The sequence below is a fragment of the Salminus brasiliensis genome, chromosome 16 (genome assembly GCF_030463535.1).
Source record: "Salminus brasiliensis chromosome 16, fSalBra1.hap2, whole genome shotgun sequence".
Classification (NCBI taxonomy): domain Eukaryota; kingdom Metazoa; phylum Chordata; class Actinopteri; order Characiformes; family Bryconidae; genus Salminus; species Salminus brasiliensis.
Genome location: NC_132893.1, coordinates 19,059,659 through 19,313,245, shown reverse-complemented (window position 1 = coordinate 19,313,245; position 253,587 = coordinate 19,059,659). Strand labels below are relative to the sequence as shown.

Genomic DNA, 253,587 nt, shown 5'->3' with positions numbered 1-253,587 from the left:
TGAATGTACTTGATACGACAGCAGTTATATGCATTCTGTGTTTATGTTTTTCTTTGTTGGGTGTTTGTACACTTTAAATCCATGTTTTAGCCAAATTCCAATTTCATTCATTCAATTAATTTAAATTGAAACTAGGAAACAGAAAGAACTGAGGTCAAGAAAGAAAACGTTCCACATTGTGCTCAATACCATTGCAGTCTACCTCTCTAAGCCCCATTCTTATTTTGGATCTTTGATCAGTAGATGGCAGTGCACTGTAAAGCAAAGCTGGTGTACTCTTCTTTTTAGGGTACGGTTTATACTCATCATGATGGTTTACTTTTGGAGTGCTTGGTTTAATATATTTAAGATACCTGCCCTCATGCCCTGCACTTTTCAAAATGTTGCATCTGTCTACAGTGTCTCCCAAGACAGGAAACATCTGCCTCACCCAAACAGTGAATGTTAGTGTGTTTATGATACTGGTCAATGCTGACGCAGGTTGATGATGAGAAATTGCCTAAATTCATTTACTGATTCTGGCATTTTACTGTTATTTAGTAAACAAAATTGTTCACCCATATATAGCCTGAAGCTAATGAGAGAGCAGCAGGGATCTATTTCAGTCACAGCTTGTTGTTTCGGGGTGAGAAAATGATTCAGTTAATGAAAAATCCAAAAAAATGACCAAACTGAGACAAGCTTACTGCAAGCTTACTGAACCTGCAGAATTTAAGGCCATGTAAGTGAAAACTCCTCCAAACAAGAACTCAAAGGACTCTTATCTGGCTACAAAAAGCATTTACATGCTGATGGCTCAAGCTAGCCAGAGAAGAAGAGATTTAGAAGAAAAGAAAAAAGAGAAGAAGAGATTTAATGAACCCCTTAAACGGCCTATGGGCCGCCGGCGGGCCAAAGGCGTTATGACAAGCTTTGATTACCAATTAAATACTAGCAAATTCTGGAAGCCGACACACCGCCTGTAAAAAAAGCTGGATAAAGCAGGATAATGGTCCGAACCTCAACAGGCCCAAGCTGAAGGCTTTCGCCATGGCCCTCAATCCCCCAACCTAAATATCACTGACCATCTGTGTATAGACCTCAAAAAGAGCAGTGCATGCAAGACGGCCCAAGGATTTCTTTTCACCCAAATAGTGAGCATAATCTAGTAGTGAAAACTGGTCAGTGGGCCAATCTGAAATGAAAACTGAGCACAAAAAGTGCAGGTTTCAGGCAGTTGTCAGACAACTGCTCATTTTAATTCTACGGTCTACCTTAAATGATGCAATGGCTACACTCTGGCGCTTGTAGCTAGCTAGCTACATGTCCGGTACTGCATCACCATTTACGGTGGAATGGAAATTCGTATAAGAAGCCAACATCTGCCATAAATGTAGGGTAGCCTCCAATATGTGCTTTGCTACTCACCTCCATCCACTCTGCAGTCTGTACAGACCATGCCAACTCTGGGAGGTTCTTTTACAAGTTCGGACTGGTGTACTTGGTAGTTATCGACTCGTGAGTACAAACTCTCATTTTGGGGCAGCGAATCTTCATCTTTTAGGTGACACAAGGCATGTGTGTTTAGGGGTTTTGGGTTTTGTTTAGGTTTGGTTTTGTCTAGCAACAAGCTGACGTCATGTAATGGATGATGCCTAGTTGCTTAGTGTGCAAAACTCAATAGAGAAATGTGAGACAGCCAGTCGACTGGCTAAGACTGCTGCCCTGTAGTGTACGAATCCCACTGAATTCTGCAGAGTATTACAGTGATACAGAAACCCAAGATGAGTTTCATTGCTCTGAGATGTGCGTTGTGCGTGCTATACATACACACACACACACACACCACTATGTGTAAATCGTGATTGCCTAACACAGAATTGAGGACAGCATGTGTTTGGAGAGGAATCTGGCAATGTCACACTGTCTTGACAGAGCACTTCCTATGAGCAATACACACAATCAGAGAAGTGCTGTGAAAGCAGAAAACCCTCTAATCCTGGGTGAGCTTCTTCTTTCGCTTATTCAGGCTTAAGGAAAGTGACACACAAAAACAACCTGGCACCTCTGACCCCTGTCCTTACTCACAGGCCGCAAATGACTCCCTTTAATGTCTGAAGAAGGAGCTGCCGTGGGCTACGCTGACTCTCGCTGACTGACTCATACATTTCCAGAAATCTGCTCATAACTAGAATCCTGCTCCATACACGCACCCAAACAGAACAACGTATTCTTTCATAGCTGCCATCAAACACATCCTGCAGCGTGAAGGCATTCCATTTCACTTCAAAGTGGACATTAATGGTGTGAAACTAAGAAACGCTGGGAAAAACATGCTCATAAAGGCATGAGCAGAGGAGGTAAGTCAGGTATGTGCAGGGCTCAGAGGTGGGTAATAACTATGGTTGCATTTTACATGGTTAGTCAATTATACATCCTCAAATAACAGACATATGGAGCAATTAAACAAAACTGGACCGTTTCAGGCCTGTGGCTCAGCAGTATGTATGTCTGAAGGAGGAAGAACGAGGCATACGCTGAAAGAAAAACCTTGCCTACAGTACAGTAAAAAATGGTGGTTGCTCAGTGATGCTCTGGGGCTGAGGCTTCCTTTGGCACTGGGAACCTGCAGTGTATGCAGGCAAGATGGATTCAGTCAAGTATCAGCAAATCCTTGACGAAAATGTCATGCCCTCTTTGAGGAAGCTGAAGCTTGATTGCATTGGGCCTTGCAGAAGGACAGTGATCCCTAAACATACCTCAAAGTCCACTAAGGGTTGGCTTCAGAAGAAGTCCTGGAAGATTCTGGAATGACCGTCACAGTCACCTGACTTGATTTGGAGAAAGTGGGTGCAGCACACAAACCCAAGAATATTAGTGAACTGGTGGCCATAGCCAATGAGCAATAGGCTACGAGTCTTCAGAAACGCTGCCAGAAGCTGGTGTCTGGCAGTGCATCACATTTGCTGCAGGTCATAACAGCAGAAGGGTGCCCTACAAAGTACTAAACACGCTTGTCATTAAGAGGTTGAGGGATTTTGAGACTGCAATCGTCATTAAAAGTAGGGGTTTAAATAATTTTAAATAATTTTGAGAACAACAATAGCCAGAACAAGCCAAAAAATCACAGTTTCTGTGCATTTAAAATATGTTTTTTAAACAGTTCTCTGACCTGCAGTTTAGAGTATTTAGCCTCTCCCCATTCATAGATATCGGACCCCGATCACACCCCTTGCTTGATTTGTGCTGAGCATGTGCACACATGTTCATTGCAAACTGACCAGGAATACAAATTGGGTCGCCAGTAGCAATCTGTGTTGCCCACAGATGATCACAGATGGCATTTGGATGTGACAGTCGTGTCCTCTTAGGCAGGAGGGTGGTTCAATGTAGATTGGCTTACATTAGCTAGCCAGCAAGACACCTGCTCCACATTGTAGGGAGGGGACCTTGCACAATAATGTGAGGGATATTTTAGCAGCCCAACTTTGTCTTGTTTGTCTGTCAATGTTTTGTCTGCACAGTTTGCTGTGCAGGTTAAGTCAAAAAGCTGAGGATGTCCTAATGCGAGCTGATGCAGCTGGCTCTCATTTTAAGGCAGATGAAGAAGCAGTCGAGGCTGGCCACCCTGGCTGAACACTGGCTAAACATGCTCTCTCAGTGCTAGTGTAAGCATGCTAGCCAGTGAGGAGTAGAGAGGTCAAATTAGCGGGCGAGGGCAGCACTACCACTGTTGATTCAGCGCTGTCGCAACCCAATCCTTGCCTGGTCAGTTCGCACTGCGTTTAAAAGCCACACACTGAAGTTTAGCACCTTTTTACATGGAGACAAGTCCCTGAATGGTAAATTGCTGCATTAGCACTTTCTGTTTCTAAACTGCCATTTTTTACCCCTCTGAAATATAAATTTTAAACAAGTAATTTGAAACAAAGCTGAAACTTTTTTAAATGTGCAGAAACTCAAACAATAAACGCTGTTCTTTCAGTCTTATTAGATCTTATTTGAGATAAGATAGAAAAAGTAAAACCTATAAAAAGTGGAACACTATAAATATCAAGATTTATAGCCATATGTCCAGTATTTAAGTCAGAGTTAGGTACTCGGCGGTACTCTGTACTCAGTATCGGCAGATACTAGAAAATCTGGTATCGGATTTGGTATCTGTGCATCCCTAAAAAATACCACACCACCGTTAGAAGTGCTTTCGATAGTGTGTAAAGTTGTGAAGTTCCAAAGTGTGTAGTTTGGGACACAGCCTCACTGTCTAATGCTAATGCTAGTATTGTCTCAGTCTTGTAAAGCTTGAACTTTCGCAGTGTTTACCTTAACGAAAATCTCCACAGGACACTATTTATTTATTTACTGTTTAATGCCTTATCTACAGTGGGATCCGCTTACAGCTAGTCAAGTCAAGTCAAGTCAAGTCAAGTCAAGTGGGTTTATTGTCATTTAAGCTATATTCAGAGTACACAATGAAACGAAACAACGTTCCTCCAGGACCATGGTGCAACATAGACACAGTGCATACAGAATACAAGTGCAACACAGTACAAGTGCAGACAGACAATACAACACTATACAGACAAAGAATAATAAATAAATTAGGTGTAGTGTGTAAATTATGCAGTGTGCAATAAATATTGGTGAATGAAAGAGAGAGAGAGAGAGAGAGAGAGAGAGTATGTGCATGGAACAGAAAAACCATCAGTTCAGTCTCTGGAGTTGAGAAGTCTGATGGCTTGGGGGAAGAAGCTATTGCAGAGTCTGGTCGTCTGTGTACAGGGTGGGAGGAGTCATCCACAATGCTGGTTGCTTTGCGGATGCAGCGGGCAGCTAGCTAATATTTTAGGAGATGGGGTGGGCTTTGATTCATAGTAGCAAATGTGCCCCCCCCCCAATCTCAAACTCACTCCTACACCCTTATTGCCATATACTAAAAAAGCTACGCTGTTGAATTCAAAGCAGTGTAAAATGTGTTCCCACTAACAATGAACTGAATCAGGGTTCACCTGGATGCAAAAGGGTTCTTCAAGAGGTCTTTACTGAAGTCACATAGTTATATAGCTCTGCGACAACTTAAAGGATCAATTGGTTGGTTCCTTGCCTGGTTAAAAGGTTCTTTGGATTGATGGAAACTCGTTTGTAGATGGTTCTGTATAGCACCAAAAAGGGTTCCACTTTCAAAGAAGCCTTTTTCAGTACTATAAAGAAATGGGTTTGCCATAGAGTGTTCACACCTGTGAAAACAATCTGAATTAGGTAGTTTTAGGAGCCCCCTCAGTCTTGTTGAGTTCCCATCAGGGTCATTTTCTGAACTTTTGAGAGCCCTGAGCCACCTCCCAACCCCCTTATTTTTATATCTTGTATGCAAAAATGAATTTATTATTTATTTTAGTCAAGAAAACAGGGTAAAGGTAGATAAGACGATAATACAATACATAGTTATATTACTAAAATAAGAATGAAAGTCTACTGAATTGTATATATTAAATAAATTAATGAATGAATGAATAAATAAATTAGTGTATGCTATGTGTTCCTTGTGCCCCCAGATGGCTCTGGTGCTTTAAGCCACTGCTTTTACTGCTTGAACCCAATTCCAGCCCTGCGTCTCCTAGACATGTTAGGTTAGTGTCTATCTGACGTCAGCGTGAGCCCCATGATTGGAACACCAGTGCCTGTTTGACATATTGTGTATATATGATGTATCCTAATCACAAGACGTAGCACAATCATTCTGGCAAGTAATACTGGCAAGCAAGTCTGGCCAGACCGTGCAGCACTATGTGCTAATGTTTGAGTGTGTGTGAATGTGTGTTTAGGTGGGAGCATATGGGCTTCATATGAGTAGCTCTCCAATAATGTTCCATTTCAAACAAACCGCAGCCTCCCCTGCTTAACGGATAAGCCCGCACACAGTTATTATTCAGGTGCCCTGCTGCCATTATGTCTCGACTAATAGATGTGTTTGAATATCAAAGGGTATGAAAATCAGTGCATAAACACAAAAACACCCTGCATATTACAATTACTACAGTGAGGTGATCGGTTCCTGCATCAGTTTTCCTCTAACAAGTATTTAGATTCGGATAATAGATCATTCAGAAACAGACCTGATTAATGCCAGTTGTTTATACTTATCATAAAATTGAGATGATAATAAAATTGTGCAGGGCCAAGGCGCTGCATTCACAAAGTATCAGTATAAATAAGTGTATAAGCAGAGGCAGAGACACAGTGTCATCAACCCACCGCCACAACTTTATGGTTTAACAAGTCACCTGGGATACCACAGCATCCACCTAACAATTACTTATCAACACCATAGCAGTTACTTTGGCTGGGATACCATAGAAACCACCTAGCAACAGAATAGTATTCACCTGGGGATACCACAGCAACCACTTAGCAACATCATAATAAACACCTAGCAACCACTTAGTAAAATTATAGCATTTACCTGTAATATCATAGGAACCACTTGGCAACGCCATGATAACCACCTGGAAGCTGTAGCAACCAACTAGCAACTACTTAGCAACACCATAGCGACCACCTGTGAAACCTTTGCATCAAAAATAACACTATTAATAACAATGACAACAAAGAAATTTGTCAGCTGGGCTGTGGTCAATTATGTTACAAAATCCAGAACCCATACTAGCCTGATTACCTTCTCAAACTGATTTAAGGTATTATGATGTATTTTGTTGGTTATTATTGCTATTCCAGTTCTTATTGTATCTGTATTAATATATTGTGATTAAGATGGTTATTACTATTATTATTATTATTATTATTATTATTATGACACACTCTTTATATAAGCCTTTCTGTGTAAGTATTAAAAGTAGCACTGCAGATATTGAACAATAAAAGATCAGAAAAAAATAATTTCGGGCTCTTTTATCTCTGTGCACCACATGGGAATTTCCCCACTGCGGGACTAATAAAGGACTATCTTATCTTATCTTATCTGCCAATTTTTAATAGAGACTACAGGGGTGTGAGCAAGTTCACTTAATTAATGTGTGAACATATTTTTAACTTGACACACAGAGTGGACCAAGAGAGTGCTGCCTATTCTTATCCTCAATCTTAATCTCAGTCATATGCTCTCTCTCTCTCTCTCTCTCTCTCTCTCTCTCTCTCTCCATTTCACAGCTCATAAACTCATACTGTGCTCTATATCACACCTAAACAAAGGGATGCACTGAATGTCCTTGATCGAAGTGCACATCTAAAGTGAACTTGTTTACTTGTGTGTTGATGAATTGCATTCACATGGAAATAATGCACACCTTTGAATCAAGTAATGACTTTTTTTCATGCAGACACCAAACATTTATATTTCCTCTGTCTGCCTCACACTTAAACTAAATGTTTCAGATCATTCAGCTAATGTGGATTGTTCAGGTAACAGCAACTTTTAAATGATCATACCATTTATTAAAGATAAAGATTTTATATCATCAAGTAACCCCCCCCCCAAAAAAAAAGATATATATATACATATATATATACACTACCACCATCATGTTTGACTGCTGGTATGATGTTGTTATACTGGAATTTGGAGTTAGCTTGGGCCAAGAGAGTGCTGCCTATTCTTATCCTCCAGATAATTTCAGTCATATGCTCTCTCTCTCTCTCTCTCTCTTCATTTCACAGTTCATAAACTCATGCTGTGCTCCATATCACACCTAGACAAATGATGACAATGGCACTGAATGTCCTTGATCGAAGTGCACATCTAAAGTATCTTATTTACTTGTGTGTTGATGAATTTAAGTCACATGGAAGTAATGCACACCTTTGAATCAAGTAAATGACTTTTTTTTTCATGCAGACATGAAACATTTTCATTTCCTCCATCTGTCTCACACTTTCTCGTGAGTACAGGATGGCGTGAGATCTGAAACGGTAAAAATGTAGAACCTTGGGCTGAGCAGCAGTGTGAGAAAACCTTCTGTTTAATCCTCTCAGTGGGTAACTCTGCTACTCCACATTAACACCACTGAGTGGATCAAAGGCACAAGCATCCAAAATCTAAGCTGCGGTTTACACTCATAAACGCACCATGAGCGCGTTGCACGTACCACAGGCCTGTAAAAGCCTTGCTTAAAGGTAAACTCCAGCATGTTATCACCTGATCTTTATCTGCTACGTATTTAGCATAAGATCGGTGACCATAGTCAATGATCTTGATGTAAGTAAAAAGCACAGATAAGGACTCACAATAAATTTCTAATTGAAGTCAATGGGCAGGTGCTTTTAGATTTCTCTAAAAGCTGGAAATTGATTGTGGCAATAGATCATATGCTAGGTTTATAAATATTCTAAATATTCTTCAAATTTGATCTACAATGCTTTGAAAAAGTTTCCAGTTTCTGTTTTTCGCTTATTTGTCACATTTAAATGTTTCAGATTATTTAGCTAATGTAAATCATGTAACTAAAAGCAACTTTTAAATGAACATTCAATTATCACCCATGTGGTTGTGGCAGTAACAGACATTTGTGATAACTTGCAATGGGTCTTTTACATCGCTGCAGAGGAATCCCACACAGTATCCCAAAGGTATTAAAGCCAGGTCTTTGACTTGGCCACTCCAAAACCTTTATTTTGTTTCTTTTGAGACATTCAGATAAGGACTTGCCTGTGTGCTTTAGATCATTGTCCTGCTACCTAACCCAACTGCGCTTGAGCTGATGGGCGGACACTCTTCTTCATGGTTTCATAAATATATCAAGTTGTCCAGGTCCTGCCGAAGAAACCAGCTCCAGAAAGTCACACTACCACCACCATGTTTGACTGTTGGTATGATTTTATCATGCTGGAACGTGTTACACGTGGAACGAGTTACACAGGCTGCAATGGGGGTCCAGTCTTCCAGAAAGTTACACCAAATGCGAGGTGAGCCTTTGTGTTCTTTTTGGTCAGCAGTGGTTTGCACCTTGCAATTCTCCCATAGAAATCATTTTTGCCCAGTGTTGTTCTTATTGTGGCATCTTGTACATTGACCCTAACCGAGATAAGTGAGGCCTGCGGTTCTTTAGATGCTTGTCTGGGTTCTTCTGTGACCTTCTGGATGATTTGTTGATGCACTTTTGGTAAAATTTAGGTAGGCCAGCCACACCTGAAAAGGTTCATCACTGTTCCAGAGTTTTGCGCTTGTTATGCAATGGCTTTGTAACCTCATCAAGACTGGCAGATTTCAATGACATTGTTTCACATCCATTTTTGAATCTCCTAAGGAATGTGGCGTCGTGTGCTGCTTCTTGAGACCTTCTAGCCTGCTTATCATTACCAGACAGGTTTAGTTTAAGTGATGTTCAGATTCAACAGGCTTGACAGTAATCATGCCTGAGTGTGGCTAGTGAAATTGAACCCAGTTGTCAACAGAAGTTGGTTAACTGGTTGATTGAGAAGCTCATTACTTTTTCACATTGGTGTTATAGGTGTTTTTATCTTCAACAAATGGAATGATCATTAAAAAGCTGCAAAAGGTTTATCTCACATTAAAATTAGATAAATAATCTTAAACATTTCAATGTGAGAAAAATGCAAAACCTGAAGAAATCGGGAAAGGACAAATACTTTTTCACAGCACTGTACTTTTAGAAAGGGAGGTGTGTTAACATGAGAATCTGCCACAGCCACCTTTACGAGAGGTGTTTTAAATGGCTCTCTATTTGCCAAGTTCTACTCTTTTACAGTTTCGCTCGCTCCTGTTTTCCATGCCGTTTTTTCATGGTGAGTAATGTAGAGCTTGCACGTAGGTTTTCTAACCAAACAAACCAGACGCACGTACAGTGCGGTAGTAAAACACTTGCACGCACAAGCTGGCCTGCCCAAAACACACACACACTTACACAGACCTTTGAAGACAACCATGAACCACCGATTTCAAACCATATGTCCATTTGGCCAAGCAAAACCATAAACTATGAATACACAGTTTGTGTGTAAATCATGTGTGCAGATGTTAATCAGCTAAACATCTCTAAAGCCTCCAAAGCTTTTTGCCCCTAGTCCAAATAATTTTTTAATCCAGTACAGGTAGGTAATTAGACGATGAACTGATCGCCAAAAAGCAGAATATTAAAGATAAAACCCAACTTTGTAAGCTCATCCAGCCATGGGCTCTTCTAAGCAGTTGCCTAGCACTCTAAAAATAGTTCTCTAAAAAAAAGTAGATTTTTTATAAAATAAGATGTTTTCAGGTAGCTCTTTTATCAGTTTGTAATGTAATTGGGAAATGGTAGTTAACAGGAACTATGGAGGTCAAGTTAAGGTCTGGAAGAACAAGAAAATGTTCTAAGAGAACAGCTTCTAGGATTGATAGAAAGGTAACTCATGAAGTTTGTTTGAATACAGAGACCTTCAGGAAGATTTAGCAGACTGGAGTAGTGGTGCACTTTTCTACTGTGCAGCAACACTTGCACAATTATGACTTTCATGGAAAGGTTCATTATTTACTGTTCCAGAGTTTCTCCATTTGTAGATAATAACTCTTACTGTGGTTTGTTGAAGTTTTTGAGCTTTTTATGCTATGGCAGATTTCAATGACATCCGAATTTGATATATCTTAAGAAATGTGGCATTGTGTGCTGCTTCTTGAGACCTTCCGGCCTGCTTATCATTACCAGACAGGTTCGATTTAAGTGATGTTCAGATTCAACAGGCCTGGCAGTAATCGTGCCTGGGTGTGGCTAGGTATATTGAACCCAGTTGTCAATCGAATTTGGTTAACTTGTTGGTTAACAGCAACACTTGCACAAACATGACATTCATGGAATAGTCTTAATAATAATAATAATAATAATAATACGAAAACAGTGTTGCAGTGGTATGGGGAACATTTCCCTGGTAGAGGGAAGAATGGATTTAATTAAACACCAGTTAAATTTGTCAAAGTACACATTAACAAACATAAACAAACCTCAGAATCCACAGTGGACTACCTCAAGTGGTCCAAGCTGAAGGCTTTTGCCATGACCCTCAGCTGCCTGACCTAAACATCAGTGGATAAACTTTAAAACAGCAGTAAAAGTCTGGTTTGGTTAATCAGTACTTGCCACACTGATGAGCAAGATGAATGGTTTTAAATAATGTACCTAGGGTCACGGTTGGTCCAGAGCCTACCTGGAATGATTGGGTGCAAGTCAGGAATACCCCCTAGACAGGACGCCAGTCCATTGTTGATGGAAACTGACCTGTGAATATATATTTAAATATATAGATATCAATTTTGGAGAGAAAATGGATTTCAACCATATAACCTTATCAATACCCTTGTAGACCACTTGGTGGAGCTGTAACCTCTTAGATTGATCTGATTGTGTCAGTGTCGTTGACCCAATCTGCATGAAGTCAGGCTTATGCAGACCAAATCTGACTAAGACAAATCAGGGCAAATGACATGAGAGGCTAGGACACCACACACTGTAACTGTTCAGGAGAATTTTCACTAAATGACTGTGATTGGGGAGCTCTTTACTCCAACCTCAAATTGTGTTTGCATCAGCAGAACATCAAGCACTGTCTCCACCCAGTTTTGTTATACTGTGGGAACCAATGTACCTTAGACAATAATACACGTTAGACAATAGAAGAACTGCAGCCTCAGATACCTACCTGCCTGATTACACTCAACAAGTCCAACACAGATCAAATGAAGAGAAGCCATGCATTGGACTCTAAATGACCCATTTCTGTAGACTGACGCCTCTATGAAGACAGCAGAGGATTTTCTGAGTTGGTCCCAGCACAGTCATACAGCAGAAATCCTCTAGGCTAGCTGGCACCCAAACAGGACAGCACTGGCAAGCAAACTCCAAATGATTTACACACCTCCCACTGCCAACGATTTTACGTCTCTGGTCATTATGGGAGATTAAACCACAGGAAAAACTCAGTTTTGAAGGAAAGAGCCAGACACTCGGCTTCAGAGCTAGATCACTAACAACTGAGCAGATGCTGAGACGTCTGGTACACCATCATGGAAATGATCTCTGGGCTGTCGTTTGGGCGTACAACTGAGTGCAACCATATTTGAATGAATGGGATGACAGTGACTGATATCTGTGAAAGACCCAGGGAACCCAAGCCTTTTTTTGTGGACACAAAATATACATATACAAAACATACCCAATGATAGCTGCCCCTTAAATGTAAATAACTGATGAATTTTGTCAAAAATGTCTACCTTTTTGGTGTAAACTGGGAGGTCCTCATTTTGCGTAAGTAATACCCTCACCGATCACAAGACTGATGAGGATTGCCCTGTTTACAAAGCTTTAACAAAATGAAGCCTTTCCCATGGTTTGACTTCTGAACTGTAGTGTAATTCATTAGGACTGTGCTGGTGTTGTATCTCTGTGAGACAAGAGGTTTCCAAAACAATGGGCCTCATTCACCAATTTCTTTCCAAGAATTTTCCCCTAAAAAGTTATTCTTGAAAAAAAGTCAACATCAGATTCATGATCAAACTGCAGAGGTTCCCATATACATTTTACATTTACATTTAAGGCATTTAGCAGACGCTCTTATCCAGAGCGACTTACAAAAGTGCTTTGCTATTTACCCAAGAAAAACCTCAGCTAGTTTGAATAGACTAATAATTAAAAGATTAGATATTACTAAGCACAAGTTAATAGGGTGACCACTCTGCTATTTGCCCAAGTATTCTCGGAAGAGGTGGGTCTTCAGTCTGCGTTTGAAGACAGCGAGCGACTCTGCTGTTCGGACACCCAGGGGAAGCTCGTTCCACCACTTTGGTGCCAGGACAGAAAAAAGCCTGGACGCTTATCTTCAAAATTGTGGATTTTGAGGGATGGCGGGTCTTGCCGAGCCGTACTTGAAGCTTGAAGGGCTCTTGGTGCGGATCGGCTTTTGACCATTGCCATCAAGTACAGAGGGGCTGGTCCGTTCTTGGCTCTGTTGGCCAGCATCAGGGTTTTGAATCTGATGAGGGCAGCAGCTGCAGGAAGCCAGTGAAGAGAACGCAGCAGTGGAGTGACATGGCTGAATTTAGGGACATTGAAGACGACCCGTGCCGCTGCGTGCCATAGCTATGCTCTTATAATGCTCTTATAATGACTGATCCCATTGTTTTCCGACATCAAACCAATCCCAAATAAGAAAACACGGGTGCATGTCAGAATCTTTGTGAAAACTGCATAAGTGGGTTTTACGAAGAACTTGGGTATGTGGGTATGTAGGTCTGGTCAATTGAAACAACTGAAACCCACTACTCTGAACACAGTTATAGACTACACTCTTAAAATCAGTGGTTCTATATAGAACCATGACAACTCAAAGAACCAAAAATCGTTTTTTATTTGCATGAAAAACCTCTTCTAGATGGTTCCTTTTCCCTAGGGTGTCTATTTCAAGAGTGTGAACAAGAGCTTGCAAATGGGTTATTAATGCAATGAAATACAACAGATTGCTGTAAAACTAGACATTCAACGTTTAACATTTAATTACTTTAATTTGATATAAAATGAAAATGAAGAAATGTTTTTACAAGGACAGACATTTTTTATGTGTATTATCGAAGGCTGTAGAAAACATGGTCACTGTAATTCCTTTCCCTTCCATTCTATAGAAATCAAGCCAAAACTGTCCGCCATGTTGTCAAATTTGAGCTTACAATGAAGAAGCTAAGCAGATTTTACCCCTGGATACCCATTAGTCTGGTAAGTGTAAAAGCAAGAAATACACTCACTGGAAGTATGCAAATGCCAAAGTGCGGCCAACACTCTGCAAACACAAATCAAAACTGCTCCGTCATGACAGTTGACTGGACAAAAAGAAGCCGGTGGGACAAGACAACTTGGCTGTCACTGGACTGCCCCTCTTGCGGCAGCATTATGATATGCATCGTGACACATTTTTGAATGCAACTACGTGCACAGCCAGTCTGTGTAGCTCGAAGCATCTGCGTTTGTGTCCTTGCGTGAAGCATGTTTCGGGCCTCATGCTTCAGCAGTAAAAGTGCAGTTCAGGAACAGAAAGGGCATGATGCAGGTCCTGCAGATGGTCTCAACGCTGTCAATCGCTCTGTTAAGCATGATCTTATGATAAAGCTGAATAAAAACTGATTTCTATGGTTAAATGGGAAATGGGCCAATATTAGCACAGGGAAAACGAACTGTTGGAATTAGACGCTGGAGATGGAAAGACAAGAAGAATGAGATGGAAATCTTATGGCTGTTTTGTCATATAGGGATGGGTGTAGCAAAACATTACACTGCACCCAGCCAGCAGAGGCGCTAGATCTGTGGTTGCTTTCACTGTTGAAATATTACGCCGTCCATGCTTTCTACAGTCATTGGATGCACATTTTAAGTTTCTGCTTTTGGTTAGGTTGGTTTTAAGCTATTCTAAGCCTGGTAATACAGCCTGTTTGCCCAAAGCCTGGCATATTTCCTGGTCTTCTAGGGCAGGCAAGAACCAGTACAGTTTAGGGTTTAGGTACATTTTGTAGTTGTTTGCTTGATTTTATCATAATAATGTCATCATCATTTGAATTTCCCTGCTGCAATATCTACTCCTCTACAAGAGACAACAACAGTACGTTTTACAGAGTCACCCTGTAGTGATGTCTGGTTTGGACATAGCAACGTCTCTGGCCGTAAGACCCTACAGTGGATATTGAGGACCGCTGAGACAATCATCGGGGTCTTATTTCCCTCCATCATGGACATTTAGCCACTAGCACTGTGGAAGCACTGTAGACCCATCCCTCTAACAAATTCTTCTCAGAAGGTACAAGAGCATCCAGGGGCTTTACTACCAGACTCCACAACAGCTTCTTCCCCCAGGCCATTAGACTTCTCATCAACGCACAAGGACTGTAGCTCAGTTTAATGTACCCTTACTCTACTTTCTTATTCTTTTTAACCCTTTAACACAGAAAGGCTTTTTACACATTAAGGTGTATTAGTAAGTAACTACAGGGATGTATGTACAAACTGGTGGGGCTATTCTTTGCTAATAAAAGTTTTAACACTTTTGATCTGTCCATGGCTTTTTAAGGGGATTAATATCTGCTTCTAAATACTGTATTTAACAGAAATACTGGTTTGAAAAAAGTAAACTGGAATGTACCAGGTATCGCTGATCCCAAAAGCATTTTAATCTCAAAGTCCCTTTCGTAGTCAGGATGGTGAATGATGAAGAAGACAAACTAAACAAAAATTTGTGCAGTGCCTTTTACATATGCAGTGAACTACAAAGGAGTTTGACCACAAAAAAATAAATATGTTGTTAATCATTTAATACAACATTATGTAGCATATATAAGCAAATGCAACATACTTTCAAAAATATAATTTAAATTTTATTATTTTTTTTAAATGCCTCTTAGCCTCAAGTAACATGTCTTCACCTCTTGCAGTCCACCTGTGTGTATGGGGTACTGATGCATTGGTCATTGCACACACTGCACACTTTCTCTACACTATAGATATTACTTCTTGCTCACAGACGCGAGCCCCGCCTCCAGCAAAGAGCAGACAAGAGGGGGAAACAGCACAAATGTCTAAAATATTGGTGACATTGATTTTTTATGTAATCATAATGAGCAACATTGAGGTCAGCAAAAATGATTGAGGTTGTGTCCATATATTGTGCAATATAACTGTATAACTTTTTACTGACTTCTAGAGACCTCTCATAAGAACTGCATAATGCTGCATCATATTTCATACACAAATTTTATTTAAAATTATTGTACCTTGCCAATCTACATAGTTCTTTCATGGTTCTGCATCTCTCAGCTTGTCAACAAAAGCATGTGTTCAGCTGTTTATTATGCCAATGGTGTGAACACTCCACAATTGGAGCAAAAAAATACTACTAATTATTTCATAATGCTGTTTTGACTGGACAGTTCTTAGACACATTTGTTTTTGAGTAGAGTTCTATCATATTGCTTTCCAGGCTTATTACACACACTAACACACCAGGTGTATTACTCAACTACAACTACAAACTTGTGGGGCTGTTCTTTGGTAATAGATGTTTGTAATAACACTTTCCAAAGTCTGTTTAAGGGGTTAAGTAACTCCTCCCATTTCAGTCTACATAGATACAGTTCAGAATGATTTGTACTATTCAGAGTATCTTCAAATGGAAATTATTATGAACTAAAACAACTTTGGTCAATAGGCTCTGTAAGAGCTGGTTTCACAGACACAGATTAAGCCTAACCCCGGTGATTCACCATCTCCACTGAATTCCTAGTAAACTCCTAGACCAAGTTGAATCTATGTCCAGAACAATAGGCCTAGTCATTTCCATTCCGGTTCCATTTGCCGGATGTATGAAGGACTTCCACTGCAGTTTTATTGGGAACTTGCCTGAGATTGAGATTTTTGGTCTTGACGCTTTTACTCAAGTTGTTTTCTGGTAACTGCTCTTCTTCTGCTTGACTCATTATTTCACTGAAATAACAAAACTTTTACTGGGGGATTGTTTTAGTCTGCTTATCCCAACTCTCGTTATTTCTGACAGCTAAACATGGCTGACTCAGTCTGGAGTCAGCAAGGAAAGTTACCTTAATAGCTCTCGGCTCAGTGACTTATCCCTTAAAAATAACACTATGCAGAGTCATTTACTCATACACTGAAGACATACCATCACTGCATACTGGTGTCTGTGCTTGAACCGGGGTATACTGAAGTACGCAGCTCATGTTAAAATGATTACTGCCTGTAGGTTAACATTAACAAGGCCAGACCATCAAGAACCTCCTGCTGTTTGTGTTTCCGCCCAAATGTGCTAATTTGCATATGTTAATGACTTTAATTAAAAAGTACCATGGTGTGTGGATGATGTAACTTGGCACAAAGTACAAACAACCGACTCCTGAATAAGGAGCGCAATGGCAGCCTGTGGAATAATTTTTTGGAAGCATCCCCCATCATGTTTACGAGATTTAACACTAAGCTGCAGCCTTGACTCAGGAGAAAAGATGACCCGGTATCCTACATCGTTTTTCACAAATCAAAAGGTGTGTGCGCATGTGTGTCTGTGCATGTGCACAACCAGACAACCAGAAGCAGCTGCTGGAGCCCCCCCTCCCCACACACTCCTCACCCTTCAGCCCAAATCTCTCTCTAGAGAGGCCTGTGATGGAGCATCGGGGGCTGCTGACTGATCCAAGCCAGCTCCCCTGAGACCCCCACCGCCAGTTTATCTTCATGTGTCAGAGCAGGCCAGGGACTGCACTCTTGCGGTTTAGTCAGTCTGACCTGGAATAAGAGTAAAACTTTGTTGTTTTTTTTAAAACAAAAGCAGAAACATCTTTACAGCAAGTTTGTAGACGTTCATTTAATATCAGTAATGAAATCAACAGCATATGAGCACCATTCAAATGATCAGTAACTGCAGTATAAGAATGCTTTCACCAAAAAATGGCCATTGCACATCATTTTACACACATCACATACAATGTATCAGACAAGAAATGCCTGGACACCAAAATCTGCACTGGAGCTACGAGGCTAATGTAGCTAACAAGTAATGTCGCAGACTTCTGAATTATTTTTTATTCAGTAGTCCACATCATACCCATAGTATAAACAAGGCTTATCTGGATTTCAATGACGGAAATTACCAGCATTTTTTTTTATTTATTTTAATTTACACTATTTCACTATGTGGTAAAACTCCTGTGCACACTTTTCACCAGATTGTCGCAGAACGCATTGACAAGTTGAAATATGAATAATGCTACAAGCAGGCTGACACTCCAACAGTGTGCATTGAAATAATGTCATGTATGTAGACTACTAAACTATAACAATATATAACTATTTATTTATTTAAATATAACAAAATCTTCTCAAACTTCTCAAACTATTGCTGCCAAAGCAACCTAACTAGCCACACTGGACAAAGATAGCTGGTATGGTATTTTGTTGCTTCATTTGATTTTTTAAATATATATAATATATATATTGTAATTATAAGGTAGTTATGCTACGACAACAACGACAAAAAAAAAAAAAAAAAAAAAATATATATATAATATATATATATAAATGTAGTATATAGAAACGTAGTATTTTTAGGCTTTATCCAGTGTTTGGAAATTAATCCAGATCCAGATCTAAAAGAGAATCTGGCACCATTTGCTGGTTACTTAAACAACCACAACATGGCACTGAATTAAATAGAAAGGCTACTGCAAGAGCTACTGCGTGTCATGATCCACACGGTCTGACAAGAATGGGTGAACACTCACAGGGGATGGACCAAAGCGAGAAGTTTATTGTGGGAACAATAAACCATAAACAAAACAGAAATGCAGCACCAATTACGCGGGATAAGGAATAACTAAACAAAACCATGACAAACAATACTGGGCAAACCAAAAGAACACACCTGGGGCTGGTGAGGCACTAGGGCTGTGCTAGCTGCCGGGGCTGAGCCAATACCACTACTCAGAAACATAAACTTCCAAGCCGAGCTTGGGAAAACTAAGAACTAGGACGTAAAGAGTAGCGCTAGTCAGGCGCATTGGACTTACTAGACTTGAGAGCGTGAGGAGTCAGCCGCCAAACCTAGACAACTGTTCCGAAATGGCGATGAGGGGTGTCAAACCGAAAGTCCATTTCAACATAAAAGTCCAGAGCATAACAAAACATGACATGACATGGGGGAGTTCTTGATCGCCTGTGAGCCGCGGCCTGAGACTGCCCCTGGGGCGGTCGCAGCGGCACGGGCGTGACACTGCGAACATGGGGGAAATCAGAACGACAAACTCAGTCTTCATCGGCTCATTCACCCATTGTTAAACCAAAGAAACGTTTAATTATTAAAACTGAAGAGAGCTGACAACCCTAAAGCGAGCAAGACAGGGTCCTCACTGGCTTGGCCTTTGAAAGGTGGTAAGACTTCTGTGCCATGAAAGCATTCAGAAGTGATGCTGAGTTGGCTTTTTTCTTGCTGACTAGCTACAAAAGCAGACAGCCAGGTTATCATTCTATGGATTTTGTGTGTACCTGTGTTATGGTGTAGTACAGTACCATTATTTTTCCTGTACAGCAATTAGCCAGCTTGCCTTCTAACATAGTTTTTTTTGTCTCTGTTGTTTGAAAAAAAAAAAGCTAGTCATTATTTTAGACAATTTCAAGGGTTTTCTTTGCTATGTGACCAGTTAAATATTCACCTCACTGAGTGAAGTATATCAGTATAGTATACTGTACAGTACAGTATATCCACTGTACATGTTCTCTTACAGCCAGTGTTTATCTATTTTTCTGACAAACTAGTGTAGTGTCCAATGTAGACGTCCTCAAAGAGTGTTCGCTTATTAGCTCCTTTGAAGAGATAGCTACCCATAACTATTACTCCTAAGACATTAAATGGACATTAAATTAGCTTTGACTACATTTGAGTAATTAAATATGTTTTCAAGCATATTGCACTGTTGTGCTTTTGTTTTTTGTTTTTTATTACTGGTACAATGACCTAAAAAGTAAGTCTACATCCCCACAGTGTGAAGTTTTGTCCATGTGTATAGTACAGCAGAATGCTGTACAATTTCAGAAATCACACAAGCAAATTTGAGACTGTTTAACAACTTCTCACAGTCTGAGGTAAGTGGGTCATGACTTGGGAAAGCAGTTTGTGCAGTAAAAGGTTTAAGCAAAGAAATAAGCAAACATATAATCATATATTAGCAGATCAAGTCCATTTAAGATCGCAAAATCTGTTTACTATATGTAGTTAGAGAGGGTAAAGTAAACTAATATCCAGCCTTTGGTGTGTATGTACACATAATTAAGAAAAAATATATTTCTCTGAGAAACTAGCATGTTAGCTCGTGGTCCAATGGTGAGGAAATATCTTATTAAGAAGTCTTCAAAGAGTCCACATTACACCAGATATACAGAGTGTTAGTTCATTAGCACATTTGAAGAGGCAGCTACTCATACCTATTAGTTATAAGACATGAAAGATGGCTATTTTTGAGTAACTAAACACGTTTTCACGTGTATTACACTGTTTTTTTTAGCTAAGATGTAATGCTTTTTTTGGTCTTTTAATATTGGCACAGTGACCTAAAAAGTCTACATCCCCACATTGTGAAGTTTTGTCCTTGTGTGTTGTACAGCACTATACCATACAATGCCAGAAACCACATGAGCAAATTTGAGACCTCTTAACATCTTCTCACAGTCTGAGGTAAGTGTGTCATAACTTGGGAATGCAGTTTGTGCAGTAAATGGTTTAAGCATAGAAGCAAGCAAACATATAATCATATTAGCAAAATGCATACACTGGATTTGTGCTGAATTATGAAAATATGGAATTAATGGAACCCAATAAGTAGCCCTTTGCTGTTCCCATTGCTGTATACATGGAGTGAAACTCTGAGACACTATTCTTTTGCTTGTGAAGTGCTCTGATGATTATCATTCATTACAATTATGATTTTTTATAGCATTCAACTTAGCATAGGCTCTTACTTTTGCTTATACTTTTAATTATTCATATTAGCATTAAAGCTGGCAGTTTATTTAAGTATCTTAATATAAATTTGTGTATGTATGTATTTGAATGTAAATGAATATCATGCAATTGATATTTGATATGATTTTGAGTCAAAAGGGTTTTATCACTCATGTTTTCACTTGCAAAAACATTCCTATGGCACTGTACTTTACAGTTTGGACCAAATGTGTGTGTGTGTGTGTGTTTGTATTTTCACAGGATCTCAGGCCTGAGGGTGACAAAGTGCTCACACGCAACATGGCGGCCAGCTGCAAAGAGGCTGTTTGTTTTCTCCACACATGCTTCTCCGGACCAAGAAATCGAAATGTTCCCCCTGATTCCCCTTTTCCCCAGCGCACACTAACCCAAACCCACTCCACATGGCTGCAGCTGAATTTAGTGCAGTGGACTGAGCCTTAAAGGGGATTAATATGGTGGATCATAGCCTTTTGATACAGCAGGTCAGAGAAAAGAGAGAAAAAGCAGTGTGTTTGTTGCTTTGTTTTTGTACACTTTCTGGACTTAAACGTTCTGACTTTATAAGAAGACCAGGGAAACACAGGGCAGAAACTGATCTGATTTTGTAAAAGCACTACATAGCAACGTATTTTTGGCCTGAAACTAACAGCACATGCACATTATCGTCTTTAAAGAGCCTGAGTCATGTCCAAACATTGTCCTTGTCCTTGCTTTGTTTTTAATACAATAACCATGTGCTTGCTTCATTACTTGGTGATTAACCTTAGCTTTCAAGGTAGGCTGTTTGTGAATATACTAGGTAATTTTTCTAGGTGTGGTTTTAGGTTAGCTGAAGTATGAATTGCAGCCTACAGCAGTTTAGCCCTTTTCACTTATCTTACAGTTCCCATGAGTGCTTGATTTTCTTATATATATAGAATTTATTTCTAATTTACTCCATTTTCTACCCAATTTGTAAGGTCAATTACACATCTCCAAAAGACTACTAAGCACATGTATCCTCCAACACATGTAGCCAGCCACTACCTCTTTGCAAACTGCTGCTGATTCAAACTCTGATACAACAGATAACAGATGCCTGTGCTGACCAACACTAGGAGTGATTTGGGTTATCAACCCACCCCTGAGAGAGCATGGCCAATTGTGCTCTCTTGGACCCTAGGTTCTGATGGCAAGCAGCACAACCCAGGAATCGAACCAGAGATCCTCAGATCATAGTGGCAGCACCCCATTGGTGCACCATGGTGGCACTGAACCATTCAGAGTCCTTTAGAAGTGTTTCAAGGTTTAAAAAAACTTCACTTGATGTAAAACCAGTGTAAAGTTTCTTCAGAGGATCTTATTTTGTGAGTGTGACCAAGTTTAAAAGATTTTGTAAAGGTTTCAAATGAGTTTAAGGCTTTTCATAGACCTGTCCAGTCTAAAAACCATTTACAAATGTGTACATATGCGACATATGTGGACAAAAGTTTGTGGACAAGCCTTCTACTATTATTATATTATTATTTTTTCCAAACAAGTCATTATATGGTATCTTTTTCTAGTGGTGTAGAACCAGAGCCTACATCCACCACCTAACCAACAGCAAAAAAAAAAAACCCCAGATAAAACAAAATACTCACAAAAAGAAATGTTAAACGCAGTTAGAGATGAACAAGAGATATATCATTTGTGGAAGATGGAATGTGAGGGGACGCCTTCAACAGTTAAGTTTTTGTAAGTTAGCTGTATTTTTTCACATTGGAATATTCTACTAAAAGACAATTCCTGAATATGATCTTTTTGCACTAGCAAAAGAAATCAGGACAGTATTGTGAAGGGCAATGATGGGGCACATTGGGATGCCGAGGCCCAGGATCCTACAGAATCTGTCTATGGCCTCCAACCAAAAAGTCAAGTCAAATGAGGGGACACCACCAAAATCCATGCTAATAGTTATCAATTAAAGCTGGGCAGTGTGAATAAGCACTACCGTGGCTATGTTATGTGGATAATTTTATATTGTATTAACTGGAGTTTTGTATTACGGGTCATAGAGAGGATATTATGACATATATTTTGGCAAATAGTAACATCTGATTTTAGATCAGCTGTCCATTCCCCAAATGGGAGAGAATTAGTGCTTGTGGAAGTTATGACTGTATATATTTGAGACAATATTTAGGTTTAATCTGAGGTTTAATGTTGTGTTTTTAAACAAGAGAGGTAATTATTCACAATTCTTTTTCAAAATCCTAATATTTACTGTTTTCTTAATGATTTCTTTGAGCTGTGTGTAGTGAAACTGACAATTATCTGGTCTCTCGTACTGTTCCTTGACAGTATCGAAGGTCATGAACTGGCTACTCGAAAATAACTGTGCAAGTCTGGTTCCTCCTCTCTGGGCCCACCCTAGACACCCATTCCACACACATCCACTGCTAACAGGTGTGTAAAATCAAGCGTATACCCATGCAGTCTCCAATCACAAACACTGGCAGTAGCGTGAGTCGTATTGAAGAGCTCAATGACTTTTAACGTGGCCGTATTTAAGAGATCTCGGCCTGTGAGTGCTATTATAATGAAATGGAAATGTCTAGGAGCAACAACTCAGCCACAAAGTGGTAGACCACGTAAACTCACAGAGCAGGGCATCCAAGTGCTAAAGTGTATAGCATGTAAAAATCACCCTTTCCATGTTGCATCACTAAATAAGAGTTCCAAACTGCTTTTGGGAGCAACATCAGCACAGCAAGTGTGCGCCAGAAGCTTCATGAAATTGGTTTCCACTGCTGAGCAGCTGCACACAAGTCTAAGATCACTATGCATAACGCCAAGCATCGACTGGAGAGATGAAAACCGCACAGCCACCGGACTCTGGAGCAGTGGAAACACGTTGTCTAGAGTGATTGATGAATACGCTTCACTATCTGTATGTCTTATGGACGAATCTGGGTTTGGTGCATGCCAGAGGAACACCACTGACTGCACTGCATAGTGCCAACAGGAAATTTTGGTGGAAGAGGAAGACTGGTCTGGGGCTGTTTGTCAAGGTTCAGGGCCCACCTCTTAGTTCCAGTGGAGGCTTGTGTTAATGTTCCAGCGTTCAGAGACATTTAAGACAATCCTATCCTGCCAACTGGGAACAGTTTGACGATGGTTCTTTCCTGTTTCAGCATGACTGTGCCCCTGTGCAGAAAGTGAGGTCCATAAAGACGTGGTTTGACAACTTTTTGTGAGGTGGAACTCCAGTGGCCTGCACAGAGCCCTAACCTCAGTCCCACTGAACACAATGCATTTGGAATGATCACTTGTGAGCCAGGCCTTCTGGTCCCTCATCAGTGCCTCGCAAAAGCTCTTTTGACAGAATGAGCACCAACACACACACACACACTCCAAAATCTTGTGGGAAACTCTTCAAGAAGCAAGCTGTCACTCATTGAAATGTACTTTTAAGGCATTTAGCTGACACTCTTATCCAGAGAGACTTACAAAAAGCGCTTCACTATCGTCTAGAATTCAAAAGACTAAAAAAGACTAAATACATAAATAGAAGTCAGTATGGAGACCACAGTACTTGTGGAAGAGGTGGATCTTCAATCGGTGTTTAAAGACAACAATCGACTCTGCGTTCGGACACCCAGGGGAAGTTCGTTCCACCACTTTGGTGCCAGGACAGAATAAAAAGTCTGGATGCTTGTGTTCCATGGATCTCGAAGGAAGGATGGTGGGTGAAGCTTTTGACCATCGCCGTCAAGTACTGAGGGGTCTGGTCCATTCTTGCCTTTGTCCATTCTTTGGCCAGCATCAGGGTTTCGAATCTGATGTGGGCAGCTACGGGAAGCCGGCAAGCTCCTATAGATGTAATGTGTGTTCAGGAGTCCACATACTTTTGACCATATGGTGTATGTGCTGACAAAGTACAGAAACAAAGCAGTGTGTGTGGAAGAGAAGGGAAGAAGGCTAGAACGGGAAAGAGAGAGAGAGAGAGAGAGAGAAGATTTATAGCTGTAAATACAGGTGCCTCCCGAGAGGCCCATGAATAATATCTTCTATGAAAGTCTCGCATGAAAATGAAAAGGAAAACAAAAGAACTTTGTGTGTTTGTTTCAGAATACACAACCCCACCACTTAACCCTTAGCTGTAGAGCTGTAACGTGCCTAAGAAACCATGTTTGAAAGATTTAAAGCTTATGTAGAGCACTGTAGAGGATTTGATTCACATACTTAACTTTTGAAACCATAAGGACCGGATTTGCATGTGCTCGTACTTTCATAATCCCGTGACAGGCTGAAAAAGTTCCAAGCTTAGCTCCTTGACTCTCCGTCCACTCGTTAAAGCTTACAGTGCAACGGCTGCTTTATCTTTGACCCCGTGTCTAAGGACGCTGTTTTACATTCTGTGATTAAAGACTGTGAAGACAATAGACAAAGCAATGAATGATTAGTATTTCACATCAGTGCACTTAAAAAAAAGTAGTGACAGATTTGATATTCTGATGACTAATAGCATTGTTCCAAGGGACATTACACAGATATTTTCAAAATTGTGGCATAATTTTGGGATCCGTTATTTTAAAAGCAGTCATTCAGAGTAAATTTGGTGTGAAATTGTTCATTGTAGAAAATAATTACCAGTTGGGAATAAAGCCATTTTATTTACTGTCAAAAGTGGTAAAACAATGGCCAATAAATATGGACAAAAGTATTGAGACACCTGCTCATTCATTGTTTCTAACATTAGATACAGCACCACCATCAATCCAGAGAACAGAGTTCCACTGCTCCACTGCTCTATACTGGGGAGCTTTATAGCCCTCTAGCCCACGCCTGGCATTAGGCATAGTGCCAATAGGCTCATGTTTATCTGCCCAAGAGAGTCCTATTCTATTGGCGATACTTCCCTACAAAGACCTGACAAGCTGTATGTGTGTGTGCATTTGCACATCTGTCTCAGCAAAGGATGCGACTTGCAGAATGAGCGAATGCATTCATTAGAAGGTGGTGTCCACAAACATTTGCACATTTAGTGAGTTTTCCCTTAGGACAGCCTTTTTGTGACTTAACGCCCAGTACGAATATTATTATTAAGATACATTTTAGGCCAACTTTATCATGAAACTTTCGTAAAGCCATGACAGACAGCACATTTGTGAGCATTTTGTATAATATCTGTTTGGGATGTAACTTTTAGAGCTATCAAACTTTGTCTGGTTCCATTCACTGGTCTGTACCTCTTTCTATAGAATGGAGCATCTCACTCCAGAACACTCTTACCACCTTTACTCACATATGAACTACGTAATGAGTCAATTCATATGCCTTGGTGGACTTCCCCTTTAAGAATATGAATATCTAGCCCAATTCCTGAGCAGGCCATAGACGTCATGCACTGGATTCACAAACAACAATACCTGGCATGTTTGTTAGTTTAATCCCAAACAGCCTTGGGTGACATATATTCGAGCTTGTGGGTTCACGTTTCTAACCAGAAACATCGCAAACACTGACATTTGACATTTGAAAATGTATCAACAGATTATGGCATTGTTTAGAGAGCTGAATGCCTGAACCATGTGGTGATGCTGTTCGGAGTCAGTCACTGCCCCTCTGCCTCGAATAAAACAGAAAACGTCACAAAGCCGGGTCAGGTTTACATCTTCTGATGGTTTACAACAGTCCGCACTAATTCAATACACTCACCCTGACGTGATGCACCACAATAAAAGAGCTTCTACGCTCCAAACATCCCACCACTTGCCTTGCCTTGTGCATGAGAGCATACTTCTTTGTTTACCTTCCCGTTGCCTCTGGCTACAGCGCTTACTGAATGCACCCCATGTAGCTGCCATGGCGGTCAGCTCCCGGGGTACCTTCATGAAGAGCGCCGAGAGAAAGATGGATGGTCTTCCTTACTGAGGTCATTAAGAGAGAGTACAAACTTCAAACCCCCAGCCCTAATTAAAGTGACACGACTCCGCCTTTCACTACAATCAAGGAAAAAAACAAATAACTTTTCCAGAACTCCACTTCCATGAGACGGAGAACCGGACGTGCCTTGCCAAAGGTGCGCGGATAAATAAATGCTGAGTTGACCTTTGACCCCTGTGGGAATAGCATAGGGAATTGGACAGGGGTCTGATTTGGAGGTAGGGGGTCAAAGAAAGATTTTGGGGGTAGCAAAGAAAATGCCCAGTGGCCTTGAATAAAGCCAGAATATCCATTTTGTATTTGGATATTTTCTTTCTCTTTTTCTTTTCTCTTTAAATGTCCTCTGTTCTCATTGGCTGCCTGGTATTGGGTCTCATTCTAACAGCAGCACTGCTTATATCTTCAAGTAATAACAAGAGAGTTTACAAGAGAGTTCTGGCTGTCCGTGACCTTCTGCACAGCGGGAGTTCTTTTGGCAACAGCAATGGCAACCGTCATAATATTCTGTAGAGGATATTGAGGATATTGGGGAATCAACAGACAGTACGTGTGCAGATTAGACCAGATCATGGATACTGTGGTATTTCTTTTTATTATTATAATAAAAATTTTTTGCCCATTTTTTTAAGTAGTGATGCTTCATGACTTCAATTCATGTACTCACTGTGAAAATGCCATAAATTGATTGATTTAAATATATAAATGTATATAAATATAAATTGTAGCATGAAGCTGATGTTCCATCCTAAAACAGCCCTACAGTTACATTCTAGCACCCGTAGCTCCATTTAAGGTGGAATGGAAAACTCACCGCAAATCGCCATAACTGAGGTTATGTGATGAGGTGGTTACATCATCAGAGGCTGCGCTGTTTTGGCATATAAGGGGGGGCTATCAGTTGAGTGTATTTTGAGGTTAACTGAGCATGCAGTTTAACTAGCATGTTAGATTTGCGTAAAATAGATTCAGAGCTTAAAGCTAGAAAGTGTGTGAGTGGTATGACCGGTGGTTCCTGTGGTTCCAGACTGATATATGTCAATAACTTTTCTGGCCTTTTCTCTTGGAATGTCTCTTGATCGTGGCATAGTGTGTTTGCATGTTGTGACTTTTTAATCAACTTACCATTGCTGGAATATTCTACACAGTCATGATTAGATTCAACAGGGCTGCCAGTTCCAGATGTGTCTAGTTTAGTTGATGCTAATTATCAAAAGGAATGATTAAGTTTGCTTAAATGCTTAATTGATTAACTTAGGGGGGAAATTATGTTATCATGGCCAACTGGAATTGCATTACTTTTTACCTTCAATATTTCAGTTTCCCAAAAGCCTATTTTAATCTTTTAATCTAACTGGTTGAAAGTAAAAGCTGTAAAAACTGCATTCTGCATTTACTTAGGTTGTCTTCATCTATTTATCTTTTTTTTTTTTATCTGAAGCGGTTTAATATGACAAATATAAAAAAAAAAATTTAGGTGAGACAAATAATATTAATGGAAGCGTAAGTGAATTTAGTTAGCATTCATTTTTCAAAAGGCCTTACTAAAGTCAAATAGGTCATTTAATTAAACTGTCTCCAGCAATTTCAGTGGAAGCATATGAATAAACTCTTGGGATGAACTCCATTGAACCCTATTACTTAAAATCAGAATCGCAGTTGACCCCAACATTTCTTGAACTGACCAAGCCTTAGTCCACTGTGTGGAAGAAACCTGTTATTATTTGGAAAGAAGTTATTATTTTCATGATTTAATTATTTATCAATATGTTTTTGTTTTACTCTTTTCTTACTATGATAGCACCTGCTCCCTGTAAATTTCCACATATGGGTTGCAAAAACCTATTCCATTCCCCAGTGGCAGTTGACACTACTAGCGTCATACATTCCTGATACCTGTTATTCTTCGCTGCAACATATTACAGTTACTATGTAATGACTGACCAATGCATCATCAGAGAGCCAAACAAGAAACCACAAATCAAACAGTACAAAATATTAAAACAATATGAGCGTGTGCGACTATTTATATGCATGAAACCTCAATTACTACCACATGTACAGAATAGTTATCATTCTTAGTCTGCAGTTGCTTATTGTGACCCTAGTGTCCTCCTCTGCATCCGCGGGAGAGGAAGGGCTTATTTATCTTCTTTTTAAATACTGTTTGAATACTGCAGTAAAAAAGCACTCATATACTTGCCCTCACCATTTCCCCTTGAATGAGAGCCCCAAAGCCACTGTCGCTCCATTAGTTGAAGTGAATTTTGTGTTGGAGGGGGTCAGGGATCAAATCAACTTCCATACAGATTATAAAACAATACATTGTGTAGTGTGAAGAGTACAGCAATCTGGCCTAACAAATGCTAATGCTGGCTAGTTTTACGTTTACTCCTTTATGTGTACGTGAGTCTCCATGTCTTTTCTTTCAGTGACTGTGGCTGTGGGCAAAGCCACTGACACAGCCAGGATAGTTTTAAACTGCTTCCGTGCGCCATGCACTATACCGTACCAGCCCTTGGCTAGGCTACCTTCAGTGATCCAGTTTGTAAGATAGAGTGTACATAGAGATGTTTGACCCAGAAGCCCTATTTAAAAGTGGTAAATCGTATAGTATGTTTGCTAGTGCAGACCACACCCTGAGATAAAACGAGATGGAGGACTCAGAAGTGTTTTGGCTAGGAGTCCGGGTCGGCTTTTTTTGTGGTCTGCTTGTGAAGCCTGGCCCCCTTGTTAGAGTGGAGGTCTGAAGGAAAGGGACGAGGAGGAGGTTGGTGCAAAGTTTGTTCCAGCTGGGATAGACTGTGTGGTGAGATCACAAGATTAGGGGCCCTATTTTAGCCATCTTTAGGCGAGCCGGCAATGGCCCAGCTTGATTTAGAGCGTGAGTCAGTGTGTCTTTGCTATCGCAAGGACACACCTCATTCCGAGACCACCATGCCCATCGCCGTAGCTTTATTCACAGGCACTGTTTCACGCAGGTGGAAGGCATGAAGATAGACGATGTTGGTGGGGTGTAAGATAGCAATGAGGATCACGGCGCCCCTTGTAAGATGTGAGGGTGTAAGATAGGGCCCTAAACATTAATACAGGCTTCCATATTCTTAATATGGACAGCATTAATGTAGCATTTTGCTACTTGCCAAATTCATAGTTGGTAAGTGCAATTCACTATTACACCACTGTCATAAATACAAATCTACAAACACTTTGAGTACCCCTTCAGCTGTACATGTGCATTTGTTGACAAGCTGAAGTAAATAAAGCATGCGGACTGATGAAGAAGACAAATATTACAGGATTTTAAACAAAAACGTCTCAGCTTGCATTAGTGTTACACAGTTCGTGCGAGAGATCTCATGCAGCTCCACCAAAGTGCAGTAGCAGCATTCTGCACTGGAGTGGCAGTGACAAAGAAGCAGTTCTCCCTTTAAAATTCATTTAAAGCTGGTATATTAAGCTTACCAGTCTACCAAGATCTTTCCTTTTAAACTAGAAAGAAGTAATTAGGAAATTATTTATTAAGCCAGAGCAATAAAATACTTTAAAATATGTAATATTATAAAATCATAGGTGGAAGTTAAGAATTTAACTTAATTCTGGGAGAAGGACCACACCCTTAACCCCTCCTTCTCCACATCTCCTTCCTCTTCTTCAGACCACCACTCTAACAAGGGGGTCAGGCTTCACAAGCAGACCACAGAAAAGCTGACCCGGACTTCTAACCCAAAACACTTCTGAGTCCATTCCTCCCGCACTGTGGTTTCGCCCACAGCCATCTCTGGTTGGGAGTTCTAGAAAACATAATAGGATGGCCCTCCCTCTCCCTCATCACTGTTAGTTAATCTCGCTCTCCTGCGGTCGTTTTAGTTTGAAGGCCCTCCTCAAACATGACGTCAGATGTCTCGTAATCGGGGTCTTTTAGTGGTTGTGATTCACACACTACATCACTGATCAGTGTCACAGGGTCACGAATTGTAAGTTCTTTCACCAAGAGGAACCCATGACGAGTCTGTCGGTTTTGTTACAAAAACACACGTGAGAACTGAGACAATGTTTTGGCAAGACACATTTTTTTTCTCCCAAAGCAGATGTTCGTAAGAGACGAGTGATACAAGTTGTCTGTGCACTGATTTGCAGAGAAAACACATTGAAAAAAGAAAACAATATGAATGAGAAAATAGATGCTTGTTGATGTTGTGTAACTTCACCCTCTGCTTTCTTCTCACCCTGTGTCTTGCGCTCTCATTGGCTGTAGCTAGTCGCTGCTCTAACTTCCAGTCACAACACTTTTCACACTACCAGATTCTACTGTTGCAGTCGCAGACGGGTCCAGATATTAAACCTGTTAGATATTTGTCTGTGATTCCTGGCTTAATTGTTATTTAGAACATGCTGGTATTTAACTAAGTATGTTGTAAATATACTAGCAAATGAAATTTGCATATTTGATATATGTAAAAAAATATATAATATTGTGCTTTCATCAAGTAAACTTTGATCACCCATTTTTATGAATAAAATACTATGAAGTAAACTTTTAGTTAAACAAATATTTTTTTATTTGCAAAGTGAATTAAAAACAACTACTACAGTAATTCACTTAAAGCACATTTGAAATGCCACATAAATTGATATCAGTATGTTGTAAAAAAAGACTCTATAACTGTTTAACGTTGGGTGAACGTTTGTGATCCTTTTACAGAGCTTATACACCGCCCCCCAGCACTATCCCCTATGTATGATAGAGGATACCTAGCTAGTGAGTAGGACATCGGCAATGGCTATTGTCTCAGATGCCTGAGATTTGCAGAATTAAAGATGCCATTCCGTGGCCTACAAGTTGCCCCTTAAGTCATGTAGACGCTACGCACTTCTGAATCATCAACCAGCTCTGAAATGAAGGACTAGTCACACCTTCTTCTGTACTTTCTAAATCGACCAAATGCCTCCCACCTCCTCCACCTCCTCCATCTCCATAGGTTGTAGGTTCCATACAAGAACCATTCCCAGTTCCACAAAGATATTTTCAGTTGCAAGAGTAATTTGATGAATGAAAAGAATTGTGTAGTCACTGCCAGTTTTACTCATTAGTTCAGTCCATCAAGCTGGAAGGGTGAAGGTTAGCACATGCTAACTGCCAGTTTTGTGACACTAGCTAAGAGACAACCATGCTGTAGTGGAGTGCTGAGGGAAAAGGGAGGGACACCTACCTACCCACAACATACCCAAAGCAAGCCAGATTAGTAGGTTCTCTTGGACTCCTGATCATACATAGCTGTGGTATTGCATTTTTTAAGAATGGCTTCCCTGCATATGCCTGACATTTTTCCCCAATTTGGTTTGTTAATTACCCACCCATACATATTCTTCACCTTCTCTGACACATGTGCTGCCAGCCAGTGGCTCTTTTTCCTTGACTGCTGCCAAGGCAACATCAACAGGCAAGTTGCACAGTTGGAGGAAAGCATCAGCCAGCAAACGCCAGTGCAGACTAGCACTATATTGCATTGGAGTGACGTGGGGAGAAAGACCCATCTACCCACCCTGGAGAGAGCAAGACCGATGGCTAGCAGCATGACCGAGATTCGAACTAGCGATCAGCCAGCAAACGCAAGTGCCGACTAGCATTGTATTACATTGGAGTGACATGGGGAGAAAGGCCCATCTACCCACCCTGGAGAGAGCAAGGCCGATGGCTAGCAGCAAGACCGAGAATACTGACAGCGGCTTATTCCGCTGGACCACTCGGAGCCCCGATTCTTTCACAATCTATCTATCTTTTGATTTGTAGTTTGCTGAGTCTTCCGCCGCTAGACACCTGCACCAAACACCTGCTTCTGCTTTAACAGAGTGCACTACAAAAATGCAGTGTTCAGTGCAAAGCCACTGTTGCCTGGAGGTGATTCTGAGTGGAACGGTCACTTGCAACAGGACCTGCCGAGCTTGGGGACAGACGTGCTTCCTCTTACATTCGCATACTTTGTGATGTCTTCCTACAACACTCCCCGATTTACCCCCGCAGGCCTCTAACAGGTAAGCAGAGAGCAGTTTGGCCTCCTGAGCGCTCCCTGCGCACTGTGGCTTGGCGCGAGAATCACAATAGGATGAGAAGTTCCTGCCTGAGCAGATCTTGTTTTTCCATCTTAGTCACCCAGACGGAGATTAATGTCTCGGCCTGCAGTTGTGTTTGGCAGGAGAACATTGAGGAGGATGACCAGGATCTCCGTTTGCTCGAGTGAAGAGGAATTAGCACTATGCTAACATTATTCCAAGGAGCACCCTTGTACTGAACCTGTGTTTATAATCGCTGTTCCAGGCTCCGTTGAGAACCAAGCGAGATGTCACCAAGTCTCAGGCGTAAACTTTGTGCCACTCCGTTTTCGTAAACCATCAAGAAACACTCCTTCATTACGTGCTGCTCCACATGAGGAATTCATCCTACAGGAACTCGGCCCGTATCTCTAGCAAATGTGTCAGCGCGGCCATAATCGTGATTTGGATGCCCTTATAAGGTTGCGGAGTGTGTTCGGTTTATGCTTGTCTTCCAAAGCTCTGCATCCATGTTCTTATTGCATTCCTTCACTCTCTTTCTCGTCTCCTGCCAGCTCCTAATGCCTCCTCAAAGGGAGGATATACACGGGATCATAACAGAAAGCACAAGAAAGATGGAGAGAGCGAGAGAGTACCCACATGTTCAAGTGGGCATCACTGCATATTTCAATATCCTGTGGACTGATCAATATTTAAAAGAGCCCGGCGGATTAGCGGCAAAGCTAAAGAAGACTTAAAAGCCAAAACTTTCCCTTTAAATGAATTCCTTTGGATAAGGCTTGGGAAGTAGGAAGACTATGTGTAGCCATCCTGTCAAACCCCTAACAACTCAGCACACCAAAGCCATCTCTCAGCGCTAAATTGTGCTTAAAATCAAAGCGGACATAATGCTCTGCTCCCTCTTGCAAGAGGATACTTCCACAGCGTGATATTAATGCTCCTGGAGACGCTCGTGCATATTTGAGCTGTTTAACCGCACTGAAACCCCTCAACTCACATTTGCGGGCTCACTACCTCCGGGCTAACTCAGAGAGAGAGAGCGAGAGAGACAGAAACAATATAGTCGTTCTGTTTTTTTCTTTACGGCCGTTTTTATTATTTTTTTTAAAGTTGTGCTACGCTGCTGACGCCAACCGGCAGGTGTTTATGTAATTACAGCGAGAGATTGTGCAGTAAGTGCACATCACCTCAACCTGGGACCGTTCATTCTGATTTACCATCTTCTGTTTCTTAACCTTCGACTTTTTTTTTTTTTAAGGCGTATTTTTTAATAATAATCCGGATATGGACGGAATTGCATTAGAACGAGATCCTGAAGTAATTTCCTAGTTTACAGATGCTGCTCTGTGTTTTTATTCCCCTACGGATTGACCACGTCTGTTTTTCTCCTTTCTTCCCTTAGACAATTATACCCCAAATTACGCCTGTTTTTCAGGAAACCCTATGACGAACAGTATTAATTGAGTACTTTGGCAGAATCGGCCCAGTGTAATTTCTTGTCATGGGGCCCAAAAGCCCTGGCAGCACCCCTGCATACACTATGTGGAGAAAAGTAATGGGACATTTGCTCATTCGTTGTTTGTTCTGAAATCAAATACACAAAAATATGTATCCTGCTTTTGTTGGAGTAACTGTCTCTACCGTCTAGGGAACCCTAGTGAAAAACAGTAGACTAAGGTATGCTAAACTTTATTTATAAATGTATATATTTACTTTATAAAGTGTATTTTTAGCCACACCAATGATCAGTGGAGCAAAATCAATTAATCTCAACAGCGCTAGAATGGAACTTGGTATACTGAGATATTTAGGTAAACTTTATACATACTACTGCATGTATTAAATGTATTAAAATCCTAAATTGAAATGATTAAAACCGTATTACAACTGTGTTACTGTTATACACTGAGTGTATTATAAATGTACTAAAATATATATGAACTAGATTTACATTATGATTCATTCAATAGATGGTGGCAGGAGCCAGTGGGAAAGATGTGAGTTTTACCTAAATAGGTTGTGTTCCTTGCACATACCCACTGTATATTACTGACCCAGCACAGCAGATTCAGTGATTGGACTTATTGAGAAACATCAATATGAGAGAAATTAATCAATCCAACATCAGTGCAGATTATTTGTGTGTGTGTGTGTGTGTATGTGTGCTGTTTTTTGTGCTGTCTTCATTTGCCAATGGCAACCAGATATGGTTGTGGGATAATGGGATTTTACTTTCGGCACACTTCATTTAAAGTCCCCTGTATTTAGTCTCATAGCAAGCGTCTTCTAAAGGTATGCTTCCTAATTATTGCAACAGTGGGTGCTTTGGAAAATCATCCCAACCATTTACATGGTCTGGGTGGTAGAGCTTTATTTATTTACTCAATTATCTCCCCAATTTAGCTGAGCCAATTAACCCACTTACCCATCTGACTTACACTTGACACTAGAAGGGTGAGGACAAGCACCTACCTCCTCTGATACATGTAAAGTCAGCCACTGCCTCTTTCCGAAACTGCCCTCAGTGCAGCATCACTAGTCAGCAAACATGCTCGGACGAAAGCACAGGATGCACCAACCAATGATACACCAACCAACAGACACCTAAACTGACCAGCATCCCAATGGTAGCGATTAGGGGAGAGAGCGCGCCATCTACCCACCTAGAAAGAGCATAGGCAGTTGTGCTCTCTCTGGCTCCGACTACTGATGTCGAAGCAGTGGGTGGTAGAACTTTAGCAGTGAGACCTAGAGTGTAGAGCTTGATTTCATCAAGACTAGCGTGTTTGGCTGGAGCTAAAATGCTATAGCATTAAATCAACACACTACAACACAGTTTGTGTAGCAGCATCAGAAATACTTTATTGATCCCAGGAGGGAAATTGCCACAATCTAAAATATTGTTAAAATTTCTAATCAAATAAAAATGGCACCATTAACATAAGCATATGGTCACTTTTTTTGCTTAACTCCTTCAAGAGGCTAAGGAGCTCAAGTGGGCCGAAAGTGTTATTACGAACTGCTATTACCATAAAATAGCCCCACCAGTTTGTACAGAAGTCCCTGTAGTTGCTGAGTAATACACCTTAGTGTGTATTAAGCCTTTCTGTGTTAAAGGGTTAATCATAAAATCACCATTGAATAACCTTTAATCTCCCAAATTGAAATGATGTGGGCTATATTTGTGGTCAGGTGAGCATAATGTCAAAAACATATTAATATATTAATGCATATTAAGCTTACTCCCTTGATTGTATTTTCCTCTAGTATTCACACATTATGTCCTCCCATGAACTCTTACGCAGCAATTCTTACAGTTGCTTTGTATTTTCATGCGCTGATGACTCAATTGCCTTATCAGCTATAAAGATTTACCAACAAATTTATCCGCCATTCTCTGAACCTGGTTAAGCTGATTTGGCTTATGTGTGGCTGTTTTCGGTCCTCTCTGCCAGACTAAGATCTCATGGCTTTTGGAAAGTCCTTCACCCTTTCCCGCAATCCAGCCCCAAAACAAGGAGCCTTGACACACCATGGCATGAGAAAGTTAAATCAACTCATGCAGCATTTCAGTGATTCACATTACCTTCTTGATGTCTAATCATGATATACACATGGACTTTATTTCCCTGTAGCTGACTCAGCCCTTTCTTATTGATGACTACTAGATGCCAAAGTTGGCTAGATCTGTGACTTTCCCTTGTTGCCTTGTAGTCTCCATTTGTTTAAGCTGCTCTACAGCACTGCAGAGTTGTTCACCGCCATGGGACCAGCTTTATAGGGTATCCTATTCAGATACTGTGTGTGGGATAGCTCATTAGCTGGCCATTTGAAAAAGGTAAAGGTGCACATATTTGTCACTGAAAATGTGCGAAATGTGTCCTCTGCATACTAAATTTGATGACGGGTCACTCCTGCACAAAGCTTGGACTCTGGATTGATGGATTGACCCTGAACTCTCCTTTAAGCTCCACATTGATTTTATTATAAAAAGAACTTCTGGTTGTCTTAATTCACTTTATAGTACAATTAGTTGTTTTATATTTCAAGTCAGGAAAAGATTAATCTCTCAGTGGACATGACCTGTTATTGATTATGCTCTCATTGTCTGTCAGTGACACTTAACTGAGACCTCTTAATGAGGTATATACACCAATCAGCCATAACATTAATACTACTAAGTGGTATGATATATATATCTACAATATATATATCTACAAGGGGTACAGTGGGGAAAAATATTTAGTCAGTCACCAATTGTGCAAGTTCTCCCATTTAAAAAGATGAGAGAGGCCTGTAATTGACATCATAGGCAGACCTCAACTATGAGAGACAAAATGAGAAAAATAAATTCTGAAAATCACATTGTCTGATTTTTAAAGAATGTATTTGCAAATAATGGTGGAAAATAAGTATTTGGTCAATAAAAAAGTTCATCTCAATACTGTTATATATCCTTTGTTGGCAATGACAGAGGTCAAACGTTTTCTATAGGTCTTTCTATAGGTTGGCCCATTCCTCCATGCAGATCTCCTCTAGAGCAGTGATGTTTTGGGGCTGTCGGCGGGCAACACAGACTTTCAACTCCTTCCAAAGGTTTTCTATGGGGTTGAGATCTGGAGACTGGCTAGGCCACTCCTTTGTTGCCCTGGCAGTGTGCTTGGGATCATTGTCATGCTGAAAGACCCAGCCACATTTCATCTTCAATGCCCTTGCTGAAGGTTTTCACTCAAAATCTCACAATACATGGCCCCATTCATTCTTTCATGTACACGGATCAGTCTTTTTGTAGAGAAACAGCCCCAAAGCATGATGTTGCCACCCCCATGCTTCACAGTTGGTATGGTGTTCTTTGGATGCAACTCAGCATTCACTCTCCTCCAAACACAACGAGTTGTGTTTGTACCAAACAGTTCTACTTTGGTTTCATCTGACCATAAGACATTCTCCCAATACTCTTCCGGAACATCCAAATGCTCTCTAGCAAACTTCAGACGCGCCCGGATATGTACTGGCTTAAGCAGGGGAACACGTCTGGCACTGCAAGATCTCCCTGGCGGCATAGTGTGTTACTGACGGTAGCCTTTGTAACGCCGGTCCCAGCTTTCTGCAGGTCATTCACTAGGTCCCCCCGTGTGGTTCTGGGATTTTTGCTCACCGTTCTTGTGATCATTTTGACCCCACGGGCTGAGATCTTGCGTCGAGCCCCTGATCGAGGGAGATGAGCAGTGGTCTTGTAGGTCTCCCATTTTCTAATAATTGCTCCCACAGTAGATTTCTTCACACCAAGCTGCTTGCCTATTGCAGATTCAGTCTTCCTAGCCTGGTGCAGATCTACAATTTTGTTTCTGGTGTCCTTCGACATCTGGCAGGTCTTGTGGACTTTTCCTGATATGCAGTGGTCAGTGCCTTCCAAAAGTGGTCCAAGAACCAGTAACCGAGCAACAGGCTAAGGCTCATTGATGTGACAACCTAAGGCTCATTGATGTGATCCATGAAGGCCTCACCTCCCAACTTGTAGGATCTGTGGTCGTGCTACGGGACGACTTCAGAGGTCTTGTGGAGTCCATACCTCGAATGATCAGATCTGCTGTGGTGGCATAAGGTTGACCTACTTGACATTAGGCAGGTGGTGCCAAAGTTATGGCAGATTTGTGTAATTCTTTATGTAGATTTGTTTTGAGATGTCCATATAAAGAACTCACCCCTGTTGCATGCTAGCAGCCCAAATCTAGAAGGTAATTCAGTGTTCATCTTTAGAAACACATAAGGTCGAGTAAACATCATTCCAATACACAGCTCTGTTTCTTTATTTTTAGCGTGATGCTTCAGCTGACAATTATTTGCCTGAATTTATATTATTGTTGAAGTTTCATGAATCCTTCTGTAGGCCCTTCTGACCACAAACCAGCTGAGGACACATCTGGAATGCTGTTGTCTGTGTTTGCAAACATAGGATAAAAGCTTAGGTTCAAGCAAGCCATTGGATTTGCTATCTAGCTGAACAGCGGACAACATGGCGTCATCGCCTGCTCCCATAACACCTTATCTGAGCCGTGTGGAAAGCTGGGTTGGCACAGGAACGCTTTAAAGGAATTATTCCTGTGAATGAAACCCCCAGTGACTCATAAGCACAGTGCCTCGTCTGATCTCCTCAGCAACCTGATCTGCTCCTGATAGCGTGGAGGAGGCTTTGCTGGAGCCACTCGATACCTCTTGGCCCCATTCTCCTGGGGGAAATCAGTTTTACAAAAAGGGGCCAAACAGACAAATAAATAAGTCAGTAGCTGAATAAATCAGCCACCCCTTCAGAGGAGGTGCCCGGTGGATCCATGGGGGAGGTGGTAGGAGATGGAGAGAGCGTCACCTTGGAAGAAAAAAAAAAAAAAAAGGGGGGTGAGTGGAGGAGGAGGAGGTCTTGGACTCATCCCTTATTCATATAAAGGCTTCTCCATCTGAAGGCTGCTTCCCAGGAGGCTAATGAATACGGCCAGCTGTAGGGTCGTTAAAAGGCAAGAGCGGGTATATTTTTGGTGATTTCACATCAGCAACCTGCTCTGTCACCCTCATCGCAAGATCTTATCAGCTAATGTCTTGGCCCGCTGTCAGTCAGTATGTGTTTGCTGTTGTGACACAGTTTATTTGCCAAATTCTTCAGGCCTCGTGTTTTTGCAAAAAGACGAGTAGGTATTTGTTTAAACTTTGCTTTACGGTTGCTAGCAGACATTGAACGGTTAAAGAAAGCTGACGTTGAATCATTTGCCGCAACTATTAAAGGCTTCACTTGTTCGCAGAAGGGAGAAATAAACCAATAGAAATAGTGTTTCGGCGGTTTTGGCAGCTGCTATCGACCGTATGTTACATCCTTTTCTCTTTTCTCTCATATCTCAGCCAAAGGCAGCAAATCCTGCTCCACCAGCAGGCACTTTTTAACAGTGGGAAGAGGAGAGCAGAAGTCAGGCACAACATATGGGGGGCACTGATTGCCAAAACACACTGTCCAACAGCCTGAGAAGAACAAATGAAAACCTCTGACCATCTCTGGGACAGGATGATGGTGGGTGTGAGTGAACGCACGGTACACTCTTAAACATAAAGATTGCTAAATGTTGCTTGGCTTGAAGGTACGGTTCTAGGAGAAACTTTTTATTGGCTTAGACCCTTAATGTGAAGGTTCTTTAAAATCTAAAAAGGATTGTACCCATTTTAACACATCTCATTTCTCAAAACAGCTCAAACCAGCACTTTTTTGGCTTAAAGGGTGTTTTCACAACTGCACTTTTTAGTCTGGTTAAATCGAAACTCTGGTGCGTTTTCACCCTTGGTGTGACTGAATATAGTAACTGAGATATGGACCACAATAACCACACCGAGATCCTTGAGAGGAGGTGGTCTAGGTTCAGTACCAAACAAACTCTGGAGCAGTTCAGTTGTGGTGAGTGTATCTGCAAGTCTGAGCTAAAAGGCTCCCACAGCCAGGTGTTAATCTGGTATGTTGCCCAGATCATTACTACAGCTATGAACAGATGCCATCTCTGCCATTGCTCCATGTAAAATTGTGCAGAAATCTGCACTGGTCCAGAACAGACAGGTCAGACCAATAAGCAGAGAGAACATTCTCACATGGTTTATAGTGACGCATTTGCCATAAGTTCACCATCAGTGCACAGTAAGTGCCACTGCACCACCCCCCATACCCCATATCACCATGTCTTACAGAATACTATCCTTGACCTATGCTTAGGGATGGGCCACTAGTCTATGACATTACAGAAAGCTGGTTTTCACATGACTGCTGTGGATTGTGACAAGTTGGCACCATATTCATTTTTTAATATAAATGTATTAATTTGCTACTGCCAATTAACCCACCCGTACATATCACCCCTAGCACTGGCAGTGCTTCTATGTTTTAAGGACTTAACACTTCTCCTCCAAAATATACAAAGCCAGTCACCCTCAAAGCGGAACTGCCGGGCAGCCGACATGCTTGGAGGAAAACTCTTGGGTCCCCAGCTCTACCACACCAGCTGTGCCAGCCAACATCGCTTTAAGAGAGACGAGGGGAGAGAGCACGGCTAATTGTGCTCTCTCAGCCTCCGGACGCTGATGACAAAAAGCGGCATGGCTCGGGATCCGATCGTATAAAATTTTAATAACATTTAATAATGTCTGCCTAATTTACAGATACATTTCTGAGCTCTGAGGTATTCTTGCTGCTCCTACCAATGGGTTGAGACACAGTCTGTGTGTAGACACATAGGGAGAGTCAGTCCTACGGGAGGTCCCAGGGTAAGGGGACCAAATTTCAGGAATATAACACGTTATTAGGTTTAAGACAGTTTTCACTTTTTATAATTCATAATCAGTTTCAGTTAAAAGATGTTATTTATGTATATCGTTACAACAAACTTGGTTCCAGAGCACCAAAGAGTCCAAAGATCTCAGCCAAGCCAGTCAAAACAGTGAAAGACAGTACTCCCTATCAGACATGCTGCTGTACGGGGGAAATAAATGAGCACAGACAGAAAGAGTAAGAAGGAAAAACAGCAAAGCAGGTATCACACCAATACCAACCCCCCCACAAGCCTAAATTTAAAGATCCACTGGCTTCATGCAGGACAGTTTTATTCGTAGCAGCAGGAGATAGAGGAGCCTTACACATCAGAGCATGCCTGCTGAAATGCAGCCTGAGAGGGAGGAAAAGAAGGAAAGTCGTGAGGTAGAGGGGGATGGAGAGCAATAAAAGTGTTCAGGAGGGATCTTTATTTAGGTGTGGAATCAGACTCTAAAGTGAAAGCAGATGGGACCGTAGTCTGGAATACTTTCCACTTGAAGTATTCGCCTCTTGTTTGCACTACTCTGGGTCATTTGGGCTCGCTCCAGAGCTCCGTGGCCCAGATTCTGGAGCTCAGATGGGTTTTGATGCCTGCGTCTCGGACCATGCCTCTATTGCACCCAAGGTCAGCCAGCACGTGAGAAGAGGATAGCTTTCATGTGCAAGAGTTTTCACACAAGCTAAACATGACACACAACAATGTAACAGAGCCAAGGTCTGATTTATACATGAAATGTGGTTTGCATGAGCTGAAAGGTGGGTTAGCTACATAACATCACAGCAAAAACAAGAAAATAAGACATGGTTGTGTAAAACGGTTCAAAAAATTAGATTTTCTCAAACACAGGAGCAAAAACAGCACTGGCATTTCTCATATGAGCCATTGAATGGTGACAGGCATTGGTAGTCTAAGCTTGCTAAGATCTAAAGGTAATTGGCTTACATTTGGGAGTGTTTGGCTCTAAATCACAAAAGTGAAATTTGTCATTCATGTCACATTGTAAACAATGGGTTTAAGTGTTGTAAATAGTATTTTGTTAAAACTGTAAAATAATATATAATAAAATAATAAAGTTATATATTATAAAATCTAATCATTTGTATTAGGTGCCTAAGAAAACCTGTTTGACAAACAGCATCCTCATCCTCTCCTATCTGTCTGTATGAGGCACTTTTCAACATCCCATTACTCCACCCCAATCTCCATTTGTTTTGCTAATGCACATGGAGAAAGCCAGCCAGGGCCCTGTATCACTATGGATAAAAAAAAAAGATTGCTGTGTTGCCAAAAACGCTTTGACAAGACATGCTAAACAGAGGTTAACACTGGAAGAGCTGGAGATAATTACATGCAAAAGGGGAAGAATTAGCCATGTTACTGTATAAATCTGTATAATGTCCTGAACAGTTTGGAATGAGGCAGATAAATCTTCACCAGTTAGAAAACCTCATTCAGAAAAATACATGTAACACTGGTCAGCTGTTGCTAAAAATGCTAATTAGCTAACACAGGTAGTGACTAATAAACTCATGGCAGCTCATTACACGTCCAGTGTTTTTGTGTTTACCGCTTAGTTTTCTTGAATCTTGACTAATGCCCCTTTAAAGCAAAGTCTATGCCATGCTATTTTTTGGTGGGCAGTCGCCTCAGTCTGTAATGCTAAAAAGACAAAACTGTACAAGTGCTACAACTCTATTTCTGTAATCTACACCTACTATATAGTCTTCATCTCTGTTCGTTTCTATAGCCTATATCTGCAAACTTTTTGGTGTTCACTGTTGCCAATGTGGGCATTCTTGCACCACAGAGGCAGATTTAAACAAGTTATTGACTTAAGTGTAAAAATTTTAATCTCTTTTCCTCACAAACAAACAAAAGAAGCAGATTTTTCGGCAAATTTGAACAAATACTCACCACAGAAGTCCACCAAAATTGTACTTGAGTAAGTGTACCTGCCCAGCTACACTATAACTAACTAGTTACTATCCACCTCTGCTCATTCAATCGTGTTTTGCTGCCTCTGTAAACCACTTTCTTGACAAATAAAGAAAGCTAAAGAGAACAATGGGAACAATGAAAAGTTGGTAGTATAAAAATCATACCTACTGACAGTATCAAGCTCAATCCCAAGGCTCTGCTGTGAAGCAAATAATGGTTCTTCTGTTAAAAGGGAAACAGTTGGATCAATGAATGACTTTCTAACACGTCTTCAATGTTTTTCATCAAAAACTTTCCAAACAGCTCAATGAACACAGTGACGTTTGGTCAGTTTCAGCTTCACCGAGCCCGGTAAAAAGTTTTATATGGAATAGACTGGTTGTATATTTTAAGATGACACTTTAAAGTGAACTGTGAGTTCAGTGTTGGCTCTCACTGTGAAACCTGAGACATACCTATCTACGATACGAGGAAAAAACGGGATCTGAAATGTAATATAGGTTTCCAAACAGTTTGATTGCTGATGTCAAAGAAGTGAGAAGAGTTGGAGGAGAGTTCACATTTGAGAGTACAGAATTGATGGAACAGGAAACCCTGTTGGGGGGGGGGGGGCATCCTTGGGTTTGTGAAAGGGACTATATGAATATTATTTTTATACACTAAATTTGCCTGACCAATTACATGTACGTACATCTTGATGATTCAAAGCCTGGGACTTTTACAAGAATTCCAGTTTATGATATGAACTCATGCAGCCAACAGAAAATAAAGTTCATTCTGTACGTTCTAATGCTCAAATACAATGCTCAAAATGAGATCATGTTGTCAGCCAAAACATTAAGACCAGATGAAGTGATGATGAACTATGATGGCTTGGCCAGGTCAAAGCATCTCCAAAAAGCAGGTCTTGTGGGGTTTTCTGGTATGCAGTGGTCAGTACCTACAAAGCTTACTGATGTGATCCATGGAGGCCCCATTTTGCAACCTACGATACCTAAGGGATCCGTCGCTAACGTCTTGGTGCCAGATACCACAGGACACCCTCAGAGGTCTTGTGGAGTTCATGCCTTGACAAGTCAGAGCTGCTTTGATGGCATGAGGAAATCCACGTGCCTGAGTAAATGTACCTACTTACTTACGGGACTCAAGGGATCTGTCGCTAACGTCTTGGTGCCAGATACACAGGACACCTTCAGAGGTCTTGTGGAGTCATGGGGGCATGAGGGAGTCCACGTGACTGAGTAAATGTACCTACTTACTTACGGGACTCAAGGGATCTGTCGCTAACGTCTTGGTGCCAGATACCACAGGACACCCTCAGAGGTCTTGTGGAGTCATGAGGGCATGAGGGAGTCTACGTGACTGAGTAAATGTACCTACTTACTTACGGGACTCAAGGGATCTGTCGCTAATGTCTTGGTGCCAGATACCACAGGACACCCTCAGAGGTCTTGTGGAGTCCATGCCTCGATAAGTCAGAGCTGTTTCGTTACACAATATTAGGCAGGTGGTGTAAATGTTAATGTTGATTGCTGTATGATTGACCTTTTATTGACTTACAATTTTCTTTCTTCAGCCCGTTTTTGCCCCCTTAACATATCTTTTTATGTCCTCCTGTCCCCCCCATCTTGTCCCCCCTGCCACAGTTGATTCAGTTTAATTTAGTTCAGATTTATTTGTACAGTGCTTTTCACAACAGATGCTGTCACAAAGCAGCTTTCCAGAAATGCTGCTCCAGACCACAAATGAGTATGTCGAGGATGACGGTGGCAGGAAAAACTCTCTAAGAACAAAGACTCGAGAGAGGAACCCATTCACCTCTGGACCACAGTGGATAGTGGAATTTCCGATACGAGTGGAGGAAGTTTGCAAGAAACCATGGAACTCAAATCATACGTGCGAAAGATAACCCAGAAAATGAGATAAACCAGTGACAGGTGAACGAAAATATTCCAGACCTAATACGCTTTGTCCTGCGTACAGTTCCCTCCCGAAACATCACAAGATCCTCTGAATTACGAGGTGATTGTTAATGAGTCAGCGTATAAATGTTGCTGCATCTATGCTAGAGGCAGGCTAACACTCCTGCACATTAAAATGTCACATGAAAATAAAGCTATTACTAAACTTAATAAAAAGCATATCAACAACACCAGCTACACACACTGTATTCTACTACTGATACATGCCCCTTTAACCTCCAGAGTGGACAACCCTTCCTAGGTTGTGTGGGGCTTTTCGAGGTGTCTCATGATGTCAGTTTAATGCAAATGAGTGTTAGCATACCTTTCACTGTTGAAGGAACTCAGTGGTAGGTAGAGAGGCAAGGTACTATATGTTATGTGCTTGCTTAATAGTGCCCAACAGTGGCAGCTTGCCGAGCCCAGGAATCGAACCCACAACCTTGTTATCGATAGCCCGGCCTATATTATTAAACAGTTGCATAATTATTTACACTTCCATTCATTTCACATTCTGCATCAACAGGTTTGTGAATGCACATCTGTTTATTTCAGGTATTTAGTGCAATGAGCATTTAGCTTTCTGCACTGCATATCACTGCTGTCCAATAAAAAACATGTATCTCCATTTTTGTTCCTTTTTTTGTTTTCCACTGTTTGCACCCTGCCAATGTTTGTACCCTGTCTGAATAATTATGGACAAATAGGCCAATAGTAATGCTCAAAATGACTTATTTTACATTTACTTCCATTCAAAGTTAAGGACATTTTTTGCCGTCTCCTGTAAAGTCACCGTTTTGGAGATCATTAGACAGTGACGATATGCTCATACTTTCTCTAAAACAAAAGATATTGAGTTAAGATTTATTTTTTCTAAGTTTTAATAAGTTCTAATATGACATCAGTATAGACCAGTTTGCTTTTACCCAACATCACAGCAAACCTATATTTTCTAGCTATATGCCTTTATGTTTTCCTGTTATGCATCTGTCAACAGTAAGCCCCACTAATAACACCTGTTATTAGTTGCTTGGATTTGCCTCATTGAGCATGTTCTGTCTATTGTATACAATATTTTTTTTGTACTTCATTTACATATATACTATAGCAGGGCTGCTCAATCCTGGTCCTGGAGATCTACCACCCTGAAGAGTTCAGATCCAGGGTGGTAGATCTCCAGGACCAGGATGGAATAGCCCTGTACTACAGTATATATGTATAGTATGTATATATAAAGTTCAGTATATATTTATAGAGAATTATGGTGCATAATGTATAATAATAACAGACAAACGCAAACTGTTATAAGAAGTAATTAGCATTTCTAAAAAGTAGGTATTAGAAATAGTAAATAGGTATTCTTAAGTTATATGTTATAAGAGTGTGAACCATCATTGGTTCTGTGCAGCTAGTAACTGACTGGCTCCTACTGCTAGTAACCTCTTTGTCTCTTTCATCAAGTCTCTCAATTACCTCACGCTCACACTGCTGGACTCTTTATCTGGCAAAGCTGTTTTATTTATGAGAACATCGTTCTATTAGATTAGCTAATGTCCAGGAAAAATGACTGCTCCTTTACAACAACAGAGCTTTCCTGCAGTCAGCTAGACAGAGCTACTAGCTTCCAAGCTATCGCAAACATGGTCGTTTTTGGCAGTATCTATAATTATGTTACGTTTAACCTAATAAACACTTTTTTTTAGGTTGCAAGGCATGGCTTCTTTTAGGGTGTTCTTGAAAACGTTTCTAATCTTCAATAGTGTGCCTAGCCTCCACTATGTAAAGGGGTTCAATGAAAACATCATCAACAAATCTAAGTCTAAATAAAAGGATTTTAGAATCCATCACTGCCTGTTTCAGTGATGTACAAATAGGACACTTTTAGAGGATGTTCAGAGGACGCTAAAGCTGCAGGTTTTTATGGCAGATAAGGAAGATTAAGGTAATGGAGGTCAGTCTCTCAGATGAGCTAATAGCTAAAGTTGATACTGAAGCTACGTAGTGCAATTTTATGTTACTTTACTTTGTGAAGCAGTGCAACAAAGCTGCTTTAGGCCCATCAGATACAGCAACCCTTCTAAGAAATCCACTCAAGACCAGCTTTTGCTGGTAGCTGGTTTAAAATTGGGCTAAACTGGTCCTTGATGATCATAGTGGCCATCCAAGCTGGGTGACCAGCGTAGCTCTTAACCAGCATAGGAAATGTTAGTAGTCTTTTTGCTCAATCAGCATGAGCACCTTGACCAAGCTGGATGACCAGATTGGTCACGCTGGCAATATTGGTGGACCAGTATGTTCAGGCTGATTGTGCTGGACAACCAGCCTGGTCATGCCAGTCATACTGGTCAGCGACTTTGGTCGTGATGGTCATGCTGGGTATCCAAGCTGTTCAACCAGTTTATCCATCCTTACCAGCTTGAGCCGTGTTTTTTTTTTTTTTTCAGAAGGACACAGACAGAGTCAATATTATGAATGAGATATGATAACATACATGGGCATGCCACCCTTTTAACCTAGGGCTAATAAATGTTTTTGCTTTGTCATGTAGCATTAAGATGATCTCATGCTGCTGTTTTCCTGTAGAAAATATAGAAAGCCCTGGTTTGACCCAAGGGCTTTGACCATTTGGGGCATACGTCTAACGCTCATAGGATTAGAGTCAGTCAGCAGCTGTCTTGCTGTCCAGCATCGGCTCACCGAAACACTCCAACCCCACTACCATCCCACTTTAGCGCAGATTTCAAATAGAGCAAGAAAAGCAGAGATAAGAAGTGGGAGAACCCCTGATCCAGCGCAGATTTTTGACCCTTATGTAAGCAAAGTTTGACTTAGGGAGGAGGGGGTGGGGGGGAAGAATCATGGAGCAGGCTATGGGAGCAGCTCGTTGTCGGGGTTATGGATGGTGCCCGTTTCCTGCTGTTGACATGGACCCGGGCCACACAAAAGAGGAGTGAAGTGAAATTCACTGATACAGTACAGAGTACACTAGAGTCACTTCTCTGCCTCCATTAATCTTCCTCCTTCACTCCCCATTATGACTGATGTCTGAACTGGCCAGCCTTTGTGTGCTAGCAGTAATACTCCGGCATAGGCAGGACCAGTGTTTACTGTATTACAGGACAGCCGTGCAATAACAGGCTGTTATTATATGCAGCTGGATGAGCTCCAAGGGCAAATAGCATAAGATAAGGCCCTTTAGAGTGGACACTGGAGGTTCTGCACTAAACAGAAATGACAAATTAGCACATGGTACCTCACATCATTGAATCATGCTTGGGTTAGCAGTTACATTAGCAAGCTAAACTTGGCTGTAACATACACTACTTGTCCAAATGTTTGTGGACACCCATTCTAATGAATGCTTTCAGCTACTTTAAGTTGCACCCTTTGCTGACACAGCTGACTACAGAGAAGTATCCACATAATAGGACTCCCTAGAACAGATAAACACAGACCTATTGGCTCCATGCCTAATTCCAGGCATGGGCTAGAGAGGTATAAAGCCCCCCCGGCATTGAGCTGTGCAGCAGTGGAACTGTGTTCTCTGAAATGATAGCTCCATCCAAGACTTTTGGGATGAGCTGGGAAGTTGGAGGTGAGGTGGGTTGGTGATCATCCAACAGCCTGACCTCACAAATGCTCTTATTGATGAATGCAAGCAAATCCTCACAGCAGTGCTCCAAAATCTAGTAGAAGGCCTTCCCTGGACAGTAGAAATAGTTACTCCAAATAAAGCATGATGAATGGGAAAAAAATACAGAATGAGCAAGTTTCTCAATACTTGGTGTACTTGGTTGTGCTATCACAGGGTTGTGGGTTCAATACTAAAGGACAGTGTAGAACCTATATCTTACCTCAGACTTACACAGGATGACCTTAGCTAACTGAGTTTTTAAGTATTTAAAGCAGCATTATGCAAGAATTGCCATTTCTTGTTCTTGGCCTCCCCCTATAGCCAGGAAGTTTACAAGCTGAGATATCAGAACCAGCACTTTAAAAGTAAGAGAAGCTTGGACTGACGTGGACTGACGTGGTAGAGTCATATTACAGAAATTTGCACAATAGCGCACATGTTGCATATTCAACCGTGCTGAGTCCGAACTACCAACTACACTTTTAAAAATATAAGATCCTTGAGGAACTTTTGGAGGTTCTTTAAAGGTGCTTTAAGGAACCTTCTAGGAACCATTATCTTCTAAAACTTGAAGGTCCCTTAAAGCACCTATAGTGGTTCCTCCACTATAGTTTCGACCTGAAGAACCTGTAAAAGTTCCTCAAGAATCTTATACTTTTAACATTGTATAGTGGCCCTACTCTCCCTATTACAGGTCATTGGAGCATCAACATGATTATGAAGCTGTCATTTTCAGATTAAAATTCTACATACTGCTGCTTTAACTGATGCTGATAATAAGCCCATTGGCTGTGTTGTTTCTGTAACCACTGGGCTACACAAATAAAACGTCTCAAATACAACCCAGCACTCTGGACATCATCCAGCAGAATGACCCAACAGGCCCAACCCAGCAATTGGGTCGAACAACAAGCCAGCTGTTTTTAGAGTGTATGTACTGCAGAATGTCACATCTGGAAAAGTGTTGTTCACCACAAGATGTGATAGCAGTGATGCCATTTACTTCTGTGATGAAGGAAACCAGTTCCAAGCATGTTGCATGATGCTGACTACAGAATGGCACACAGATCTAGAGGACTATTGAAAGATAAAGACAAATAGTGTAAAATGTGCCTTTTGGCAAATTTTGATATTTGAGCAACCATAAGAGCTAACAAGCCTATAACTCAGCAAGATTATTACACACTAAGGTGTGTTATTCAGCAACTACAGGGACTTCTGTACACACTGGTTGGGCTATTCTTTGGTAACAGAAATTTGTAAAAATACTTTCAGCCCACCGGTGGTCCAAAGGCTGTTTAAGGGGTTAAGTAATAGTAGCACACTGATGTACAAATGCTCAGGTTTTGAAAATAGCACAGTACATTTGGAGAAGCACTGGAGTATACTACACTGTACCCATGCACATCCCTAGTAGGTACAGTTCATTTTCCACAGTAGCCCCTGGGGTTTTTCTTTTTAAATGAGGGCATCCTTGTTTGAATGCCAGATATCCTCACATCTCCATGCAACGCAATGACATTTTAACAAGGACAGACCTTTTCTGTAGGTGATAGCATATAAAGATCATAAACTGACATCAGTGTAGCACTTGGATAAACCCTGGCCACTGTCATCCCCTTGCCTAGGTCTGCAGCAGAGAGGCATTCATAATGGCTCACCTTTGCATACTACATACACACTCTACCATCCCCATTTTTAAAGCATCGCCTTGGTATCCATTACAGCAAGCACTGGTGATGTGTAGGTTACTGTAGGTTCATCTTAAATTCGTTTTAGACCTATTAATTGAGACCCTTCATCAGCTCGAAAGAGGTTCCATCACTAACTCGCTTAGCTTATGGAAGTGGGATTTCTGTATTTCTGGAGGTGTGCGGTTGCATCAGCACAGCATCTGGCTTCTGCACAAACGTCAGGCTTCAAATCAACTCACTGAAAATGCATGAACAGATGCTTGCTTTCTCCCCCCCCCCCCCCCTCTTGAAGTTGTCTGGAAGAGTGATGACATTCTTCATCTCTTCATCTTCACACTAACTGCCTATGGAAGTAACACTGTATTATAATAATAACGTTTAGCGGTTACCCCTGAGAAAGCCAAAGAAATCGAACCTAATTCGATTAATGCACCAATACAGCAATTTTCCTTCCCCTGCCGAGCCAAGCCGCAGCATCCTACTTCTCTCCGTCTTCCCTTCGTGCACGTCACCAGACACCCAAGGAGATATAAAGCTCCCGAGGCTGGAGGTGTAATTACGAGCAGAAGCCGCAAGACTCTGACTCAGCTGTAGTACGCATGAGGAATGACTCAGCTATTGAACCCAATAACACAGAGACTGCATAAAACTCTCTGACTCCAACCAAAACTGTGAATCATCCGACAACTTGTGGCTTATAGCACAGTGATCTTGATAAGCTCTGTTTCATTTCCTTTACATCAAAGTCAGCCTAAATGGGATGGGATCAAAAAAAAAGTGGTGTCTTACAGGTGTCTTTTTTGTAACGTTACTCTTGTTGTTTTCACCAGGTGCCTCCTGTTCCTGTCTTGTCCTGGTATATAATTGTATATAGCAACAGATACAGCCTATGCCAAGATGTCTATGCCTATGTATTGGACAAGCATATTCCTAACCCCTTAAAAAGCTTATGGACCCCCAGCAAATAGCCCCACCAGTTTGTACAGAAGCCCCTGTAGTTATAATAATACTAATAATTATATAATAATAAGCTGAATAATGCACCTTAGTGTGTAATAAGCCTTTCTACATTAAGGGGTTAAAGCAGCATTATGGACCCATGCACATCCCTAGTAGGTACACTCCATTTTTCACAGTAGTCCCTGAGGTATTTTCAAATGAGGGCATCCTTGTTTGGATGCCTGCTGTCCTTACATCCCCATGCAAAGCATTAAAATTTAACAAGGACAGACCTTGTCTGTAATTTGTAGCATATACAAATCCTAATCTGGCATCAGTGTAGCACCTGGATAAACCCTGGCTTTCTGTAGTCCCCCTGCTTAAAGAAAAGGTTTTAGAAATCAATGGTCTGCAGCAGAGAGGCATTCATAATGACTCACATACCCAAAGATTGGACAAGCATACTAGCAAACCCCACCAGTTTGTACAGAAGTACCTGTAGTTACTGAGTAATACTGATTAGTGTGTAATAAGCCCTGCTGTGTTAAAGGGGTTAAATGTATGGCATTATGTAGCTTTTTTTAACTTAACATAACAGCTTCAAAATCATGTTGATGCTGCACTGGCCTGTAATAGGGAGAATAGTGCCTCTATAATTGCTAATCTGGGCTCAGCACATTGCTAACTGCACTATGTAACTTTGGTGAAGTGGGTAGGACAACGCTAGCGAAAATTGTATAGTGCTGTGTAACTTGTATAAAATCATGTATTTCTCTACTGTTTCAGTCCACATGCTTCATCACTTCATGGGCATGTCCAGAAATGCAGAAAAGCATGTCCATTAGTGGTGGCTCAAAGCATGCATTCCATTTCCAAACTGTAGGGGAAGCCCAAGAGCAAAAAATGGAAATTCTCGCATAAAGATGCTTAAAAAAAAGGTAGCAAAAGTTTTCTTTACAATGATACCACTGCAAAACCATATTTGCATGCCTACAAACCTTTCTTTGCATGATTCTTTAAAGAACTGATTTCGTAAATGATATACACAAATGTAAAGAACCTTTTTTGAAGTATAAAGAACCTTTACAGGAGTGGAACCTTTACATAAGCAAACCCAATCTCGAATCCAGAACTGGCCCTGAATATAGAAACGCTATTGTACGCCACACTCACACTCTGGTTAACCTCTGAGACATAACAGCAATGTTCAGGAAGTGGGCTTTAGCTGATACAGCTCACCTAGAACCAACTACATAACCGAGGCCTTCACACACTCTGCGCTTTATAACACTGTTTTCACTACCTCCTCTCTCACACTCTCCCGCACTCTCACACACTTTCAGTCTCTGTGAGTCCCAGGCCAGCGCTGTCATAAATCGGGAGGTGTTGATGGGATGTGTCAGGCGTATCTGCTATAGCACTGCCCACCTCCACAGACCCTGGGAGAGGGCATCGCCTGCCAGCCTCCCTCAGCCCGCACCATTTCTCACTGCTGCTGACACAAAGCAAATATCCCCATCCGAGAAAAAGCCATTCACCCTTTCTCTAGGCATATCTTTCATTTTCAATGTTTATGCGCTGGAGAATATTCCACATTGGGATACGCCACTGGGAAAGAGTTTCAGGAAACCAGCATCAGTTATTACGTGCCACGATGATACCTAAGCAATGCCAATTTCACGGCTTCCAAGATGAAGGATTGGTGCTGGGTTAGCCTGCTCTCCTTTTGACACCCCTCTTTTCATGCTTTTAATATTTCAGCTTTAGGAACTTTACAGAGAATTCACAGTTTGGAAGCTGTAATACACTTAGCAGTGAATACTTACCGTGGTGATAACAAAGCTGTGATGGTTTCCAACACTGAACTCCGCAAACTGTGAACTCTGGTTCAGTGTAGCTTAAACCTGCACTTAAATAAAAATATTGTCGACTAACTCTTTGCAATGTCACAAAGCCATTTACATTTGCACAATATGGGCAAAAGTATTGGGACTCACACAAAAACCTATTGGTGAGAGCACCAACTATCATTACAGAGAACACAGTTCCACTGCTCCACAGCTCAATGCTGGGGGCTGTATACCCACCTTAGGCACCAAACAATAGGTTCATGTTTATCTGCTCTGAAGATCTGCTTTTATTTTATTGGCCGCACTTCTCTACAGGGACTAGACAAGCTGAATGGGTGCATTTTTGTACATCTCTGCCAGAAATGGCTGCACGTTAAAGTAGCTGAATGCATTGATTAGAAGGGGTGTCTACAAACATTTGGACATAAAGAGTATCTGCCTTTTTAGTGTACTGTTGTTCAGCTCAGTTTAATCATCTATCAGTCAGATAAGGCACAATAACGCAAAAACAGCCTGTGTAAGAGATAAAAAAGGGAGGTCATGTGACATTTGACTGCTGTTGTCTACACTATCACAGGTATACCAAAGAAATCAGCAAGTTCTAATGCTCTTTTCTTAGCTCTTAACATGCCATTTTTATGAATTTCACAGTTTGGAAATAGTTTTAGAGTTGGAAGTTACTATAAACAATAGTAAAAGCAAACATGTTTCATGACTTTCATTGCTCAAATATTAACATGCAGCTAGCAGGAGTCACAACGTCTACAGCCAGCACCAATACAGCTTTTACAATTCAGAACCACCAGTAAACACTGTTTCCTATATGTGATGTTGATGATGGTAAAGTAGTGATAAATTCAACAAATCTGTAGTAACTTTCTCTTTAAATTGATTAACTGTTACAAGTTCTTTCACTTAGCGCTGTGAATTATACAAATTTGATCTGGTTCTCTAAAACTAATACAATAATACACTAATAAACTCGGAAGTACTTATATTTACATGAAAATGATGGGCCTTTACAAGAATTAAAAACAAACAAAAATGATGGAAGTCCTCTTTTCCACTTTAATATAAAACAAAAAAAAAAATTTCAGGCTCCTGCAAATGGCTTTGCATAAAGATAATGGGGCGATAAATACCTGTGGGGTGTGTAACAGGATTCATAGATTGAGAAAAGGTGGTACAGTGCAGTGAATGTCTCAGTTGAAGCATATGGTCATACAGGTCTACCAGCAGTGGCAAAAAAATCAGTCAAAACCAGTCTACAGAAAATACTCCTCAGAACTGTGTCCGACAGAGTAAAGTGAGAGCCAGGGACTACTGGAAGGTTTCATGGCTTGAGAATAAAAACAACCTGCACTGACTTCAGGAAGCAATTCTTGCCAGTGAGCGAATAAATTTTCATTCACAAGCTGGGAAACATGACGACGGGCCTTTGGCATACCCAACTGCAATCACTTCTTTTTGCCAGTCATGAAGATGGTGACAAATCTTTGTCTGATTATGGGCATAAATAGACAGTGGGTTAAGCTTACACGACACCCAAATACTCAGATACCCAGATGCATTTAATTTCTATGAATTTTGAGATGGTTCCCAGTCTGTGTAAGACATAATCCTTAAACATTGATGCTTGATTTCACATTGACCTGGCTTTGGATTCCCACAACCATTAGAGTGTAGCAGTCATCTTTGTGAACTTCACTCTACAGTCCAAACATTCACTATTCTACTATGATTTTGAGAAATGTTTGGCAAATACAACAGCAGGAGACTGCACCAACCACAGCTGATTGAAACTGATAATGCAGGATGCAGATAAGCACTTTAAGACAGCGAATTAGCCCTGCGTTCGCTAAAACCTGGGACGAAGCCGCATGCAACACGAGACAGAATGTAGATGAAGTGGAAAGAGAAGGGTGGCCGGATTACATGAGAAATGTAATGGCATGAACCTTGGGCTGAAAATGAGCGCAAATCATAATTATGAACATTATCAGTGACTGGGTTCTTGGAAACTGGATACGGAGCAGTGTTTCTGTAGTCCCTGGTGAGGGAGCTGATTTTTTGGAACACTGGGGTTAATAAAAGTAAAAAGAGCAGAGATTCTGTGTTTTCAGAAATGTGCAGAAAGCTGTTTGCTCACGGGCCCTGCGCTCGATCTGGCTTTCATTACCAGCTCCTCTTTACGGGCTGTTATCAGGAGGAATTTATAGCATCTCTGGATGATAATAATTAATGGCCGAAAATGACGGCTTGGGTTAAAAATGAGTCTTCCTCCTCTTTCAAAGACGCTGTATAACTCCAATTTCAAACAACACCATTACTTTCACATTTCGTTTTCACACTCTAAAACTATGAAACTAAGGATTAGCAATAAAGGAGGAATCTGTGCTTGCATGTTTCTTAGGCCCTTGCTGGAGCACAGTATTACTGCTTACAGTCGTTACAGTTATCCAAAATGATGGCAAAACCAGACTGCCCTAGTGAACAAACAAAATGCACCTGTCTTTATATACTTGTAAAACATACTGAGAGATTTATTTGTTGTATGTTGTAAATGTTCAAATTCTAGTACTTATTTAAAATATGTTAATATTTTTCTTACTATTATGCTTTCATCTGCTTGCAAGTGAACATTGATCACACTTTTAAAAATATGAAATATATATATTTTTTATTATGAAGAATATATCATGAAGTATACTTTTAAAATGTTGTTAAAATTAACATTTAATTTAATAAACTCAAACAAACTTAAATACTTTTGATGAGTATAACTCACAACATTGATTCCCGGCACCACCTATTTGCAGACTGGGCATGTCTGGTGTGGTCTTTCCCCCCAGGCTACCTTCCAAAGTCAAAGTCTAAGTCAGCATTATTGTCAAAACTGTAATATGTACAGGACATTGAAATTGTGTTATTCTCAGACCCACGGTGCAACAAAATAAACATCAAGCATTTAAATAAACATTAAATAACACGAAACAAGAAATGATAATTTACTAATTTGTAGAAATGTAAGAGTGTTAAAGTGAGTTTAAGTAAACACAAAAGTGTTTGTATAAATAAATCGATTAAGGTCCCTGACATTGACATCAGAAGTAAAGTGTCATATGCAGCAATGTACTTATAAAGTGAATGGGTTCACTTGTGGTCTATACAGTGTTGTAGCTGCCTGGCCTTAATGTGGAAGGCTGTAAAAGCAAGTTACCACTTTCTCTGCTGCTAAGTCTGGCTTCATGTTAGCTGAAAACTGCCATGACCAGTCATTACTAATGCAGAATTACAACAGGACTGGAAACCGCACTCATTAAATGTGTTTTAATGTCACTGTAAATGAACAGAATGTGAAATATGGATTTAAATACATGTATGCAGTGGTATGTTTGTTGTCTTTCTAAGTATACTTTCAAACCTTTGTATACTTTGTATACTATCTTTTTACTCTTAACACTTAAAGTTAGGCTTTTGTTTTATGTTTATATGGTTAAATTATAAAATTAAATAAAATGTTACATTTTTTACATTTTAGCACTCATCCAGTGCACTGATCATTAGTGTACTACAAGCACACTTCAGTGCTCTATACACTTTAATAAATAAAGGTGCTACAAGTGGTAGTGATGCCATAGATGGACCACTTTCGGTTCCATAAAGAACCATGTTTGTTATGTGTGAGATGTGTGAAGAACTTTTTAAAGACCCAAAAAGGTCTAGGTGCACTAGATGCAAAGGTTCTTCATCCATATAAAGTTTACAATGGTTCTTTATGGAACCAAAAGTGATTTTTCTATGGTATCTCTCTTAAAACTTTTTGTAGCAACTTTTTTCAAAAGAGTGTAGCGTCATAAAGTTTAGTATACCTGGGTCTGCATTTCTTCACTAATGTGATTTCTTTTACAAAATGGCCCAAAAATGTAGGTGTTATATTATTTATTTATTTAATTTCCCATCAACAGACAGCCCTAAGCATTTGCCTGAATCGTGGGGGTATCGCTAAAGGCATCGTAAAAAGATAATGCAGCATATTTTCTTTCTATCTTTATTTTACTGATTTATATATTTATTTACCGTACGTTTGCTGTTCAATATCAAAATATGGAGTCTACTTTTACGATCGCTGGCACATCATGCATCTTCCTGAGGATAACTAAGAAGATTGGAATGCAGGTTGAATCTTCACATTATTGAAAACTCAAAGGAAGCTCTTATCTACAGCATCTTTGGACGATAAGGCATGATCTATGGCCTACACCTGGGTCACTGGCTATTTTTATGGATCATTTGTGCACTAGAGTCGAATACCTGAAAGAGGAACGTGGGTAGATTGTAGCATCTGCATCTGTGTATCATGTGAGGTTGCAAATCCAAGCGTCTGCAGTCATTTCATCCGCTGGCAAGAGAGGCATTTTTACTCGTTGCGTTTATTCTAGCATTTACAGAAAGTTCTAGCATATGCAGAAAACACTGTTTATGTTACTTAGTGCTAACGCAAGCTGTGTGTGTGTGTGTGTGTGTGTGTGTGTGTGTGCATGTTTATTCTGTTTGCTTTGCAGAGACTCAGTGTCATCTGTGTGATTCATTTATGGGAAAGTGAGTGAAATCTGTACTCTTTCTCTTTGTGCTTGTTCGAGAAAACACTCAGAAACAGCTGCTGATGCTCCGAGACACTGTCAGCTCCAGCAAGACGTCATCTCTGTCTGTGATCGCGGTAACTGAGCCAGTTCCAGAGTCAGAGATAGTGAATAATACACGCACACTCAGTTGTAAAATGATCCTTGGGGTATTTCCACTGACTCATGTTATACCGGACAATGAAAAAGTGATGCAGTGAGTGTACTTGATTGAAAACGGTCCATCATTTCCACATTAATGTGTGTACACATTAAAATCAGTGCATTGCTCTTTTTTAGCATAGCTATATGATGCTAGCCTAGCGCTACAGTCATCTTAAAGGGGCCCTAGAATGTTTGTATCAGCTAGCATCCCACAGATACCTCTAAGCTTAGATGATACTAAATACAAAAGTCAGTGCAGTCAGGGGCAGTGGTGGCTCAGCGGTTAGATCTCCGGGCTGTCGATAACAGGGTTCGATTCCCGGGTTCGGCAAGCTGCCACTGTTGGGCCCTTGAGCAAGGCCCTTTACCCTCTCTGCTCCCCGGGCGCTGGAGTTGGCTGCCCACCGCTCTGGGTGTGTGTGTGTACTCACTGCCCCTAACACATGTGTGTGTGTGAGTGTGTGTTCACTACCAGATGGGTTAAATGCGGAGGACACATTTCGCTGTACACTGTACAGTGACAAATACGTGCACCTTTAAGTATGGAGACCACTGTACTCTGCGCTACTCTTCGCCCAAGTAATCTTGGAAGAGGTGGGTCTTCAGTGAATTACCCCAGGCTGCCATTCGGACACCTTGGGGAAGGGCGTTCCACCACTTTGATGACAGGACAGAAAAAAAAGCCTGAATGCTAGTCTTCCGTGGATCTTAAAAGATGGCGGCTCAAGCTGAACTGTACTTGAAGATCGAAAGGGTCTTGGTACTGATCGGCTTTTGACAATCTCCATCAAGTACAGAGAGGTTGTCCCATTCTTGGCTTTGTAGGCCAGCTTCAGGGTTTGGAATCTTAGGAATAAGCATCTATCTTAGTGTAGTTTAATGATAATGATATATGAAAAAACAAGGACTTACTGTGACGCTCAAACTCCTGTGTGTTGTCCTTGGAAAGAACATCCAAGAAAGCCAAAACAGGGCTGGAAAATAGGCCAATTCCAAAACCCCAATACTTTTTTGTAACTGGCTTGAATCGCATATTGATGCCTCTAAAATGTACATACACCCAGCCCACTAGCGAAAGCCATGTCAAAGCTGGAGACACAGTAAAATGCGATTTCGACAGAATATGGTGTTGTTGAGACTGGGGGGCTGCACATCACTTCTATACTCTGCTGCTTATGGGAATATGGGTTGGTATGTAATCTAGGTCTCATGGCCATGGCTTGAGGCTCCAATGAAGGGGAGGCCAAACAGGGATCCTTGAAGGGCTAAAAGCTAATGCTATATGTGTGGCTTTTTTCAATCTCTTCTCTCCATCATTTGCTCCCTCGAAAACAAACTGGACTACCTTAACTGACTGCCAAACTGGAGCTAAAAACAAATCAGAAGGGAATGTCTGGCTTCTTTTTTTTCCAGTAAGACTCAATAAAGCCACCCCGCCAAAAACTAATCGGCAACAATCTTTTCAGCTTGCTAACAGCACCTCATGCTGAGAGGACACAACCAGAGGACAGCAACCCTATTCAGTAAGACTCAGGAATAATTACAGTGTTTTTGTTTTCAGTGTTAAAAAGCTAAGCTTACCATTTCGATCCCATCGCAACAGGATAATTTGACATAAACATGTTTCAGTCTAAGGCAAAATAACAGGGTTGTAAATAGGCTTGTTAAACATTTGACCATTTTCTGCCCCAACCATACTCTACTAAAGTCCCATACTTTCTATGTATGCGTCAAAGAACAACCTAAAATACTCAATAAATGCATTCTTTGATATCTTAAACAGCAGCATCCAATACAAAATTGTCTCGACCTGTTGCACCGCACCATGTTTGAAAGATTTTATTTAAACCGCTTGGTTTTGGTTGTTGAATGTGTTCACAGAGGCGGATGCATTTACAGTTGTATAACATCTGGCTAAGATGCGTCTCAGGCCATCTCCAGAAGATGTCCGAGTGATCGGATGTAAATGTTTTATATGCACCTTGGGTGCATGTTTATGTGGATAAGCTCTATCCAGACACAACACTACTATACAATACTCAAGACACATGAAATGACCAGCTGTAAATGGATTCTAATTTTTCCCAATAAGGCTGATGGTTTCCATCACCCTGGGGGCATTAAGGTCAATTTTAGGGGGCTGTGCATACGCACTTGCATACAAAGTTTCTTTATCAGAGACGATGCAATACTTGTGGTCCTCACAGGCAAAACACTGGCAGGCCGGAACAGTGCAGGCAAACCCTTAATTGAAAATTCCAAGAACAGAGCAAGATTCAAAAACCAACAATGGAAAATACACAAGACTCATACTGCTTTCAAGTGCAAGTTGGGCGGTAGTTGTTCATCCGTTTATGTGGTTTATGTGGGGGGTAAACACAATGTAGTGAATGCAAACGATTGTAGTTTAGTAGCTCGCTGGCATTGATCACTTTTGGCCTATTGTGAGTGTTTTAAACAGAGACATAGCAAAGATTTCCAGTGGGTTACGTATATAGGAGTTTTGCCATTCTACTATGCAAAAGGTAGAAATCTCAAACTGCAAGGAGTCATTATAAGGAGGCTGTGCCACAACCCTCACAACCCCATCTGCCAAACCCCCAGCTAGCTCCATTTGAGGTGGTCCAATGTAGATATTGAGGTACATTTACGATCATTATCCACCATTCCTGTTAACTGCTATTTTCTTATTACTCTATAACCGGAAATGGCTATCTGAAAACACTTTCCGACCTTCTGATACTTCAGAACCTCTTATAGCTAGATATTTTAATCCAGATTTAGTTTCTTATAAAATAACAAAACTGTTTGAGCAACAATGGCTGCATCCCAATTGTGTATATACACTAATACTATAAGGTATAGACTCTATGCTAATCTTAATAGTATGAGTTTGGGAGGTTACTACACCAAATATGAACATACTAACCCATTTATACTAACAGGAAGCAATGAAGCATTGCTATGCCAACATACACCACTGATCTCCAGCCACCGTTGCCGCAATTTGCCGTTTTTTCGTATTGAACTGTGGGATAACAGTATCCATTTTACCTCCATGACTATGAGGCATGGGTATTTGAGGTTTCTCAACTTTTCACAAACTAGTTAGTAATAATAATTAGTATGCAATTGGGGCACACCCAGCCAATACGGGCACCCTTTGCAAAACTGTCTGATAGAAAATCAGAAAGTAGCACATTTTACATGAACCGGAGCATATTGTGGCTGTCCAGTGAAAAACATGTATCTCCAAAATGGTGATGTCCAGGATTATTTACTCAGAGCTACGGGTTCAAACGCTAAAAACTGACAAAAACGGAGAGACATGGTTTTCACAGGGCAGCAGCAATATGTAAATATGTAATGCAATATGGATAAAAATGTATCTAACTATAAGAACAGTCATGAAGGGAGGTTTCTGAGATTTGATCGAAGGTGAAGAATTGTGTTTTATAGACGCTGCATTCAGATGACTGGTGCTCAACACTTCCAGGCATAAGTATGTCAAACAGGCATGGCTCCTACATTACAGTGGTCAAATGACCGGCGGTTGGTGCTTCTATTGTTAAAATGTTTAAAGGAATCTTTAACATTTTACCTTTGGGAACTATTCTCAGTAACAGGGATAAGGTCCCAGAAACACAACATGGTCCTTTACACACATGTATTCACTCACAGGTTTGTTTTGAAATAATGTCAGGATAATATACTGCAAATGTCCCATATGTATTGTATTACATAACCCCCAAAAGGTATTTATGTATTTTCTCTGATCTTCACCTCAGCAACTAAAACATTGCTTGACCTTTCGGTCCAGAACAGATTTGTCCTGAAAATGTCTGAAAACACACACACACACACACACACACAGTCCAGCTAGGTGTCCTCCAGGAAACTTCAATGGCAACTGCCAGCAAAAGGCAAAATGTGCCAAAATCATCAGTCACCCCACAAGCAACCTCGTAACTAACATCTGACTGATAGCAGAAGGCTGTGCAGAGCAATCGGTGGTGAGAATTCTGTTATTGGCATGTAGCATGAACACAGTTTTCACTTGAGAATGTGATCTTTATCCGTTATCAGATTCATTTAATCACAGGTTTGCTTATATGAGTGCATGTGCTGGCCTTCACTCTGTTTCTTTTTCCTGTATTTATTTCATGTTTGAGCAAACAAAGAACCCCGACCTTCCAACTAATTCACTCAAGTTATCAGAGTTTATTAAAGCCAGTCCAAATCCTCAAACTGGTCCAAACATAGTTTTTTTTCTCTACACAATTTATTCATGTGTGAATCTATTTTTACACCATAACATTAAAACCGTTGACAACTGAAATGACATGAATAACATTGATTATTAGGCCATAAGTAAACTGTCAGTTCTTGAAGATGTGTTGAACACTGGAAAAAGAACAGTCAAGAATAAGGATCTGAGCCACTTTGACAAGAACCAAATTGTGATGGCTAGACAATTGGGTCAGAGCATCTCCAAAACCCCAGGCAGGTCTTGTGGGTTGTTCTTAAAGTAGGCCAAGGAAGGACAACATCATGGCAACCAATTCTCACTGATGCTCATGGAGGCCACACCTCTCAACTTACAGGGCTCAAAGGATGTTCTGCTAACGTCTTGGAGCCAGATACCACAGAGCGCCTTCAGAGGTCTTGTGGAGTCCTTGCCTCAACAGATCAGAGCTGTTTTGGAGGCACAAGGGGAACCTACATAATAATAGATTGTAATGTTATGGCTGAATGGTGGATCTCTCAAAACATTTGACTGTGCCAAAGAATGCATTTATTGAGTGTTTTAAGTTGTTCTTTGAAGTATGTTTACATACCTATTTACAACCCTATTATTTTACCTTATAATGAAACATTTCATAAGTTACAGGGTTGTATATAGGTGTGTAAATATTACATTGGTTTGAGAGATATAAATACATTTCCCCACATGATTGTACTGAGATACAAACTGTTAAACAAATAAAAAAAAATATTTTGACCACAAAGTTGAAGAATAAGAAAAAATATAAATTACAAAATGAACATATATCTTATTTTACTGTACTTTTTGATGAATCTGTAAACTAAAACTTTGGGAGACACTCAAAAATGGTGGTGGTGCGGTGAGAGAACATTGTCATGGGAATGTCAGACTGGTAGAACCGATTATTAATTCTCTGAATAATGAACCTCAACTTAGTGATCACAAAATGTGTGGAATAAAAAATCAGGGTGAATGGCAAGACATTTCTGTCTTGCTGCTGTCAGTATTTGCAAATGAGGTTACAATTAAAGCAACATTATACGAGAATTGGTATTTCTTGTTCCTGTGGTCCCCCTACAGATAGGAAGTGGAGTTAAAGAACATGCTTTACACATGCATTTCTGGGCAAGCTAAGAGATACAGATACAGATCCCTGAAAGGGAAAAAAAGCATGTGGACTGACACAGCAGAGCAACATTACAGAATTTCACACAAGTATGGCTTACATAGTTTTCAGAGCGTTGGCCTGCTGAGCCCAAGTGGCAATGATAGAGAAGCTATTATTCTTATTACAGGTCAGTGGAGAATCACAGTGATTTTGAAGCAGTTATTTCAAGATAAAAATGCTACATAATGTTGCTTTAAGGTAACCCAAATCACCAGTGTTGGAAGGCCTCAGTCCAGCACAGTTTGGTGCCTGTGGGAGAGACTGAAACATTCCTTTAGCATTTGAATAGCTTTGACTTCTTGTAGTAAGGGCAATTGTTCTCAGTGAGAGGCTTGTAAAGTGTTGATATAGGCTGGAGCCATTCCCCATGATGCATAGTACATCCCTCTGTAGTCACTTTGCTCTAACTTAACTATGTGTGGGTCCTATGTGCTGAAACAATTACAAGACCCTTGGTCCTAATATAGCACTCTGTTCTGTGACCGGGCAGAAAGAAAATACACCCACGCTGCCTTTGCTTCTACAGAAAGCTTTGGTTACAGATGTGAAGCTTAACCTACTCTGGGTAAAAGTATGGTACAGCTTACATATCTGCAAGTTTTCAGTCCATGCTATTTCTTATTAAGAGACAGGAGGACTAAATAAATGCAGATTCTTTTAGACAGCTGTAGTAGAAGATAAGGAAAGATTAGGAAAAGTCATCCTTTACCACAATCTCCACAAGTGGGCGAGTGCATGTGGACACTATGGCCCCCGTTCACACCTATCGTTATTATGAGTCTCGGGTGGATGCGTCTCCTGTGGCCGGATTTCTCACACCATTTCCTCTGAAGAAGGGACATGCTGCACATTAAGAATTAGTTAAACAAGATGAGGCACCTAGTTTTGCTTGTGAACCAGCCATGAGTATCGCCTTTGTGGGGACAGTGTGGATTCACAGTTTTTATGTATTTTCTGAATGGGGTAGTGATGCAGTCGATGTGGGTGGTGCTTTGCTGTCAGGGACGCATCAAGATGCTTTGGCGTTCACACTACAAGAATAATGTGGTCCTATGCATCTCCAACCACCTCCGAATGTCGTTTGGGTGATCAGATTACAATGTGAGTCATGGTGTACAGCGTTTACAGAGCCAGCCCAAGGCATAGCCGTGTTGCGCAGCTGCTTAGGGCCCCAACGCCACCAGGGGGGCCCCCAAAAGAGATTTTTATATGAATTTATTTTCATAGTTGGCACACCGATACTAGGTTAATCAATTCCTGCTGTTGGCATCTGCAAATGCAGATATGCGCTGCTTGGGTGGTCGATAAAGTCCCGGGCACTTCAGCGTAGTGCACAATATCCCTTTTTTTGCAAATCGCTCTAAAATCGCTATTAAAAAATGTCAGCTCCCACATTAGGCCTTCCGGCCTTCCACGGGAGAAAGGGAATTGTGCAATATGCAGAGGTGGTCGGAGTTAGGGGACCTGTCGATAATAGGTGCCTTCCTCACACTCCACACACAAATTAACTGTTAACTGTAAATGCAGTGTCTTGTCTGCTAATTTGCTACACCTGTAAGGTTAAAAAACAATAGCCCAAATGAAAATCTGCTTAGAGCCCCATAAAGGCTTGGGTTGGCCCTGCCCATTCACATGTACTTTTTGCAGGTCACTGTGTGGCACAGAATCACCCAGGACGGACGGTAATGCCAGATGTGCATGGAGACCCAAGAGATCGGTATAGGCCTAAATGCTTGAAGCCTGCTGTGATTGCGAAATGACTGACCTCTTTCCAGCATTTCCCAAGTTTGTGAGTATAACCTATTCTATTAAAATATGAAAATAATCTAAACCACCTGCTGCAGCCTTCACAATCACTAGATCTGAACCCAGGAAGATTTTGGACTGATGCATTTACCGGCCCTCACCAAAACATTGACGTAGCATTATAATGGGAATCCCTTACTCATTAATGAATGGGGGTGCAGAAGCAAATGAGCTGTGGCTAGCAACTGTAAAGCTACATGGTCGGTGTACCTGATGAAAAGGCCAGTGAATTTAGGAACCAGGTAGGTGTGCCTTATAAACTGGTGTGATGGAAAATGATGGGATATATAGTAAATTCTGAATTGTCCTTCATGCCACATTTTTATCACGTTTGATGAAAGGCCCTCTTGAGGGGAACAGGTGTCAGAGTAGTGTGGGAAAGTGTGAAATGTAGTTCATGCATACATGCAGGCCAGGAGCTACTCTGCCTCCCAAACAGCAAGGCTAATAAAAAATCCTGTATTCTCTTTATCATACTCATATATAACACACCAGGGGCCGAAGTCTAATCTCTGGTATTCGGCCCTTGTGTTGCTGTATAAGGAGAGAGATATATGAGGGATTAGACAGCTCCTGTACTGACCTTCATACTGCATTCAGCACAGATTGTACCTATTCTACTGGTGATATCACGAAGCATAGTCAGGTGCTAGCTAGTGTAGAACTTTCCTCTTCTCTTTTTTGTTCATTGCCAGAAATCATATGACAGATGACATCTTAATGGCTCTGAAGAAAAGTACAGCTACCAGTATCAGAGCGGGGCCCTTATTTTGATAAATGATAGTTAAATGGAAAATCCAGTCCGCTATTCCAGGGCAAAAGTTTAGAGTGTAATAAATTCTGTTTTTACACATGGATCATTGAATATTCATAGCCATGATAGTTAATCACTGCTTTTTTCATCCTAATTATGACCTTGATTAAAACAAATGAATCATTCATAACACAGGACCTAAGGTGACCCGGCTAGAAAAGAGGTCAGGCAGCAAAACGGGGCTAAACACATCCATATGTAAATTCAGTTCTTATTGATTCTTCAGGATAACATTAAGTAATGCGCATATTAAACGGTGCTTAATCACAAAGTGAAATGCAAAAGCTGGTTATATATTGCAGACCTACACTATTTCCACAAACTGTTCTGTATATTACCATAAATGATAATTTGGGACATTTAGCAGTAGAAAAACAGTTGTTGATGCTATACATAAAGTCTTGAGCACCTAAACAAGTTTCTTAGACCATTTATTTGGGCCATAAATTGTAAATCGTGCTTGTGGAAATACTATTTAACATTATAATGAATGCAACTGTCTGTTGGGCCTAGCAATGAAAGTTCTAGAGAGCATCGATCTGCTGGATTGGGTACAATGGTTCTCCCTGTCCCCCATCACTAAACGTCTATAGCTAGCCAGTGTGGGCATCTGTTAGCTAATAGTTTTAGAATTAGTACTCTTCGATCTCTTGCAAATGTATTCAACTAAATTGAACAAGCCCATTCTAACAATTTTGTATCAGCAACACTTCGAGAAGGTGTGGTGGTACTTCATGTGTCTCGGGGGAGACATTAAAATGTGCTAGCCTTTATGCTAACTGCTAGTGGTTAAGATCTTGTTATTGTAACATCTTGTTATGGTTATGGTAACGTCAGAGTTAGCACAACTGATTTGCCAATCCTTTTTTTTTTTGTGGTGTTTTATGGTGAATCTAACCTAACCAGTTTTTATGTCCCATGTTAGCATTGTTAGCATTGTCAATCACACCAGTTGATTATATATATATATATATATATATATATATATATATATATATTAATATACATCCCAGTTGAAGCGGAATGCAGCATTAGTCACGTCCCAAATTGTATTCTGCAACACTAAACAATATGTAAAAAATAGTACTTCTGTGTTTTCAGTAGTGTTTTCCATAGTGTAGTATGTAAAGCTCGAACTTTCTCTACACTTAATTTCAGCGTAATGCCACCAACCAACACAAAAACCTCATCACAGAACACAACAATAGAGTAGCAATCATAAGCAGTCATTAACCTAGCCTAGTAATATATTCTTTAATTTACATTATACATTATTACATTACAATAAGGGGGTGAGGTGAGGTTTTAAATGGATTGGTGATGAATATGTTAATGTTTGTGCCTTTTATCCACCATTGTACAAATATTAATGCATTTAGTTTATTTTATTGCTGTTTATAGTAATTCCACATTGTCACTATACATACAGTATACCCCCCCCCCCCCATGTCAAACTCACTCTGCCTTGGCTAGTGGCATCAGTTGATTTGCTTGATTGCCTAAATCATTTCTTCTGAAATAAAATATATTACATTACAGCAGTTTTGTCCTTTACTTTAGTTACATTTTTGAAATAATAGTATTTTTAAATTGGGAATATATATTTTTTTAGTTTACTAAATTACTGGATCATGAACACCTACACGCTCTTGGTTTTTGAACAGATGTTGATGAAAGCCTGACTGTAAGTGAAGCCTAACTTGGTGCTATCAGGGCTGAGTGTAAATCTGTGAGACGTGAGCTGTAGTAGTGAGGTACAGGAGAGCTGAGCTTCAGCCAACAGCAACCACAGCATGGGGCCAGACAGATCAGGTTCAGGACAAACAGCTGTACGGAGGGAGGGCTGGAGGGAGAGAGAGGGGAGGAAAACAGAACTACACACAACATTCAGACATGCTTGTTGTATTGGCTATCATACTCAAACTCCTCAGAGAGTGAACCATGTAGTCCTCAGTTTTGTCAGTCAGTTACTGACTGCACGGTGAAACAAATGAGGGCGATCCTGATTACTCCATTCAGTTTGACTACAGTTTACCTTCACAATGAATCAAGTTATGATTAAGTGGCAGTTTGCTTGGTGATTAAGCACAATTAAAAATTTTCTGCCTGTCTTTCCCAAGGGCACTGGCAGTTTAGCAGACATGTGTGTTGAACCCACAACTCTGCGTTAAGTGTCCTGCTCAAGGGCCCAACAGTGGCAGTTTAGCAGAAATGAGTATTGAACCTATAACCCTGGGATAAGTGCCCCACTCAAGGGCCCAACAGTGGCAGTCTAGCAGACATGTGTATTGAACCCACAACCCTGGGTTAAGTGCCCTGTTCTTGGGCTCAACAGTAGTAGTGTAGCAGACGTGTATTGAACCCACAACTTTAGGTTAAGTGTCCTGCTTAAAGGCCCAACATTGGCAGTTTAGCAGACGTGTATTGAACCCACAACTCTAGGTTAAGTGTCCTGCTTAAAGGCCCAACAGTGGCAGTTTAGCAGACATAAGAATTGAACCTATAACCATGGGTTAAGTGCCCTGTCCACTGGTTCATCAGTGGCAGTTTAGCAGACATGAGCAGTAAACCTATAACCCTGGTTTAAGTGCCCTTTTCATGGGCCCATCAGTGGCAGTTTAGCAGACATGAGTATTGATGTCTGTGTGAGTATTGATGAATGTACTATAACATTTTTCTGCATAATATATTTATATTAAGTTGCCAAAAGACACATACACTTTTTAATAGAGTCTTTTTAAAGGCTTCTAAGTTGATCTTTTACCAAGCTTTCTTAAATCTTTGAAAAGCTCTGCAGGGTTTATTATGGTTTAGTTTAGTCCACTTTATGCTGGCTGTTTAAAAAAAAAGTGTTTAATTACTCAAAAAGTGTTTAATTACTGTCATGATAATAATGTTCTCAATTATTGATGTAATCAGTGATAATCACTGGTTTTTCCAATGCATATCACACATCCCACACAGTCTTAGAAAGACTGTAGTCCAGAGGGTTATAGGGTTCAGGGTGAGACCATTTATACACAAGAATCCATTTTCCTACAGAGCGGCTCTTTAAGGTTCATACTGGAGGTTGAGGCCGGCATAGCAACAATAAAAACAACATTTAAAGAGTTCAGGAAGTTGAAGTCTGAGTTACAGTATAATGGCACAGTGATATCTTGCCTCATAGCTATCGAGTCACATGGTAGACTTAAAAAATAACATTAAATGTCAGAGGCCTGCACAATCCAGTATACTCTTCTACTGTATTTTGCCATTGCACCTCAGAACAAGCCAGATGTTAAAGCTGTAATGAAAAGCTTCCTTTATGCGCCTCCACAGGACTGCTTAATAAGATTGTAACTGACACCAAAGAAAGAAACAAACCATAGAACTTTAAAAATGGCTCTACTGGAGCTTTTCCTCTTACAAAACTGTGAAATTGAACAGTTTCGTTTAGCAGACCTCCAGAAAAGCAGCAATAAATGCTAGTGCATGTTTCTAAATTTCCATAAATAGCTTGGCCATCCTGCATCCTCTCATATTCCAAATATTCCACTTAAACAATTATGTTCCTTGTTGCTTTCTGGCACATTAATGAAGCAGAAATCCTTGCACAGCTATGCAAACAAACCTGGCCACCATATGAGAACAACATATTGTAATTACATAAATCAACATTATATGCATTTTTAAGCACTGATAATCTGGTGAGGCCCACATGCAGTGTAGATTTCTGTTCCCTGAGTTCATGCGAGAGTTTCCCACTGCCAAATACAGGTTACATGGTGCATTGTGTGTATTGTATGCACATGCAGAACCATGGCCGACATATTTTTCATACACGTTTGTCATTTTTGGTGTTAATTGACCTGCCAGATGCATCTGCAGTTCCTTCCCTAGTGCAGAGATTCACTGTGAATGTAATTCATTTTCTTCTAAACTATCCCATGGTGTGTTTCACGGCCATGTTCAAGCACTGGACACACCCCGCGCTCTTGGCTGTGCGCAGTCTCAGGCCAGAGTCGGCTACGGGAACATGCTATTTCCAGGCAAATAGCTTTTTAATGAAGGACGAATTTGACTCTGACCTCTGCAAGTCTTTCCTAAAAGCCAGATGATTAGAGCTTGTTTAGGCTTCGGTTGCTTTTATTATCCCCTGCCAGAGCTCCGTTCAACTCCAGCGGGACAACAGAAGAAAAAGAGCGAAGAGTTAGACAAAAGAAATCAGTAGGAATTTAATGGTTCCTTTAAATATATGTACATATGATTTCTACCACTCTGCTGCCAGTTTGGAGCTTGGCAGCTGTCTTGGTCAAACATGTTTCAAGAATGAATCCTGTCCACACTCTCAGACAATACAAGGTCAACTTTTAATCTTAACTGCATGAGACAGTCTAATAATCTCAGGCCCGTCTTCCCCGTGTGTCTGTACTGAAGACTAAGAAAGGGCCGTTCCAGCTTGAGGCAGTGTTGGTATTGGGCATGCACCAGAGGTAGCCAAACAGTCCTCAGAAGACAGGAGGACATCCAGGAAAACGGGAGGACGTCCATTTGCTGCAATTATTGCTGTAATCTTCTTTGCACTGCAGAGTGTACAGGGGTAGAGAGAAAAAAGGACATACTGGTTTCTCCCCCACTAAATGTCCAGGATTTATCCCAAAAGATGGATGGAAGATGAATCACTAGCTTAGTGAGTCCAGTACTGTTGGCCACTAACAGTGTGGGCTGCTTCCCTGGTGTCATTGTTTAGTTTCCTCATTAACCTTTTGGTTGGATACGGAAGCACTCGACTTGCAGGTACCACTTTACCTGCAAGAAGGACTGACTGGTCAAACCCCCCCCCTCTTTTAAAGTCAGAATAAACACAAAGAAGCAAACATACAATAAGCAGTGAACAACGGCTGTACTTCTTCATTTGGCACTGTGCAGGACACCCTTCTCCCACACTGGTTGACCAGTGACTAAACAGGTTTTAAGATAGGCCTCAAACAGAATGGTCATGTCAAGCTCCACTGTGATGCTGGAAAATCTAGTGTTTGCCAAAGAGAACAAAAGTAGAAGGAAAGTATCATATAACAACATTAGGCAACATGGGTACTCTCGACATCTCAATGATTTGAATTTTATATAAATAATGATCCAAACACAACACTCCCCCAGTCATTCACATCACAAAGCAAGAATCACACGTACATTGACAACCATACAGTATGATATTAAACACTATACAACAATAAGGCATACACACTATGACTGGCATACATACAAATATACAGAATGTAAATGCAGTGAGCTCCTCTTAAAGGCGAGGTAATGGCATTTTCTTCTTCAGAAATATAAGCAATGTGTGATATGCAATGGAACAATTGAAAAAATACATTGGAACATAGGTGTGTGTATATGAGAGTGAGCTACCATGTGCGTTTGCAGTGAAATCTCTTTCAGAGTTCCTATGGAGTCCAAAAAAAAAACAAAAACCCAAAAATGTGTGGTGATAGCAGCCATCTTGGACAGACTCTGCAAAACACTGTAGTTTCAATGCGGTCAGTCATCAGTATCAAAAACAAAAGGGGCACTAAAGCCTTATCTCACTGGCCAGCCAGTGAGGTGACACAAAACAGCATACAAATCTTTAAAACCCTACTCTACATCGGCTCTGTTGAAGGGTATCGTCATTTCACAGCAGCAGTTTTTTTTTTAACCCTTGTTCGTGTAAGTTACCAGAGACCTGTGTCACAAAGACGGCTACAAGATGAGTCTCTTCTCGCTTCTTTTACAAAACTCACAAAATCCACAGTGGCTTGCGTGCCACGACTGAACAAAAGGTCAGTGCTCCCTACGATTTGGAATCCGAGGGAGAATTAGATCCTCATCTCTGCCTCATCGCTGTGCTCCAAAGTGTGCTCTGTGGTGCTAATCATGGAGGCCGAAGGGCCTTGTGTGACACCAAAAGGGGAAACAGCGGGTGATCGGGCTGCCAGCGGGGACAGTGAAGGGGAGAAGCTGGGGGACATGGCTGCTGAGGAGATGGAACCCTCATGGCTGATGGGGGACCGCCTGAGGGACGCCAGGTGAGGAAACGTCCGTGCGATGGCAGGCTTCGGTGGAACAGACTTGGCGCCTGGGTGAGCTACTGAGGTAATGAGAGGGGGTGGATCAATTCTTGGTTTTGGATCTGTCTTGGCTTTGGGTTGGAAGGGTCGCCGTGGGTTGTTGGGGGGTATACTCTCATCTTTCAGCCTGGCAATTTCTGTAAAGACGTTAGCAAGAGGTTGGAACTGTGGGCACCAGTTGAGAAGGTAGTCCCAGTTGTAACTGCCTCGCAACTCCTCGTCGCTAGCGACAATTGCTGTGAGGGAGCCATCTACCGAAGGTTTGCCGTCCTCAGGGAAGGCGTAATCCTTAGGATGGGAAATGTTCAGGCCTCTGCCAACCCCAAGATAGCCACCACCTTCGTCTCTGTAGATCGGAAGTTGACCAGAGAGCAACGTGCCGCTTAGACTTCCCAGTTTCTTTCCTTTGAACCACTGGCTGGCGTCCAGAGCTCCTGGTTCACAGGAAATGTCAGAGAGTTGGTCTGCATCTTGCTGGATGCCTGAGTCAGGTCCCCGGGCAGAGATGTGCTCTTGCATGGAAGACGTGATGCTGGCCACTCGCGGATACTCGTTTATCATCCGGATCTCATCGTCCTCTGCAGCTTCGGCTGATCCTCTGCCACTGGAGTGTGATGGATCCAATGAGCCGCCTCTGGTGTAGGAACCTCCACCTCCTCCCTGGTCGCCAGCATAACCTGGGAGAGTCTGGTGGTAGATCCTTTCCCCACCGGTAGATTTGGATTCATCCAATTGCTGCAGTGCGGTGCCTGAATCCACAGTCCCAGTGTTCTGCCCTTTTTTCTTGCGTCTAGACTTTACAAGATACAAGGCCACTGCAATTATGGCCAAGATAACTATTACGCCAAGAGAAGCTGCGATGATGATGACCAGGAGAATGTTAAAGTCAGTCGCAAGTCCAAAAGCGGTGTTGGTGACATCAATGGTTAGCTGGGCAGTTGTGACCCTTGAGGTTTCTAAAGGACTGTGGGCTGTAACATCCATGGTCATAAGGCGGGTTTCCCTTTTGGAGCGACTTCCTCCACCAGAGCTTCCGGAGTTGTCCATTTTGAGGTAGACAACACCAGTGGTCTTGTTCACATCAAAGTATGGTGAGCTGTTTGGGAAAGAGTACAGTACAATCCCATCTACGCCGCCATCCTCATCGTTGGCTTGCACCTGACCAATACTCTGGCCCTTCTTCGCGCCCTCTGGCACCTCAAAGGAAAAGGCTGAGGAAGTGAAGACAGGGTCATACTCATCCTCCCCGGTTACGTAGACTTGTACAGTGACTGTGGCAGAATTGTTGCCAGCATCCACAGCTAAAGCCATGAAATGAAAGGAGTTGACCTTCTCAAAGTCAAAGGCCTGACGAGATCGCACCTCTCCTGTGTTCTGATCCACTGCAAAGAAGTCTCTTCCCTGACTAGACCGGTCCACCATGAAGTATTTCAAAATTCCAAAGACACCAGTGTCCTGGTCTATGGCATGCAATACTGTGACAGCTGAATTCGGAGGTTGGTTTTCTCGTATGCTTGCAGTCATGGTCTGGATTGGGAAGTAGGGCCTGTTATCATTGACATCCTTCACCTCTACATTGATAGGAACAAGGGCAAAGTGACCATAACCATCTGAAGCTTGAATTATGACTACATGGGAGGGTTGGGTTTCCCGATCCAGAGGCCTCTGCAGTCGCAACGCTCCAGTCCACTGGTCTACCGAGAACAGTTCCATCTCATCCCCAGAGCTGATGCTGTACTGGATCTCTGCATGAGGGGCTGAATCTTGATCAGTTGCAGACAGCCGTAGGATCTCAGTACCGGCTGCAGCCCCTTCACTCAGAGCCACGATGTACTCAGCATGGCTGAATACAGGGGGGTTGTCATTGACGTCAATCACAGTGATGACGGCAGGAACACTGGAGCTGCGCTGGGGAACACCACGATCAGATACCACGATGGTGAGGTTGTAGCGGGACATTGCCTCGAAGTCCAGCTGTTCTGCCAGGATCAGTGTGCCTACTGTCTGGAAGCCATGACCTTCTATAAAACGAACACTACTCTCGATCTGGAAGGCATTCCCGACATTTCCGCTTGCGATGGCAAAATCGAAGCCTGAGTTTTCTTGCGAGAGGTCCACGTCTACTGCTTCCAGTGTCAAGATAGTGGCTCCTGGAAGCTGGTCCTCAGACACTGTGGCTCTGTATTCTGACTGATGGAACATGGGGGCATTGTCATTCACATCCATGAGCTGGACCTGGACTGTGGCGATGGAGGACAGAGGTGGCTTTCCTCCATCACTGGCCTCGATAACCACACTTACAGAAGGACGCTCTGGGTCAAACTCTGCCTTTTGACTGATGAACAGTGTGCCTGTGATAAAAAACACATTGAAGTGAGGGGATGACATTATTTTGCATATATTTAATTATATAATCAGATATTTAACAGATATTCTAACAGTTTAATTGGCTGAGCCACATGAGCCAAACCATTGCAAAATAGACACATTTAATAGGTTTTAGTGCAGGTGCTGTGGTATCATTGTGCTGTCCATGTTCATGGAGTGTTACATTGCTTAGTAAATTTGTTTGCGGTTATTTCTTATAATATATTCAATCCTTTATAATGTCATTGTATTTTATTATATTCGATTTAGGCATAATGTGAGGCAGTAATACAGAGGCTCTTGTGGCTCTTTTTCCTTTTCTTCATTACCAAAACACTGAAGGCTAAAAACAGAATCAGCTCCTTACCATTATTGGGGTCAATGTAGAAGCCCTCCCTGGATGACGACATCACTCGATAGGTGACCCTTCCGTTCTCTCCCGAGTCCCTATCAGTGGCTGTTACCGTGACTACAGGACTGCCTGGAGGAGAATGTTCTGGCAGTGTCACCTGGGAAACCACGACCCAAGTTAGTAGCCATAGTGTATTCCAGTTCAACTTTCACAAGCAAAGAACATTTTCTTACTCTTTTCCTCCCGTTTCCCCCTTTTCGTTTAATAAATAGCTCCTTCTGCAAACGCTGATGTCATTTCCTTAACCACGATAGAGTAATAAGCTTAATGTAACCTCCACATCCACATTCATCCATCTAATAAATGTTTTATGGCTGAAAATGCAGTTCTGCCTGTGTATTCTGGAATACGTGTTTGAGGCTAATTTATTTGCTCTGTCTATCAAATTTAATAAGGTGTGAAAAGCTGGGAAGGTCATCTGTCTGCACCTGATGAATTAGTGCAAATTAGCACTCGGCCCGTTTTATGAGGAAAATACAGCTTCAAATAAATCTTCAGAAGAAGTACAAATAAAGTGTCGGGAAAACCTCTCTCTTTTTCCTCTGTACTCTTGCTCTCTTTTTCCCCTTACTAAATTGGGAATCTAATCCCAGAGTCTGCGAACACAAGCCTTGGATGAAACCGGACACTTAATGAGTTGTATTTGAAGGCCATAAACCAGACTGCGGAATTCCTGTAACTGAGCCATGATGATGCACAGATTGTCAGAGTGCGATCTATGAGATTATCCCTGCAGTTTACCTGATACAGGTCTTGCGTGAAGGTAGGCACATTGTCATTCACATCCCCCACCAGCACTGTGAGATTGGCCTCGCTTTGATGCTTGGAGTCCGAGGCTTGAACTGTTAGAGTGTACCAGGTCCTCTCCTCAAAGTCCAGCGGAGCAGTCAGAAACACCCTGCCATTATAGCGATGAATTCCAAACTTGCCCTGTGAGGGAGTGTCCAGACGGAGGGAATAAGACAGCACTGGGCCCGAGTCCACGTCGTTCCCCGTTACCATGGTGATCTCAGTGCCGATAAGCGAGTCTGGGGGAGAGATATAACATGCGCTCAGTGGGTGTACGGTGAGAAGAAGCAGGTATGGATATATATATATATATATATATATATATATATATATATATATATATATATATATATGAGTGCTCCACAGTTTCGCATGCCTATGTGAAGCCCAGTGAGTAAGAAGACTCAAGGCAAAGGTAATGTGGGTATGGTGAGTATAATAAGAAATAGAGGGCAGTTATTACTCAGGGAAAATATTTAAAGGGTGACGAACTCACCAAAAAATTAGCAAAAGGTCATAGGACACACATTAGCTCACTCACTTTCTGGCACTCGCACTTCCCTCGGCAAGGGGATTGTGGGGCTGTTGTCGTTGAGGTCCACAATGATGACAGTTAGAGTAGCTGAACCAGCAAGCTTGGGGCTGCCGCGATCTGTCGCTGTAATCACTAGCCTGATGCAAAAAAGATAAAGATTAAAGGTCAAGAATGACATCACTTCCTCCCCCTGCAGGTCCCCCCAGCCCCCGACATACAATATTCTGCTATGAGTGACAGTCAAAAGGCAATATAGCAAAGCTGTCCAATTGATTTCATCGTTTTTGTGATGCCAAATTCAGCAGATATACAGCAGTGTATCCCAACCAGTAATGTTGTGGACATTATATTTCAGGCAAGACTGCTAGAGCGAGGCACAATAACAACCAGACAGTTTTTACTGTAAAATCTCCAGCTCACATTAGAACAGATGCCAGTGAACATAAATACAGTAAAAGGCAACAAGAATTTCTCATTTTGAAGAAAGTAGTTGAGATCTTGGATGCTCTCAAGTAGTTGCCCCCATCAGCCTGTGTATGGATGTGTTCAATTCCAAAACCATAAATAATACTAGACTTCATTTAGGAGAGCTTTAGAGATGTTATAATTAACATCAAACAGTGATGTAAAACTTACTGCTACTTGTATTTATTCTAATGTCAGTGATTTACTTAGCAAATAAACACTTATTGCACAGATATGTAGCTTTTAAATGTTCACACAGGCACCTAAAGCCTTTGCACTGTACTGTATATCAGTTTTACACTGGTACACTCGCCTGTTCAATTCTAAAGGGGTCTGGAAAATGGCCTAGTCCTGATAACGTATTTCATCATGGCAGTTCTTGGTAAAGTAAAGCACACAAATGTCATATATAGACCATAGGGGAACTACATATATTTGCTGTCATGCATAAACCTTGTGTATTAACCTTTTGCCATTTTTTTGTACATTTTTTAGCTTTTTGACAGTTTAAATCTGGTAGTTGTTCTTTACATTGCGTCAAGAATTGCCTGATGAACGGACCAATAGAAATGCTTTAAAATGTCTTGGAATTAAATATTTTTACATTGACTTGCACTGAAAATTCGGAAGACTTCCTCCTTCTTCGGTAAAATTGGCATTTTGGACATACAAGCATGACAGCAACGATATATACGTTTATAGACAATGTCACTGTCAATAAGCCAACATTCCTCTCCTCCTGCCTTCTCTAAGGAGAAATATGTTGTATTTGAAATAAGGACCATAGGATCATATTAACAATGCGCATCAAATCAGCAGCATAACCAAAAATGTGGGAAATGAAAACCTCACAGCATGACAAAGATCGAGGGGGAGCTCTTCTGAAACGAAACACATGGCAAAGACTGCGAGGTCCTGAACACATCACAAGCAGGCTGATAACGGCGTGCAAAGGGAGGACGAGTGCATTCCACAGAACACAGGGAAATAAAAAACCTGCGGAGCTTCGGCTTTGCTGGCCTGCCAAACACAGCACACACACACATACACACACCAAAGCAAAGCACTTACTTGGTCTGCATCCAGATCTCCCGGTCCATGATGGCCGCTGTGGTGATGCTGCCGGTCAGAGGGTCAATCTTAAATAGGCCGCTGCGACTGGAGGACTGGATGGAGTAGGTGACCTGGCCATTAGGGCCTTGATCCACATCCTCAGCTACAACCTGATGACAGACAGCATAGTGGGGTGATTTAGTGCAAGAGAGCAGCAGCAGCAGCAGCAATTGTAATGTGTTAGCATATGCCCAAAAGCTGTTGTGATTAATAAGTGCAGATTAATAAGACACCTGGATAATAGGAGAGTCATAGCCCTGTGCCTCACGCATGTACGCCACGTAGTTCTGCAGCTGAAAGCGGGGCAGGTTGTCATTGACGTCCTGAAGAATGAGGTTGACAGCCATGAAGGAGCTGGAAGTTGCAGTTTCAGCCTTTACCACTAGGCGGAGTCTTGGCGTGTCTTCAAAATCCAGGCCACTAGAGCTCTGAACCCAAATCTCACCTGTGGAAAGAAACAAGGATGGTACAGCTAATGACTTACCTACTATTATTTCAACCTCATGTGTATCTGTGTCTGGATATGCTGCCAATGCAACCTGGTCATTTGGTCGAGTGTTTGCGTAACTGACCCGTTTTGGAGCTGATGCTGAAGGACTGCTGTCTGTTCCCACTGAAGATGCTGTATGTGATGCCGCCGCGGTTGCCGTCTGGGTACTGCGCCTGGGCCTGGGCCACTGCGGTGCCTGAGGGAACCAAGGATACTGCAGCTCAATACAGCAGTCACACTCATTAAAGCCGACAGCCTGAATTTCAATGTGCTGTATGTGGGCATAGGCAGTTCACTGGAGAGCAACAATAGAGGCAGTGCCATTCTTTAAAGTCTATTGCAAAGGCAAATGTTGGTTTAATGGTTAAGGAAACCTCCAAATGTAAATTTGATTGTGAAGACAAAACATGAGTTTGATTGCTACACGCTTTGGTTTACTTTACGTAATAAGCAGGCATGTGCTGTATATTCACTAGCAAAACACCAGGCTTTCTGTACGGGAGGGGCACCCAGCTATGGTGCTGGAGCACGTTACCTGCTCAAACATGCTCAAACTGACGCAGGAAAATCATTACAATGCAATGAGATTTCCATATTTGGCCATTATAACAATTGTAAATGAAATTATGTTGCAAGAAATGATGCAGAAAAAAAAACAACCTTTAAGGGTTTCACAAAAGTCACACAGGTATTAAGGCCTATTCACACTAAAAACAGTCCAGGTTTTTACAGACAGAAAAAACGCACAGCAAGCTTTGAAAACGAACACCTGTGTATTCATGTTTTACACACCGAGTCCAAAGCTAGCGGATTGCGCCTGCTCTATTTTCTGCATTGCGTGGATGCCTTAAAATCAGGCTGACAATTTAGAGCTTCGCTTTCATGCTTGCAGACCAATCAAATGATCATTAAGACGTCAGCAGAACAGCTTCATCTTGTTCGTAGTATAACACAGAAGCTTATAGGACAAGCAGCAACACACTGACTATAAAAATGTAGAGGTTATAGTATATATATATATATATATATATATATATATATATATATATATATATATAAACAAATAAATAAACAATTTAATTAGTTGACAGCTGACAGTCCTCTCATTCAGTAAAGCGGCTGTACTACTGTGGTAGAGCTGAAGCCCTTTTGTTTTTTAGAAAAGCGAGTAAAATAAGTTCTTTATATAAAATTATTAGATAAAATAATATGAGAATTTGCAGGGTTGTAAGGATTTAGGCTGCAGCAACAGTTACAAATTAGAATGAAAAAGCAGTGTTTAAAAAGTGTTTCCTCAGTAAAACACAGATATTAGAATTATATACTTATAATATATTTGATGTTCACATTCATTCATCTGTCACTGTGTTTAAAACTGTTCTCTAAAAAATACATTTCATTTGATAAGTGGTGTGGCTAATCAACATTTCCTTATATTAAATTAGATGAGCTGGTGATGGAACTGCGATATATATATATATATATATATATATATATATATATATATATATCCGGGATCGTGATCAGCAGTCACGCCATATTGATATTTCTTTCTGTCTTTTCAGCTTTCATATTCGACGCAGAAATGCGTGGATTTCAACAGTGATTCACTGAGCGAGTCTTCACTCTGTGCAGGCGAGACTACACCTGTAGGTACACATATATACGTAGCACGAACCTTTGGCTGCGTTCTCCTGGATGCTGACATCTCTTGTGGTACGTGAGAAGCGGATGCCCTGGTAGTCCTGCTCCTTCACATAAATAATGACCACCCCCAGGGAAGACTGGGCAGGGCTTCCTTGGTCCATGGCTTCCACAATGAGGGTGCGCTGGCTCTGGGTCAAGCTGCTCAGCAGCTCTGTGGTCTGGATCTCTCCGGTCAGGGAGTTTATGGAGAAGCCTCGCACAGGCATGGCGAAACGATAGAACACAGAGCCATTGGCCCCGAAATCCTTATCTTCTGCTTTCATGGTCGCCACCACATGGTTGGTGGACACAGTCCTGCTGGACACGTTGATGATGAGAGGATCCTGGATAAAGAAGGGTGCATTGTCGTTCACGTCCAGGATGGTGACCGTTACCTGGGCCGTAGTGTTACGGGGTGTGGCCGGAGACAAGTCGACCGCACACACCTGGAAGCTGTAAGAGGCTCTTTTCTCTCTGTCCAGAGGAGCAGCAGTGACGATTCGACCTTTGTCAGGGTCCACAGTGAACGCGCCTCGAGCTTCATTGCTCAGAAAATACAAGATTTGACCATTCTGTCCCTCGTCGGCATCTTTAGCCGTCACGTCCAGCACCGGAAACCCGACAGCAGCATCTTCTGAGACATCTACGGTATAACTGCTGCTACTGAACGTGGGGCTATTGTCATTGACGTCCAGGACAGCGATTTCCACAGTGGCTGTGCTACTGAGTGAGGGGCTGCCACGGTCCTGGGCAACCACTTCTAGAGAATAGCTGTCCCTTCTCTCTCGGTCCAGAGATCGAGAAGTGGACAAAGCTCCTGAACTGCTGTCCAGCTGGAAGTCTCCATTTGGGTCTCCAGCTAAGGAAGAAAAAAGAGGAAGATTTAGGCTGTAAGTACTTGCCAAAGGTGCCAAAAGGGATGGTTTGGACCAATGGCATAGAATAACCACTTTGCATTTTTTAAGGAGAACCTTCAAATGTGAAAATGTGGAGCTTCTACACAAATTATGATTTTTTTCAAGAACATCAAAGCCAAGAAGCATTTATGAACCTCTGGTTTAATGACAGCACATGACTTTGAGTACCAAATTTGGAATACATCATCCTCATCAACAGTGAGGTGTATTCAGCTAGCACTATCTCCTACAAATGTTAGCCCTGTTTTCCAAATCCAAAGTCTAAAGACGGGTCATTTATATGGAACAAATTCCTATAAATTTGTAGATTAATAGAAGCTCTACATAAGGCAATTTTGTATTAACCCAATCTGTTTCTCATTTTTTTGTTTGTATTTTTATCATCAGAAAAAAATAATGCATTACTTTTAACTGCTGACTCACTTAGCTTTAATGATTTCCTTGTAAACTGTATGGAATTTAACCAAACCAACAAAATGTTATGTGGCACAAGTAGAAAGAAAAATCTCAATGTGATAAAATGGCAAAATTCTGGATTTTATGATTTGTTTCCCAAAAAGAGAACATCCTGTTTTAATGATTTCACTATTTTGTTTCATGAACATAATCTAGGTGCAGTAAACTTGATCTTTTACAGGCTGTCATTGATCAGAGACTCTCTTGTGGCTCTTGTGGCTCCACAGTACCTACCAGTGATCCTGTACTCCAGGTGTCCGCTGTCCCCGCTGTCTTGGTCAGTAGCTTTGATGGTAAAAAGCTCTACAGGTTCGAGGTTCTCTGGCAGCTCAAGACTGTACTGGAGCCTTCCAAAAACCGGAGCATTGTCATTCTCATCCAGGACTGTGATATGCACCGTGGCCTTGGCAAAGTTAGGGGGCATCCCTCCATCCTTGGCATACACTACGGCACACATTACAAAGATATCACGTCGACTACATCCTGATAGCAGAGCATAGGTTAGTCCTAACTTAAAAAAACAGATAAAGAGTGGATTACCAGTTACAGTGTAGTGGTCTTGCTGCTCCCTGTCCAGCACTTTGGTGAGTGAAATAACGCCAGTCTCAGGAGCAATGACGAAGCCTTCTACTGTCACACCTCCGTAAGTTACATGCCCATTAGTGCCTGAAACGCAATGAAAGCAAAGAAGGTCAACGAACAAGATTATAAATTCCTTAACGAATTGTATTTCTGCAAATAAACTAGAATTGCAACTCAAAACTGGAGCTGGCACAATGCCAATGCTTTTTTTTTTTTTAATGATACCAATATTGATCCAATACTTTTTAAAACAAAATATTACGCCTTGAAATTGTATGTTTTTATGTTTTTTTTATTTCCCAAGTCTATAGAAAATGTTTTGTAATATTAGTCATACAATGATCATATTTCATGTTTTTGTGACTGTTTTCCAACTTTTCATATCCTGTAGAATTAATCAGCTGTTTCTGTGCATGTACCACTGATATATAGATGTAAATCACCTCTGTTTTGATTGGCTACACTACATCATTCAGAAAGCAGTCCAGCCTGAAACATAACTTCAGCATTATTGAATGTGGCTAAACTGTTGTAGGCTGAATAGGCAGGTAAATGGAGATGTGCTGGTTTTTGCAACATCATGAAATAATAGCATGAAAAGTTTGATATAGCTGTTTTTGCAGCACCTTTTACAAATCACATCAAACTATGCTGTTTTTTTTCCAAGGCATTGAACTTTTACAATGAGCTATTTCTAACTTCACTGCACCGGCTCCTCCTCGTTATAATGTTTACGACAGGCTACATGTGTCCCTTTTCATCATACGAATGACCTTTTTACATTATTTTATTCTAGAAGCAACATAGGAGAGTAACAAAAAGGAATCAAATTAGACCTTTTAAAAAATATACTTCAGACTGGAGCAAATTAAGTACTAATTTTATTAATTAGATGACACAAAACAGAGTGTAATAAACATTAAGACAATTGAGTACTGTCAGAAAAAACACTTCTTGTAACATAATAGCTCATTGCTAATATTTTGAAAATGCTAAAATAATACCATTAATATGCTAAGGCATATTTCCGGGTCCTCTTGTTTTTTGGCTGTATTGAAAAAATGTACTGTACAGTATTGAGTTGAATTTTGTGAATCAGTTACACCCTTGCAAACAACTCTACTATTTCAGGCTAGATAGGTTCTAGAGTCTGACTGAATTTTTCATTTTAATTTTTCATCTGTATTAGTTTGTTGTTATATAGAGAACCAGCTACCATTTCTTCTTAAATTATGAGCAGAATTGCTATTTGAAACTGCAGTTTTCTTATGAAACAAGGTGTAAAAAACATCCCTGAAAACATACAAGCACAAACTTAGCAAATCTAATTAACACACTTTCTTATCATCTTGTTCACGTCCAAGAATGCTGTTTCAGTCTCAGCACTGTTTCTCCACTGTGGCCTGTAGCTGGCACGCTGATGCCAGATTGCGTGCGGAGTGAACTGGACTTGGCGCCAGCACCTGTTTACTCCGGTAATAGCTCCTGGAGACAGTCTTTACAGCCACTCTGTTTCATGCCCTTACACCCAGTCCGGGAGAGTGAGAAGGATCCCCACAACCTTCTCCATATGAGTAATTAAAAAACCTCAATGCTGGTTAGCAACAAGCCACAGCACTGAAATCTCTTGCCCTTAAAACGATGGCACGCAACTGTGAACGGCGGAAACACGAGGCGCAAAATGTGCATGCCTGACTCTTAGTCACAGTGCATTCACAAAATAAGGTGCCAAATCTGGAAAACTGGAGCTTTGGCTGAGGAAATGTCTGAAACATTTAGAGTAAAGGAAATGAGCATGAGAGGAAAAGCTGATAAGCCTTGACGATAAATACACTGCCTGTCAAAAGTGTCGGTACGCCTAGATTTTTCAAATGTTTTTAAATTCTAATGAGCGTGAGCTTTGTTTTTGTTGGTTTTCAAAATAAACCACCTTAACATACGACAGAAAGTGGTTTAGATCTTGTCATTTTTCTGGAATTAAACCAGAAAACTAAAGGAACAGTTGACAGATTGTACTGCCTTTAGAATAACGACAATCTCTCAGTAAATCTCTGACCTTTCCTTTGTTTTACAGTCACAGCCTATTGTTAAGAAGCCTCACTGCAAAATACCTGTTTATTGTTATAACTAACAATAAAATATATATTATTTATTGAAAATGTATGTATTTGTTTTCACCAGCTAGGACTCTACGATCACTTAGCACTCAAAAAGGCCCTAAGTGTAACACTTAGACAGTAGCGCCACCTTGGAGGGCTAAACCTCTTACCTAAAAATGTAAAAATCTAATGCTTAACCTTTAATGGTTTAATTCTTTCTTTTAAAACCTTGACCCTGACCATAACACAATAAATGCTCTTATCATTTCTAGACTACCATATGAATTCATTTTTATACATTTTACATATTTCTTGGCAGAGATTCACCTTCTTCAACACTTAATTCACCCATTCAGTAGCGTTCTTTAATCTGAATTGTAAGCTAGTAGTTGACAAAAATACTGCGTTGGGAATAATGACAAAGCCACCACATTATGTATCCCCTTGTTGTGACGTATGAACCCATCAGTGCTCAAACCTTTCAGCTTGTTAAACCAATGTTGAATGAGATCAGATTTTTTTTCAACATGTGCGTTTAACAACAGTTTGGAGAAGGAAACCATCAAATTGTCATTTAGGCAAAACCTGCTTTGCATACCATCAAAAAGAATTTGTTGAACAAAATCTCACCTTGGTCTCTGTCAGAAGCAGATACTGTGAGTACAGTGGTTCCAGCCGGCTGGTTCTCTCTGACCTGCACCTCATACTCGCTCTTCTCAAACCACGGGGCCTCATCATTCACATCAATGACCTGTACTGACAGCACCTGAGTGGTGGAGTGCTGTGGTGTCCCGTGATCCTCAGCAACGATAGTGAGATTATAACTGTCCTGCTCCTCACGGTCCACAGCTTTGAGGATGGAGAGAGAACCTGAGGAGGAAAGAGAACGAAACTCAAATTCATGGAAGTCTTCTAGAAATGCTAGAAATAAGACCTGTGAAGGTGTCCTGTGGTATATAGCACCAACACATTACAAGCAGATCCTTTATGTCCTGTAAATTATGAGGTGTGGCTTCCATGGATCCCGTTTTAGTAGGTACTCACTACTGCATACTACAGGAAAACCTCACAGGACCTGTCTGATGTTTTGGAGATGCTCTGACCCAGTCGTCTAGATATCACAATTTGGTTCAGTGGCTCAGATCCTCACGCTTGCCCATTTTCCTGTTCGCTTGCTGCCCAAAATAGGTCATCCTGTGACAGATGCCACTGTAGATGAATATAATCAATGTTTTTCAATTCACCTGGTACTAGTGTTATGAGCGGTATATATGCCTGCACATATTAAATTAATTCTGTATTTATTATTTATATCTCCATATCCATTTATATCTCTATATCACTGGATAGCTAAATGGGTTGCCACTAGTCTGTTATATTAGCTAATACTGTTAGCTGGCTAGCACTGCGCTAAATGACGGGGGAGAGGAAGGCCCTAGGTGTAACGCTTAGACAGCAGTGCCACTCTTGCATGCTGAACCTCTTATTTTCTGGATGCAGTATGATTTCATTTTTACAGTTTTCATTTTACAGCACTCAATTCCCACCTTAATTACGGAAAGATTGAGTTTTTCTGGAATAAAAACATATTATTTATGTGTTATTTTCCCAGTAAATCTCTGATCTCTCCGATCTTTTGTAGATACATCCTATTGTTAAGAAACATCACTGCTGAAAAGGAACTGTTTATTGTTATAATAAGTTATTAAAAAATGTTATTTATTGAAAATCGACATATTTTATTTTAGCAAGTGTAGGCCCTAAATGTAACGCTTAGACAGTAGTGCCACCCTGGAAAGCTGAACCTCTTACCCTAGTAGTAAAAACTAATGCTTAACATTTAATGGTTTAATCATTTCTTTTAACATCTTGTCCCTGAGCATAATATAATAAATTTATCATATCTGGAACAATAACTTTTTTTTGCATAAAGCACATTCTTTAATTACTTGATTTTCTGGCCATAGAAGCACTCTGAATTTTAAGGCAGGAGAAATGATTTTATTGTTATTATAGAACTGAATGTGCTGCTAAATGGCACTAAAACAAGTTCCCTGTATTGGAGGCTGTTGTGTGCTTTCCTACGTTTTTTTCTTTCCTGAATATTACATTATTTACACGCCTCAACAGTAAAAAAACCCAAAACAATTACCTTCCCTCCACCGCAAAGAAGAAGTGGTAAAGCAGTGGCGTTTCCCTCACTCACACAGCCAGAATACAAGTCTTTCCCACTCTTCTCACTCACGAACCACATGCACTGCACACGCTACAGTAGGAGCCAAAAGACTCAAAGGCTTGACTTGCTTAGATTTCCAGGATTCTATTACTTCTGAAAAAAGTCAACCGCAGGATCCTCAAGTAGAAACCAGAGTTTTATTGCCCAATTGACTCTCCTTTCTGCTTTCCTCCTTGATAATGTCTCCACGTTCCACGAAAGAAACCCAAAAAAACAGAAAAAGAAAGAAAGTGCTTTTTGCCAGCGCATTAGAGCGGGGTGAAGGGAGCAGAGCATCCAATGCCTCACTGTCAGCAGCAAGAAGGTCTTGGGGTCTCCCAGGGTAAACACACTCGGGGACCGATTTGACTGCCTGACCGCCAGCCTGAGCATTTGCGTGAGGCCTCGTTTGCATTCATAATTCACACAGCACATTTTAGTAGCCGTTAAAGTACGATTGCGCTCTAATGTAAAAAAAAACCCTCTGCTTTTGTGCTTAACGCCAGCGCAAGTCCACCTCCTTATCCAGTCAAAACCCCCGTTAAAGCTTAATCCCCACAAGTCTGGTCAATATCACTTCATTACAGCTCGCCGAGACGTAAACTCGTGCCTAATCCCACCCTGGTTTGCGCCACTGCTGCGATACATATAACATGGCTGACTCAAACCAGAAATGAAATATCATTCCATATTAATTCGTAAAGTGTTCTGACATTAATGGAAGAAAAACACCTTCCAGCTGGCAGCTCTATTAGGTGTCTCTGCCTTTCTAATCCTATTCAGAGTAAGCACTGAGTGGGGACTATATTATGAGCCTTTGATGATGGAGAAATTTCAAACTAATGTATACACGCACATCTAATCAAAAGGCTGTGGTAGAGCTAACCAAAACAGAATGGCTCTCTCATTTCTAAACCCCTTCAGAGAAGGACCTTGCCTCCTGCTCAATGACTTTTGGGATTTTGGCTCGGAACTAAAGGAACATAAAGCCGCGTGCTGGGAGAAAGTTGGGGAAATTGCCTGTTCCATGTTAAGGATTTTCTTAGGCTACCAAAGGGCCTGATAGCTACATAGTTATCAAATGAAAGCCTTTACTTCACTGTCTATGTTATTGAGAATGCTTTCCTCATACGTTCTGAGCATGGATGACTGTAGTTTGGGTAAACCAAGTGCTTTGTCCAACAACAACCAAAAAAACACTTGATGCCAATTAAAAAATAAAAATTTTACAAATTTGCTGTTGCTATCCTCGCTAGTGCGCCCCTAAGTGGTTAGAAATCAGTTCGGCTGCATCTGATATGCCACCTTACTTGATGATACAATGGAGAGGATTTTTGCCACTATTACCTAGTGGTGGGCAGCGACCTTCCAAACGCTAACGCTCCTACTAGTTGATGTGGTGTGGGGTCTGAAGCAGAAAAGCCTCTGATTGGCTGCTTTCTACCCTGTCCACATCTCACTAATGCTCTTTATCATCCTTGTTTTTTTAAAACTGGAGGGGGACCTGCTGATAAGTAGGGATTGTAGCATTGCTGTGCCATTGCATTGTGTCTACTGTGATGGTTTGTGGCTAGTGTTAGCTTGAAGCTAACATGTTAGCATGTGTAGCTAGAGTTCCAGTTAGAGCACAACTTTACTTTCAAATATTGTAGATTTTTTATAGTAGATATTTATCTAACAACCTGAAAAATTACGCATAAGGTACATTTTATGCCAGTATATGGATTGTAGGGGAAGAGCCTTTTCTTATAAAGCCCCCCAACTCTGGAATAACCTTCCAGATAATGTTCGGGACTCAGACACAATCTCAATCTTTAAATCTAAGCTGAAAACTTATCTGTTTAGTTTAGCTTTTGGTAATTAATGTTTCCCCTCAGATAAAGGTTGCAGTTCCACACTGCACACTCAGCACACTGAGATGCTGGAGTTGTCGTCTCACTGCTTGCACACGATCACTCAGGTTTGTGGAAGGTGAAGCAGATTGACGCTAGCGTTTCAGGGTGCTCCTGTGTCTGTGTTACCTTCTGGCTCTCTCCTTTTAATTAGGCTGTTATAGTCAGACCTCTCAAACTCTCTCTTTTTACTTTCTCAGAGTAAATGGTCACCCACCCTGACCTGCTGGAAGATTGCCCGCTGAGGTCCCCTCTACCTGCGTCAGACCAGCTGCCACCTACTAGTCTGACCATCAGGCCCCCCACTCACCACCACCCATAGCAGACCAGCGACACACCCTCCTACCACTGCTACCTGTTTAATGACCATGTTAAAATCTGCCACTATTAATATCACCACTATTACCTATCTACACCATGATTAGTATAGTATGATTATGATCAGAGCAGTTCAACAGTATAGATGGTTATATAACTTTTATCAATAATTTGTAAATAGTTCTGACCAGAGGAGGACGGGTCGTGTCCCCCATGTGAAGTTTGGTTCCTTCCAAGGTTTCTTCCACCAGCTCTGAGGGAGTTTTTCCTTGCCACTGTCACCGTTGGCTTGCTCACTGGGGGTCTTTGATCCTTCATGTCTTACGTTATTGTTTTTTTGTCTTTTACTAATTACTAATTATGTAAAGCTGATTTGTGACGACAACAGTTGTGAAAAGCGCTATACAAATAAATCTGATTTGACTTGACTTGACTACATGGTCCAAACTTACATTTGTTGTAATTATAATTTACTTGTAACAAATGACTTTAATGAAAGAATCATAGTCAACCAAGGATGCCATAAAGGTATAGTCAACCAGTCAAAGACTCACCAGTATTGGGGTTGAGGCTAAAGCGGCCTGCTGAATTGCCTGTCTGAATCCGGTAGGACACTCGCCCGTTTTCACCCTGATCAGCATCACGGGCCATCACATAGAGCAGCACAAAACCCACGGGCTGATCCTCCATCACACTGACTGCTGTGGGGGAGCTGAAGATGGGAGCGTTGTCATTTTCGTCTGTCACAAAGATGCGGGCCGTGACTGAACCCCAACGCCTCTGACTAGGATCCACTGCAGAGTCGGTTGCTCGAACCACCAGGAAGAGGCTGAAGGTCTCCTCGTGGTCCAGCTCCTGACTCAGGGTCAGCACTCCAGTCACAGGGTCAAGAGTCAGGAGATCAGAGCGGTCTGGCCAGCGGTGCTGGATGGAGTAGCGCACCTCGCTGTTGGGACCACTGCCGTCCTTATCAGTGGCCTGGAAGGTGTAGACGGAGGAACCTGGCTGCATGTTCTCAGGGACTACGATGGTAACAGGGTCTTCAGGGAACTCTGGGGCGTGGTCGTTGCTGTCCTGCACGGTGATGTCTAGCTGGATCATATAGGTGCTAGGATAGGCCTTCGAGAAGTCCTCTACTTCGATCTGTAAGGTGTAACGAGCTCCCTTCTCATAGTCCAGCTCCCTGGCCAAGTACACGTCTCCCGTGAGACGGTCAAGCATGAAGGTGCCGTCCTGATCGGTACCACCAACTACAAGGTAAGTCACCTGTCCGTCCAGTGAATCACGGTGGTCGTGTGACCGCACCGAACCTATGACGGAGCCCGGTTTGGCCCCCTCCACCGAGTTAAGGGTCATGGACAGAGTGTTGGGTTTGGGAGGGCTTCTAGAAGATCCAAGAACCTATAGTTTAAAAACAAAGACAATTGCACGAATCTGTCATCAAAAACAGCCATGGGGTCAGGACCTCTTAGAACTTGTAAATATTCAATTTCATACAGTCTGTAATTTTATGGCCACAGTATGATGGCTTTCATGTGGTCAGCCAGAAAACAAATGTCTCTTCAAAGACAGTAACAATCTAAGCAACACCCTCAGCAGATCAAAGACTTCAAAAATTAGAGGAAAATGGGGTTTTAGCACCTTATGTGCTCTCTTTGGTTTTTTGAAAGATAACTCTAAGAGAAACTCTGGATTCAGTTTGTACATGTGTCAAGCCACAATAAGGCAGTGCCATAGTTACTCTAGCGCCACAACCTAAAAGGGAGTCTGGTAAAATAATCATTGCTTTAGTTTACTGGCTGTAATTGTTTGTTTCTGCCTTTTGAAGGCCTTTTTATGTTGTAATATCAACATCAAGCATGCCTGCTAATTGACTAGGGCTGTAAACACTGTGTAAAAACTCCAAAAGAGAGACAAATGTTTAAACCACGCAAAGTATTGTTGTAACAACACAAAGCAAATCAAAATTCATTTTCAATACATTTTGTGACAGACCAAAAAAAGGAGTTCCTAGGTTTGTGCCTTGTGTTCATATGTTGATACATGTAATACTGATGGGATTCTGAGAGGAAAGACACCTGAGAGTCAGGCAGCTTTATTATTATTTATTATTATTTTTATACCTTTCAAGCTGCAGAAAGGCAACAAAAATCTTTAGCATGAAGGTCTCGTATGCTTTTAGCTTGGTAGTCTGGATCTCCAACTTCTGACTAACAAAGTAACACACATAACTAGGCTGTAAGCTGACCACACTCAAGTGAAAAACTATAGCCTAGTGCTAGTTCACTGTGACTGGTACTCAGTATTGCAGGTGAAGTTCAACCATGGCCTCAGCACCACAGATATGACTTTCGATCTGGTCAAGTATTCATTAATGTTTCAATGATTTTACATAGTGGACAAAAATTAGTATCTCCACAATGTCAACCTGTATAACTTTGCGTAATGTATAACTTTGTATAATGTATAACTTTATTCAACATCCTTATCTAGAAACTATTGTGACCGTTTGATTTAGCCTTTCTTGTGGCGTCCCACAGGGTTCTATCTTAGGGCCTTTAAACTAATGTTAATAATTGCAGTAATGTAGCTCTAGGAGTAAATAACTAATGCGTGCTTACATACACATACATACAGGATTATAGGGGTAAGTCAGAGATGCTCGGTAGAGATTAGGGGTGTATGGGTTACATCTTATTCTCTGCAGAAATGTCTTTAAACTGTTGTGCTTTATTTACTTGATTTATTTATAGAATTCTGAGGGTTCTGCCATCAGGGCACCATTAAAATGCACTTACCCAATAACACTTTTACTGTGAACAGCATGTTCCTCTACTGTATTGACCTAGAAGTTACAGACTCTGCATTAAAGCGCAAATGGAGGCACATGAAAGCGCTGTAAGGTCATTTCCTGTGCCCTCTGAGTGAGCCTGGAAACATGGCTTCGTAATGACGACAGGTGAAAGCTTTCATACTTAAATCGGCATGAAAAACAAGCGCTCGGCTCAGCGGCGGGAGGGAAATCGTAGCGCACCTATAACCTCATTGCTTAGCATTCTCTAAAACGCAATGTACTGGAACGTTCCGTGGTGCCTGGTATGACTTGAGCGGCATGTGGAATATAATCTTGATGTTGTTGATGTGGTGAAGCGTTATCTGGAGCAAGTGTGTCCGTCAGTGCTACCGTGCGAGAAGGCGGAGGTTAGCGGCGTCTGATCAGAGCAAGCCACAGCTGGGGCCCATCATGAGCCATCTGGGAACACTTGATTCAAAGGTGCTTTTTCTTTTCTCCCTCTCTCTACCCCCTTCTCTCTGTGTCTTTCACCTCTCTCTCTTTCTTTCTTTCTTTCTCTTTCTGGAAGCCGAGATACGGCAAAGAACCGTACGCCCTACAATTAGCATCCTGTTCCCTTTTAGAAATCACATCTGAGAAAGCACTAAAGATTGTGCGCTATAGAAGGAGCCCACTGCCTGCCAGAAACACTTCCGTTCAGGACGTATTCAGCGGGATCTGGACACTTTTGAGCGGCGGATAGGAAAATAAAAATAGTGTATCGTATAAAATATTGCGTGGCGCTTGTGCCTAAATCACGCCAGCAGTCCGGCTGTACTGGGCTCTCTCATTTGGGTTTGAATTACAGGATCTAGCTCTGGAAGGGGAAGTTATGTCGAGAGCTTTAACAGAATCTGTTTTTACAGAAGCACAGACAGAAGCTCTCTGCTTCCACATCAATTCTCTGAACATGCTAGGGATACCACCCATAAGAACTCCAGAATCTGCCATCTACAGTCCTGCGGTTTGGCTATACTGAAGCCTGGGATTTCTGAATGGTGTGTGCAAATGACACTAATGGATTTTGGAGATTTACAAGAATAACAAACATAAACCAAGGCAGTAATGTAAAGTCTTATGGAAGATAAGCAAAAAAATGAGCAAAACTAGCTGAACTACTGAGAGAGAGTTAAGATACTGAAATACTGAACAAGTCGCTTATCCTTGAGGTATTATGTTGATCAGGAGCAAAAGCCAATGAATCCCTTTGACCCTGTGTGTAAGCACTTTGCTCTCATAACTACAGTTTACAGTGTCACAGGCCCTAAAATTGAACCTTATGGGACTCCCCAATGGCAATACCAGCGGAGTAGCTTTTATTCAGTGTCAGAACCCCAACCCAGCTGGTGTAGTGCAGGTACCATGGTAAATCATAACCAGAGTAAATTAAATTTACATGTTTTTTTTTTTCAAATACTTTTACAGAGCTGTGCATAAGAAGTATTCCCCAATGACCCTTTTTGGTATAGCATGGTCTTCCTACCTGGGCAGTGAGTCAAACCCTAATCTGCTACATGGAGAGCAGCAGAGTTATCTGCTAAGCCAGTGGTCACCAGCCCTGCTCCTGGAGTTATGCCTTCCTGCAGACTTAAGCTTCAATCCTAATCAACCCCACTTGATCTATGTAATTACTTCAAATTACTTCAAAGGTCCTTGATCAGCTGCTCTACGTGCAATATTTGGGTTGGACGTGAAACCTGCAGGAAGGAGGGTTGGCAACCACTGCACACTGCACAAGAACTTTTGTCCAGTGACAAGTTATAGAACACCTGTTGGACATACCTCCAATACCTCCAGTACATATGTTTACCACCAATACGCTTGCGAACCATCAAGGGTGAAAGACTGGACCTGACCGAATCAGAACGGCGCAGTAAGGCTTGTAATGTGAACGTAGCCTAAGAGGTCTTACCTGAACGCGCAGGACGCAGGATGAGCTCTGAGGCGGAGCACCATGATCAGAGGCGCTCACTGTGAAACTGTACTCAGCTTTCTCTGCCCTTCTCAGTGGGGACGACGAACGCAGCTCTCCTGTATTCGGGTTCAGAGAGAACCGCTCTGCTCTGGAGCCTGAGATAAAAGCAGAAATGGAGGTGCAAGAATTAAACTCTAATGCTTTTCTACTCACTGAGAGAATACTGTTCCATGTATAGCATGTATAAAAGCTGCTGTGCTATTACGCATCCACAGACACGCTGGTGGAGCTGTGCTTGCTCACCAGACAACGAGTAGAAGATTGTGCCATTCTCTCCCTCGTCAGGGTCTTTAGCCTGCAGGGTTCCCAGCAGAGAGCCGGCAGGCAGACCTTCCTGCACCTGAAGCACACATGGACACACACCCACAGGTTAAGCAGCTTTATGTGTAAATGTTTGATATTATATTTATACACTCATTAACATTAATGCAAATTTACTGTCATTGCTAAGCCAGTCTAAGCCAGTTGTCCACAAGTACTTTACCCCAGGCTTGCTGCTGCCCGAGACAGCTCAACCTGTGCATTTCTGGACAAGCTGAGAGATACAGAACCAGCATCAGAAGTAAAAAAGTAGCATGTGGACTGAGGCGGTAGAGCACAATTACAGGATTTTACACAAATATGACTTAGGTTACACAGGGTTATGTAGTTCTGATGAGAAGTCTTGTGCAGCTCCACCAAATTCCTGTTACAAATCAGTGTATCATCAAAATGACTCACTGAATGAAACATATTGCTTCATATTGTTACTTTAAATCATAAGATTTAATTAAGCCAATTAAATCAATATTTCAAATCAAAGCAAATAATTTAATCTGATTTGTCTTTAACAAATGAATACACCCCCGATACCAGGGCACAGAAACAGTTAACCCAGTTAATTATAGTAGCCTCATCCCAGTTAAAAGTGAAATGCCATATTTTGCACTTTTTTCCTTGGTATTCCTTTAAAACTGTTAACTATGTAGGCTTGTAAACATGATCAATGAAGGTGTTTAGCATTTGTGCTGAAAAAACAGGGCTGATTAGGATTGAATTATTAATGATTAATCACATTAGTTTGTGTACTTAATCATGATTAATCGCTTTGTCTTATTTTCTCTAATTTGGCTCTAAAGTAGGTTTTTTTCCACTAAAAAAAGCAAACTGTTGCTGTAGCTATATGAGAGGACACAACAAGGCTAGGCACAAGGTATTTATAAGTTTCAAAAAATTAATGAATACTATTTTCACTCTATGAACGCAGAGTTCCAATGAACCTAAACACGAATGTCATGTGATTTCCACAAAGTGAACACAGTTTCCCATTCCAATCATTGAATAAAAGCAACAATGGCTGCATGTTCCAACCAATGGCCGCATCATACTCTATCATATATCACAGTAAATCAGTGTTGTCATACCAAAACCTCGTATCTCCATGAAAATTTGAATCTGGCCATTAATCTCAGGATGAATAGACCAATAGAAGTGTTTTTACATTGTCTTCCATTGAAAGTTGAGAAGGTTTTTTCATCTTCTTTAAAGCTTTGGAGATCCAAAGTGTGTAGTGACGTGTAAATCCAGCCTTTGCTCCACATCGCCACCTATGCTTCTCACCTGGATCAGTAGCTCTCTGCCTGGTAGCATATGGCTGAAGGTCGGAGCATTGTCGTTCTCGTCCAGCACGGTGATGTGGGCGGTGCCGGTAGCGCTGCGTGGGGGAGTGCCTCCATCCTGCACCACCACCACCAACTGATAGCTGGACTGGTGTTCACGATCCAGCGCTGCCCTGGTACTGATTTCACCTGGAGAGTACAGGCCAGAGAGAGTGCAAGAAAAGCAAAAAATCAGGGTGAAAATCTGAATGAAAAGAAGCTGGGTTTGGCTGTGAGAGTTGTAAATTACACATTGCTCAACTGCTGGAAAGAGATGCTGGTGGTTGGCAGTACCAGTAATCCTGCTCTCTGCCAGCACTTAATCACGGACCTAATTGTATAACAATAGCCAGAGGAACTTCCTGTCCAAATGAACTGAAGAAAGGGGAACATAAATTAACTGAGTAATGTCAACAGCCTGCCTTACTGAGCCCCAATCAATGGACGACCGTAGGCCAGGGGAGTCCAGTTCTGGAGTGATTTTTATGCTGAAGTCCAAAGTATGTCAAACTTTGACAGACTAGGCCCTCCCAGACTTGGACCCATATTTACGAAACTTTTCGCAATAAGAAAGCTGATCTTATACACTCTCATACATTTATACATTTTATACATTTCTTCAATACACATGAACTGATGACGCCTTATCTTAGATCAATATTCCTACTTTCAGATGTTTGATACTGTAAATATGGGCCCAGAACTGACAAACACCCTCCATACTTCTGTGGTGTAGTTTACCAGCTGGAACGAGATGCTAATAGCTGGCAGTGCCAGTAGCTCTTCACTTTGCCAGCACTTAAACACAATCCTAATTGCATGACAATAGCCAGAGGGGCTTCCTGACCAGATGAACTGTAGAAAGGACACTAAAATGAACTAAACAAGAGCCTCGTCACACTAGCTCTTTGTGAGGCACAGAGTGAGTGGAATTCGCTGTAATGAGAGTCCAGAGACTTTGAAAGGGGGATATAGACCAAATGCTTTTGTTTAACAGTGTTAAAGTTCCAAAACTGAAGAAGCACCAGTGACAATGGATTATGACTATGTGAAAGAAAGTCAACAATGTTATTGCAGAGATGCATCGAATATAAATTTTAATAGCTTTTATATTCTGATTTCCTTACAAGCAAACTGGTTCATTGTCATTTTTGGGCTGATTTCTATTAGCCTTTTTTTGAACTGGAAGCTGTGAAACACACTTACACATAGCTGATTACAAGTATCAGCCAAGTCAATAAGGATTTGCTAATGAGCTAATGTTGCCTATTTAAATACACTATATGGACAAAAATATTGGGACACCTTCTCAATCATTGTTTCTACCGAAACTGCCTTCTGCCTTTGTTGGTGTAACTGTCTCTACTGTCTCTACTAGCTTTTAACTAGATTTTAAAGCATTGCTGTGCGAATTTGCTGGGGAGGCTTTCTACCCATCTAGCTCATGCCTGGCATTAGGCATGGTGCCATTAGGGTTATGTTTATCTGCACCAGAGATCCCCATTCCATTGGTAATACAGATACTAGACTAGCTGTGTGTGGATGTATTTGCACATTTGTGTCAGCAGTGGATGCAACTTAAAGTAGCTGAATGCATTCATTAGAAGGGGTGTCCACAAACATTTGGACATATAGTGTAACTAGTACCTGACTAGTTTTTTACTATGTATGGTTATGGTTATGTACTTTACTTGAACCTAAAACCATTACAGATTACTGTTGGCCTTTGCCTGCTCACCTGTCTGGGAGTTGATCTGGAAGTTGCGGTCAGTGTGCAGCAGTCTGTAAGTGAGGCGGCTGTTGAGTCCGGCATCCCGGTCAGTGGCAGAAACCCTGCCGAATCCCGTTCCCACCGGCAGGTTCTCCCTGACTGCCAGGAAAACCCTCTCCTGAGAGAGGCGGGGGGAGTTGTCGTTTTCGTCAGTGACCGAGACTCTCACTGTGGCGCTTCCAGTTTTCTTCATTCGCCCGCTTCCTGATGTGGCCAGTACAGTCAGGAGGTAGATGTCCTTGGCCTCCCTGTCCAGAGCGCTCTTCACAAACAGCCAGCCACTGTCCGGGACAATCCCGAAGCCAGCTGCGTCCCCATCAGGCCGGAGGCGGTAGGACAGTGGGGCAGTGCTCCCAGAACCTGCAGAGGAAACTTTGAGCTCAATGTACTGTAATGTCTTTCTGTCAAATACACAAATGTGGCTGTAGGAACTATTTATGTAGAGGCAGAATACAGATAAATGTTTATGAAATAATATCATGTAATGTTAAACACGGTACACAAAATACTCAAGATTAGACAATTACACCAACCTCCATTTGCTCCGTTTGTGGCCTGGTCTCTGCTGAGGGCGCGCACCTGCAGGAAACGCGTGTTAAGGGGTGTGTTTTCCTTCAGTTCCACGCGGTAGGTAAGAGTGTCGAATGCAGGGCCCTGGTCGTCCTCAGCCTGAACATGCACCACCAGGGTGAATGTGGCACTGCGTTGCGGGACGCCACCATCCCGGGCAAGCACCTGCAGGTCATAGCGAGGGACGCTGTCATAGGACAGGCTGGAGATCAGACGAATCTCTCCACTGCCACGCTCCACACTGAATGCGCGCTGGCCTCCAGACGGCAGTAGATGGAAGGTGAGACGACCGTTCTGTCCTGAGTCACGGTCCTCAGCCTGGACGCGGTAGACCACTGAGCCGATCTTGGTGGCCTCAGGTAGCAACAGGGACTCTGAGGATGAGGGCAGGAAGGCTGGTGCGTTGTCATTGATGTCAGCGATGTTGATGGTGACCCGCGTCTGACCGAAGGCTGGAGGGGAACCGCTGCTTGCCTGGACCTCCAGTTCCAGAGACGGGCGAGCCTCGTGGTCCAGTGGCAGGCTGGTGCGCAGAGCCCCCGTCTCAGAGTCAACGGTGAAATAACCATCAGGATCACCAGCGGAGATGGTGTAGGAGATGTCCTTGGTGGCTCCTGAAAGATGAGAAAGATTGACACACTCCATTATTATATTAATAAATTATAATTATCCCATAATCAACACACTTTATGCAATGAAATTCACCCTTTGCATTTGACCCATCCATGGCACTGAACATACACACACACACCAACTAGTAAATTAAAGGGGTGAGAGCACACACCTGGAGTGGCGTTCAGCCACCTCAGCACCCAGGATGCAACTGATAGGTACCTAACTCAAGTGCAATTCAGCGCTTTGTGAATGTTGAGGGAAGAGACAGCACTGTTCCTTTACTCCCCCTACCCCCACTTCCTACCAGTCTAGGGGACTGAACTGGCAACCTTCTGATTACACGTATGCTTCTCTAACCTTCAGGCCACATCTGTCCCAGTCCAATGTATTGGTCACATGCTTTTGCAGCACTGTAGTCCATGCTTAACACATCTTACTGTGCCAGTCTGTGTAGGACTGGGCATGTTAGTCAATTCCTATACAGATTGGCTTAGAGTCTCTTAAATCTACATGAGCTGAGAGCCAATTGACTTGGAACATCTTGTTCTGTACTGTTATCCAGCGCCACAGACCCTCTAAGTCCCTGAACCTTTAGCAAAGCTTCCAACTTTCAGTCTATAGTAGCCTTTAGTGGGCTGCAGTAGTCTGTATGCTTCCCTTTTGGACCAAACAGACAAGAAACTCTGAGTAAAATGTAAGAGATCTTGTGGTTCTTCAATATGACAGCAGTAATCAAAAATTCTGACTCTGGAGATCTTCTACCCAGGATGGATCAGATCAGATCCTACACAGCTGACTCTAGAAATAGTCCAGAAGACCTGTTCAGACCTGGATCAGGTATATTAAATTAGAACTGGAGCATGCGTGTGTGTGTGTAGGGTCTTCAGGTAGACCAGGATTGGGCACCCCTCATATAACGTTAGAGAGAAGCCAGATGGCATTTTAAAACTTTGTTAAACTTTGAAAGTTCCTACTCCACCTTAAATCTTTGCCTACTATAAGAAGTCACTTCAGTTCACTCTGTTCTTAACACAGTGAAACTGTGTTCCGCTCTTCAGTAAAAAAAAAAAAAAAAAGTATAAAAAATGTCAGAAAGCAAAATGGCAGAACATAAAGCATAATAACACCGCAGAGGCAGCGGAAAGGAATCTGTGATTGATGCAAGGGCCTAATGAGCTCCACAGAACAGCTGTTTTTCTATTTGTCCAACTGGCTCAATGCGAACAGCACGTCCTGCCACTCCAGCTCACCGACCCCCAGCCCTCGCGGTGCTGCAGATGTTGAGAACCGTGCCCAGTGTATAGCACAGTGAGTAGTTGCACACTTTAATGTGATTTTATGTTTACAATGTTTAGAGTCTGAAGTTTGCTTCATTCATTTTCTACTGTTGGTAAGAAGTTACTGTAACCGACACTGCAAACTGGGACTCTGCATTTTTGCCTTTTGTCTATTTGTCAGTTTACACATGGCTAATTGTGAGATCTAGCGTAAACGTGCATTACTTGTTAGCTACACTGTCCTCGGCTAAAAGATCAAGCGTCTTGGCAGTGTAATTGTGTCAAGTTGACAAGGGTAAACACTATCAAACACTCACCGTTCCTGATGTTAGCCCGCACCACCCCAACCTCCGTGCCTCTCAGGACGTCCTCAGAGACGGTGAAGAAGTACTGGGCCTGCTCAAACACGGGGGGCGCCACAGAGCCAGCCACCACACTGATGTTCACTCTGGCGTTAACTGGTGCCGTGAGCCCGCCACCATCCAGCGCTGTGATCACCATGGCAATGACAGAATTGGCCTTTCCATGCAGGGAGCGGGACAGAGAGATCACCCCTACAGAGAGACAAATGTCAACGAGGATGACGCCACAGCGTGGTCACTTCACTGACCGCTCTTCTTTGTCACACATTCAGATAAACAGCAGAATCTCACAGGGTAAAATCATGGGGGGGAGGGTTAGCTTGCTTTAGCTTTCTGGCTTCTGTTTATTTGCTCTTCATATCAGTTAGTCTCTGACAACTGGGTTACAACATCTCCCAAAGGTCTTGTGGGGTGTGCACTGGATAGTACCTAGCAAAAGTGCTTCAAAGAAGTGAACTGGTGACAGGGTCATGGGCGCCCAAGGCGCACTGATACGATCCACTGAGGTCCCACCTCACAACATCCAGGACTTAAAAGACCTGTTACCAGATACTAGAGTCCATTCTTTGATGGATCAGGGCTAGATCAGTTTGGGTGGCTAGAGAGGAACCTACACAATATTAGATTAACATTTCATGGTTGATTAGTGTAAATCCATCTCTCCAGGTATTTGGGATCTCGGAAACTAATTATCAGAGTATTTGCCATGGCTAGCAATGTTGTCCAATCACCACATTGTTGTAAATATGTGAAGGCTTTCATGCTAGTGTGCCATAGGCTGAGATCAGCCAACATGCTACCATGCTACAATGAGTGCTTTAGCAATTTTTTTTATTAAAATTGCTAGAAAAATTATCTGATTTCAATTTTTGAATCTGATTTCAAGTTTCTATTGCACAATGCTGGCAGTGCTAGGAAGGTGAAGGCTAGCACATGCCTTATGAGTCTCATAAGTCAAATCCCATATTTTCTGCCTTGCTGCTGATGCAACATTATTGGAGAGCTGAATACGTTTGGAGGAGAACACTAACTACCAGTTTTGTTACATCAGCTAACACACTTACACTGACTAGCATCATGCAGAGTAACTGGGGAGAGGGAGGACCATCCTACCCACCCAGACAGAGCGAGGTCAGTTTGGCTCTTTTGGACATCTGGCCTCATCTGATTTGTTTTTGACAGGAATTATAAAAAGTCTCATCTTCTGGAATTTCTACATTAAAATGATTGCTGCACATTTTATTGCAAAATGAAGCATTTTGGAAGCATTTTATGAATATTTATGAAATATTCATTGGAAAGCCTGTAATATCCTGGTGGATCTGCTATATGTTCACACATACGCACCTGTATCCTTGTTGAGGGTGAAGAAGTTGGAGCCCCCTCCTGGAACTGTGCGATACGTCACCTTCCCATTCTCCCCACCATCAGGGTCATGAGCCGTTACCCTGACGACAGAGGTCCCGGGGGCACTTTGTGAGCTCAGGCTGACTGCGTAGTTGACCGGGTAAAATGTGGGCCTGTTGTCGTTGATGTCCTGCAGTGACACCTTCACGTAGGCTGATGAACTCAGGCCACCCTGAGGAACAAACAGCAGAGCACATAAACGGCCAATGAGTCGATCATCAAGACCTGCTTCACTGCAGTTTACTAGAATGTGTAAAGCAACGCCTTCCAGTCTCCAGAATGATGAAAACAGCAGTCAAGAGGAGAGTTAATGGATTGCTTTTTCCACCTTCACACACACACACACTGCTTTAATACTGCATTAATAACAGAAACATGGGAAATAAGAAAATTATGGAGAGGGGGAGGCAGAGAGAGAGAGAGAGAGAGAGAGAGAGAGAGAGAGAGAGAGAGTTAGGCCGTGCAAAAGAATCAGTCAGACAGAGCAAGAGTCAGAAAAAAATGGAAGAGACAGAAAGACAGTCATAAAGAACATCAGAGTTTTGAAGTCAGACAGAGAGAATGAGAGAGTTAGACAGATTTAGATAGATAGAATGAGTGTCGGACATCATCAGAGAGAGAGAGAGAATGAAAGAGTCAGACAGACTCAGATAGATAGAATAAGTGTCAGACATCATCAGAGAGAGAGAGAATGAAAGAGTCAGACAGACCCAGACAGCGATAATGACAGTCAGACTCAAACAGAGAATGAGAGTCAGTCTCAAACAGAGAGAATGAGAGTCAGACAGACTCAGATAGATAGAATGAGTGTCAGACATCATCAGAAAGAGAGAGAATGAAAGAGTCAGACAGACTTGGATAGATAGAATGAGAGTCAGACATCATCAGAGAGAGAGAGAATGAAAGAGTCAGACAGACGCAGACAGTGATAATGACAGTCAGACTCAGACAGAGAATGAGAGTCAGTCTCAAACAGAGAGAATGAGAGTCACACAGACTCAGGCAGAGGATAAGTCAGACTCAGACAGAGAAAATAAGTCAGACAGACAGACTCAGACAGAGAGAATGACAGTCAGACAGTCTCACACAGAGAGAATGAGCACCGGGCAGAGGAAAAGAGTCAGAGAGAGAGAGAGAGTCAGACAAACTGAGAGAGAAAGAGAGAGAGTCTGACAGTAAGAGAGCCAGACAGAAATAACAAACTAATTAGACAGAGAGAGAGAGACAGAGAGAGAATGAGAGAGAGAGAGAGAGAGAGAGAGTCAAACAGGCAGACAGAGAAGGAGTCAGACAGACAGAGAAAGACAGAGAGAGAGACAGTCTGACATAGCGAGAGAGAGGCAGAGTAAGTATAGCCTCATTTTATTTCTATTATTTTCAGTGATTATAATTAGGTTATTAGATCATTACTAATACTGTCATTAACTCTCATTAATATCTGACATTACTTCACTAAGTATGTTCAGATTTGAAGGTGTATGTGCTTTGGCAACACTGTAGTTGAGAACGCCATGCCAATAAACCCAGCTTGAATATGACTTTTGACAGAGTAAGAGAGTCAGTGAGAGAGACAGAGACAGACAGAGAGAGAGACAGGCAGGGAAAGGGACTGACAGACATAGAAATAGTGTGTGTTGGTATATAACAATGCACCCCTGGGACACTGTGTTTTACAGCCTTTTCACTGGGTGAGTGTATAAATGTTGTTGCTGGCAGTAAGAAGAGAATGTGTTCAGCGATGAACCAGAAAGCCGCTCTGTAGACGACGATACAGCACAAGCGCACCTTTGTATCAAAGCACAGCACCTACCCAGTCCTGACTGGAAAATGCTATTAATGGGTCAGACCCTTAAATAATGCCTCAGTAAAATGTCAGTGAGTGATCTGTCAGCAAGATACATCCATTCAAAACAGAACAGACCAATGTTACAGACCATTACAGCAAGCAAGCAAATATTCCTGAAAAGCACAACAGTCCTAAAAATGAACCCAGGCATGTTATAATGCCGTATTACATTTCTGTACAGTACTGGAATACTGCTCAGAGCTGTCACTATCCATTATATTAGCTGAGAGGTAATCTACCAGTCAGTCGGATGATTTGACTGAGTGACCAGTTTAAAAGGCCAAATAGTAAAATGATCTTAATTAAACAGAGACAACACATTAATAGTTATAATACTATTATATTATATTATATTACATTATATAGATAGTACTTATTGCATAATTAGTAGGGACTGGATAGCAAGTACTTATTAAATAATAAGCAGATACCGAGTAATTAGCACTTTTTGATGCACGCCATGTTTCGACGCACACATGCAGAAGTCAACTGTGACGTTGGTGTACTGTTACATCCTCAGTATACACTGAATAATTAGTACTTATTGAATACAAGCAGACACCAAATAAAAATGCATACAAAATACATAGTAGATATAGCATAATAAATTAGTAGATACTGAATAATTAGTAGATACCAGTAAAGTTCTACTTATTGAAAAATGAATATGCTGAATAATTAGTAGGTTCTAAATGATTAATATGTATAGCATAATTAGTAGATACTAGTTCATTTCTATTTCTGAATAATTGTTAGGTTTTATATCTAATTATATAGAAAATAATTAGTAGATACCAAAAAAATCTACTTATTGAATAATTAGTAGGTACAGAATAATTCTTATGCACTGAGTAACTATCATATACTGAATAAATAAGGGGCACTGAAAAATGTGTAGATGCTAAATTATTAGTAGATACTGACTAACTTATTGAGTAATTAGTAGGTACTAAATAATTTGTAACATGTAGCAGGTGTTACAATGTAAGAGGTTGAAATCAGTGAATAAAAAGTGAAATAATTATTTATTAGGCTAATGGAGAGTTCTAATTAAAATATTGGTGACTTGTACAGTTCTCCCTCACTTACCCCGTCAGCAGCAGTGACAGTAAACTCAAAGCTGTCAGCTCCTTCATCTCGGTCCAGGGAAGCACTGGTGCAGATTTGCCCCGTCTCTTTATTGATGCTGAAGAGTGTGGGAGGAGAACTGCCAGGTCCTGATCCTAAAGAATACGTAATAGCACCAAACGAGCCACCATCAGCGTCATTGGCCGTCACCTGCAAAAAATAAAACACACAACATCACAGGTTACTAACATTTCCTTTTTTTTTGGACATTTCCCAAATCCTACCCACTAGCCTGGACTCCCCCAGTCACTGCTAGCACGGCTGGGAAGGTGAAGGCTAGTGAAGGCAATCACATTAGGAGGAGAAACTTGTTACATCAGCTAACAGACACCTGCAATGAGTGATAGGGAGAGGCAGGTCCGACACTAGGCTGGTTGTGGCATCACTGAGGACCAACTCTGCAATAATAGGGCCAACATTTAGATGGTTGTACCACTCAAGAGCCCCCAAATACGGCCTGTGCTAATTCTAATATGGATCGAACTTATTTTTATACAAGCATGTTTGCATTATTAGCAATAGGTTTTTTTCAGCAAAATAAGGAGTGCCTTAAATAGTGCCTTACATTACAAACCTGCAAATGTGATGAATTACCTGATCAATCATGTAATTGATCATCTAATTATATCAATACATTTGAAAAAAAGTATGTGAAAAATGTAATGCATGGTAAAATGATCAAGACTTCTGAGGATTTAACAATGAAACCCCTCTGGGCTTGTGCAGCGGGAGAGGGAGAAAAAGTGAGTGCCAAAGCTAGTAAGTGTGAGTAAGAGAGAGAGAGAGAGAGAGCACAGAGGACGAAGCGCTGTGTGGGAGCTGCCCTGGATGCCTCAGCCATGCCTGTACATACCTGGGCAATAGGCCATGGAGCGCAAGAGCACTCACCGAGCCAAGGAGACAGAGAGAGACAGAGAAAGAGAGAGATAATAATGAGGTGAGAAGACTGGGACGGGGATCTGAATCACCCTTAGCTACTGGAGTTTCAGACAGTGGTAAAGAATAGGTTAAGGTCCGGTATGCTTTTTACACTGAAGTCTGCACGTAAATTGATGCACTTAAAGGTACAGTATGTATGGCCACACAGAACCAGTCCAAAAATGTGGACAGACCCAAATGAATGTCTGACAGATGCACATTTGGAAGCCTATGATTGGCTCATACCTCATGCTTTGGATTAAACCAATAACCAACTCTAAAAAACATAAAATGCAAGTTCTACACGGCCCTCCGTTGAAGTGCAGGACATCTCATCGCTTTTTTATTACATTTTTAAAAAATAATTTTCCTTTTTCTCCCATTTTAGAACTGCCAAACAACCCACTCGTTCGTAAGTCCCTCCAGCACTAACAATGCTCCAGACACTAAGACGGTAAGCACTCTCCTCTGATACAAGCAAAGCCAGCCAGAACTCCTACCATGCGGCATCGGCAGGGGGCCAACACGCTCTAAGAAAATCGCCGGGTCCCCAGCTCCAGACGCCCATGCTGGCCAACATCTCTTTGAGAATGATGAGGGGAGAGAGCACAGCCAATTGTGCTCTCTCTGACTCCGGCCACTGATGGCAAAGCGGCATGGCTCGGGCCATAGTGGAAGCACATTAGACTGCTGTGCCATTTGGTGCCCCCCATCTCATCGTTCTTTAATACGGAAACATCTCATTTGCATATCAAAATCTCCATTTACTATATGATTTTTGAAAAATGTATCCTATATTTTGCCTTATTTGCCACTTTTTCCCTTCACTATTTTAATTCGGTATGTGTTATTTTATAGCTCTGGGTCCTTCACTATTATTCTAAAGCCAGTGATGGAAGGAAAGCTCTTCTATCAATAGATGTATTCAAAGTTTTGACTGTTTGAGTGAGAGAGAGAAAGAGGGAAAATGTTCAATCCAGTGTCCATCTGTTAGACTGGATTTTGCAGGGCCAGTAGGCCCAGAAGAATAGAAATCGCAGCGCTTGGAGCAGCGCACTCTGTGCTTCTACAAATCACAAAACCATTTGTTTGTCTAGGCACCTTGCCTCCACTGAGTGCTGGCACCCAGACAGCATCTCAGCGATACGTCCACAATATGAGCCACTTACAAAAGAAGAAATGTGAGGGAAAAATACACAATTGACAGCTTGGCAAGGACTCATCAGGGTCATTAGCTGATCTGAACAGAAGAGTTTGGGGATGGGGAGCAGAACGGACGTCAAAGCAGTAGCAGGGTTTTAAAGCAGGGAACACTGTTTTACAGAGGAGCGGCTGTCTATCTGTCCACCAGCTGCAGGAAAGGAAGCCTGTGTTTACGACTCGGTTCAGGTCAAGTTCATTTGCCTTCCAGACATTTTCTTATGACACTAAATTCTGTGAAGGGGATTGTGAGGAGGAAATCCCTTCCTGTGCAGGTATATGTCTCAATGGGAGCTTATCATAAACATCTAATGATCGGCCAAGCTGAGGAAGTTCCACAGAGTACAGATAGGCATTGTTACTGTTTATTCAGCTGAAATACAGTCACATTTTTATAACATTCAAAAATTGCAGCTCCTAGTATAGTGACATTTTCTGCTGTCAAAAATGATAGATTAGCCAATATAAGCAGCCTGACAAGTCAACTAGTGTACTAGATAACATGAAAGGCCTGTCTATTGCATGTACATGAAGATGAACTGCACCACAAATATACTAGGAATGTAAAAAAATCAATGGATAATGTATTGTACTGTATCATATTGGCCCGTATTGCATTGTTTTATACTGTATTATATTGCATGGTAGACTAGGGCTCAAATCACTGTATATATAAGGTGTATATATACACCAATAAGGGTTCTTGACTCCTAACTCTACATTCCCCTACATGTGTAACATGACCACATGTAGCCCAAGTTCCAGTGGTTAAGAGAATATATTGCATTGTATTGCACTGATTCATATTGAATTACAGTATTTCATACTGTATTATATTGCATTGTAGCGATAAGGCTGGTGTAGCGTACAAAGGCTTCCTCATGGAAGACTAGAGCTAATTCCCATGAGCTAATTCCCATGCTGCATATATACACCTTACAACACCAATAAGGGTACTTGGGCAAGACTCCTAACTCTACATTCCCCTATATTTGTAACAGGACCACATGTAGCCCAAGTTGCAGTGGTTAAGAGAAAATAGCATAAATGTAAATGAATAGCTTGTGGCTATTGTGTCTTTGTCCATAGCTTGCCCCCAATTGAGTGCTCCAGAAATCTGCTCCAGAACATATTCCTTATTGTATAATTGTACTAAATCCACATACTACTGTATTGCATCTCAAGTTCAGAATTTGAACCGTTACACCCCTAAAACACACATCACCAGCAGACCAAACACAACACAACCTCATTGACCAACCTTCACACCCCACAGCTGAGTCCACAGCTGACTAGCATTACACCATGAACTAATGCTAAGAGACGCAACAGACCTCAGGTGTTCCTCAAAAGGCTTTACTCAGAAGAATGTCTGCAACCGGAAAGTCAGGACCTCCAGACTCCTCTTCCTAGTCTGACCTCTCTTCCCCCCACAACGCACTCGATAAAAAGAATTGCATTGGTGGTCCTAGGAACCCCTCATTCATCATTTCCATACATACACAGTCTCCAAAGCCAATAACCCAACAAAGAGTTCCTCTGCAAAACATTAGGGGGAAATGACCTTTGACTCTGCAGGGCCTGCTTCTCAACAAAACTTTTTTTTTATATATGTTTGGCTTTGAAAGCAGCCCCGTAACATTGCTCGCTGCCATTTACAGCAGTCATAAAAAAACAGACTTTTCTATAACATCTTGCGGCTTTGAAATCTGTCCAAGAAGGGACTAGCTGAGAGAGGCTCCTCTTGATGAGCTTGCACTAAATTTCTCATCCATTACAATATTTCTCTATACTAAAAAAACAAGCAGAAAGATGGTTATCCTGACTAGGGGTTAATGGTTCCACTGTTGGTCATGAATCTGCAGTGTCAAGCTGCTCACTCATGCAACTAGCTAGCTGTGTGACTCAATGACCATAAGGAAAAGCATCTTTTCAATGGAAGTAAATTATAGTGGTATTGTCAGTAGATATAGATGAATAGTGTCTCTGTATGGTTGGGGAAAAACACCTCAGAGCTTTTGTGAAACTGCATTGAGTATAGCTCTGACCTTATTTATTCAAATAGTTGTACAGTTGTAGTTGATTTATTTGGTGCGTTTGATAAAACGTCAATATTAAAGCTATCCCTGTTGATTATGCTAGTAGTCAGGTATGCTACAAAATACTGTAATACCAAACACAATAAGCCTTAATTGAACAGCCTTCCAAATAGAAGTATGCCTGGTCAATCAGACCATTTCCTATGGGCTAAATTTTAATTATGTACTATGAAAGTATCTGCAGGTACTAGCAAATTCCATTAAATTCTTTTTATGCATTTTTAATGACAATGTGTCTAAAGCTCCAACGTTGGGGGAATCTGCTAAACATGGCATTATAATGACCTGCAGATGAACTGCTTATAATTCAATATATAACCAGGCCTGTGATTAATGACTGTAAAGTGCTTTTGACTATTTTCAATAGTTCGTCTTATCATCATAGGAAATCCCACCCTATCCAATCCCATTCCCAGCCACTGAGTAGTGAGAAGCCCTTCCCAGAGCAAATGAGACCACCATCATAGCTATTCAGTGCAGACCATGAGCATGCTGCTGCCTTATTTCCTGATGGGCTCACTTTAGGTGTAACACTATCGCTTGGATGGATCTCTGATCTTATGTTTGTGTTCTTATGTAGATATTTGCACAGACTGGGGGGAGATTAGGCACCTGCAACATTAATTTGTCCTGGGACATCACGCTGACTGGGTGTGAGGATCAGTCGTCCACACAGGAAAGCCCACTGAGGCCCATTTGGTGACTCAGTGACCTCAGCAGCACCTCTATAGACACCAGGACATCCGTAGAAATTCCGCACTGGCCATCAGAGGAGCTGGAATATGGCTGAGATCATAACCGACACAAGGGATCAGTTTTCCCTGGTATCATTTTCGCAGTAGAAAAAGAGGAAGGATGACCAGCAGAGTAAAAAGGAACGAGAGTGTAGAGGAATCCCAGAACCGCTGAAAGAGAGTATACTGTGGCTCCTTCTACACCAAGACCAAATCTGTGCACCTTATTCAGATTCAGATATAGTCAGGTGTGGGGGTAATGGGGCATGATGGGGGCAGGGGGTCATGGTCGGCAGTGGATTTGTGACCAGTGCTTTGGTAAGGAATGGGGCGCAGATGAGAAAAGCATTAGGGGGGCCCACTGCTGAGGCAAGCCCCTTTGGGGGGGGCGTCTAGAGGCTTTCAGCTGTGGGGAGAGCGAGGCGAGCACTACATCGATTCTCCACACCCTTCAGGAGTTCAGAGACATAAGCGCTCACAATCCGCATACTCGCTTAGATAAACACAAACACACACTCGCCGCTGCAGCAGAAATTCCCATACTGCCTTCCCCATAACTAGGGTTCAATTCCCTGGTTGGTCAAGCACATCACACTACACCAATTTGAGTCTATGGGCAAGATTCCTAACTTTACAGTCACCTACCTGTGTAACATTAGGTTGCTCTGGATCTCAGCTAAATACCATAAATGTAAGTGTATTAAGAGTCTGGCTAGTTTTTGGACATAATCCCAAACCCATATTAATTTTCATACTGATATGTCACCTCTAGAGGATCATGGATCATGGGAATCAACCTTTCAATCAACCCAGCCTTAATCCATACGTCACAACTGTGATGAGATGAAGCCTCTCTCTTCATGATTTTCCTTGATCATGATCATCGTTGAATGGCTCTTTTCCACAGTTTTGAGAGAGATGCTCGACTCCACTAGAAACAACATGACTACGGCTCCAAATTGCCAAAGCAATACAAGTGAAGTGCAGTTCATTTCTAGCGCTGCAGACCAGTCTGAAGCATTATGAACATTATGAGTAGTGTAGTGTAGTGTAGAGTAGTGTGCCTACCCACTCAAAGCCCTTCTGTTAAGTGCAGTACAGCCAATGCAGCACTACTAGACATCTGCAAGACCAGCCTGGTATAAGAGTGTGATACAGATGGATTAGGCACTGGTGTGAAAGCAGAGTAGTAATTCTGTCTGGACGAAGGCCTACTGCTGCCTTTGAGACCCATCCATTCCTGACGTGAGGTCACACTGTGTGCAATCTCTCGCAGGGTAAAGTGTGTCCCACCGTAAACCATAACTCAGTCTTTTCTCGGGCTTGTATGTCTCTCAGGAGATGGAGAACAGGGGCTATGTGTATGAAACTTAAAGAGTAACAATGTAGCATACCTGAATTTATCTTTCATGTCTTACCAAATACCATTATATGGTTAGATCCCAGATCTGCAATATTATTCTGACAGGCGTGATACATTAAGAACATGGAAATGTGGAAAACGTGGAAACATCTTGCCTACTTTTGACATCTGAATGTTTTGTCTGGTAGGGCAAAAATGTATGCAGTCCTTTACTTTACTTTAAGGGCCCATATCATGGGCTGCTACAGTCCATACAAAGAAACTAAGCAAAAAAATTGTGTTTCTTTCATGTCAAAAAAACAGTAAACAGCAGTTTAGCCCAACCTATTAACAGCTGGTGTAGTACAGGGGGAACAGTAAGGTATAGGTAGAGTCCTCCGACCTGTGCACCATGATTCAAATGTCAATCTAGATAAAAGCTCTGGCCAAATGCCATGAACGTAAAGGAAGTTATATGTAGGAGTTTTGCAGCCTGGACTGCTTTTTCAACAAGGGAAAGTACAGGGCCGCCAATCAGTGGTTGCACCTTGCATCTCCATTTTTTTACTTTTAGATATAATTTGAACTAGCCTGTTGTGCTTTACATTGTGTCAAAATCGTATGATAATTGAACCAACATAAATGCTCCAAAAATGAAATTTGAATTGAAAGTTGCCATTAGGTTTTTAACAGCGACGATGTATCAGTCTTAAAGGCAAAGCAGTAAAAACAGAGAGAGGTCAGAAAACGGTCATGTTAACACAAATTACTGTTGTTTTTGGTCACAGTCACAATCCAAAAACTTAGCCTTCAGCTATTCTGACAACAGGCTGAAGAACTCAAATGCGATCAGATTTTTGTTTTCACCTGACTGAACTAGTGAGCTGATTAAAAGGGACACATCGTGATACAGAGAAAGACGCTGGCTCATACCCTTGGCTCTTACCCCTGGCTCTTTTCTATCTTCGATCACTTATTTATTAAAGCATGTTCATTTTCTTGCAACACAACTGAACTCTAGCTTGAAGCCAAATGTACCTTAGAACAACTTCTAAAGAGTCAAAAAGTCCAAAAATCTAAACACTGAAAGAAAGTCAGAATAAAAGTCTGACAAAGTTTTACACATTTCAGAAAGACATTTCTCAGAAAGCAACATTCTGCAGAATAGGAACTAGATGAATAGATGAATATATAAATATGTTTTATAGGAATCATATATATGAATATATATATGATGGATATGTGTGTTATATGATATTTATGTTTTAGTGGCAGTTCCAAAGCCCACAACTATTATCTAATGACAGTTTTGGTGGTCCATTATCTCTTTTGGAAATGTTTATTTTATCACATCTCAGAAATATATAACAACAAAATGATTAATGATTTATGATTGGTGATTAATGATTTATGATTTATGATTGGCCATAACAATAAGATCACCTCCGTAAGATTGAGCAGGCCCCCCGTGTGCCGCCACAACTGATATGACTCTGAAAGTGTCCTGTGGTGTCTGGCAGCAAGACCTTCCAGAGGATCTTCCTGGAAGTCCTGGAAGTAGTGAGGATCAATGAGCCTTAGGTGCCCATGACCCTGGAAACACTCCCAACACCTGCCTGATTTTGGAGATTTTCACAGAAAAGGCCTTCAAAAGCTCATACTTATCTTATATACAGAACTGTTTCCTTAAAGCAGCATGAGCTGAAAGGTTCTTTAGGGAACCAAAAGTGATTCAAGAGCAATTCCCCTATGGCATCGTGCCAAATAATACTTTTTTGGGACCTTTATTTAAACTGCACAAACATAAACAGGAAAAGCATTCCATTAATGTCCAGTGCGACCTGAAAAAGACAACAAATGCTGGTGCGCAAGGGTTTTTATGCCTGCGTCTGGAGGCGAAACCTGTTTAACTACCGTTGAGTCTTCCCGAATTCCAGAACAGTCGTTTAGCCGACAAACCCTTGCATGCACTCGTGCGAATGTTATACAGCCACAAACACAGCAAAGTGGCCTGGGTCACCATGCATTTACAAGTGTTGTAAATGGTTTGTTATTACATTGCTTGCAGCTCCTAACATGTGGTCCACATTATTAATCCCGGGTTTATCTCTCGCTAGCATCCAGTGTCAAGAGGCTGAAAGTAAAATTTATTCATATTTTTAGCTTTTTCTTTCCAAAACACTGAGGATTGACATCTACAACACGTTTGATATTGGCTAAGAGAAGATTTGTTACAGTACACCACACAAACAAATGTTCTCGCAAATGTTCCTAGCGTGTTCCTGGCAGAGTTCAGCGTACAGGTTCATTCGGCTAAGCTCTACAGTCTTATCGCAGTTCAAAGTGCCTATTACTCTGAGTTTTAAGGTAAGGGTCGGGGAGACTTAAGAGGAGTTAAGAGGATTCTCCACTACAATGACAGCTCATGTCCACATCTAGATAAGGGCTACTCGTTTGAATGTGATTTCATCTGACGTTAAGCCCCGACTGTGGCACCGCTGCTCCTAAGCCTCTCACGCAGATCTGTTTCAAAGTGGAGAGGGGCTACAGACTTAATTAGAGAGGAACTCATAACAATCTCTCACATATTTATAGTCTGTTAAACCCCCTATCACTCTGGCACAAAGCCCACATTTGCATCACTGGCCCAGCTGAGAGATAATATCCACTTATGGTACATTTATTAAACCTAGCAGTGACTACAGCTACAAATAGCAATTGACGCACTTTGGCATACAGTGCCAAAGTGAAGTGGGTCAGAAGTCCAACAAAGGATAAGAGAGGCTTTTTAGAGTCTTTTTTGTGTATCTCAATGGTTGGCCCGACCCATTGCAATTCTGCAATCTGCTGTCAAATTGGTCATTCATTCATGATGTGTGCATACGGTGCAGCCAACACTAAGGGCAGCATCATACCTCTTTTATACAGTGATAGAATAGTACGACACAGAAAGCTATAATTCTACATGCCCAATGTTTACATACATGTGGTTCTTTAAAGAATCTTTTTGCAAGTTCGGACCAATTTATCAGTATATGACCCTGTTGGGGGAGACTGTAAGATGAAGGGACCTCAAGTAACGTTTGCCTGGAGTTCAAATGGCTTCTGCTTCAAGTTACAGAGTAGAGACAGTTGTGAAAAGTTCATTGCTGATGCAGAAGTTAGCAATGGTTTTTATAGGATGTTAGATTGAGAGGAGTAGCGGCTTTAGGCATGTTCCTTTCCCCAGGATTTACTTAATTAATAACTCCACTTAAATTAATATTACCACAAAGGTTCCACTAAAGGAATCATTTATCAGAATTATGTAGCATAATGTCTGTATAAGGGTTGTATAAGGGTGGCCAATAAGCCATAATTATAGTATCACGATACATTCAACATTCAATTCAGTTCAGTTATTCAATTATTCAATTATGTTTACTTTTACAGTTCTAATCTAGTAAATGAAAATGTACATAACAACCATAGATGCCCAGCCTGGCCCATCTGTCAAGTCCTTTTTTGTTGTTAAAAAATCAATCAGTGCAGGCAAATATAAAATATTGATCTCCGGTTTGTCAGCGTTAAGGACAATCCACTTAATTTTGTGGTAACTGATAACCTGGTTTCCTTGGCAACAAGCACAATATATCAAAAACCAGCAGGGGCTAATATAACATAAGAACTCTGAGCTCCCCAATATCGATCTGGGCAGAGAAAACGTGATAAAATCAGCCGACAGATTACAGCAGCCACCCCACCGGCCCACCATGATTAATGTGAAGCCCGCTTTGTGATGAGCCATCGGCATGAGCAAGGGGGATGGTAGCTCCTACCCAGGAGAACCCCCCACTTTGAGACATCCAGCATCCTCCCAGGAGGCAGTTCAAAGAGGAAGCTGGTCTGGCGCTCAGATGCTTGCTATAAAACATACAGATCTGCTCTGCAAAAAGTGGTGGGATTGAGGTGGTCACACTGGCCGCCCACCTTATCTGGAATGTAAGCATGACTCAACTCTCTAATGGGCGTCATGCTGGTGTTACTGAATGAATCACATATGATATGTTCTTTATCAGAGCCTACTATACAGACTACAAAGCGTTCACTTACATCGATTTGCAGCAGTGAGCCAAACTGCAAATATGTCGTTCACGCTTTAACATGCCGTTCACCTTTTTTCAGATCATCTGGTGGGTTTCATGAGACCGACTCCATAAATTCTAGAACGTTAAACTGTTATTTGCAGTTGAAAGATCGAAAACAGGGGTTTTACGGAGGGCTTGTTTTGAAAATCAGAATTTGAAGTAGTTCGTAATCAACAAAATGAAGGCCTCACAATAACAAACACAGCTTCAACACGATGACAGATCTTTCACAGTTCTGACTTTACTAGAATTTCAATAAGCATGGGAAATTATGAATACAGCGGGTGTAAAGAGGGGACACAGCATGACGAGAGCAAACGAGATTCCAGAAATGCTTCCAGATGCTCACGCACTCTTTGTTTGAGTGGAGATTCATTACTTGCAGGGTGGAGATTACTGCCAATCACTCTGCCAGCCCAATTCCATTTGTGGGGACGGAGAAAACAATAATTAAATGGGACAGTGACAGACTGGGGACAGTCCGAGTCGGTCCATTTGAAGCGAAACAGCAACAGATGAGAACAGACAGACTCCAACCGCTGCTGGTCCCCATCGAGGCAATGTCCCTATGGTTGAAAACCGCAGTTCATAACTAGATGCATAACTGTTGTGTAAGACAGTGTACCTTAAAGAAGATTTACAGACTAAGGCATCTTTAGCTGAACTTCAGTGCTGGGCTGTACTGTATATGCTATAAAGAGGGGCAATTTTAGTGGCTTTCCCATAAAGTAATGGGACACAGTGGATGTTTCTCTTTCCCAAAGCTTTTGTAAAGATGCCATAGGACTCTTTTTTTATTTTATGGGCTTGTGGGATTCGTTGGCCTCTGCTGAAAGACAGTATTTTCAGTCTTGCATTCTTCTTTGAAGCGCAGTGGAGAGCCATTGCTTGTTGTTGCTTCCAATTTGTAGTTCATGGTATGAGTATGTATACAGAATGCTGCGGATCGAGTGCATTAAGGGCAGTTTAAGCTGCCCTCTTCGGCATTTGAGGTTTAAATGTTTACAGCCTCTGTGCAGCCTTTCTGTACAAATAATAGATCTTGTTTAGGTCACTACTGTCGTAAAAACCAGCACACGTCTGGCTGCGGCCTTACAAGACGAAGAGATTGCTATCATATCCAAGCATATCCAACAGCTGCCGATCACAACAAGAAATACATGCAGCATTTCCAGTAAATCCCCATTACACATAAACGTTCTGTGTCGCCCCTTCTCACTGGATGCACTAGAGGCCGGAGGCATGCAACGTGGTGCTATTTGAGTCTTGGGATGGGGCCTAGGGACCAATCCAGTTAAACGCAGGCTGATTAACGTCGCCTCTAGGCTCCTAATGAGGCTTTCTTAGGAGGGAAAAAGGGGAAAGCTCACTTGTTTTCCAGTCAACACTGTCCAGGGTCTGAGTGTAGACGGACACTAGCTATTCCCTTATTATTTGGTGTTTTGACATATAAGCAACCCACACATTTTCTACAAATGTACATTTTGTCTCCAGTCTTACTGTTTCTGAACAATTCAGCAATTCAGAAATGAGTACAAATGTTACAACTTACTCCATAGATTTGGGTTCACCATAACAGGCTGAGGTGTGTTTACTATATAGGAAGGATATGGACACTATGTTACCACTAACCCTGCTGTGTAGAGGCTGAACTGCAGCCTTGTCAGCTCTCACTGTGGGTGGTTCACACAGTGCTTCAAAGCAGTACTATATTACAGCCACTGGGTGTACATTTTGTGATTTAGACACACAACTAACAACACTAATCAAAATCTTGAGTGAATCTCGAGAAACATCTGTCTGATTTCTGCTATTTCACTAGAACGTGACCTGTTTAACTACATATAAAAAACTTGCCTAGATACCACAGAATTTTTACTGGGTGCTGAATAGTAAGCCATGGATCAATATAGCAGCATTTTCCAACCTAATCTCTATATTGTCTCTGTCACGCAAAAATGTCTGGATCTGAATCTGTTCTTAGCATTGTGTCGGAATAAAATCTTTTCACATCAACTTCCATTGAAAGTTAAGGAGGTGTTTTCCTTCTTCTGTTAACTTGATATTTTGGACATATGAGATTTTTTTGTGACAGTGATGGTTAAATACTACAACATCATCCCAGTGGCTTTTGTTATGGATGCAGGTCAAAAGAGATCAGGCTAGAAATTGCCGGAGTGTACCTTTAAGACTAATAAACACAATAAAAATAAGCACAGGGTTCAATGGGGTTGAATCTCGAGGGTTCTCATACATAGCAATTTCATTATATCATGAACGTAGTCATTTCATTACAGTACAAATGCAAAAAAACCCCACTAAAAATAGCAGTTTTAGGTGATTTGCATCTGTAGGTTACACTGTAGTGTGCATACCTCGCATGTGCCACACAAAACCTGATCAGTCAGTATTGATTCCTCCTTTCTTGAGCCTTAAGGTTTATGGAAGGAAGAGATTGATGGGCTCCATTAGAGCCATACATCACGCTGACAGACGCGGAGAGCAGCCAACGTTGCTAATATCACTCAAGCTAATTCAAGGCAATCACGCTCACTCAGACACGGTCTATTCAAATAAATGCTTTTCTGGCCACATCAAACAAGATTCAAGCCTATTTCTTTGGCACCCTACTTAAGTGAAAACACAGAGTTGGAAAATGACAGAATATTGGACACACAGAGTTGCCAAATGTGTCAAGATAAGGAGAAAATCAATGTTTTACACTGCTGAGACGCAACCGCAGAGGAACGGTTTAGCCAGACACTAATATGTCATCTATGTAGGACGCATGACATTCTGCACCCTTTCCATTGGATAATATGAGCATCAGGTGGATGATATATTGGAGATTATCTCAAGACTTCTGACAAAAAGCAGAGCAGGAGCTGGACTAACTCCATGGTTTCCTCTGCCTTTCATATATCTCCCTCCTCCCTGCCCTCTTAAGGCCCAGGCGTCTAATCTCAGTGTCTCTGCTCATCCAATGCATCAGAGAACATAAGAAAGAAGAGAAGAAGAGGAGGGATTGTGTTAATATTAACATTCTGGTCGACATTTGGAACTGATTACTTGGCATATATTCATATTCATACTTATATTCACTATTTTAGGTGGTAAAGTAAATAACACTGATAAGCTGGTTACAACAGCACTTGTCAAGGTGTAGGATATATTGTGTAGGTCTCCCTCATACCATTAAAAAAGCTTTGAGCCATCTAGGCATGGACTCCTCAAGACCTTGGTGTCCTTGAGGAATTTTTAGGGGTTCTTCAATTTGAAACTATAGAGGAGCCTCTTAAGGTGCTTTGAGAAACCCTGAACCTTTTCTTGAATGTTTCTCAAAGAACCTAAAGACCTCCACACTTCCATTTTTAGAACCTCCATATGTTCCTCAAGGAACTTTAGTACAGTGAGATGTACCAAAGTTGTGTCGTGGGGCCTCTATGGATCCCATCAATGAGTCTTGGGCACCTATGACCCTGTTGCCACTTCAATGGTTGTCCTTCTAGGACAATTATTGGTAGTACTAATTAATTATTATTCATCACAATTTGGCTCTTGTCAAAGTGGCCCATTGCTTATTTTTCCCCCTGCTTCCTTCCTGCATCTTTATCACACCAACACAATTTCAAAAATCCTATTCTTCACTTGCTACCTAATATATCCCAACCCTTGATAGGTGCATTTTAATGAGATAATCAATATTATTTACTTGGTTTTAATGTTATGGCTGATCAGTGTACATGCAAATGTGTGGCATCAGTGTGACACAGTGCTGGATGTATGGACTAGGGAATGAATTGTACCTTTCTGAACAATGCTTATTTACTTCATACTTTCATTTAAAACAGTCCTTTAGATTTTCATGATATAATTGCTACTGGTTACAGTTACCAGTATATGTCCCAGTCAATGCGCATTAGGGAAATACAGTGCTGTCACAGGGACAGAAATAAACCCCCTTCTGGGTACTGTCGTCATTCAACAGACGTCCCCCTCTCGTGTCTGTTGACGGTGCAGGCTCAATTACACGCCTGCCCTAAAACCCAAACAGCATTAGAGCTGTGTAAACTGCCCCGCCACATTAAACATGCCCCTTCGGAGCCTAATCACTGCAGCATAAGCAGCTCAATCACACATCGGGCGCCTCCTCTTCCACGGGAGCCAGCCCGCAGTGTAGAGAGGGGAGATGGGAGGAGAGGAAGGAAAGAAGGATGCAGGAAGTGAGAAGGAACGGAGAGGGACTGCAAAGGAGCAGGTCAGGGCTCAAGGGCCACTCTAGTGTGGGGGAGTACTGTGGATAAGGATAGGCTGTCAGAGCTCCATAAATACAGACAGCGCTTTCCCCCCAGAAACCTGCGGCACTATCCCTTACCCTGTTTACTTCCATCAGTCTGCCCTGAGGGAACAGTCTATAGCAGCATATATCACAGCTGGAGGCTCTTCTTAGCAGTATATGCCTTACATTTTATTAGCATTATGTATTACACTAAAGCACTTCAGTTTTTGGGGTTTTTTTAAGGAAAGAGAACACAAGTGCTACTCTCACATCCATTCATACTCTACTCATGCTTGTTTGAGGTCAGCTGAAGGTCAAAAAGACAAAACAACATACACATAAGAAAGGTACCTGGCAGTGGCAAAGCTACGCTCTTACGTAGCTTTGTCTCATCACCCTCCATTTGTTCTCTGATCAGGACTCCTTGTATCATATGTGTGGAGGCCTTCCTTCCTATTCTTAGACATCTGACCACAGATGGCTGTGGTGTTGAAGGGATTTTAAATATTATGATCTCTTGACAATCATGCAGTTAGACAGTTGCACCATTCTAGAGCTAGTTAAAACCATCTACCTGTCTGCATCTAAGAAAGAACGGAAGGGTTGATGAGGGTTGATGAGCAACCTCTAGGGTGCTAGCTCATCAGTTCTGAGGAGACATGTTTAAATCCATTGTTAAAAGCCTCCCAGTCTGGGGACATCCTGTTAAAGGGGTGAGTCCTAACCTACAGACATTAATAAACAGTAAACAAGTTAGGGGGGGGGCACAGACTAAACATCTTATAAAGTATTTATGCAAATTCAGCTGCAGCTCATTTACTAAGGTTTTTGAGTTGGCTAAACTAGCCAGCACAATGTTAGCTGACGTGACAGAACTGGCAGTTAGAGTTGTCCAACAAGCATGTTCAGATGTTCGGTGGTGTTGCATTAGCGACAATTCAAAAAGAAGTGTTTGACTGGATTTATGTCTTATGACTTGAAGGAAGCACATGCTAGACTTCACTCTCCTAGCATTATTAGCCTAGGGGTGTCCTAGCTAGGGGGTGGGAACTGGAAATGACTGGGACTTTGATCTAGAATCAGTATCTCCAGCATAAGATGATTTCTGAATGTGACAAATCCCATCTACAAGAACCAGTCAATGCTTCAGACATGTGATGTCTGATCCTATACTTCCCCCTTTTCTGTGTCCAGTACCGGCTGTAGAATCCCATTCAGGGTCCAATGAAGGCCTATGGTGCGTGAAGGGGTCAGGGTCAAAGGTCAGTGGAACAGCAGGCTGCCCACTGCGTGTTTTATCCTAACCTTTGACCTCCTCTTTTCTTAGACACTGACGTGACTTCTTGGTAGCCTCAACATGAGCTATTCATGTGGGCTGAGATGTGCCAATGTGAGATACAATGAGGGACCACCTGTTATGTCTAAATGACACGCGAACACATACACACACTTTCAAGCCTGACTACATGCCTACTTTCTGAGGACCTTTTCGAAGGATCATTCAATTAGTTGAGGAGTCATTTTGAGCCATGATGTCGGTCACTACAGTCAAGGCTACACTGGGTTTCACCGAAGCCAATCTAATTAGACAGCTCAAAGCATGGCACATCGACCTAATCCAAGCTATATATTCTCTCTCTGAGTTCAGAGCAGCAGTATAATACTCAAGTGTACATCATATGAGTTCATGCTGGCCTTATAATACACACAAATGAATCATAGAGGTCATAAATGTCTGGGCTGTGCATGCATTTAATAACAGAAAAGCTGTGAAAGGAAAAGAGTAGGTTGAAACCATGACCATCTTTTTATAGCGGACCGTGAGAGCATAATGATAAATGCTAACAAAGAGAAATAGACTATCCCACTGACTCATGTGCCACATGTGCTTTTCTTGGAAGAGAAAATCCAGAAGATGAGGATAGTAACGCTGTAATAAAGACCTTATTCTTTTATCTGTTCTTTTAGTAAACTAAAGTTAACGGTGACCTGCAAACTACCGTTAAGCAGTAGTTTATAAGTCCTCTTGGCCTGCGCTTATATCAAGACTGCCTGATTGTATTTTGGGCTCCATATATCTAATTAGTGTTTACCTGCCCACAGACTGCTGAGGGACATTAGCTAGCTGCAAAACCCACAACTTGTGGAAGACTTCAAGTAAGGAAATCAGCAAACCTTCAAGCAATTACCCAAAGACTGTTGCAAGCATCTTTGCCGACATGTCCAACATCTCACAGCCCTAATAGCTCTTCAGGCTTATCGCCAGTGAAGGCTGATGTTTGTAAATGAGGGACACAATACTAGCTAACTAAGATAACAAATACTCATTACAAGTGAAACAGGCAAGCTCCGTCAAAGCCTTGAGGCAGAACATTAGCTAAACTTGCAGATTGAAAGTTCTTTGTCAATTTTACTCACACGTAAACTACCTCAACCAATCGTATTCTGTAAAAACAGCTCCTGCAGAACAGCTTCACATGTGGTAAAGGCTTACATAATAAATCAGCCTTGGAGACAGCAGAATGCCTGTACATAAAGGAAATATCCTTCTCATCCATGGTCATGTTGCACATTTATACTGAGCTGAAGGACACAAAGTGATATTCATGAAATAAGCAGCGTTCATTAAAGAAACCTCAGTAGTTACATAACCCGTCATGAATATTTCGCATAGTGTAGAAAATACATTATGGATTTTTTTCCCTTTAGTTCAAGAACAGGCATAGCATTTGGTTCTATCATTGAGGAAGTTCTTCTTTAACACTTTTTTGGATTGTTTTACCTAAAGGGCAAAACCAGTGGCAATCTGTGACTATTAAAGCCAGGCCTTCCATCCAGGCCCTTCTGTCCAGGACATAAATGTCAGATAATGATCATTTTTGCTAGCTTCCTAATTGAATTCTAGCAATATGTTAGCTTAGTGCTAAGCTATAACAATGCACTGGAACAGTTCTGGATGTTCTAGAATAAACATGGACATGTTAGGCATGTAAATAACGTCCAACATTATTATATTGAATAGAAAATAACAGAAAATGGCTTGTTAATCATTGCCAAGGTAGTCTCTACCTTTCAGTTTCATTAACCTTAACTTCAACAAATAAGCTACCAAATGTTCTTTGGTTCGTTGATGGTGTTCTTTGGAGGAATGACTTTTGGTATCCTAAAAACATAAAATAAGGGTTGTATACAAATCATTTAACAGCGTCTTCCAAGAGAATTGGGATAACCTTTATTTTTCAGAGTTTAGAAACAAGTCAGCTTGGTTGGTTTGCCATTTTGAAGGATCATTCCAGATGCCTCCTTAATTCACACTCCACAAATGGCATGAATTCACCAAGCGCTTTCTCTTTGCAGGCCAGCATAAGCCAGCATCCCTGGTGGACCAGACCAGCCGATTGCTTTCACGATCACGACTCTCCTTCCCTGAGGAGCTTTTTTGATGTGGTTTAAGGACAGGCTGACCTAGCATAGCGACAGCGCTAATGATAAAGCATAACCAGCAGCGAAATGTAGCGTAGGGTTTGAAGTTGCTGGACGGTTTTGGGTTGCTTTGACTACTCGCATTAGCAAGAGTGAAGCCAGTTAAATAACAGGCCAGGTCAAAGAGGCCGCACTTCAAAGGAACATCAGCTTTTAAAGGGAGAGAGAGAGCAAAGACGTACAGTGCTCCAATAATCCAGCTATGACTTAAGGAGCTGCAGAAGAGGACGTATACTTTAACAAGGGTGAGACAGAGGGCACACAGCTTTGCATGACACGGACAGGGACAAATTGTGCAAGGTGCCGTCATAAAATGCTAATTTAGAAAGCGAAGAAGGAAGGGATTGAGAGAAGAACCTCCTGTGAGGCCTGCTGAGTTTTAAAACCTTGAAAAACGCCTCAGCACAGTGCAACCAATCTGTTTAATGGAAGCCATATTGGATTAGCCTAGCGTGTAAACAGATCATAGGCTGCAAATTGTGACTCGAAAACCATGTGCGAGGTTACAAATCTCAATAAATGCCTGCCAATTGATAGCTGACAACAACATAAGCTGCCTAAATCAAGGTTAAAGTGACACATTGCTCCCTTTGCGACGATAACTGGATTTGTTTTTGTAAGGCCACAATGCAGTTAGGCTAATCTTATTTAGCTTCCATTGACCCACGGATGAATGTTTTGGTGAGAATGACAAATCCAAAGCAATGTTTGCTCTTTTCTACCATTGCACCTTTTTTTTGGTGTTTGCAAATTAACATAATGCTACGCTACAGGTTTTGACCAGATGGTGAAAGGGTTAACATCCCCATGCACTGAGTCAGGGTCGTGACCCCTCTTCGCACTATGGGTATAAATCAATGATCAGCACCCTGAGGAACCTAGGAACGCAGGGCTGATGGGTAGAACAGAAACAGAAAGAGATACGGGGGGAGAGTTTGAGATGGACAAACATGTAGGGCATGTAGTGAGTTACGGTTCCGAGGTCATATGGGCAAACATTTCATAGCAAGAAGCCTTGCCTTGGATTGGTTTATTCCTTTAGAACCTGAAGAACATGGATAGGAACACTTTTCAAAGTAACGGTGCCAAAAAGTGTTATTTTTGGAATGATTCCTGAGATGAATTACTTTTTCAAGGATGTTTCTTTTATGATGTTTGAGGGGGAAGAAATTATACCTTTATAATAAATACAGGTTTTTCATAGAATCTTCAAGCTAAGCATCATTTAAGACATACACATATTACGGCTATTAAACAATGAATGTTCCTTAAATCACATTTGCTAACTATTGACCCTAAAGAAGGATACTTTTCATGATTATCTGACTAGACAAACTTTAATCTAGATTGTACTTATTTATTCATGACCTGAACATGAACGGCATGTAAATTCCATAGAGTTTCTATTATCTTAACATCCAGTGAGCAACAGTGGCTGTATGGTTCAACCACTGACTTTTTACAACAACTGTATATACTACATACACAGCAAATTTGCCAGTGTTTCATCACTCATAGTGTTCATTTTCATTGTTCTAATAATAACAGTTTTAATTAGTAACAGTTGCAGGCATGTTTTCAGAACCACGCCACATGAGTGATCACCAGTGTGTGAATTCATATGTTGTAAGGCACAGTTCACAATTATTGCTAATGTAGTGTAAATAACGTTAATTCGTGTTCTAAATGAATGCAATTAATTGTTGTGTCTTATATAGTATAGTATTTTGTCCATATTAGGCAAATCTACAGCCAGCAAATCTACAACAAAAAGGGTTAAATGAAGCAAGAACCTCTGTCTATACCAATTAATGGTCTTTCCTGGAACCCAGCTGAGAATATCCCAGCTGTTGGAGAATTTTATTTTTAAGAGTTCAGCTGACAGTACATACAACCATATCCACATATCATAAAACTAAAGCAGAGATTGAGAACAAGGCCGAAGTTGATGACAGGCTTTTATTTATCGGAAAGCCTCTCGCCCAGAAAATGAGTTATGGAAAGAGCTTTGGGAATTGGAGAGGTGGCTGAAAGAGAATTCCAGGTGCAAAGTATTCCCACCACATTCCAAGAAGGCCTTAGTTCTGCAGTTGGTCTCTACTCTTGCTTGCTCTGTCTTTAACATGTCTTTAACCAGAGCCAAGGGTGACAAATAGCTTCTTTACATTTGGTTCCTTCCCAGTGCTATATATGCTCCTTGCACCTGAAGAACAGAGAAGAGAAGAGGGAAGAACGTAGCCCTCTAATTCATGACGCACCTGCCGCATCAAAAAGCTGTGCACAGCCATGAATGGCATTTCCCTTCTGATTTTTTCCCTTACGACAGTTTGTTGATCTTGAAGGGAGAACTTCCGAAAGGTTTAGCAGGGACACGCACCCCTAAATAAAGCTGTCAGTTGACGGCCACGGGCCGGATGTATGGATGTAACCCTTCGTTTTCTGCTCGCTGAGTGGCAGTGGCCTTGCTGAGAGTTCACTCTCTGGGCGGCCTGTTGAAGGGGGGTTTGAGTGGGACTAAAGAATTAGCCTAGCCAAGTTTAGCACTTTAACTCTCACCCTGGGTCGGATCAAAGAGGACTCCTACAGGTTTTTTATGCCACATAAGCACTAGATAATGAAGTCACTGCCTGGTAGAGGGGGGTAATAAATTATTGAAATGCAGGCTAGACATCTGCAGGAGCATTACATACACCAAAAGACATGCATATGGACTCGCACACATTCATACACACACACACACACACACAGACAGCACACTCCCACTTGCACTCTACTTTCGCTGCTCTTGGCTACCTAAAGCTTCAGGAATGGCCAAGAAAAACACAATGGCCAAGTGCGAGATAGCACAGGGGTCAAGGAGCGCCCCGGCTCCAGCTGAGAAGGAGAGAGGCAGATGCGAACACACAAGTGCGAATAAAGAAACTCAATCTGCCTTCTATCTTCACTCCATCATCATTCATCTTCCACACACACAAGGATTCCTTAGTGTACCTGCATATTATCCTTGAACACTTTAAGTAAAACCAAGTAAAAGATACTTTACAACCAGAACTAAAGGATAGTACCTCAGAGTAAAATTTCTGAAATATATTGGTCTGGCATTTGAAGCTAAGCGGCTTGCTAACAGTGCGGAGATAGTGCCTCGGCAGAAGAATGGTCTATAGAAAAAGAGTAAGGAGTCGGCTGTTTGCTGACCGATGTTTGACATCAGCCTAATTAACAGCATCTCCTCTGGGAAAACTGCTTACGCGGACCAGGCCTTGTAAAAGATGCATTCCAAATAAAAATACCACAAAAAGTGAGACTGAAAAAAGAAAGGCATCCCTATAAACAGAATACAGTGCTGTTAAAACGGCCTCTACACACAGTGCACTTGCTGTTTTTTGGTTTTACTGTACGACGACTCCAAAAACGTGAACAGTAGCAAGAAGAACTGTAATGAAAACCTTGGACTGATTCAATGGATTTAATGGACTTAACATTTAGAAGCATCCAGATGAGGAAAGTGGAAAATGGGGTGGGGGTGGGGGTGGGGGGGGGGGTGATGCCGAGATTGAGTCCAGTGATCAGGGCCCAACAGAGTAATGCTGAAATAACAACTATGGATCAGAGTCAGTGAACTCTTTTCCAGCTGGATTATGAAAAGAGCAAAACGTAAGGAATGGGCACAAGACTCCAGAACTGTCACTACGGAAAGAGTAATGAGGGCGGAGAGGGCAGAGAGAAAGTGAACAGTTGCAGCCAGTTATGGCTCCAGTACTCCCAGCCTCAGCCTCAGAAGCCCCACCCACAAGTAAAGAAAAGGTCTGATATGTATTGTGTGTCAAGATAATCACAACAACTGGGATTTTGTTGCTTGCATTGTAACTGGCTAAAGATTATTATTATTATTATCATTCATTATTATCATTCTGACAGGAAGCCAAGTTCAGCAAGAAATCCAGGCACTTTACTGCAGAACATGTCCACCGTCTCCGAACTGCTACTTGGCTTGGCTTAATTGCTTCACTTTGTGTCATGCTGTAGATCAATACAGGCCAGCTCAAGCAGCTTACTCTGAGAAGCCTGAGCCTTTTCAATGTGCAGCGGTGATCAAGTCTTCCGCTGTCAGGGCTCCCTGTGGCATTGCTGTTGACGTGCTGCTTGGGCAGAGTCACTGAGTTCATGGTGGATTCAAATGAGGGCAGCACAAAACGAAGGGACCATGTGTTCTAGGAAAGAGAAACCCTAGCTCTTGCACCTTCGGTGTTGCATTATGGTGTCTATAGGATTTTAATAGTATATCGACTCTGCTGGGCCAGAAAGCTCTTAGACGTTCCAAGACAAACCAAGAAACAGTTGGTCGCTATCTTTGACTGCATCTATCCATACAATGTTTGTGCTCTCCTGCTGTGTTCCTGTTGGGTTGAATGAATCTGGACTAGGTCAGAAGACAGATGTGGAGGTAGATAATAGGTAGAACACTAGGGGCAATGCTTGCTATTAGTACAGACGAGTTTGCAGTGCTCAAATCCAAATTCCAAGAACAGATTACAACTGTTCTTGGTCTAAATGAAAGCAGCATCTGAGAGTCTCCTCAAAATTCCACAAACATGGAATTTTGTGAGACAAGAAGTCTGTACCCATCAAAATTCCATAAATGTGATGTGACTTGAAGACTGTCTCTACAATTCTCCTCACAATCCCATACCTTTGATATGTGACTAGAATATAGTCCTTACAATTTGCTTGAATTCCATATATTTCCTCTGTGACTAAAAGGCCCTCTCAAAAGTTCAAGGTAATGTGTCTCTAGCAGACTATCTACACTTTTCCTCAAAATCTCCTCAAAACTTGATCTGTGACTTGAAGGCTGTCTCTACGGCTCTCCACAAAATTCCATAAATCTGATCTGTCACTGCTATACTGTCTCTAGAGTTTCTGCAGAAGCAGGGTTAACAAAAGAGATACAATACCCTAACTCTGGATCCTGATGTTAATCTCCTCCCTAAACTGAGGTTTTATCAGACTCATTACGAAGCATTACAGCTGTCCAAACACCGAACCCTGGAACACTTCTCCAACCCTGATGTCAGCTCTTACAGACATAACACACACCACCCCATCTAGCTCCAGGACAGGGCCTCAACTTGTTCCTCAAACCTGCTGCTTCTCCCTGTATCCCCATGCCCCACATTAACAGGCTCCCCTACTTGCATCCAAAAGGCTAGTGTTGAGGAGGGATGATCGCAGAGAGCAATGCATGCTGACCGACGACAGACATCCGTTAACACTCTCCAGCACACACATTCTTGCACATGGGAAGTAAATGAGGAGTAAAGAGATATTTTTTTGGAACATAGATAGAGTCTTTTTTGCCAGGATCACCTGAAAAAAGACGGGAATTATCCCTGAATCGCTGCACGTCTGCAAAGTGCTGCTACAGAAAAGACTCAAGACTGAATTTCATGTGGTGGTGGAGGAGGGGGGGCTCCAGTCGTCACATGATATGTACATGGGGCTGAAAAGAACTGGCGGTTAGATTATTAGCTGATCAAAGAGTCCTAAAGTGGATTTGGGTTTCAGGGTGGGCTTTTGGACTGGCCGGTCCAGACCTCCCAATTCAGATTGAAGAGGCTTGCTGAAAACACTCACATGGAAAGAGCAACAGCAGTGGCTGAACATGCTTTGGGAACTTTGGAACAATGCCGATATTTGATATATGCTGAAATTCAATATTTTTGCCATATTTGCTGATGTTGATACCAATACATGGACTTACTAGAATTAGGAAAACATGTATTGAACATCTAATAAATGGAATAAAGTGCTTTTAGAGAGGTTTAAGCACAGTTGCTAAGCATCATGTAAACGTTCTTCACTTCCAGAGTAGATTTTGTGTTGGCCTTCCAATGTCGACATGATTCTGGTATCATTAGGCATCCAGATAACAAACAATTTCAATAGGAACACTATGCTTAGTTTCATTTACTTACGTAAAGTCAAGTCAGCTTTCGACAAACTGAAGAACAAGCATGTTCAGATATCTTCAAAAATAAAAGTTTGTACTACCAGCAAGAATTCTAAACTCCACTTCCTGCGTCAGGAAAGCAGACAGACTCGTCTGCTGCATCAGTCCATTTCCATAGCTTTCAGGCTGCAGGTATTTCCGTCCAGGATAACCCCGCTAATCTGCATCTGTCTTGGTCAACGAGTATCCAGCAAAAAGTTTGCACTTAGGGCAATACTTTCCATTTGGACCGTTTCAGCTGTAATTTGATTTTGCCATTAGTTCCACAACGAACAGAGAGCGGACTGGATGGACAACAACAAGGTTCATCTCTTTTCTGCCTCAGGTGGACTTCCATGCTTGACCTGTATTTGACCTCTTAACTCCCCCAATGTGCAGCAGAGGCCTTTCGAGAACGACCCATTGCTTACTTAAGAGGGAATCTTGCGTGCGACTCTTAAATGCAGAAACCAGTCATGCTCCTTTTCCTTGCCATGTTTTCCTGACCTTTCAAGGACACCACCACTGAACAGTTCCCTTCTTCTTTACTCTCTGTCCCTTTCTCTCTCTCTCTCTGGATTCACGCTTAGCTAGCACTCCTGAGCAGTGTCATTTTTAGCTTAGCTCAGCTCAGCGCTTACAGTGAAAGAACAGGGATCGAGACTGAGAGAGAGCGAGACAGACAGAGAGAGAGAAATGGAAAGAGAGAGAGAGAAAGACTCCCTCATGACGTCCTCTGAGCTAATAATGTCTTATTAGTTTTACCATTATTATCTACCCAGTGTTGATGCACCACACAACACACACACACAAGCACACACAAACACTAGCTTCCTGTGCGGTGTCTGCAAACCACTGAGCATATTGATGGGATGAAGTGACAAGCAGAACCAATTCTCATGTTATGGTGATAGTGTGAAATGTGATAGTCCCTCACCACTGCTTATGGTTTATAAGCCTCATCTTTAAACAGGCCTATAGGTTAGGTCTACATTTACACAAAGATTTGGTTTCATGCCTAGTTTATAAATCGATCAGGACTGTGTGTCTAGCAGTAGGGAACACCCAGGATCTTCTAGGCCTTCAGAGTAGGCCTAATGATCTGTACATTTTAGATCCGGCCAGTCTGGCAAAAAAAAGGGTTAAGTTCCCCTAAACACTCCAAGGAAATTGGAAATTGTCCAATCAGGACTTTTTCCAGTGGAACCTAGGAGGTAGACACATCCCCTCATTGGATAGGTCTTCAGGAGCTGGACTGAAGGCCTTCTGCGTCTGATTAACTGCCAACATACCAACAAAGCCTTGGCTAGCCTATCAAATTCTGATATCTAAATAAACAGACTAATTTTGTAAGGAAATAACCTTGCACTAGACCTTCTGGGCGTCCTAGATACATCACGGAATGTGAAAACGAACAGGCGTGACCAGAGTTCAATCCAACAGAGCTCTTTCCTGAAAAAGTCACTGTTGCACTTCAACAAATCATAGAAAATACATATTAATGTTTAGAACAAGCTTCAGACAAAGCATATAGGATGTCTTTTGTGAGCTTTAAATATCTATTTTTAATCTAGATAAATGAAAAATGTTACATGCACCAGCATACCTCTAATAGTTACGGTTCTCTACTGCCTTGCAGACTATCTATTCATGATCTTCTTTACTGAGAAGTCTACGAAAAAGATCCAATGCCTAGTGTTTAGAGTCTGAGGAGAAGATCAGGTACGTATCCGATGTCTGTGAAAAAGCCAGACCCACAGGTGCTCAAATTAAAGTCGGGCTCAAACGGCAAGAACGTTAAACCCATAAGCTTTATGGCTGAAGACAGAGAATGGATGGCTTCATACCAGCCTATTAAGAGGCCTGACCCGTCGACCTCTGGGGACACAGCGATGATGGGAATGCGAGTCTGACTTATGTCCTCACCAAGAGAGTAAAAGGAGGGGTTAAGATGCTAGCATCGCTTTGAAGACTAATGAGAGGACATTCCGCAAGAGCCCTGGTTCTTCACCAGGGACATATCATCAAACCAATGAAAAAGTGGCACATCTTGACAAGATTAGAGTGTCATGAGTGCTGATTTTAGCTCCAGGTCCAAATACAGCTGAAGTGTCAATGGACATTTCTGAGATTTACACCATGTAAATGACAGTAATGGATGAGGTGCCTTTGCTGCTTAGTGTTGGTTAACACATTGAAAAATGACCCAACAGGCACTGCTGTATGTCTTCCTATGGACATCCACAGTGAATCTATACTCATTGTGTTGTTATTGCTATATCCATAGTGATCTTAGGTGGTCAGGAGGTTTGCTGAAAAAGGCATTACACTAAAGCTTTGATGATGGTGTTAATCTTCCTGTGGCTCATGGCACCAGCTGGTAAACAGCATCATTCAGAACACACAAATACACACACATGCTAAGACACTAAAACTTGAACCTGATACAGGACGCAGTACTTCAAAATGAAATGTCCTCCTTTGTAGTCTACCCATTCACACATCATTTCAGTGTCTGGCCAGCTCACTAATGTCCTCTGTACCATCAACAGTCTTCAATATTAACTCCATACTGATTAAACAAGGCTCTGCAAACACCATTATAGTCTCTGCACCTCATTTATAACTTTGCAAATGAGCATATTGTGAGTATGCATCCAGCTGAATGACTCTGGCTGATGCAGTGGGGTTTATGAAGTCATATTTAAAAGGAAATTGGCTAAATCCTTTAGGCCCAGTCAGATGATACCCATACCTGATAACTACATACCATCTTACTCACCAGTGACTAAGTTCACTGCTTTGCCAGACCAGACCAACAAGGCTTGTTGACCAGGAGCCCTCTTTACATTATCTTGCATTGAAAGTTAAGAATTATTTTGACTATCAAAAGCATCTAAATTGTAATTTAGGGGTAACAATCCCCTTAAAGAATGTAATCTATTGAAATATTTTACATTTGTTATCATATTACATAATCTAGTCTGTTGACATTGAAACCATTTGAAAGCAGCTCTTTAGTTTGGATAACAACACTGGGCCTTATTCAGCGAATGTTCTTAAGAAGAAATTTCTTCTATGCAATTTTCATGAAGATTCTGACATTCACCAAAGTTTTATTATTTGAAATTTGTTCAGTTTATGAGGACAATGGGATCCGTCATTATTATTAAGAGCAGAGCTGTGAACAATTTAGGGGTTTTAAAAACAAGCCAAATCAAAAATCTGGCGTAGACTTTTTTGTTAGGACTTTTCTCAAAAACTAATTTAAGAAACTTCATAGAAGGATGTTGGCGAATGAGACTCCTAATGCTACATAAGCTGTTTAATCTGGATTAGAGCATCAGCTAAGTGTGATAAATTACTTAAAGCAGAGGCTGTATTAATCATGGAAATAGAAACAAACAGATACTATAATTAAAGGTTAACATGCAAAGACTGGTGGCAGACAGTGGTTCTATTTGTGTTGTGTTTACACCCCAACCACTAGAGAGCAGTGTTGTACTGAGTTTTCAATAAAAAAAATGGACTTTTTAATATATCGCCTTGCTAACAGAATCACAATATATCCCAGTGTATTAAATCGTAACCCCTATATGGCCCTGCGTACCATGTGGCCAGGCTCTAGCCAGTACACAGCCTTAATGCATACAGTCACGTTTTACACATATCATCTCTGCAGCCACTTTCTGCTTTTTGCTTATGTACGGTTTCAGCCAAGCGCTCCTCTGACCTCGACTTATCGCAGATGCAATCGGAGAGTTAGCCGTAACAGTTATTCATCATTCGCAGAGAGTACAATAAACAAAGCTGAGCTCCACATATCGTATGACCACGCAGGAATCCACACTGCAAAACGGCCTTCGTATTGTTTCAGACTTTGGCCCACGCTTGTGTGCGCTCCACTCCTGCAAGGGACATGGTCGCAAGGTTTGACGAAAATGGAAGCTTCGTGGGGGCCCTGGCTCGTTTCCAGGCATCTGGCAGGCACAGAGTGAGGCTGACCGAGATTGTATTTTCATGAGATGAGGAAAGGAGCACGGTAAAGGTGGTTCCCATAGGGGACAACATGGCACTGTATGGTGAAGCAGCAGAATCAATAGAAACCCAATTGAATGACATGAGCATGCAGAGAAACAGGCACGTACACTCACAGCGCTGCTGTGTGACAGATCACAGTGCTTGCATGGGGATTATGTCTCATGCTCATGGGTTTCGACACTGCACTTATCGCTCTTCCATACTAAAAGCGGGGCTTTTAGAGGGAGGCTGCGAAGGCTTTGGAGGAATGCAGTGTAATTTCAAGCAAACCCCCTTTTTTCCACTTTAGCTGTCTCTCTTCCAACCTTCTCTGCTTCTCTAAACAAGTGTTCACACGAATGTACACAGGTTTTTAAATACCTTTACGCTGTGTAAACATTTCATAAAGAGCAAACCAATAATGGGCCAATTAAAATGGTTCAAATGGCCCTGAATCTTCATACATTGGACCTTAAGACCTACATACATAGCCAGCATGAACTTTTCTCAGCACCTTTTGCTGTTATTCCATGGCATCTCACCAGGCAGGCTAGCTCGAGCTCCCTGAGTACATCAATAATCCTTGGGCACCCATGACCTTCTTCCATGGACCACTTTTGGCCAAGTTCTGACCACTGAATCATGATTAGGAACACCCCCCAAGACCTGCCTAATGTTTTGGAGATGCTCTGACCAGTTGTCTAGCCAACACAATCTGGCAAATCTTGTCAAAGTGTCTCAGATTCTTATGCTTGCCCATTGTTTTGCTTCTAACAAGCCAACTTCAAGAACTGACTGTACACTTGCTGTCCAATATATCCCACCCCTTGATACACTCTTAGAAATAAAGGTGCGATTTTTGGTTCTTCTTTGAGGGGACGTTTACATTGGCAAAGCACCTTATATGCGCATTTATGCTCAACGCTCCACTGCATGCATTGCTTTACATCCATGCCAACATAAAGGACGCATACAAGTATGTGGGCAATGACGGTTACATCGTTTGAGGAATCGCTCTCATAAAAGATAGGCCCTGTATTATCTGTTTTTTCTACATCTGGAAATAGATGAACACAAACGCTTACATAAACACACAATGCACTGGCCTTGCCCCTTTCAGAAACCTCTAATCTATGTGGGTTGGGGTAAGGTAGTAATTCCACCCAAAGCTCTTGTTCATCCTTCAGAGCCACTCTCACACAAAACAAACAACAGGCTTTTACACTGTGATGGATGGAGCAGTCGTCTCTACAATAGGGAAATGACCTTGCTTTTAGTTATGTGAGAGCAGCAGCTTTTCTCCATCTAAGCCATGTTTACCTCTATTTTCCATAGCTCCTTTTCTTTAACACACCAGATTCAGTGATGTTAAGGGTCCTTAGCTGATCTGTTAAATCAAGAGTGTAAACTATGTAAAATCTGTACGTGTGTGCAGAGATGTGTACATTTAGGCACTATCCCGAAGCAGCTTTATAGAAATGTGGGCTCAGACTAAAAGTGTGCTGTTCCACCCGAGCCTGATGAAGCATGTCAAAATATCTGGTTTTGGGCCACTCTGGGAAGGTTTTGGGGTCATGAGTTGTTTGTAGAAAAATGTCTAAGTACAATTTAACACACTTTCCCATGTCTGCTGTGCCTGCTCCCATTTCTCTTGTGCCTCTGATAATTCAATAAAGATGGACAAAAGTATTGGGACACCTGCTCATTCATTGTTTCTTCCAAAATCAAGGGTTTTAAAAAAGAGTTTATCCTGCTTTGTTGGAGTAACAGCCTCTAGTGTGCAGAGAAGGCATTCAACTAGATTTTGGAGCATTGTTGTGAAGACTTGATAGCAGTCAGCGACAAGAGCATTAGTGAGGTCAGGATGTTGGACGATCACCAGCCCACCTCATCCACAACTCCACAACTCATCCCAAAGGTATTGGATGGAGCACCATCCATCATTCCCGAGAACACAGTTCCACTGCTCCACAGCTCAATGCTGGGGGCTTTATACCCCTCTAGCCTATGTCTGGCCTATTCTATTGCCAATGCTTCCTTACAGGGACTAGACAAGCAATATGTGTCAGTAATGGGTGCAAGTAGAGGGAAGGAATGCATTCAGGAAGAAATAATGACGAAACCCAAACTTGGCAGAAGAAAATGTAGAAAATTTATGAATGATCGATTTTAGTAAGCAGACCCCATCCCAAACAGTCCGTTGAAAAGGATGTAATAATGGTCTGTTTGCAAAAAACATCCAGCCAAAGCCATCAAGACAATGAAGGGCTATACTTGCTAGATTTATGTTTTTTATTTTTAATGTACCAGAATAACTAGCACCAGAATGGTGAACTTTGGGTTTCTGTGAAGCTTTGCATTGTTTTTTAATTAATAAAACTATAAATCTAATCGAATGGTTGTGAAGTCAGATTTACATCCCTAGAATTTCCTAATAACAAGCCAAAATACAGTATCAAAGTCTTTGGGCTCCCCCTGTCCTCCATCATCAATGGGCACTGCTGCAAGACACGATCCTGCGAAATCCATTAGCCTTAGATTAAAAGAAGGCTCTGTTAAACTACACTATCACAGTAAACCACGCTCAGAAGCATACTGCTCTGATTAACACACAGCACTCTCCTAAGCTTCCATTACTTCATCCCCGAAGCATAACGCTCTGCGTGATTTCAAAGAGCTAATTGACGTATAAAAACTCTTAACACGCCTATTTCCCACTCAACTCTCAGTGGCTGGAGGAGCAGCGACTCTGCCGTCTGGAGTTACTGCAGTCACTGAGATTGGTGAAAATGGACCAGACCCTACTGAAGGAAGTTGTGCGATAAACCAGGAAAGGACGTCCATTGTTGGGGCTGGGAGAACGGAAGCCGGGCTCACGCCGATACTGGAGTCCACGTCTGGAGCCCATGGCACGCATTCTTTTCTCCAAGGCAGCTCGAAACATCCTGAGAAGACATTAACTCGCATTTACTCATATCTCTGCAGGATCTATTTTTAATAACCGGGAGGTTATACTATCTCATAAGGCAATATGCTTCCTCTTTAATATGTTCCCTTGGCACATTAGAGCAGCTGGTGTTTCTTGGGACGGCACTGATCAGTTCAACAATGCGTAAACGGTGAGATCACAAGCTAATAATACAATAAACAGCAGCAACAAAAGTGCCGCTACCTGTTAACGACGCACGCCATGTGAAAACATTCGTCATAAACATGAAAAAACATAACATCACTTACGCCAGCGCTGCTCGTAAATCCACATTATGAGGCCATAGTAAATATGAGCATATTTTCATCTTGAGTTACGGAAATAATAGTTACATAAAAGGGTAGAAGAGTAGTTCAATATGTGAAGAGGGGAGCGTATCCCAATACCACAGTAGGGTTCTTTCTTGTATATTGACTAGAAACTCTCTTGGGGTTAGTCAGAGTGTACGTTTTGGTCATTTCTTATTTTATTAAAAAAAAAAAAAAAGAAAAGAAAATCCAAACATTAAAAATGGAGGGTTGTTTGATTTTACTTTTGTAATCCAAAAACAAGAAATGAAGAATTAAGTCCTTTTTTCAATTTAATTGCCAGAAATTAGATAAAATGTTAAAGACAAATTCCATTTACCATAAAACAAAACATAACATTTTAGAAAACAAAAAATAAATTGTCAATTTTTTAATTTCTTAAAATTAAAGTCCGTTGTCAAGGCAACATGTGGCTATGTCACATTATAATGGAGAAGAAAGGGATTTTTTTCCTAATTTTCTCAGCAAAAGACTGAGAAAGACTTCACTGTATATATTTTCATATGTATTTCCTAATTTTCCTTTGAATTGACTTGACCTTGTATCTAATCTATTTAATAGTTACAAAAAATTAATAACTTTTTTATTAGGTGTATTGACTGGAAGTGAAATAAATGAAGGCTAGTCTCTGAACACAGTACTTGTATGCAATATTGTATATCCCATAGCTAAAATTGGTATTTGGAGTATTTGGGGTAAGGCGAAAATTAATTTCCTGACTAGATTTTCTGTTGAAACTGGATTTTTGATCAATCCCCTTTCAGGACTGATACAGGACTCATATGAGCTGCTAGGCCGGTGCCAAATAGCACTTCTGCATCCAAACATGGCAACAAACTGAAACCCACAAAACAAGGAGCCAATTTCACACTATTCCTTCTAAAATGCAATTAAGCTTGTCAAGCTCCTTTCCACTTTGTTTTACATAAGATGATTCATGCTTTGATGTCTGCATGGAAAATTACGCAATTTGTCACGTTCTGATGTGTCTCTTAACACTTTGTGTGCTACAATGAGGCCCTGGCGAATCTGACTGCGCACCCACAGTGTTACGTGCACACGTTATGAGGGACGATCTAGAACACAGAGAATTTCATGCACTTTGATTTTGCTTTATCTTGCATTTTCTCAGCTTGTTGAGTCACTCGCCTTCTCCATCAATAAAGACAGCATCAACCCAAACAGCAGGAGGATGGTGAAGACCCGCAGATTCTGTAGTCGCATTCTCAAAGAGTCTCAAAGAAGAGTTGAGAAGGAAAGAGATACATTATACATTATAACACTTCTTAATACTAAAGGTGCTACATTGAAGGGGTTCTTTGAGTGAGGGCATAGAACTGGGGTGGGAAACAGGGGCTGGAGTCCAGCACGGTTTGCTGATTTCCCTGCTCTAACAGACCTACTAAACCTGGAGATTAACAGGGAAGTTAAAGCAAGTATGCTTGAGCAGGTAAAAAAAGCACCAACATAGAAGAACCCACTGTAATTGTGAATGTACCTTAAAATGGACTATCTATATCTATAACATTGTTAAGGAACCGTTAAATAGTTACCAAACCGGGACCAGTTTCCCAAAAGCATCTTAGTGTTAAGACTATCTCAACTGGAACATAAACAGAATGTACAGTGTGAGGCTTGTTTGACCATTTAAGAATTGCCTTTGTGTTAAGTTGGTTTCGGGAATCCTAGCACTGCTCCTTAAGTGCAAGCGCTCCTTCAGGCATGGCAACGAGAGGATTTAGGAACAGACTACATGCTACATGGCTCAGTGATGGCGGTTTGGCCAATCCTGTAAGTAAAGAGGAATCCTGAGTGACTCATTTGTTACTCTGCTTGTATAACACAGTGATAACACTGCCACAGAGCGACCACAGTCCCGAACGACCAGGGTCTCCCTGTAACCAGAAAAATAATAATGCTGGCCAGCAAATAAAAAAAGTCTTTGTTTTCTATTCGTTTTTCAAGAAAACATGAATTTTCCAGACCAGAAAAGCTCCTTTTACTCAAGAAAAGTCCCATAGTCGCCATCATCTTCCCTCTAGGAACACTCTTAAAAAAAAAGGTGCTATGAACGTTTTATCGAGCGATGGCACAGAAAAGCCACTTTTGGCTCCATAAAGAACCATGACATTGCTTTAAAAAATCATCTGTAGCATCTTTACTTTTAAGTGTACAGTTCCAACATTTCTTCCTTGGTAAGAGACACTGTCGCTGTCACACACACACCTTGTATCTCTTAAATGGCAACTTGCAATGTAGTCAATGTGAAGATAAAAGAAGTCCTTTTGCAGCATTTCTATTGGTTCATTCATCATGAAATTCAGACTTAATGTAAAGAAATAAAGAATAACTGCCAGATTCAAATGATTTCAAAAATTGAAAACCGGCAAAAATGGAGATACATGGTTTTTGCTTGACAGTGACGGTATATTCTATATGCATGTAATAATATACACATGTACATGTATTTCTTTCACTTTATCATAAATGATGAACAGAATTCTGCTGTAATTCAGCATTGCATTCAGCTGCTTGCACCCATTGCTGATAGATGTGCAAATGCATACACACACACAACTGGTCTAGTCCCTGTAGAGAAGTACTGCCAACAGAACAGGACAGCTAGAGATGTGTGGAGCAGTGGAACTGTGTTCTCTGGAATGATGGTTGGTGCTCCATCCAATGTTTTTGGGATGAGCTGGGGAGCAAGGGATGAGGTCGGTGGTGATGAACCAACATCCTGACCTGATTAACGCTCTTGTCAGTGAAGGCAATCAAATCTATACGGCAATGCTCTAAAATCTAGCAGAAAACTTTTCCTGGACAGTAGAGACTGCCACTACAACAAAGTTGAATAAACTTTTTTAATGCCCTTGATTTCAGAAGAAACAGTGAGAAAACTGGTGTCCTGAAACTTTTGTCCATATAGCGTACGTCTTTCTACACTCTTAAACAGCTTCCAAAACGATTCTTGGCCTGAATTTTAATTACATCTTTGGTTGTTCACAATCACGTATGTCTTTTATACAAGTGGTTCTTCAAAGAACCATCAATTGAAAGATTCTTCAAGGAGCTAAACATGTTTCTTCTTTATGACATCTTTGTTTTTTAAGACTGTAATTACAAATAGAGATGTTTTTTTTGGGCCAAATGGCTAAAAACTGGATGTGATTTTCAGTGGCTGTAAATTTTAACACTACTTTCTCCGTCTGAGCAGCCAGCAGGTCAAAGGCATATGAAAGTTCAAGAGCAGAGTGGTTGAAGGAAAAAAACATGGACCCAAAAGCCTTTGATTCTGAGGTAATTTTAGGTAATGGCTTCCAGAGTGAAGGTTTAAGGTCAGAGGAATGTGCTGGAGTGATCTTGAACTGCTAGCATGACTTTCACTCTCCACTGACAAGCTATTTTGCCCCTTTCTGCTGTGCGGAGGAGTGTGTGCAAGCTCATCAGGCCAAGGGAAAGAAAAAAGTGCACCGAGCTGATTTTCTTTTTCACTTGAGCTGATGAAATGGGATATACGTATTAGGAAGCAAGGGTTAGTTCTTAACTTAAAGTTGATGGCAAAGAAATTAGCAAGCATAAGGATCTGACCGACTTTGACGAGGGCCAAAATGTGATTGTGATAACTGGGTAAGAGCATCTCAAAACTGCAGGTCTTGTGGAGGATTCCTGGTATACCGGGGTTACCATAGTACCTACCAACTATGTTCCAAGGAAGGACAAGGCCCAAGGCTCACTGATGCGATCTATGGAGGCCTCACCTCGCAACTTACAGGACTTACAGGACATGTTCTGCTGCTAATGTCTTGGTGCCAGATACCACAGAACTCTTTGAGGTCTTGTGGACTCCGTGCCTCGACAGGGCAGAGCTGTTTCAACCTGCTAGATCTCATTCATATCTACTCAGCAGCAAGGGTGAAATGCTGTAAGAAGGCTTTGAGCTTCTGCATGTTTTCAAACGGCTGCTAAAGCAACACCATTGGACATCTGAAGTGCTTGGAAGAGGACGCTAATTGTCCACCTCTGTTACGTGAGCTAACAGATGTCTGGGTTCGCTAGCGTCATGCTGAATGATGGGTAGAGGAAAGCCCACCCCTACCTGCCTAGCAAGAGCAAGGTGATGGATGTCTGTGGCGAATGGGGCGAATATTTAGACAAGAGCTGGTGGTCCCGCACATGTCCAGCCCAGTTTGGGTGAATTTTTTGGTACAACACACCTGATTCAGTGGTGAAAACAAACTGTGCTGGGCACCGGCCCTCCAGAACTGATAAACAGGAACAGTTGACTTGGTCATTTTTGTTGGAACTGTCATGGAAAACAGCAGTGTTCTAATCCAAAACCGCACGCCCTCAGAAATGCCTCCACTTAGCACTTGTGCTACTGCAGGATAGGATTCTACGAAGAGAGCTCGCTCAGCTCCACATGACACATTCCAATCAATCAAGCTGTTCGTTTAGCTGAGGCTCAGCAGTATTGGGTTCATCTGTCGTTGAAGAGGAGAATCGATGCTCCCCTTCAGCCGTATCTCCTGCAGCACGCTTGACCTCCTCACCCAGGCCACAGATACCCCTCCTGTCCAAACTGCCGGTGCAAAGGGGCTCGTAAACTTAAACGTGCATTTCAGACAGCTTTGTTTAGAAAAGCAACAATCCTGAGGAAGTCCAATACCCTTCCCTAATCACTCGTTTACACTGCAACTGGCCTGTGTTGCAAAGCTTACATGCGGCCCACCTCCAGTTTAGTGACATAAAAGGAGCTTAACAGTAGCAGACCCAGACAGAATGGATCCAATTGGCGCCTATCAGAGGATTTCCTACATCAAGTGGGATAGAACACCAATGAAAACAGCACTGAAGGCAAGTGATAAACGTTCCTCTTAGATAGTGTTCGGATCAAAGAAGGGATGGGATATTCCAGAGCACGTACCCACACCCACACACACATATGTAGAGAAGCTGCAAGAGTCCCATGGAACACCTTCACTTCTCTAGGCACTACATCAATGGTCTCGTAAATGTTTGAACGCTGGCTCAACAACACTGATTAAATATTGAAGCCCTGGACTGAAACTGTATCCTGGGAGAGGTTGAGCGGTGCAAGCGTTTGCCACTGAGAAAGAGTCAGCAGCAGCACTAAGAGCCTTATCACTAACGCCATGCAGGCTGACAGAGCTGATACACACCAGATGCGAGACAGTGGCTAGGCCAGGTTCTCATAAGAGAATGCCTGGGTCAAACTGTCTAAGCTCCATTCAAAACAGTTTACATATTTGCTATGATATATTCGGAGCAGCGTCACTACTTTAAGGTAGATGCAAGGACGAAGAGATGAAATGAATTTTGCAGGCCGGACAGCAACTCTTGGCTGGGCATAAACACTCACACACTGCTATTAATATGTGTTTGTAAACACATACACACATATATGCACTTACTACTCGTACTCCTTCCCCTCGAGCTAAAGGAGTGGGTCCAGAGCCTTGTGGTCAGTATTTAACAGAAGCTTTTTTTTTTTGTTTACCTCATGCTGCTTCCATGCAGTCTGCAGCATGGAGTGTGTTTACACAACGCTGCTCTCGTATCCAGACCCCCCTGCCCAATCCCCTCCGGTGACAGCTGTTGACATGAGTCTGAGGAAATTACCTTCACATGGCTAAAAAGTTGAGGCCTAGCACTCAGGGGAACCTGAAGAGTTTAGGGTCATCAAGTTTGGGAAGCCACTACTGTTCAGTTCAGAAACCCACTGTCAACAATCTGCTAACCAGAACTGTGCATAGGTAGATGCTGTATACCCACTAGAATAAAAATTAAGCACTCACTGTTTGTGGTGGTACGTTGTCTGGTCACCTCAAACAAAATCCCATGATCTGTGTGTTCCTTTGCTGAGCTGAACTACCTTCCCGCCCTGGTCTGATGCTGGTGTGAGATCAACACTGATCAAGTGCCCCTGCTTGCCTGCCCTCCAGACCAGCTCAGCCATCAGGAAGAAGCTTGCATTTGCACTCAGCCTCTTGTTGAGCCAGCATACCCCATTCCTCACATCCCCCAGATAAGACTGATCCCTGCACAGACTCTTCCTAAAGCCATTGCTATTAACGTAACTACAGTAACAGTTCCTTACATATCATCGTCGCTGTTGCGCAAAAACCTTGTTTCTCCGTTTTCGCTGAATTTTCTTTCAGTTTTTGACATAATGGGAATCTGGCAATTGTCATGACGAATGCACCAACAGAAATGCTTGTAATCAAATATTTTTACATTGACTTCCATTTAAAGTTAGGAAGATTTTTCCCTTTCCTTTAAACTTGCTATTTTGGAAATACAAGGTTTTTGCATTCCAGCGACAATATTCATATTAACATGCCTCTTGATGAGTTATTTGTTTTACTTTTCAGTCTTGACTAGATGAGAATAGGTTCCCCTTCTGAGTCTCGTTTCCTCTCAAGGTTTTTTGTTCTGAGGGCGTTTTTCCTGACCACTGTTGCCTCTGGCTTGCTTACTAGGCGCTCAGATCTGGATCTCTGTTAAGCTGCTTTGTGACACAGCCCATTGTTAACAGTGCTAGACAAATAAACTGACTTGACTTATCAAGGTTGCTCAGTGAACATTGTAAACAACGAAGTTTTAAGGTGTTTCACAGGAGGAGTTTTGCTGTCGCTGGGCTCGCAACCTGGGATGGGAAAAGACCTGTGCACATTCAGAATCTTGTTGACCCCCATAATATCAAAGTAGTAATAGTGTGAAAAGTCTGGTGAATTGAAGCATGAAATGTATGTCACTAGGACTAGGTCACTGGTTGAATAGGGGACACCTCCTAGCACTTAACACAGTTGTATTTGTACTTACTTGTCCCTTCAATAGCCCACAACAATAAGCAACAATAACCCAGATTCCGCCATGTAGTGGAGACTGGTCCCTTGAAAATCACTAACATTAACCTGAGTAATGCTTCCTTTTGTAGCTATTCTAAACATTTTTTGTCAGATGAACATCAGACAAATGATTTAGAATATATGTAAACAAATGTAAAGGATTCGGCACATGTGCTAATCAAGAGCAACAGGCAATGCAGACTTAAGAGTCTTGCCCAAAGTCTTGCCCAAACAAAAAATTTTTTTTTGTTGTTGTAAATTTGGTACTCATAATTAACCCACCCATTTGTAGCTCCCCTCCTGACACTAGGGGTTAGGGATTTAGCACATGCTTCCTCCAATACATGTGTAGCCAGCAACTGCCTCTTTTCGAATCACCAATGCAGCATCGCTGGGCAGACATCATGGTCCCCAGCTTCACAGCACCACCTAACAGAGGCCAGACGTGATGAGGGAAGAGAGCACCATCTACCCACCCGGATGTGCTCTCAGACTCTTGGACAACCGGCAAGACATGGGCCAAAGTGGCAGCACATTAGTCTGCTGAGCCACTATGAGGCCATGGGGACAGTACTGTTACCAAATCTTCTAACCAACCACTGAAATTGTCTGAATGTTGGTTTTGGGTTTATAGGTCTTCAGGGTATAGGTCCTCAAGTAGTTATGAGCCTACAGGTTAGCAGCGGAGTGCACAAGGATTTTGACTGGCCTTCAGTCATTCAGTTTTTTCCATATTATGCACTAAGAGTAGGGGGGTGTTATCATAGTCAACTTCAAGGTAGACTACACCACTGACCTAAATCCACCACTGCCGTGGCCCTACAAGCTACCAAGCTAACGAGAGGGAGTTGTTTCATGCTCAGGTAATGGGCACACCATGGTTTGGTTGCCTCACATCTGGCCACCTTCACACAGCAGGCCGGGGGTGAAGGGAGGGGGGGGGGGTTGATGAAACCTCAACAAACGCCAAGCGCTCTAAATGAGGCCTATTTTTAAAGGCGTGTCACCTGAGATGTAATGATTTTCACATCCATGCAGCAAAGGGGTCAGTCGCAGAAGAGGAAAAAAAAGAGTCATATCGTGTCACTCCCAATTCCTTTGAACCGTTCCAGAGAAAGAATTTTCCATACTACACATATCCATATCCAAGCTGGCCCAGCAGCTTTTACAGCTCACATCCTTATACCTAATTGTTAAAGCCACACACCACCCAGCCTTTCTTACCTTTCCTTCCCAAACAAAAAAGAGGCTTTCAATCCACCGCCTTCATCATTACCGGCTCCTCAAGAATGACCTCAAGTAGGAGGGTATCATCCTTCAGTTCTCTCAGTTGAGGATATTAAGCCATATTGAGTGTCCATGTGTGTGTGTGTCCAGTCTCTGGCTCTGAAGTCCAGGGGCAGCACTGTAAGTGCTAAATCAATGACCTCAGCTCCCAACAGCTCTTCAGCTTTCTGCTGATGAGGTGGCTGTGCTGAGGTGGCAAAAAAACAGAGAAAAGTGTGAGATTGAAACACAGCACTGGAGCCCTGCATGGAACACGAGCCCCTAGACTGGACATAAAGTGAAAGAGCGAAAATAAAATGTGCTTTCTTCAGGCAAGATGAGCTTTCGATCCATACCACTTTAGTGCTTAGGGTTAGAATAGAAGACGTTGCATTTAGATTTTGATTTGACGATGAGTTCTTGTACATAGACCCTTTTTGTGATAAAACAACATTATTTATACTTATACTTATAATACTTATACTAGATTAGTATTAGTTTGACATTAAAAACATTAAAAAAGTAGGAAGCATAGCTCTGAAACTGTCAATATAGAATGAAAATTGTATCCAAATACAATTTTCTTTGCATAACATCATGTCCTTCATCATGTCCTTCATCATGTAATCATGTAATTACACATAGCACACAGCTTTACAATGACTATTTCAGTAAAGAGCCCTGGCCCAGTGCTGCAACAGCTGTTTTCCACTTTTAGCAACTTTACCGGAACCAGTTGGTTAGAGCTCTCTACCACCGTATCTAGGACTTCCAGAAGGCCTTGAGTGATGTTTTTCCTGCTCCCGTCTAGTCAAAATGTGACTGTTTGACTCATCTGTTACTTCCTTATTATGTCGGTGCCAATCTCAGTGCTGATTTTAGTTTCCAGAAACCATTAGGCCTTCTCTGAAGATCTAAAAGGTCGCTGGTGGTTCCCTACTTACTTCGATCGGCCATAATATTAACCTCCTTGTTTGTTTCTACACTCACTGTCCATTATATCAGCTCAACTTACCATATAGGAGCACTCTGTTCTACAAGTTCTTTTAATACAGTCAGTAGCCATACTATTTGGGTGGTGGATCATTCTCAGCACTGCCAGACACAGCCACAGCAATGCTGCTGGAGTTTTTAAACACCTTAGTGTCACTGCTGGACTGAAGATCGTCCAACATCCAGAAATATCTAGTCAAAAAACACCTTGTGGGCAGTGTCCTGTGACCACTGATTAAGGACTAATGGACATAGTTTACATCTGCAAGGTGGTCCAACTACATAGGACTGTCTAATAGAGTGGACAGTAAGTGGAGCATTTCACTACCCAAAAACTTCATGTGGAGGTCTGTGGAGGTCCTGACCATTGAAGAACAGAGTGAAAAAAGGGCAATAAAGTATGCAGAGATGGACCATAGATTGAAGCTCCTATGTGGTAAGTGGAGATGACCAAATGGACAATGAGTGTAGAAATGAGGTGGTGTTAATGTTAAATGTTAGTGTTAAAGTTCTCAGAACTCTTCCAGTATTGGGACATCAAGGACAGGGGGAGTCCTAACAAACTGAGGGAAAATAATTTTAGCTGCAGCACATGTACTAATGTTTAAATGTCTGTCAAGATGCAGAACAAAAATGTGAGTTAGGAAAACCTTTAACTAAACTTAGTTGAGTTAACTAAAAACAATGCTCTGCAATCAGTAACTCTATTCATTTAAGTTGGCTCAATGGCAATAATAACTCTTGAGCTCATTTCTCTTTGCCTTCAAGCATAGGTCTGAGCTGTCTGCAGCCCAAATTGACTCAAGGTGTGAAAACTAAGATAGAAATCTAGTAATCTAGTATGGCGGCAGCAGATTTGTGGCATGTATATCACGGGTCTATCTCCACCACTCAAAATCGCTTTTGCTTTGCCATTCATCTCCCATTCCTTCTGGACTCCACTCATATAGGTACAGATATTCAATAACCTCTCACTCAATATCTTGCGCCGTCTGAGACTGTCTATCAGTGGCTAAGCTCTCCAGCCGAGGAGATTCTGTCTCAGTCTAAAAGAAACAAATGCCTGCAGGGGGTGACCAGAGAGCAGTGGCCTCCCACACACTCCAACAATACGACAGAGTAAACCGCTCTACTAACAGGCAGTGCAACAGCGCAACCCATTTTTGGCAGCGCCGTAGACACTAGAGAGGCTGCTCACGGGAGTCAACATTAATTAAATGAATTCATCTCATGTGGATAACACACGTCTACATAAATGCAATCACCAAGGCACTGCTGGCACAGGCCTCTCCCACACTCCAAAGCCATTTGTTTAGCATCGCTTTCTTCTGTTGCTCTTCTTGAGCTTGTGTTCGCTTTCCGTGTCTCAGATCAAGCGTTCCCAGCTTCCATTAGTCACAGTGTTGGGGCAGCTGAGCCAAACTTTGAAAGATTTGTGTACGACACGTCCAAGGCCCAGAAAACTCTGCTCCTGGAGCCAAGCTGTTTCTTTAGGCCTTCGGTGATGTGACACTTAAGACACTCAGCAGAGCGACAAAAACAAATAAGACACTAGGCATACATAAACTACAAGCTTTCACACTGATGTAAGCTACGAGTACTTAACCCTTACAGTTCTAGACTCTCTAGCCACGTTTACATTTAGCCTAAAAAATGTTCAATAATTTAATAATTAAAATTCAATAGGTTGATTGGAAAATATATAGCCCTTTTTTCCACGTCAACATGTGGGTTATAGTTCCCTGGGGTCTTATCAAAATGTCTATGACATGCTTTGGTCAAAATACTTTAACCGTTCAACAAAACATGACCCTTTTCAACCTGTTTAAAGCATGTTCCTTTAAATGTAAATGAGTCATTGCTCACCCCACACCATACATCCCCACCCTTTTCATTAGTCTTCACAGCTACACAAATCCTTAAACTTAATTTCCAAGTTTGTGCTCATTTGTCCCTGTTAAACCTAGCTAGCCCACATTTACTTCACCTTGAGTTCACATATCTCTTGCTTGCTCACTCTCCTGCTCCACACATACATACACATAATCTCTCTTCCGCACTCACTCATTCTTCCACATGAGAAAGAAAATGATGCACCTTCTTCTCAAGTCATTGTTGGAGCTACTCAGATGAGGGGGAGGTATAATTCTAATGTCTCCCCCTCTCTGATATGTTAAATCACAAGATTTCAGACCTGGGCAGCCCACAAGGAACTGACTGGGTTGTCTTATGTGACACCTTGTGGGTTGGTAGGATCTCCTGATAGCCAATTGTATGTGAGTCTTCTTAATGTCCTCTTTGAAAGCTCCATGTACATTAAATGTACAGTGTTCAATCAAATATTCATTTAAAAAACAAAACAATTCTATGATTTTTTTTAGTTGTATTTATTGTGTTTATTGTCTTTGTACTTATTGTCTATGCACCCTGTCTCATGTTTTGCACTATTATATGTCTTACCTTTCCTGAACTGGAGACTTTGCTTAACTGTGTTTCATTGTACTGTACAAGCCTGTATTAGAATTCCTTGTTTTTTAAAGGAGCTACAAGTAAAAGGTAATACAAAATTGTTATTGTCAGCGATAGCCACTAAGGGTTAAGGGTACTACTTTTTAAGGCCAGTTTTCCTACGATTCAGACACTGAATGTGCATGAGATGCAGATTAAGCTGAACATTCCAAACACTCCAAAGCCAGCAAAGATGCTTTAAACCATATGTCTATAGTCTGCGTTGTTGCTCAACACATCACGGTTTAGCTTCCACATGCACAGTGTGCAATGGTATAGCGCCCTTCAGACCGAAGAAACAACATTAAGGAAAACATAAGTAAAAACATCAAAACAACAATCGTTTCCAGACATCCATCTGCAACTGCATTGCCCTGGTTCTAACAGAGCTAAGGCAAACACATTTCTTATGTTAGCGGCTGTAACCCTGCTGCTCAGTCACTGAAACATGGAGTGGAGTGAGAACTGTAGACTCAGTCAGCTTCTGGCTTCTGGCCTGCTGACCTCCACTAACCTGAAGTGTCCGGAGAGGCGCTTTAGCTAATTGCAGGGCTCAGTGGTGACAAAGGAGTGTTGGGAATGGTCATGTTAAACAGTTGTTAACAATATGGGGTCAAGAAGAATGGCATGGCGTAACCCAATAGCGGTACGTAACTGTGGAGATGTCCCGGATTCAGACAGGAAGAGTAAGGGGGATGATCTTCAGCTGATCTGAGAACAGTGTGTCTAAAATACTAGCTGCTCTAATCAAGGCATGGACTCTGAAGGTGTCCTGTGGTATCTGGCACCAAGACATTAGCAGCAGATCTTTAAAGTCTTGAAAGTTGTGAGATGGGGTTTCCAGGGGATCACATTAATGAGCCTTGGGTGCCCATGAGTCTGTCGCTGGGTCATCAGTTGTACTTCCTTGGAGCACTTTTGGTAGGTACTGACCACTGCACACTGGGAAGACCTCGGGACTGGCAGTTTTGGAGATGCTCTCATCCAGTCTTCTAGCCATAACAATCTAGCTGTCGACTAAGTCACTCAGATCCTTCTGCTTGTACATCAACTTCAAGAACTGATAGAAGCCATAGTCTATGCACTGTCCTAACATCCAAAATGTTGACCTACTGAACAGTTCAGTTAACCCTAAATCTCTAACACCGAAAACATAACCAGCCAGTTCACTTATATAGTAAACAGAATACCCAGGAGACTGTTGCATTCAGCTTTTACAGATCCGAGAAGTTGTTGCTTATTCAGTTTCAATCTCCCGGCCCACAGCTACTGTTTTCACTTAGTGTCGTATTTCTGCAAATTCCTTTCTCAGCTTTGTCTGATAACGCATCGCTGCAACTGCTTCTGCTCTCTCCTTCTGCAATGCCTTTGCCTGGCATTCTGCAGTATCCGGCCATGCCGAAAGACGGAGGGGCTTCGAACTGAGCGTCTTGTTTGTAGAACCAGAGCAGACGAAGCCTGGACTTGACAGATGGCCTTGGGTCTCCAATCAGCGCCTTGCGTGAGTAGTGCTGTAGCGGCTCTGGCAGATTGATAAAACAGACAGTTAAGATATTTACACACGTCTGCCAAAGGAGGGACTCTCTAGAGGCGCAGGAGAGGGGCCCCCAGATCTCGCTGTTCTACCGCTCCCCTCCTGGTTTTTCAGGCCATTCTCAAGCCCTTTCTCAACTCTCTTTTTTTTTGTTGTTGTTGAAGAACCACTGGTTGGAGCTTAAGAGTAGCAATTAAAACAATTTGCGAAAATAACCCCAAAGGGAAAGAAATAACATTAACAAATTCACCAGATAAATTAAGAGCCCAGCAGGAGTGAGATCATTGTTGTAAGTAATTCACATTTTCCCATCATACACAACCGAGCTGAAGGGGAACAAATGGAAAACGGGACGACACAAACAGCACAGATAAATCTTGTAATGTGAGCACCTCCACGGCAAGGAGCAGGAGCAGTGGGAAGCGAGGCACCAAATAATGTGGTACACAGATTAAAAAAAGGTTATTAGAGAAAAGATGATTGAATACTGACCAAGGCTGCTGCTTTCTCCACTGTACTGGCAATGAGTACACACATTCTGAAGGGGCCTTCATACTTTTGTTCTTTTTTTTTTTTTTGCAGAAATATAGAAATAATAACCATAGCACATTTCTCAGATCGGCAGGTAATAAACATCATCATGTACACTTTCTGTGGACCAGGTGATATATTGTGTAGCGTGTGAGCCATGTACCTTGTACGGCCTCAACAACCAGTCACCAGCTGGTAGGATTCATTATTATCTTTTTTGGTGACATTGCTGCAATTGTTTCATGATAAAACTCTGTATAAGAAGTGTATTTTGTTGCTACACAAACAAGCTTTGGTAGCTCCATTTTAATTGTTTGTTTTTTTTTTACAAATGTTGAATCTCAGATTTGTCCTTTTAATTGTGTCCAAATTCCATGATGAATGAAGCAATAGAAATGATCAGAAATTACTTGGAATAACCTCTTTTTTCATTGACTTCCATTAAGTTCAGAAGGTTTTTTTCCCTTCTTCTCTAGGTCTTTGGGTGACGGTGACAGTATTATCACTAAGTGCAATGGTCAAATCAGATGTTTCAGAAGATTCGATTCGATTCTTCCGTCTATGGCTTACTATAGAGTGTGAAGAACCTGTAAATTGATGAAGAACCTTTACATCAAGCGACAATTGTTTAGACCTTTAAAGGGTTCTTCACATTCACACATCTCTATTACATACATGGTTATTTCCAGAACCAAGAGTGGTTCTTCTATGGCATTACTCAAAGAACCATTTAAGGCACCCTTATTCTTTAGAGTCTTAAGAGTGTAGTAAGCCATACATTTAAGATGTGATCAGCACTTAAACTCTAAGCAGCTAGAAGGTCAGAACCATACTTTAAGGAGCTAATATTCATAGAGGAACAGGGAGTAGACAGGGAAGCAGGGTGCTTAAACAGAAATATAGACAGAAGTCTAAAGTAACTTAGGGAAAGTAAAGGGAGTTTCAGACATAGTATTTCTCATTGGGTTATTTTAACTCTGCTTAGTATCCACAAACCTCAAATTTTGCAATTGAAGTTGACATCCAGTAGAACGACCTGGTACCTAAAAGTGTTGTGCTGGATCTGGGCCAGACTGCTTTAACCGATCTCTCAGAATAGCATTAAGCTGGGCCTGATAGGCAGACTGACTCTTTATTACTGTTGGCTCAGCTGGCAGAACAGAGGCATCCTAATAAGTGTGCTAAATCAGACCTAACTTTTCTTCTTGTGGTTCACTGTGGTAGGAAGTAGGGAAAGCTCCACCTGCCATGTGGGCAGACAGGGAATAGGAGGTGACAGAATGTGGGCAGGGCAGGATGACAGCTGTCCTGGAGTGGTGGGCAGAGTATGAAAAGGGGGAGGGGGTCAGGACTTGTGATTACTGACCCATAATCGTCTGGTGGAGCCACTGATGACCATACAACTCATGGCGAGGCTAGATGCGTGGCGAGCTGAGATTGCACGGTTCCTAATCATTGAAAAGCTCCAGCTGGAGGTAGTCTACTAGACTTTTCAGAGTCACTAACAAACGACAATCAGCAGTCTTCATTCTTCTTGACTCAAGTCTGGATTGTTGAACATGGTCTCAAAAGTAATTAAAACCCATAGAATAACTGATACTGGGTTCGAATCCAGAATAATACTCTCGAAAGATTGAACCACCGAAAGTTTTGCCTCATTTGCCTGGCTGTATGTGAGTCAGTGTGTTGTGGTGCTTTCAGGGTTATCTGTGGAGAGATCTACAACACTAGAGCTTGTTATAAATGTTTAAAGATAATGTAATTTCACATTTTGCATCTTGTAAAGTATTGCAGTAATGAAATCAGCATGCTGGCTGCCCTAATCTATACTGTGATGACAACTGCAATGTATATCCATTTAAGGTATTTAAAGCAGGGCGGTTGGTCAAAAACTACCACCTGTATTTTATTATAGGAAACCAGGAAATGTCCAGCAGCGGTTGGTTGGGAAATGGATGCTGAATCTAGATTACTTTATCACACAGCTTACAGAGCAAATAAGAAGGTACAGGTGGACCTTATGAAAACAGAGCTTCGAGCAAAAAGCCATCAGGAGATCCTGTGGTTTCGGAGGCTCAACTGGTCTGCTCGGTTGTGCCGGAAGACACGAAGTGGCCCAGATCTTTCGGCGAAGACAAATTAAGAGAGTACACTTTCAGCGAGGTGGATCGTTGATTAATTCCCTATGGTGAGGCTAGCAGCATGGGTTGACAGAATTCCCACCATGATTTAGGTAACAGTAAACCAAGCCGAAATTGCTCACAACTTTTGAGACCGCAAAGGCACAAAAAGCTAAGGAAAAACAGAGCAGGTTACCCGAGACGCTAACGTCCCCAAGACGGTATATCGTACAGGGCCACAAGTGAATTGGTGTGCTTGAGCAGAACCGTTCCCAGTCGCCCCAGATCTGCGCAGTCTAAGAAGATGACCATGGTGAGAAGCCTGAGGCAGAGCGAACAGTCACCTTGCTGAGACAAGCACAGTAAATCACAGTAATGATCTCTTTGAAATTAGATGAGCTTCTTGCTGAGTAGGCACTGAGGTAGAGCTGTTGGACTGTTCTGCAAGGCATTTCGACTTTAGCTCTAAGGTTACTGAAAAGAATCGCTTGAACAGGCTTTTGAGACCTCTCAGTCTTGTTTTTACACAAAACCTATTAACACAAGTTTCCCCTCACCCCAAATGGAGTTGATGATCCTAGACATGAGTGGCTAAAGTAGCTAACAAGTTACGGAAGCTTAAGCCTACCTACATTATCACAAAGCCACTTCAAAGGATGACTGTTCATGGCTGTATGCCATACTGTAAAATATAACTTATTATGTATGAATCAGTTTTGAAACCATTCGGAAACAGTAAACTGCCTTTTTCTGTTTATAGTCAAGGCTCATTTATGCTCAACGTTAAATACAGATACAGATACAGAAAAAGCCGTCTGTCCACACATTTTTTCCTAAGGCTTAGGTATATGGATGGAATGGAGCAGTATCACTGAAAATTGTAGGGGCAGTGTAATCAATAGTTCAAGCGAAACACAACCACTGCCAAGACTAAGAAGAAACTCTGGTAGAAGTGAAGCTTGTGGTGAAATCTTTACCCTGTTTTTAGCCATTTACACCACTTTTGTCTTTTTTGTAGTAAGTACATTATCACAATCTTTGACTCTTAACTACCCTTTAGTTGATGTACTACCGAACATCCATGCCAACGAAAAGGACGCATAGACGTTTGCACGTAAAGGAAGTATAAATGAGTCTTAAGTTGATATTTAATGTAACTTACCTTTAACTTCAGGAATTTTCTAATATAGTTTATTATAAATTCAAAGGGAACCTATAAGAGAACCGGCTGCAACTGACCTCTTCTAAGTGTTTAGAGGTCAGTTTAATGAATTAAATTTACCATAATGTGTAAAAACCCAATCCTAACCTCCACCCTGCACTTAACTAAAGTAAAAATAAAGGTGCTTCAAATGGTTCTTTGAGCAAGTTCACTAAAATTCTACTTTTGGTTCCATAAGGAACCATGGTCCTCATTCACCAACCATTCTTAAGAACTAAGCCACTTTTCATGAAGATCCGGACATTCACCAGTGTTCCCACCTGTGGGATTCATCATTATAAAAGCGTATCTGTAAACAATTCTGCAGTTTAAAAAACCTTACGTATCTTACAAATCTTACATATACTTTTTATTAGATCTTTTCTCAAGAACAAATTCAATGAAAACTTTTAGGAATATATTAAGGAATGAGGCCCTGTGTTTTTAAACATGGATTAGTGAATATAAAGAACCTCTTGAAGGTCTGCAGAACCTTCACTAGATGTAAAGGTTGCTTATCAGTTTAAAGATTCCTCATACTCAAACATCTCTATTCCAAACATGCTTCTAGACCCTAAAGTGGATCTTCTGTGTATAATCTGTTGGAGGCTATTTCAATATTGTACTATTCAAATAAAGTGAGAGCCATCATTTCACTCAGTTTAACTCAGTGTGGTCTAAAGGAAGGGTGTGATGAGATATAAGCCCTAAATGCAGTCACCAGCATGCTAATCAGTGTTTATAAGCTGTCATTACTTACACCAAGCATGTTCTGGAGTAAAGTTAGACTTTAAGAGTGCCTAAGAGAAATGCGATAGGCACTTTATGTGGCTAAAGAAATGACCGGTCTGCTAAATCGCAGTGCAGAGTTCTGGGTGCAGAGGATACTCCCTTAAAAGAGCCTTCATGAAAAGCTCCACACTTTCTTCTGGCTCCACCCAGCTGCCTACACACATCCACGCCAGGGAGAGGAGGATAATAATGATGGTGGTAGGAGGAAGAGGAGGGGTAGTGGGGGTCGAGGCAGTGAAACGATGGTGAGGCGAGGTATCTGGTGCCAGGGAAGCCCTCACCCGTCCAATCCCCTCGCAGGCCAGACAGATGGAGAGTGGGTGGGGGAAGATGGAGAGAGAGAGAGAGTGATAGAGAGAGAGCAAGAGAGAAAAAGAAGGAAAAGAGGGCACGAGGCCCAAAGGATGAAGCTGTCAGGTGGAGTTATAGCGCAGGTGTGCTTTTGCTAAATGTCCCTTTGTTCGCAACATTCTTCCTGCAGTGGGGAAAACACTGCCCAGAGCATGGGCACCTGGCCACGGCCCAGTCCGGCGTCTGCCTGTGCCCGGCTAGAGATTGATGATGACAAAACGAGCCCTGGCCCGGCTGATTTTCAATAACTCCACCCAGAGGAAAAGAACCGTGAGAGTGAGAGCGAGAGAGCTTGGTCGTTCTCGACTTTTCTTTTATGCATGAAGCAATGATTGGCACCGCACCACATTTCAATTAATAATAAAGATGAGTGGGTCTGGCTATGGTGGGATGGAGACATGATAATAAGGGTATTTCTGTGTGGATCTGTGTGTGTGTGTGTGTTCTCAGTAAGCCTTGATGGTGTGGCTGTCTTTGTGATTGTGAGAGAGAGTGAATGAGTGATTTATTGGGTGTATAATGAGATCCACCTCCTCAGTGTTGGCGATGAGATCTGTCCTAAATCTCTCTCTCTCTCTCTCATTTCTGGAGTACACTGAGTGACACATAGCAGACTAATGGAACACTCAGCACTCTGGGCCCAGCTCAGACCACCAGGGTCAAAAAGAGCTCTGTGCTTGAGAACGCAACACAGGGTCCAGCTCCAAAAAACGAATCGTGCCTAAAGACACAAAGTCCATGCTACATTAAAAATCAGAGAGGGAAACACTCGCTTGATTGGTTTCCAGCTTTACTACATAGACATGCTGCACCGACGGGACCCTGCTGTGTCAGTATATTTAAACAGGAACATATCAAAACACTGTTTTATTGTACAGTACCTGCTCACTGGCTTCTACGAGTGTGTTCTGAGTCACAGAGACTGATTCATTAAACTCAGCGGTAACAGCACTATAGACTAATAAAATAATTCAAGTAATAAAGTCCTATTCATTAAGTCACTGTGGATGTGATCAGCATACCACACTTTCTTTACTGCAGTGGTCTCTTCACATGTCCTAAGTGGAAGCCTGTTAAAAGTGGAAGTTGTTAACAAGCCAAATTGTCTTGTAAAATATAGCAAAATGGAAATAAAAATATCTGGTAAACAAACAGCATCAGAGTGTTAACAAATGCCACAAAAACCTCCGTTCACTGTCAGTGCTGAGTAAAAGTGAAAGGAAAGGTATCCAGACATATAGGTTCCAGCACTTGGCATAAACTACCTACACTGCATCTCAGTTGCAGCTACACTATATGGACACAAGAGTTTGGGACACCTGCTCCTTCATAGTTTCTCTTGAAATCAAGGGTTTATCCTGCTTTTGTTGCTGTCTCTACTGTCAGAAGAAGGCTTTGTACTAGATTTCGGAGCACTGCTGTGAAGTACCATCATTCCAGAGAACATAGTTCCACTGCTCCACAGCTCAATTCTGGGGGGGTTATACCCCTTTAGCCCACACCTGGCATTAGACATGGTTTCAATTTCATGGTTTATCTGCCCCAAAGAGTTCTATTCTCTTGGCAATTCTTCTCCACGGGGACTAGACACATTGTTTGTGTGTGTGTGCATTTGCACATCTGTGTCAGCAATGGTGTTTTTTGGGGGCCGGTGTTGTGTTATGTACATATAACATTAGAGTAAATCTGCTGGTGCCTTTAATGAATCTGTGCTACTATCTATATGCAGCAGACAGAGTTTCAGGCTTTAAACCTATGGAACATTTCTTTATTATCTCATATATATGAAAACACCCCAAATATCTGCTCTCCTACTAAACATAGAGCTCCAAGATCTAGCATCACGGCCTGTATGAATACATCTGCTCTCTGTAGACTGGGCAGAGTTTCGTACGACATGGTAAAGAATCCAGGATCAAAGTGTATCCAGAGAAGAAGAGACAAGAGGAGGAGGATTCATTAAGGGCCTCATTCCAAATGTAATGAACTGGACAGATCTTTCCTGCTTTCTATCAATACCTCTCAAAATCTAGCACTCCTGGAGACTCCTGGAGAAAGCGAGTACACGTTCCAGTTGGACACCAGACAGCCTATATGCTGATGTGACTTAAAACCTGAAAACAAGTCAGCTAATAGCTCCAGACCTAATGTCATCCTCCTAAATCAGCAGAATGACCTGCTGGCGCAAGCGAGCCGGCTTCAGCTGTATGACCATTTTTTGACCCAAGCCCAGAACACTAGGCAGGAGGCCCAGGGATCTGTTTTGCGTGGCCACGTTGTAAACCTATGAAATCGGCACGGCGTATGTTTCAAAAACATATTCCAACACAATCAAATATCTCTCAAACCTATGCCACGAGCGAAGCCAAATTAGATCGCCAGAGACGCAGCGTAACATACATTTACCCGCTCTTCTCCAAACAGGTCCACTGGAGGGAAAGCTGAGGAAAAGAGCGATTGACACGAGCCGGAGAAGCCTTGCAGCGCCTGCACTCTCTAACCCCCGGATAATGCATCTGTCTCCAGACTGTTGACTCGCTGAGGCTCAGATATGCTATGGGGCTGAAGCTGTCTCTGTCAGACTCATTTAAACCGGCTTTATTTAGACGCTGTTCATTTCCTTCTGCAGAGCAGAGACATCCAGCATCCTACAGTCCCCTGGGGCACGCTGGTCCAAGCTAAGCTGCAGCTTCCACTGCTTTCCTCGCAATGGGCAGATGTGGAACTCAATTAGCAGTAGCTGCCAGCTCAACACCAAGCATGACCCGATTTAACCCTCTGAAGTTGCGGTTATTGCCAGTGATAAAAAAAGCATGATGTATTTCCATGCGTTTTTGTATTAATCCCTTGCTGCAGGCTCATTATCCCATTACTAGTAACTACTAGTAAATTATTCAGTAAATACATCGAATCATGAGTGGTGTAAAAGTTGAAGCATGGCCGGAGGTCCCTCAGCAAGATGCTAGACGATGAGAGCGTCTGGTAGCTGGCAGAAAATAATTGGCAGTTAATGTTCTCCTCCAAGCGTGTTGAGCTGTCCCAGGGTGTTGCAACGGGCCAGTTTGAAAAGATGCAGTTGGCTGAAAATGCTAGCCTTCACCCTCCAAGAGCTAATGGCATTGTGTGAGTGGTTATGAGAGTGAGGAATGAAAGGTCTAGCCCACATATAAGCTCTCAGAGAGGGCTCTATTTCTTTTGGAAGTGTGGACTTCATTCTTCCAATCAACACCACATTTTTTGAGGAGGTATTTTATTATGGCATACAGTACGTGTTGATTTTAGCTGGTCAAAGTTTATGGGGCAACTGTATTAGGCTAGATTTTCTGAAAAAAAAAAACTATGTATTTTAATTATATAAATAAAAATATATAATAATATATGTAATTATCTAAATTCACATTAATGTGAGTCATAAGTGTAGTATAATAATAATAATTACTCTAGACTGCCTCCTTAAGAGAGCTAAACACCACAGTTAAATGCATTTATTTAATGTTCTATCTAAGAAAACAATGGTTTTAGGGGGTCTGAATATGACCCACTTCATAACCAAAATGGGTTTCAAAAGCAGGCCGAGAGAACTTAAACCGCCTGCTGAGACCACTGTGCCACACACAGATTCGCCAATGCTATAAATCGACTGACAAAACCTGGCTGCGCTCTCTTTTCACCACACAAATGTTTCTCTTTTCATTTGAACATGAAAACGAATTGAGGTTGTGGACAAAAAAAGGAGCCATTTAGCCTAAAGAAGCCATTTAGCCTTTCTTCGCGGCCTCAAAGAAAGAGCACTATTGTAGACTAATGGCTGGGAATCTGGAGCGGTGCTGTGGGTTTGAGTTCGGTACTTAATCTAACCTGTTGGAGTCCCTGTCCGGCCGGACAAATGGGGACGCTAATGTGTAGAATGGAGGATTTGCCACGGACCTGCTTGTCTGGCGAGCAAATAAATAAAAAAGACTAATTACCTTGGAAACGAGGTCATATGGCATTTTTCCATTTTAGAGTAGAGCAATCCCCCCAATGAATCCCCCAGCACAGGCAGCTCTGCTAGCCTTCATGTTTCAAAGACGTTTGGGGATGAATATGGCTTTTTGATGGCTCGCAAACAGCTTGGAGGAAGATTGTTCCCATATGATGGGGGTCCCGCTGACTCTCAGTGGAGATCTTCAAAGTCGTTAAGACAAAGGCATCAGTATTTACACATAACAGTCACCAAGTCTGGAATGTCCCTGACAGACAGGACTGCGACAGGCGTGCAGCTTGGACCACTCGAGGACGGAGTGACGGTTAAGAAATTAGGATAATGGAACCCAAGTGACAATGATAGACCTCAGCTGTTCAGTTGCGGGTCTATGTGTCATCATGTGCGACTGAGGGGGGTTAAGCAGTGTGTGCATATATGTGTCCCGGAGGGGGGTGGGCGTGTGTTTGTCTTACACCAGTCCTCCCTTGGGAGGAGTTATGCGGTTCTGCGAAAGGGACGTTTAAAGGAGAATAGCTAGGCAGAAAATTGAAAAGATTTAGCCAAAATGAATCACAGAGGTATGCCAGTGACATCAAAGAGCTTTCTCAGAAGTCAAAAACAACATGAATGGCCCTGTAGGCCCTGGCTTATTTAAGCTGTGAAAAAGAAGGAAGAAGACTGTGTACAGAAGAGACGAGCTGTGGGGCTGAGCAGTGGAGCAGCTGGAGACAGTCTGTGTCTCTTCACACATGGATCCATCTGATCCTTAGAGATGATTAGGGGAACTGTGGGCAGACACAGTTTGGGATGGACAGGGTAGATTCTTCTGTTTGGTCTTAGCAGTGTAATTGTGCTTAGCCTTCACCAATATAATAGCAATTCATCTCAATAAGAGAGACTATTAACCAAACATTTGAGACAGCTGCATAGCAAACAGTAATACAGTTAATAAAGTGAAGGAGGAATTAGACAAAATCACCAAACAGGAATCCAGACACCCATAGTCTACAAGAAGAAAGAGCCCATAATCTATATAAAGCAAGGATCCATAGACTATAAGAAGGAATAGCCCATACTATATATGAAGCAAGGACTCATAAACTATAAGAAGGAAGAGCACATTATCTATAAGAAGGAGGAGCACATAGTCTATAAGAAAGAAGAGCCCACAGTCTATAAGATGGGAGAGCACATAGTCTATAAGAATGAAGTGCACATAGTTTATAAGAAGGAAGAGTCCATAGTCTTTAATAAGGGAGAGCCCATAGACTTTAAGAAGGAAGAGCCCATTTACTGTAAGAATGATGAGCCCATACTTAGCTTTCAATGTAGGTTAATTGGTGTTACATGTGATCAAAGTCGGTAATTCCAGGTTAGCTATAAAATAAACATTCAATTTCAAGTTCAAGTTCAAATTCAGTGAACATATATATAGAGAAGATAGAGAAGATGTGAAAAAGAGAGAGAATACAGTGTGTGCAATAATGCAACACAGATCCAAATTGCTGCCTTGTCACGTTTATATTTCCAACTGGGAGCAAGGAAGATCCATGATCCGCACCGGCAATGAATTCTGACTACAGCAGACAGTGACAGGATTTCCTCTCAGTAGCAGGTCCACAGTGCTCCTGGAAAGCAGTTCCTTTGCTCTCAGTGGCCTGACTTTGCTCTTTATATCCTCCCCACTTGTTCAACCACTTCAGCAGTTTAAACCTCCTGTCTGCCATTTCCAGAGGCCGCCCATGGACCGTCTATACGCCATCTATTCATGAGCTGTGCACCGATACAAAGGCCCTTTTAAAGGGTTCAGGGGCCTGTGGTGAAAGATAGTACAAGATTAAGCCTATTCTATTAACTAATAGATACCGATAATGATCACCTACGCTGAGGCAATCAAGTAATGCAGTGAGGGAAAGGGGTTCATTTTATATTTCATTTTCTTATTTAATTTAAGGTACAAATTATGACAGGTTTAGCAAAGGTTTACCTCTAAAAGCAAATCAGAAGGCCTCATTGGGTCTCCTTCAACTTTACTGATATTCACCAGTGTTTTTCAGTGTTAATCTAATCTAACATCGAACACAGCGAACCACTGGAAACGGTTAAGATGCTATAGGTGGCCATTCTCTATTTATCTCGGCTGGTTTAAGCCAATATTTCATTTTGGACCTATTAGGATTATTTTTTCGGAAAAAATAGACTAAAGACAAACACTAGCTTTTTCATCTTCATTTTTTTAGAATCACAAGTGTTCAGTTTAATTATTTATTCATTTATATCTAAGATTTATTTAGATCTAATGATAAATACAGTCACCAATTTCTGTCAGGCCTTCCTAAAAAATAATTCTAATTTGATTTTTGTCAATTTAGTTTGGTTTAGTTTGTTAATTTAAGTTTTATATATTTAAAGAGAAATAAAGAATTACACTGATCCTGTTGCACTTATTTTAATGTTTAAACTAAAATAAAGAATAAAATAGGCCTTAACAGCTCATTTTAAACATAAATACATGCTGCTGTCTCAATTTCCCACAAATTCATATGGCAGCTCGACATTATATGTCAGTAATTAAAATACTCTGCGATCTTTCATCATAGGCAGCATCTCTTTTACTGATTTATAAATGCTCAAGAATATTTGAACGGCCAAATCGTGTGAGTTCGGTACAGCCCTAATAGCTGTGAACAATTCTGTGGCTTAAAACCACCTCAGAAATCTGCTGTATAACGACGGAGCTTCTCCTTTCTCTCCTCTATCATATCAATTTCCACCTCAACCTTTTATGATGGATGTTTTTATACCTTACTATGACCCCTTGTCCTTCCTCTTGCGCAGTCATCAACAGAGGCCCTGCCTTTTAGATCACCCTCCCATCCTGGTGGCATGGCGTGTAATAGTATGGGATATTACTAGTGGGTGGGAAGTGTTATACTGTGTTAAACTGTATCACAGCACGTCTTATTAAATTGCATTGTACTGTCTAGTGGCTAGTGGCACAATTTCAGGCACTCATTTCTGCTTTCTCAAAAATCTGATTGCGACACTACTGTATTGTATTGTACAAATTGTGGATCATAGCACCCCTACAAAGTAGATCTCAGATTGCTGTTTTGGGGACAGAATGAAAAAAAACAACTCTGGATAATAAAAAAAAATATTCAAGCACTTATGAAAATATCCCCTTATAACCTACTCCAGATGGAGAGTCTACTGTCTCTTTTTTCACCCCATTCCCCAGTTTCTTTGTATTGTGTGAGGGACCACATTGTGCGTTCTAGATAGGAATGCTCTATTTTTGATTACTGATAAGAATCGCAGCAGCGGCGCACAGTTCACCCTCCCTATCTCTAATCAGCACGAAGCGCTAGCTTCCTGCGCTGCGATCTCCGCAGGAAGGAAGTGATTCCTTAACAGATGATGTAATTTACATCCAAAGCATGAAGCCTCAGGTCCCCATCTGACACTACAGGCCACCAAACACCAAGCTATAATCAGCCAATATCACCTTCTCGCTGTGTTATCTACAACATTCAAGCTATATTTCTGCTACGAGCTGCAATTTCATCACAGAACGTCAGAGATTACAGATTACAACCACCCGCCATCTAGACTGCACTGTTTGGCCTTCCTGCATTAATGCAAAAGCTGCCATATCTCTCTTAAGGAACGATAAGTATGAAAGCCACACTGCGCTTGTGTGTAAACTTCTCTTGCAGGTCTCCTTCAGTGACATTTTTGCCAAGACTTTTTGCCAGCCGTCTTTGTTTCACCTGGTGCCAGCGAGCAGTGCCGTCCAAATAAGAAATCCCTGAACACTCAACAAACCTAGCAGCCAGATTCATTTACATGCAGAGTGTGTTATGTTAACGAAGACTGCCAGAATGCTTGATGTCTGCAAGAGTGGAACACTGAGATATGCCCGGGAAAGTGCAGGGAGAATGTGACCTTAACTAATAAGAGAGACAAATTTAGCAGCGGGGTTGGCTGTAAAACTGAGAGAATAACGTCTTGAAGAATCAGTTTATCAAACAGGAGCCTATTACATGGACGTGGCTTGATGCATGGTGTAGTGCTTTGGTGCTCTGGCCTCTCTTGTACAATTTTTAAAAAGTTTTGCAACATAGTGTTAACCCTCTTTACTCAGAAAGGCTTGTTAGACACTAAGGTGTATTATTCAGTAACTGCCGGGACTTCTGTACAAACTGGTGGGGCTGTTTTTTGGTAATAGAAGTTGTAGAATGTAATAGCACCCTTAAGGCTGCTTAAGGGGTTAAATGTATTGGGCTGGGCATAGCCGATTACTGCTCAGTAAGGAAAGAATAAAAGAATATTAGATAAAAAATATTTTTTTCTAGGTAATTTAGAAATTGTCCCTGGCACTAAAGCAGTCATGGAAGCAAGCAGTGATAGCATGTAAGTTAAGGCTACCTCAGTGTAATATCCAGACACTTCTGCAAGTTATTTTTAATGTACATTGTCATCATATTATCATTAACTTGCGGACAAAACTGTAATATTTCTATTAATAACAAACAGAATTGCGAATGATTGTCTGAGGTCACTTAGCTTAGCTTCTTTCCTCAAGTTATTCTGCCTGAGGTCATCTCACCTGATGTATTAGCACTGAGAGATGCTTTAACTCTACTGTTTCTCCTGAGCTTTGATGCTGTTTAGTCTTATGTTCGAAACCTAGCTTTTTCGTACAGGCATTTATTACCGTCTCACCTGCTAGGTAGAAGAACTATGGTACTGGTAATGGTAAGTGCTGATGTCCTCATTTACGTTCGTGTGTGGGAATGCTTGTGTTTTTGCCATGATTTGCATAAAATGCGATCAGTAGAGGTAAATGAGTTTCAGCTGTCACTGGAGGCTGTTACCATGGTAACGCAGCTAACCCTAGCCAGTCACAGGCCTATGGCTGAACATAAAGCAAAAACATCAGGCGTAATGCAACAGCTCTTTCAGTGGTGAGCGGCTTTCTTGTCACCCACAACATGCAGCTCATGCTCTGTAATTGGGTTGGGGGCTAAAATAAAATCAGGCTAGAATTTCTGCACTTTGCTCATTTGATCACTATCACTGCAGAGCAGCATGCTTTTTTTTTTTTTTGTATAAGAGCACATTAGTGCTCCGGCAGGGGCTTCGGGTTTGAGAGGACTGTGTAGTTTGGCTCAGCTGATGACTGACAGCTCAGTTTCTCTGATTATGGAAAATAAGAAAAAAGAAACGGCACACACACTGTCCCTCTTGGAGCCAGGAGGGGTCCTGTCCTGCCACTTGCTTGTGTGTCTGCATACCATCCAGCTTGTTTTTCTTTTTGTTCATTGCTCAGTTTTGTACCTTATTAGCTTTTGCTCAGACTCAGTGTAATAGTTAGCATCTGCGTGGCGGCAGCACATCGAGCCTTCTGCCGATTCCCAACAGTGGGGAAAAAAATCAGGCTGCCGAGGATTAGGACCAATTTCCTTTGAGGTAAATAAAAATGGGTTTATGGGTTCATTTCGTTTGTCTAAAGAGCCGTGTCCATACACACTCACATTTTGATTAAACCATAGGCAGAACCCCAGAGGAGGGCTGGTAGAAGCCTTGTTTCCTGAGCCGTTATAAGCAGTGTGCTAACTTCACACAGAATGATGATCACACCAGCAGCTGGACTGCTTTTCACATGTGGAAAGATGTGGAGAGATATCGCATGTGATGCATAGTTTGTTGTGTGTGAGATGCCTAAATACAGACATAGCGTAGGTGAACACACATATAAAGTCATGCACTGAACATATATTACTATATTGTTCATATATTTACATATATAGAACTCCATACTATACATATTGCCTATATGAAAAAAACAGAACTCCAAAAATTCAGGACACCCCATGAAAACCTTTTTCTTAACCCAACATCAGACCGCAAGATGCGTTAAGAAGTCTCCAACAACCCTAAAATGCCACCACGGGCCCTACAGGTAACTCCTGCCACAGAAACAGTGGAACCATAAAGGGTTCCCTTCTCCGAGCAGACATGCTGAGAGATGAGTGCGTGATTCTACGTACCAGTGGAGCTTCAATTTACTCCTAGCCCCATTTCCCTCACTGCCTTTGTCCTATTCTCCTACCGCACTTCCTCTAAAACTGTTGCCCACTGGGGACTGGTTACCATGGTTACCTAGTTGCCGAACCTAGCTAATGGCACTTTTTTTTTTCCCTGCGTTTTCTCGCCCACCCCCCACCCCAACACGTTTATCTGGTTGGCGGACGGTGCGCATATTAACCCAGACACTACGCTCCAGCAGTCAGACATGTCCCAATCCCACGAGATCTACAGCTCGCGACTCGAGAGAAGAGAGAAGCGAGAGAGAGCAAAAGAGATGAAGACTATCTACTGATGCCACAATAACTATGCTGCATATATATATATATATATGTATATGTATATGTATATATATATATATATATATATATATATATATATATATATATATATATATATATATATCTTTGGTGTTATATAAAATTATATATCATAGAGATGATAAACAATAAAGCATCGTATAAATAATGGACAAAGAATGAGAGACAGAGAGAGAGAGAGAGAGCAGGAGTGTGAGAGAGAGAAAGGGGTATATGCTGTTACCCCAAACAAATATTAAATAGGCCTAATCCAGTTTGTTTCTGGTTTACTGTGTAAACTGAGCAAGAATCATTACTCATTTCTTCTGTCACAAGCTGTTGAGCTTCTTTTATAGCAACCCTTAAAACCAACGCCCTATGTGCTCTCTGTAAGGCCTAATCAAAAAGAAAATCATTATCAATTTACAGTCCAAACTTTTCCAATAAAAGTCATGCCGTGGGGCTTTGAAACCAGTCTGGTATTTCGTGTTTTTTATTTTTTTTCAGGTCATAGCGTTCCGCCAGTCTGGGCTTAAAAGCGATTTTTCCAAATAGCAGCAGGATAAGTGTCAGTGCTTCATTAGTTAATAATGGAGCAAATACAGCCCATGGTTTGGGCCTCAAAGAAGAAGCAGCTTATTCCACTAGGTTCCGCGCCGGCAGAATATGAGCCTTCCCACAGTCCCACTGCAAAGGCCTTTTCATCTGACCTTGGAAAGGACAGAATGCATTAGGGTTCCTAAACAGTGGGGTTGGTGTGTGTGTGTGTGTGTGTTGGGGGGTGCAGTTTGTGTTTGGAAGTGGGTCTATGATGGATGGCCTGAAAAAACAGCAAGGAACTGTACTGTAGGCCAAATCCGGCAGTGTGCCTAAGTGCTTTTAAAGGCAGAGAAATTAAGAGGAGAAATTGACCTTTTCTTTTCACTTCATAACTGTTTAGAGGTCGACAGCTTCTCCGTTGTGTGGACACCCGTCACTAACACTGATATCATGTGGCATAAAGCTTTATCACTTGCGACTACTCAGAGCTTCTGGCTGTGGCTTTCATCTTGGCCTTTCTTCTGGCTTCTGACTCCCTAACCAATGCTCCAGGTCATCAGAGAGAATGTGAGGAATGTGAATGAAATGTCACTGAAAGCAAATCTGTTTTCATCAGTGTCTCAGTCATGATCGTGCTCCTGTGCCGCAACCCCAGAGAAATACAAGGCAAAGACAACAATCTGTTTAAATCTAAGATCAGATACTCATATTTTAAGAATCCAGTATTGATACTACAGTAAAAATGTAGGCTCAAAACTGCTGTCTTGCCTACTGTGTAGGAAATGAAGGTAGCTGCCTTGATGCCTTAATGATCATGATGTCTTGGAGGGCAGTTGTAGGTAAGCTATCTGTAACCGAATCACGTTTCTTTGTGCTTTGAGGGCAGCACTACATGACTTTCCCAAGGTACTGAAAGCTCATTTACATTTACATTACATTTAAGGCATTTAGCAGAGGCTCTTATTCAGAGTGACTTACAAAAGTGCTTCAGTGTTCACTCAGAAAATACCCTTAGATAGTTTAGGACAGCATCTATGCTACTAAATACAAAAGTCAGTATGGAGACCACAGTACTCGACACTACACCTCGTACTCTTAAAAAGGGGTGGGTCTGCTTTGAAGATAGCGAGTGACTCTACAGTTTGTTCCAATCATCTGATCAGGCCACACCATGCAAATGGGAGGCTAATGGGTTTCACTCCCTATTAGCCACGCTAGCATTTTGGTCAAACTATTTGTCTCACTGAGAAAATAGTAAAAAATACACAGTGCTTCACACAAACATAAGTACACACACACACACACACACACACACCCACGTGCAACCCAGTGCACATCCCCACGCATGAACACTGGTGTATAACGTAATGGCGCTCATCCCCCATTGTATTCGACTGGTGGGGGAAGGGTAAGGGGCTTCTTAAAAATTCCTGTCCTCGTCTGTTTCAAATAATATGTGTGTGTGTATGTATGTTTTTATGAGGTGGAGGTGGTAGTGGTGGTTGTCGGGGACGGTATGTGTAATAAGGGGCTGTCTGACCTCTACTCCTCTACCAACTTACAATAACATGACACTGCTTGCCCTTATATGACAAAGACAAATACTTGCGGTAAACTACACACACACACACATATACACACACACATAGTGAGAAACACACACAACCACACACACCAGGAGTGGAAAAATGTTCAAATTGAATATTTAAAGCATTTGAAAACTGTCCATGATTCTGCTAATCTAGTTGTTGCTACACTCAGTACTGTCCAATAGTCTCTGCATCACACACCACTGCAAACAATGAACACAAAAGAGCTCTCTGGGGCCTTCAGAAAGAAGGCTGTAGATGCACACGAGTCTGGGAAGGGATTTAGAAAGATCTCAGAGCAATTAGAAACAAGCCGTTTCACTGTCACAAGTTACAAGTGAACCAACTGCCAACATGACCAGGTCAGGCCGTCCTAGCAAGTTCCTTCAGCCCAAGAACAGACCACAAGATGTGTAAAATGTCAGTAGGGGACCTACAGGTACACACCTGCCACAGCTGATATTCAAAGTAAAGCATCTACACTCTAAAAATAAAGGGGATGCCATACGAAGAACCATGTCTGTCATAGAGATGAGTGTGAGTGTTAAGAACCTCTAAAAGGCCTCAAGAACTTTCTCTTTCTCAATGTGAAGGGCACATTCCCCATTACGAAAATGCTACTTTATAGAACCTAAAGTGGTTCTTTTATGGCATCGCTCAAAGAACCTTGTGTAGCACCTTTACTTTTTAGAGTGTAGCATCAGAAAGAGACCACACCACGTTGATTTTCATGGTTTGCAGGGAGGAAACTCCTGCTGTCCAAGCCCTGAGCTGTGTCCGAACTGTGGCCTATTCACTATATAGTTTATAGAATTGTCAGTGCACTGTAGCTAACAATGCATGGTAATGCATAGTGTACAAATTATGTACACTAGCAGACATGGAATACCCATAATTCATCGCGTTGTTCGCTTTGAAGATTCAATGTGCCCTACTCACTAGCCCCTGCATATAGATCACCATCATAGGGAACAGAACTCGGCGAGGTAGTGAGCGATTTCGAACACGTCGACAGCAGATGGCGTCGCATAAATAATCTGAAGGTTGGTCTTCCTCGAAGAAGCTGCAATCGTATCTTTAAGCCAAAAACGTGATGGATTATGGGTATTCCATGTCCGCAAGTTTACATAATTTGTACACTATGCATTACCATGCATTGTGTGACTATTAGCTACAGTGCATTGAAAATTCTATACTATATAGTAAATAGGGCACAGTTTCGGACACAGCTCTGGTCTTTTTTGACCAGCCTGCTTAATTCTAAGGGATACACAGAGGTTGGAAATGGTCATAATTACATATTATGATCGTTTATGGTAAATAAAGCCACACTGTTGTAATATTGAAATGTGAGCAAAATAAAAGGATGTGCGCACTTTAAATAAACTGCCTACATTAGAATAGTCATATTTAGGGATAAAGATAAGCTGGGAAATGAGGAATAATGCAAAATATATAAAAAAAAAAAAAAAGGACACATAGGTATGTGACCTTTAATGTACATTAACATTCATATTTTCCTTGTTCTGTAAGATTAGCATTTCTAGAGTACGAGGTGTTATTACATCAGTGAAACTCTCCTGTACGTCTAAACATCTAAACACTGTCCTTTGTTCTACCAGAAACCAATCCCAAGGGAGAGGAGCACAGTGACAGAGCTGCCGTGGCGACGGACAGTGGCTGTGGTGGGGCTGTAGAGGAAGGGACGGCTCTTTGTTCTGACCAAGAGGAGATTTCAGATTGAAAGCACACGTGTGGTTTTTTTTTTACAGTCAGATAGCAGCACAGCATTCTGCACCCATTGCTTGTCCATTTCCATTATGCTCTGGCTGTGGTGGCCTGATAACCACATGTTTGTGTGTGTGTGTGTGTGTGTGTGTGTGTGTGTGTGTGTGTGTGTGTGTGTGTGTGTGTGTGTACATGTGTGGGTTTGTGAGATGGAGGTACAACCGTGTGAGGAAACAGGGAGTGGTCTGTTTTTTTTCTATTACAGAGCAATTGGTGAGTGTGTGTGTGTGTGTGTGTGTGTGTGTGTGTGTATGTGAGGCGGGTGGGGGATGTATTAGCATTGCAAGCCAAGAGACTTGCCCTTGCAGTTCATTAGCCCAGTTATCACGTCCTTGAGAACAGACTGGTCAGACAGAAAGCAGACAAACACGCCTGCAAACTCACCTAAAATATGATGCAGTCTAAAAAGGGAGCATTCCGGACAGGCCGGCAGCAGAGGACAAATTACTGCACCTAAGCACAAAGCTTAGTGAGAACACACTCTCACACACGTGCAGCAACACACAGTCCCTCCTTTTCTCCCGACCACAGTCACAGTAACCATGGCAACCACAACCGGCACCATTCACCGCTGATGCATCGCACCACAGGCAGACGTCTCTCTCTCTCTCTCTCTCTCTCTCTCTCTCTCTCTCTCCCTCTCTCCCTCCATTTTTCCGTCTTTGTCTCTTGGTCTACATCTCACTCTCTCTCACCCCTCCTATCTCTCTTTGTGTCTCTCCCACTTTCATATTCTTAATAGCTAGGCTTGCACTGACTTTCTGGGCAAATTGAACCGCAAGTGATAGAAGTAGCCTATTCACTCACACCTAGGGGCAATTTAGCATAGCCAACTCACCTACCATGTGTATTTCTGGGAGATGGAAGGAAACCAGAGTATCCAGAGGTAACCAACATGGACATAGGGGAGAACACACCAAGCTCCTCGCTGACAGATAGTGGAGCGAGGATCGAACCCACAACCTCAGGCCCCTGGAGCTGTTCGACACACACACTACCCAACTTATTTCCAACCATTTACATTTCCATAGCCTACAAACATGTGTTTAAATATTTATCGCAAAAAAATAGAGCTGGAAAAAATGGACCGTGACTTTTTCAGAATTTTCCTTTCTTAAGAAGCAAATTGGCTGATTTCTATTAGCCCCCCCCCCTTCTTTTGCTCAGCTTTTTCCCCAAATTAGTAATGTCTAACTGCCTCCTACTATCTAGGGCTTCCCAAATCCACCAGTACTGGGAAAAAAAACGAAGATATGACTCATGAAGCACCAGTACATCTTTTTGAGCTGCCGCTAACGTTAAACTTCAGATCTCCAGATGATAGGGCTAACACCTTATTAGCCGGTCAAAAGCTTAAATTGTGTGGGCTAAATAAAGCATAAACTCAAAAGCACATATTTTAGTACTTTGTATTAACGAAAACCAAACTCTAAATAACATAATATGCTCTTTAATGCATCAACTGGCAATGCTGGGTGCAAACATTGGTCAGTCCGATTGTGCACCCCTAGAAACTTGTTGTAATGCACCATCATGGCTATAAACAGTCTAATGTATAAGAAGTTTTTAATGTTATGTATGTTAATGTAAAGAGATGCTTCTATAAGTAATGTTAGGTCATTTCTACTGGTTCATTCATCATTAAAAGTTCCCACAATAAAAAGGGCAGCTTATGGTCTGCATGTACTATGCTCTTGTGCATGCCATGTCAGTTTGTGTGGCTTCAACTGTAAACAACGAGAGGCACCAAAGGTCAATGGCTTCTCGTAAAAAAGGCTTGTGTTTAACAAGTGTGCCATATAATGTCTCCCACCGCTTTTGCTCCCCAACAGCAGCAATGAACTCTTAAAACAAAACTCATGACGTAAAGGTCTGCATCACACACATGGTTGCATGGGTTACATGAGGGCAACTATTTTGTAGTAGGCCTATATAAAATCTCAAGAGCGTTGTCTTGGTAGTTGAACGTCAACAGTATGTGAACTGATTCATTGGGTATTACCCAACAGGTCTGGCTGCTATACTCTTTTGTAAGCGTTCCAGTCACCATCAAACTCAAAAGGCAGTCAAAAGGCCAGAGATCTAATCGGACACATGGTCCGTTTGATCAACGCCGACACATCTGTCCAGCGTTTGAAGACTATTTCACAGATAAGCACCAAAGGTTTATTAGTGAAAAAGGAAAAGGCATTTCCAGCTCATCAGGTGTGCAGCGGCCTCAACGCAATAGCAGCGGCCTCTCGCTCGTAGAGGGCTGCAGATCCGGTCTGGTCGTCCACACTGCAATCAGGGAGTCCCTGCACATCCGCCTTGACCATATGGGCACAACAAGCCCGGCATTCCACAGCAAGAACTCACCAAGAGTACGGGCCCAGGGGTAGGAGGAGAACCTGATGAAACAACTACGCCAAAGCCCAGAGGAATTGTCCAGCAATTTATTACAACTTGCATGTGTAGGAGGCCAGCATCAGAACGACGAAGGTGAAGGTATAATCTTGGCACCTTACTTTGGATTCTTGGACTAGGAGCAGAGCCTGCTTTGTGGCCTCTAAACTCCAGAACAGAATAACAGACCAGGGGCGTTGGTGTTCATTGAGAACAGGGTCTTTAAATCCCATTGTGCCTACTGATCATCGTCCTTACATTTTAAAAAGCAACCTTGGTCGTAAATCAGAACTCCTACGCTAAGATGCTTTACGAATACAGACAATTGGCAGTTTGCTGAATATGTAAGAACGCTAACACACAAATCTTGGTGCCTTTTTGGGTGGGGGCAGACTGGAACGATGCTATACAGTAGGCCATTGAGAATATACATAACTTCTGCGGCACAGCAAAGGTACTAAAGACTACAGTAAAACCTGCCAAAGGCTTGGAACAGCAAACTGTGGGAGGCAGTCTAAGAATCAGGGACAAACAATTCCATCTGAAGGCAAATCATGAGAATTCATGAAACATCTCTTTTCTTTTTCCAGGCCGGCAGTGAGTGATGCCAGGCACTGGGCCAGAGTACAATGAATCCAAATCCAAGCTACTGGAATCTTCTCTTCTCCTCTTTTGAATGTTGTCCAGCATCAGTCTCTCATTTGATCAGCCCAACAGAGACACTAAGGTCACCGAGCCCATTTTCGAGGATCTGGAATATGAAGTATTTCAGATCATGGATTTTAGATCCATTAAGACCTTTCATTCCTGCTCGAAAATATATGAGGGATAAAAGAAGGCCAGGCCAGTACAGGGAAAATGAAACATACAGGGTCATGTTGCACTGAGAGGAGACAGACTGCGAAGAGCTTGTAGGACCCTGAGACGTAAGTGATAACTACCATTTGAGAGGCATGTCTTGTTCTTGCTGTGTACCTTGTGTACTCCTCAACTTTAAATCTAGCTCAGGTCCTTAGAAGATCCAAATATCAGAGGCCGAATAAGGTTCTTCTTGGCTCTCCTTCAGCAGGAAAGAGGCACTGCAATCTTTCATTCCCTCCAGGTTACTGCATTGTGTATGGACAAGGTCTGCTGATGAGTTCTTCTTGGCTCTCCTTCAGTAGGAAATAAGCACTGCAATCTTTTATGTATAGACAGGTCTGCTGATGAAAGGCTGGGCCTACTGATAGGGTTTAGTGAAGAACAGAAACGTTCATGTACCTCATATCTGTTATACACTGATAAAGAAGAGCTTCCCAAATTAACATAACATCTCCTCCTCAATGACAGCAAGATTAGTAGTGGTAGCACTCACTACCACCAGAGAGGATTCATGAAGTGACAGAAAGTCTACAGAAGTGTGAGTCCCACTGACAAACAGAAAATACTGGCCAATGCTAAACTTGAGAAAAGTTTTTGCCCCTTTATTGATTACCGCAAACTCATAGTCCTTTTTGTGAAACACTATGGACAAAAGTATTGGGACATCTACACATTACACCTACATTTTAAATCCATAGGCATTAGTTTGGAGTAAGTCGCCCCTTCGCAGCTTGCGGGCATGGGTAACTTTACATGGTCTGAGTTGCTGTGCTCCTAATAATAATAATAATAATACCACTTGAGAGGTGGAATATCTAGAATATCTGAGTTGTTGCAACAGTGGCACCCTATTTCAGTAGTACACTGGAATTCAGTGAGCTCTCTAGAATGACCCATTCTTTCACCAATGGTCGTAAAGACAGACTGCATGGCTAGGTGCTTGATTTTATGGCAACAGGACTGCATTACACCCCTGAATTCAATGATTAAGAGGTGTGTCCCAATACTTTTGTCTGTATAGTGTGCAAGTTTTTTAAACACATTTTTGTTGCCATTTGCCTTTTTTTTTAATTCAGTTGCAGCTGTGAACACCATGCAACTCAGTTACTGACAAGAACCTGCTCAAAGGATCGATTTATTCACAGGATGGTCAAATTCCTTAAAATGCAAACCAACTGTCATTGAGCATCTGCTCTGAATGCTGGTTGTAAATAACAGAAACGCAGCTCTGAAATACGACTACTGAGGAGTTTTTAGCTTCGCTCTGGTGTTCTCTAGGCAGAAGCTGTCTTAGAGAACGAAATCTTACACAGCTGCACTGAGATGCCAACTCAAACAAGTTTACCTAAACTGGGCCAAACGGCTATGAATCAACTCAGCATGAGGTTTGGAAAAAAGCAGTAAGGCCTTCTTCCCGTCACACAGAAACCTCAAACTAATGCACAGACTCTTAATTATAAAACGAACGCAACATACTTACCGCCTCGCATCAGCTGCACGTTGGGTAGACCGAGAGATGGTGGGTGTTTCTGTTAAGGGCCAGAACGATGGAGATGTGTCTAGGATGGCATTGAGGGTTTCATGCTGGCCGGGAGTTGGCAGACTGTTTGCGGTGTGCTGGTGTGTGTGTGTGTGTTCTGGAAGGATGGAGGTCAGGAAACAGACCACCAGGGAGAGGATGGGATTACTGAGTATGCTGGACAGGGCATGGGAGGAATACTCTGGGTGCCTGACAGTCTGGTGCAGACAGGGAAGGGTTAGGGCAACCGCAATTTATGGAAAAGTGTGAGTGTGTGTGAGAGAGTTTGTTTGTTTTTTTGGACAAAAATGTCCTGACTTTGTATAAAAACCAGAGTAAAACACAGATTTAAACACTTAAATTGATGAGGCCTAATCATTTCTTTTATTCTACTGAGGTTTAAGTTAGGGTAAGGTTTAAAGTTAGGTTTAAAAATAACTTTTAAAGAATTGCCTGTAAAGAATTAGCTCTGAATTGTTCATTGTATTGAATGTAGGTTAATGTAACAATATGATACAGAACTAAAGTGCATTTCCAGACAGGAAACACAAACTATGCACAAAATGTGCACAAAATATACTACTGTAGTTGCTAGGCTGTTTTTACGTGGTTAATTGGGTGAATTGAAAGTGTTTTCGTCAGGTGGTTGTTTAGTGGTTGCTAAGTGGTTGCTAGGGTGCTGCCAAGTGGTTGCTGTGGTACTCAATGTTGATAGTTTGGTGTTATTCTGACATAAAAAGAGTGTACAAACTGTCACACTGGATTCATTTCCATGAGAAAAAAAATCTGTTGCTACATAGAAACCATACATCCAGACAAACAGCATTACACAAGCCCAAATCACACAGTGAGACAGAATAGTGTTGGAACAGTGTTGAAAACGGTTGTGCAGCTTAAGATGTTCCTGTCATTATGGGGTAGTCATTAACTAGGGTAAAATTGTTTTGTCAGATGGTTTCCATGGTGTTTCTATATGGTTGCTATGGTGTTGCTAGGCAGATGCTATGGTATCCCAGGTCGTTCCTGCTAAGTGGTTGCTAACTGGAATTATGGCTAGGTGCTTGATTGCATGGCAATGGGACTGAATTCAACACCTGAATTCAATGATTAAGAGGTGTGTCCCAATACCTTTGTCCATAGAGTTATTTTATCAAAGCTTGCAGTCAACCTTTGGATGTAGGTGGTTGCTATGCTGTTGCTAGGTGGTTGCTATGGTATCCTGGCTTGTCATGGTGTTGCTATAGTTATGCAAAGTGATATCTGTGGTAATTCAGGTGTTTGCTAGGTAGTTGCTGTGGTACCCCAGGTGGTTGCTTAGGGTTGCTTTGCAGTGCACATCCATAAAAACATGGTTCCCGTGGGTCGCCTGGGTTTGAAATGTCAGGATGTATTAGAAATATAAATATATGACCCCTTGTGTAAAAACAAACAAAACAAGGAAGGCAAAGCTTCCCTTTCAGCCAGCACCCTCATCCGTCTGCGTGTGTGCTCTTGCACTTTATAAAAAAGTGCAACTCAGCTAATAAACACTACGGCCCGTAACCATGAGGTGGAGAGGCCGAAAGCAGCAGAGATTAGCAGGACCACGGTGCGGTCGCGAGCCTAATCCAACTCAAGCATAGGTCTGCTCGTGCACATGCCTTAATATAAAGCACTCTTCAACCTGTTCATTAAATCAATATACCTCTTATTATTGCTGGCTGTGTGTCTGCAGCCAGTGGAAGCCTTGTAATTAAATTTCACTCAGCTGGGCTCTTCGATGGGAAAGGGCTCACTGCATGTTAGAAGAAGAACTGGTAAGAGAGAGTGATGCTTATTTTGGAGGCAGGAGAGAAGACCGGCCGGCCATCTTTCCACTCTCAGATTGCGTGGATGTAATGCTTGGACACATCCTTCAGAGTCACAGAGCTGCAAAGGTTGTTAAACCTAGGCAGCTGCAGGAATCGCAGGCAGTAATGAAAGCAGGTCATTTTATAGGAATCCTTTCTTTACTTGTATTAAACATATTATTACTAAACTCTCATTCAATACCAGAATTGATGAGACTGTTCCTTTTTTACAGCTATTTTGCAGAAATAAACCACGTAGGTTAATTAATGGGAATGGGAGTCCTAAATCTAGTTAGTTCACACCTTCTCCTTAGTGTGTGCAGATGTCATCAGTATCGTTATCGTTGCCAGGCGTTGATTGTTCTGACAAGTCTTGTGTGTGTGTGTGTTCATGTGTCTGGCGTGAACGATATCCCAATCCCTTCACAAATGCATTTATGGTCACCCGTTTTATTTGTTAGTCTGTGCTCTGTTTTCAGTGTATTTCTCTTGTTTTTGTGCTTTGGACACCCGTGATTTGTTAAAAAATAAAAACAAAGACCATGACTTGGGGTAGGCTGACCTCAGATCTTCACACTGAAGGGCCTGTAAAGCTTGTACACAATACTAATGCAGTATCGTAAAGGCCAGTTTAGACTTCTGTGTCGAATCTACGGCATAACTACGTAGCCTAGCACACCAGACTTCAACAACTGTGACTGGTACCATTGCATTTCCACCTTTGCTGCCATTTTTAAATTCTAGAAGAACCAACTTTTGAATCAGCTCAATAGCCATACTGACCGTAATGTTTTTCAGAAAGGAAAAGTCCTTGGGCAAGACTCCTGACCCTACATTCTCCTAATTCAGATGCAGGTCGCTCTGTATAAGAGAGTCAGCGAAACACCGTCAGTGTAAATGTAGTGTGGTGTCTTTGTTTTTGGCGAGTGTGGGGTGGAGGAGGGGCTGAAAAGGGGGTTGCCCATGCTCCCATGGTGCCATACAAGAACTAGAACCACCACTGTTGCCAAAATGATACTAAAGGTTAATATACAAGTATGCATGAGCAGAGTTTAGAGTTTAGCTTCTTTTTTCCTTCGTTTTCCTCATCCTCTGTACCACATACTTGAGCTCTGAGGGCAGTCAAGCAGGCCTGGTTGTCTAGCAAACTAGACGATCACAACTGTGAGAGAGAGCAATTAATAAAGGAAGGCAGAGAGTGTGCAGAGAGTGATGAAAAACAAGAGACAGAAGGGGGGAGGGGAGGAAGGGGTGAAGAGTGGACACATGCCAGGTAGGGACAGATTGAAATAAAGGGAAAGCCTGTCCCATCGCCTCTCCTGATTTGCCCCTTTGTGTAGCTCTAATAGCTTTTTAGTTCCGACTCTTTTTGGCTCTTTGTCTCGCCTCGGACTAATGCATTTTTTATCTGGGTTCAGCCCCACTGTTCTGGTCATTCTTCACCGCTGTGCACTGGAGCCAGGCAGCAGATTTTGATTGGAGAGGCTGGCAGGCCTGGAGGAAGGGCAGGGTGGGGTGTTTGTTGAAGAAAAGGCCCGTTTGCCCCATGCTTGCACTCTCTCACACTCTCAAAAAAACAAGCCTTTTCAGTCTGGGCGAAAAAGCCTGTCACTGTACACAAACTATTCCGAAGCAGTCCCAAACAACGGCGTCTGAATGTGGATCTAGTCAAAAATATTTGGGCTAGGTTTGATCCCGACCAACTGCGCCATTCAGCGCTTTACTAACAAAAGCTGAGGCCGTCTCATTGTGGCTGGTGAGAAGATGGAAATGGAAAAAGCATGGTCAACGCTTGTTTATGTAACGTCAAAAGAAGTCGGTTGATTATAATCTACGGCCGCATGAGTTTGAATAGTCCAGCCAGACAGTGTGAATTTGTGCGTCTGTGTGTTAGCATAAGCAGTTTTGGCACATGCTCCCTCTGAGATGTTGATGTAGAAGATAGTGTGTGGCGAGAGACAAGCAGCTGCAATAGCAAACAGGATTAGGACCAGCACATCTCCACTTGGGCTCTATCACCTCAAGATCCAACTTGGACAACTCTGCACGGGAGAATTTCGTCCAGAAGAAAAAAAGAAGGAGAAGAAAGCAGTACATCACGTTGTCATTGTGTCACAATCTCAAGCGCAAAACATGAACAAACAGCATGCTGGGAACTCTTCCTGACCTTCTGGAAAGTAAATAAATTGAAAGAAACGAGTCTGAGACACAACCATGGAAAAATCTATCCGGCTATCCGGATTTCTGGGCCAGAAATCACTTTTTGATGCTCAGCAGACTACGTGCTCACCTTGCGTAGCATTATGACAGTTCCTTGATGTACCAAGGTGCATTCAGCGTGGTGTCTTGCTTTGCATCTGACAGACAATGTTTGTCTTTGAGTTTGTAAAGAGAGATTTTACTCTGGAGTCTTTGACTTGCAAAGGAATGACATATGAATCGCTGGAATTTACTGACAGGGCTGTCCTCCGTCGGGACGCAGCTAACACTACAACACCAACCCCTTAAGAGCATGTCCCGGATCTTCTGTAAGCCCATTCTCATAAAGAGCAGATGTCCGAATCAGCCACCTGCTGTCATGATAATGTCCTGCTTTTCATCTTTTTTTTATCTGTGTTTTGTCTAATATCACGATGACCAAAGCTGTGGGTAAGTTATCGCCGCAAAGCCCTGTCATCCCTAAACGCATAGACCACCTGCTGGCTCATATTTCCATCCTTCTACCATATCCCCCCCTGAACCCAAAGTACCGCACAAATTCATACTAATCTGCCTCGGTATGTCATGAAATTTGATTATTGTGACCATGAGGACCACCATGACCCATTGCACCTTCTGGTGCTAATGCCAATGAGGAATACTACAGATACACCAGATGTTCCTTTATGAGGTGGCCTCAATGTAACCCTACACAAGGGAGCAACAGCAAACAGTGTGGGAACAAGGCAACGCAAGATATCAGAGGATGGAGGAAAGCTCGCTAAGCAAAAACAATGAACAGGGACAGGATAAATGAGTCAGAGAACAAGACAAAGGAAAATCTCGTGGAGAGAAAAAACAAAAAGGCCTCTCTCCAAGAAATCCTACAGAAATGAAAGGAGGAAATAGGAGTGTATTCACAGAGATAGACAGGTGTCAGCTCTGGGAGTCCAGAAAAACGAAGAGCAAGCAACTTTTTCCTCACTTTCTCTTTTATCAGTGTCCAACTATTGTTCAGAATATCAGAGGAGACTTTGAACTAGGACTGCAGCAACGCAGGAAATGCACTGTACGTATGGAGCAAGTGGGAGGTGTTCCGCACTGGAAGCTTTATTTATCCTTCCGACCAATCAAGCTGGGAAAGAAATACAAAAGGGCCGGGAAATCTGCTCACTCATATCCGGGGCCTATGATTTCAAGCTGCTTTAACCACGGACATGAATATTCACGCCGAAGCACGATTATCAATCTTGGTTCCAATATATGCACCATTGATTGATGTACCATCACTGGAAGAACCTCCTGTATACAGATACTGTATGTATCAGTTTTTCAAATTAGGGGGTATCCGCCTATTACACGGGAACTGCAGAAATGAAAAAGAAAAAAAACTAGAAAAACAAGAGAGATTAAGGGAAGGGGAAGAAATCTCCATGCCATATGGTAGCGAGCATTCGACTTAATGAGGCATACCACCACCGCTGATCCACAGGGTCCAGCTATCTGCCAATATTTGAGATGTTTGGATTGTGAATAATCAAAGTAAACACTAACCAATGGCCTTGCTTCTGAAGTGTTTTTTACTGAATCAAGTAACTGCTTTGGCTTCATGGGAATAGAGTTTACTGAGTGCAATCTTTGAGAGTCTGTCTATGTGCCAGTGAATGGCGGGTGCACATACATCATTCGGAGGAGCAAACAGAGCACATATTACAATGATTAATTCTGTAGAAAATATTCTATACCATGCCTGCCAGCCGAAACATGCACGCAACTGTGCACGCATCTTGTTTCGGGACAACCATTCAACCCTTTCCTAGACCCGGTACAAAAAGGGGTTTGTGCTCCGCAGACCTGCATGCTATGGTCCGTGTGAGCAGGTCGCCACAGTCTGGCTCGTATTTCCGGCGGGGCACATTTCAACGTGACCCCACCGGGGGCCTGGTCTTATGTTACAGGAAACTGTCCCCAGGTAGCTTCCCCTGCCAGCGTGGGCCCAGATGTGTTCTACCCCTGAATTTATTCAACGCGATTAGTCTTTCCATGTGGATTCAGGAAAAATATTACCCAACACCATGGAGCGCGTGATTGCCGGGACAGGTGGAGAGACGGCCGAAATTTACTGCGGTTTAATGTGAGGAACGGCACTCCATACTGCTGCACCTGCATGTGCACGCACACATACACACCGTTGCAGACACAACACACAGCATCGCAAAGGGCTGCTGAGTGAAGGCACTGATAAAATCACCCCAGAGCCCTCCCAAACACCCCCGTGTCTAATGCCTAGCGTACATAAGCAAGCTCCAGCGTGCGATCTCGGTATGATTTGTTTTCAAGCTTTCGGTGAGTAGATCTGAGATCAGCGGGGAGAAAGACTGCCAAGGCACGGCTCACGCAGGAAAAAGATTCCTCTACGGCTCGGTAGAGAGTTGATAAACACGAGCGCTCCTGCCTGCAATGTGAAAGCAATCAAAACACACCCTGAAAAATGCTAAAGATGCTGTCAAGCTTGTTTCTTTTTAGCCTACAGAGTTGGAAATTGCTGTAATTTGTCACTCATTTGTTTTGAGATCATACATGATGGTCTGGAACCCAAAGCAGACCCTTAAGTCATCACGACTAACGCTAACAGGCACATGATTGAATGAGGAAAAAAGGAAGCCGACCCCTCAGGATAAGCCAAAACAGAGCGAAGGAACCACGCTGAGCATCCTGACCCTGGGACCATCTTCCACAGCCAAGAGCCTGAACTTCAATCATTATCTGAGAAGCTGAACCCAAAACGGTAAGTTCAACTCCAACTCCCTGCAGTAGACACTCGACTGAGCGGAGGAAACTCTACCACATGCACACAGAGGGGTCATTCTCAGCTCAGCACGCCATAACCGGCCCTCCACTGAATAGGGTCTGGTTATCAAACTAAACTTACCACATCCACAGGACCTCGCAGGAAAACATACTGAGAACCGGAGACGCCGATATTTTGTGAGAAATCACTCTCGGGAGAAGAGGGGGAAACCGAAAAATAAATACAGGGCAGTCTTTTCTTTCACATGTAAATAATACATGATAAAGCCCACAGAACAACCCTTTAGAGGGAATAAATGGACTGTCTCAAGAAAATTGTTGCTGTCAGACAACAAGAAAGTCATTTGGGAGCATTTTGGAGCATTTCTATTGGTCCATTTATCAGGACATTATCACACAATGTAAAAAACAGCTGTCAGAATTACACTATGTCAAAAAGTTCAACATAAAAATGGAGACAAGTTTCTTGTTTGACAGAGATGAAAAGAACATGAATTGGAAAATTCTAAAAATTTACAAAAGGATAGAAGAAACACCCATCAAATATCTAGGCCAGGCTTGGTGTGAGCAGAGCCACCATAGAACGGCAACTGCCTCTCTGGGGATCGTGGGCACTACGTGGAACTACTGCCAGTTTTGCCACTATGCATGCCAATGTGTGGAGCACAGTGGCGCTATGGCTAGAACAGTCTCATCTTGTGGCTTGTCAGAGAGTCCCGATTTGTTCCTTCGGGGCTTTGGGGAATGTGGTGGGACGAATAAAATCACATTCTAGAACAGTGAAAAACCAACAGCGGTGGCGCGTGGCATGAAATGAGTTCTAAAGACGGAGTCGACTAATAATAACCGGCAAGAAATAGTTTTACACAGAAAGAGCAGAGCGAGAGTTCTTCCACTTCTTTCTTGACGTTGTATCATTATAGCTAAGAACCAAAGGCCTGAAGCATGAGGCGGTATAGCTTAGAATAGGTGTAGAATAGGTGACAACTGACAGAACTTTCTATGTTCTTTTCAGATCCTGGTTTTAGTGTATCTGTATTTCCACTCCGACTATTCCTACCCTTATAGGGAACCCACATTCCAAGGCCCTCTGATCACTAACCAGCCACCCTCTCCAAATATAAGTTAAATGAACCTGCAACAAAGTGGAATTCCAGTATTTATCTAAACTATTTTTTCTGGAGGGTGTTTTTAGCACAGATGCTTCTGTTGGAACCATACGATTTTTCAGCCTTGCGAAGTTCATGGTTCTTTGCAAGAAAAGAGGAAAAACATAAAAGGAAAACATGCCCTAGTTTTCATTTCTGTTGCAGAGAGGCAACAAAAACTTAAAGAACTAGACGGCAATGCCAAAGCGATGCACGGTTGCTAAGTTTATAGCACTGGTCTTAAGCCAATGTTAAAAAAACAGTAGAGAGCATCATTTGATATAAGCCGAGCAACACTTTGTTAGCTGGTCTGCATTCAGAGATAATGTGCAAAATTAAATATTGGTGTCTGTTTCCACAATGCTATCTATCCAAGTAGGTGAAAGACGCACAGAGTAGGTCTGCAAATCCCTTCAATGAGTAAAAATGTTGGCTCATCCTTCTCTAATTACTTTAAATCCTGTGTAATCCAAAATGTGACTGAATCCCTCCATTGTACAGTTGTTTGGGGATACTGAAAAATGTAGAACTCATGTGGGCACAGCATGACTAGCTATTATCTATAAAACAACAGATTACCAAGGAATATCATGCTGGATATACACCACTACTCCACCAACACGCTTTTGTGATCCCTACCTCAAGGAAACAGGTCCCGGCAGCTGTGTTCTCCTTGATGGACACGTTGTAGACGCTGCTCCCAAAGACTGGCTCATTGTCATTAATATCCTGTAGGCTGATTTCCACCAGGGCAGTGGAGGACAAGGGGGGCTTTCCTCCATCTGTAGCTACTACCTTGACACTGGGGTTTGGGTATGTCTCGTAATCCAGCTGAGTAGCTGTAGTGATGATCCCTGTCACAGGGTCAATGGTGAACCAGTCAGAATGCGTGGCCTTGTCAGGTAAGATGCTGTATAGAACATCGCCATTGGGGCCTTGGTCTTTGTCTCGTGCTGTCACTTGTAGCACAAAGCTACCTGGATAAACCACCTCTGGAATAGTTTGCTTGTATGCCTGTTGGTCAAACAGAGGAGGGTTATCGTTGACATCCATCACTTGGATTGTGAAGGACGACTCAGCTCGCAGGGGTGGGGTGCCTGAGTCCGTCGCCATGACACGGAGCTCATACGAGTCTCTTTCTTCGCGATCCAGAACCTGGTCCACATAGATGAGGTAGATGATGCTGTCCTTGGTAGTGAGGGCAAACTTTCCATCCCCACCTTCCAGGGAGACGTTGACGTTGGAATATTCGCCATAATCAGGGTCTGAGACTGAGATTCGGGCAACGTACTGCCCAGGCTGGGCGCCCTCAGATATTCGTGGAGATCCATCCTCACTGAGAAAAATAATGGTCATAGTCGGCTGGTTGTCATTGTAGTCTCGAACGTGAATAGTGACGAAGGCATTCGTGATCTCTGGGTGGCTGGCATTGTCTTTTGCCTGCACTACCAGCTCATGGACCTTCCTTACTTCATAGTCCAAAGGCTTGTTGAGCGTGATAATCCCTGACCTAGGATCAATGACAAAGTACCTGTCTGGGTCGCTTTGCCGGCGGTTGATCTCGTAAAGCACAAGGCCATTGTCACCTTCGTCTGCATCTGAGGCAAACACTTGAAGGATATTACTGCCCTGTGGGAGGCTTTCGGAGATGATAGCATGGTATCTGCTCTGATTAAAAACAGGAGCATGGTCGTTTATATCCTGCACGGTCACATCAAGAGTCATCTGCCCAGTTTTCTTAGGAGATCCCCCATCGAAGGCCTCCAGAAGCAAAGAGTAAGAACCCCTTTTCTCTCTGTCTAGGACACCATTGACTACCAGATCCAGGTAAAGAACCTTGTTTGTTGCTCTTTTGGTCTCCAGCCTGAATACTTGGCCTACATTGCCTTCTTTGATGAGATATCCCTGGGTGGTGAGCTGGTCTTTGTCTGCATCAGTGGCTGGCTCCAGGGAAAACTTGGTCCCTACTGCAGTCTGTTCCGGGATCTTCAGAGAAGCCTTCTTCTTGGGGAAGACTGGTGCATGATCATTGATATCATTCACTCTGATGGACACCTCCACTGTAAGTCCGGTCATAGTGACGGCTATAAAGCTATAGTGATCTCGCTCCTCCCGGTCTAGACGCCGAGCGGTCTTGATGATGCCGGTGGTCTCATCGATGTTGAGATCGCTCCCCACACCAGTGCCTTCATGGTCAGAGATGAAGTAGAGTGAGGCAGTCTCGCCTTGCGGTAATCCGGCACTAATGTCGCCCACTATAGTCCCTGCAGGCTGTTCTTCATCCAACTGTAGCTCCAGGATGCCTGGCGTTGCATCTGCATTGACAGATACTGTTAAGACTTCCACAGCCACAAGCATAAGCAGGAACATCCTTAGTCTCCAGCTTCCTTTCTTGCAAAATCGACTATATATACTATCCCTGGAGCCTTTGAATAACGTCATCACGGCACAGTTCTGTTACACCTGCAAGAAACGAGAGATAAAACAGACCGTCACAACCACAGCCACACTTAGAAAGCACAGTGAAACACCAACCAACGTTCTTCAAATGCAGGCAAATGTCAAACTCCACCATAGCCTTCCATAAGGTGCTGGAATGCATGAGAGGTCTGGTGTAGATCAGTCTGAATTTTCTTTAGAGACCAGAGGCGAAGAAAGGCTTTGGGCCAGCCGGGACACTAAGACTGTAAGACTGAAAGCTCCCTTCCGTGTATCCTACCCACAGCTCTTCTAAAAACATAACACAATCCTCACGCATATCACACACATGGGCTACTCTTTTATACTGGGCTACTCTTAATCTGTTAAGCTTTGCGAGGAATTTCAGGCTGCACTGGGAATGGTTACAGTGCTACCTAATATGAAGTGTTTTATAACTGCCCTACTTCATTAGCATAGAATGTAGCAGGGTTTCCAGGAGCCAGTTCAGTCTGTTCAGCTGTTACTACAGTGTTGGACACCTAACTCCATGCTTTGTGTGGTACGTAGGTACGTTTGAGTGCTGGCTAAAGTATTTTAGGAGGACGCATAACAAGACTTTCAATAGTCTGTATGTATGACCAGTTGAGTGGCTAGGATAACAAAAGTGCGTGACAGGAATGTGGCAAAGATTTAACGATGTTTAAAGTGCTGGGCACAAGGCGGTAAGGGACAGGCTCATTCATTGAACTCCCCATGCTGCTATTTGTCCAGAAGCGCTAACACAAGGAATGTCCTCTGAGTCCAGTCAATGGAACTCCAACAGAAAAAAAGGCTAAAGTGGAAAATACAGAAGTTTGAAAGCTTTCAATGAGATTCTAGTTGTGGAAAGTTCTCCATTAAGAGGGTAAGTTATTAGAAAGAGAGCAAGAAAGATGGAGCGCAAAAGCAAGGCAAGAGTTTGGAGCAGTGTGCGTGCATGTGCATGTGTTTGGAGAGCGGTTCTACTCCTGTCACATATGGGAATGCAGAGCAGTGAGAGCCACAGGTGGCCAGACGTACAGTTGCTATTTCATCCAGAACTTAAAAAAAAAAAATTTGGCACTACAGAGATTAGGCGGCTGTATAGCTTTGGCTGGAACACTGGCTGCTAACCTCAGCCTATGCTGTGTTGAGGAGACTAGCTTCTTGTTGGTAAGAGTGGGGCTTATTCAAGCCATGCTGGCAGACTGCATTTATAGCTGGATTATGATTCCAATTTGTCCTTGTCAGTACTTTTTAAGAAAATGTTTTCCTTATAAGCCACAGAGATCAAAAAGCACATAAAAAAGCACTGAAAATATTTTTTTTTGTTCTGCTACTCCAAAAGGACACATGGCTTCAGTTCAGAAGCATCACACATTCACACTCCCTCTAGTGGCAATAGGAGAAAAGAGTGGTGTAGATAAAGACAAAAGGTGTCATACTTATTTTGAAACAGTACAGATATAGTAATGGAGTATATACATGACTGCCCAGGGTTGGCTTTCTCAAGATTTCGGAGCACTGCTGTGAGGATTTGATAGCATTCAGCAATCAGGAGCATTCGTAAGGTCAGGATGTTGAATGATTACCACCTCAACCCCATCTCGTATCCCAAACGTATCTCAGAAATCCTGGATGGAGCACCATCATTCCAGAGAACACAGTTCCACTGCTCCACAGCTCAATGCTGGGGGGCTTTATACCCCTCTAGCCCACACCTGGTATTAGGCATGGTGCCAATAGGTTCATGTTCATCTGCTCCAGAGAGTCCTATTCTATTTATTCTATTCACATTACTTCTCTACAGGGACTAGACAAGCTGTGTGTATGCATTAGCATGTCTCTGTCAGCAATGGGTGAAACCTAAAGTAGCTTAAGGCATGCATTAGGGGGTGTCTACAAACATTTGGACATATGTTTTGTGTGTATATATATATATATATACACACACACAATACATACACAATACATACATATGTCTAAATATATATATATATATATATATATATATAGAGAGAGAGAGAGAGAGAGACATAATGTGAGTCTGGAAGTTGTATTAAAATTTCATGAATGCCATTTTGGAGGTACAAAGTTTCAGCCTGACAGTGACAGTATCCATTGTACAGTAAGTAAATGTATGTGTGTGTGTGGGAGTGGGTCTATGAGTGTGTGCGTGTATGTGTGCATAAGTTTGTGAGTGTGTGTTTCATGATTGATGTTGGATGTGATTAACCACACAAGCACATATGACTAGTAGGGCTCCATGGAGTCTACCCCACACTGTAATCTAGCTGTTGGTAACCCATCACCAGCACATGCGAGTACAGATACAATCGCAGCCTGTCATGGCTATAGAGCCACATAAACATGGCCAGAACATACACAGACCTATCTGTGGACTATCGCTTGGCAATCACTTGCTTCTCTGCATGCTGTTTCTCACATAAGAACTTGTATTCACATATATCCCACAATCCTTACACCACAGCATCTGCTGACATAAAGGCCAAGAGCTAGCGTGGTCGTTCCTAGGCCATAGGCGTGGGGCGATGCGACTTCAATATTAGGGGTGCGCAACTGGAACTGGCCTATTTTTGCTTTTTTAAGTATGCAATAAAATAGACTGTTTAATAAACTGCCCAAGATACTCTGAGATACTTTGAGGAGATATACAATCTGTCATAATACAATGGAATGCAGTTGATTACTGTTCTAGAAGTACTGTTAATATCCAATATATGCTCAATAAAAAGTGGGTTTGGAGTATTTCTATTGGTCCATTCATCAGGAACATTTGACACAAAGTATATAAACACAGTACTAATTTTTACATGTAAAACATGGAAAAGTACAATACAGGGGATCTCAAAAAAACAATAAATAAGTGTATAATCTCAATATGGGACTACTTCTTAAATTATGAACTTTTTGAGGGGGGAACAGGAGATCAGGGATCCCCCTATAGGCCCCAGCTGGGAGTGCAGTGAGCCTGATCTCTCTCTAATGCCTGTAACAGACGCAGCAGGAACACAAGGGCCAACAGAAGCCAAGTTAAACAGGCTCCAGAGTCGCAAAGGATCTCTCTGAATTGCCGCGCTGCCTCAACAATGTGTCTTATTCTTCTATTTAACGGCTTATTAAAATATATGGCGGGGACCTGTCTGTCTCTCCATCACACAGAATAAACAGACGGCAGACTGAGTGATTGACAGTGGTGTCTGAAGAGAGCTGGCAGGGGGGGGCTTTTCTGTTCCCTGCATTGCTACACGGTGGCATCTAGAACTGCAGCCGCCATCTTGGAACAGCTGGGGAGCAGGATTTATGTTGTATGTCTAAAGAGTTGCTCAGACGCTATGTTATGTTTGCTATCGCATCCATTTCAATTCATTTGTTCCGTACAGACTTTACTTTAGCAATGCTGAGAGTGTGGCTTGGCTGTACTGCCATAAAGCAAAGAGCATCTTGACAATTGGGTTCCAGCACCTGTGTGTTCTTGCACCACTAATAACGGATTTCGTACAGTTCAGTAAAGTGCAGAGTTTGAGCATTACACGTCAGCAGTTAACAGGGCAGATAAGCTAAGCAGAGCTTCACTGTTTGAGAAGGTAGTAAGAATAGGGAGATTTAAACCACTGCAGATGTTGCAGCCTCCTGCACACGTCCACGTCTCTAATTCTGTCAGCGTTTGGTTTTTGGAGTTTTATGCTGTTCTTCCTCCTCGTTCTTTATCATCACTGAAGATGATTAGGCCAGTAATAAACATTAAAAGCTACTTAAGAGTGAAAACCACAATGGCTTAAATAACCATCGTTTTCACTCGTAAATGTTGGCTTTCTGGAGGTTTCATTTTTCAGGATGCTGACTGGCTTTTGCTTCCCCGTGCAGAACTGGTAAGGAATGCACTCCTACTCAGTTTCCAGGACTTAGACAACCACAATGCCTGAGCCTTCTGCATATAGCCATCCAGCTGTCAACAGGGAGTTAGCTTTGGGAAAAGGTGGTAGACGGGTCTCAGCAAGCAACAGCTATTTTATGAACAAGGGCCGATCCTTTTACATCCATGCAGGGAACAGGGATGGCAGCTGTGTGCTGGCGCAGCTGACTTGAAGAACATCAAAAAAGCATCAGAAATGGCTTTAACCCTAAAATTTACAGATTTATCACCACAAATATTAAAAATTTACATCAGTACTGGGGATGTCCTGACTTTGTAGCTTTGGTGAAGCAATGTCACACCACTCGAGACAATGCTGCTTAGCCCGAGTCATATCTGTGCAATATTAGGCTACCACAACAGTCCACACAGTTCTTTCACTTCCTGTATCTCTCTAGCTTGTAAACTGCCCACGTACAAAGCAGGATTTCAATGGAGTGGAGTAGAGGAGTAAAAGTGAACAGGAATTTTGGGGCCCATAAAAAGATATTACGTTGAGCCCCACAACTCTAACAGTTCTGCCAAAATACTCAACTAATACATTTTTGAGGGCCCCTGTCAGTCTCAGGCCCTTGGAATTGTTCAAAGGCCCGCCCATCATACGGTGCCCCTGAAAGTGAATTACACTCCCCACCTATAGGGGGAGCCCAGAAGTAAAAAAAAAAAACATCTCGCATAATGCTGCTTTAATATTCACTCTAATAAGTAAAGATGCTACAAAAGGTTCTTTGAGCGATGCCATAGAAGAACCACTTTTTGTTCCGTAAAGAACCATTTTTGTAATGGAGATGTGACCTTTAAATTGATAAAGACCCATTACATCAAGAGAAAGATTTTTGGGTCCTCCAAATGTTCATCATCACACTTCTTTACACATCTCTATGACAAGCATCTTTGGTTCTTTATGGAACCAAAAGTGGTTCTTCTATGGCATCAGTCAAAGAACCAGTTGTAGCACCTTTATTTATAAGAGTGTACACCTTACCTGATCCATGAAAATATGCCTGAGCAGAGCCAGAGTATTAGATCGGGGCATCCCTATTTAACACTGTCATAAAAAACATCACCTCAAACATCTGAAATCCAAGAACTTTTGAAGCATTTCCATTGGACCAACCATCACTACATATTCCCACGGTTGTGGGAATGGCACACAAAAATGAACCGAACTGAAAAAAATAAAACGGTTACAGGTGCCTGTATGTAAGAGCACTTAAGGTTCTGGAGAGCTGGAACGCTGGTATTTGAGTGACCCATTTCTCAGCTTGAACAGGAGTATAAAGCTATGCTAGGTCAGCAAAGCATTTGGTGTGGATCTCACATCTCCGCAGGGCAGTAAAGTGGCCTAATATGTAAGAACGTTTAAAAAGGTGCTAACAGAGCCTCACCGGCTACTCCTATGGTATGTACTGGATCCCTTAAAACCTCTTTAGTGAAATAATGTCCAAGATGACGCTCCGGAGAGCAATCACAGGCTAATTTGTTCAGCGCATAAGACCCTCCGTGTACTTAAGCAAAACACTTAAACCATCAAGGTTCGAGGGACTGGTGCGAGGGAACAGGGCTGCGCAGAACAAGCGAGTGCCGGAGGACGAGTAGAGCTGCGCCCATGCCAGAGTATGACTCAGGATAAGGATAACTCCACTTACGGGAGGTGTGGGGAGCTTCAGTACACGCGACCCTGACAGCGATCAGGGTCAGGTGAACAAATGAAAGCCTGTTTTTGATTTACAGATTCACTGATGCTGACGCAAGCCAGCAGGGGCCGCGCGGTGTAACACTTTTCCGGACAGTTCCCTCTGCAAACACACACAAGCGTGCACACGCCGTCTACTTGTTTGCTTTTTTACAGCCTCCCTGAGAGGCAGGTTTAATGGGATATGAAGTTTCCCGAAAAAGAGTTGTTACAGCCGAAACACGGCGCTGTATTCGCCGTAAAAACGAGAGGAAATAAACTCCAGGGCTTCCAAGTTTCCCCTCTCAAACTGGAGGTGAGGCCAGAGAAAACAAAACAGGGGTTTCAGGCAGTGACCCCACAAGTCCAGGTGATACATGTTTCATGCCAGGCTGTGTGCTCATACAGGCCGTCTGCTCTCGCTGTACTTTCAATGATATCGCCAGGCTGAAGCTGATCGAGTTTCACAAGTCCTTTCTTGGTTTCCTTAAAGCGAAAGATTACCTTAAAGTTACCCTTATTTATAAAGCTTCCCCTTAACCCCAGATGTAGTCAATCAGCCCAACGTTAGGTGCCCAAACTGTGCTTCCATAGTTTTGCACTGGAACTACAAGGATAGTGTTGCTAAAAAAGGAATGGAAGCTCCATCCCTACAAATTAGCATCATGTTAACTGCATGGCTAAACGACATTGTTAAGGCCTTAAAGCGGGATTCCACCAATGTTTTCAAATTTCTGCACAGTTAAAGCAGCATTATGTAGCATTTTGACCTTAAAATAACATAAAACATAGTGATACTCCACTGACATTTAATAGGGAGAGTAGTGCTTCTATCATTGGTACTCCAAACTTGCTATGTGCTTGCAGAGATCAGTTCTGTATCTCTCCACTTGCTTTTCACAAATGCATGTGAAAAGCATGTCTCTCAATAATGGCTGAAAAAGTGTGAATTCTGCTACCTGGCTGTACAGAAAGCAAGGAGCAAGAAATGCCAGTTCTCACATAATGCTGCTTTAATCGGATTGGATCGAATTCCTCTAAAAAGCTACATCACAGTAACTTATGACCTGAAACAGTTATACATTTGCTGCTTGATACCTGAGACACTGCTTTGCAATAGTTTTGGATTATATTGTGGGGGCTCTATAGCCCAAAGGTTAGAGAAGCTTGCTTGGGACCGTAACAACAGGGTGGCTCCTGGTTTAGTTTTTATCTACTGTGTGAATTGTGTAAATTACATTTCTTTTTTTTATCAAACTACCGCCAGCCACAAGTCCAGCCACTCCAAGAACTACATGTCAGCATTGCCAAATGTTATTTCCCTCTTTCGGTCTTGGAACAGCGTCTGATTTTTTGGGTGCACCTTTCAGATCTCTAAATCTTCCTGGAAGCATGCTGGAAAAACACTGAAGTCATTCTTTTTCCCATGGGAACAGTGAAGTGTCGACCAAGAGTGACTTGAAACGTGTAAAAATGTTGATGGTTGAACCGCTTCCAGCAAAGTTACCACATGACATCGATCATCTACCGACACCTAATACTCAATAGAACTGCTGTGTTATATTCCAGCTTTCAAAGTAGCATATAAATATCGCAAACTGGAATTTACTAGAGACAAAACACAGGGTGAAAAGCCAAAACTGGTTCACAGGAATCAAAAGCATCCCTGTATTATACATCCGAATCACTTTCCCATCTCCTCACCTCTCCAATGAAAAGTTATATTATTCTTCCATGAGTAAAATAAATACAGAGCCGTGCATTTCGTTGCTTTTTCCGCTGCGTGATTTGCCAGATTTCAATTCAATAACATAATCACATTAGGGCACAGAAGACATTTGTCCTGGCTGGGGGGACTGAGCACGAGAGAAAGATGCGGAGAACCGGTTCAAGCTGTGAATGACTGAGACAAATCAAAAACAACCTGCGGTTTCCATGTTGTGATCGGAGCTGGGTTCATTCCTGCAGGGTTTGCGGTGCGATGGGCACTCTCTTGAGGAATAAAAACTCCACGGGGAAACAGAGACGGAGAGAGAGACGAGGTCACTGAATTATTAATACGTAAAAGGGCTGCCTGGTTATTGGAGAAGACAAGATGTTAAACACAGCAATGGCAAGAGATCAAATTCCAGAATACACTATTGCAGATTCCAGCCACCGAATGCTCCACAGTTACGTCTGGCCCTGATGCAATAAATTCCCGAGCCGGATCAAACGGAGCTCAATTTGATTGGGTCTCGGCACTACATAGACGTAAAACGCTTGATTGGCACTGAAAGACTTCTCCGTTTGATGAAAGTGGCTTGCGCATGGAGCTCTGTGGGTTGCTATTACTCCAGCTATGCAGGAATATCCCTCCATCGCTCAGCACTTTGATCATCCTTGCTCATTTATTTGCTCGCATAGTGTGCTCAAATGAGCAGGGTTGCCACAGTGAAGTCAACACCAGCTGAGATACTTTGCATCGCCATTAAAAAAAAACCTGATTGGGTCAGCCAGCTGTGCTTTCAAAAGTGACTTCATTTAGTCATAGAAACTTAATACCCAAAAGTTTGGGTAAATTCGGCTTGTTCTACGGCAGATGCCTGGTCTCTAATGGGAAAAGTACATAGGCTTTGTAGGGTATTGTTTGCACAATGTTGTATCAGTAAGAACGAGTTCTCTGTGCCCATTGAGTCCAATTGGTGGGAACCAACATTTCCCATATTCACACATTTACAAAAGGGAACCTAGTTTTACAAGCACTTATGCGAGTAACGTATGGATATTAAAACGGAACATGTGAATAATATGGCATTGGGTCTCATTAAATGTCAGTCTAAACCTGGCTGCAGGGCTAAGAGCTTGTTGCTGAGGCCAACCCACATCAATAGCCAGGGCTTCACTCTTTCCGAAGCCTTGCTCCACAGCTGGTGTTGGCAGGAGCTGGTCTTTTACGCCGATCTGAGACCAGGTGGTGGTTCTTTAGTAATTCTTAAGGTTAGGACTTAAGGTCCAGTATCAGCATAGAGGTCCACCACAGTCACAGGAACCATGCCTCAGTAGACGTTCACATGGACTTGAGCAAACACAGGCCTTATCTTCAAGCATGCTGTTTCCAGCCCATTTGCCTGAGGTTAGGCTTGAGCTGAATGCCCATTACCAGCAAAAAAAAAAAAAGAAAAACCCAACACACACAACAGAAATGCCACTACAGGCAGGCCAGTCAGTCAGATCAAGGTTCCTTACACTCCTAAAAATAACGGTGCCACAAAGTGTTTTATGCGTGATGCTACAGAAGGACTACTGGAAAACTGGTCGGTGGGTGCAGTAGATGGACACCCAGATGGTCCATAATTTTGCTCTATCCCTTTGTGTTGTGAGTTGAGCAAAAATAAGAACATCTCAGATTCCTAGAGGGCTGCTTTTAGAACTGCTGCTCTGAAAGGCCAACAGTGGTTCATCTTTAGCATCTTCCATGAACCTTTGTTTCTCAGTGAAGACTACAATGGAATTCACACCATTTCCTTAGCTCCTGAGACTAGACGTAGTAAAGCATCTTCTATTCACAGGCATTGATGTTTCTAGGCCCCTTCAGAAGGTCAAGAAGCAAGGGTCAGCAACCTTATCTGTAATGGGATGGTGTGCCTGCAGTGCTGGTTTCAATCTAACCAAACAGAAGCCCACCCTTTATAACTAATCGAGTGTTTGAATACTGAGACACCAACTGTTTTTGCCCTGAAGGGATGTTTTTTCCTCATGAAACCATGGAACCACCCATTGGACATCGAAACATGATTGGTTGATTCCACTCTCAGTTCCCAATTACGCTGGTCTTAAGCAATTGGAGATCTTGCCTGGCTGCCACTTCTCTGAAGGCCTAAAAGGCCCTGAGAGTTTCCCCACTGTAGAAAATGCTCCTTGCATGCTTTACAATGCATGTAAAAACAGGATCCCCGCTGTTAATAAACAGTGCTTTTCCTCAGGTTTGTGAAAAATGTGTTCTTCTTGGTGGTGATCACTTCTAGCCATGAGATTCTGATGACAAACCTACGAACTGCTTCCTTCTCTCCGTGCCCCTCTTTCTCTCCCTTCCTGTGGTATGAACTGACTCTCTGGTGTGGATCAATGGATTTCATCACTTCAAACAAAACCTCAGCGGAAAACAAAGCTTTCTTATAGTGCAGGCTACACTACCACAGTGTGCGTGCAACTCTACAAGTTGCTATGAACCCAACAACCTTTGACTTTCACAACTCCATGCACTGTATGTTAGCAGAATACATACCAACATTAAAAAAAAACTGAGAAATAGAGGTTGAGGCAACTAACCAGCTTTAAATTGGAATTCCGCGATCTCACTCAACGAGAATACACCATTACCTTATTATCCTTTTTGAGAGGCTATTAATAATAATAATAACCTTCCATGGGCAGAAAGGAGACCATGGTTTCCAGGAGAACAACATTATTCTGGAGCATTTAGACATAATAGCTTTTTTGCTTTAACTAGAGTGCCAGCAAGCTGACAGCATAGGCCAACTATAGAAAGTGTGTTGCAAACTAATTAAAATGGAATGCTCTGCAGGCATTACGTTTTCTCCCTCTCCATCGAACTGGAGCTCTGTTTTTTTCAGTTCATTCAGCAATAAGACAGTTATGATCAGCAGAAGAGGCAAGCGGGGAGGGGTTAAATTCTTGCGTAAACATTTCCCCACGGCTACTTAAGAGAGAGGGATCAGACGCGCAATCTTATTTGTTCTCTCGGCACTCTCGCTCATGTCATCTGTTATTCATTGTAGTGTGTGTGTGTGCATGTCTGTGTGTGTGTGTGTGTGTGTGAGCATGCTTGCAATTTCTGACCCTAGTACTTAACATTCAGCTTTTCAAACATAAGGCACAAGCGGTGATTGAGATAACGTTTACCACAAAAGATACAGAGAGATATTAGTAGCGTAATAGCAGTCGTGGAAGTATAGCTCCACTGTGGCAGGGAAACTATGCAGTTCCAGAGGTACAACAGTAGTTCTTGTCCAGTCTGTCATGAAACGCCAAGCCTTAAAGAGCCCTAGAATGGAAAACTCTATTTGTCTTGGCAAAGCTGAATAATGAGAGTTCAGTGCATGGAGGTGATATACTGTGAAACCTCGGTCAACACTGATGTCTCTTCATTAAACGGAAAATGCAGCATAAAAAAAACAGAGCTGTAAAACAGGCCTATTTCAAAACCCAGGACGCCTTACGCCCCCAAAATTTAGGCTGAGCGCGACAGCTACTTCAGGACAATATGGAAGCGAGACTTAGAAAGGCTATAAGCTAAAAGAATAAAAGCTAAAGCATTTTTATCATATGCTTATCAGATGCTTATTATATGTACATCAAAGAACAATCGAAAAAACTCAATAAAGGCACCTTTACAGGGCCCGTATCCTCATTTTCCGAATGCCAACAACAGCCAAATCAAAACAAGTACTTTTACCATGATAAGGTTTAGCTTTGATGTAAGTAAGTAAGACAAAATTAGGTATTCCTTCCTGACTGCAGAGAAAACTCTATTTTTCATCCTCCTTCAAACTAAAATGCTTAGAATTACAGCAAACCTGTAAACTTCATCACTGCAATAACAATTAAATTGTTAAAAAATAAAAAAGCTATACTATGCAGTAGAGGTCTCAGCACCACAGTCTGAACAAGACACAGCCAGTATCCCTGTGCTTGTGAGGCACACTCTGCCCTACACCTCAGACTAGCAGGCATCCCAGTAGTAACACTGTAAGCCTTCAGCCCTCGTCAGGAGCAGCTGTGTGATCCGCATCCAAGTGATGACGAGCTGTATTAACAGACCGCCCCTCACTGGGTACTGTTTTATTTTATGGTCCTGTGATCTGCAACCCATGCTGGGAGTGCACATGTGTACTCTGTGTGCCCGGACCTCACCGGTGCCCTACTGGAGTGATTGGGGATGGATGCACCGCACACTTTGGAGCTTTCTTTAATCTGTGCCTCTATATCTTTCGTCTAATAGGCCTGACTCAGCTCTTGGTTTGTAATTATCCAGCCCTCCAGGGCATGTGTAACAACAGGCAAACAGGCATCTAAATCTACAGTGCATGGGGTCTCCAGGACCTAGACCACTGTCGTGCTAGATGTGGCTATGAGCAATCTGCTGATCTGAGACCAGACCAGGTTGGTGGCTAGGCTTTGAAATAAATTGAGACTGAATTGATTTAGAGGTTAAATCCCAAACTGCTTCTTATTGGCAATCTGGGGCATTCTCTCTCGTCTAAATACGTGGCGAGTAATAGTGGCCACTCGTTATTTTATTTTATTTTATTTTTTTTTTTTTTTTGGATGTACTAAATTATCTAAATGTAATCCAAATTAAAGTAACCTAGATGGTTTTAATAGATTTCAAAATTAAAATGAATTAATTATTTTTTTTCTCATGAACGCAGCACCGATTTGAAGACGTAGTGCACTCTTTAAGTGCACTAAAAAGGGAGCATGCAGTCATGCAGTCGAGATTCAGCCTAAAGTACAGCAAGTCTTTGGAGAGGATAAGCCCGTTTAAATGAAGTGAATAAAAGGAGCCACAAAATAATAAACTCAGTCCAAACAAAGCTAAAGTCTTCTTCGCCCCCTCGCTGAACATGGGACATCCCCAGACCTGCAGCGCAGCTCACCTGCGACTCTCTCAGGCTGAATCAATATGCGCTTCTCCTCAGACCCCCAAACCCCCCCAACACCCCCCCCCCCTCCTCCTCCTCCTCTCTCTCTCTCTCTCTCTCTCTCTCTCTCTTTTACCCTTACTTCCCCAGCCATGACGTTCGTGTTGGTTTAATTACAGCCCTCTCTGTTAAATGAAGGAGCCTAAATGTTAGCCCCGGCTAAACGCGGCTGAGGTGAGCAGTAGCCCTGCTGCTAGCTGAGCTGCGCCGCTTGCCCGCGGTCACAGGCGGCACACCGCGCCCGGGCTGCTGGAGGGGAAACCGGAACCGGCCATTCTGAGAAAACACCAGCATATGATTCTCGTTAAATCGAGGGCGAGTTTTCTGACACTGTAGTGACCACCTGGACGCCTGGACTGAAATATGGTTCTCGTGTAACTGGAGCATCTCCGACAGACCCGCTCCTGAACCTGCCTCCTGCTGGGCCAGTCCAGTCAGAGACCCCTCACTCAACTCACTACAGTTACAGTAATGTCAGTCAGCATTATGCTATAACAGCGAGTCGTCACATATTTATTGATTGACTGATTGATTGATTGATTATTGGCTACAGGAGTGTGAATGAATAGAGGCCGTTTTTCACTCAGAGCGCAGAGACTGGCTCACATGCAGTCAGCAGTCACATCCATATGGTCTTCCTTAGATCAATATCAGATCGATATCAGATCGATATCAGATCAATCACATCACTGCTGTCTTTATTTCGGCCATAAAATAGGCTACGTGGACGACCAAGCCTTAAGGTCTCACTACAGCGGGATGAATGGAGCTGGTCCTGCCTGCCAGCCAGCCAGCCTGCCTCCCTCCCTCTCTCTCTCTCTCCCTCTCTCTCTCTCTCCCCTCTCTCTCTCTCTCTCTGTCTGTTGTATAGAAATGCATGAATGGGGGGACGAGCGAATCACCAGCGCGTCCACAGCCAAATCCTGCAAATGGAGAAGTGCCGCACATTTACGCTGAATGAACAGAGGAGAAAACTGCAGCTGCCCTTCGCTTACACTCATCCGCCCGAAGCTGCTCCGCTCCGTCTCCGCTCATCCGTCGGGTCCCCCTACTAGTATCCCTATGCGGGTGTGTTTCCAGCTCGCTCCAGAGCAAGAGATCCAGAAGAAAATGAGCCTAAATCCGCGCTTCCAGTCCTGGTGTGACTGACAATTAAGCCTAGCGGACCACTGCTGTTAGATGGAGAAGAGCTGTCCCGAGATTTCCCCCCAAACCGTAAAGACCCCCGTGTCCACTTCTCACAAGGATGCAGCAGAAGCAGGAGGCAGCTCCGTATAACGGCTCCTCCAGCATCTAATCCAGCGAGCGCTGAAAGGCGAGTGGCCACACCGCATCTCACCGACTGAAATCCGACCCCATAGCCGCGTTATGTTCCCCCCACCCGTTTTCCGGCAAGACCCGCCCACTGCGCGGCGGAATCGCGCGACCTGTGCCACGATTGGCTGGTCGTATCAAGCCTCCCGCGATGATTGGCTGACAGTTCATGCTGGCGAGTACGAACCAGTCCTAGGGCTTGGCGGAATATGGGTGGGTGAAAAAGCCGAGCGCAGCCCACCCTCCTCCTCATTTGAGTTGCTAATATATGCGACACGTGGGGGCTACACACAAAAAAGGGGGGGAAGAGAGGAAAAAAAGGGGGAGAAAGGAGTGGTTCTGGTAGGCTTTGGTGCCACCATGCTCTGCCTCAGAGAATTGGTTTTCAAGACAAAGAGCTGGATGAGAAGGCTGGAGCTTCTGGTCTGAAATAATCACAGAAATGAATCAATCAAGATCATAAATGAATCAATTGGAAAATCAAGTAGATGTTGTTATTAGGGATGTGTGTGTGGGGGGGGGGGGGCATGTTTTAAATGTTCTGGGGTCTTAAAATGAGTTCTGTCTGTATTTCTAGGTGTATTTCAATGCTAGGTGTTCAGGTTTGGTGATGAGTGAGTCGTCGCAACGTGAAATGACGGGCCACGCAAGAAGCAGGGAGGATGTCCGTGGTCATGAATTGCAGCGCCGAGAGCTTGGACACACACCACTGCTTGAGCGTGCCGGAGCAGCAGGAGCATCAGCAGAACAACAGGGCCATTAATCAACCTGGATTTTAGGTCAAGAATATACTGCCTTTGCTGGGCCGTAACATGGGGAGAGAGGATTGTGTGTGTAAAGTCTTAGGGAGGAGGAGAACAGCAATATTTTTCTATTTATGCTCAGACAGACAGCGGGGATGGAGCTCAGGTGCCTTTATAGAGGATATGAAAGAGGATATATATGGGGAGGAGTAGCAAAAAAATGTGGACACTTGAGATGAATGGGTTCTAATGCGTGCACATTGTTTATGCTGTAAGTATGGTGTGAGTAAGTTTCGTTGCGAGAAAGGAGCGCCGCAGAGATTTTCAATACACGTTCTTAAATGCTAGCAGATGGAGTAATTGTGTCACTCCTGTTCGAGTGTTCAGGGAGTCCTTGTCCACACAGCTCCAGATTTATTCCCATAGAGCGTCTGGAAACACATGCCTGGGACCCATTTGGCTCCTGTTCATATCCTTTACATTTTAGTCCCAACCACTCTGATCTTATCACTCCCATTGTGATCTAACTGCACTCTCTCACTGGCTGCCGCAAGTCTTCATACAGGTCACGACTCTGGTCCGAGGCATTCGTTTTAATGAAGGGATCTCTGGCCAGTTATCTGTCTTTTTGGACCAGCTGTAAATCCAGGCTGGGTCGCTGGGAGGTCATTTGGTTCTCCCTCATTTGGAATTAATGGGGGTTCTCACCCAAGGTACCAGAACCATTTGAACGGGGTACGTTTTTTAATATTAAACATTTTTTTAATGGACTTTTCACAAGCTTGGACATTGCATCATACCGGACGAGTCACGCAAACAAGTCATGCATCATAATGTTAGATTCGGCAATAAAGCGAGTACAGTCGACCAGTACAGTCGAAAATAGCCACAAAAGACGGCAAATGATTTTGGGGTTCAGCAAGTCAGCTCCCAAATGAGGACCATTTTCTTTTTCAGTTCCCATCTTCCATTATCAGTGCATCTGCTGGCGAGGGCCCATTCAGGCAGGTGTCTGGTCCTATTATCTGATTCACACTTCCTTCCACTCAAAGCAAGCGATGAGGTCACCCACTGTAATTCTGAGAGGGGAAAGGGTGTTGTTTCCACCACAGCGTTGTTGCAGGCTCTGCTGGTTGAGTCTCAGTCTGGCCCTGAACAAGAAACAGAGGCGGCAGTCAGTCAACGGATCAGTCGGCCTTTATTTTTATGAGCACCTTTTAGCACCTTTTGTGCGAACAGTTGCCATTCAGAACGCTGTACAGATTGACATACAGTTACAACAAACAATTAGGATGAACACTGGTAACATGGTGCACTTCTCTGCTAGTTTTCCAAATCACTGCAATTCCATATAAATGAACAAGACACATGTGTATATGTGTAAATCTCACACTATTCAAAAGTAGCACAGGCTTAGAACATCTGTGAGTTCTATTGTGAGACACTGCTTTTGCAGGGGTAACCTTTATTAGTGCTTATTATGAAATACATATTCATTTAAAATTTTTAATCCCACCGAGACAGCACTACAGCTGTAAATCCTGGGATATACAGTTCTCTACACCTTACTACGAAGTTACCATAGATTTGCCATTGTTTTTTTCTCTATTGTGGTGTACCCTAAAGCAGAGGTACCTAATAGGCGGACCACGGCCCAGGTCCAGACCCAGACACTGTCCTATCCAGACCTGGACCTATAATCGATAAACTCCTGAGAACCATTTCATTGTGATGCAGTGTTTATTTTAACCAGCAGATTTTTTCTAGCCTTTCCGGTAGACATCTAGCAGCCCAGGACACTCACAGACCAATCACATGCATTGTAAATATCACACCTGGCCCTACTTAGCCAGTCAGATCTGTGCAATATGATGATCCTTGCAACTTGAGTGAGTGACACACACACATACACACACACACACACAGAGAAGAGACTAGAGACAGCAGTCAGAGAAGAAAGCAAGTCAGAGGAAAGTTTATCCACATGGCTGCTCTAAAAAGTGGAGTGGAAACTGAGCTTTTAATGAAGAATGGACAGACTGGTACATGTCTATTCTTCCCATGAGCGATTCTCACCCAGTATGTCTTTTCCAATTGTTCAGAGCCTGTGGCGATTATTAAAAGCAGTAATGTGAAGTTAACCCCCTAACGCAGAAATGTACTAAGGTGTATTACTCAGTAACTACAGGGACTTTTGTACAAACTGGTAAGGCTATTCTTTGGTAATAGAAGTCTGTAATTACACGTTCGAGCTCTATTTTAAAAATTTGAATTGAAATAAGAAAAGAAAAAATATTTAGTGTATTAATTATTAATAATTCATCCAATTGATGGTGAACAATCAGTGAAACCGACAATAAATATTGTTGTAATATGTTATATTTGTAATTGTGCTTGTAATTTGATTTCACATTCAATTGTTGACTACATAAAATGTTAATGTAACTACTAGGCTACTTCAGTACTTGGCACTAAGTCATAATGCAAGGTAGACATCATGATGTTCCAGGCCTTGGCTCGAGAGACTTTTCTCTAACTGGATCTCTGAATTTTAATTAAGCACCCCTGCCCTAGAGAATCGCTTCTGGAACTATGATATATTCTCTTGTGCTGATGTCAATGTTATATTTAAGTAGAATAAACTCTTTTTTTTCTATGACAGATGTCTTTGTTATTCCAAATACAGCAATGTTGAGAATAGCAGTGTTTATAAATAACAGACCAGAAGAGACGGCTTAAGTTGTCAAGTTTGACTGGCAATTTCCCTACCGTATAAGGACACTGCAACAGAAAGTTTAGACCACAAAGTGTCTAGAATAAACAGTTCGGTATGATATCTCACTAGTTATAAGGATTTTAATTAAGAATCTAATTTACTTTTATTATTTTATTAAATGTTGTAAAATCAAGGACATTTAGGCCCCCATTTTCATTTCATTTTTGCTACCACCTTTTGAAATGTGAAATGAAGCTTTTTCTCTAAATAAACTGGAATACTATTTTAGCAAGAAGGCCACAGAAGGCCTGTGGGACATCTGGAGAGGCGAAAGGAGAAAATATAAGACGCACAAGAAAGGCACTTTGCTTTAGTTAAGACTTGTAGACTGAGATTTCCTGCCAGCCATGAGGTAAATTTCATCCAGATAGAATCAGCTGGTTTCAGGTGTGTGAAATCTTAGTAATCTTAGTTTAAAAAAAAAAAAAAAAAAAAAAAAAAAAATATATATATATATATATATATATATATATATATATATATATATATATATATATATATATATATACAAAAAGATACATACATGCACATAGTCTAATACTTAAAAAATTAAAATTAAAAATTAACTCTCTTAAACTCTATTCAGCCATATCCACATTATGAAGACAATTCTAAATAAAGAATATCCAAAAAGGAGTGCATCCAGTGTGTGATAGAAAGAGGATAAGGTGGAAGCTAGTGCTGAACAATCATTTTTTAGCAGTTGCCAACCATAATTTGCATACTCTCTTTGCAATAGGAAAAGCAGAACTGTCGAGCATTAAGCATATTGGGAAATTTATATCAGTAATGAAGGAAGAATTCTAATGACCTTATTCCAAACAATTAGCACCTCTGAATAATTGCAGAATGTATGCATAAACATGCCCAAGGTGTTATTACTGCAGAATGTACAGTAGGAGGCTAGTCCTATTAGATATCTTATCTAATGTTATATACATTCTGTGACACTGTGATTTTAAAAAGCATGAACGGATGGTTTGGGTTATTAATGGAATCAGCAATGAAATTGCTTATTTCTTTATATCTAGCAATTATATCTTTTACAGAAATTTCACAAATTTAGATTTTATGGCAAATTAAGTTTGCTGTAATCGCTAAAACAGCAGTTGTAAGTGAGCTTATTTCTCAATTCTATTGTGTTTTGAATGAGACTGTTATTTACATTAGAAGACACTGAATGTAGTCATTTTTTCTATTCATGTGAGGACATGCTATCCAGTGAGCACTGAGATCTGACACTATGTTGCTTAGCGACTTTGGTTTCCACAGCTATGGCACTAATGCAGATTTACGGCCACGCGTCATAGCCTTCGCCCCAGCCGTCGCTGCTCAAAGTGCCTATTAAATTACTGTTATAAAAGTAAAGGTAGGTTTTATGAATTTGTTTAAAATGTCCACCGAAACAAAGACACTATTCTAACGAATACGGCCTGGACGTTAGAAGACGAATCGGTCTGTCAAACTTAAAAATATTCATTTGATTGGGACACATCATTCAAAAAAGATCAAAAAAGAGGTTCTTTTGGAGTGGGGCCCTTCTCATAATGTCAGTCATGGCTGTGGCTGAAAGTGAAGCTTATGTATTCCTGTTGGTCTAACAGCTGCACACACACACACACATACATACACTCTTCATACTATAAAGGATGTAACCCAAGCTGACTCTCACTTCGCTTGAAAGAGAGATGTATTCTTACAAAGTAATCAGTTGGTACAATAACTTTAATGTAATCTTCTAAAGTGTCTGATCTGGATGATTGGAAACGTATGAGATCATCTGATGTCACTCTCAAAGGTCTCTTTGAGAAAATACTCGGTCTCTCCGGCCAAGCCTCCTTAAGAGAACAATGATGCAGTCCAAAGAGATCTTCATAAGATGATTGTGGCACGGCCTGATTAGGGCAACTCTCTGAGTATTACACTTCTGGAGGTCAAGCTGTTAAAGCCTCTGGAAAAAAGCTTCCATCCTACTTGATGATATTTATTCCTGTTTCCTCTCCTGTCCTGTGACACATAGGATGTCTTTACGTAGGCCAGGCAATCCTATTTTTAGGACAAAAGGTAAAGAGAGAAGAGTTGTGGGAACCAAAGAAAGAACAGGAAAGAGCAGAGGCTCGGCTGAGCGGCCCACCAACAACGCAGCAGTCAGTCCTACTGGGGTGGATAAACTGAGCAGTGTTGACTGACAGGGTTAAAATGAGAGCTCGTGTAAGCCTTTTAATAGAACTTTGAGAAGAGTTTGGTGGAACTCGCCTCGAAGTTGTAAAGCCATAAAGTCTAGAGCCGTATGGCTACTCCTTTTTTCCTCATTTTAGTAGCCTGAATCTATGGTTAATCCACTTTTTTAGGAACTTTTCTTTAAGCATGAGTCAGGTCCATGCTATCCCAAAGCCACCATAATCTTACCTCACACTCTTAACATCTGATTTCCATAATGTACGAGTGGCTTAGAAATATTAAATATGCATTTTTAGAAAGCTTCACCAATTTATGGTAATTCCACCGGCTTTCATGTCTGGTCACCACTTTTGATTGGTTGGCAGAGTCATCTCTGAAAGTTATAGTTCTACTTTTATGAATTATTTCATCACAGTATATGCTTTTTACCCACTCAGGCTCTTCAAGTAGGGAAGTAAGGAAGCAGGAAAACATTTCTAATTCCTCTGTCGTGTCTGCCAGCTTCTCCATGATTTATCTCTGACGCTTCCCTCTTCGTTTTTACTGTAAAAGACGAGTGTTACTGAGTGTGAGAAATGGCTTAGCTCCAGTGATGGAGTTCCAGGCTTTGTGTGGGAAAGAGTAGTATAATCTGATTGTAATTTACGAGCCCCCCCCCCCCTCCTCCCTCACCACACACACACATGCATGACACACGCACACAGAGAACACAGATGAGCTCTTTTTTGATGTTGCTTTCTTTCTTCCTCTTAATAACTCAAGAGAGATGATGTAATTAGGGTTAGGCTGTATTACTGAGAAAGAGAGGATGTCGATGGTCTGGGAACACACAGAGGGATGGGTTGGGCTAGGCGTGGAAATGGGGTGTGGGGATGGTGTGGTCAGTGATCATTGCAATCGCCAGTCTATATTTTGTTAGCCCAGTGTAGTGACAGCCAGACCACCTGTGCCATCTGCCATTGTATCTGCAAGCCTATAAGAACTCACTGATCACTTTATGGCCTACCTTATAGGTCCACTAGAAGAGCTGCATGTATACACACTATACTATACTCCGTAGGCAAGCACTGCTGTTGGTGGGCTACGGAGTAACTATGGTATCAATGGCTGAATTTAAGGGCAACAGAACAGCAAGCCATCAGCCAAGGTCAATCACATTGAGCAACCTCAGTGTAACACCTACAAATTTGATCCAACACAATGAACGTGTTGGGTACCCATGCTGAGTTATGAGGCCGTTGAGATCCACCATTATAAGAGCAGAGGTCTACATAATTAAAAAACACATCATGAATCGAACATAGAGCTTTTTTTAGGATGTTTATCAAGAACAAAGTTAAAAAATTCATAGAAAAATTTTGGTGAGTGAGGCCCATTCATTTGTGGTTGGTGTAGTGTAGTGTGCAACAACTCTACCCTTCTTGTGGCAGACTAGGGTTCAATTTCCTGATTTGACATGCACACCATACTATACTAATAAGAATCATCGAGCAAGACTCTTAATGCTGCATTCGCCTACCCAATTGTCGGTTGCTCTGGATTAGAGTACACAATTCAATGAAGCTTATCCAGTCAAATTTAGGTAACAGCAACCCACATCCCAATAGTGTTCTACTGGATTCAGATCTGGTGATTAGGAAGGTCTACTGAAGAACACTGAAGAACACAGTGATGGATTTTGCTTTGCGGGTGACGTAATTGTCAAATGTCTGTGGCATTCAAGCAATGATTGTTAGGAATTAATAGGCCCAAAGTGTGGGCCCAAAAAACCTCACCATTGCACCACCTCCATCAGCCTAGACTGTTTACACAAGGCAAGCTTTCATGATTTTCTCCCAAGAACAATTGTGGACCTATGCTGTTGTTGCCTATTCACCTCAGTCTGCAGAAGACCTCATGAACAGAAATACAGAGGCTGCAATGCAAGATTTTATACAAGACTCAGATTTGCTTTACAGGTTAATGGGCATTCTGTAATGCTGATTTTGCCTCACGCTTTCTGTGCTTTGTTTAACTTGAAGAACTCAAGTAGATCATAGCCTTGCTGGACACACACCTGCAACCCTTTGCCAAAATATGTTCCCATGGCTATTACGGTAAAGGAGCTCTGATAACTCTTAGCTAAATGATCAAATAAACTTACAAGTGGGAAACAACTGTCATTGGCATTACTCCAGTCATGCCAACTGCATCCATGGCGGGGCCTTAGTCTCTCCTGCAATGCTATCCAATAAGGGTGTTCGTTAGCTGGTACCGGTACTGGTAAAAGTGTGTAATACACATCACAGGCTAGTTAGCTGGCCTAGAGGAGTGGTTCCCTACCCTGGTCCCGGAGAACCCCTTGTCCTGCTTATTTTAGTTTTTGCTTTGCTTTTTATAATCACTGGCCTTGAGGAAGGCTAACACAGAGATGGCACCTCAAAAGATGCCCATCTAACTCTACATTAACAAGGTGTTTCTATAGGGCAGGAGGTTTGAATCAGTTGGACAGTGAAGATGTGCACAACTGAATGTAACCTCTATCAAGCCGCAACACCCAAAATGTGTTTTGTTCATCTCCTCAAAACTCCTATAGAGACCATCCTTTCTGTCAAGTCCATATTCTGAACCTTGTCTTAGGCTCCCTTCCTGCACAAAGTGCATCATTCTTGGATCGCATTCATCTCCGTTCCCTACTCTCCTGCTGAAGAATTGATGGATAAGTAGTTAACTGCTCCTTGCCTGTAATTATCCGCTTCCATTTTATAGTGACCTTGGGTTTGGAGGTGCAGGGCCCAGATTACAGGACTGAGGTTTTACATGTGAGGAAAGACGTTTTACTGTGCTCTAGGAAGCAGGAGGAACTGTTTTTCATATCATTTTGCATGATTTTACTGTGTTTTAGCAACTAATGTGTTCATCATCCTCTCCGGAGGATTCCCTTCTCCTCGTAAAAAGACAGGACACCTTCCACATCTTTCTGTTTCCTTCTCACACTTCAGAGGTGTTTCCATATAGAGCTTATAGTATATAGCTTCCACTCTCCAGCTGGGAAAAAGAACAGGAAGGAAAGTCAAAGACAAAAAAAATAATAATAAAAAAAAAAAAAAATTCAAGGCAAAGATAATAAGATATGCTCTGATATGGAAAACTGCGTAACCCTCCTTTTGCTTTTTAAGCATCAAGCTATTTCAAAACATTTTTGTGTTTTAAGAGTTTTGTGTTATACGTTTTAGGCCTCCTAGGTTCATAATGATGAAATATAATTGGAACGATCCAAATGTAAAATGTTCTCTTTTTTAAAAAGACCCACTTTCAATTGCCGGTGAAAGCACTGCTCCAGCCAGCATTGTCCATCAAAACGGCCATACAGAAAGCAGGAAGTGTAAAATCTTGAGAACTTCCTGCGGCTTATTTTGCGTATCCAGCGTTGTGTTTTGGGAGAGCAACATGGCCGCCCCTGCCGGGCCGACAGATCTCTCCACCAGCTTCCTTCCCTGCTGCGGCCTGGCTGTGAACAGCATCGTGGGAAAGAGAGAAAGGCATTGCTACTACTGGGCCTTTCCTTCTGCATTGTGCTCAGTCACTCAGCACCGCTGGACCCCTGAGCCCCAGTAAATACAGCCAGGACACTTTTAGAATGTGATGCTTTCAGCCTACTTTTGTGTGTGTGTGTGTGTGTGTGTGTGTGTGTGTGTGTATGTGTGTTTAATACAAAAATAAGATTAATTTTTTTAAACTGACAACAACATTATATTAGGGTTAGGTTTAGGATTAGTTTTAAACATACCTTATTACATAAAGTATTTATATTATATAGTTTGTATCCCTGGTTTGGTGACTTTACAAGAGAATTAATTAATAATGTAATTAATAATAATAAAATGGGAAAATAATGCACTAGATCCACTAATAGATTATTTATTTACATTTCATTGTTAAGGATTTTGGGAACAACAAGTATCCATCCATCTTTTTATGCAGTTCTCCTTGGTCAGGGTCGAAATGGGTTTCAGAGCTTATCCACAAGCATTGGCCTCTTTTCCACTGCAGGGCCAAACACAGGGTAAGCGTTAAGGTTGAGGGTAAGGTTGAGTAGAGCACGGTTAGCCAACCGTACTTGGGGCCACAGAACAGCAGTTCAACAAGAGGGCTTAATGATGTAGGGATCCACTGATTGGCTCCATTTTTGCATCTTTGTACCGCAAGATCCTGGGGGGTTATATTTCCAGTACGGAAAAAGGTAGAGATTGTATCTACTAAGAACACTTTTGTGCACTGACTACGGCTACGGGCCTCGTCAAACATCGCTAGCGCAGTGGTAGCATGGCCTAGTGGCTGGGCTCATCCAACATCTCTAGCATGGCGTTAGCTTAGTGCTAACTGAATGGAAAAGTCATCACACACTCACATCAAATCTCATTGAATGTGATTTATGCATGCAGATATACGAGGCTAACAGATGAATTACGCCTTCAGTAAGTTAGCTAGTATTAGGTAGCTACATTAGCCTTGTAGTTGTAGTGCAAGACCAATGTTTACTATAAAACGCTGTGCACTTCCTAGTCTTTAACCTTAAGCGGTCTAACAGGTCCCAGCGGTACAGCTCGAGCTTTGGTAATCATTTCGGAAAAGAAGCCTTTGGGGGCATGGCAGGAATACCTCCTGGACATGGCTCCAGTCAATACTTGCCCATTCACTCATACAGTCATACCTAGAGGCAAGACCATGTGTTTTTGGTAGAAAACCAGAGGAAACCCATGCAGACACAGGGAGAACACACCATACTCCTCACAGACAATGAGCTGAGCATGGCTTGAACCCACAGCCCGAGGGCCCTGGAGCTAGGAATGCATTAAATAATAAATCATATACAGTACATTTCTGTTAACCGTCAGTAATTGAACAGTAGTTATTAGTATGTTGGACATACTCTGTGTGACCCCATGTCTTGGCTGTGCGTGTGAAAGGGTTTTCAGTGTGAGAATGTGTGTGTGCACAAAAAAAGGCAGAACTTATTTATTTGGCATCCTTTTTTGTGTTGACGTGTTATCGTAAATGTAGCCCTCTCTCTGCATTGTGTAGACTTTCTCCTATCAGCATCAATCTGGGCTTATCAGGCAGAGAGGACTATGGAACTTAGTCCGAACCGGATTACAAGGTTACACAGAGGGGTCGTCAGCAAGGAGCCTGATTTCCTTTTTTTATGGGGCCGTTTCTGCTGTTTTGGCCTCTGAATAAGAACCCCTGGTCTTATGTGAAAGCAATCACAGTCAGTGTCAGAGAAGTCATCCTGCGCTCCTCCTTCGTCCTTCAGCTTGGCAAGTGCAATGCAGCAAAGATGTGCGCTGAAAAAGAAGAAGACCTGAAGGTCGAGCTTACAAGGTCACGTAAGGATTCCCCAAGTTCCTCCCTACCGTCACTGGAAGCACGCAGAGCAGATCCCTCAGCTGTTTCCTGTTTATTGTTATGGAGAGGTGTTGTCCTCTGTTGATAAAGATGCTTGACCATCGACCTCCAGCATGGGAGCAAGCTTCCTGAAAGGACTTCCGTGCACGCGGGGGCTGAAATCATTGAACTTGTCCGTATCCGACAGTAGGGTCTGGCCTGTGGACCTGAGGAAGGATGTGTAAGCTTGGGAAGTTTTCGCAGAAGGCCACTGTTTGGAAGAATCAACAGAAGGGTGAAGAAGATGTCTTTTAATGAGAGACCTCTGTTCAGTTTTGTTTGTTGAACATTTTTGTCAACATTGTTTTGACAGATTGTTCCCAAACCAATTTAATTTCCAAGACATTTATTCATACAGTTGCAATCAAAAATGCAATTCAATCCCCATTGCAAATTAGGTTTATTGGCTACATTTACAAACTTTCAGCTGTTTGCAATAAACCAATCAAACAAGACAAAAGAAAATGCCACTTTTACTGACTACTGCAGTCTCAGCATGATTCACCCCCCTGAATAGAATCCGTCATAAGAGCAGACTTTTGCAAATTAGGTGGTAAATCAAATCAAGTGCTTCATTAGTTGCATCACACATCCAATACCTGCGCTGGCTAAGATGTGTTGACTGTGACAAGTATGTTAAAAAGCTCTCCAGAAGCTATCTAGAGAACAAATCATTGCCTTCAAAAACAAGAAAAAGGAAACAAAAAGAGAAGGAAGACAGTGAATGTTTCTAGAGCTGCAGCTGGAAGCAGAGTTCACAAGTTCATAGTTAAATGAACACTGGCTACACTACCTGGACATGGCAGAAAGAGCAAGCTTTTACTGGCTGCCACCAGATTCTTGAGGAGGCAGGTTGTCAAAAACGTTCCAGTGACTGCAAAACACCTGCAGCAAAATTTGGTGGCAGCTGGCACTGAGGTTTTAGCTTGCACAATAAAGCGTATACTTAGAGCCTCCATGCCTGTTCACCTCTACTGACCCAACCGCACAAGAACAGTCGGCTCCAATCTGAATGAAAATCATTTAAGTAGGGGATTCGTTTTGGGATTCTGTTCTGTGGAACTTTTTAGACCTATGAATCAGATCACTTTGTCTGAAGGAAGAGGAATGATGCATAAAATGAAAGTGACACATTGACTACAGTAAAGCATGGCCATGGCCTGATGATGCCGTGCAGCTGCTTTGCTTCCTCTGTTACTGGGAACCAGCATTGTGTGAAAGGCAAGGTGGATCCAATCAAGTATCTGAAAATCCTAGGAGGAAATATCATGCCTTCTCTGAGGAAGCCGAATCATATGCGTCATTGGAACTTCCAACAGGACAATGATCCCAAGCATATCTCAAAGTCTACCAAGGCTTGGTTTCAGAAGTAGTCCTGGACATCGCAGTCGCATGAAAAAATCATTGGTGGGATTTGAAGAAGGTGGTTGCAGTACTGAACTGGAGGCCATTACCATGAGGAATGGGTTAATATTCCTTGTGAAAGCTGCCAGAAGCTGGAATCTGGCTATGTTTCTGTCATGCTATCATATCAGACACATTTCATGAACAGGTTAAATAGTTCTGAGACTCCAGGCTTCATTAAAAGTGATATTCGGTATTGAATTTGGAGAAACTGGAGATTTGGAGATATTTTAATTGGTTCTGTTCGATTGGTTTACAGCTCAAAGCTTTGCAAATTTTGCTAGTAAACCTAATATGCAATGAGGGCTGAATCATTACGATTGCTACTGTAGATACTGTCATTCATTGATTTTCTTCCACATATTAGATACTTAATCTGGACCAATTCTACTGACACCATTTTAAATTATTCATCCGCTAACCAAACACTGACAAAGACATTTTACAGACAAATGTATATAGCAACTTCAATACCTCACGCAAGGCATGACTGACTTTCTTCGTTCCTCACATCTTAGCATTTAAAATATTGTGGGAACAATCAACAGCACTGTTGGTTCAGTTTAAAGAATAACATGCCTTCAGAAAACTGGACTATCTGGGAATCAGAAAGCAGGACCGCTTGGTCTATTTAGGCCTGGATTTGGGTCAAGAACAACTCCAGTGCTACGATAACTCTCCCAGCTGTCGAATTGCTGCTCTGGCACTTCGTGACTGGGCCCTCCAAATAGGCCGAGAGAGAGGATGTGTCCGAATCTATTTGAGGCTGAGGTCTTTCATACACGTTTGACAGGAATCAAAATGGAAATGGAGCATTCCCAGTGTGAGCAGGCCTATGGTTTATTTGTACAGTGTCACAAACCATGGAGATAGAATAAAGGTTTAAGCATGAGTGGACACACAAGAAATTCATTGTTCTAACATAGATGACTTGTTCAGTGTCTCACCGCAGGTGCAGCGTTCCTGGACGAGTTAAAACTGTTCATGGTACGGAAAGCCCTGTTTGGAATGGAGTCGCTCATAGAAAGCTGCAAAATTTGGAATTCTTTGGAATTCAGGCAACAGTCCATTGTTGAGAGCATGGTAATGACAGTACCAAATGGTAGGTCTGGCTGGGGTGAGGTGCCAAGTGCCAAGGCAGTAAATATGGGTAATTGTTTAATACATTTGCTTACTAAAACCAATAAAAAAATTATAGTTAGGGATCATTAAAGTTAAACATATTTTGCATATATCCAAATGAACACCCTTAAGTCTAAATAATTTATTCTTAACTGTGCAGATGGAGTTATTGCAAATTGCTGAAGGGCCCTTTGATGTCAGTGAGTATTGCATAGTTTTTGGGTTTTTTTAAATGGGTGATTTGGCAATCTCGATCCTGTGCTTTTTAGTGTATTTTGATTAAGCATTAATTTTCAAGTGGAAATCATCTGTGCTAGAGCTAGATAGCCAGCACCACTAATTCAAGTGGGTCTGGCCAAAGAAACACCTTATCTAACCTTAAATAACTCTTTGGTGGAACTAATGCAACTTTTGTATTTTCATGTTCAAAACTGAGAGGGCAGGATTGTCCTGCTGAGAGACAAATAATTGTCAAGTTTCAACCACAGGGATGTTTTAAGGCCCCATCTTGGTTACCTTTAGAATGCTACATTTGGCAAGGTTTTTCTGTGAATTTTTTCAGAAAGGACTACACCAAAAAATCTTCTGTACATACACAATACTGTGATCTCAGCTGGACAGCACGAAAAAGATAATGCAAAACGACCTGCAGATGTAAATGAAAATGGAAAAGCCTTCTGAAGAAGTAATCCATGCAGAAAATTTGGAAATCATTGCCTTCAAAAACAAGGAAAAGGAAACAAAAAGAGAAGAAAGACATTGAATGTTCCTAGAGCTGCAGCTGGAAGCAGAGTTCACAGGTTCATAGTTAAAGGAACACTGGCTACACTACCTGGACATGGCAGAAAGAGGAAGCTTTTACTGGCTGCCACCAGATTCTTGAGGAGGCAGGTTTTTGGAATTTGGAAATTCCAAAAGTAAGGTCATTAAATGTAGAATTACATTTGAATATCCACTAATAAGCCACACATTGAGTAAGTAATTCACAATACTGCAGTCAGCTACTTTACCTTTGTGTGATTTTGGATTTTGGTTCAATTGATGAATGCTGGCTTTTACACTGTGCAATCTAAATCGTCCACTATTCCAAACTTTAAACATTAAATGCCTAATCTACAAAATATGGCACTCAGCATTACAGTACGTTGATAAATTCTGCATTTAAAGTGCACTAAATTCTTTGGATATCTTAGAAAACGTGTTTTCACCCATTTCAGAGTAATAGGTAATTACATAGTTCTTGCTAAAAAAAAAAAACAAGTAGGCCTAATTACATCATGACCGCCACCGACCACTGTCTGCGACTGTCTCTTGATGTATTGCTTTCAAGTCGTTGGTCTATCACCACCACCACCCCTAACTCCAGAACTATGTTTAATGTAAGCAGCATTTAATGAGCTCAGTGCATTAGACACTTCCTCAGCATTATCATTTTAGCAGCATATTTCAAACAACAAATAGACAACAAATAAAACTGAACTACATATTTGTACTTTTATAATACAGTATATTTTAAACTGACTTGTACGGACTCAAAACCGTACAGTGCAGTGCTGTCAGCTTTGAAGGGTAGAGCAGTGGCTGCTCCTAACACATTGAGCCCTATCTACAGTAAGGAATGTAAATAGGTTGCATATTAGGGTCAGCGAGCTAATCACAGTTTGAGCCAGTAAGTTTATATCCTTAATCTCTCGCAGCTTCCAGCACAATCAGACCAAATATTTACAGACATGCATTTGCCTTATATACACACTACATAGCAATGTATTTGTTAAATCAGATTACATTTGGTCAAAGACATGAAATCAAGCCAAGACTCTCTTTCTACATGTTTTAGCCAGTGAGACGTTTTTGCTCAAAAAACATGTTTACTTAATCGCACATGTGTATAAAGTAGCGCTCGGGAGGGGGGGATTCAAAAATTATAATTAGCTGGCATTTCAGATAAATAATGTGAAAAATGACCTACGAACCTATGAACTACGGCAAGAGTTTCTACACTCAATAAAGGAATATGAATGCATTCTAATGCATAAAATGCATAAAAGGGCACTTTGGAGTAGTGCCACAGAAGAGCTACACTATATGTCCAAATGTTTGTGGACACCCCTTCTAATGAATGGATTTAGCTACTTTACGTTGCACCCATTGCTGACACAGATGTGCCTAGTCCCTGTAGAGAAGTTTTACCAATAGAATAGAACTCTCTGGAGCAGATAAACATGAACCAGTGGCACCATGCCTAATGCCAGGTGTGGGCTAGAGGGGTATAAAGCCCCCCAGCACTGAGCTGTAGAGCAGTGGAATTGTGTTCTCTGGAATGATGGTTGGTGCCCCATCCAGTACTTTTAGGATGAGTTGGGGATATGGTGGAGTGGTGATCATCCAACATCCTGACCTCACTATCACTCATCACTTCGCTGAATGCAGTCAGATCCTCACAGCAATGCTCCAAGCTCTAGTAGAAAGCTTTTCCATGACAGTAGAGACAATTGCTTCATCAAAAGTAGGATAAACTCGTTGATTTTGGAAGAAATAATGAATGAGCAGGTGTCCCAATACTTTTGTCCAAATCGTGTATTAGCTCTATTACTCTATTTGCCACCAAACAGGTCCAACTCAGAAGACATGGACTCTGAAGGTGTTCTGCAGTATCTGGTCTTAAGTTAGAAGCAGATTCCCAGTCCGAGATGTTGGGAGATGGAGCTGCCTTGAACCAGACTTGCTTTTCTAGAACATCCCAGAAATGCTCAATTGGACTGATTCCTGGAGGATTTGAAGGCCAGAACAACACCTTGAACTCTTTGTTGTGTCTTCATAACATTCCCGAATTATGTGCACTGTGTGGCAGGGAGAATTATCCTGCTGAAAGAGGCCACTGCCATTGGGGAAAACCATTGCCATAAAGGATTGTACCTGGTTTGCAACCCAGGGTTTCCAGACAGAACATTGTTCAGAACTTCACATTCCGTCCACCAGCTTGTCTTCTTCCTACAGTGTAACTTGGTGCCATCACTTAACCAAGTAAGTGGGCACATGTACCTCATTTTTCACATGATGTCATGATGTTAAAGAAAAAGGGACTCATCAGACCAGGAGCCTTTCTTCCACTGCTCCAAGATCTGCAAGATATGCAACATCTGTGTGTGTTGTGACAAATTCGCCTGGTAACCATCAATACAAATGTCACACTATAGCTTTTCTGTCAGGTCAAGATATCCTTTGCTGCCCTTGCATATGGATAAGCCTGTTGCTGGTTTGTGGCTCGTTGGTCTAGGGGTATGGTTTTCACCTAGGGGGCGAGGGTCCCAGGTTCAAATCTCAGACAAGCCCCAGCCTCTGCAATTTCCTTCGGGATCAATAAACTTATCTTGTAGTTTGTCCCTACTTGGACTAGGACAACTGAGTCAAGGTTACTCAGGTCAGTCTTTATGCTGTCCATTTCTCCTGCATCCAACACATTGCCTATGAAAACCATCTGAGGTCTACCACCCTGCATAGTTTAGCTCCAGTCCTAGTCTATCACACTTTATCCAGGTAATGAAAGCCCTCAAGGACAACTGGACATGGGATGTTGGATCAGAACCTGGAAAAAAAAAATGGCAACCCTGGTCTACTGTATCCCAGACCATGACATGCACCATATGTAAAATTAAGGCTAGAATTAGAGGGCTCCTAATCCAGGGGACTACGCTGGTTCGAATGCCATCAGCAGCCAGAGCCCAAGAAGGCACAGTTGGCCTTGCTTTGTCCCCACATCACTTCAGTCTGCTAACCGATGCATCAGAGCTAGGTACTCCAGTTGCATTGTAACCCTCATCAAAGCACCTTCAGTCTTAATATAAAGTTCTACACCAAATAAGGGCTTTCCTAGAACTGCACAAGTTAAAATCATCTAGGAAACTTTATTTTTAAGAGTAGAGAATAGTTATTATGTGGTTAATCATCAAGGCCTTACTTTTCTTTCTTTGTAGCTGAGAAACAGCCATTGACCTCATCTGATGATGTCTGGGACATGTCTATCACAATCATTTATGGTAATGACTGGAATAGTGTGTGTTACTAAAACCACCTCCCCCTCCTCTAAGCAGAAAAGGCGCCTCCCAGTCAGATATTGGCCTGCCAGGTAGCTTTAGGAGGAAATGACTTCATCCTGGCCAAAACATTAAATAAGAATCTGCAGAAAAGAAAATGAAGAATCAAATTGTTTAAGAGAGCTGCACCCTAAAAGTCAGGCTACTCTCCTTACTGCCTTACTGGACTACTTGCTATGCCTATTTTTTTCCACAAACACTGAATACGTCATAATAAGGAGGACTGTTTTTTCTATCTTTAACTCATATAAAGGAAAACATCTTCCATGTCACACCAGCAACAGTTTTGAAAAAGATATCAGCCAAACACATGGAGGCCTAATAAGCAGCGTAGCAACAAAGTCATTAAATTGCAGGTCTGGAAGGTTTCAATGGTGGTTTCCCCCCAAAATAACTGAAATTAATTACACACAGAAAATGAAGATCATTCCAACCCAGCATTTGAAAACGCACGCGACCGTTTACTCAAGTCAAATGTGTCTGGAGCTTGGCCTGGTTCCTCAGCGAGTAAAAAGACATTACACTTAGATGCTACAGCCTGGCCAGCTGAAGGGCCAGGCCCATTACAAACACATCACTCAAAACCAACCAGCCATTATATTTCTGTAGAGGTCAGGAAAAGCCCCCCCCCCCCCCTTTGTAGAATCTGTGAGGGTTGGAGGCTTTTGGTGGGGTGCAATCGGAGAAAGCAGGGTTTCGCTTGTCCTTCTTCCACTTCTTCTACCACTGCTTCCCCCTTTTCCACACATGAGACACAGCCGTCATTAGTCACCCCTCCGCCAATGGAAAGAAAAAAAAAAAGATGGCCTCTGTTCTCCAGAGTCGGCAGGCAAAAGTACATGCTCTCAGAGATCAGCCGATGCGTTTCCCATCGCTGCACACAGATAGCCCCTGGATGGAAAAGCAAGGTGGCGTAATATTGGGGAAATCTGCTGGAGCACTTAGAGGTCGGCCAGCCGTCCACATCACAGGGGCTACTGATTTTGCGGGCTCTATAATTATCATGCAGCAGGCTATTTCAGTGATATTGGGCTATGGATTAGTCTAGAGGCCGCCCGGGCCTGGGTTTCCATGGCAAGGGCTGGAAGTCCCTGGTAAAAAATAACAAACAGAAGGAGCTCAATCAAGATTGAACGTGACTGTTTGGCGGCATGGAGACTCATAATAATAGGCGAGCTGCTGGAGTAGAGAAGTCTGGGACTGATTAGGGGATAGATACTGACAGCATGTGTCTTGTGGCAAAAAAAAAAAAAAACAACTTTACAATATGAAATGGGATCTATGAGAATTCATCTGTTTTCTGGGGTTCCTTTTTCACTGGTAATATTTTATTAAATGTCAACAACTTTAGCCAATATACAGTACTTGTAGAGAACACAGGGGACACTGGGGCTATCCACCATGGATGGCATGTCGTGGTTGAGGGGGGTTTCAAGTAGGGCTAAGTTGTATGTTGAACTTGATTTGAAAGAGATGATTTGGTCATATAGGCTATTAGGGCTATTTATTGGTCTTTATAAATAAGTAAATGTGTATGTAATAATGTTTATTAACATAGTGTAGCCGCATGGTTTGAGAGGTATTTCCACCCTCACACACACATGTTGCCACAGTCCTACAACTTGTAGGCCTACTTGAAACCCCAAAATGTCATGACATCCCAGCAGTGGATACTCATGCTTCCCTATGTGAAAAACAACAATATGGTCACCCTAACATTTGGAACAAGTATTTTGTACAATGAAGATCTGCACTTTGTGTTTTTTAAAATAAATGCTGCCAAGTCTACTGTTTAAATGGAAGGCTTGGACAGCACTATAGGGCCAAGAGTACATAATTTGCAAAAACATCGCAGACAAAAACAGATCGGACGCAACTTAATTGTTTTAAGAAACTAAAACTTATGTGACAAGTTGACCATTTTTTAAATATTTCATTTAAAATAATCACACTGATTACGTGGTTACAATGGCCTCTGTCAAGTCGTGGGAGCTGCAGATTAGGCAGCAAGTGAACAGCCAGTTCTCGAAAGTGATGTGTTGAAAGCAGGAAAAATGGGCAAGCATAAGGAACTGAGCCACTCTGACACGAGTCACATTATGATGGCATTGTGGCCTTGTGGAGTGTTCCAGGTATACAGTGGTCAGTACCTAGAAGGGTCATGAATGCCTAAGGCTTATTGATGCCATCCATGAAGGTCTCATAACTTCTTCAGATACCACAGGACTCCTTCAGAGGTTTAGAGGAGTCCATGCCTCAATGGGTCACAGCATTTTTTTATAGCTGTCAAATTTTTCAGTATTTTCAGAAAAAAGAAATCTTGGAACCTCTTATCATTCACATCAGTCACATCACAGCGTGACTTGAATTAGCCAAACAGTGTGTATTCAATTAAAAAAAAACTTGACATCAGATTCGTTCAGCTGTTTCCCATAGCCAGAAACGACATCACTTGAACACACACACAACTTCCTCCTCAGCCAGAGTGAAAGAGATGAGGCCATGCAAACATGAGCTCATTAACTTCATGCCCATGTCACTCAAATAAAACATCTTCATAATACAGCGTTGATGGTGAGCTAATGGGACAATTTTAATGGCAAACTTGTGGAAAGAAAGAAATCAGGCAGGGATCCAGGCAAGCCAAGGCTAAACAACTACTTTAGAGCGTGTGACAACCGCATTTGCATCCTCTTTAGAAGGGGAAGCTTTGTGCAAGGATGGCTTTTTGGCAGCCAGCAGTGCACGGCATATTACTGTTTGCTAATAACTTCCCTCGCCAAGGGAGGTGCTTGTTTGCATCAAGCCATCTGTGGTGTGTTTCAGTCAGTCAGGGTAAAGCAGATGATGGTCAGAACAGCTCCAGGTTTATTGCAGTGGTTTTACAGTGCTAGACCACGATTGGTGGACTGGAAAAGGGGTCTTTGATTGATTTTTGAGGTCACAGGGATCAAGCAAGGCTTCTAAAAGGACATGCAAAGAGCAGTCACTGTTGAAAAGGTCCCTTGTCCAAGATCAACAGCTGTAACTACATGTGTAATCCAAACCATGTTGGCTTTTTATTTATTTATTTTTTTACTCCATCACCATTCGATTGGTTCATTAAAGCAAGGTGTAAGGGACTGTGACCAAATGGTAGCCTTGGGCTGTCACAGCCTGGTGCAATTATTTTCATTTTACTCGGCATGCCTGAGCTCGGATCACAGAAAGAGGGAGGCAGTCACCTGCACCTTGATGGTGCTTCATTTTTTTTCCCCCTTCATGAAAACGAGGAGGTGGGATGGAGAACAAAAGACAGGAAACTGTTTGAAACGTTGCTGCCCTCATTAATAACGGACTTATTTGGTCATATATTCACACTCACTTTGTAATTAAACATGGGCAGCACATGGATGGAGTTACAGCAGTACAACATTGAAGTGCCATAATAATAATACAAACTATTATTATTATCCCAGCAGTGGCATCAACATGTGTATTAGGTGGTTAGTAAACCCACTGTATATACAGGAAGGCATCTGATGGCGTCTCTTGATTGCAGACTTTGGCATTGATATGCCTACCTCCTCTTAACCTTTTAACATCTACATTATTTGTCCTCCTTAGTCTTCCAGACCATTTGGTGTTGCTGAGCTTGCCAGTATTCCCCCTTTTAAAGAATGTACCGAACGTTTGATTTGACCACTCCTAAACCAAGCTAACATGTCCATGTGGGGCTCACATGGGTGGAATGTAGGCTTGGTGAATTCCAGGTGGGCATGAGTGGGCTGAGTGAGTTTTTGCATACGTTTTACTGGGACACAGTTATGTTTTCCAAATGAGCCCCATCGTTACAGCCCACTTTAATCTCACATTGGTCCCATTTAGGCCCCGTATACAGTGTGCATTCCAAATCGGGCCCATGTAACCCATCCTGGTCACATCACTAACTTTGGTGGGCAACTATATGTGGGGCCAACAGGAAAGCCACGGACAAAACGTTCTGGATCCCAGTTGGGAAGTTTTACTGTCTCTCTGATAGTTTTTGTTGTTGTTGTTGTTGTTTTTAGGCTAATGATTTCCTCCTTCACCAATGTCGACACTTGACCACAAGTGGACAGCTACCCAATGCAAATTCAGCTCGGCATTAACCTGTGTTTTCATAATCGGATCACATTTGGATTTCCCTTGTCTGCATGAAAAGCCAGGTGTAAACAACCCCCAAAACTCGTTGTGATCAGACTACGATCAGAACACTCATACCATTACATTTATTTAATGAACTATATGCCCCATGCAATGCCTACGCATGTACATTTCAATTATGTAACGTAAGAGTCATTCATTACCATTTAATTGTAATAATAATTATTTAAAATTCAAACTCTCTGTGGTAATTATGAAGTTCCATAGATGCAAGGTGCTTTTCCCAGTGCACCCAATGGGTAAAGTTTAATTAGCATTATAAAAATGGTTTTCTTCCGTGTATGTTTACGTGACTGGAATTGTTATTAGAGTCGTATTGTATGATGAACAAAATGATCACATACTGTAGGTCATAATGATCAGGTTTGCATCCACAAGAAATTGTGTACTGATGAGAAAGCCTCAGTAAGGATGAAAGTATTAATTTGTGAAGGTTTGAAGTTGCCAGATGCACATGCTTTCTGTTTCTCACAGTAGAAATCTCTTGTAGTTGCTTGTCGTGGTGCCCATTATTTATGTGGAAGTTAACTGATCTCCATTATTCTCATTCTCATTTGTCTATATAGACTGAGAACCTAAAAAATGTTCCACATTATAAAAGCATTCGCCTACACAGCCTGCAAGGTGTTGCCAGACAAGCACCTTCCCAATAAGGAGCAGAGGGTCTGCAGTTTTATGAGTCGTACGAAACGAATTCTCTCTCTCGGTCCGAGGCTCTAAATCAATGAGAATTGTTCCCAGCACGGCTCTGACACATTGAGTTGTGTGGCCTCTGATGTGGGGGCCCTGTGTTTCAGGGGTAATTAAATTCTGTGGGTTCGGGTTGGGGGGTGTAAGTCGGGGGGCTTTTCTATGGAAATAAGGTCTGGCTTCAAGTTTTATCGAGAATGATGGAACATTAAGCAGAAGTGAAGGTGATAGCCACATGCCACACTCCAGCTAAAAGCATTTGCTAAGCATGAGTGATTATGATTCAATAAAAAAAAGGCTCTACTTCTATTCAGGATGCAAAGCCTAATATGCATAACACTCACAAAGCCACCTGTTCATACTACTGGTCTTGGAGTACCACTGCTCTTTGTAGTTGAGCATGCCCCTAATTCTTGCTCTAACACACCTAATTCAACAGTTAATGAGCTGAAGGTGTGCTAGAGCAGGAAAAGTGCAGGGCAGTGGTTCTCTAGGACCAAACTGAGACTGCTGGTTCTCAGTTTTTAAATGGGGCTTCTAACATCTTTATGGGACCCCTATACACCTACGTACACAATTGCACACCCACAACTCCTGGGTTGCAGCTGCAGAAACTTGTAGGGCATATGTAATGGGAAATTGCATGTTGTCACTGTCATGCAAAAATCTTGTATCTCCACTTTTGCTGATTTTACTTTTTGACATAAATAGAATCTGGCAGTTATTCTTTAGGTCATGTGGCTTTTTATGATGGACCAATAGAAATGCTTCAAAATTACATGGAATGAAATCTATTTAAATAGACTTCAGTTGAAAGTTCTTCAGAATAATCCATTCATTCACAAGTGTTTGTAAAGGCAGACTGCATGGCTAGGTGCTTGATTTTGTACCCCTGTTACAATGGGACTGAATTAAATCAGTAAGCGGTGTGTCCCAATACTTTTGTCCCAATCTTTTTTTCATATAGGGTATCTCATTTCTGTTTATACATTCTCCCAGTTCATCTTCACTTCCTCACCTCCCAGCTTCATTCACCAAACATAGCACATTGCTTATGCTAAGACTTGTTTCTCACTCACACACTCCCTAGCAAGTGTGCGAGGACAGGATACCCAAACACAGACAAAGCTATGTAAAATATCTGGACATATGTGGACAGGGCTTTAGTTACACCATTGCATTACATCTCAAACTGTCCGTCCTGTGATGGCATGGACAATACTTGGTACGTACCTACAGATATTTTCATGCATTGAATGAAGATAGTCAAATGTACGAATGTGGAACAAAATTTCTAAACCGCAGGTGCCACCTAGAAACCTTTTGGATTTGCATGGTAGTTTTGAAAACTGTAGTGGATTTATGAATATTGCTATGGAAACTGAAGACATCTAATAGGCAAGCTTCCAACAGAATAGGTCCTGTACTGATCAGACTGCGACACTTTGGATTATAGTGGATGAGTCACTGGGGTGGAACTCACTCTTATATGTCAACTTCATAGACTATAAAAAAAAGCCTTTGACTGCATTGACAGGGAGTCCTTTTGGAAGCTGATATGACACAATGGTGTGCCTACCAAATTAGTGCAAAATGATCCAAACCTTATATGAAGGAATGATCTGCAGAGTGATCAATGGCAGCCAGACCATTTTAAGTTAAGATAAGAGTGAGACAAGGACGCCTTTTATCCCCTCTCCTGTTTTATATGGCTCACTGACTGTATCATTAAGCAACAGCACACAGAAGGAACAGCATCTAGTGAACAATTTTTGTAGCTTTTTTTTTGATGACTTAGCACTATTGTTTCATAGCCAGTAACAGATCCAGGAGAAGATGGCGGAACCGGCCTCAAACTCAGAGCCAGTTGGACAACAAAAGATCAATACAGCCAGCAAAGAACCCAGTGACACTGAGCAGTGGAGCACTGGAAGAGATGGAGGAAGTAAGGTAGGTATCCTTATCATTCACAGGCAAGGTGGCACCAATGTCAGCAAGATGATCAACTTTCTTGCAGCTCCAAACCATTTGGAAAAAGCAGATCCATATTGACTGTTTAACTCTAATGTCTTAGGCAAAGACCTGGGGAACTATCAAAACCACCCCCAGAAAGGTGCAGACCTTTATTAACAGCTGCCTGTAAAGAATCCTCCGCATCCATGGCCAGACAAGATCAGCAGCACTAATCTCTGGCAGAAGACCCACCAGCTACCTGCCAAGCAAGAAATCAAGAGAAGGTGAAGGCGATCCACAAACCAACGTCGAGCATCTCCAGACAGGCCCTCACATGGACCCCTCAAGGGAAGTGAAGGAAAGGCCAGCCAAGAAACACCTGGCATCAGGACCTCCAGGCAGACATCAAAGAGACAGACTACACTTGGAACCATATAGAGAGACTGGCACAGGACCAGGAGAGATGGAGGACTTTTGTCAGTCTATGTCTCTGGTGGGACAATGGGCCTAAGCAAGTAAGTAAGTACGTAAGTAACTGTAGTCTTGTTGTCTAACCCCCGCTCCCTCCCGAATCAGAGGAGGATGGTGTGTGGGTGTTGTTGGACAGTTGTCCGACATCATATGTGTGCGGAAAATGCATCCAACATGCTACTGTGTACTATAACATATACTTGATTGGTTAACTAACACACTACAGGCTGTACAGGTTACGTCAGAAAGGGACTATATGACACTAGATGGAACAAACTGTTACTAGCACTACTGTCTGTTCAAACCAATAAAAGATACCTGTGCTAGTATTCGGTTTAGCCAAATTTAAAGAACTCATACCACACCATGAGGTCCAAACCACCTCTCACTGAAACCACACCACCAATGATGCTTTGAATTTCCATTATTAAAATGTGATAAGTGGTCTCATGCAAATAAAACATGTTCGATTAGCACAATTCCTACTTTTACGCTTGGTCTTTTGGTCAAGAGCTGTGTTGCTGTAGCATACTTCATCAATGTGCAACCACTTATTCATGTAACATTAAAAATATTAAAAATGAAAAGTGCTACAAAAGGTTCTTTGAGTGACGCCGCAGAATAATCACGTTTGGTCCCAAGAAGAATCGTGTTTGTCATAGAGATGTGTGAGTGTGAAGACCCCAAAAAAGCTTCTCCAAATCTCCATTACAAAAATGGTTCATTATGGAACCAAAAGTGGTTCTTCTATGGCGTAACTCCAAGAACCTTTTGTAGTACCTTTATTTTTCAGAGTGCAGCATGTTGTATTTGATAAGTGGCGCAAACACAAGCTGTACTTACTGATTTCAGAAAGCTATTAAAGCCGTGTTTTTTGAGTTAGAGGGTGCGAAATGGAAAAACACTGATTCTGCATGACGTGTCACTGTGGCTGTGTGGCCTCATGTGCAAGGTTGGAGGGGGGGGGGGTGGTTTTTGCCAGCCAAAAACGCATCTCTAGCTGTGCCAAAAGCGTTCCAGGGTAATCTTCCTGGCACTGCTAAAAAGTGTCTGTGGTTGAAATCCTTAATTTTGAGATCATTTTGGGTATACAAATAATATCACCCCAAAGGAGTGGGTGTGGAGAAAAGGAGGAGGAGGATGAGGGGGAGCGTAATCAATCCCAGGTTGCCTCTGCACATGCAGCGAGCGGTACGGCTACGGCGACCCGCAGGTGGTTTTCATTTTAGTGGTGGTATCATCTTCTGCTTTGCCTCCTTGTGGGCGTCCCACATCCTTTCATCCACTCCTCCCTGCCCTATCTCTCCCTCTCTTTCTCTCCCGCCCTCTCTCTTTTGGAGTGGGAGCACAGAGTGGTTTGATTCAGATAGAACAAATAATGATTTCCATCTTTTTCACACAGTTTAAGTACGTGTTCATGCTTCTATAACAAAAAGCACACTAATGAGGTCTAAGGTAGCAATATGATAATAATTTACACAAGCAGCAGTGGAGGCCATAGTTGTTTGCAAAAGTTTACAAACTGTAAAATTCACAAATAGCATCTTTTGCTGTTTTTGTGTTGTTTGTTTTGATAGTTTTGCACAAGAGCTGCAGGTCTACATGAATCTGGCTGTTCTAAATGTAAAGCTCACAAATATTAATTGACTTTTCCATGCTCCACCCACAAACGTTTGATATTCTTAGCAACCGTTTGCCAGAACATGGACATTCTACTTGTTTAAGGTTAAGGTAAGGGTTCAGTTAAGTTTAGGTTAGGGTTAGGGTTAGTGTTGGGGTTAGGTTTAGGTTAGGGTTGCGATTGGGGTTAAATATAGGGTTAAGATTATGGTTAGGGTAAGGGTAAGGGTAAGGGTTCAGTTAATTGTAGGTTAGGGTAAGGTTTAGGTTAGCTTATGGTTATTGTAAAGGGTAGTTAAGTGTAGGTTAGGGTACGGTTTAAGGTAAGGGTTCAGTTAATTGCAGTTTAGGGTTAGGTTTAGAGTAAGGGTAAAGGTTCAGTTAAGTTTAGGTTAGGGTTAGGGTTAGGTTTAGAGTAAGGGTAAAGGTTCAGTTAAGTTTAGGTTAGGGTTAGGGATAGGTTAAGTTTAGGTGAGGTTATGTTAATGTTAGGGTTAAGATTATGGTTAAGGTAAGGGTAAGGGTTTGGTTATTTGTAGGTTAGGGTAATGTTTAGGATAGCTTATGGTTAGGGTAAAGGTTAGTTAAGTGTAGGTTAGGGTTAGGTTAAGGTTTAGGGTAAGGGTAAAGGTTCAGTTAAGTTTAGGTTAGGGTAAGGTTTAGGTTTAGGTTTAGGTTTAGGGTAAGGGTAAAGGTTCAGTTAAGTTAAGTTTAGGTTAGGGTTAGGTTTAGGGTAAGGGTAAAGGTTCAGTTAAGTTTAGGTTAGGGTTTAAGTTTAGGGTTAGGGTAAGGGTTCAAAAAGTGGCAGTGGCGGCTCAACGGTTAGAGCGCCGGGATATCGATAACAGGGTTGTGGGCCTGGCAAGCTGCCACTGTTGGGCCCTTGAGCAAGGCCCTTTACCCTCTCTGCTCCCCGGGCGCTGGAGTTGGCTGCCCACCGCTCTCTCTGTGTGTGTGTGTGTGTGTTCACTACCACAGATGGGTTAAATGCGGAGGACCCATTTCGCTGTACAGTGCACACTGTACAGTGACAAATACGTGCACTTTTATCTTACCTTAAGTTTAGGTTAGGGTTAAGTTTAGGGTAAGGGTTCAGTTAATTGTAGGTTAAGGTAAGGTTTAGGATAGCTTATGGTTGAGGTAAAGGTTAGTTAAGTTTAGGTTAGGGTAAGGTTTAGGATAGCTTATGGTTGAGGTAAAGGTTAGTTAAGTTTAGGTTAGGGTAAGGTTTAGGATAGCTTATGGTTGAGGTAAAGGTTAGTTAAGTTTAGGTTAGGGTAAGGTGTAGGTTAGGTTATGTTTAGGGTAAAGGTTAGTTGAGTGTAGGTTGGGGTAAGGTTTAAGTTAAGTTTAGGTTAGGGTAAGGTTTAGGTTATGTAAATCTTAGGGTTAGGTTTAAGGTTAGGGTAAGGGTTCAGTTAATTGTAGGTTAGGGTTAGGTTTAGGTATAGGGTAAGGGTAAAGGTTCGGTTAAGTTTAGGTTAGGTTATGTTAATGTTAGGGTTAAGTTTAGGGTTAGGGTAAGGGTTCAGTTAATTGTAGGTTAAGGTAAGGTTTATGATAGCTTATGGTTGGGGTAAAGGTTAGTTAAGTGTAGGTTAGGGTAAGGTTTAGGTTAGGTTATGGTTAGGGTAAAGGTTAGTTAAGTTTAAGTTAGGGTAAGGTTTAGGTTAGGTTATGGTTAGGGTAAAGGTTAGTTAAGTTTAGGTTAGGTTTAGGTTTAGAGTAAGGGTAAAGGTTCAGTTAAGTTTAGGTTAGGGTTAAGTTTAGGGTTAGGGTAAAGGTTCAGTTAAGTTTAGGTTAGGGTTAAGTTTAGGGTTAGGGTAAAGGTTCAGTTAAGTTTAGGTTAGGGTTAAGTTTAGGGTTAGGGTAAGGGTTCAGTTAAGTTTATGTTAGAGTAAGGTTTAGGTTATGGTTAGGTTAGGGTAAGGGTAAGGGTAAGGGTAAGAGTTCAGTTAATTGTAGGTTAGGGTAAGGTTTAGGTTAGGGTAAAGGTTAGTTAATTGTAGGTTAGGGTAAGGTTTCAGTTAAGTTTAGGTTAGGGTAAAGTTTAGGTTGCTTATGGTTAGGGTAAAGGTTAGTTAATTGTAGGTTAGGGTAAGGTTTAGGTTAGGTTAAGGTTAGGGTAAAGGTAGTTAAGTGTAGGTTAGGGTAAGGTTTAGTTTAGGTTATGTTTAGGGTAAAGGTTAGATAAGTTTAGGTTAGGGTAAGGTTCAAGTTAAGTTTAGATCAGGGTAAGGTTAGGGTTAGGGTAAGAGTTTAGTTCAAAACGTGATCTGCTGCATTACTGTGATTTACAATGAATTACACTCCCTGACTTTAGGGGTATCCCTGGAGCAAATAAAATAATTTTTTTGCATAATGCTGCCTTAAATTAGTAAAGAACTTTTACATCAAGTGAACATTTTTGACACTCACTTATCTACTACTACAAAACAGTTCTTTATGAAACCCAAAAAGGTTCTTCATCACTCAAAGAACCATTTAAAGCCTGTTGATTTTTACAACAGTGTATAAGCGATAGCACTGGATGTTCTAAACTACTCCAGAAATGTACTGGGAAATGGGTGCCTTCCAGAAGATAAACAGACTTCTGAATACAGACTCTATGGTAATGTAAGTCAATACAAAGTTGCATATTTCCCATTGTTGGACACAGGGACTTTCTACAGCCTGTAATTTACGAGAGAGACAAGTACAATGGCTCCTCGTCTCATGTGTCTTTGAGGTCCAGCTTGGACTTAAAAAGAGATTTAAACCTATTAGGTCCAAGGGACTTGAAACAGAAAATTAATGTCTGTGTATCAGAGATTAAATACATAAACTGTAGTTTGTTACCATGATGGGGACACGAATACAACAGAACGTAACATCCAGGGTGGTCAAACTGAGGACAGCCGCTGCTCCAACAGCATCTGTAGCCGTGTAGATTTACTGCGGGGGCAAACGACTAACTGATTTAAAATGACCTCACTGAACTGCAGTTACCAAACTGGAAGACATAAAAATCTCGAAGACCCTTGATGCAGTGGGATGTGGGATGTGTTTGTGAGCTGGCTCCGGACGAGCGTTCTGAAATGCAGCATGCAAAGGGATTAATCACTCAGGGGACTGCAGGTCGTTACCACCCAGAAAGTGTGTAAGTGTGTGTGTGTTTGGTTGGAGGGGAGGAGGGCGGAAAAGAGGATATTTTTTCTGTTATGCTTCAACAGTGCCAGAAAAACAAAGAAGGTCATCTCCGGTTTCTTTCTTTCACTCTCAGATGTATATATACTTTCACCCTCTTATATATGTATATATAGTGACAGTGGTAAGATTACAGTCTATGAGATTTTTTTTATATATATTGCCTATGCAACAATAATCAGCGTAGGAGCCAAAACATAAAGACCATCTTTTGCATTGTTTGTGTGTGTGTGTGTGTATATATATATATATATATATATATATATATATATATATATATATATATATATATATAGTTAATTAACCAATAAGAAGTGTATATATGTACATACTGCTGCTTAACATAGTATTAAGATACCAGAAGTGATATTTGTAATGATGTACTATGTAGATGTCTTCAGGTACCATTTGTTTGGGATATGTTGGGACCGGGACATGTTTGAGGCAGTGGAGATTCAGCGGCAGTATTTATTTAGCGGCAGAATTTATTTTCATCACGTGTACTGTCTGGAATAAACAACCGTTTTTGGTCATTCATTTACAGCTCGTCCTGGGGAAGTTTCCTTTTTTTCACTAAATAACACAGACACAATTAAAGAAGTTGCTACAGCCACCACAGAACATTGTTTAGCTCACACAATCAGTGAGACCTTTAATTTCCTTTAAAAAAAAAACAAGCCAATTCCACTAGTGAAAGCCTTTCAAAACCTAAAGCCTGTGCCACTGTCAAATGAACAAAACACTTTTTAAAAAAATAGACCACTTTAGGAAAATATGAGACTGTTGATACTTGTAGTCAGTTTTCCGAGACAGTTCACAGTTGTGCATCGTTAACACTTCGTTAGCATATCACAGGCAGACTCACTAGTTATTGGAAAATGGTTTGCTATGTAAACCAGGCTTTCCGACCATGGCTTTGTCTGTGGCAGTGTCTGCAGGAGGGTAGCTGTGATGCCTCAGGTGGTTGTGAAGTGGTTGCTGTGGAACCCCATGTGGTTGGTTGAGTGTTTCTGGTGTATTTGTGTAATCGTGACGTATGAAGGGTGACCAAACTATTGCACCTAATGTGTTCCTGTGGGAAAAATGTTGTTTTGCAGAAACTGCCATCTGATTAAAAATCGCAGACTGAACAATCTGGAGTTGAAATGGTGATGATACATTGCAGCAAATGTCTGATAAACGCTATGCTATGGGCTGCTCTGCCGTGCAACGTGGCTCCTGTGAGCCGTTGCAGTGATGTGAACCAGCCAATCAAAGCAGAGCTCATCAAATTATCCATAGGGTTGTGAAACAGCATCTGGACATTTTTGGCTCTAAACAAAAGCTGTGCAGGTTAATATACTCAATACATTCATTCTAGCACACCTTTATGAAAAACGGTTGAGGGTGTGTCATGTTATAAGTAAGCAGATTTTACCACGTTGGCTGAAAGTGCAGCTCGGCCTCAATGGCTCTCTCTTTCTCTGACTCTCTCTCTCTCTCGCTCTCGCTGCAGGAGCTGTAGGCCAGCGCATGATCGATGCCTGTCTACGTTCAGGTTCAGGGGTTTGGTGAATGTGTGCACAGTGGGGAGTGAAGCTTCAGTGCCAAACCAAGGCTTTTTCTACTGCACACTCCAGGCTCTAGCATCCACTGCGTTTCTCTCGCTTGCCAGCAAATTAGACATCACACTAATGATGTCGAAATGGTGCGTTTTCATGTATCAGCTCACTCCTTTGACTTTTTTTTTCACACTTTTGTCTCTCAGAAACTCACTGCCACATTTTCTGTGGTCAAAAACACAGCACAGCAAGCCTAATCTCAGAGTTATTACCATAAGGCAGCTCTATGTCATCTGCAGAAGTTAACTGATGTACTTTCTGTTATTTCTTTTTTATTTATATATATTTTTTGGCATCCGGAAAATATTACAGTGGATGGTTTCGCTCTGTTATTTCCATGCCTTTATCATTGTTTACCTCCTGTTCTGTTTGAACAGTCTGGTGTAGCTCTTTATCCAAGCCACTAATCTTCCAGTTGATGTTTATCACGGTTGGTTTTGTCCAAGTTTCAGCATCTTGTCTTTATCATCCTCCTGCGCTTGTGTTTCGTGTTTTGTGCTTTGTGAAATGGCGACAAGCCTACAACTGTATGAAGTTTCACTACAAATAAATGAAGGCACCCAACCAAGGTCACGCTTCTCCCTTTACAGTGTCCACTGTGAAGGATTTCATAAGGAAATTAGTTTTAAAAAAAGTGAACAGTGTACAAAGTTGCCAGGTCTTGGGGCTGGTCTTTTTTTTTTCTGGTTATTTCTGTTCATAGGCTGTTTTGTGCTTTCCCAGTTTGTGGGATGTTGGCTGTTGGGCTTTTCCATAGCTGTGCTTTTAGATTCTCGAATAAAGCTAATCTGTGATCTACATAGGATTTGCCAAAAAAACAGCATTATTACTTTGGGCCATGATCCTTTTTTTTTGCTACAGATATTGTTTACAGATATAGAGAAATTCCAATTGAATAGAATCCCAGAAGATCAAGGAAAATAAGAAATCATGGCTTAGTGCCAAAATGTATCTTATTTTGAATCTAACATGAGTTTACTTACTTAGACAACAGATTTGTGGAGTTTGGCCCCCAATTAACCTCAGGCTTCCAGTCTCAATAAGCAAGCAGTATTCTGATGATTTCAGCATGTGACATTTTGGGCCAGATTCATAAAACTCAGAAGTAATGGCACCCCGCCACCTAAAATGTGCTGCACAGCATTTAAGCATGTATAATTTTGACACAGTATTTATTTCAGAAAACCTGTTCAAATGTGTGCTTGTGTAAAGATGTAGGTCATGCACTCATTCTGCCATAGAAAACCCCTCCAAAAATCATTAAAAGCCCAGTACTGCCATGATATTCATGTCCATGATGAATGTGTATAAACTTGCAATCATAAGTGTACCTCCCCACAATGAGTGAAATGAAAAATTGAGCCAGATGCTTGTCAAAAGTATCATAATTCATTTAGTTTAATTACAGGCATTAAACTCCTAAATTAACTAAATTTCCTTCCAATCACCACCACTGCAAATAGCTGTGACTCAATAGGAATTTATAGAAAAGGTCATTTCACACCAACTAATCTGAATGTCCATTTTCTTTCTCTTTTCCTAATTGTTCAAAACTGTAAATTATGGGAATTAGTGGAACTTAAAAAATGAGAAATGTGCAAAGGCAGTTGCCATGCTGTTGCTATGTGGTTGCTATGCTGTTTCAGGTAGTTAGTTATGGTGTTACTAGCTGGTTGTTATAGTGTTGGTACGTGATTGCTAGGTGGTTAAGAAACCTTTTACTTTAATAAGTATTTATGTTGTAATAAGTACGTCCTCCTACTGCTTCAGGAGATTCAGAAACGTGCAGAACACTCTGCAACAGCGCGCTTCCTCGCGCCTGTTGTGGGAAAGCTGCCGTGTGAACGTGATATTTGGGTGCGTGCGCAGCCGCGTACATGCCCTCCGCGGGTCGGCCGCAGCGGTCTGCTACCAATTAAACTGCATCAGAGAAGGAGTCCAACTGAAAGAGTAGAACGCCAGGGCCGAGCGCAGGTTGTAATTTACAGCTGAGATGGTGTGCGACAATCCGGTTAAGTGCTGCATGCCGTTTTCCCTCTAAAAATACCAGCAGGCCTTGCCCTTACCAAAATCTGCCCCTGGTTATGAGCACAAAAAACAAATATACAAGTAAATAAGATTTTAGGGGGGAAACAGACCCAATGTGACTTCATTAAGTCATAAGCTATGGAACTTTAATTGACACATTTCAGTTAAGAAAGTTAATGAGCTGGTGTGAATCCTGCCAGCATTGTAAACCACAGCATTTAAAGAGCCACAGTTGGTAAGAAAGAGCGCAAAATAAAGCAAGCCCTGATGTTTCACATCTAGACACTAGACATAAAACTAGACGAAACGTTTCTGCTATAAAAAAGACTTTAGTGATCCTTTGTTATTATTATTATTATGATCATTATTACTGTTTTTTAACCAGAATCATTTTAATGCTATTACAAATGTCTTTTCAAGAAGATAGATAAGATAGATAGGTTTCCCACAAGGATAGAATACAGACAGACAGCTTCACCCACTTCCATGCCTAGCTGAATATGTTTCACAGAACATATGGCTTACATGGCTCCAGACTATTACCTTATATATATATATATATATATATATATATATATATATATAACATGTACCAGTGATTAGGTCTACGTGTGGTGTGTTAAGGTCGTTCTTTTATAAAGAACACAGTGGTGAATAACGTCCCTGTAATTGGTAATAAACCATAGAGCTCTATGACACACTATTTAACAAGCATAGGTATCATGGTGTGTATGGACAGACCTGAAGGGATGAACAAACCTGGGACTGGGAGGAACAGGGAGCTGAACAAGAGTAAAACTAGGGGGAGAACTAAAGGAGAGACACAAAACCAAGGACAGAGCCGTGCTCTGTGTACCAAAGGGGGGAGGCTGGGGAACCAGCCGCTAGACCAAAAGGCAAGGCCGACCTAACCTGACTTTGCAGCGTACTGCCTTGAAGCAAACGCACCTCGCTTGCCTCTAGGGAAGGGTGGAGACTTTCTCCCGAACATGGACCTCTATCTTGAGCCGACCTGAACATGCCGGTAACGCGCGAGGAATCTCAGAGTGTCTCAGAGATCCCAACGGAGTCAATTCACAGCAGTGGAGGATAACGCTCGTTAAGTACTCCCAGTCCCAGGTGAAACACATGAACAATGAACAAGCAATGAACCAACACAAACGAACATGAATCAACTCAATAGAACACAAATGAACCGGAAGTCCTTACATGGGCCTGTGGGCAGCGGCTTGGGATCGCCATGAGGGAGGGCGCGATAATGAGGGCCTGACAATAGGCAGTACAAAAGTGCATGCATTCAAATGCCATCCTCATAATCAACTACAGTTCAAAGAAACTGGCTTTATTTTTTAGTTTTATTTTTTAAAGAGCAAAATATGAGCTTCAAATGTCAAAGATATCCATTCCTATGAACATTTTCAACCATGTTTCCATGTAAAGTGGTGGAAAGTCTAGGATATAAAGGATTTAAATTTTTTAATAATCATTTTAAAATAGCGTTTTTATTCTACTGTGTTTATCTTAGAGCGTTTTAAGCCTGAAAGCCAGGTCTGGACCAATGTTCATGTTTTTGCTACATTGTAAACATCTGATCCAGTTTACTTTTTTGTTTCACATGGCAATTGAGTGGACACTAAAGAACCTTGACAGGACTTTTGACTTGTTCAACAGATTTTTTATGAAATTCATTTCCTCCCCTCACCATGTTCCATTGTTTAATGGATGACTATAGTCTGCCTATGACTTTCTGTAACTGGCACATTCTTTACAAAGACTATTAATACATAGACCTGTCTGGGCTCTGACCAAGACAGTAAATACAGGAAGAAGGCCCTGTTTTCTGGACTAGTGCATATTTCTGTACAATTTAACATGGAGAAACAGCAGAGATGCCTTTGCTCATAACTGAAGTAATGATCATTTGGCTGTAGGACCCATGTAGTTCAAACTTCACATATACTTCAAAAACTATATTTGATAGTTGGGTCGCATCAAGGTCAGATCAGAGGTTCGTCACAAATGAACCACATCTGGGTACCGGCCCGAGACCACCTCCACTGAAGGGTCTTCTTCGATTGTTTTGGTCTGCATCCGAGTGTGATTACTGTATTCACACCTGCCCAAACCAATCTCACCAAAGAAAGAAAGTGAACATGAACTGGACTAACAAGTGTTGACATCTTAATGTTTACCAGAACCAACATTAAAAGGTTTTTAAATTATTCTTCATGAGGATGATTAGGTGTTGGGCTTATCACTGGGAGATTGTAAATTCGATCCCATGTGAGCTTCAGGACTGGAAGCCAAAAATACCATAATGGCCTAGCCTCTTCTCCCAACACAGCGCAATGCTAACCAATGAAAGTGACAGGTAGCTGATGCTACAGAATTGTCAGTTAGTGGTCTCTTCCAAACATATTCAGCTGTCCAATGATGTTGTGTTAACAGTACCTTGAAAAGATAAGGTTGGCTGGCCATATGTATCTTGGTGGAAGCATGTGCTAGCCTTCGCCCTCCAATAACTGGTAGCATTGAGTCATGGGGGGGAGTCCTTACTAGTGGGTGGGAACTGGAAATATCAACCTGTATACAACAGGTTTTTTATTATAGAGAAGAACCATTTGACAAAGAACCATTTATAGAACCATTTCAAAGTAAAAGGCTATTTTTAGGAGTATAGTTTGGACTCTACTTTAAATATTTGGTTGCGGTCCATTAAAAATGATTCTACCATGCTAGTCCTGTGCAGTATCGCAGATTCCAATGAGAGTGGGAAACTGAGAATCTGAAAAAGAAAGGTGAATAAAGCTGATTATTCTGATATGCCTGGAAAAGCTGTGTAACATAAAGATTAACATTATTTTATTAAATGAATAACCTGCCTGTTTCGAAAGTAGTGATCAAATCCCAAGGCCAAAACACTTTGCAGAAATTCAAATAGATAATAATTTTTGTTTTTTTCCCGTGTTCAGTTTGTTAGTAGTTAGTGTTAGTGTTAATTAGCAAGCGAGCAGCATTGATAGGTAATGACAGGGCTGTACAGTGTGTAGTTTTTACATGTTTTGCTATTAAATGTCACTTGTAAAGGTAATTACTTAATGTATTCACAGAGACATTTAGAGCAAATACCACGGAAAACAAGTATCCCTTTATCATAAGCCTTAACTTCTGCTGAGCCTCCTATACTCATCTAGCCACATGTATCTTGGTGGAGGCATGTGCTAGCACTTGCCTTCCAAGCACTGGTGACACTGTTTCATGGGGGGAGTCCTAACTAGTGGGTGGGAACTGTGGATCACAAAAAAATGCCCCAAAAATTGACAAAGAATCAATTATAGAACCATTTCACAATTTTATTGTATATTGTTCAAAAGTTTGGAATCTACATTTTCAATATTTGGTAGAAGTTAACATATAGAATGATTGTACCATGCTAGTCCTGTGCAGGTTTCTAGTCACAGGTTTCAAAAAGTAGTAGGAAACTGAGAATCTGAAAAAAGAAGCATGTCTAGAATGATGAATGGAGCTGCAGATTATTCGGATATGCCTGGAAAAGCTATATCTACAGTTGTATTCAAATTAATATCCAGAATGTCTGCTTTAAAAGCAGTAATCAAATCCCAAGACCAAATAGCTTGACAGAAACTGATTCTAAATAGTCAATTACATGACACTGCTTATCATTTTACCATTTGTTGCTTGAAATATGGAGTGAAACATTCCATTTAAACCTACAATGCATTGGGCCTTAAAAATGCAACATAACAGAACTGATTGATATGACAGGTGATACCACACTTTTCAATAGGAATGCACATCTCTATAAGCCATTATGCTTTTTCTTCAGCAAAGTATACTCTTTTCCCGCCAAGCATGTAATCAGAGAATGGACATGGTGGCCGGGGGCTTCATTTTCTGGCCTCAGCCTGGAAAACTCCACTTCTTCATCGTTGTATTTTGGCCTTTTGGCATGAGCACCAGTTTGTTTGACTGGAGCTTCTTGCTTAGTTTCTTGCTGGCTGCCTTGTTCAAAGCCTGGGTCTCCATCAGGGAGGTATCTGTAGCTTTCAGAGCTTGGATGAAGTGCATCTACTAGCTAAGCTAATCTCACCACACACATACTCCCCAGGCAATGTGGATATTTGTATGAGGGTGGTCGAGGAACTGGTCCATATCAGGCCTGTTCTTGGGATGGAAGACCTGCTTCTGGCCGATGCGCTGGTAATCAATAGGGTTGACTGAAGAGGGTCTGATCAGCACTGCACTGTTTATACTGTCCACTCAGACCAGACAACAGCAGCTTTCCATGACGTGGCCCTGAATCAGAGGTCACAACACATGAATCATATCAGAAATATTGTCGGCCTACAGGCCTTTTGTGCAGAAAAGATGCAAACAAAGAAAACCTCCTTGGAGATTAATCTTTTGTTGTTCTTACATTGTTAGTGTTACACCGGTCAGACAAAACCACGGAATCCACTTTGATTGTCAATATTTACCCAGCGCACCATCTCAGGGTCGGGTGGCTAAACAAAGGGGAGATCTGACGGGAGTGGGTTATGAAGGGGTGTGGCGGGATTTCCACATCCGTCCGACAGCATAGCTTTCACAGCTGTCTGCTGGGTGTGAGAGGGAGAGATGGACAAGAAACGTCAGAGCTTAAAGAACAATTAAAGAATTGTATGAAACGTCTTATGTACATTTTATACCTGACCAAAAGATCATAATTAGAACAAAATTATGGCAAGTATTAATCAATTCTCACTCATCAAACCTGCAGATGTTAAGCTTTCGGTTGGTACCACATTCATGTTTGTATGTCAAAGATGACAAAGTGGACATCCAGCTCTATACCTGTCTCTATAGAATGAAAACTAAATGGAAATGGGATTTTTGATGTAACTGGCTATGTAAAGTGGCATGTTTGGGGAATTTCCTTCATTGCTCCATGCAAATGGCTTCGAGTTTTGTAAGATTCATGAGTTGCCTTGCTGTACTGGTCCTATGATGTCCATCCTTCTTGAAGGTCTTTTGCAGTCAAACAGGCCTTTCTAATATTGCTTTTCTAGAAATACTACCAGCAGTCCTTCTGAAACTTGACTTCCATTGTTCTGATTAACTGACATATCTTAATTGCATTACCAATTTAACAGAGAGGCGACCTTTCACATCTTCTTATAGCCTTCTCCTGTTTCACTGGCTTCGATTTTTTTTCAGTGCTAGGCCGTGCTAAGCAGCTGTTTGAGGAGCCCATGGCTGATGACTGTATGGTTTGAGGAGTCTTTAAATTAGTATTTATAAGGCATTGGAATTTGCATCTCTTGGCCTTTCCTGACAAAGACTGGAAGCTAGCCAAAGCCTGAACAAGTCTGAGACTTTGCTAAAAGCTATTTGAGCTATTAAAAATGTTGAAAAAAATGTTTCATCTTTAACTTTAGATCAGGTCATCTTCCAACTGCATATCTATTTACAGTAACAGATATTTTGACCAATGTGTCCAAACTTTTGCATGTCAGTGTATTTATGTGCACATGTAATGTACATCAAATGTATAGAAAAGTGAAAGCTAAGCAAATTGATGCACCTTGTAATTACTGAATTCAGCCAGAGATGTAATAAATGAGGAGGCCGGTCACTCATTCATATCTAGAAACATGAATGTCTGTGTGTATGAGAGACACTGCGTAGCAAAGCCTAGACTGCAGCCAAGATAGGGCGGGTCTTCAGTAGGACTGTCCTATTAAAACGTCTTAGTAGCCTGGTCACTCAAATGGAACAGCCTAAAAGAGAGCTGAATTGTCCAGCCTCCTGCAATGGTGGCTTGAAACTTGTGTGCTTTTTCATTTCTTGATGGAAATTAATTCTAAATATAAAAACTTACATTTTTTGGCAAAGTCTGGATCTGAAGACTTCGTTTTCCAACATTTTCGAGGTGCTATTTTTTTCCTTTTTTCCTTCACTGTATACAAGCAGAGAACAGTGGATAACTGAGTGCCAGGAAGGATACAACAGTTGTGTCCTCCAAATTGTTCCAAATGTGAGCTGCATTTCTGGTCTGTATACAAAGGGTCTGTCACTTTGAAATGGCCTTCTTTGACTTAGCGGCTAAGAATTGCGGCCTACCTCGGCTTTATGTAATGTAATGTTTGAGTTCTCGAAACACTCAACATGGCATCTGGTTATGGATACAGTCCCACCCTTCAACAAAGGAACCAATCAGCCTGCTGGTCATGGATAAAGTCCCACCCTTTAACAAAAAGAGCCAGTCAGCTTGCTAGTTATGCTGCAAGCAGAGGAGGGTCAACGATATTGTGGCCACTAGCCTGCCCTGAGATTTTTGGGCATTATTAAGGTAAATGCTACAATGCTACATTAATCTGACCTTTAATTTCCAGTATTTTGCTTTCTCCCCATTCATGGAGTTAGGAGCCTTTTCTGTAACTGGAAATAACTGCCTGGCAGCATTGTAAAAATGGCCCCAGAGTGAACAGACTTTCCCATAAGGAGGTGCACTCCATAGCTGGCATGAGTTTCAGTTGGACAAACACAGCTTCTGTAATCTCCATAGGAAAGCATTAGCAGTAGTTTGGGACACTCATATGAACAGCTGCACATGAACTTAAGGCCACCATGCCCAGTGCAATGCTTTGGCTAGAAGGTATAAACATGGTTAGCTTTGGCTAGAAGGGTATACTATACAGCATCAGTATCTGACAGCATTAATGCTCTCTTGTGGCTGAAAGCAATCAAACCCTCACAGCAATGTTCCAGCATCTAGTGTAAAGAGTTTCCAGAAGATTAGAAGCAGTTACTGCAGAAAATCAGGGGGAAACTCCCCCTACTGCAACTGTCTTCTGGCTGGTCTCCCTCTGCGTACCATCAGGCCCCTGCAGCACGTGTCATCTTCAATGTTCCTAAATTCAGCCATGTCACTCCACTGCTGCGTTCTCTTCACTGGCTTCCCGTAGCTGCTGCCCACATCAGATTCAAACCCCTGATGCTGGCCTACAAAGTCAAAAAAGGACCAGACCCTCTGTACTTGATGGCAATAGTCAAAAGCCGATCCGCACCAAGAGCCCTTTGAGCTTCAAGTACGGCTCGGTTAGTAAACTCAATAATAAACCAACCAAAGTGATGTAACGAACTTTTTCTGGGTGTCCGAATGGCAGAGTCGCTCGCTGTCTTCAAACACAGACTGAAGACCCACCTCTTCCGAGAGTACTTGGGTGAAGAGTAGAGTACTATGGTCTCCATATTGACTTGTATTTAGTAGTGTCTAAGCTTAGAGGTATCTTAGAATTTTTAGCCTATTCAAACTAGCTGAGGTTTTTCTTGGGTAAATTGCAAAGCACTTTTGTAAGTCGCTCTGGTAAGAGCGTCTGCTAAATGCCTTAAATGTAAATGTAAATGTAATAATGCCCTTGATTTTAGAAGAAACATTGGATGAACGGGCATTCGTAAAGTTTTGGACATCAATCCAGGCCTGTAGATTTCCCACCTTTGAATAAGGGGTTGGACCTGTTTGCTCTGACTCAGATCAAAGTCAACACTTTTCAGTTTTGCATAACTAGAAGGAAACCAGAGAATGGAATAAGGTATGGGAAGACATGCAGGAAAGACAGAAAGAGAAAGCTTTTGGAGTTTTGGAAAAGAGGGAACTGTATATGTATATGTGGGAATGTGTTTGCTGGCATCTCCCTTCTCCTACAGCAGGAAAAGGGAATCGAGGTTATTAATATCAGAATGTGTGTGTGTATGTATGAGGAAAGCTATGGGCGGTGGAGGCATTTCCGAAACTGCGGTTGTTCTGGGGTGGTTCCCATGACAATGTCGCTGCACTGCCGGGGTTATGGGAGGGCGCGATGGTCAGTTTTCCACTCTGGATGCAGCACAGGTCAGCGAGGCAGGAAGAGGGGACCGGTCAACGGCCGCAGCGCTTTGACGTCTCATTGAACGAAACATATTTTTGTTCTGTCCTCCGACTGTGGCAGATCATGTGGGCACAGAATGCCAAATGGAAATACAGCCTGGCCCGCTGCGGTGTGGGGATTTCTGAGCAGGGTGTATTGTTTGGTTTTGCCTGTGCGCTGCGGTCATCGGCTTCAGTGGACTGATTGTCAGGCAATGAAAACACATCAAAGCTAATGAGAGAGCATTTGAGAAGATCACAAGATCATAGAAAGCTGGTGTATGTGTGTGTGTGTGTGTGTAAACATGCATGCATATACGTGTATGCATGCACGTGTGAGCGTGTGTGTTACCCACCCGTGTTTATCTGAAATTGGATGCTCATGTGGTCAGGATCAGAGCAGCGTTTTTCTATTGAGTTGGTCTGGCGTCTGCAAGCCCTGCAAGCCAAAGTAAGCTCGCCGTGCAGGCCGAACTGACAGAGGCCTGAAGATCAGGGCTAAAAATATCAGAGCACAACAACAAGCAGTTCAAGCAGTAGCAAGAGATTTTGATCACGTGTACAGCATTAATGACTGAAGCTGTCGAATGTTATTGACCTTGTCTGCGTCTTTTTCTTGTATGCAAAAGTTACAGATGCCCACTCACTGGTCACTTTATGAGCTAACTGAACTCATTCTCTCTAGGGGGGAAGGATGCTTTCTCTCTCGCCTTATCACACATGGGGGTGACGCTAACTGCAGTGGGTGTCTGTTAGCTGATGTATCAGAATTGGTAGTTAGTGTTCTCCTCCAAGCATGTTGAGCCGTTCTGTGTCACAGCCCTTATTTCCACTGCAGGGCAAATGGTTACTGAGATTACCACGGTTTCTTTTCTACTACAAGGCTAACCTACTGAAGCCATAATTCGTCTGTAAGCATTGTGAATCACTCTCACAAAAAGCTTCTGATTCCGAAATGATGTAGAGATCCACTTAGACAAGTTGGTTTGAAAATCACAAAGTAACAAAATCATCAAACTTTAATACAGAAACCCTGCAATTCACCTCGGGAAGGTAATGCTAGTTTACTGCTTGCAAGTCAGGTTGTGCTAATGCCGCGGTAGCAATGTTGGGCGAGCCTGGTAGCCAGGCCGTGCTAAGGCTGCAGTAGCGATGTTGGAAGAGGCCTGTAGCCGGCATGCTAATGCAGCTGTAGCAATGTTGGAAGAGGCTTGGACCTGACTATTATGTATGCACTATTAGGCACTGTTGTGCACTGAAATGTACCTGAAAAGTGCTAAAATGGAACTGTGTTTCTAATTATTACATACAGTCTCTGCCATTCTCTTTTACTGGAAATATAAAGACTCAGGATCTTGCAGCGCAAAGGTGCCGCAGAAATGGTGCCAATTAGAGAATGTTTCTGTGGCCCCAAGTGTGATTAACTAACCGTGAGAACCGGGCACAGCCTGGTTTGTAGCCGTTCAGCGGCAAAAGCCACCGGATCGGTTACCCTGTGTTCTCAAAAACGTTTGGGCCCTCTGTGGAAAAGAAGCCATAGTGTTAGCAGCAGTTTGTGGTGGCATGTCACGTGTCTCAGAGGAAGCACGTGCTAGACTTCACCCTAATAACGCAGGTAACATTGTGCAATAAGGGGAAGACCTAGCTACAATGTGGTAACTAGCAATGACAATGGCTCAGGCACAGATCCACAGAAGCACACAGACCGTCTGATGAACGCTGCAGGCGACACTCAACACAGGGTTCAGAATCTCACTTCTCACTGAGAATATTAACTGGCTCTGGATAGCTGCTCTGTTGTGCACCTCTTTTAGCAAACTGTTTGACTGTTTATCAACTAGGTGCTAGAAGTCGCAGCACGCCTATGAGTTTCTCAGAGCAAGATATATTTGCTGAATTAGAAAACTATCACACTCTCACTCCCAAGGTGTCGGATTGAGTTTGAAGCCATCTGCAGCATGTAAATATCTGTGTTTACCAACCGGCGTGCTGCTTTTTGGTTTTTTTTTTTGTAGCACGGTGCTTGTGAGGCTGCCAGGTACGTCATTAGCCTAAGTGCAAACCTACCTCAAGAGATTCACAAGCACCCGGCGCATCTGCTTCACCCAGAGCTTCACCAAGCCATTTCTCTGGGTAAGGACACGCTGGTGTTGGTTTCCCTTCCACAAAATGATAAGAGCAGATGTGTGGACGTGTGGGAGTGTTTTTTATTTAGTGTCTTCAGCCGTAGACACAGGTCTGGTGGTGGATATGTCTTATGGGGCCTTTCAGCACTTTGTTCTTTTTGTAGCAGAATTCTCCATCCAATTACTGTCACTGACACCCTCTAACTGAGCATGTTATACTACTCATAGTGGCAGTCACTACGTCCACCTCTGGTAATACATGCTATTGAATAGTCTTTGCCAGTACTGGCACTACAGTAATTCCAATAAGGGATTTTAACACTGTTGCCAGTTAGTAAACTCATTAGGATGACCATACACCCATAACAATTGCAAGAACTTTTTTGACTGGCCAAACGTACTATTACTCGACATACCAACATACCATATACCATAAATTCATATCATCCATGTCCAGCTAACACAATACTGGCATTGAGACATGCTATAAACCTTTTTGATTTGGAGCGCTTCGGGATCTCAGCCGAACCATCCTGCTGCGCTATATGATATATCAGACATCAAAGCGAGTGCACTCTTCCATTCGTCTGAGAACTTCTTTATGCTACGTCTGACAGAACCTTGGATCACTTCTGAAGCAGGAAGAGGTGCGGACAGCTGGTTAAGATGTTGCAGCGAGGTTAACTGCCCTCAAACACGAAAAGGCAGTGAAGTTACCCGAAATAGCGTAGCGGGGAGACAACAACCGATGCGAAACACAATCCGACTTCACACGAGATTAGATCCATTTGGTAATGGTATCACCACTAACACCTGCTCTCACTCTCTTGGGCTCTTATGAATTGGCCACTACAGTGTGCTAATCGCCACAGGCGCTTTTCATCATGGATTCGAGTTGGAGAAATGGAGAGACCGTGAGACACAAGAGATCAGGGACGTCTCAGGGTCGCAGCATGTTCAGGGTTGCAGGCTTCTATTCTGTGACCACTCCCATTAAGAAAGAGAGAAGACAGAGGGCTTACTATTAATAGACATCTTCACAAACTATAAAACCACCACAATTGAGTGCCATTAGACTGAATTGCTTATTATCCTTCTTTAATAAAACTATGTTAACCCCTTAACGCAGAAAGGTTTATTACACATTAAGGTGTATTACTCAGTAACTACAGGGGCTTCTGTACAAACTGATGAGGATATTCTCTGTTTGTAATAACACTTTCGGCCCACCAGCAGTCCATAGGTGTTTTAATGAGGGTAAAGTCTGTATGCTGTGCTGCATGTAGCATGCTTATAGACACCCTTTCTAATGAAAGCATTCAGATACTTTAAGTTGCACCCATTGCAGTCACAGAAGTGCAAATACAGACACACACACAGTTTGTCTAGTCCCTATTGGCACCATGCCTAATGCCAATCATGTGCTATACGAGTGCGAGTGTAAAGCCCCCCCAGCATTGAGGCCAATGATAGTTGGTGCTCCATCCAATACTTTTGGGATGAGTTGAGGAGTTGAGAATAATGTGAGGTGGTGGTCATCCAATGTCCTGAAATCACAAACGATTTTGTTGCTCAATGCAATCAAAACAGTGCTCCAAAATCTAATAGAAAGCCTTTCCTGGACAGACTGTTACTCCAACCAAGGTAATACAACCTCTTTTTTTAATATCCTTGATTTCAGAAGAAACAATAAATGAGCAAATGTCCCAATACTTCTGTCTTTAGAGTGTACTTAGGCCATCTGAGGAAACAACTTGCAAAGCTATTTCTATGGGCAGTATTTTTTTTCAACCAAAACTATTGGGATAAATGCAAATGAAGGAATAAAAGGGTGTTTTGATTGGATGTGTGTCTACTCGATACAGTATTCATCCAATACCTAGTTTATCTAATCAATTCTATATAAAATAAAATCAGGTAACCATTTGTTCCCAGGATTCCTAAAGAGGCCCTCCCCATATTAGCTAGCCAGCTTAGGTGTCTGCTAGCTGATTTAACATAAATGGCAGTAAGCATTTTCCTCCAAGCATGTTCAGCTGTTCACTGGCATTGCATTATTGACCATTTTGAATAGCAGAGGTTGGCTGCTTCTTGGCTGCATCTTCACCTATCCAGTGCTGGTAGCTGTATGTGATATTGGGGAGATGTAGTTTACTGGGAATCAGAAATTGGTGAAACTAATTTCATATAGTGCACTGAGAAGTCGGCAATTAAACCTTTCCCAAACCATTTGTATTTATTTGTTAAAGATATATATAGCCACAATTTCAGTGGCTGCCTCAGACCATTGCACTAATGTACCCTGTACTATAATAGTATACTGTATATCCACTGTATATGAGTGCAATTACAGACTGCAGCTGTTGTCATTACCAATTTATCAGACCGCCTCATCTCCATTCATCATTGGTAAGTTTCTGACCACACTACCACAGTTAAGCAGATATTGTTTGGGTCGTGAACCGTTCTCGGGAAGTTAGATGAAGTGTTTTGGGTGCAGAAGTAAAGTTTTCATACGCTCCAGTGTCACTGCTGGGTGCTCCGACAGCCCAAAATATCCAGCTAAAAGTGCTGTGGTCAGAAAGTGACCGCTGATGGAGGGCTAGAGGATGGCTAACAAAAACTGTGCATGAGAACAGATGGTCCACAGTCTATAACTATAAGGTAGCAGGTGTTTCTAATAATGTGGGCAGGGAGTGCATGCATGTACAGCCTTTGAATGATGATATGAGATGATTACAAGCATATATGACAGGCTAAAGGACAGATCACTAAAACACACAGAGTCTAGCTCATCCATGTCCAGCGAACACAAGACTGGCACTGAAACATGTTCTAAAGTTTCAGAAAAGTAGAAGGGTAATAAAAATAGTGGCTATATGACACAAATTGTGCACAGAAACCGATCCCTAGCTGTACACCAGCAAAGTCTATCTAGAAGGGAGGCATAGTTAAGTATTTGGACAGTGACACTTTCTCTAATTTTGGACAAACTAACATAATAAAAACTGCTGGAGGTCTGGAACCAACAGATGTCAGAAATGCTGAGTTTCCTAGCTTATTACTGCAACTGCCTTCAGGTGTTGCTTTTTTGTGGATCTTTCTGCATTTGCAGCATTTGACTGAATCTAGCATTAGCTCTAGGGTTGGGTAATATAACGGTAATACTGTACAGCGTAGTATTTAAAAATATTGACGTATCTTAAAATGAGGACAGCATTTCAAAATCCTGATGTGTCTAATGTGTCACATTTCTGTTCTGTGTCTATCTACACTGTTAAAAGTATAAGATCCTTGAGGCACTTTTGGAGGTATTTCAGTCTGAAACTGTAGAAACCTCTTAAGGGGCTTGAGGAGCCTTCAAGGGACCTTTTCGTTCTGAAAACCTTTTCTTAAAGTTCTCTCAAAACCTTTTCTTAAAGTTCTCACAGTTTCAAATTGAAGAACCTTTGAAGTAACCTCCTTAAGGATCTTAACAGTGCAGTTCATGGCCAAATCAGCTCATTCCCCCATGTGCATTTAAAAGAACCACAGGGTGGAGGATTGGTGACGTCACCAACACCAGTCGCTGCGACTTGTGTCCGTAGCTCAGCTGTAGCTCAGCTGGACTGCTCACAGCAGTTGCTCCATCTGAGTCTGTCTCATCCAAATGTTAATAAGTGTGCTTTCTGTCAGTCAGACTTGAATTTGTTCTGTAGGAAGCAGACTGCCATCCTGCTAACAAAGCTAATGCTTTCAGTCTCCCCTATTTCAGTCTAACATCACAGTCTAGCAGTTATTGAATGAAACCATGTAAACGTACAACCATCTGCGCTACTAGCGCAACTTACAGCCCCCCGCTCCCCGATAATACTGTATATCGTGGTAATACTTTGAGACGGTATGACGGTATGAAAAAAGTGGATACCGCCCAACCATCTCTGGCTCTATACACTTCAGAATTCATCCTGCACCCTTATTCACATCAACAACCCCCCATGACCCAGTTCCACTGCTAGCCCCATACATGCCAATGCAATAACAGCATCCATAACAGTGTCCATCATGTTTGACATGTTTGACATTGGTATTGGTATGGTTTGGATTATGAACTTTTACTTTCCTTCTCATTACTCAAGTTAATCCTCCCTCTTATCTGTCTAAAGAATCTTGTTCCAGTACTGTTGAAGCACACAAGATGTTTTCTAGCAGTCTAATCTGGACTAAAGTGTAATCAGTGGTTTGCATCTGGTAGTAAACCCTGTGTACTTGAAGGTGCCTCTTGATTGTAGACTTGACTTTTGTCTGCCTCTAGTCAAATCAAGAGTGTTATTGTCTTGGCCAGATGTCATGAAGATGTCATCAACTCCAGACCTTTTATTTTTTTAATTTGTCACAAATAAATGATGGATCAGGCCACACCTGATCATGAAACTGCATATTAATAAATTGTCCAATTATGTAAAAATGGCTGTAATTACCAAATGCAGCATTGAATTGAAGCTTTACACGTTAGTCACATCTTGGTCGCTGAATTGTGTTGGGAGTAACAGAAAGTCGCAATGTTTGGTCTCGCAGCCGTCTATCTAGGCTTAGATAAGTTAGCTCACAGGCTATACACAACAGCACAGGCTACGTGAAGGCCACGTGAAAGCCGTGTGAATGCACTTACCTTTCACTTGAACTAGGCATGTCGCTAAACTTGCAACTAAGGTGGGCTTAATCCTCCCCACCGCCCACCTGTTTTCAGAATGTGACACCATCAATCGGTGAGGTCCCACAGCGCCCCCATCCTGTGGCTCTCTGAAATGAATATGGGGGAATGAGCATATTTGGCCATGTACTAGATACTAGACGCAGGTGCAAATTTAGCCCATTTCTCCTGATATTTATTCATATTATGTAATTACAAATCATTGAATTATTGAAATTCTAATTTATTTTTTATGGTAATACATTTTTGGTTATATTTCCCAGCCCTACAACTGACCAATACAAGCAAATAAAGAACCAGAAAGTGAATAGGAGCTGAAAAAAAACCCCCAATACATATGGAATTCACATTGCACTGCTGCATCCGATACATGCTGTAAAGTCTGATTACCCATGCTGGTAATAAGACATGGCATGCACTTATTAGGGCCAGACAGGACTCTTTAGACAAGGTTAAAAAACAAGCTCATTGCATGCTTTTCAGGAAATCAGAAAAACAGGAGTGTAACAGATGACCTGGACGACGTTCGCGTGGGACCGAGACCAAGACGGCAGAGGTCAATGGCAGACAGATGAGTCCACACGTATGCTCTATCCTCTTTCCTTTCCAGCAGAAGCTGTGGGGGTGATGGGGGATGGCCCAGTGCAGCAAGAGCCTCTTAAACAAACACAATTAGTGCTGTCATTCATTATGCTGCCGAGGCTTCTTAAAACACTCAGGAGAACAGTGGGTGTGATGCCTGATTGCTTCTGCTCCAGAGAGGAGTAAAAAATCAATACCCAATGAAATGGCATGAAATGGAGTAGGCATTAAATTGTGTAAGTGGAGAAGGTATTTGAAGCCAATGGGCCGAGGCTGATATGAAATATTTATCGACTGACACACTGACCTTTTGTTGACTGCTTTCCAGTGGACCACAAGATGCAGCGTTCAGTTGTGAGCATATCTCAGACCGGTTTAATTAGGACAGGACTCTAAGGGTTTAGGAAAGCATGTACAGCGTGTTGGTCAGAGAAAAGTGTGTGAAACCAAGAAACACAGAAATTATTATTATGGGCGTGAAGTAAAAATAGGGAAGCACAGTACATATGGTGGTAAAGAAATGAATCAGAAATTTTACCACTATTTGATTTTATTTGATTGTATTATTTTGGTATGATTCATTAATTAATGTTTCCCCTTAGCTAAAGGTTGTAGGTCCAGGGGTTCACGGACAAAAGGTATTGTAGTATACTGAAATGCTGGAGCTGTCGTCTCGCTGCTTGCATGCGATCACTCAGGTTTGTGGACGGTGGAGCAGATTGAGGCTAGTTTTTAATGGGAGCTCCCGTGTCTGTGTTACCTTCTGGCTCTCTTCTTTTAATGATGCCTCTGATACTGCTCAACATTTTCTGCTCTCTATAAATCGATTCAGAACTTACTCTGTCTCTTTACCTTCTCCAAGTAAATGGTCACCCACTCATCCAGCCCGACCTGCTGAAAGACTGACCACTGGGGCCCCCCTACATGCATCAGACCAGCTACCACCTACCAGTTCGACTACCAGGCCCCCCACCACCACCACCCATGCCAGACCAGCGGCACACCCTCCTACCACTGCTACCTGCTTAATGACCATTTTAAAACCTAAATGGACCATGGAATATGTTGCACAACTGAGCAGTAACACAGTCTCAGTGGTTTGGTGACTTTTATCATTAATTTATGAATAGTTCCAATCAAAGGAGGATGGGTCCCCCCCTTGTGAGTCCTCCCAAGGTTTCTTTCTCCAGCTCCAAGCTTTTTCCAGGGACTTTTCCTTGCCACTGTCGCCGTTGGCTTGCTCACTGGGGGTCTTAGATTTTCCTTAGTCTTTTCATGTTGTTGATTTCTTGTCTTTTTACTAATTGCTTGTTTAAGCTGCTTTGTGACAACAACAGTTGTAAAAAGCTCTATACAAATACATTTGATTTGATTAGTTGAAAACCTGAGACACATTCAGTCCATCTTAAGACAAAGACCCTGTTTACACACTGGTGTACTGGTCACTTTATCGGACTAGTATCTGGTTAGAAGATTTTAGCCGCATGCAACTATTACTGGTGCTTTAATTGTACTGGGAGGAGTTTTGGTTGTTGAATGTGTCTTGGAGAGACGGATGAGTTTACACTGCTATAACACGTGGCTCAAATGCGTTTCCGGCTAGTCAGACTGAAATCCGATTGCTGTATGTGTTTGTAGAACTGGAAGGGGTTTTGATTATCTAGTGAGTCTTGGAGAGACGGATGAGTTTACACTGCTACAATGTGAACATGTGGCTCAAATGCGTCTTGGACCACCTCCTGAACTGGTTTGAGTGATGGGATTTGTCAAGTCAAGTCAAGTCAAATTTATTTGTGTAACGCTTTTTACAACTGTTGTCGTCACAAAGCAGCTTTACATAATTAGTAAAAGACAGAGACAAAAAAGAAGTGACGTAAGACATGAAGGATCAAAGACCCCCAGTGAGCAAGCCAACGGCGATAGTGGCAATGGAAAACTCCCTCAGAGCTGGAGGAAGAAGCCTTGGGAGGAACCAAGACTCACAAGGGGGACCCATCCTCCTCTGGTCAGAGCTATTTGAACATTATTGATAAAAATGACCAAGCCAGAAACAACAGATAGTTTATAATGGTAATATGAATAGTCTATTATTAATAGACTAATATTAATAATTGTATCTGGTTTAAATGAGTCTTGGGTTTGTTTACACTTGCATTTTTATGTGGCTCGACCTTATCCAGATATAATCCTGATACTCGCATGAAAGACGCATGAAGTGGCCAGGTGTAAACAGGGTGAAAGACTTTGCAGTAGTCGAGTCAAGAACAAAACAAGGAGTGGGTAAGACTAAATGCTCAGTGAAGACTAGTCATGTTTTCTCTTGTTAACCTTTTAGTCTGTGTATAGATTTTATTTAAAATATAAAAGTACAGAAAGTACAGAAATTCAGTATTACAGTAGATTCTGACTGATGAATCACAATGCATCAGTTTATTTTCAGTAAACTGAATCAGTGGCAAACCTGACTATATAAGACTATTAGGCCTATTATTATATTATTATATTTGTTATGACTCTCCTATGGATTTCCAGAAGTTAGTAATTAGTCCAGTAGTGTTAGCACTAACCTAACAGCAAAGCACTTGATCATTTATTTGTAGTTCCACATTAATAAAGGATATGTGAAGTTTGGAAAAGGGACTGCATGTTTGATTTGAAGTTGTTTTTAGTATACCTTTCAGTAAAGTGGACCGACTTGGACGTGCTGACTCTGTTCTCCAACAACGGACTGAAACCTCATATTCACAGCCAGTGACCTATCTCAGACTTCAAGAAGGCTTAAGGCTAACTCTTACCTAGTGCGGACGCGGCCGTGGCATGCTGCTCTTGCGCCAGCATCCCTTGCAACCACAGACACCAAGAAGCTTGCAGACGGAGACATGGGAGGCATGTACATCCTGAAAGGCAGTAGCGTGAATTTAGCCAACCGTTTGTGTCTGCATGGTGACTGTTTGTGTTACCATGTGGATTGTTGTGTTGTTTCGATTTCTGAGTGGTATCCTTGCACCCCTATGGCATGTCTGCGTTTGCAGTACGTATGAACCAACCAGAGTGTTTTCTTCTGACGCACCTGGTCACAACCATTGGAAATCAAAATCATCATAATGGTTAATTAGTTTGTCCTTGTGTTGTTGATTAATCTGATGCATTAGGTCTTCAGTTCTAATATTAAGTTCTAATATCCAAATAATGAGAGAGCTAACTGGATCTGCTTAGACAATTTGCTGTTTAGTATTTACTTAATCCATGCTTACCACAATTTAATGACGGCATAAAACTAGTATTATAAGTTTATAATAGTATTTACTTCCATTATAAGCATGATTGTATTGAATAAAACTGAACTATTTTATGTATTTCCATTTTTGTATAGTATTTTTTTTTTTATTACAAGAAATGATTGTACCTCACTGGTCACTGTGCTTTTCTTGTCTTCTGCCATGAACACATGTAGCACGAACTATGCTCCTTTCAGGCTCTTTGTCATTATCTGATTACTGCCTAGTTATGAAGGCATTGGCGTATTAATCAATTCTGATTCAGCCTAAAATCCAATTGCAGTGGCAGGACTTGGAAGCGATTTGCCGAGCATATCCACCCTCTCTAACCACCGTGCAAATCTACAGCTGAAACAATCACGACCATAACCACCATCTGCACAAAGGCCCAGGCTTCTCTCTCTGCTATAAAAAGCACAGATTCCTGCAGGATCGACACAGTATTGCCTTGTCCGAAGAGATGACGCGTCCCAGGGAGTTCTACTCCTTCTAGATCGGGGGCTCTACTACACCCGCCTTATTGAAGACAGACACAGTCTGCGTTAGATGAAGCCTGTGGTTGAAAACGCTGCTCACTGATCTGTATTCAAGATCGAAAATAAAAAGCTTGTCAATTTGCCATGGAGAGGAAGGGAAAGGAGGGGTGAGAGAGAGAGAAAAAGAGAGAGAGAGAGAAAGAGAGGGAAAGAGCCTCAACAGACTGAAGCTGTGTGATATAATTACAGTTTGTAAGCATGCTGACATTTAAATGGCAGAAAATGGTCAACGGTAAGAAGTTTAGGATGGGAATATTATAAAGGAGAAGAAGATTTAAGTGGAACAGCATGAACCCACGGTGAGAAAGATGGGAGAATACATCAAACCAGTAATGATTGTGCATTAAATTAACCAAAAGCTTGTTGATAAACTGGACACCCATACAAAACATTGCCCCAAAACTAGGTTCTGTCATGGCTGGTTAGGCCAGACACCGAGAGATGAACACTCGCAGAGATGGGTCCAATGCAAGTACTTTAATAACAGAAAGGGGAGTAATACAAAGGGCAAACGAAAGCAAGTAATGGGCATAAACAGGAAAACAACGTAAACTGGACAAACAAGAGGGCGAACACAAAAGCCCACCTGAAATCGGGGGGGGGGGCTCTGGGAGCTGAGCTGGGTAAGCAGGGTAGGGAAGGGGGGGGGGGTAAAAACAAAACCTACAGGCCGTGCCTGTGGAGATAAAGGGGGAAACTAAGAACACGTGTGAACTACTCAAAAGGGGAGAAGAGAGCTGGAGAACCAGCCGCTGAACCATAAACGGCTAGGCGGACCAAACCTGACTACGCAGCATGGAAGAGGGTCGCCTAGCTGGGGCTAGAGTTGTGGGCAAAACCAGGGAGCGTTCGAAAGCACCTCACTAAATCTGAAGATAGCCGGATGTCCCTCTCAGGGACGTGAACAAAGAATCGAAGCTAACCTAAACACACCGTGATCTGTGTCCCGAACCTCTCGGGCTACCTCAAGCTCCTTAAGTACCCCCAGTCTCAGGTGAAACACTATACGTAAACAAGACATGATAAACTAGGAACACGTGTGAAACAAACAAACTGAACCAAACACATGAGCATGAACCAAAACACTGAACCGATACAATGAATCAAAACATGAACGGAAACACAACAAAAGTCCTTATGTTAGACTGTGGGCGGCGGCTCAGAATCGCCCTGGGGGAGGGCGCGATACCGAGGGGCTGACAGGTAGCACTACTTAGTAGTAGCATTATTGTCTGTACTGTCCAGTTTCATAACAGTCTGGCATGCCAGATTTCTAGGGGAGACTAGTGTGTTTGGTCACTGCATGTCGGTCAGGAATTGCCTACTTTGACAGAGAATGGGGGAACTGTCTGAGATACAAACTGACCAACACAGGCTTATGTTTTTGGTGCCTGGTGTGTGGGGAAATCTTGTTGTCAAAATGGTGCTATGGCAAAAACAGACCCAGCCTTCACAGGGGTGTACAGATGCGTTATTTGTATGTAATACTCACAATCCTGTGACCCTTAGAGTCCTATGTAGAAAGCTGACAATCATCATTGACATTGACATCATTGACAATGTTAGCTCAAGAAAATGTGGAAAACCTTCCTTCTAAAGATAAGATGACCTCTTTACTAAATGGTTCTAAGAAAAATATTCCTTTAAGCTCAAATGGCCTCGTTCACCAACAGTTCTTGGGAAAAGTCCTTAAAAAATTGTATGTCAAGACTGATGTGTTCTTAAAGCCCAGAACATTTCACAGCTCAGCTCTTATAATGATGAATCCCATTGTGCTTTTAAATTAAGTAAATACCAAATTAGGAAACATTGGTTTATCAGTCGAATCGGTTTCAATAACATTTATAATCAGCCATAAGAATGCAGAACAAATGTCATCTCAGGGCTTTTAAGCGTGGCTTGATTGTTGGTGCCAGGTGGGCCGGCTTGAGTTTTTTCAGAACTGCTGATGTCTTAAAATTTTCAGCACAACAGTCCTCGGAAGGGTGTAGGAGAGAGAAAAATGGTAGCAACAGTTCAATGGACAGAAACGCCTTGTTGATGTGAGAAAGCAGAGAGAACCATCTCGGTCTGGCTGGTCATGCTGGTCAAGGTTGTCGACCAGCTTGATCTTGCTGGCCATTCTGGTCAACCAGCAGGGTAAAGCTTGGTCATAATGGAAGACTAGTTTAGTCAAGCTGGTCAAGCATCTTTGTCTTGCTGTTTAAGGTAGTGAACCATCCCGATCTTGCTGGTCATTCTGGTCAACTGGCTTAGTAGTACTGGTCATGCTGATCGACCAGCAGGGTCGAGCTTGGTTATACTGGTAATCTGGCTTGATCAGGTTGATCAGGCCAGCTAAACCATCAAATTCCTAAAAACTTGCCCTACACTGGTCAAGAGTGAAGCTGGTCAACCTTCTTACTCAGCTTGACCAGCTTAAGCTTTTTTTTCCCGTCAGGTTTATGTATACACAGATGTGCAGATACAAGTGAAACTGACAAAATCTTTGGCCAGCTTAGCATACAATGCCTAGTGGGCTCTGGACCCACTGCAACCCTGAGCAGGCAGAAGTGAATAAGATGAATGAAAGATTTGTGTTCCACTGTGAATAAGAAATTTTTTCAGAACCTACAAAAGTAAGTCTACTTCATATGATTTATCTCTGTGGCGCCTGAGGCAACATGAACATCATTTTTTGTGTATTTAAATGTTGATGGATCAAAAGATATTTTTGCCTCTGAAAAGAGAATGGGAGGTCTCATTAAGAACCGCAAGAATATGGAAATTGCTGTAAGTAGCCCAGCACGCAGTACGAAACGTTCGCTTTGCCGCGGTGTGGAACACCAGGCCAAGGCTGCCCTGTAATTATGGCGGAGGCACAAAGAGCTCTCGCTAGGCTCCAGCGTCACCTATATACAAACAAGTCTGCTAGAAATTACATGGGAGAGAGCGTGATATAGGAGCAGACTGAAAGAGCAAAAAAAAAGAAAAAAAAACACTCAATAGCATGTTTTGACTAAGAAGTCAAAAAAAAGGATGGGATAAGGTTGAATAATGGATGAATGAGGAACAAGAACCATAGATGATCCAACTCTTTTCTGGTATCACTCTAGAGGTCAACACCGGTGCCCTTATTTTTCTTAATTTAGCGGGCCGAGGCGGAAATGCCTGTATACCTTATAATTCTCTCTCAACTGAATAAACATGGTGTGTAAGCTGTGGCTGCTTTGTGGAGCCCGGTTGCCTTACCAGTACAGTCGGCTTGCGTCAGCAGCCTCTGTCACCACTGCAGCTCTGAAACCAGGTGGCCAGTGACTGTACATGCTCTCTTCTTCAGAGATGATGCTAGCAGCGCTGTCAAAAAAAACATCAGCAACTCTTCAAGAAGGGACAAACCTACTTAACGTCATTGGACGTCAAAAAAATATTCATAGGAGCATTTCTATTGGTCTGTTCGTCTAGAATTATGTACACAGGGTATGGGGCAGCTACAGGATTCAAATGATGGAGAAAAGTCAAAACTGAGATACATGTTGTTCATTGGTGTCAGCCCATCTGTATCGGGCCCTCCCCTGGGGCGATTCCGAGCCGCTGCCCTCACATAGGCTCACATAAGGACTTTTGTTGTGAATCCGTTCATGTTTGATTCAATGATTCAATGACTCAGGACATGGATCACGGTGTGTTTAGGCCAGCTTTGGTTCTTTGTTCACATCCTCGAGCAGGCCATCCGACTATCTTCAGATTTAGCGAGGCGCTTTCGCTCGCTCCTTGGTTATATCCTCGATTCTCGCTCCAGCTAGTCGACCCTCTTCCACGCTGCGTAGTCAGGTTTGGTCGGCCTAGCCGTTTATGGTTCAGCGGCTGGTTCTCCAGCTCTCTTCTCCCCTTTTGAGTAGTCTCGGCACGGCCTGTAGGTTTTGTTTATATTCCCCCCGTTTCCCTGCTCACCCAGCTCAGACAGTTCGTTCTTTTGGTTGTCTAGTTTACGTTGCTTTCCTGTTTATGCCCATTAGTTGCTTGCTTTCGTTTGCTCTTTGTTATTATTCCCCTTTGTGTTATTAAAGTACTTGCATTGGACCCATCTTTGCGAGTGTCCATTTCTCGGTGTCTGGCCTAACCAGCCATGACAATTGGACAGCAGTGATATAACCTGTGAGAATTTGTATCTACCCAGATCTTGAGGCTACAAGTCTAAAGTAGCTAAAAGACAAAAGAATGTACACCATCAATCAGCGTTACCAGTAACAGTAATCACCAACCCTGCTCTTGGAGATCCGGTTTCCTGAAGATTTTAGCTCCAACCCTAATTGGCATCAGAGAATCCATCTGCTTACTGTTTTTAGTAAGTCGTTGATTAGCTGAACGAGATTTGAGATTTGAGATTTGAACTGTAGACACACCTACCAGTCCTTGCAGAAAGACTTTATTTTGCTGCAGTTAAGGGGGGGACAAAATAAATGACTCACCCAATGAACAGCTTGGATGACAAGATATAAATGCAAAAGGCCAACCTGCTAAACATTACCCTTACAAGACAGTGTATCAAAGTTCCAGCATATTACCAAGCATACTTTATGAAGTAAGAATACTAATATTTAAGTACTAGTTGTGTATTTGTAAGTGTACTATTTCAATAAGGACTTAACAGAGACTAAATTGGCCCATAGTGTAGTTTATAAAAGTCTATTTTTCAGAATGCTTTAGGTGTAAGAACAGTAAACCTAGTAGTAAAACTAGTTTTAGGTGCTAGGTATAT

General features: G+C 42.0%; 1 protein-coding gene across 1 annotated transcript; it reads right to left on the bottom strand.

Moving 5' to 3' along the window:
• Positions 1 to 69,835: 69,835 nt before the first annotated feature.
• Positions 69,836 to 196,261, bottom strand: dchs1b (dachsous cadherin-related 1b). The gene is made up of 22 exons (XM_072658555.1): positions 195,923 to 196,261; positions 180,809 to 182,632; positions 103,447 to 103,635; positions 100,452 to 100,683; positions 99,060 to 99,296; positions 96,814 to 97,464; positions 96,248 to 96,640; positions 94,472 to 94,659; positions 93,116 to 93,212; positions 92,810 to 92,967; positions 88,619 to 89,465; positions 84,270 to 84,509; positions 81,499 to 81,624; positions 81,193 to 81,402; positions 79,578 to 80,444; positions 77,982 to 78,095; positions 77,643 to 77,854; positions 77,368 to 77,519; positions 75,838 to 75,968; positions 75,249 to 75,535; positions 74,463 to 74,604; positions 69,836 to 74,079 (listed from the first exon to the last, which is right to left on the bottom strand). The coding sequence occupies exons 2-22, from the start codon at positions 182,609 to 182,611 to the stop codon at positions 71,477 to 71,479; spliced, it is 9,879 nt and encodes a 3,292-aa protein (XP_072514656.1). The 5' UTR covers positions 182,612 to 182,632; positions 195,923 to 196,261; the 3' UTR covers positions 69,836 to 71,476.
• Positions 196,262 to 253,587: the final 57,326 nt, after the last annotated feature.

What these genes read in the sequence shown, in the direction of transcription:
- dchs1b (XM_072658555.1), bottom strand. Translation starts at nt 182,611, where the DNA reads ATGACGTTATTCAAAGGCTCCAGGGATAGTATATATAGTCGATTTTGC. An exon ending in CTGTCACTGCTGCTGACGGG is followed by an intron (nt 100,684 to 103,446) that starts GTAAGTGAGGGA and finishes TTTGTTCCTCAG; the next exon opens with GGTGGCCTGAGTTCATCAGC. An exon ending in GGAAGTGCGAGTGCCAGAAA is followed by an intron (nt 75,536 to 75,837) that starts GTGAGTGAGCTA and finishes TCTCTCCCCCAG; the next exon opens with ACTCGCTTATCGGCACTGAG.